This window comes from Astatotilapia calliptera, chromosome 11 (assembly GCF_900246225.1).
Source record: "Astatotilapia calliptera chromosome 11, fAstCal1.2, whole genome shotgun sequence".
Classification (NCBI taxonomy): Eukaryota; Metazoa; Chordata; class Actinopteri; order Cichliformes; family Cichlidae; genus Astatotilapia; species Astatotilapia calliptera.
Genome location: NC_039312.1, coordinates 7,792,892 through 8,081,249, shown reverse-complemented (window position 1 = coordinate 8,081,249; position 288,358 = coordinate 7,792,892). Strand labels below are relative to the sequence as shown.

The window sequence follows — 288,358 nt, the reverse complement described above, 5'->3', positions numbered from 1 at the left end:
GTGCTGTGGGCTTGTCGGGCCTGTATGCTATATCACAGCATTTATTTCTAGCCAGTGTTCCTTTGATTATCCACCAAGATCTTGTACTGACGATGGAAGAGTCGGACTGGCCTTCTCCAGCACATCCCAAAGACTGTTATCAGGGTTTAGGCTTGCTCTTTCCCGCTTTGATCCCAGTGAATCCTGACATTGTCAGGTCGTTCAGTAGATCCAGCTAACCTCATTGTTTGGGCACATAATGTTGCAGAGCCTACACCTGACCAACTGAAGCAGCCCAAGATCATAACAGTGCGCCCACGGACTGTTATAGTAAGCAAAACAATGACGTGATTGATGGATCACTTCATCTGCCTCTCTTTTTACCTTGATGCACCCGTCACTCTGGAACAGGGTAAACCTGGACTTATTAGATCACATGACCTTTTTTCATTACTCCAGAGTCCAGTCTTTGTGCTCTCCACCAAACTGAAGCCTTTTTTCAAATTAGCTTCACTGGCAAGTCACTACCACTGGTCCCTTGAGTTCTCTTCACATTGTGCGTGTGGAAATGCTCTTACTTTCACTTTTAAACATCATATTCAAGATTTTTTTTTCTCCTGACCACATTCCTCTGGTGATGTTTCACAGCTGTCCTTCCAGGTTTTAATCCGTTGAACAGTTCTTAACCCAGTTTTAGTAGTTTTAATAATCTGCTTGAAGCAGGCAAGGAGCTTGACCCTGAAACTGAGTAACAGCTTTTTAAAGACCCCGGGATGTTTTTTTCTGATATGGTTTCTTAAGACATTAAAAGCTACTCAGTTAAGGTTAAATAGAGTTAAATAACCTGTCGACCACCAAAACATATGAATCACTGCAGCAGTTATACAGTGGAAGGTTTTTATCTATTTGTCTTACCTATTAGTTATTTAATGTGATAACACTGTTTCTGACTTACAGTAGCTCTAATCCATCAGCATCACTGTTACACTCACACTCGCTGCAGCTGTTGAAGTAACACTGACCTAATTAGTAGAGACTCCAGTAACAACATGTGGCTCTCTGTACTCACAGCTAGCTATTTCTGTCTCTTATCACTAACCCATTTTCCCAGAATACTATGGACTAGACCAAGGTAATGATTGAAAAAGTACCATAACTCTGGTTGTACTGTGATGGCACTTTGACTTGGTGGTTGTTGTGACCCTTTTACGTTTGCTTGTGACTGGAAAAAAAAAAGTTTCTGTCTGTACCTCTACCCTGTTGATTTGACCCCCCTCCTCCTCCCCCCACCACCAAACACCCCTCTGCTCATGTGTGATGTGCTGTGACTTTCTGCTAAACTGGTGGTAGCTTCAGAAGTGAGACAACCCAAATGGACTTGGATCTTGTTTTTGTCTGTGTTTAAAAGGTGGAACAAATTGAGAATGAGCTTAGAAATATTTTTGTAACCAGGCAAGTTGATTCAGAGCATCCTCCTTATTGCAATTTTTGCCTGGAGGAGTAAGTGCAGTGAGAGGGACGGCTTTAAATAGATGCATACATTTATACGCTGGAACATTTTAAACCCAGACTACTAACAAACAGGATAGTCTTACTGCATTATTTAACACTGGACTTTTGAAAGCGTCAGGCACACGGGTGACATTTAGAGGCAGAGAACAGAGCAAAAGCAATAATTAGGGTTCCCTTTTTCATGCAGCCTGTTTCCACATTGAGGTCATCGCTGCTACGTTTTACTGCCCAGAAACTTTTGTCTCTAAAAGTCGCCCATGTGCTTGAACAGCCATGATTGTCATAAAAGTGCAGAGAATACAGTAAAGTGACCTTTATGGCTTCACGTGTGCTTTATTCATAAGCTTATTACATGGACAAAGTCAGGTCAGCAGTGTCATGAGGAAACGTCAGCTTTCAACAGCCTGCATCTCACAGACCAACCTAAAACAAAAGATTAAAAAAACTCATTTTTACCAACCACTTTGGACAGAAAACACAAAGAATATTGAGCTGCTACAGTTCCAGTGATCTGCGTCCCGAGCAAAAGCAACAGGTTTTCTGTTGGCCTGTGAGCCTTTTGAGAGTTTTCACCATATACCACCTGACTTTATCCATATTACATTTGAATCAACATAGAAATTCATGCTCATTGTAATTGGCTCCTGTTTGTCTGTGTTACATGGCATGTCTGGCTGTGGTTTGCTGATGCTCTTGTTGCATGCTGTTGATGGTGAGCTTGTTTATAAATTCAAGCTTGTCAGAGTAGGTCAGATTTTTGAAATATTGCATCTGACAGAATTCAATTTATTTCCATGGTGCGGTCTGAAACTAACCTCAAACATGCGTATTTAAGCTGTTTAACCTACAGATTGTTTAGACAGGCTGTAAAAATACTATAAAGTGCTCTGACAAGCTTGGTTAATGCAAGCCCAGTGTGTGGACATTAATCTGTGTATGTTTTGATCTGAAGGCTTACTCTGTTCATTTTCATCTGTGTGTGTGTGTTCGTGTTTATTTTGTGCATCCAGCGCGGGACTATGAGATTCAGCGGGATCGTATCGAGTTGGGACGCTGCATAGGCGAGGGTCAGTTCGGAGACGTCCACCAAGGAATTTACATCAGCCCGGTACGTTTGTTGTCTTTGCTCTCTCGCGCTCTCTCTGCACACTCACTTTCAAGAGAGGCTAAACTGATTCAGTCATATCACAGTAACGACACATAGCACAGTCAAAGCATTTGTACCAGAGAAGCATAAAGGGATGGTCTTGTAGAACAAATTTAATAGGTAACAGTATTTATTTTAAAGGCCCTTTAGTGAAAACTGCAAACTGTTTAGAGTTTGATTGTGACTTCTGTGGAGCAGACAGTGAATATGCTGCGTGTTGGTGTTGAAATGATGCTGATTTTGCTTGTTTGGATGCGTTTCCTGCAGGAGAACCCAGCTCTGTCTGTGGCAGTGAAGACGTGCAAAAACTCAACATCAGACAGTGTCAGGGAAAAATTTCTCCAAGAAGCACGTAAGATGCTGACCTCATAGCAGTAAAATCATAGTACCCTCTAAATAGTTTTTAAAAAAGGTTTCTTTTTGGGGAATTGTTTGACTCCTCCCTCTTGTGTTTCTTACAGTGACCATGCGTCAGTTTGATCATCCTCACATAGTGAAGCTGATGGGAGTCATCACTGAGAATCCAGTCTGGATCATCATGGAGCTCTGTACATTTGGAGAGGTATGACACTAATAAGAATATGTATAAGTTGCATCTGTGTAAAGCACAGTTACATCCCTGTGCATGTGGTATGTGAGCCCTGCTGTTTTCTATATTTGTTTAAAAACTGGAAACTATAAATTAGATCAGAGTTTTTGAGACCTGTAACCCTGTTGTGTGTTTGTTTAAGAACAGATCAGATGATAAACACTTTTCTGTCAGTTATTTCCTCACATTCCCCAGGGTTAAATATTATGGGTGTTATACATTAACTCATGTATATGCTTTCTGGTTTGTTTTCTCATTGTGTTTCGTTTCAGCTTTATTTATATAGTATCTCCCTGTGTTTTTCTACACAGCTTCGGTCGTTTCTTCAGGTGAGGAAATACAGTCTGGATCTGGCTACTCTCATCTTGTACTCTTACCAGCTCAGCACAGCGTTGGCGTATCTAGAGAGCAAACGATTTGTACACAGGTAGGAAAGAGCCATACAGAAATAATATAGCAAAATATTCATAATTACTAAATAAATATAATTCCAGTAGGTGGCGTTGTCACCTACTGGACTGAAACACTGTTGTTCTGTCAAAAAAGAAAACGCATGTTAGATATGAATGCGACCACTGAATTTGAATAGAAAAAATTATATCAGTGAGTTTTTCTCTTCCTCTAATTCCTTTTTGACGTCTCCAGAGACATCGCAGCGCGGAACGTGCTGGTATCAACGGTCGACTGTGTGAAGCTGGGAGACTTCGGGCTGTCGCGATACATGGAGGATAGCTCTTATTATAAAGGTATGTAAAAAAGCATCGCCACCTTTGTCTTACTTTCTTTGTGATCCGGCAGAGAGAAGCTCCATTATTATTCACAGCAGACCTGATCAGTGAAGTGTGACACAGTTTTCTTCATTTCTGTTTTTCAGCATCTAAAGGTAAATTGCCTATTAAATGGATGGCTCCAGAATCCATCAACTTCAGAAGATTTACTACAGCCAGTGATGTCTGGATGTTTGGTATGTTTTAAGTCTGTGCTGCTTCAGTTTTGTCCCGCTCCAGTCTGCTTCTGTTTTACCCTTGCTTTGTGTCTTTGCTTTACGACCCCTGTAGGCTGTAGCTGTCTCATTCTCACTCACGTTATTTGTCTTTCTTTAGGTGTCTGCATGTGGGAGATTCTGATGTATGGCATCAAGCCTTTCCAGGGTGTGAAGAACAACGATGTCATAGGCAGGATAGAGAATGGCGAGCGACTGGCTATGCCCCCTCAGTGTCCTCCTACTCTCTACAGCTTGATGACAAAGTGTTGGTCGTACGATCCCAGCAAGAGGCCACGCTTTAATGAACTTAAAACACAGCTGAGGTCAGTGGCGTGTGATCTGAGAGACTGTGTGTGACTGTGTGTGAGGCACTTTGAGTGTGGATTTTCTGCAAATTGATTTTTTTGTTTGAATGCTTGAATGAACTATGCTGCAGGAACCTTAAACCATCATTACTTTATAGACACGTCTCAATTAAACCCTAAAGAAATGAGTGAAACAGTCATGAAGACAATGACATAGTCAGTTAAACTTCAGAGATCGAGATAACAAAAACAAAACGGTCTGTGGCGGTGGCCACAGACCATTCAGGTTACAGGTAGTCCGGCTCTAGCGACATGGCACATCCATATGTGTCATTCTGAGAAGGTTTGTCTCTGAGCACAGTCTCAAATCTAGAGCAGATACCAGGAGGGAGGTTGTTACAGGACCGTCAGCAGCAGGACCGGTATCTGCTCCTTTATGCATGGAGGAACAGGAGGAGCAGAACCTTACAATGACCTTGAGCAGGCTAATCCTAAACAGACCATCTGAATCAGAATGAAAGGATTGGACTCCGTTATGGTATCATGAGGGCTCAATGTCCTTTAGCAGGACCAGTGCTCAGAGCCCAACAGCATGCAGGTTTACCACTGGCACCACTTCTGACAGATGTAAATAAGTCTGAAGATGGCGTGGTGTTATGCTGATAACATGTTATATTCCATTTGTTAAAAAGTCACAAAAGGTGTCGGGTTAAAAAAAAAACCAAAAGGAGATGTGGAGTCAGAATTCTTAAATTAAAAGGTTTTATTAATATTTTTGTTCCTAATTAAACTGAAAGAAACAGACAAGTTGCTGTCACCTTTAAAAAAAGGTTAAAACAAACAAACAAACCCAGGAATTGGTCAATAATCAGAAAAGTCAAAAAGGTTAAATCACCGAAACACACACATTTGCCCACAGAGCAGGAGTAAGCAGCCACCACACACAGCTCACTAGCTGCGAAACGAAAATGCTCTGCAGCTCTACAGATCCCCTTTTTCTAGCCTTAAATACTCTTACTAGAGTAGTACTTATTAGAGTAGACTCAGCTGTACAAAAAGGGTGGCACCTACAGCACGTGAGCTGGCAGGACGCATGTATATAGGGTCAGAATCCAAAGAAGCACAAATATTTGTATTTCAGATCCGTCAGTATTTTTTACCCAACTTCATGTGTACCATCCACGTCCTTTTTAGTAAGCTTTGGTTTAAATGATATTGGTGAAGAAAGCTGAAGAATGACTGCAGTGGCACATTTATTTTACTTAGTTGTTACATTATCGTATTAGAAAGAGAACCTTTATGTACATTTAAATTGCCAATTGCCATCTGGATTTATAAAAAATAACAATAGGTAATCTGAATACATTGAAACGGTAAAAGTACTTTTATGTCATTTATAGGTGAAAATGTGTTGTGAAATCCAGTGGATGTTTTTCTGTTCTACTTTCTGCAAATTGATACCACAGGTGTATCTATTAAAATTTTTAGAAACGTTTAAAACTCAGTGACCTCAAGATCAGAGGTCAAGTTTTCTGAGAATCTATTGAATGCTATAACTCAAGACGCACCTTTGATTACCATAGCTGCACCTTCTAGGAGGCTGAGGACCACCACTGGGGCCGTCAGTATTTTTACACTTGCTTGACAGCAGGTGTCACTCTCAGTCTGTTGTAATCACGGCAGTGTCACTAGCAGTGGGACAAACGAGGAAACGCTGTAGATGCACTTTTGAAAGTCTGAAACATACTGTGGTCTTGTAGTTTTCTGTTTTTCTTGATGACTTAACATCAGACCAAAATGAAATATTAACCACAGACAGTCTGACTTGTGAAAATGTCTGTGGGTGCCAAGAAAGATTCTTTGTTCATTCAAGCTTAGGTATTTCTTTTCTGGCTTGTTTAAACAAGTTTGTAGGTCTCGTAGACTAGTTTTATAGGTAACATTTGTATTCCAGCACACACTCACTGGCATTTCATTAGGTATGCTGTACTACTGGTTTGGCTTCAAAACTGTCTTGATCTTGATCAACATGGGCAACAATTTCTCAATTGGTACCAAGGGGGCTCAAAGTGTGCCAAGAAAACTTCCCCACACTATTACATCATTACATCACAGTCAGCCTGAATCACAATACTTTATAAATCCCAGAGACAGTAATGAAATATTACAATCTGTTACAAAGTAATAAAATATAATGAAATGGCTCTAATATGTGCAAATAACTTCCAGTACATTGCACAAAGTTGAATATATATAGTTGACAGTGAGTTGCCTCTATAGATACAAGGAGGGATCCATGATTTCATGTTGTTTACGGCAGATTCTGATCCTGCCATCCAAACGTTGGCAGAAGTCAAGATTCATCAGACCAGGTGACATTTTTCAATCTTCTATTGTCCGATTTTGGTGAGCCTGTGTGAATTGCTAACATAAGTCCCAGTCTGGTCTTCTGCTGCTGTAGCCCATCAACATATTGTGCTTTTGTTGTAACGAGTGCCTATTTGAGTTAGGTTTGCCTTCCTTTCAGCTCAAAGTGTCTGGCAATTCTCCTCTGACCTCTGGCATCAACAAGTCAGTAAAAGATCCTACATATCAACTTTCCTCCTTATTCTGATGCTCAGTTTGATCTTGAGCAGGTCATTTTGACCACCTGTCAGAGTCCCTAAATCCATGGCTCAAAGAGGATGAAACGATCCAGCTGTAAACCCATACAACCAACGGAATGATAATACTGGTGCTGATGAAAGTGAGGGAGCCTCCATGGTCCTCCTTCCCTTTACATATTTTCAGATACCTATTTTTATTTTATTTTATTTTATTTTTTTTACCAGTGAGAGGATAGCCAACTGACAATATTAATAGTCTTCACAGCCTAACTGAGTGCACACAAAAGGGTCCTTTACTGCTCAGGATGTAACACAAACCTGTTCAGGTATGAAGCAGGGTGCACTTTGCATTCTGTTTGGGCTGATGACTTTATGGCTGCCATGGTAACAGAGTTGTGATGTTGACAGAGACAAGTAAGCAACTTCAGTCATGCCTTTCCTTGTTAGATGATACATCACGGCTTCATTACTAGATTTTGCCTGGAGATGGTTTTGCAAGGATAGATCGCATTTTCCGCGAAATCCCGGGCGTGTTGCGATCAGATAAGGCAGTACCAGACATCACTGCTGGTAATTTTAAAATTCCCCGAGTCCGAGCCCCAGACTAGTGTGTCTCTTATTAATGGGAAGGCTCGAATATATTCACCATTTATCCTTTATCAAGACATTACAGTTGCACAGTCTCAGGTAGAGGGGTGTGCCTATAATCTGGTCACCATGTCAGCTGTCATCATCTTCAGGTACAGTCAAAGAAAGAGACTGAATTTATAAGCCATCACATGCAGAAAAACAGCCACACAAACAAGTTGAAATTATTTATTTAAGCTACAGTATGTTCATGCTTTACAGCACTTTTTAAGACCTCTTGCTCGGCGTTGTGTAGCAGATCAGGAGCTTTAGTTTAATCTGACTCTTCTATTACCACATATACTATGAATATTTTCTTTCATTGTGCTACACAGTGGGGTTAGGTAGAGCCTAGTAAGGACAATGCTTTACCCACCCGTCATTACTCAACAGTTCATAATCTTTTGGCATGAACAGACCTGCAGTTTTTTGGAAGCGATGTTTCAGCATTGCCCCTTATGGGAAATGAAAGAAATGGATTATGAGATTAGGAAGACTGATATGAAACTTTTATTAGAGTGCAGTCTGAACCTCTAAAATCTATAAAGACGATGCTTGGTATACATATTCATTGAAGTAATATCCTCATTGTTTCTCGTAATCGTGACATTGGTTCTCCAGGTGTCACTTAACAATAGAACATGCTGCAGATAGAGTTCAGGTTAATTTGTCAACATTGTTTCGCCTTTATTTTTGTCCTTTGCATATAGTCTACAGGAAATTAGTCTTTAAGAGAGCTATGAAAGGAGTCTGCAAGCGCTGCTATCAGTTATTTAGTCTAGACAGGCCCTCCTTAGTCATTTCATGAACTCTTCATGACAGCTAAGCTTCCACAACTGACTGAATCCCTCCTGACAAAACATATTGCACTTAGTTTGTGTACCTTATACATTTTAAGTCACATTCTTACTGTGTGAAACATGTGGAGCATGCAGCAGCAGCGGAACAAGATGCCATCATTGTTTCCTTCAGCGTGCACATTCTCTCTCTACCTTAACCTTTTTTTACTCTCTTACACAGAAACAGGAAAATGAGGGCGCATATTTAACTCCTGTGGTTTTATGAGTTTTGCTTAAAACCAGCATGACTCACACCTCACATTCCACCTCCACTTTTCTCAGTGTCAGCTCTCCTGCTTCTCCTGTAATTCTGCTTCTGTTAGGCTCCCTTTACCACCTTTTCCAGCACCCCCCCCCCCCCCCCCCCCTTGACTTATGCTTTTTTTTTTTTACCATCTCCTCCTTTTGGCTCAGAGCAAGTTGGAGGCCTTCACGTCGCAGAAATCCGCTCGTTACTTTGACACATGCTTCCATATGTTTGCGGTTGTATGTTTTAACAGGGTGAGAACATAGTTTGGAAAAGTGCATGTGCAGTGTGGCTGCTAAGCGGGCAAAATTAAGTGCATTTATTCAAATTGGGATGGCTGAGAGCGAAGGAGCCCTCGGTGGGCCTCAGCCAGTGTCTTGGTTACCAAGTCAATATTGACCATGTTTGACGTGGTCACTGGCTATTAATAGGAGAAAGTGGAGCCATATAAGGTTATACGATTTGGTTTACTTTCAGTCTGGCTGGCTTTTATATCATAATATCAATTATAGGTCCCTGCTGCCAAATATGCAACTCTCAGCTACTACTAGTGTGTGTGTGTGTGTGTCTGTGTGTGTGCGTGCGCGTGTGTGTGTGTGTGTTTACACAGTGTGCAGCTGCCATGAGCCACAGCTTACCAAAGAACAGAGGGAGAGAGAGAGAGAGTGAGGGAGAGAGAAGACAGATAGAATTAAAGAAGAATGGAAAAAGCCGAGCAGAGTTACTGCAACGCTGCACTCCTCATGGTCAAAGCTAGCCTACGAAGATCAGATCGCGTTATCCCAGCAGCGAAACGTATCTGAGCTGCAACAGAGCAGGTTTATGCAATCCCATATGAAGAAGTAGGCATTGTGATTCTAGTGATGCTAATATCCTCTGCAGTTCACGGTGACCTTCAGTAAAGTATTAGTGCTGACTGCTGTCGGGCCATCACCCATCTAGTGGCTGCTTTAATTCTTCCTAGGTGCTCGGGCGGATGTGGACACTTTTTTTTTTCCCTAAGGTAGAGTATTGTCTGATCTCTTTGCACTTCTATCTCATTTGACTTTTCTAAGTGTTGTGATGTCAGGCTTTGAAGAACTCTTTTCATTTAGCATATAATCAGCTATTAGAGGAGCTTGTATTAGTATCCCTTTGACCAGAGTTGTTCTTCTGGCGTTCCTCTTTGATGCTCTTTGACGTTTTTGTCTTCAGAGTTTCAGTCTGAAGGCTTATTGCCAGTATTTTGTTTTTTAGAGAACTTGGCTCGTTCACAAAAGCATAAATATGCTGTGATAGCAGTGACTCCTTTTTGATGGAGGATTTAAATATGGACTATAGACTTTACTGAGCAAAGTCTCACACTCATCAAGTCATCATGATGCCATATGTATGTTAGTATCCTGATAATCTTCAGTCGTGGTCATACTGGGAGCTCTCAGGTGAGAACTAGAGTATGTGAGATTAAGAGCAATGTGTTGCTCGAAACCCTAAGAATATGTAGTCCGCAGGGCCTGCGTAAATAAACTGAGGAGGCCTTGTTATTCCAGGTGGTGCAGTGCAGGTGGGGGTAGGAGACGGTCTGTGTTGATGTTGCCAGGTGTTGATGGTATTGCTGTTGCATGTATGCGATGTCATTTACTGTTCAACTGCTAAGCAAGACTGGCAGATTCATTTGCTGACTGCTTACATTAAAAAACAAAGCACACACATTAAATATATAATCAGAGAAAGACTGGGAAATCAATCGCGAACAGTTAGGTTGTTTTGTTTAGTTTTAGCAAAGTAATTGTGTGTGTTGTATCTGTATTTGTTCATGCTGGGATTACTACTGTTTATTATTATGAAGTAAAAGGTACTGCTGAAAAACTGGTGCTAAAGGATTTAACTTTATCTGAGGTCTTTAGCTGAGTAAAGTAAGGATTGCCTCTACTGTAAGTTTAGATAATTGTAATTAATAATGGGTTTTAAAGCTCAATAATCAAGCTGCTGACTGTCGGTTCACACAAGTCTATGTTTACGCCGTGTTTGAGTGTGTCAGAGGGATCTCGAGTGTGATGGAAAAGCAGAGCAGACTGGAGACTGACTCGGGCAGGTGCAAGGACACGCAAACAATCGACGAGACAACAGAACAGGAACAGCGTAACGATGCTGCTAGAAATAGCGCCTGCCCTTGTTGAGGCAAGGCGAGCAGCAAGAGCACGTGGCGGTGCGGAGAGGGTGCTGTGCTGGATTGTTCAATAGAAGTTCAGTTTTCTGTTTTGTAAAAAGAGTAAACCATCTGCTCTCCCTCTGGGATTCGGGGCTTGGCTTCATCTAACTGCTGCTTTCCCAGGAAACGGGTCAGTAATTTTATCGCTTAAATTCAATGTGGTATCTTTGGCTACGCTAGACCTAAAAATGTTGGGTTTGGGGCGTGGGATGTTTCTTAAACTGTGAGTGATTCAGTCCATTCTTAAGCAATGCGAGTCAATGATTAAGTGCTTTAGCGAGCTGGCACAGTTGGCCAGCAAAGAACTGACAAAGACTGAAAATTGAGAGACGGTGATGATTTTTATTAGGCAAAAGTTCTAATAAATTCAATTTGTTGCGTTAGAGTAGCTGCCCCATGAGAGCGATTTATGTGGGATAAACTGTGGAGGCATAAAGAAGCAGCAGTAGGGCATTTCATAACAAAATGATATTTGATTTTACTCTCACTTAAGTAGTTTTTGCTTGGAGAGTCTGTACAAACAGAGTGCGAGGAATGCATGACTTTTAGTGGGTACACAGCACAGTGTAATAAAACTAATACTGAGGACAGTGTGTGCCTTTTAAATGGGGCTCACAGCAAGTTTTCATATTTACAGGGGGAGGCAGAAAACCACTTAAGCCAGCAGCGTGCTTGTAAAGAATCGCCAGTGGGGAAAGACCCTAAAAAGTGGGAATTGTGTGTTAGTCTAAGAGCATGCGTTTATATGAGCGGAGATAAAATTTCTACACTGAATGCAAAAGCCTTTTTTCTGCAGCAGTGGGAGTAACTGTTTCATTTACGTGCCTCTGGATGCTGCACGTGGATGGACATCATCATTATTCACAGTTAAATACCAGGGACCTCTGTAACACGGGACTGCATTCTAATAAACAGGCTCAAGTGTTTGTTATCATATTTGTGACAGAGTCACCCCTGCCTATTTACATATGTGCTTATGCATCATTGAGTATGAGTGTATGCAAGTACCCTGCTGTTTGTTTTTCTTTCTTTTAGCACAATATTAGAGGAAGAGAAGGTCCAGCAGAAGGAGAGAAACAGGATGGAGATGAGGAGACAGGTCACTGTTTCGTGGGATTCTGGAGGGTCTGATGAAGCACCACCAAAAGTAAGACACTACCACACCACATGTGTTTGTGTGTCTGTGCGTTTGTGTTCGTACGAGTGCACAGTGGTGTTTTCTGTGCTGTTGACACCCTGATCATTGCAAACACTGAGTGCTTTATAGCCACAATTACAGACTTTTAGTATTCTTTCTTTTGGATTTGTGATAGGTTTGTTTCCAACTTGTTGTATTACCCAAATATCTAAGTGTTAAGCACTGTTAAGTCTAAAGAGGAGAAATCAGCAAGTTTATGTTAACACTTTTCACATGATGACTTGTCAGTTTGCACCCTTGTGATGCAGTCAGACGAGTCATAGCAGAAGTCAAAACAAAAAGATTTAAGCTCTTTCATACAGACTTTTCAAGGAGTGCCGTGTGTGTCTGTGTGTGTGTCTGTGTGTGTGTGACCACGTCCCTCCTTGTAAAAATGCTAACACTGAAAAGGAAGGAATGGATTAACTTGATATAGTCTTTGATTTTTGATTTTTCTTTCTGCATTCAAATCGCCGTTTGTATTTCAGTGATGCCAGAGTTTCCTATTATGCTTTTTCACTATGATGATTGTGATGACTGTGCAAATGTGTGACCACAACCAAACCCTGTTACACAAGACAAGAGCAAGAGAAAACTTTTTTCTTTCTTCTTTTCCTTTTACTTTGTCATCATCCAATCTGAAAACCAGACTTGTCTCTTATTTTTTCTCACAAATGCACAATTCTTTAACTGTTCTGTTTGCTAATCCATAAACCCAGCCCCCAACTGCTACCATTACTCCTCACAGCTTGTTGCCTCAGCTGCTGGTTGCTTTATCCTCACTTACGGCCTTATGCTACCCTGCTGTTAGCATCTGATTTAACTGCTTCCTTCGACTGCAATGAAAGCCAGATGTCTCGAGCAGAAGTTCATGAGATGGAGATATGTTTTTTTAAAGGGTTAGGGTCAGGCTAGTTTTGTTTGCCAGTAAACAGCTGGTTCATTGGCAACATAATGAATTGAAGCTGTTGGTTTGGGAATCTTGATGCATGCTCAATCATTCAGGTAAGGGAATCTTAAAAAGTTTATTTTGTTCATCTGGACGTAGTGAAGTGAAGAAGTCAGTTGGATGAGCAATAAAATGTTTCTGCTACTGAAAACGCTACGTCCAGATGAACACAATCAACTTTTTAGGATTGGTTTGAGTACAATCTGTAAGCTTATTTGCTGCATGACTTAGGATACAGTTGTGTACATCTCTGTCTATGCTTTATCTCTTCCCGGCTGTCACACTGTGACACTTTTATTTCGACATGTCCCTCCTCTACCTTTGTGTTTCTGTTTGCAGCCCAGCCGTCGTCCCTCCCTGCAGCCCACCTTCAGTATGGATTGTGTTTCTGCTCCTTCTCATCTTCACTGCCATCAAAAACAGTGCTTTGCCTCGCAGCTTTCCCTCTGCACTGGGAACCCTCATCCTCACCTTCCCACTTATCCTCTCAACTTATCATCTCTAAAACGTCTGCAGCATTTTTCCTCTTCTCCCAGCCCTCAGCCTGAGTCACCCCCTCAAAACAGCAGTTATTACAGCAGCTCTTTGTCTCCCTGCAACCCAGAGTTAAATAGTGAATTCAAATCTTACTCCTCCCTGTTGGTTCAAGAACAAACTAATGTCTTTTTTCCACTTCACACACATTTGGACAGCCTGTCCAGCAGCAGCTGCCCACGAAAGACAAATCCACCTACTAACAGCCACCTGCTCCCTTCCTCCCATTCAAAGTCAAACAACACCCACTTCCATCCCCGGCATTTCTCTCCTTTCCTTTCACAGTCCAGTCCCAACTTTAACTCTCTGCCCTTCAGCACGTCAGATGTTTGTCCCCACACCCTCCATAGCATCCAGCCCGAGTCAAATTTTGATCTTAAGACCCTGCAGTTGCACAGAAACAGCAGCTCTCATACCCACCGTCAGACTAATCGCAGTACTCCACTCCAACTGCACTCTGACGCCCAGACCTGCCATCCTGCTGTGCAGTCATGTGAGAAGTCCCCGCTCCCCCCTCTTGCCCCACACACAGTAGCATCTGCCTGTAATCTGTCCTCTACCCACCTTCACCCATCCAGCCAAATGCATAACCTCCCCATAACTACCCACGTACCTTTTTCCATCCTCTGCTCTGAAAGACCCAAGTCTACACCATTGAAGGCAGGTGGTGTGCTGCTAAACTACACTAAAGCTTTTCTACTAACAGGAACAAATGTGAGTGCACGTATTTAAAAAAAGAAAAATAAAAACGCTGCAACAGTCCCATTAGTGATGCATGTTGGGTAGCTCAACATAAGTAAATAGTTACTTTTTTTAACATTATTTTATGTGAACATTGATTTTCACAATCTAAATTCCATTTTCAACATAAAGTGGGATGAGAGTTGCAGCATTTTTTAATACTCTCCACTGAGAAGTAAAACTCTAATCTTTAGACCATTATCATAATTACTGTGCAGGAGGGAGTTTTTTCCATGGGTTTATGCTAAGACTGCTTGCATGCTTTGTTCTCGCAGGACAGGCCGTTGAAACGTCCTCTGCACTCTGTGATTGAATGCGGCCACATATATTTGTGTTTGCGTCTGTCGGGCATAGTTTTGACGTGTCCTCGGATTAATGCACCCTATTTCTGGCTTGCTCAGGAATGCCTTCAACGAATCCTTAATCCAGTGGGCTAACACTGACTAATCGAACAAACATGACACTTCTGTGGAGTGCATGTTAAATCAAAAAACACAAATATCTGATCAGTTTTGGTGAGGTCCAGAGGCAAATGTAACACAGTAACACACTGTGATTAAATACCCTCTAAGCATATGGACCTGCTTATGCATTGTACTATATCACATTCCTTTATTGCATAATATTATTAAATCAGGTTGTCTCACTGAGATCTTTTTCAAGTGAGATCTATGCAGAAAAGATATTCAAAGTTTCTACTAGTGTTTAGATGAACATGTGAAGACCGTAACTATAAATACCAGATGAGGGTAAAAGGCCTGCGTGTGTCACATGTGTACACTCTGTCACCTTGAACCAGGTTATGGGTGGCAGCCAGTAGTAGTAGTAGTACACACAAGCTCTAGGTAATCCTGTTTTCAGGGTAAAAGGTCAGTCTCATGGCAGCACACAAACACCATTCACATATTTTCTGTCTTGAAGTGTATGGCTTCTTGTAAAATAAATATATATGGCTACAATTTCTCTAAAGGTGAGAAATCAGCGAGGAACAAGCTTTCACATTGGCCTGTTTGGCTCTTTGCTGAAAAGTTCAATCCTCACCACAACCAGGATCAGCTCCTGTTATTGGACATGATTATATGTCCTCCTGAGATCGAACTGGGGAACTTTTGTTTATTAGGTAATGTGTGAATCACTACACTGAGAAAAGCTTTAATCACTCCTTTCTTGTGGAGCTTTGCCATGGCGTCACACTTGTAACAATGCATGTCTCTCAAAATTATTGAATTGATTCAAAAATAAATAAATAAAAATTCCACTTACTGTTTTTCCAAACTGTGCTGTGCAGAAATTGTATTTTTAAATGACACACTCTGTTCAAAGGTGTAGTAACTGGATTTCAGAACCTCTGAACCGTACATCAGCAGCATCTCAAACCAAAAAATCTTTCATTTCAACCACATCTATCCCCCCTTCTCCTTTTTTGTTTCATTTAGATTAAAGAAAATAAAGAGAAGAGCAGCAAAAATGTTTTCAGGCTATCATACGGAGCTGAGATGAAAAGAGTGCATATAAATTTGGTAAATAGCACGAAAGGCGCACTAGCCGAACACTCCACTAAGAGTGCTCGATCTGTACATTTTTGGAACACAGTTGATTTCAAATCCAGTTTTAATTCAAGGGATTTAACAAAATATTCCTGTAAATGTTTATGACACATATTAGAAATTGTGTCACTGTCCAAATACTTATGGGCCTGACCAAATCTCACCTCAGCACTTTCAGAGGGACAGGCTCACAAACACTAACATGATGAACAGATTTGGATTGTACCATGGTGGTGGCCCACTATGAGCTTTTAACTCTATGTGCTTTATTTGATGCTGCTTGAGTTGAATATCTCATATAAACGCTAAGTGCTGTATCCTGTAAATGCTAAAGGTAGTTTGAAAAATGAAGATAAATTGCTTCTAGGCATATCAAGCACCATTTTACAGAACAAACCAAATCCGCATGCGCCTATTGCAGTTTTGTGTAGTAACAATTACCTCAAACACCAAAAAAAGTTTATGGTGTTTATGAAGGCATTTCCTGCTCATGTACATAAACCTTTTCAATTCAAAGCAACTCTTCGAGCAAGGTCATAGAAACCTCTTAGCTGGTTGCACATGGATGCAATGGTCAGAACCTGCATGAACGTCAGAAGTGCATCAGCTTATTTGTTTCTCAAATGGTCTAAACTCCTGTAACTATTATGTTTTTACATTAGGTGGTGCAGTTAATCCAAAATCCTTTCTTTATTTGGTTATTAATGATGAAATTCAGTTATTCACCCAAAGCTTTGCAGATATTAGCCAATGTTTGGCTTTATTAGCCGGTGTGATTAATTTCCCATCTGTCTGTCCCTGTGTGTTTATCTTCCTATTTTTATCTTGGGTATTCCCAGGGAAACGTCCCTCCCTGTGGATTGACTGCCAAAGGAAAATTAACCTTCCAAGATATAGTTTTGTTCATGTAAACCCTTCCATGTGTGAGCCTGTCCACAAACAGGCTGAACGTTTCCATCGTTTGCCCTGACTGTGTCTGAACATTTGAAGCCAGTTTTTGTCTCGTCTTCAGTGTCTTTGTCTTGTCTGCTTCTCTTTGTCCTTTCTCCCCCTCCCTTTCTGTTTATTTTTCCCATTTTTATTTTCTTTCCTTGTCTCCTTATTATCCCACTTTGCCTTTCTTTGCATTCTGCCTCCCTCTTCATGTGTCGTTGTCTCTCGTCTTGCTGTCGGAGGTGTGGTCCAGAGAAAGCTACTATGAGAGACTGTGGAAGGTAGAGGTTACAACACTGCCGTGCTGGAAACGAGCTCAATGTGTTAGAGAAGTTCAAATCATTAAGAAAAAAATGTGTCCAGAAAACAGTTCATCAACTGTGCATCAACCAGCAGCAGAGGAAACAACACCGTGGGTTCACCAAGCACTTCTGTTTATAGCTGAAACTACAAGTGAGAGGAAGAGTATCCTGTGTTAGAGAGCTGCTGATCTCTACTAAACTTTGCTCCTCTGGCCAACAACACAGAGCAGATGATTGTTCTGCTTATTGGGAATATTTTAAACTCCTTTTGCTTTTATAGTTCATAAGCGTGCTTGAAAGAGAGGTCTTGGTGAACATGTAACTCACCTGCATCACATCTAACATGTGAGCAGCAGATTGTCTCATAGTTGTCTAGCAGTTCTCCATGGGTGTCGTGGTTTGTAGTCGTTCGACTAACAGCTTGCTGTACTTGCAGCCCAGTGGGTGTTCCCTGTTTTGATTGACAGCTAACCCGGCCACACAAACAGCTCCTGGGGGGGTTTGTGTGTTGATTGTCTGAATGAAGTGTCTTCTAACATTTCTTTGGAGAAAATATAATTGTTACAAATATAAAGTGTTATAACTGCACCTTTGCTTTTCCCACCTGTCTTTCTGTATCTCAAAATACCTTTCCTTGATCTTTCTTTCTGTCTTTCTCTTCCTTTTTTTCTCATTTTCCGCCTCTGTAGCCAAGTAGACCTGGCTATCCCAGTCCTCGCTCAAGTGAAGGTTTTTACCCCAGTCCCCAGCATCCTGGACACTATCAGGTATGTAGACGAACTCAACAGCTCTGTCACTGCATGTGTACTTGCTATAATTGCATCAACGTCTTGAGATTTTTCAGAATCAAAACATTAAGGACAACCTTGTGTCTCTGTCCCTGTCTTCACTTCGGTTTCAGATGGCAGGCTATCCAGGCCCTCACACACTCCCCTCTGTGCCTAGCGCCTTGTACCCACCTCAGGCGGCAATGCTGGACACCCACCACGCACACACACACCCCCGCCACCATGTCCACACCCATTCACACGCACAGCTCCTTCCCCAGCCTCACGGACAGGATATGGCGCTGTGGGGCTCTATGATGGAGGTAGGACTCTAATTTCACTCTTATAGACATGCGCGCACACACACACACACACACACACACACACACACACACACACACACACACTCACTCACTCACTCACTCACTCTGAAATCAGACTCAGACAACTTTATTAATACACAAAAAGGGAAATTTAGTTGCAAACTCAACTAAGATGTGACGCAGGCACAAATTAGCAAACTATGATGTCAAAAAACAAAAAAACCTATATAATAAACAAATAGAATAACAAGGACATTTGTCCAAAAATCAACAGTCATAGAAAAATTCATCTAATTATCCCCTTGAGAGTTCAGTGATCTCATAGCTGAGGGAAAGAAGCATTTTAAGCTGTGATGTGAGTTTTGTGCTGTTTGTTGGTTGTGGTCACTGGCTGTTACGCTACATGTATACAATAAGTGAAACGCAGTCATGTGACCAGAGGTCATAGAAAGGCATTCAAATTCAGCAACTTCAAGAAAACTCTGCTTTCAGTGTAAAGCGAGTCCCAAAATAAAAAAGCAATTGAAGTGGAAATCACTGAGAGGACAGGATACCATTGATTAACACCTGACAGGCTAATAAATACATTAAAAGGTTACCTAGACAACCTGAAACTCTACTAGTGGCCACGAATCATCTTTTCAAGTGTGACAAACATATTGTTTCTTCTGTGGAGGCAGTTACACACCAGTCACACTGTTGTTGTTTTTTTTAATGGGTTGCAAAAGTTTTCCAGTTTCCACACCAGTTTTTTTTCACAGAAACACCCCCCTGACACCTCAGTTGTTTTTAGTATTTGCGTCCACCACCTCAGTTCAGCCTCTCATCAGTCTGGTGTATATGTGTGTTCATCTCCATGTCTGGCTGTGTGTCCCCGTGCTGGTGTGCATGTCTGTTATGCTATGCTTGACTTTCTGTTGCACGTTTGTGTGTGTGTATGTGTGTGTGTAGGACAGGGCAGTAGACATGCAGCAGTGTGTAGGCCAGCAGTGCCTGTTAATGGAGGAACAGCTGATCATACAACAGCAGCAGATGGAGGAGGATCAGAGGTGGCTGGAGCAGGAGGAAAGGCTGCTGGTAAAGCACACCCATGCACAACTGACACATGCACACTACGGATGCTGTCACAGTGCATTTAATTGAGATTTACTTTGTCTTGCTTCTGTATGGTTGGCTAGATTTAAGCAGCTGTGTGGGGTAAACAAAAATGTCTAAAGACTAGCGCATTTGTGCAGCCCTGAACATGCCTCTTTGCAGCAATAAAGGAAAAGCAGCTACATTTAAGGAAGTTTGACGTGTTCTTGTTGGATTTATTTTGTGCTTTTCTGAGAGGTTGTGTATGGTGCATTGTGTCAGTGCTCACTGTAAGGAAAAGATGTCTTGTTTAGTTGCCGTCTTTTTGCATGCTGTCGTAATTCCGTATTCAGAAAGTGTAATCACTTAGTTTGGACTCATTTTTTAAAAAGTTTATCATTGTGTCAACACACATAAATATACTTAAGCTCTTAAATTATTTGATTTGAAAACACTATTGCACTTAAATGTGTGTTTTTACCGTGGTCCTGAGAGCTCAGTGCATTGCAACTTAAGAAAACACAAGCGAATCAAACCAACAGGAAACCATTCTCGCTAATTTCCTAGCACGTATGCAACACGAAGACAAATAAAATGCTGCAAAGTGAGAAAATGCCACCAGATACTGAAAGGAATTTAATGGAAATGCTCATTAAGAAGTGCAGAAGCGTGTTTGATATTGCCTTGAAGTTACTGAAGTCTCGTAGCTGTGATGGGAAATGAGCTGTATTCGATTTCGCTGTGACGTGGTCACACTCCTGAAAAATCTGACCTGTATATGATTTACAACCACACACAGAAGTGGGAAAAATGAAAATCTGCTACGTGAGAATATTAGATGTCAAATGTGATTTGTGTTGTTCACATTGTAATAAAAAAAAGTTCACTAAGAGTCGCATAAGAGCAAAAGGGGGAAAAACAGAGTTGTAACCCTTTTCTCTGCAGCCTGAATTCAGCCACAGACATTTGAAGTTTGAGGTGAAGGTGTCAGTGGTGTCAAGCTGATTATATTTTTTTTTTAACAGCACTGCAGTTTGAGTTGTCTGCTGCGGCGTCTTTGAGCTAGAAACCTTAAGGCTGCTATTACAGTGACCCTGCTCTGATGTGCTGCAGTCAGTGCTGGTTAGAGAAGGAATCAGTTAGGATGCCTCCAAAAGTCTAGTTCCTATGTGGTTATGAAAATGACTGTCGTCTTCAAAAGAGTTTTACAATGACCTGTTAAACAGTTACTGTGCAGTATTTCATCAACTTACATTCCTCCTTAATACCATGCTGCTGAAGCCTCGGCACTGCAGCAATGTGCAAATGTAGATTAATTACACTTTGCTTTTTTGCACAGGATATGCATAAGCATCACATAAGTCTCATCAATTGTGTTCATTCATAGCATGTGCTGACATATATGGGTGAAGTGTGTGGACAATAACGTCCATGTCTTCACAGTTTAAAAAAAAAAGTTAATCTATACTTCCTGTGAGTCACTTTCTGGTTTGGAATTTAAAAAGAAGAAAACGTGTCTCCTCTGATTGTTAGTAATGGGTAGCTGGATACCACTCAGTTCTTCTGGTAAGACTCATCCAGACGAAGATGAGTGAGCGCAGGGTTTGACATGACAAGAAGAGGTTGGCAAAGAGGGTTTTTTTTAATGTAGGATGCACTTTTCTGTGAACACAGAATTAAGGAACTGTCTGGGTTTTTTTGTTGGAGTTTTTCTTTTTTGCTTAAGACTTTTATAGTGCGTGTTTGTGTGCGTGCATGTAAGAGAGAGTGAGTTTGTAGGCAGGTGTGGCCTGTGCAAATTCCAGGCTAATGATAGGCTTACAGAATCTGACAGCCCAGTCAACAGTCTGTCTTTGACCCACAACCACTAAATGACAACACGCGAGATTACTGAAAAGATGGGGAGGTATAAAGTGTGTGTGTAGGGGTGGGTGGGGGGTGTTTCTTATAGGCTGCCTGGTTTTTATAAGACTGTCACTTGAGCGAGGGACTAGAAAGGGGTGGGAAAGAAAGGGAGGAGAAAGGCAGGAGGTTTTGGGAAAGAAGGGTAGACACGCTCGCATACTGACAGCTTGTTGGCAGCGTGCTTCTTCCCTCCTCCTCTCCTTCCCTCTCTCTGTGCGTCACCGTCAGACATAAGAGTGGTGGAGGCAGGAAGCTGGAGTTGAATCTGAAGTCTTCTCTGGATGAAACTTGCAGCACTGACAAGGTTACAGAGAAAACCAGACAGGGGAACATTCAGAGCGTAACAGAGGGTACAGTGCGAGATACTGGAAAGATCCCGAGATAACAGCAGAGACTAAACGCCTCACACGAACAGTTCACACATCAGGCTTCTTTGATGAACTCTGCGGCGATGCTGGTCTTCAAGTCCTGTCTTGGAAAGCTGGTATGAGTGGATGTGTGTGTGTCAGAGAGGGCAATGAGTGGGACTTTGTGGTTGTTTTGTGTGTGGTTTTATTTCGGTTTGCATGGCAGCACCAATAGAAACATTTTTCTTAAGTTAACTTTGTGTGGAGGATCCAAAAAAGCCTTTTGGACACTACACCTTTGTGTATCCTGCGTTCCAGTCTTCATAGGAGGTTTTGTGTTTGGACAGTTGTGCTTTTTTTTTTTCTGCCACAGCTTCATCATTTATCCATGAAGTCTATCTCTTTTTTTTGTGAAACATTTGGATTATTTGAAAAAATCCCTACTGCAAATCGAAGTATATGTATATGGATTTGGTAAATGGAGATGTAATGTTTGATTGTTTGTGATTGCTTAGAAACCCGACACGAGAAGTTCAAGAGGTAGTCTGGACAGAGAAGACAGTGGACTCCAGCCACCGGTAAGTTCCTTCTTCTTGTTTCTCATTAATTAGTTATACCCATTCACATCAGGACAATAACTCACAAACATTCCTACAGGTGCGAGTTGAACTGTCTCTGTTTCTTTCTTTCTAAACTTTCACTGTCCAAATCTTGTCCAATTTGCTGTCCCCGCCACTTTATGAATGGGAAGTTATTTTCCTGAAGTGTTTGTGTTTTTAACCACGGAGGATGTCTGATGAAGACGAATGTTGACGGACGTCCGTGTTATGGTCAGACTCACTGCTGCGGCGTGTGTTTGTTTTCTTTTCAACTGACTGATTCAGGGACAGGAAGTGACCTGTTGAGGGTAAAGTCAGCAATGTGGGGTCAGCAGTTTCTCACAAACTGAATATTAATGGAAGGGTTTTGCACTCAGTCCCAGAGTGTCCTGGTGGCCGATTTTAGTGATTGTCCATCTGTAAATAAATACTTCAGAGTGTGAGAAGCAACGTTACTGGTAAAGGATGTAAGATCTGGGCACTGCTGGCAGCCCTTTGGTTGCACACAAAACACAGAGTTGCTGAGATATTTGCATCTTGCAACTTCTCCCCTTTCCTCCTGTTGTAATATCTAGTGTGTGTGTGCGTGTGTGTAACTGTATCCCAAAGCTGGAATCTCTGCAGCTGAACGCAGAGTTGCATGTTGATGTTATTTCCCCAATGCCAGCAGAAGTTGTTTCAGCAGTCTGAAGTTGCCATGAGTTAGATATTTCCGTCTCTGTAATTCATCTCACTGCTTGTCCTCCTCCTCCTCCCATTGAATGGTTGTGGTTTGTGGTGGGAAAATCTCCCTCGTTCGTGTGTGTGTGTGTGTGTGTGTGTGTGTGTGTGTGTGTGTGTGTGTGTGTGTGTGTGCGCCGCCTTGGTGGAGTATTTTTGGGTGTTGGTGGTTGTCAGACCACAACACAATGATGGCACCATGGCTTTTGAGTCCTTCTGTGCTGTTTTCTCACACACACAAAACAACAGGGATGCAGTAAAAATACAATAAATTTAAATATGTAACATTCCTGGCATTTTGTTCTCACAACCATCACATCATGTAAACATGCTGCAGTTTTAAAATGCTAGCTCTAACAAAAGAAACACTTTGACAGGAAGAGGATGACAAAACAAACAGAATATTTTTGTTACCATAAGTTACCCAACGCAGGACCACACAGCACAAAATAACAGGCACAGCTCCTCTGCCGCAAATGACTGTGAGCTAGCTGTGTGCGAGCTGAGGCTCGGTGTCACATGACAAAGTAAATTGGATTCTGTGCTGAGGCCGCTGGTGGTTTAAAGCTGTGAAGTTCTAATTTCCTGCAAAGCTTCTGATTATGTCTGCGTCTGTGCAATCGCTAACCCAGTGCTTTGTTTTGTTGTTTGTTTGTTTGCGCAGACAGGAAACCAGCACATATACCAGCCCGTTGGCAAACCAGGTAATAGATGGGGCCTCAACTCCGCCACAATTACAGGAGGGCAACCACTATTGTTATATGCTGTCTTCTCTTTCTCCCAAGATGTGTAACTTACACATATACCATCACACAGTGTAGCACGCTGTGTATCTCTGAGGTCAGCGTCTGTCTGCAGGGTTTAGTCTGTGGTCACAGTAAGACAGATCCAGCTGTGAACCTGCTGGCCTGCTAGTGAGAACACCAACCTCTGGTTATATGGACTCAAACAGCATGTCATGTTCAGTATGTTCAGTGCTCAGAGCGTTAATATACAGAGAAAACAGAAACATATAGTAGCCAGCTGGGGGATGATTTTCCAGGATGGAATATCGTTTTTGTCCATTTAATGTTTCCTGATTCCTGATAGATACTAATGTAGAGGAAGAGAGACGTTTCATACTTGAAACAGTTTGTGGGAGACTTTATAAATCAATCAAAACTTTATTCATACGACAATTTTAATACCACTTTGCAATTGAATGTTCTTTACAGAACATCATCAAATGCAGAAGAGAAAAAGAGGCTAAAAGGTGTGAAAAGAAGTAGAAAGCATAGATACAATTCAAATAAAAACCAAATCTTACGAGGTGACGCTTTGCTTGGCAAAAATTAGCCTGGAGTTAATTATAATCTGCGTTATAATCTGAGCTGCTGCGAAACCAAAGTAAGCATCTGCCCACACTTCTTAGGAATAAATTGTGAGTAGAAATATTTTTGTACTTCACACGTTGTCGTATGTTGTTTCCTGCAGAGCATGTGGCACCGCCAAAGAAACCCCCTCGACCTGGGGCCCAGTGCCAAGTAAGCAGCCTGGCCTGTCTAAATACTGGAGACAGTTACAATGATGGAGTCAAGGTACACACACACACGTGCATGAATGCATGAAGCAAAAGTACAAGCAGAAATACACACTGAATGAATGAATGAATGAAATGCTCCTCCAGTAGCACATGGAGGGACACATTTACCGAGTGGACACAGTGCATGTTTTGAATGCTTGGAGCATTAATATTTACCCTTGTATCTTCTTTCCTTTGGCTGCTCCGGCTCTCTCTCTCTCTCCCCTCCCCCTCACCCCCATTCTTCTCCGGCACTCTGCCTTACTGTTGACCCCTAGCCCTGGCGGGTAAGCAGCACACCGTCTGTGTGTGTTTACTGTGCGTCTTGTCTCCTGTTCCATATTGTTGTCCTACTCCTCCATCAGCCCTTTGATTTCTTTGTCCAACAAATCACATTCTGTTGTAGTATTAACTTCATCTCTGCACTTCCCCTTGTCTGTTTTCCTGCTTATATTGTCTTCTCTCCTTTTCTCAGATCTAAGTGCTTTTAACTTTTATAGATTTTTTTTTTATTTACTTGAGCACTAATTATATGCTTCTCTTTGTAATTAGTAGACAAGTGAGTCTTTAATAAGATTTAATCTTTTTTTTCTTCCCCAGTTAAGAATTAAAAGGTTTTCCTCATCCTAGTAAAATAGGGTCATATTTCTTACAGATTATAAAGCAGCTAGTTTTCAAATGCTTATTTTTTCTAGATAAATGCTTCAAGTGGTTTCAGTAGGTCATTGTGTGCACAGCGTTGTATTGTTTTCACTGTAGGCGGTGATTTACTGATTACCCAGAATTCAGTAAGGACTGGAAAAGCGAGGGCGTGAAGGGGAATGCAGAAAAAATGTGCAAAATGAAGTGAAATTGCAAAGAGGATTAGAGTTTATACATGCATGCATGCATGACTGCGGGCGAGAGAAAGTCTTTGTATTCAAGATGTGGGAAGTATACCTGCAGGTAGTAGTCAGGTGATGTCACTGAGCAAGAGAGATGGTGAAGAAAATGGAAAGACAGAAATGAGAAAGCGCTTTATGTTAGTGCAAGATGATGATTGGTTTATATGGCAGGTTCAGGAAGATGTGACCTCCTACGGGGAATCTGTATTCAATTAAAATCCTCAACTGATAGGTTTACGGCACAGGTTATGGTAGTGTGACACTGCCATCTAGTGGCCAGAGAATACCTCTACATTTAGACATAGTATCTGATATTCAGAGTGCTGGTGTTGTTCCTGGATCATCATAATTAATGTTGGCCCAGGTTCAACATTGCAAGTGACAAATCAATGTTATGATGTTGTTATGATGTCATCGTCGACATGGAAACAAGACTTGCTGATGTCCACTCAGGAAAAAGTGCAAATAAGTGGGTGGAGAGGGTCAGGGTTAGGGCTATGGCTATGGTTACGGTGTTATGGTTAGGGTCGATGGTGTGATGGTGTTTCCATGTTGCAAAACAATGGCATCACAACATGGGTATATCAGATGCACTTAACATAAGTAGAAACATAATAGATATTAATTCACTCATTAATCTACTTGTTTAACTCTCTTGATTATTATTACTTTACTTTGGACCTTTAAATGTATCTAGTGTGTAAGGCGGATGAACGTCTTTACAATCTAGCAGGATTTGTGAAGGTAAATGTTTTAACAAATGTTTTGTTTTTTCATCCACACTGTTTCAGCTGGTTTTTGTCATCAGTCTCCCACACTTCTTTCCCAGGTACACATTCACTCAAAGAACCTCTCACTCACTGCTTTTTGTCTTCTTCTGTGGTTTAGCTGCAGCCTCAGGAGATAAGCCCGCCTCCCACCGCCAATCTGGATCGGTCGAACGACAAAGTGTACGAGAACGTGACGGGATTGGTCAAAGCTGTGATCGAGATGTCAAGCAAGATCCAGCCGGCTCCACCCGAGGAGTACGTGCCCATGGTCAAGGTAACAGAGGCACAAACGGCAGTTTGTTATTTCTCTGAAGTGGAGCTGCAGGCTTTGAGCTAAAAACTCAGCACAGTAGATCAAAGCAGCTCTGTGCAGTTTAATAACCGCTATGTCCTTGAGCACTGTGACGCACTGTTTCAGTTTAATTGGCCGGTGCAGCTTTCCAAGGACGGAATTTCGACACTTCTTCTGCTCCTTCATGAATAATTTTTGCTTCATATATTAACCTGACTCTGCAGATAGCCTAAGCAGCTTTTCACCAAAGGGATTTAATAATTAGTTTTCCTGTGAGTCTTTTTGACAAAAATACATTTCATTTTATTTCTCCAAAGGGTTTTTTCACGTTGGTAGAAAGGGAAGAGCAGGGCAAACAGCCCGTACAGCTAACATTGGAGTGTTCATCCCTAACTCCAGAATGTTTAGCCAAGCTGCTAACCTTAAGAAGGGAATACAGCACTGTGTCGTTTCTGTCTTCTCTATTAGAAATTTCAGATTTTAGACTATTTAAAACAAACTATGTGAATTATTGATACTAGGGCTGCCACAAACGATTATTTTGATAGTCGACTAGTCACCGATTATTTTTGCGATTAGTCGACTAATCAGATCATCATCCATTGGACATACAGCGTACAGCTTATTGCACCAGCAGCATCTGGTCTTATATAACTATCATTAGCTTACAGCTTGAAGTGTTTGTGCTAACTAAAAATAAAGACAAGATGGTAGTTTATTCATTTTTAATGAAATTTGCAGATTGTTTCGGTGAAGTTTAATAAACTCCTTGCTTTCTAAAATATAACAGGACACCGGAGTATATTCTCCAGTGTTTCACACTTCTGATTAACAGCTGTCTGCTTGACAGTTTTAGCTGTGCAAAAACTATAACTTTAATCTCAGCCAAACCGATTTACTCAGGAACAAATAAAATACTAAAGAAAGCCAAACTAACATTTTTAAGTTATCTAAGTGACTTATATATATGTTTAACCTGACTAGCGAAAGACAGTGGTGGGTTTGAAAACTATTTGCCGGGAGTCCGGTGTTCTCACGGCTCTAGTTAGCCTTGCCCCCGCCTAGCTAACGAGCTAGTGGGTAACAGACATCTCCGAAAACGTCGGAGCGCTTTTGAAAATATGCGGTGTCTTGATAAACTGAGCAGATATTTGAGGTTTACACAGCTACATTCTCGCCTGAAAATATGTTAAACGTTTATTTTGTGACCCAGAAAGAATAATAAGAGTAAAGTTAAAACTAACTAGCTGCCGCCATTGTCGACAACTGCGCTGGGCTGCGCTATGAATTCTGGGACACAGCTTCTTCTTCTTCGGGGTTTAACGGCAGCTGGCATCCTTGTACATGCAGTGCTGCCATCTTCTGTTTCAGTCCGTTATTACACTCTTAAATCCTACTACTCATTCCTGCGTCCTTTGTGATCTTACAAAGCTTCAAACGATGCGTCGACTATTAAATTAGTCGTCGACGATTTTAATAATCGACATAATCGTGACTAGTCGACTAATCGTGGCAGCCCTAATTGATACCACATGTAAGCTGTCCTGTTGTGAAAAAAATGTGTTTCAGGATGTGGGTCTGGCACTGAGGACATTATTGGCCACAGTAGATGAGACTCTACCTCAACTTCCAGCCAGTACACACAGAGAGGTAGACACCGTTTTTACTAACAAGCATTCACTTTATGTTATTAAACAGTTTAATGATTGTTAATAAATCACGTTAAAGCACATTATTGATCACACAGCTGCTCCAGCTTGTATTTTATTTTATACGGTTACGCTTTTCTTCACCAGATCGAGATGGCACAGAAGCTGCTGAACTCTGACTTGGCAGAACTGATTGCAAAGATGAAGTTAGCCCAACAATATGTGATGACCAGGTAGGTGCACAAACTAAAAGCGTCACTTTGTTAGGTAAACCTTACCTACCTTAATTCTGGAAACTTTGCTCAGAGGTTTTGGTCCTTAGTGACATGACAGCATTACACAGCTGCTGCAGGTTTGTCAGCTGTGCATCCATGATGTGAATCTGCTTTTCTACCACATTACAAAAGTGGACTAAGACTGTGATTGTGAACGTCATTTGAGTACAGTGAAGTCATCTCAAACTGGATCTGAGCTTTGTGACTTGGTGCATTATGCTGCCACTTAGGTGGGCTATGCCATTTAAAAAATGCTCAGTTGGTACTAGAGATGGACCGATCCGATATTACGTATCGGTATCTGTCCGATACTGACCTAAATTACTGGATCGGATATCGGAGAAAAATAAAAAATGTAATCCGATCCATTAAATATCACGAAAGCACCTCACAAAACTTGCAACACGCCGTAACTCACCTCAGAACGTTAGCACGTCGGAGCAGTATGCATCACGTGATAGAGCGGCTGTGGCATGCGGGACCTGTTGGTGGTATGGTTGAGCATTTGGAGCTTCGCTAGCAACCCGGCATTTCATCTCCGACAAAGTTATCCCCGAGAGAAGTAAAGCAAGTGTGTAAGTCCATCTCTGAATGTTTGTAAAGCATTCCTGCGTTAAGCTTAACTAGCGACTGCCTCTCGCTCTCCGGCTGCTACTTCAATCATGAAACTGCTGATCGGCTTTTCTGTCGCAAGTCCGTGTCTCTTGTTTGTTTTTGGCCCACTTTGCACCAGAAAGAGGAAACCAGCGGCTGAACAACAGCAGCACGTTTAAGCTTGATAAGCTGTTGTTAGAATTTATTTAATATTACTTTCTACACCAGGATCTTTTTCTACGTAGCTGACGCTGGTAACTGTGCAGGGGCGGATCTAGCAAAGTTTAGCCAGGGGGGCCGATAGGGCATTAACAGGGAAAAGGGGGCACAAAGACATACTTTTCTTTCTTATTCTCATTTAAAATGTCTCGCTTTTAATTATTTAATATTTATCTGAATCTTACACCCAAAGTTTTAATCTGATGTAAAATGTATAGAAGTCCATTACTGTATATAGTGACTATTAAGTCTAATATATACCCTAGTAAGCTATAGTACTTTTTCCTTTGGGAAGGTATCATCTGTGCAGTCTGCAATTTTGTTGAAGAAAGATGTTGAATCTATTTAATATTTCTTGAAAAATAATTGATTTCTGTGCATTTTTTTCACACTGCATCAAATTAAGGTTGATTACATCGATTAAGCATCATGAGGTGGAGCGTGAGGGGTGGTTCCCTATTTTTTATTTATTTATTTTTGTTGTTGCTGGGAGTTGGAACCCTATTAGTTAGGTTGCTTAATATTTATGCTAAGTACTCTTTAAAATACCAGAATAGGGAGGATGGTGCAGGTTCAAGTTTATTAGATTGATCAGTATTGCTGAACTATGAAATATTTTTTTTGCATACAGGTATAACAGAATAGCTTTAGTGTAGTTGTTGTTTTAAACTTGAGTATGAACTTATACAAAATGCAGCAAGATATTTAAAAAACAGTTTTGTTGATTAAAAAACATTATATCGGATTCATATCGGTATCGGCAGATATCCAAATTTATGATATCGGTATCGGTATCGGACATAAAAAGTGGTATCGTGCCATCTCTAGTTGGTACTAATGAGCCTAAGTGCACTGAGTTTCTGTCATGTGATTGGATGATTAGATATTTGCACTAACAAGTAGGTTGAACAGATGTGCCTGATAAAGTGGCCAGTGAGAGTGTGTGTCATGCTCACGTTCTTGATGCTGTCACGTCTGCACATATGATCATTAATACTGCACTAACTATTAAAACTCTGATCTTGCATATATTCTGTATTGATGCTCCAAGCCTCCAGCAGGACTACAAGAAGCAGATGTTGACGGCGGCTCATGCTCTTGCTGTTGATGCCAAGAACTTGCTGGATGTTATCGACCAATCCCGGCTCAAGATGATGGCCCAGTCCCGCCCACACTAGCCCCATGTCGTCCGAGCTGACCAACAGGAGAGGGTGGCATCATCGTGACTTCTAAAGACTCCTGGGTTCCAGACGTCAGTCCTGATGTGTTGACGGAGGGGGCTGCTTTACAAATCAACGGCGAGAGCAGTGGCTCTGATAAATCTGATAATGGTCCGCGATGAATCGTTAGAATTTTTTAATCCCGCTATAGCCGAGGTAATTAGTTCAACTGGGATTAAAATCTCCACCACTGTGACTTTCTGTATACGAGAACAGCGCAGAAACACTTCCTGAATCAGGGACTTGGCAGCTTCGCTCTCTTCAGAGTGGAATACAGTGACGAGAGGAGGAAGAAAGAAATCTACTCGTGATTTTTTTTTTTTTTTTTTTTAAGCTGTAAATCTGGATTTGGGATGAGCCAGATTCTGCAGGTTAGAGTTTTAAATGGATTCAAAACTTCCGACAGAAACGCTATCATGAAAGCTGGTGAGATCGGGCGGATTGCAACCCGATCTGCAACATATCTGCATGAAACTTCACTGTGGGATCTTAGACGTCGGCCGCCCCCGTTTGCTGACGTTCCGATTCCTGACGTTCCGATTCCTGAATGGGAGCTCCTTTCTCCAATCAAATATCTCTACATCGCCATACACATCACATGTTTGTTATGTTTTGTTTTTTTGGTGCCTGGGGTGGTACAGTAACAACAGTCTCGGTTTGGTCTTCTCCGACTCGTCATGCCTCCTACCATCTCTCTTTCTCTGTTTCCTCCATCTCACCATGTTTTATTTATAGACTCAAATTGCAGAGGAGGAAACAGAGGCAGGAACGTAAAAAAGCAGAATACGCCTCGAGGACAGTCTAGTAACACTCTACTGCCTGAGGAAAGAAAACACTCTCTTCCCCTCTTCTCTCTATTTCACTCACTTTTCCTTTCCTTCACCCTTACTGCTCCCCTACTCCCACAGTCTTCCTCAGCTCCTCTCTGAGCCACTTTTAAAGACTCCAAATGTGAAGAGTCCAGCTCTGTGCGGGTAATCACCGCAGACAGAAACCTCCCCTACTCGCACTCAGTTCAGTCTGCTCTTTTTATCGATCAGCTCCATGTTTTTTGTGTTGTTTTGAGGAATCTTCGTCCTCTATACTGAAAAATGTTGAACTTTCAACCCCAGCAATTGACTGCTGTGTAAAAAAAAAAAAAGAATTGGAAAAAATGTGTTCAGCGTGAGTGGCAGGATGCTTCCGATTGGTTCACGAGGAAGAAGACAGTGACACGTCTCAGTGGTCGCTAATTTTGTGAGGTTCGTGTCTCCTTTTCCTTTTTTTGTCTCCTCACATATAGTCCCAATATGAATCGTACGTTCATAATATAAGATTACATTAACTGTCCGATCACCCACTAGTGACACTTAAAGTATATTTCCCGGGGACCTGAACAAACCTCATATCACATTTATGACTCCAATTCTCTTGTCAGGTGTAACACTTTAAAAATTCCCCCCCTCCCTGACTTAATAATAGTCCCCATGGAACCAAACACATGAAATGTGGAGCCACATGACTGGAACTTGTTTCTCAGACACAAAACACTGAACTGAAAATCACATTTGTCTTTGTTAATACTGACCCCATGTGGAGTGTCACATACTGCTATATGAAATATACTGGTGACTGTACTGGTATAGCATGATATACTGGTATAAAGAAGAGCATATTTGCACAGCACCAAAATAACACATCCTAAGTTGTTTCCTTTTTTGTTTCTTGTTTGTTTGTTTTTTATTATTATTATTATTATTATTATTTTTAAACCCGTTTTATCCAGATGTGATTTCCATGTTTAGCCAGCAACGAAACTATCAGATCGATCAATCTGGGTGTTATAGGGATAAAATAAATGTAAAACGGAGGAGAAAAAGACCCCAAATGAAACAATCTATTTTATTTCCTTGTTGTTGCGTAAATCTGCTCATGTTGGTATATTGTAAGCTATACTGGTGTGTATCACTGGTGAATTGTACAGAACTCGTACTAGTAAACACTGGTATTTATTTTGTCTTCTGGGCTAATTAAGCCATCTTGTCAAATAGGAGGAAACAAAAAAAACAATGGAATAAAAATAATTATGAAATGAAATAAGTCTGTCCACTTTGTAGTTGATTGGGATTTATTTAAAGTGCCTTTTAGGATTAATATTTATAATTTCAAGTTAATGTTGGCGTAGATGTTTTTAAAGAGCATTCAGAAAATCATAAAGAAGAGAATTAGACTTTCTCACAATAAGAAAGGACACATTGCACTGTATATAACAATAATAACCTGTTGTACAACAATGCTGTTGCTTGCACAAGCATGGATTTTAGTGTTAAGGATGGGCTGCTGAAGTTTCAGTGGAGATATGATGGTGGAAATGGCTGAAATCTTACAGCACCTGAAAGATCCCTGCTCTGGAAGGTGCATGTACCAACCAGTGAACATCTACATGATTCAGAGAAGCCCTGGGAGAAAAAGCTTTGGTCAGATGAAACCAAAATGAGCTCTCAGGCATCCGCCTGACCAAAATCCCTCCTGAGATGTGTCCAAACCTGGTGACCAACTACAAGAAACATCTTACCACTGTGCAGCCAACATGGGTTTCTCCATCAAGTACTAAGTCATGTTTTAGGATCAAATACTTTCACTCACTGACATGCAAATCAATATATTTATTTTCTTGTTCTGTCTCTCTCTCTCAATTAAAATGAAACTACAGTAAACTAAGGAAAATCATAAACATTTTAAGCAACTAATGTCTATATTCATTCATTTTTTTAACTGGGCCGTCGTTTCTTGAGCATAATAGACATTTTTGACGATCAAATATCCAGGAAAACCAGAAATCCACAGATTTCTGTCAGATTAAGCTAATATAAGCTTACTGCCTTTACCTTTTGTGGAATTAAAAGCTAAAGTCAATTTTTGAACCCTTTAACGTGTAACAACTAGCCCTGTCTGTCAGTATTATAAATACTACGATATCTAATTGTGCATGTGGAGTACACAGTGATATTTTAAAAGCTTTTTGTTAAACAGCCTCGAATATAAACAGTATTTACAAGATGCATAAGATTGCAGGTAGTGCAGAGACTGTAGCGGTGCAGTTTGTACGGTTTGCGCATCCCACTGAGCTCAGCGTGACAGCAGAAATCCCACACCGACAGTCAGGAGCAGCAGTTTGTTGTTTCTGTTGATGGAGTCGGCTTTGCTGAAGTTACACAAGTCATAGCTGCTGCAGCAGCTGACGGCGTTCCCGTTTCCGTTGGAGTCGACTGAGGCGGTGGAGGCAGCTCCTCTGCACGTGGCCTGGCTGGCACACTGCTTTGTTATGGCTGTCGCTGTATCTGAGCAGCACACAGACAAACAGCAGGGATTATAGTTTCTACACTGAGACTGACCAAGAGCTGAGTTTAATAAGTAAGTGCCCTTCATAAAAATCCTACTGCACAAAGGAACTTTAGAAGAATGTTTAGATTCATTTATACGTGCTACTAAACCTCTGTCAGGTTTCTTGATTGCACGTTGATGTTGTGAGATAAATTACCGAAAGTGTCGACGACAGTCATGCATGTGTTGAGAGGTGTTTTACACTCCTGGGTGCTCTGGTTGCATTCTTCATTGGTTGCCGATGAGCTGCACACGTAGCACTTCAGTGGCAGCGCTGCAGATGTGAGGAACAACAAAAACTGAAACTTGATTGAAAGGCAGATTTCTTTTTCTACTGGTTTGAGGACTAGTAATGTTTCTGTCAATCAGGCGTTACTGTGAAGGGCAGTTGAGTACGGTTCTGGTGTTAATCCATAAACCTGCTGTGGGAATGAAATGGTGAAGGGCATTAGAGTTAAACGTCTGAAACTAGTGAATTATTAATCAAGATAAATCAGCGGAGACTAACACTGATATTTACCACATGTCCTTCAGCAACACAGCCGGCCAACCTGATTACAAACCTCTCTTATTTCTGGGTAAAGGTGACATTGTCGACGGAGAAAAAACAGACGTCTGGAAACGACAGCGTGAGATACTTGTTTTTCATAAGGAGAAGGCTTGAAACTCATCACTGCACGCTCGTAAGTTATTTGTCATTCTGGCAATTTCAGTATATATGTATATGTATTTTTCAGATTTACTGAACTGTCACCCTGACTTTGAAAAAAAAAAATTTTTTTCCCATGACCTTTGACCTACAGTTCGAGCAGTCAGATGTTTATTACGTACCTGGAGAAAAGAGCAGGAAGAAGATCCCAAGCACAAGCAGCATCTTCCTAACTGGTGTTGAACTGTTCCCGACCGGAATGTTTGCAGTCTGCAGTTAAAGCTGTCGTGCCAAAAAGTGTGTGTGTGTGTGGTGAAACTGTTCCACCCACATTAACACCATCATTACATGAAACAGGAAGCATTTAATAAAAGTTACTGTTTGTTGCTATGTGGGTTAGGGTTGGTGTTTTTGCTGGTTTCACAGATACTTGCTCTGTTTATCTTCTTTATCTTTCTCTTGTTAATCACAGACACCAACTTAACGTCAGGCAGTGGAACTTTGTCTCTGCTGGCTGAGGCATAATTTAAGTACAGTCTGAGGATTTGTTGGCTTTTTTTCCTTCACCAAGAGGAAACTCTCATTTCTCTCGAACAATCACCTCTATCAAACTATAGAAAAGGAGAAACGGTTGAAACAACCTAATGTAAATATAAGCTCCTAATAAGTTAATGAGTGAAGGTGTGGTTACATTGAAACCACAATTTTAGAAACAGTGCATCGTTCAGAATACATTACCCACAATTTTTTGGCTTTCTTCTAAATCCTGCTCTTTCAAAGTTTAATCTATAAACATATGAGTTCTTACCACTAAGGAAAAACAGTACACTAGTATTCCTGTGGATTTTATTTAATAAAGCTAAAAATATGCAGTACTGCTATGATTTCTTTACATTTAATAGGTATAACGATGAAACATAATATAGGACCTACAGAGCTCTTCTTTGGCTGTTGGCTGCCTTTTGTTCTATTCTCTGTCAAAATGATTCCACGCTGCTTCAATGATGTTGCAGTTCGGGTGTTTCACTGTGGGTTTTTCTATCAGGTATGTTTTTACTGCATTAACAGTGTGTTTGGAATCATCATCATGACGAACAATGAAGATGTTGCCAATCAGATGGTTTCCAGATGGTATTACATAGTGGATCAAAATCTGATGGTACCTTTCTGTGTTCATAATCGTGTGTTGAGTGGCTTGAAAATGGTCAGGAACAAGGACTGGACTGAAGGCGAGTAAAAAAGCAGTGAAGAGCTTCAGAAGGGCTGGAGAACTATAGTTTAAGACAACTCAACATGTACTCAGACACAGATATACAGTCCCGTGTTTTGTTTTTCATAATGTAAGGTGTGAAGATTCATGTGGTTCATTGTGCTGAGTGTTTTTTTTTCCTGTTCTCAAAATGCTCTCCCATTAGGAGCTCAGTGTGGGTGGAGTTCTTTTTTCCCCTCCTCTTCCCTCATATAGTGTGTATTTCATTGTTTTTCTTACCATCCTTCCTCACTCTGACCTGTCTTACCAGCGTCATGTTTGTGCAATGTAAGTACGGTCGAAAGGGGTCCTATTTTACTGCATGTATGTGTAACATTGATAGTGGCGATTAAAGGGCTTAATCAGTCAATTTACATTTACAATTCCAGTTTATTTGAAACAAAACAAAACAATGAACAGGCAGAGTGCATTACTAAAACATAAAAAACAGCAATTTTGAAGTAAATGTTTGTGTTCGAGCAGTTCAGTCAGAAATCAGCACTGAGTTTAATGCAGCGGGCCTGCGAGCACAGTAAAAAGCTTCAGATGGACTGACAGTGTCGTGTGAGAAGGAATAGACGTCTTTTAATGAAGCAGATGTGCTGTATGCTTTTATCTTTTATATTTCTTTTTATGTGCTAATTTGGCAAAGAGTCTTTTTCAAATCGGTTTGCAGTAAACTGACAGGAAAACTAACTCGGCATGTACAACTTGATAGTGAATAGGAAGACTTTATCTCATGCCATTTAAGATGAACAAAAGAAACATCACTGGAGGTGACTTAGAGTGCCCTATGATGTATTGGACTTGACCTCTAACACAGACCAATCAGCATCCAGGGTGTGGCTAAAACACAGCATCATGCTTCAAATAAAAAATAGCCAAACATTGCAGATCGATTCTTCTCATCGTTGTTATAAAGATAGATTGTGTGTTGATAAGGAAAATAATGTTTAGTTTATGGAAAAATGTGCAAAAAGAAGTCCACATCTCACCGTGTAGCAGTTTAAATGATCCAGTTCTCTGTATTTTACCCCATTGTTTCCATATTGTGATTGAAGCTGCATTATGTAGTCTGATTAATATGTTTCCAGAATTGGTGCCTCCTAGCAGCCCAGCTGGCAGGGACTTTCTCCGATGGCATATGAGGCGGGGTTAACAGGCACTGCATTCTGCAGAAAGTTGGCTTTTAATGAGGAGAGATAAAAGGCTAAAATAACCTGTTTGAGATTAAAATTGAGCTGATGTGGGACAATGTGTCCCTGCAAGATGCATAAGGATTCTTCTGAACTGTGAATCATGTGAAGCTCAGTGACAGAAAGACTAATTGTTGAATCACCGAGTTGAAGGATTAATCCTTCGCAGCGTACCCAAACACTCCAGCTCCCTCGTGTTTGTATAAAGAGAAGGATCCGGCAAATAAATCCACGTTACAAGCGCTGATGTGATGCTGCAGAAATCATTTGTGAAAGGTCACCCAGCATAAAATGTACAGCAGAGATGTTGATAGATGAAGGAGCCGAGTCAAAGCAGCAGTCAAGGGGAAGCTTCATCAATGCCAAGCAAAAAGCAGCAGCAGCGCCGCGAATATGCAGCAGTGCAGAGTCTGAATCGGTCAGGAGCTGCTGTGGCACACATGTGGGCATGTGTCCTGCCTGTGTCTCTGTTTTACATCCCCAAGGCTCATTAGTTCACTTCTGTTTTGTTTTTTTTGAGCTGATCTTTTGAGTTCTGAAAAGATGAGCTTGTCCTCTCCTCACTGAGTCTTCACTTTCTTGGTGTGAGGGACGGGCTCTCGTTTTCTGGGTTTGGAGGCGAAACGGCTGGTGCAGACATGAGTGAGACAAAAGCAAGAGAGTACTGCTGTTATGTTGGAAATACAAATTGATTTGTGAGTATGGATTTACACAAACAGAAAAGAAGAAAGGCTCAAGAGTGTCTAAAATGTCAGAATATGGCTTGTACTTGAAAATAATACAACTTAAAGTCACTGGGATTATCTTGAATATAAGTATGCATATTGTTGTAGTATTTGAATGTCGTGTTGATTATCTGTATTTGTGACATACAATCAGCAAAGCAGCTGTACTGGAGTACCTACAATATACTCAATATATATATATACTGGGTTGTGGTGGAATGGGAGATTCACATCAAGGATGTGCAGCTGACATATCTGCAGCAAATCTGTGGTGCTATCATATCAATATTGACTGAAATATCACATTAATGTTCCCAGCACTTAATGAATTTGTGCCATAAAGAATTTAGACAGTTCTGAAGGAAAAAGAGGGTAAAACAACTTAATAGCAAAGTGTAACTAATAAAGAGGCCAGTGAGTGTTTTTGCTCCATGTGTGTTTGGGACTGTGGTATTATTTTTGGGTCATCGTACCTTCGCTGGTAGAGGTAGAGAAAGAAGAGAAGCTCATCTCTGAAGCAGGAAAGTTGATGCGAGGAAGAGAAGGATCCAGAGGAGGAAAAAAAGGAGGCACAGGAGCACAGATCTGAAATCAGCGTGTTGACTCCCTGTTGGAGACGAGAGAGGATAGCTGACCGAACTCAATCGCTTTAACACCAAACGCAGCACAAAGGAAACCTGCTGATGCTGCTTGTGAATGAGCTCAAGAAATACTCACCCTGTACATCAACACTGTCCCCTGCAGGTGACTCACAGACTTCAGCTGTCCCACAGTAGAAAGTGAACAAACAAGGGAGGGGGAGGAGGTTTGGTTTGTTTTCATTTTTAACGTAGAAATTTTAGCCAAAGAAAATATTTCTGAAGTGTTGCTGTTTAGCTGCCACACAAACCTTGTGGTTAATGTAGAGCTGAGGGGCCATAGACAGGAAGCCAAAGGCGTACACTCCTGAGGCGAGGAGGCAGGTATTATAAATACAAAAGTAAATAATAGTAAAACTCAAAGTCAAATGTATCTATATAGCACATTTAAAACAACTCTTGACCAAGGTTCTGTAAATGTAAGATAATCAAAAGAGATAAAAACATAGGAAGAGATGATAAAATTTAAGAAGCGGAGAATAAAATGAGGAGATATGACAAATAAAAGTGGTGCAAACTCAGCTGATTTAAAGCTAAGGAATAAAAGTGGGTTTTCAGATGGGTTTTGAAAGTGTCTAATGTTGGAGAGGTCCTGATGTGAAGCGGCAGTTTGTTCCGCAGTTTAGGAGCAGTCACAGCAAAGGCCCGGTCTCCTCTGTGCTTTTAATGGACAGCTAGGATCATTTGATCAGCAGACCTCAGTGATCTTGCAGGAGTGTGCCAATTCAAAAGATGAGAAAGGTATGAGGGTGCTAACCGCCTTAAAAACAAATAATAAAATAAATTCCAAAACTAACTGGCAGCCAGTGTGAGGATGCTAGTATGAGAGATATGTAGTCCTGCAACTGCAGGTCTTAATGCTCAATTCCGATTTTTTTGATCAAATCCGATTTTTTTGTCTGCTCGTTCACACTACAAATAAAATGCGACAGCAAACGTGCTCTAGTGTGAACGCTCAAAGCGGCCCGCATGCACAAAAGAAGACGTCACACACAACGCGCTCTGTTTAGACCCAGAGCAAACAATATTGTTTGACTGATGGCCCTTAATATAAAGGCTTGTTTCGGACTTTACGTTTCCCAATTTTGCTTTAAGTTATAAAGTTATTTTGTTATTTATATATGGCCTAATTATTATCCTTATTGCTGTTTTAGAGGAGCGGTGCTTCAAAGGATAGTTGCAGATTTCTGTCAGAATCTGCAGATTATACAGTACAAATAAAATGTTCATGTTTCTCCAACTTTGTCTTCCCAACAGTTTCACTGACATCTACACTGGAAGGCCAGGAAGTGTTCGTGATGTCTTCTCCGGCGCTGATAATTGGCGTCTGTCTTGTGTCAGTGACGTAAAAGACGGATTTAATGCGACATGACCGTTCAAACAGCAGTCGCTTTCTAAAACATCGGATATGTATCGGATTCAGTACCACATACGAAAGTGACCCAGGTTGGATTTGAAAATATCGGATTTGTGCCGTTCACACTGTCATAGCATGATCGGATATGGGTCGCATAGGGTCAAAAAAGTCGGATTTGATGCACTTTCGCCTGCAGTGTGAACGTAGCCTTAGTGACTGTGCTGCAGTGATTTGGACCAGCTGCAGTCGGTTAACTGATGACAGACTGACACCTGAATAAAGACATGGATAGCTCTCTCAAAGTCTCTAAAACAGAGGAGTGGCTTCACTTTTGCAAGTAGCCGGAGATGAAAGAAACTGGTCCTGATTACAGCATTGATCTGTTTACCAAACGTTAGATTGCGTTCCTCGCAAAGATTATTTTTTTAATAAACTTCTAAAGGGCCCAAGTCGTAGTGGTCACAAGGACCAAACAAAATGACTTCTGTTTTCTGTTCATTTAAGTTAAGAAAGTTTAAAACCACCCATGCCTTAACATCCTCCAAACAATCTAGTAAACCCTTCAGAGGACTCACAGATTTACTTTTCAGTGGTAGGCAAATCTGTGAGTCGTCAGCATAACAATGAAATAAGATGCCTTGTTTTTTTGTTTTGTTTTTGTTTTTTAAATGAGCCCATAGGGAGTAGTAAGGTTAGTTTTAAAGAAAGATTATTAAGAATTAAGTACTGTACTTATTATAGATAATCTTTGAGAATGGATGCAAGAAAACTCACCAGTCACCAGAGTGCTGATCAGCCAGGAATAGTAACTGTCAATGAAATAATCGGAGGCTTTTCAGGGTATACATAATAACCAATCCATACCAACTTTATTCATTAAGCTCTTTTAAAAAAAGCTACATCAGACACAAAGTCCTATACACAAAAATAGATAAATACACTCTAAACTATGAAAGGTAAAAACAGCTATAACACAATAAAAAATGAACAAGATCAATGTCTAATGTTGGGTCAAAGGCCAAAGAGAAAGAATGCGTTTAAGATGAGTTTTAAAAATAGACAACGTGGATGTCAGGCAGCTATGGATAAGACTAAAATGTAAGAAACATTCAGATCTGACGAGAATCTTTAAAAGGTGACTTTTTAAAGGAGGTTGGCACAAATGTGAAGTCTGGCACCGCTTTAATAATGACAAATTAAGTAGCGACGAGATGAATTTGATGATTGGCTCACCTCTTTTGGCGTAAGTAGGCCAGAGAGAAAACGGCTCCACTGATGCACAGGGGATACACCAAGTAGGACAAGTATCTGGACGCCTCGAGGGAAAAGCCAAAGATGAAAATGTAAAAATAAAAGAAAGCCCGAGGGAGAATATTAAAGGAGCCATAAAACAAACAGACTGATACCTGTGTGTCGTACTCCACTGTCTTTCTCTCCTCTTCATCCAGTTTATTAACCTATAGAGTAAGACGGATCACTTAGAGATCACAACTTGTATGATGCATTCTTCCACACTGCTGTGAACACAGATGTGCAAGTGCTCCATACTCACATGAAGCTTGTTGCCTTTACACTGTATCTGGATCTTAAATACTGTAAACACCTTCCACACCTGGTGGGATAAGCGATTACTGGTTTATAACTCTCTGTTTTGATCTTTATTTGACTCTAATTTGTCTGAGCAACACCAGATATACTAATAACTACCTCCACACACGCTCCCAGTCCGACAGGAAGGAGCACCAGCAGGCTGGTCTCCTCCAGAAGATAGAGAAAAATCAGCAAAGTACCGAGACTACGCCACAGAACTGAAAACGAAAAAAGGAATTTAACATTTTCTGAGCTGACCGATGCCACGCATATTTTTTTTTCCTAACATGATTATGGTCACCTGTCTTCCTCGATATCCCCGCCATGCTCTTCTTTTTCCTCCATGAGCTGATGTCATTTTTAAGAGCCAGAAACTCACAGATCAGCTGTTGAAAAAAAGGAAATAAAGCATTTAGAAAAGAAATTACATTTCCTTCCACAAAGTCCGTGTTAATATGCTCTCTTACTTGCAAAGCTGTGATGAAAGCAGTCAGCACTAACAGGTAGAGGTTGGATCCCACCAGAGCTTCTTTAATTTCATCGATGTTTTCATCTGTGAAGCCTGGAGACACAAAGAAGCAACGGATGAGCTCATTTTGATGAGCTGAGGTATTATTTGGGTTGTATTTGAGTACAAATAAAAGCTACCACATATAATTAATATGATATAATTAAGATTAATGAATCATTATAATGCCTTAAATCATATGTCTGTTATATAAATACTTCACCGAATTGCTGCAGGGAATAAACCATGTCCTGTAGGTGGACCCAAAACCTGAATCCTCTCAGAGAGATTCCCTCATAGGACACAGTGAGAGGGAGCTGAACGGTGCCGCTGCTGATCTCCTGTCGGTGAATGGATAAACGGATATGTGTTCATTTTAAATCAGCCAAAAAAAAAAAATAGTAATAATCAAAATAAGCAAGTGTCTGTTAAAGTTTACTAGAAAAAGCTTCCTATACCATGAGGTCTCTGACTCTGAAGTTGAGCTCATTAACCATCAGCAGAGGGAGGTACATCATCTGTCTGCCTTCCTGAGAGCTGCAGAGAAAAGCAGGAAGGCTCTTTAATTCAAAGTGATCCTTGTTTTCACCCCGGGAAATTTGTGAACACGTTTACAGTACACATCCATACACTTAAACACCTTACCCTGAGGCACCTTAATGGTAGCAGCTGAGAGGTCTAACAGGTTTACTTTGCCTTTAAATTCCAGCCTGCTGAGAGATTACAGAGTCTACCAGTGGCTGTTTGTAACTTGTGATCCAGATCTAGAGGATCATCTTTTACAGATAAGAGAACTTTTTTCCCCATTTTCATTATTTTTCTTTAATTAATATAAATTAATATCTACTAAAGACTAAAGAATTGTTTGGCTAGCGAGCAGTGACAAAGGGCTATTTATTTATGTACCCTTGTGATGATACTTTTACTGCACCAGACACTGTATCTAAAGCGGACTTTCTTCTAGATGTTTTTCAATATGTATTGCGCCCTTTGAATAATAACACAGCACCTGCAACAAAACACCAGTGTGTTTGATTTTCTGTCAGAAGTATCTGTTCCTCTCAGCCTTTCGGTGCCACTGCAGCAGCAAAACAGCAGAAGTCAGCAGTACGCTGACAGCTCACCTGGCTTTGACCTCCAAAGCTTCATCTGACTTACACTCTCATGTAGCGGCGCACGTCACTGGGAAGCCCAGCCTTTGTGAAGGTGAAGTCCTCTGACATGACAGTGAGTGACAGGTGGGGTCTCCAGTGGGATACAGGGTTCTCAGATCTCGGCTTCTGGGTGGAACCAAAAAAATAAATAAATAATGCACTGTGCAAGGCAGCTGGGCCCCATAAAAAGGCCCCATTATATCGAATATATGTAAAGGCAACATGCTGGGTGAAATATGAAGCAGTCCTGAGTGATGATGTACCTTCTCCTTGTCTTTCTGGACGTCGGTGCGTGAGGGGGTGATGTAGGTGGTGAGTTGGACTGCATAGTGGACCTCTCTGCTGTCCTCCAAAGGTGAAACGCCAGCCTTGTGCACATAAACAACTGCAAAGAGGGTGCCATTAGCCCGAGTCTCTCCTGGCAGAGAGACATGCACCTTTCTGTGGAGAGAGAGATAGGCATAAAAAATAAAAACTGCGTGTTTTAGGCCTTCATAAACAATCAAATATGCTAATCATTACTGAGTACTTGCAGCATACTGTGACTGTCACTGTGATCAGTGGTCGGTAAAGTCTTTTGATGACTATATATTTATATGACTAAAGATTTATGTTGCAATAACTGCGATGCTGCTACCATTATGTTAAAAAATAAACAAATAATTTTTCAGATTGTTGGTCTGCTCCTGTGCAGCTATCAACATGTCAAACCCACCTCTCAAATCTCGAGTGAGGGTCGAACGGGTCTATTTTTACAGCGAGCTCGAGGGGGCTGTTGTCTGGCACGAGACAGGTAAAAACACTCATCTGAATGAAGGAGAAGACGAGATGTTAAAACAAGGTTTCCATCTTAGTTTGAGATTCCTTTCAAAATGAAAGCGACGAGATAATCCTGACTGTGCTTCAAATGTGTGTCTGTTTTACAGATTTCACAAAGTAAACACCTGCAAACAAAACGATCTATCAATATTTTCATGAAGAGAATGCATGAAAATGCCATAGTTTTAAAGTAGATGTGCACAAAAACGACACAAACCTAAATGCCAAATGACAATTTATCATATTTTTCTCTAACTACCATGTAGACAGTACACTTTAGCAATAAGGGCTTCTTGCTGAGCAGCACATGGACAGATTTTTTTTTCAAACCTATGGATCTGGATCTCAGAGATTTGCCATCAGGAATAAGACAAGCTCTAACCTGTAGTCTGGGTCTGGCTGCCAGATAGGAGGTGATGCAGTGCTCTCCTCTGCCTCCATCGCAGGATTTGGTGTTTAGGAAACCGTACAACAGCCAGGCGGTGTGGAGCATGTAAACCACAAACACCCCGAGCAGCAGCTTAGCGATGGAGCTCCTCTTACTGCCGCTGTCCGCAGGTTTGGAGTAACAAGACGGGAACATGGCAGCCAAGCGACTCAGAGTTTCACCCGCAAAATACTGAACATTTAAAGAAATTATTTTTTTTAAAATGGACGCGGTCTGGTTCGGGATTGTAACTGTAACAATACAATCCCCACGCTTCCTCTCTGATTCACCATCTTCCGGTTATCCGCATCCAGCAGAAGATGCTGATGCTGACAAAAACCTCCGCGGCTGCGCCCACACCGCTTTTACCACTGAGCCCACAAGGAGAAAAATAATTAATTAAAACATTATTATAGACATGCACGAAAAGCAGAATCACTGCAGAGCGAGAAAATGTGTTTTCTTCTGCTTTTACAGTCAGAGTTTTATTCACTGCGTTAGAGGACCGAAGCGCCATTTATGCCGGGAGATTACATGGAAACAATTTCTCCAAAGGAAACAGAAATAATAATATTAGGGTGGAAATACGAAAGCTCTTTTTCACCTAGCTAATTAACATGTTAGTGGTAAGATCACTTTAAATGAAAACAGAGAAGTCCACAGTTAGGAAACAATTAAATGTATAGCTAAGTTCATGAAATCCTTTGTTACAGCTGGCAATACATGAAACAGAAGTATTAATGTGATACTTCAAATAAGACAACGGTCAAATAAAAAAACAACAACAAATAAACTTTAAATCGTTTTGTGGCAGCCTTTGACTAGTTTATTACAATTAGAATTTATTAAATTTAATAATTTATTAAAAATACAATATATTAGTATTTAACTAATTTCAGCATTTTGACGTACCATAGTTTGTTTCGCAAAACAAACTTACAGAGTAAGTCGACCTGTTATTTTATGTATTTTATTGAATTCTTCTCCAGAAACAAGCTTCCATACATTTAGTTCCTTTATTTACTTCCCATACTTGTCTCTCCCTGGCGGATACTGGCTTTTATATGTAATGCAAAAGGATCGCTCGTGGCCTCAGTATTTATTAATCCTCTTTGTGTGTTTCAATGACCTTTTTCTACAGCCACGGGTGTGTTTGATGGAAAGGTTCTCAGTCGGAGTGATCACCTCAATCATGGACGATCTTCGGCGCTCTGCGCTGCCGCCGCGGTGCATTATGGTCCAGAGAGCCCGTGCTCTTCTGTCCTCCTGTCATCACGTTAAGCCGGGGAGCTGTGTTTTCAGGTTGAAACACAGCCGCACATGTAGACTCGGGACACTTTACAGGCATCGGCAGGTGACCTGTCTGTGATACTCGTGTCTGCGTTTACTGTCACGTTAAAACTTGTCGGCTGTTGTGAGTGAAGCATGTTTGTTATACTGCAGCAGCTAAGATAGTTAGCATAACAAACAGCCGCGAGACAAAGTTGAAGAAAGTTATAAAAGCAGGTGAAAGCGAGGCAATGTGCGCGTGAGAGATACTTATGTGTACTGTGAAGTTACTGTAACGTATGTAACGGGAGTTTTCACTCTTGTTGTACCTGTGGGTCAGGACTGTCTCGTCTAACACATAGCTTGGCAAACATCTGGAGGGCACCGAGGCACCACTAATGAGAGGATTGTAAACACTTGGTGCTTGCAGCTTTCTTTGCTTATGGAAGTTAAAGCGTGTCTTAATTTCATCCTCCTCCCTTCCCTGCTGCTGTGCCTGGTATAATCCCTTGCCTGTGGTGAACATCAGCTCTCCAGCGCCAGTATGGCGGTCTGCGTAAAGGCTTTGTGTTGCGTTGGTGTGGAGATCAAAATGCACAAGTTGCTGCTGGCCGGCTGTGCGAACTTTCATCCAAAGTGGTTTTTAAACTCTCTTGGTCCTTTTTCCTCACGACTTGGTGGGACAAGAACCCTCAGCTATTATAGCAGAGCTGCAGAGTTCTGTCCAACGGGACACTCTGTGCCACAGGGAAATGTAAGACTGGGATCATTCAGCAGGAACTACAGTGATGTCTGCTTGAATTCACTGGTCAGTCAAGCACTGCCTTTATCCACATGTCAGACCAGAAGACCTCAGTGTGCTGCAGTGAGAACTGAGAGAAACCTGCTGCAGAGAGGCGTAGTGTGGCCTGGTAAGATGATGTAGTTAATTTGGCTCATACTGACTACAGTATACAAGTATTCCACGTGACCTATAGTTGTCTTTACAGTCATGGTAAAAATAGTCTCTTTCAATTCTAAGGTTTTATCTATTACAGCATGTAAAAAAAAGAGACTAATTACACCTTTACTGCTTTCATATGAGTTAGGAGGGTAATGAGCAGCCAGCTGCTGCTAATCAAATGTATTTGATTAGCTAATCATCAGCAAGCGTGAGCATCCCTATAAAAGCAGACGTTATGGTAGTTTGCTGGTTTGGAGCATTTAGATGCATATTAACACAGTGCCAAGAAGAAAACACATTAGCACTGATCTTAGAGAAGCAACTGTTGCTGCCCATCATGGGATGTAGTGAGTTTTTCACAGGAATACATAGTCTCCCTTTAAATTTTTCTTTTCCACTTGACTGCATTTTAAGTTAGAATAATGAAGAATTGTATGCTAAGGTTTGTAATTCTAAACTTTATTATCCCGACCCAAAGCTCTGTACATACAGGTGAGAACCAAGCTATTGTCTTTCTGCTGTAGTCCAAGGTACTGCTCAATGTTACATGTCAAATACTTTCCTGCACACATGGTTTAACTTGGTCTTTTCTTTGAACAGTGTCCTTTATCTGCAGAAGAGTCTCAGACGCCCCTCCTTCCACTGTAGCTCCGGCATTTGTAGTGGTAAGAGAGAAATTAATTTAAGCAGTCATTAATTAATAGTTGCTAATACTACTTGAAAGGTTTTGGGATGTGGTTTGTCACTTTGTCTTGCTGCAATAAACAATATCTTATTATTTTGTTTACAAAACCTGTAGATTTCATTCACACGTTTATAATTTAACATACATCCTCCCCATCTTTACCTTAGAAACACTCAGCACCTGTGAGGTTACTGACCTGTCATCAGCTTACACCATTATTTATTTATTTATTTATTTGTTTATTATTTTGGTGCTGGCATCAAAAATAAGGTTTTGTTACAAAAAACAAAAAAACCCAACAGTAACAAACAAACTTGTCATTTGATCAGCCGTGTGTGTGGAGATGGATAGATATTTAAAAAAAACAAATAAGCATAGCATTTGGAATGCTCAAGTAATTTATTGTTATTATTTACATTTCACACAATTGTGTTTCAACGCTGTGCAAAAATGCAGTGAAGATGTGGTTGCTTGATGTAACCAATCAGCTTCATGTTTTCTTTCTTTGACAGATGAAGTTTGACCAAGAGGGAAATGTGACGTCATTTGGTAAGTGTGAGGAAATTAACCTCATTAATGTTTACATGTTGTTGGCACTGAGACTGATGATTCTCTTATCTCTGGCATTGTGACAGAGCATAGGGATCTTTTCTTCTTTCTTTTTTTTTTAACATGTCCCTGAAGTACTCTTCCGTATCCTTTTTATTATGTGTGGAACTGGACATGCACCACATTTTTGTCCATCACTGCTGTGTTTCTGTGTTACTTCCCCTGTGCAGCAGCCACTAATGGGTTGTGTTACCACCAGTGACTCACTTCTGTTATCCATGAGTAAAAATCAGTTGTATTTCAACCTCTACTTCATGTGTAGAGATTGGCCCAACTATATGTACATGTGTGCCTCTGCTCCTCCTTATTTGTTTTTCTCTTCAAGAAAAAAAGAAGACGGAGCTTTGCCAGGAGTTAAGTCTTCAAGCCAGAGACCTACGCTTCCAACACACTACCAGCCTCACTGCTAGAAATAACTGCATTATTTTACGAATGGCGGTATGTTTTATTTCTTTTTCCTTTGTCTGCCACGCTCCTCTTACACCACAGGAGGCGTAGCATGAGCCGCACCTGAGCTGAAAAACTGGAGTTTAATTTTTCAGATGTTGCTTTCAATCAAAATAAGATGATCTTTATCATGTTTTTGAAAAGTAAAAATCCTGTTATCATATATATGTTAGTCCAACCTACAATCTATCATCCTCTGGAACCATCATGGTTCATCATTTTACAGAATGAATGAATTCTGTTCTCTCAGCACATCGTATTTTATCTCCACCGTTGTCACGATGAGGTAGCCACACTTTCTGTCACACCTGATGACGAATGAGAAGGCACAGTCAGTGCAAGAACTATACTCAGAGGAGGAGATGCACACTCTGCTCATTCATCATAACCAGCAGTGATACAGAAAGTCTAGCAAACAGTTTTAACTAAAGTTAAAGTTTCACAATGTTGGCTCTGTGAAGAGTTTGTGGAAGACAAATAGAGGATACGGTGTTAAAGCAGTCTTGCTTCTCTTGTCTATAAAGTGTTCAGATGATGGTGTGTTTCTATATCTTCATTTTCTTGTAGTAATGATAGTGTCTGCAAAACATCGTACGGTATAAGAAGTAAATAAATATCCAGTCTCACGTGTTCATCTTTGCTCCCATCTCTAATGTGCTACACAAACAGGGCAGTCCTCACAGGTCGGCCCTTGGTACTGTGGCAAACACTGGCACTTTCCACAGACGCAGTTCCCCCTATCGTTGCACAGCTGCTGGTTTTTTGCCACACAGGAAGCAGTTTCCGTGCTGCAGCTGCAGTCACTACCTGTCCAGTTCGCATAACAGCGGCACATTCCACACTCGCATATCCCATTGCCTCCGCATATTCTGTCAGATTAAAAATGTAGTGTTTTAACTGTGAAGCTGTGTGATAACTTTATATCGGTATATTTTATATACAAACTCGTGGCAACTTTTTGTTTTTACCTGTTCTCGTGGTATGGACAGTCAAAGTTTGTGCACTCACAGAATTGTCCGCGTATCTTTTCTGGATTTTCCCGCTGGTTGCAGTGACACATGCCCGACACACACACACCCCGGCCGCTGCACACCGGGGCGCCAGGGCGTGAGCGACAGGAGTCTTCATTTTCTGACTCAAAGGAAGTTATGTCAGTCTGACAAAGGTTTCCAACATAAGGCTGATGGCACACACAACGCCCACACACGAGCGCCCCGTGGCTGCTGCAGGTGGGACTGTTTTCCTCTCTGTTTTCAGTGCAACTACACTGACCTGGTGAAGCAAATAGATTTTTAATGTTATTATCACACTGAAGAAAAATGAGCTGAATTATTGAACTCTCAATTTTCTAACAGTCTCATGAAGACTTGCTTTAGGTTTTCAGACTCAAATGTTTCTCGTAGCAAGTTGCTGCAGACTTACACTGCAAAGTTACCTCCAACGCCACACTCTTTGCAAAGCCTCTGGGTGTGATCTGGACAGACCAGGGTCCAGTGCTGTTCTGGTTTGAGATGTCACTCTTACTGGGACATTGTGCTGCTTCCACAGTTACCTGCAGCGCCAGAGGAACTGTTGTTCGAATAATTTGATTTTGGGGGACAAACAAGAAGGAACATTTTCTTTCTGCAAGAGACTGTGTTGGACAGGATTTCTTTTTCTGACCTGCATGAGTAAGGGGTTTCCTGTAGTTATGCTACTGAATGTGATGTTGAGACCAGCTGGCACGTTGCTGGTGTCTAGAGTCAGGCCTGTGGTAGGATGATCACTTGGCATAGAGATTGACAGAGGAAAGGACTGGCTCACACCTGGCCTCAAATGAATGGCGAGCTCCTGGGGCTGCAGGAAGATGGTTTTGGCATCTGCTATGTCTGTTCTGCAGAAGTTCAGAATCACAAGAAATAACATTGTAAGATTTTTTTTTTTAACATCATAACAAAGGCCCTTTTCTGTTCCAAAATATATTTGAATCCAATCTGAAACTTTCATATTAATAAAAACAAAAGAAAACTTTGGAAGGTTAATTTCTTTTTTTTTTTTTGTATGGAACACTAAAAAACTGTCAGGTGTCCTTTAATGACTAAAGAGGTATTTAAAACAGCTTACCTGCTGTCATTCCTGATGACCTGCACACTGCTTTGAGGTTTATATATATGACCTTTATGACAGCCAGCTCTCTGCAGCCCCTTCACAGTATGACAGTGAATGTTAGAGTTGGGGGCAGTGCACCAAGCGCACTCAGGGCCGGATTGGATGCACTGATTGCAGCTGGAGTCAGATGTGGAGCATTTTTGTCCACTGGTCAAACTGAAACTCGGCATAACCAGCAGCAAGAAGAGATGGGACAGCTTCACAGCCATCGTTAGTCCTGACTGTACAAGGGTAGAAACCACAGAAGATATGTTTCAGTCTAAAATTAGAGGAAATAAAGTGTAAAGCAAACATACGCAAGGACTGTGATCAGTAAGTGACTGAGACTGCAGTTACTGCAATACAAGCTTGTAGTTATGTGCTACATAAACAAATGTACACACACAGAATGCTTCATTACCTGAAGAACTAAAAGTTTTCAGCTCTGTTATGTCGTCGTGAGGTCTCTGCAGGCTGTGACATGCTGACCATTCACAGTTGTATGTTGGCGGTATCTAAGTGGGACTCAGGACCAGGGAGGCACAACTAGATCCTGATTGGTGCTCAAGTTTCAAATCTCTAACCACAAATATTTACAGTTCAGAGTCAAACAGAGCACTGACATGTTAACAGTAAAACGTTAACCGGGCGCCATGTCATGTCTCCAAAGCCTTTAAAGGAAATTCAGCCATGGAGTCTTTAACAAAAAAGCATATTTTAAACATTCACTCTTTGGATCAGAGTATGTGGATGAGGACAGACTTTTTTGCCCTCCCTGTGGAAATTTTATTATTATTTTTCAGCATTTCCCAAGGGCTGTTAAACAAAGCAAGGAAATTGCAACACGGGAAACGTCCTAGTTTCATTTTGGTTGCTTACATTATTTTAATTTGCACAAAGAAATAAAACTATTGACATAAACCAGGATTAAAATTACTAGTCTCACTGATGCTAATAGTCAGTTGTGTCCTGTGAGTAAGTCTCACAGCCCATTTTTTCCTTAGAGAATCTCTTAAGCTCCTGCAGATTTAATGATCTTCTGCTATGGACCCTTGTCTTCAGTTCACCCCACAGATTTTCGTTAGCGTTCAAGTTGGAGCTTTTTACAAGCCAGTCAGTAATGTTCACTTTAGTCTTCTGGAGGTTGTTCTTCACCAGGAGAACGTATGTTTTGCTGGAAGACCCAGGTTTACTGGTGACTGCTTGAGGCTTTCTGTTTTTGCTTAATTCCTTCCACCGTGACGAAATTCCCAGTTCCACACACACTCTGAAGCATCCTCTGTGTGTAATACTAATAATATTGACACTAATATTTTTTTTTTCTGAAATAATTTATTGTGTGGAGCTAGTAATAATTAATACTTAGTAAAAAGACAATTGGTGTATTTGGAAATGTTATACTGAAAATCCCTCCCTATTAAATATAACAGAAAATTTCTGTTATATTTAATAGGGAGGGTAATAATTTTGTCCTCGTCTGTTTGTTTAAGCTCTAGCCCATAACCTCCACTCGCTGTCTTTTCAGGCCTTGAAAGCCATCTTGACCCCGGAGTCTCTTATGGTCTTGGATTTTCGTGGTCTTGGACTGGAGCGCTGGTTAGTTCTGGAGCTCGCCCCCCAGCTAGCGTCACAGACGCACACTCTGCCCTTCGAGTTCAGAGCACTGGAAGCCATCCTGCAGCACAAGGTGAAACCGATCAGACCAGACAGAGTGCTTGTGTAATTAAGCGTGGTCTAACCTAGATAAAGCCTGAATGAAAGTCAAGGACACACACCTGAAGCTTTGTATTATCTGTGTCAACAGGTAAACACGCTGCAAGCCCGGTTGAATGAAGTTGAACCAGTCATATTGGATACGCTGGAATCCCTCGTAGACCCTAAAATCCTTTCTGCTGATAGAAGTAAACTACATGTACTTCTGCAGAATAGCAAGAGGTAATGAATCACTCAAGACATGTAATTATATTTGAAGAAGTCATTAATGGCATCTGGCATATATGTAAATGGAAGTTTTCAGCCTAAAGATTTACAGTCTTGTAAGTTTTCCCTTCTCTCACGCCTGTTACAGCTTATCAGAGTTGGAGACAGACATAAAAATGTTTAAGGACTCCATGCTGAAGGTCTTGGATGAGGATGAGACGGTTGAAGAGTTCTGTCTCACAAAATGGACAGACCCAAGAGTTTTGTATGTCACACATGCACTCAGACACATGTATATGGGTGCTGAACACAGTATCTTAAAAATAGTTGGAAATCTCCAGTCAGTGGTGAAGCATGTTGAAAAAGAAAGACACGAATTTGTTGAGTTGCCAAGGATCAAAGTCTGTTTCCAGTCTGTTTTCACTCACCTGCAGATCATACGTTACAGGTTAACCTTTTTCTGTGTATGTGGGTTTTTGTTTTGTTTTTTCAAATTAAATTAATTCTGCCCAAACTGCCAGGCCCAGCTGTACTTCTATTTTTCATCCATCTATCCATTCTCTTCAACTTGTGTGCTTCTATTTTATATATAACCTCATGTCTGTCTGCCTTTTTAGTGAAGAGAGCAGTTTGGGTATTGACCACGCTGAGGAGATGGAGCTTTTATTGGAGAATTATTATATGCAGGTAGCTGTACTTTAAATTCCCGAGTTTTAACATGATCAACAAATATTGCAATTATGCAAAAGTCTTGGTAAAGGCTGCATGCTCACACATTGTATAGGACACATTTGTCATAGATTTCATCAAGCCACGACCACTTCGTATGTTTTTATTTTTTTATTTTCATCTAAGCATTTATACCCATTTATGCTTCTGCTATGGTGATTACTTATTTCTTTGCCTCTATTTTAGTTTAATATCCGAAGCACTGAAACACTTTACATGTTACCTGTGGCAGTTGTGATGGGCTGTCAGTAAGGTGTAGGTTGTACAATTGTTGTCATATTGACCGTGAAATACTTCACACAGGCCGAGGAACTTGGGAACAGAGCCAGAGAGCTGAAGGGTCTGATAGACGACTCTGAGAGTGTAATCTTTATCAATCTGGACAGGTACGTACAAATTGGCTATACATTATGTATACATGCACACTATAGACTGATGTTTTTGAGAAGCAACAAACTCAAAACACTGATAATGAGGCTTAACAAGCCATTATTTTTGAAGATTGAATTTGATCTTATTCAGTCCCCCCCCCCCAAAAAAAATGCTTTGCCATCTACAATTTAACAAGAAAAATTAAATTTACTAAAAATTGATGCATCTTTGTACTCGTGTGGAATTTTGTGAGCTAGGGGGATGTTCTAACACGTCCAGATTGCGGTTTGGTATTGTCATCCTGAAGAAGGCAAGGTCGTATTTAAAAGATTTTTATCTGAATTGCAGTAAATGTTGCTCCAAAATAAGTACAGTCATGTGAAAGGAGAGTTTTGGGCGCACGACTGGATAGTCGCCTGTCAGAATGTTCCTCTTTCACAGGACTGTAAATGTGATTCAGAAACAGTGGCGCCTTCACAAACGTGCTCGTTACTCCTGCCATGTGCAGTTACACACACACGCACGCACGCCTGCTGATAATAAGCTGATGGCATCCATTATTTCAAAATAGAAGTTATTTCAGAGACACTTACCATCTGTGGGATGCCTTTTTTTTTTCTCTTTTTTTCTAATATATACCCAGTTTTGTTACTAATTAGCATTTTTTTTTTTCCCCAGATGTCAGATATCGTCTAGGTTAGGAATGTGAGACTCATTTTATATCGAGGGCGACATGCAACCCACTTTGTTCTCATAAGGAAAACCAGCAAAACTACCTTTTCTGCCACAGTACAGAAGTTTCAGTACACATTTTTACAAAATAAATAAAATGAGACAAAACTGAAGTGCTATTTCAACAGTGTGTCTGAATTACAGAAATATATAACTTGGGACCCATCATCAGTGGTGGACCTTGGATTCATTGGGTGTTTCAGCCATTATCACTAGACACCCTCATCCAAGGAGGCCCTGCGAGGGTTGATCAGGAGTGTGTCACTGTTATTTCTACTTTCTTTTGTTTAGTTTTCTAAATTATTTTCTTCTATCAATTCACTGCAAAACAAAAGTAATACTTACCTCTTTAATATTTAAAGAGCCTCACTTCTTCAAAGGGATAGAAAAGGTGATAGCGAGAAGTAAGACAAAAGAGAAGAGAGCCGGAAGGGGGGCGCCTGATCTGGCATCCCACACCTCTCTGCCAGATCAGGCGTTCTCTTGTTTTGTATGATTTCTTGCAGCCACTGAGAGCACTGTGTGCTTTATTCCAGCCACCGGAACGTGATGATGCGACTGAATCTGCAGCTGACCATGGGGTCCTTCTCCCTTTCCTTATTTGGCCTAATAGGTGTGGCGTTTGGAATGAATTTGACAACAGCTTTCGAAGATGTGAGACAACTTCTGATCAATACTTTTAATAGTTGTAACTAGTGCTTAATGTTTATGAACAGATATTTATGCACTGCTCTGCCTGTGTGTCTCTCCTACAGGACCCCCGCGCTTTCTGGCTGGTAACAGGTTTCATGTTCTTGGGCAGTGGGCTGATATGGAGGCGACTTTTATCATTTTTGGGACGGCATCTAGAGACTTCAGTACCCCCACGAGTAATGCAAACGCATACACAGACACTGTGCCTTGTTATGTGTTCCTGTAAAGTCCAGTCTGCGTAACACTATGCACACCTTTCCCTGGACTGATCCAGAGAAATGCATCTGTAAAAATAATTTCTTCTCTCTGTGATGCAGATCCCTCCAATTTGGAAGAGGAATATGAGGCCATCAGACATCAAGGCTGGGGTCAGATGAAGTTCTACCTCGCAGATGATGGTTGTCTCGCAGCGCTCTTGGTCCTCTTTAACTTGATGCAAAGGCTTCTGCTAGAATTTTTATTTTTAACACACCTCATTGTTTTACTGTCCCATGGCCACAGCAGAGGTTGAGATTACGCTCACATCTCTGGAGACTATAGTGCAGTGGTTCTCAAACTGTGGGGCGGGCCCCACTGGTATGGCATGGACAACCACGTAACACACATGAAGTTATATGATGTGAATATGATTTTTATTATTATTATTATTTTAGGGAAAAAATTGTAGCGAATTTTGAGGTGTGGACGATATCCATCTTGCATGAAGATCTGCTTTTGGTTTGGGGCATGTCAGAAGAAACTCTGCTCCAGTGTGTGCGTGTCACTGTTTCCCTTCATTTGACTGACGGTCATTTTTCATTTCTGCTTTTTATCTTTTTGTTTTCTTTCCTTTCAACGTCCAGTGCAGATAAAACTTTGAGTTTTCTTAGTGTTGCAGAGCCAGGAACAGCAGGACAAAGCCCGTCCTGTGCTTGCTGTGGGTGCAACTGTAACGTAATCAGCGGCTGCTAGTGCTCTGGTCAGGACTAGCTTCACTGCTATTAGCAGGTTTCTTTGCACTTACAGTAATGAGCACAGCGTTGTTGCCGGGTCCAGTGACGTCTTCACCTGTTTGCTCTGCTGCACTCTTTGAAGCAGGAACCGCCACCCCACACCTCGAGGAAGTGGTGGGGAAATACTGCACATCTCCATATATGTATTTATATATATTGTTTTTCTTATAAATGCAGAGTTTAGAGTGACTTTAAAGATGTTTTCAGCTTTTACCAAAGGGAAGCTTTATCATTTATAAACTTAATCAAGTATTATAAAAAATAATTATAAATTGATTGATGAAAGGTTTGGTGTATCTGCATGATGTCAACTGAAGCCATAGATTAGGTCTTGCATTAGTGGTTCCCAGGCCAAAGGTCAGGATACCAACATAGGGTCACCAATTAAATCAGATGAGTTTTCAGGTTATTAACGAATTGGGGAGGTTATAATAACAGCTTATGAGTTCACCCATAAGATAATGCTTTTATTTATTACATGATTTATTTCTTTTTGGTTGAGTGTGTCAGCTTGACTACTGCGTGTTTTAACTCTATTTTCTGTTCTGAAATATATTATTTTCAGGGAACGTTGAATTACGTGGATCCACTTTTCTTTTGTGACATTGACCTGCAAAAATGTCTCAGTGAAACAAAAAATTCACACAAATGGATATAAATAACAAAGTAGAAAACATCAGTTTCTTTAAAGCTGAGCGCATGTAATGACAGATTTTTCAGATTTCTGATGAGCAATACTTGGGAAGATGTTTTATTAATGTGGACTGTTAGGCTATAAGACTAATATCCTTGGTTTGCTGTGTCAAATTAAGAACTGTTATGGCTGGATAATGTTTTTTATTATTAATATTAATTGAGGTACCTCACATGGAGTCAAAATATCCTTCTCACTGCCTAAGTGGTTTCAAGGTTTGGAAACTACACTAGGCTTCATGTTTTGTAAATATGAGTTGGTTTGAAAGGGAGTAAAGCATTTGACAGTAACGGCCATTTAAACTGCTTGGTTGTCATTACAGCCTTTCTCCACCAGAGGGAGTCATGAACCACACCGTGTGTCACAACAAGCTTGTCCTTCAATAAAAATCAATGGAATCATAAAGTTTTTATTGAAAACTATGTTTTTGGAAATTATTCCGTCTGATCTATGTGCTAATTTCTCCGATGTCTCAAAGGGAAACTTATTTTTGTTGTAAAATTTATGTGTGTATATTCCAACACACAAAAGATGGTTTAGTCTCAAAGCAATCCATACTGTGATGATTGCTGTGAGACCCAGAAGAATAAATGTTTCATAGTTGGTTGGTTTGTTTGTTTTTAGATAATTTAAGTATAGTAGTTGAAATAAATGTTTAGAAGATTTTTTTTGGAAAATTATTTATTTTTTATCTTAGTATGATGAAATGATATTGTTTCCTTTTTTTTTATTTTATTAAACTCCATTCTGCACTCCTAATACTCACCTAAACATGGGTTGTTGGGTCATGCTCCCCATGGCAGTAACAGTGATCATGGATGGTGTGACAGAGCGCTGGGTGTGGCAGATAGGATTTTACTCATACTGCTGTCAGGAGGTGAGGTGGAAGAGGGCCAGATTTTAGAGCAAGAAGGTGAAAGCTTAGAGGAGTCCGAGCAGGGACAAATATAGAAATGTTGTTAAAGCTAGGGCTCTGAAGTTGTGGCATTTGGTTTCTCGGCTGCCATTTAAAACACCGGCCTGTGAGGGCAATAATCTTTTGGCACCCCTGTTGCATTCTGTTTAACAGTGGTCTCACCTTCCAGAGAGCTTCATTCTTTCCCCTTTAACGATTAAGATAATCCGTTACTTTGATGGACTCCCTAATATCTGAAAAATGTGCCTTGACTTACTGAACTGACTGTAACAAGGAACCAGCAAGTTCAGGTCCTAGGATATCTGAGTCATGCCATGAAATGGATGTTTTCAGATGAGCACGTCCCTCTGGTTTGTGTGCTCTGACATGTTTTTCAGAAACCTGGTTACCTATTTACACTTTGATGTAATCATAGGGCCTCCTGTCATGGTTGTTAGCAGCGTTGTCCTGTTTTCATTTTTCATTCTAATGAGACAGGAGAGGTACAGGTTAATGCACCTTTAGCTTATACATCATTAATTATATAAATCAGCAGAGAAAAGAAGGAATCAAACTTTTTTCTGTTTGTGTTTGATTTGTTTAAACATTAAGCAATACTTCTGATAACAAACCTGCTGTTGTGTCCCCCTTTGAGCTTTTACCTTCCTGTCTGACCTCCCTCCACTTCATTTCATGACAGCTCTAATCAAACCACAATTTTGAGTAAAACCCTGTCTTCTGTCTCCTGAAATAGGCTGAAAATGTGCGGCATTAAAATTTTGTTTTGGAAGGAGTAAAAGTTAAAAACCTCTTTTTTTTTAGCAATAGAATCATAATAGCTACAAAAAAACAAAACAAAAGCTTATCACCATATTTTATAGCCACAAGGGAGGGGAGTCCATTTTGAAAAGAAATGTTTGCCCAGCCCCCGCAAATATGGCATCAATAGAACAGCAGGATTCATGTGAATTACATAGAGATAAATGGCCTTTGCCTCAGACTCAAGTCCTCCAAAAAAGGGCAAAATGAATTGCTGGATTTAAAAAAGCGTATATCCACACTAAAAATGTAAATAAGAAAAAGCCGCTCGTTCAGCCTATTATTAATTAACCTCGGTGTAAGGCAGTTGAGCTAATGTCGTCACCTTGTCAACGGTTCCGGCTCGTGTGTGCGTCTCCACTACCGTCGTCAAGGACCGGCGTGCTGACGTCACCGCAGAGAGCCACGCTTCACGACCAGGCTAAACAACTTTTTCAGACGAAGTCCTTCTCACAACGAGTCCGGGACACACTCGGGAACTTTACTGAGATTTAACGAAGTGGCTCGACAGCGACAGCGCTACAACAAATTATCCGTACTACTGAACACCGAAGAGCGAGTTGACCGTTTTCACTGTACCAACATATAATTTCTCGTTTTCAACTAGCGTGTTTTTTTTAAAAATTGTTTTGGAAGTTAAAATGGGGAATCTGTGGTGGTTGTTCCTCGTCGGGCTGGCAACTGGGCCAATCAGTGGAAAAGTAAGTGGCTTTTCTTAAATGTTTTTTAATTCAAACATGTTCCAGTTGACGTATTAGTGGAAAAATACATATTAATTATCTTTAATATGTAAAATAACCGAGAAGGCTAAAACTTTAAGATATTTTTGAAAACGACAGCCCTGGGTAACGTTTGTTATGTTCATGTGGACTGTTTGAGTTCTACCCCATAGAGTTTACACATAAAATAAAAATATTACTCTTAATGTTATATCCTCAGTTTTTTTGTCTGTGTTAATTATTATTATTATTATTATTATTATTATTATTATTATTATTATTATTATGTATTTACGTTAAATGTACCTTTAAAGTGAACAGCACGAATTCGTCTTTTTAAAACATAAATAAATGTTACCTCCGGATCTATAAGCTGGGTGATTTTTGACCTCAGCAGCCTTTTCAAACCGAGGCCAAGCGTCCAGTTGGTGTCAAGTTCACACAGGGCCAAAGTCTGTTCATCATTTAGCTCACAGCTTTGACATTTAAACCAGACCTGGCCTGAATTTCTCACCCACACGTTTTATAATGTTATACTGCAAATTCAAATTCTAAACCAGGAAATCATTCATATTTAACCAAGGTGGTTTAAGGAAAAAAAAAAGAGTATTTCAAAATCCTCCTCCTTTACCCCTTCCATTGTTTCTCTATGTGCGGCTGCTTTATAGCTGGAAAACACCTGGGGATGACAGGCTGAAGCAGAGCTTTGTTCATCGTCACAAAGTATGAAAAATATCCAGGCTGGTGATTTATTGACTGTAAGAAATCTCTAATGAGAGCCAGGGAGCCTCACCACCTCTGCAGAAATGCAGTTTGTTTAAGATTTATGGACTGTATATTGTGAAAGGAGACGGAACTGAAACACGATACTGCTTCTGGTGTATATTTGTAGCAGAGGAAAGAGACATGCAATCCCTTAGTAGGACTCAGGGAGTTGTGGATATGGTGAAAATGAATACAGCTTGGCATTCCTGTCCTGCTTTAAGGCCCCACAGGTTGTAATCTCTGAATATAATAGCTTGTAAACAGGTGTGGCCACTCAAAAAACAAACAAACCTTTTTTCTGCTTAACTTTAATTTGTGTCATCTCATACTTTGATCCGCAGATGCTTTGATTCATCTTCATGTCATACCACTAATACACAGACTCCAGTCTTAAATTGCTGGGTGTGATGGGCTACATCTTACATCCAAACTATCTGTGTCCCCAAGTGTAAAATGGTAAATGGCCTGTATTTATATAGCACTTTACTAGTCCCTAAGGACCCCAAAGCGCTTTACATATCCAGTCATCCACCCATTCACACACTGGTGATGGCAGCTACATTGTAACCACAGCCACCCTGGGGCGCACTGACAGAGGCGAGGCTGCCGGACACTGGCGCCACCGGGCCCTCTGACCACCACCAGTAGGCAACGGGTGAAGTGTCTTGCCCAAGGACACAACGACCGAGACTGTCCAAGCCGGGGCTCGAACCGACAACCTTCCAATTACAAGGCGAACTCCCAACTCTTGAGCCACGATCGCCCCATGAGTGTGGCTGTAGAATTACTGGTTAGTCAGTCAGTGACGTTGCTCCAATCCAAAGGATGAATGTTTAAACAGGCTTTCTTCCTTTGACAGTTTGTGATCTGGTAGTTGTGTCATTTTTCTGGATGGATGAGTAACAGCGAGTTCCACTGGGCTAGTCCAGGCAAGCACGCAGCTGCGTGGGATATGAGCAGTTTTTCATCCAAATGCTAAGAGCGAGAGGAAAAGGGTAACACCTCCTCACGGTGCTATTAATGACGATTTTCGTAGGGCTTCAAAAGCACTCCACTGAAACGCCTACATGTGAGGAAGAAAAAAAACGTTTAGAAACAAAAGAACATGAATATAAACTATGTAGTTTGACACTTGCTGCTGTGGAGAACTAAAAAGCCTGGTGGGGCGGAAGATATGTGTTCTCAGTTAATCAGCATTAGTCACAACATTGTTCTGTGTGTCAAAGGCAGTCTGTACACATGCGATTAGCTGCAAGAGGTTTTTCTTTTGATGAGTTGCTGTAGCAGTTTGTTTGACTTTCAGTGTTAGCATGCCCTTGGAGAGTTTTTATTGTATTTATTTATTTATTTTTCAGTATATATTTTTTATTTTTAACCACATATCACTGATTATCTTGACTGTTCTTTGACCACCACACAACTAATGGACAAAGCTATATTAGGTCTTTGCGTACATGGAGTGGACTGGGACCTGTAGTCTCTGGTCAGCAGTTTCAAATTACTGTAATCTGAATTAAGGACATAACAATCACATGTAAGACAGAAGTAGATATTGTGTCACATTTTGCCTGTTGGCATCACTAAAGACTGCATTACCAAACTCTGTCTGATCACTAAAGTTTTAAGAGGAATATTCATTTTCTCTTGGCATCTGATAATTTTGTCCTTACAGGCTACAGCTACTTAATGTCTGTGGACATTTTATTCATTTTATGCCTTAGTCAAACATACACCACCTTCAACACAGCACTCTGCTGCTGCTGCTGCTGCTGCTATCCAAGTGATGACAGATCTGTTGTGTGCTTTTCGTTGTTATCTAAACTAACTCTCGATCTGACCATGCTCTCATTACTTTGCAGCTCACTGGGGATATAGCTAGCTATCAGCTAAGGAGAAACAAAAAATAAGACTTTGATGATTGTCAGCTTTAATGTTGCCCTCCACCAACACTCAGTCTGTGGAGTGATACAGCTGTTTCCAGTAAACTGTCTTCATTGTGACAAAGCACCAGGATATCAGAATGTTATATACAGAGTGGGTGTGTAAATCCTGCATGCATACGTATGCTTTCCAGATGTGTATAAATTCTAAATCACATCTTCCAGTAAACCCCAGTGTAAAACTTGTATCTGTCAAGGAGAACTGATTCAGAGTCAGCAGAAAACAAACTGCCAGTAGGTGGGAGGTCAAAGCTTAATGGCATTTAGTGAAATCAATTCTAAATTAAAAATATTTGATTGATCCGTTTAAAAAGATAATGTGTTGACTCAGCTAATCGTGTGGTTAACATCTGGATTTGGTCTGGTAAAATAAATGCCAGTGAAACACAGTACAACACTTTGATCTAATACTTTTTTGTATGACTATCAAGTCAATGTTATTTATGTAGCTAATTTTAATACAACCGACGTTGACCCAGAGTGCTTTACAGGCACACTCATCTGCAATCCAAGAAGCCAGTTACAACACACAGAACTCACATAAACAGCATAGTAAACATAACGATTAAAAAGAAGTCAGAAAATAAGAATAAAATCAGAACTAAACTCTAACAATAGTTAAAACAGCTATATAAAAGAACTTGTCCAATCTGTGATGGACCTCAGACTTGACTGTTAGCAGTTAAAAAAGGTACGTCTTTAGAGGTCTTTTAAAATAGTTGGACAGATTTTGCATACATCTACCATAAGTTTGCTGATGTCTGATTATAGCCTTATAACCTGATAATTCTCAAGCTAGGCATAGAGTATATTTCTCATTGTGTATGTGACACAGACAGTCACAGCTTTTGCTCTTCTAATCTCTGGCTGAAGTCGGTGAGAACGCCAGCACCTCTTCTGCTATTTTAGTCACCCTTGGGTTTACGTGTTATTAATGCTTCACATGAATACACCAGTATCTTGGTGACATGTTGCAGAATGACCTTAAATGTTAGGTGTACAGTTGCAGATCAGATAGATTTTATATCTGTATCCCTTCTGTGGGCTGCTTGCATTATTGCATACTGATAAAAAGGTTTGTTAGCAAAAGAAAAATGGTGTTAACTTGAAAAGAACTGTTGCTTTGACAACATATTTTGTGAATTTTTATTGGAGTAAAACCTTTTTCTGGAGCAGGTATCTTATGAGAAGTACACTAAACTGTGCTTCCTTTCCTTTCTCCCTATTTTCACCCTCTCTCAGCACCTGTGTTAGTGGAAGCGTAGTATACATACCAGACATATTTCAGGTCTCAATGGGCCATATTCATCCATGTCTCTGTGTGTGAGTGTCTCTCCCTCTCTTAACACCAGCATATGTTTGAGCTTCTTTTTCTTTGGCTCTTTATCGATTTCAGCACAGTTAGTGTCTTTCTTTGATTCATGTGATCTCCGGTTGTGTTTGAGCCACTCGTCTCATTACCTTCTGTCTGCCTAGGCCTTAGATCAAGGGAAAAGAAGGTCACTGGTTTTCATCACACTCCTCTGTGTAGCATTCGGGTTGGCGGAAGGATTTCACGAGGTGCAATCTAATATGTGAAGCGGCCCTTTCCATGTGTGCGTCTACTTGCTTGCTCTCTGTGTTGTCTTTGAAGCTGCTTTATCTCATCCCTCCTCCTTTCAAAGACACTTAGTTCTCTGCTGCGTGGTTCTGCAAAGTATCACAAATTACTGCCACAGCATGTGAAATGATCAAGAAAACAGCCTATATCTACTGCACATACTATAGTATGGATGTAATACTCTCAGACAGCAGCATGCACTGCTGCATATTTGGCCAGCATACATCATTGGTTGTGAGAGGTATTGTCTTACTCCAGAACTGTAGCGAGATCCACATGTTGTCAATTAGTGAAAGGAATTCTGTGTGAATCTATGTGTGCGTTTCTCTCCTACTTAAATAAAATTGCATGTTTTTATCCCCCCTTCTTTTTGGCAGCTCTTTGTCTTCTCCCAGTCATTTAGCCCAAGTGATGACTTATACATAGAGGGCCGAACATCTGGTGACCTCCCTATAGACGATGAAGATGGTGATGATGGTGGGTCAGGCTCTGGATCTGGAGATTATGGTAAGGATATGTATGCATATATATCTGTGTGTGTGTGTGTGTGTGTGTGTGTGTGTGTGTGTGTGTGTGTGTGTGTGTGTGTGTGTGTGTGTGTGTGTGTGTGTGTGTGTGTGTGTAATATATCTATATGTATATTTTCCCTGTATTGCTTATTAAATAGAAACTTCATCACAGATTATTAGACATTATTTAACTCCACTCGATCATACATGCAGGCTGGTGAGTAATACACAAGTAAGCCACAAGTGCTTGTATGTTCAGACACAGATGCACTTACAATATACCAGATGTTTGTCCTGAGGTGATACAGTGGAACCAGGTGACATTTTATTGGAAACTCACAGACTTTGAATGACTCACCTGCGTAAACTGTAGTGAGTGATGTCGTGGCACATTCAGCGTGATATAAAACTGCATTACGTTCAGGTGAATTTCAGTAAGTTATAAAACTTGCAGTAGGAACTGTTTCCACATTTGTGGCAGACTCTGCTGTAAAACCAAGTAACCTCAGATGTCAACTCGTTATCCAAGAAAAACGGTCCTATTCCTTCAGTTAATCCAATAGATTAAAAAACAAAAAAACTATTCTATAATAATGAAAAGAGACATGCTCTGAAGTGTTTTGTGTTGGTGATTTCTCAGTTTCCCGTGCCCATTCAGATGCCGGGGATATGGTCCTGACGTTGCCTAGCCCCTCTAGCAAAACAGAGCAGCGTCAACCACAGCCTACAGTACACTCTCCAGACAACCCACCAACCACAGTGGCACGCAGCCATGATCCAGCAACTACAGCGAAGGAGGCTGACATTTTCCCTGATGGAGACAAGGTAAAGTATGACTGTTCCTTTTGATTCATGTCCTCATGAAGTCTGACTTATGTCCATCTTCAGGATGATTCATCGCACACACAAGGATATTTATTCTTTTAATTTCAATTGGTGATAGTGAGAGTAAATATTAAGGTTGATTAATTTTGGAGCAGAGAAACTAATTGTGATTTATTTGCTACCGCTTTAAGGTGTGAAAAGTGGTAAATGGAAAGTATCTAAAGCCACATAATGTCTCAGCATTTTTTTTAAACTGTGCTAATATCCTTATAGGGGCTTGGTGTTGGCCCAACAGCTGACTGGTTTGGAAAGGATGCTAGTCCCAGCACCACCAATGTGCCTCCCAGTGGCAGTACTAGAGCTGATGGTGTAATCAATTCTGGCAAGGAGAGACGCCTGGATGTGTTAAATCCCCAATATGAAGAGCCTATCAAAAAGTCTGATGAAACTCTTACCAAAGCTGATCGAGAAGGATTATTTGGTGAGAACTCTATGGAGGTATCCTCTGAGAACCTGCTGGAGAGAAAAGAGGTGCTAGCAGGTAAGGACTAGGTTTCTACTGTCTTACCAGTTCATTACAAAATTACAGTAGTGAGTTTTCAAGAAAATTTAGACTTCTGTTGAAGAATCTGAAATGTTAAGTATAGATAACTGTTATAAAAATGTTATTTTTTAAAAATAATTTCGTATTTCTTTTTTCCGTCTCCAGCTGTGATAGTGTGCGGAGTCATTGGATTCCTCTGTGCTGTTTCCCTCTTGTCTCTCCTTGCCTACCGCATGAAGAAGAAGGATGAAGGTAGCTACGACCTGGGAGATAACAAACTTTCTGCAACTGCATATCACAAAGCACCCACCAAGGAGTTCTACGCCTGAACTGACTAATAAGAACAAAGCAGGGTGGATTTTGGCTCCTGCCTATTAAGACTCAAATGGATCTATAACCAGCTGAAGATGATTCTTCTTGATGAAGTTTGAAGTAGACACCTCTGCTCCTCTCCAGTGCTGCTTCTTTGTTCTGTCTTTTTTTTTTTTTTCCTTCTCCATTCCCAACTTCATCCGCTGCCACTTTATCTTTCTACTTAATGTTCAGTGTTTGTGACAAAGGGGTCATAATAAAATAAAGTCAAACTGTTAAAATGCTTTCCTGTCATCCCATGCTAAGGAAGGAGTAAATACCCATTCAAAGTTTTAAGAATGATATCCTGAAGTGGATCATTGTAGTGTTGGCGAGTCGTCAGTGTGAAACGGTCCGACGCTGTGCCTTTAGACCTAAGATGAACTACGCTGGACAAGAGCTGATTCTGTGTGACCCAGAAATTGATTGCTCCTTTGGATGGATGTACGCTGAACCAGCCCAGTTCAGCCTGGTACTATATTCTGTATAAGAATAGTATTAAGATGGACCTTAAAAAGTTGACACTTTTTTTTTCTGTCCTCTGAGGTCAGATTGTGTTTTTGTGTTTTGTTTTTTCTGTGTTAAAAACTGTCTGTGTTTCTTTTTACTTTCTGTATGCTTTCTTTAATTTGTTTTGGTTTTTGTGCGGGGTGGGGGAGGGGGGTTACATGAATGAACATTTTCATATGCTGCCCAGTATTGCATTGAGAGATTTTGTTACTTTGCAGGTACAAACATTTGTTGTTGTCACACAGGCACTTACAGAACTGACCAAATATAGATACGCTTTGTTGTTTGTAAAAAAAAAAAAAAAAAAAATTTGTGGTAGTTTTTTTTTTTATGTTTAGAGATTATATTTCTGTAAGCCATTTTTAAGCAATTTGTCTTTGACTTCATACAGTGTGGCAGCCTTAGTAAAACTCCCTCAGGCATCTTTAGAACACATGTAATATGTTCAGGACTTTTGGGGGGGTTTTGGTGACTGAGTGCTGCAAGCGTGTGGACAGGTGGAGTCAAAGCTAATGACTATAATTCAGAAACCATAGAAGCGATCAAGGTTTTCTGACAACAGCCAAAGCGCATTCCTTTCTCGCTGTCCTCTGTATACAGCTATAATAGTTGGTTCAAGGTTTAAAGGCCAGTGAGAGCATTTACTGCTCTTTTACACTTTAGAGTTTATCAACTTAGCAGGGTTAGAGAGTTGTTAATTGTGTCTGTTTAACTAATCTGTTTCTTTTAAGCGTAAACGTGCTTTGTTTGACACATGTATTTCCTGATTTTCAGACTTTACCTCAAGCAACAAGAGCAGCATAGCATGTTTTATGGCTCCAATGAAGATACACAAAGCAGATAACGACAACAGGGTTCTATTCCCTTTCGACAGCACTTAAGTGTGTAGACCCTTTTCATAAACCTATTAGGAATTTGCCTTTTTATGGCTTTTTAACCAGCTACCTACTGCCTGTAATGGTTCAAAGAACACTGCTTACTGTTTGTCATAATAAAAATGAATATTTTAAAGCAAGTAGTACATTTGAATGCATTTGCAAGCTACCTATTCACTGTGCATAGAATAAACAGGAAGATGTAGTCATTAACCCACCTCGGTGACTCTTTGTTGATAACGTGACATTTGTTGAGTCTTCAGTGCCTCATGTTACATTATATCCTTTGCTTTGCAGTGCGGTTGAAGTATTAGTTTCATACTTTGAACTGTGAGCTGTACAGAACTGCAAGTTTGGAGTTAAAATCTACTATGCCAGTGTGGTTGAACAACTTCTGTGTGAAACAAAAACAAACCCAGAGGGTTAATACCACAGGTTAGCACTTGTTGGCAAAGACAAAATAACTTTTCTCTTCTATCATCTACATGCATTATATATAAACGAGATGATTTTCATGTAATAATTTATACTTAATTAGACTACAATGTAGGTAAATATGTCCGTCATTATTGGGATTGTACAGTATTTACTGGTGGTTGAAGCCTCTTTGTGCCTTCAGCTTGAGTTTTATATGCCTATTTGTATCTTGGTGCATTTGATGAGCTTTAGATTATTGTCAATTTCTTTAAAAGATTTTCTAGCATCTTTTTTTAAAAAAAAGTCCTTTTTCTTTATGAATGCTTCTAAAAATTATAAAAGTACAGAAAGTTTATTGGAGACATGTTGCAGTTTTATTTTTTATCAAAGCTGACTGAAATCCTGGTTCTTAGAAATAAACTACACAAGTATGAGGACCAGCCAATTATCAACTTACCAAGATGAGCAATAGAGAACCTTGTTGCTGGTGTATCTCATGAGGTTCACTAATGAATAAAAGTTGTGGCTTTAATGCAGTGGCTGTTTTTTCTCTGTCTCTCAACAATACTGCCCCCCCCCCCCCCCACCCCCCCATATACACACATCAACACGACAGGTTTAACATTATGTGTGCTCTTAAAATCTGCCTGTTTATTCACCTTTTCATCTAACTTCTTCAAGGTCACGATCTTTGTGTTTATTTGTTAATTAAGCACCTTCTGGGCATCATTTTGAAGCCCACGTGTTCTCACAGATTTGCATTTTGTTTTTATTGTGTGAGACAAAACCAAAAAGTGAACATTCAGCTGCAGGTAAAAGCTATTATTTGTTGCTTTTGTTCAGCTGATCTTGATCTGAAATGTAGAGTAAAGCATTTCCATCAAGTCTCAACAAACATCCTTTTACAAAGGCAGGCAAAAGTGAGAAAAAGGTTTGCAATATCAAACCTGGTCAGCAGCATGTGAAATGAGTCATATGGTCAGATGTTTTTAAAGATCTTCAGAAACAAAAGGAGAACATGTGGATGCACAAAAGGTTGGGGTTTTTTTATGTATACAGAAGATGGCTGTAGTAGAAAAGAAGCAGGAATAGAAAGTAGAGCCATGCACATAAGTTAATAGCATAAAAGTGGTAGTAAAGTGTGATAAAATAAATTAATATGAATCTGACATGGGTGGGGCACTTGATGTGAATATCTATGACTGGTGAGGAATGCAGAAGATCAGTGGGAGGGGAAGATGGGAAATAAAAACCACAGATTGAGATGTGCTGTGTTTCCCACAGTGTGCACACAATACACTGTTAGCACTGGGCATCATTTTAACCATAACATTGTTTGCAAAAAGGAAGGATGACTAAGAGAAGACTCATAAAAAGAAGTGCGTGATTTAGCATTTGGTTTTAAATAGTTTCTAAATAGGCAGTTCCTTTTTCTTGACTTAATACCAAAAGTGAGATTGATACACTTCTTCTATACAGCTGTGTTGTTTCATTCAGTAGTGGTATTTTTCTGTGTGTAAACTTTCAATTTCTTCTTCAAATTGTTGAACAGCAGGTCAGATGTGAACCCAAAACAGCCTGTAACACATGTTAAAGAAAGGTAGACAAAGCTTTCTCAAAAGCTTCACAGACAAATAGAGCATCTTTTTTGAAATGTCAGTTTTGGAATAATGTGCAATTGCAGGTTTGGGTACTTAAACACTGATTTATGCTGGAACATAATATTTATTGTTGTGTGTTAGTTACTCATGAAAGGTATCATTTATGCACAGCTGAACAGCAGGTCAATTGTGAACCGAAACACTGATTATAAGTGTTCTATGTGGAAGAGCTGGCCATGAGAGTCTGTGATGAGTTCCTTAATCTTTGTATGTCCGACATATTTTACATATTTGAAAGCTTGGTGAGTATAATAGTAACAATGTCCATAATGTGAATAGACTATACTACTTATGAGGGGTAATTTTAACAAAAATCGTTTTGTATGAACTATTGTAACTATTAATTTCCAGTTGTTGCATACTAATCGGTTTCATTGAATTATTTTAGTTTTGTGAGGGGAAAACGGGAGAGTGGGGGGCTGGGTGTGGTTTATTGTTTGTGTGTTTGTGTGTGTTTGTGTGTGTGTAACCATATTTTAATACCTGTATAACAAAACTATTGTTATGGTAAGCATGACGCTCTTATTTTGAAATAAGACAAACCGGAAGTGCGCTATGCAGGTTGTAATCACGAGTACGGAACTGTTTACGTTGCGGTATTTGTGTATTTGGCATATCCTTAAAATTGGACGAAGTCCTGCAACGTCAACAAAACCAAAGACTTTGAATTGACTCGAAGGGTTTGTGCTGTTATGGAGAAGCGCTTTTTGCGCTCATTGTTACTGTGAAATGTTTAAACCGCTGTAACGTTTCTGTCCTTCTCTATTCGTCTGTGTTGCAGTTTTTTTATATATCGTGTTTGTTTTTTAAAATGAGAATGAAGCCGTCTGTGTTAATATGATAATTTAACAATTGTGGTGTCCAGCTACATTTACTAAGAAATAAAGTATAATTGTAATGTCCTAAAGTGAAAGTAAAACTATAACTGGGGATAGCGTAACGTTTCCAATAAAACGCCATTCACGTATAGTGTAGTACTGTAAAATAATAGCTTTTCTTGCTTAAGGCTTAATTTCGAATATCTAAAAAATATATGCAAAAAGCATACAAAAATACATGGCTTAACATATTGAAAAAAAGGAGTAGGAATAAGCACAAACTTATTTAATACCACCCTTTCTCCACTGTTTTGTAATTATCGCTTTACTTCCTGTTTATGTCCTTTCCTATCATAATTCCTTGTTTAAAATTTGCCGCATATATTTGGTTTTATAAACCCAGTAACATACCAAAAAGAGGTATTTACACATATACATCATCTTGGGATGAATGTCATGGTAATTGGTTAAAAAAACAAGAAATGGGTGCACAAGTATTAAATTATTTTTGATTTTCTCTAATCCACATGGGCTAAAAAGTATACATACAGGTTTAGTTAAATGTCCCTTAGCAAGTCACACCTTGACCGGATGGTAGTCGTTTTGGTAATCACGAACAAGCTTCTGGCTTGGTTATTTGGAAATTCTTGTTGACAGAATTTGTAGATTTAATTTAAATTGGTTGGTTTCCTTGTATTGTATTGTACTTGGCTTTTAAGAATAGTCTAAACATTTTCAGAGGATTTGAGAGGCCATTCCAGAAGCTTAATGTTAGCATAATTTATTCATTTCAAAACCAGTTTTGATATGTGTTTGGGATCATTGTCCTGTTGAAACATGCAATTGTTTCAAAAGTTTCAATTGTCTAGCTGTTGATTTGAGGTGAAGTTAAAGAATTTGGAGGTAGTCCTCCATTATTGTATCCAATTTGCGCAGTTAACCAGTATCACTGGCAGCAAACAGCCCAGAGTATGACGCTACAACCATCGTGCTTCACAGCTAGTAAAGTGTTCTTAGGTCATTGTTGCCAAACAGCTCAATCTTTGTCTCGTCAGACCATAAAACTTTTCTCCAGAAGGAATTTGGCTTGTCCATGTGGGCAACTGCAAATCTAAGTTGAGCTTGAAGATGTTGATTTTGGAGCATTTTTCTTAGTTGGTACCCTCTCGGTCCATGGCAATGTAAAACCTTACTTCACAGTCATGCTGGTAGTTCAGTGGTTCTATTGTTGCAAAGAGAAAGCAAAATTTGAAGTCAATCATGATAATTAATGAGAAGTTAATAGGCCTTGGCCCGGTCAAGTTAAAGTACACTGTAGAGCCTGTATATTTGTTTTTGCCCCTGTGTGGATTAGAGAAAATCCAAAATAAATTCAACCAAATTCTTGTGCAATCATTGCACTATGAAAAAAGCACAGTTGAAAAAAATAATTAAAAGCCCAAAACTACGATTAATTTATGCCTGCTTTTTATACCACAACTGCATATACATATGCAAACACATGCCTGTACATTTACATATACACACTCGCATATCAAAAATAGAAAATACCTGCTGTAGTGCAAAGTAAGTGTCTTTGTGAATTGCCTGTTTGAATCATATCTGCTAGATTAACTGTGTTAGCAGGGGTGATGCATGTTTGCTTTTTAGTTCGTACTAAGATGAGAGGATACTTGCAGTGTGTGTGCGGTTTAAGGAGGATTTAGTAGCAATTTAACATCAACTGACAACAACACACTGATATTTTCTTTTCACAGATGACTTGGAAGGGGACACTATGTATCCTCCTCTCCCTCAATGTGTTTCTCAACCTATCCTCTTTCTGTGATGGTCATCCCCACTCTGCACAAACTATAAATTCAGGATCTGCTGTCAGAGTCTTATCCAATGATACTGCAAAGAGAGGTAACCCAAACTCTGAGAGAGTAAGGCCTTTATTAAAACAACCAGTTTATAATTAATGCTAATAAATGCCTTCTGTACCCATGCATTTTTTTCCAGTTACTTTGGATCCTTTGATCAGTTTAATGTTGGGATTTATGTACTGAGTTACAATGACAACAGTGTACCTGAACTAACTGGTGGAACGGGAACAGTCTTTGCAAGCCTTTACAGTGTTTTGATATGTTCTTGTTGTGTGTCTCTGCATGATCCCAGCTGGGGTTGCAGCTGAGGTAGCAGGCTATGCTGATGTGGCCAAACAGATCATTGACCTGGCTGTGTTCGGTGCTGCCCAGAACCGCTCTTACAGACGGCTCGCAGACTTTACTGACACTATAGGAAACCGCGTCAGTGGCTCAAACAACTTGGAGATGGCTATTAAATACATGTACAATGCCATGGTGCAGGATGGGTTGGATGTACACCTGGGTAAGTTTTACAGTTTTTATCCAACATGTGTTTCAGAACGTACGGGAACTCTAGCTGATTTCTGGTGAATATAAACATAGTTTAATTGTCTTATCTAGAGCCAGTAAAAATCCCACACTGGGTACGGGGGAAGGAGAGTGCAGAGATGACTGCTCCTCGAGCCAAGACTCTGGCTATACTGGGATTGGGTAGCAGCGTAGGAACACCCCCTGAAGGTAAAGACCATAGTCGTATAAAACAGCTTTCATTTCATCTGTTTCTCCTTTACTGCTCACTGATTGATTGTTATTCCTGTAGGTATTGAGGCAGAGGTGTTGGTAGTTCAGTCTTTTGAGGAACTGAAGCGTCGAGCCAGTGAGGCCGCAGGAAGGATTGTGGTTTTTAACCAGCCATATGTTAGCTATGGAGAGACAGTGGCATACCGTGCTTATGGTGCCTCTGAGGCAGCCAAAGTAGGAGCTGTGGCTACACTCATTCGATCAGTCACTCCATTCTCTATTAACAGGTATATCTATCTTCTCCAAGTGTCCAGCTATCTGACTGTCTAGAAATGTTGTAGTGTCACTTTATCACTGGTATATTACATACATCTCTGTCTTTATCACTACCTGTGTAGTCCCCACACAGGCTGGCAGGACTACCAAGATGGAGTGAAGCGCATCCCCACAGCCTGCATCACTGTGGAGGATACTGAGCTGATGTGGCGTATGGCACAAAGAGGTCAGAAAATTGTGGTTAAACTCACCATGGGAGCCAAGACCCTTCCTGATGCTGACTCTTTCAACACGGTGGCTGAGATAAAAGGCTGGCAACACCCTGAGCAGGTAGCTTTCACTCACTCATAACATAGATATGCATGTTTGACAAATTTATCTCATCTATTATTTGTCTAGTTTCCACTTTGATATTACAGTAAATCCGTTTTGTCGGATGTTACACATAAACCACAAGGAAATCAGATGTCCCAATAATCCATTTTTAAATCTCCTTCTTAGTTATTTCCACTTTTATCTTAGCTCGGTGGAGAAGGAAATAATAGTGTGGGCTGTTTTTGCTGACTGAAGATATTCCGACAGCCCTTAACTCTGCCTGTATTTTGTGTTTGCTTATGTGATTTAATCTTTCCAGGAACCAGTATAAAATAGGCTTTCATGAGAACACTGCATTATTTAAACAATACAGTAACCACCCCCAACCCGTCACAGCAGATATCCACCACTGGTTGTGCCAAAGGTTTCTTCCTGTTAAAAGGGAGTTTTTCCTTCCCACTGTAACAAGTGCTTGCTCATAGGGGGTTGTTTTTGTAATATTGTGGGGTCTTTATCTTACAATACAAAGCACCTTGAGGTATTCTTACCAGAGATATTCTGGTAAGTATAAGTGATTATTTTCTTTTCTCTTCTCATTTGCCTCGTAAGCCAATTATAACATTTTGACCATAAAAAAATAAAATTTATAGTTGATCAGTTCAACTCAGCTAAATGTAACCAAGCTTTTTACTACTCACAGTATTTTTTAAGGTAATATAATGCATAAAACTGCAAACTGCAACTACTCAGTTTACATGAAGCATATCGGTTGCGATATAAATATCATATTATTCCAGTATGGATTATATGTAAGGTTGTTACTTCACAAAGGGAACGCAAACTCACAGTTTTAAGTAGCAAACCTTTTCAATATCAGACTGTCAAGAACAGAACGAGATGACAAACTATGGCCTGCTTTAACTCTAAGCCTATGAGCGGACTAAATTACTACCTACTGAACTGCAGAGTATACCTTTTCAGTTCACTGCAGGTGCTTTGTATTTATGACACATCTAACAGGTAGAACCTGATGAATAGATTATGTGCTCCTGCAGAAACCTCAGTGTATGCAAATACAGTTTTTAGAGGAGATATTTTTAGAGTCCCCTGGAAATACTACCCAAGGTTTCTGGGCTTTAGTGCTAAATGGGCTTAGAGGCATGCTCAGCGCCATGTACATGATGTATGTAAATATATTTGAGTTTGTGTTACAACGCCTCACCTAGAAGCTGAGTTGTAACATAACCATACATCTCCAAGAAAGATTACTGAATAGGAAACAAAGAATTTATTTACAACTATCTTACAATATTAAATTAAGTAGAAAAAGGAAAGCAAATAGACACCAGGGGTTCTAGGGCCAAAGCAAGTAAAATCCCCCATTCTTACTAGAATGAGAAGAAACACTGAGCTATGTGTTGAAACAAAAATACAATGCCCAAGTGCTCTGGCTGGCCACAAAACAGGAGAACAGTTGTGTACATAAAATGACAGCAAACCCTTACCAAACTTCCACTAACATACAGATTGGTTTCCTTAAACACAGAGCAACAGAGCATGACAGGTCCCACAGGCTTGCCACAGTTCAACTCCAAAGATCACTTTAGGTTACACTGAACAGCACAGCTCCAGCAACCACACATCTTAGAGCCCAGTGGCCAAACAGTGAGGAGCGCTGGCTGCTGGAGCCGTATAGGCAGTTACTTAAATGAGCAAAATGCTGTGTGGGAGACCTGGAACTGGATAGGGAGAGAGCAGCTCTCTTTCACCAAGAGGCCAAAAGGTCAGAGAACATAACAGTTTGCAGTTAAAACGAAAGGGACAGATTTATCTTGGCGTACTGGAAGTAACTGTTTGGAGTTTGTACATTCACACAAGGCAGCTCATGATGGGTTAAACCAACATGTCCTAAATAGCTGAGCGGGTATGTAAATTATAGTAGCAGTTATTTGCAAAGACAAGTGATGAAAGGTGTGTGGAACAAACATGCAGGGAAATGGGGGGGTGTCTTGTTCAATTTGACTACACTGAATTTTGCATCTCAGTTTATCACGCTCTGTGTGAAATTTCCATAGTGGCATCTGATAACCCTGGTGTATACTGTATATTTGTAGAGGTTGCCTGGTATGCGGATGTTACTGTTGTTGTTAAGGAAGTGTGTGTGCAATATTTGCTTTATTGGCAGATGAAGGTATATGATGGTATACAATGTTTGTTCTTGAAAATTTCCCACTAATGTGGGATATATGAACTATATCTGTGTAAACTTTGACTCCCTCACAAATGCAAGCCTCCCCCCCCTTTAACAGTTTGAAAAGTTCACATCCTAAATGCAAAGTCCAAGATAAAATCCGTCAGGACTCTTGAACCAGAGCGCTGATGTAAGCTTTTACTATTCTGATATAGGAACCAGCATTTGGAGCTTTATTATAGAAAGGGAAATGAAACACATGACATGGCTGACATCATCTCTGGCCCTGTGACTTTGTGCTCTTGCAGTAGCAGTTATCGTGGCTGACGTATTGTGTATGTGCGTTTGTGTGTGTGTGTTCATTAGAAGATGTACATTTGGGGCTGAAAGAGTCATTCCCACAGTTAAGTTTGTCACAGAATTTTTCCACCCACTCCAACTTCTACATCTTTCTTCTTCCTTCTTTTTAGTTTGAAGTTTTAAAAAAGTTTTAAGCTTTCAAATATTAAATGTGGTATGAATGATTTCTGAACTGACTGTAAATGTTAGCCTCTCTTTGTTGGGGAAAACATGCTTGGATATTACATACACCACAATGAATCATTAAAAAAAATACATTTGTGGTCTCTTATAATTTACACTTTTAACCAAAGCACATTATGCGGTCTCTGCTATGGCCACAATGTACAATCAGGCTTTAAACAGAGTCATAGCAAAACTAACCAAGTGGCTGAGTGTATATAAATATAATATCAAGTTAACAGGAGCAGGATTATTTTTCTGAGTGTAACCAATGTAAAAATTACAGTACAATAGAAAAATAAATCCACATTTTGAGGTTTCATTTTATATACAAATGTCCTGATGTTTCAGTGCTATTGGTGACCCAAATCTGTGTGTTTATAAGAATGGTTTAAATGCAGAGACGACTTGACTGCAAAATCCCTCATGCAGTTTGTAACCTGGGATGAACTGGCTGTATATGATTCTGTTAATGTGAAACCAGGCTCGCTGCTGGACTGGCCTCTTTACTAATGTAATGTATTTGCAAATACTTGAGAACTACAGCGTGGGAATATTATGCTGTAATGGAATGGGCCCACTTGCCTCCTTGGATGGGAGCATCACTGCTGTAGTGAGTCACTTGATGGGAGTGATCCCCTTCTAGGATGACAGTGCTCCCATAAATGAGGAGTTTGTGTGAAACAGTAAATATATCTGGCCTCCTGTTAAATCCAGAATTGAATTCAAAATCCTTGTCTTGAATAACCAGTCCCAATGACCTTATAGTATCACCATATCACCCCATTAGAGCTCTTCTCTCTTGGACTGGGGGACTCTGGACTTGTTGTTCCTAGAGTATTTAAACGTAGAATGGGAGGCAGAGCCTTGAGCTTTCAGGCCCCTCTTCTGTGGAACCAGCTTACAATTTGGATTCGGGAAAAAGACACTATGTCTACTTTTAAGATCAGGCTTAAAACTTTCCTTTTTGCTAAAGCATATAGCATATAGTTGGCTGGATCAGGTGACCCTGAATGCTCCCTTAGTTATGCTGCAATAGGTGTAGGCAGCTGGGGGATTCCCAGTACTACTTCTTCAATCACCTTTCTCACTCACTATGTGTGAATAGACCTCTCTGCATTGATTGCACTGCTATTAATCTCTGGCTCTCTTCCACAGCATGTCTTTTATCCTGTCTTCCTTCTCTCCCCAACTGGTCGCTGCAGATGGCCGGCCCTGAGCCTGGTTCTGCTTACTTGCCTGCTTACTTCCTGTTAAAAGGGAGTTTTTCCTTCCCACTGTTGCCAAAGTGCCTGCTCACAAGAGGTCATTTTTATTGTTGGGTTTTTCTCTGTGTGTTATTGTTACCTAGCAATATAAAGTGCCTCGAGGTGACTGTTGTTGTGGATTGGCGCTGTATAAATAAAATTGAATTGAATTGAATTAAATATTTCATGTATGACTTTATCAGTCTTTCACATATGGAGGAATTTAACCCCTCCTGGAACCTCTTCCAAAAACTAGTCATACTTGTTTAATCTTCTTCTTATTTTGAGCACTGCATGGTCTGACCTTGGGATGAATTTGCTGGGATAAATATGCATAGTATTTCTCACTGTACACTGTTTCTGGGAAATGGCCTCATAGCCCTTCCCAGATTGATAGACAGCAGTGGTTTCTTCTCTCAGACATTGCTGATATCTTTACTTTGTAACATTGTTTTATACCTGTGCTCACACTTGCTGATGAGAAATTAATCAAGTGCATTTGATTAGCAGCAGCTGGCTGCTACTTAAACTCTTGGAAGCAGTAAAGGTGAACTTAATTTTTCACACACTGCTGTTTCATCTAGTCTGAATCTTTTCTACATGAAAACGTATGAATTAAAAGAGGGTGGAACTTCTCACTATTTATGCATCATTCACAAATAGTGATGTTACCAGTATTAATAAAGGTAAACTCCTTACACTTTTCCTTTGCTAAGTAGATACTATAATTTAGACTCCCCAGTTTAAACTTACTTCGGAGAAAAAAAATTAATTACTGCAAAGCATTCTGTGAGAAACATCTGTATCTGGAAATAATCACATTCCAATGTTATAGTTTAGACATCTCAGTCTGGAATCAAATGGGCGACTAACCAACACATTGGCATATATTACCATTTCAGTTACATAAGAAAGCAAACACTGTGAAAAAAAAACACATTGGTTTTTACGGGAATGTGCAGACTCTGGGTCATTGCACGGACAGGGCTAGATCAGGTCAGAAAATGTTTTGCAACCTTGAACAACGGCTCATCTACATCCCACTGACAGGAATCTTGGAAATTCCTGTGAGTACAGATACACTGACCCGTGTGCTCTCATCTTTTTCTTTGTTTTTTTTTTTTTTTTAAACGAATCTCACTTTTCCTGCTGATACAAACCTTTTTATTGTTAAAAAAAGAATCAAATTAACTGGACTTTTAACTATTTGTGTCGACATTAATAAAAAGTCAACAGGATATGGGCAGCACTGTCTGCCTATCTGTTTCCTCAGATTTGCTCCTCTGTTTCTTGTTTACACATTTTCTCTTTATCTGTACAATCTCTCTAGGTTGTCTTACTGAGCGGACATTTGGACAGCTGGGATGTGGGCCAGGGTGCCATGGATGACGGAGGCGGAGCCATGATTTCCTGGGAGGCCCTGTCACTCATCAAAGACCTTGGTAATATACAGAGAAATACTTAAAGTAAATCACAGATAAACTTCAGCAATGATAACATGTGCATATTGTAGAATGCAATAAAAGCTCAAGTTTATTAGTTTTGCTTAAATGTTAATCAGAAAAAGGAGATGGCAAACGTACCTATTCATGTTATTAATCTAAAACATTTTACGCTGGATTAGCAGAGCATCCTCTGTTTATTTTTATTTATTTGAGTCACAAAATTACTATGAAATCTAATAATTCTATTAGAATAAGTGAATGTGTTCATTAAAAAGAGAGGAAACAATCAGTATGTGCCGACACAGAAAGCAGAATAACCAGCAGTGGCGATACTGAGACCAATTTTAAAAAAAAGATCATTAAGTGGAGCTAAAGTTTCCAGTTCTAAACACAGGGACAAAATGAAAAACAAATCCTCTGACTGTAAACAGTAATTTCACCCCAGTGTTTGCAGAGGAACAAAATACACACAACTACAACAGGAGGCAGACCTGCATATAAAGTACAGTATTTTTGTGGACAATTTACTTGAATGAGCCTTGGACAAGGACTGGGTCATCAAACAAAGACTACAAAGACCTTTTATTCAACAAAAAAAAAAAAGAAAAGAAAAATGTCATTATTAATATTTGGAGCCGTTATCCTCCTCTTTCTATACTGTGTATGTGTCTTCATCTCTTTGTAGGTCTGCGTCCAAGGAGAACTTTGCGAACAGTGCTGTGGACAGCCGAGGAGCAGGGCGGAGTCGGAGCACAGCAATACTTTAATCTACACAAGGTACTGTCTGCTGTTACCGTGCCAATCAGTAGAAAACAAGCACTGAGCCAATGTTATTCCAGCTGCCCAAAAAGCAGGAAGGGTCACAACTTTGAAAAGGCAGTTTAAAAAGGCACTTCCACCACACTGAAGGGACTTGGCTAGCTCCCATGTTTTTCCTGTGCAAAGGATCTAAATAAGAATCTGGAGTCTTACAATTTCCTTCTTTGGAGTTCTTGCTGCACACCAGACCCTGACCTGTAATATACTGCGTTTTAAAAACCAGAAACACCAGTGTACCATAACTGCCCGTGGGACTGGTCCAGTTCTTACATTTGATGTATAATTACGTTTTAAATTGCCTAAATTAGTTAAGGCAGCTGCTCAAGGTACTTATAGTGGCTGGCTGAGTGTGTATGCTTTGTTTGCGAGTACTTTGGTTCGGTTTGCTTTCTTTCACCTTTTATCTCTGATCATGACATGTTCCCCCTTTTTGCGTCCTCTCTGCACACAGGTAAACATGTCCAACTTTGACCTTGTCATGGAGTCCGACTTGGGGACGTTCACCCCCATTGGCCTGCAATTTACAGGCAGTGATGCAGCACAAAAGGTGATATTAAAACCCAACTATTTAAAAAAAATAGTGGTATTAGATTGTGAATTCTGCCGCACACAGATTTTGCAAACTGACATGAAAATAGCATCTTGTCCAGTAAATGTACTTGTTTTTTCATTAAAGTCTGTAAAGGTTCCATATATTTACATGTAAAAAGGAAGTACCGGTAGTAGGAACCACAGCATCTATCATGTTAATGTGGAACCAAAGCATCTGTACGTTGTCACTGAATGTTCCAGTAGTGCTCAAATCTAGAAATTACAATCATAATATTGTCATAATAGTTATATAAAGATAATTTCCTGTGTCTTTTTCCATCTCGACAGGTGATGGAAGAAGTGGTCAAACTTTTGGCTCCCATTAATACAACCAAACTCGAGGCCCACGGTGAAGGGACAGACATCTCACCATGGATGCAGGCAGGAGTTCCAGGTCAGTCTAATCAATATGCCTGTCTGCAACTAAATGGTATAACTAAAGGTTTATTTTAAAGGGGACAGTAGGGACATTGGAGTTTGCATTTTCTCTCTATGCCTCCATGGGTTCTCTCCATCTTCCTTCCAATTAACCTAGCATGCGTGTTTTTTTAATTGATTGTTCAAAATTGGTCATAGTTGTAAATGAATATTTACAACTATATTCAATTTACATGAATAGCTGTCTGTCTCTGAGTGTTAACCCCATGACAGCTGGGATAGGCTGGGGAAAGCCACATCACTAATGAGCACAAAGTTAAAAAGGAAGTAACACATCCTACTTTTAGTGGTGGGAATTTTAATGATCTCTCTTCGGTGGAAAGTGCTGAGCACAAAGAATCACATCCTCACCGATGGTCTATGAACAGATTCTAGTTAATACAATCTGGCTCCACTTCCTTAAAGCCAGTTGTGTATTGTAACTAGAATGACTTAAAGCTATGAAGCAACACTTCAAGACGTCTAAATTATGGATATTAAAGTTAAAGTTGTAACAGTCCTGTTACTGCTAATACAGTATAGAGTTGAAATAAAGTGTAATAAATATAGATTAATCAAATCAATTGTATGAAATTGTTTAGTGTTATATTTTTAAAAAAACATACAGACCTCTTCTACTTCCTTTTCAACTGTATCTCAGTTTAAATCTCTAACTGCGAGTACAAAAATCTAATCAGCCAGTCGCATGGGAGTGCATTTAGGCACGTAGACATGATCAAGACAACCTGCTGAAGTACAAACTGAGCATTAGAATGAGGAAAGAAGGTGACTTCAATTGGGGCATGGTTGTGGATGGTAGACAGGCTATTTCAGAAACTGCTGATCTGATGGCTCTGATCTCTGAACTCACAGCACATTGAAGCTTGAAGCAGATGGGCCTCAGCAGCAAAAGACCACACCGTACAATAAGCACACAGGTTCCAGTTCACACAGGTTCACCAAAATTGGAAACTTTCATTGTTGATTCTTGATTTTTGCTACGATATTAAGATCAAAATTTGGGGTAAACATGAAAGCATGGATCCAATCTGCCTTGTGTCAACAGTTCAAGCTGCTGCTGGTGTAATGGTCTGGGAGATATTTTCTTGGCAGACTTTGGGCCACCTAGTACCAACTGAGCATCGTCTAAATACCACAGCCTACCTGAGTATTGTTGCTGACCATGTTCATCCCTTCATGACTATAGTGTACCCATCTTCCAGTAGGATAACACACATGCCTAAAAACTCAAATCATCTCAAGCTGGTTTACTTACATTTTTGAATTGGCTATTCTGTGTTGCATGTTATGAAAAAACAATGAACCCTTGAAAAGGTTTTACCTAATATCGAAGTCCGTTTCTGTCTTCTTGTTACTTTAGAAATTTGTCGAACTATTTTCTGCTCTTTTCTTCTACACATGTGTTACTGTTTGTTGAAGATGGATTGTAACATATAGAAAGACACTAACTCATATATTAACAGTATAAATACATTTTGGGCACAAGCAATTTATCAGTCTTTTCACAACTGAATTTGTAGTTTAGAAACAGTTTTACCACTAATAGTAGTAATATTTTTTATTGCCTTGTAGTCATTATTTACAGTTTTATAAGACATCGCAAACCACAAAATACTCTGAATTACATTTAAATAAAAAAAATTAATATATTGCGTGAAAAGAAAAGAAAATACTAAATGAAAATCTGAAGACCATGGATGCCACATTTTACATGGTATAGTCGACTTTGACCTTAAGAGAAACTACCCATTCTGTCAGTGTAAAGAAGTTTAACTACACTTTGAATCCCTCATATATTTTAATATAAGAAAAAGGAGTCTGATTGCAGCCTCTTAACCTCTCAATTTTGTCTATATGACAAAGAAATGCTGCTGTACGAAATGATAAAAATCTGTTAGCACGAAACTTTTAAATGCATAATTACAAAAAAAGTTCCTTAAGCTCATTGCACACACTTTCTTGTAATTATGATAAAAAAAATTGTTAACCCTTTATTTACCACGTTAATGTTTATGCTAGAGACAAAGTTTAAACAGTTACAGAAAGGGGAGAAGACGAGCTTTACAAGGAGATTTGGTTTATTACGGTGGCATAAGGTACTGCACCTATTCAAATGGTTACCGAAAGATGAGAATTACTTTTTTTTTTATTTTAAAGCCAAACTTCAAAAATAAGTCATTAGGCCTGTATAAATCTTGGTCGATAAAGGAGAATAAGTTCCTTTTTTGTGAACTTTTGAGAGCCGATAATGAAAAACAGGAACTTACTGTTATTTAATTGTTCTGTTTCTTACTTTCGTGTAGTATGAATGGCAATGGGAAAGTCTTTATCCATTAGAAAAGCTGTAAAACAGTTAAAAGTCTAAAATTGATCCTATCCTTCACATTTTCCAAAGCAGTCCAGTGGGCCAGTTTTTGGCGGACAAGTTCTGGAACCCAGGTCTTATGTTTGACATCCCTGGTGTAAACTTTAACCATCTAATTTAATCATGTTCCACTACCTCGTATCTCAAAAATGATTTCTTTCATGCTGGATGTCACCACTTGCATTCTAATTTCTTGGCACTATCCCACCGATGCTGGAGAATTGGTTCTTGTTTTTGTTCACAGCAGTGAGTTTGTTATCTGAGGCTGACACATCATGCGCTCTTTGTCCTCCACAAGTTTTCATCTTTTCCTTGTAGTCCATTTACTTGAGCAACAGTGACAATCTCAGGGGAGATGATAGAGAGGATAGTGCAAACATTTTTGGTGTTTGACCTTTAGAGTTTTCATACTGGGAATCAGATGTCATTAGTCAATATTAATAGTAGTGGGGTTACTTAGAGTCCTCTAGATTTGAAGTTCTCCTATTTGCAGACAGGGGACTGCTGTAAGTAAGAGGAATAACCTGAGCACAAGTAAGGTCACGTTAACTTTAGAGACTCTGAGATTCATTTATAGGATTCGATGTAGGATTTTGCAGCTAAAAAATCAAGTGAGAAGGAAAAAAGTAACACACATACCCACAAATACAAAAAAACTTACAAGTGGAGAAGAATTGACTTTTATTAAAACAGTATGTGTTTTTATAATTTCCATAAAAAAGAAATATAAGCACCTCTACACATCATATTGCAACCTATATAACAGGAGCTGTCATATGCTGACAAAGGCTCCTGACAGCTGAGCAGCCAACAGCTAAATCAGTTTTCATGAAGACCTGCACGGTACCATTTTTTACAAGTGGGAAACCAAGTACTTCAAACTAACTGTGCCAAGCAGTAAATACAACAATCTCCACCAAGCTGTAGTCTACCTCAGTTTTTCAGGATTTTGAGAGTAGGCATTGGTTAGAACTGAAGAAGCTTCTCGGATGAGAGGTGAAACGTCTTCAAGCAACTTAAAGAAGTCCAGACGCTTTTCTTTGCAAGCTCCTTTGACTAGGCATTGGTTAGTTTCTCTTAGTGGTTTTGTAAACGTTAAAATGAGGCGTTTTGTAGAAGTGAAACATTGCAGTCACAAAGACACCATAGAATAATGTGTGAAAGACGACTTAAAACCTCATTAAACATGTGGTGCAGAAACACCCCTTCTTTGATGTATTGAAGAGACAGAGATTTAGCTGCCTCAATTACAGTTAATTGGAGTTTTACATTGTTAACGGTTTGTGAGTGGCTCACGCCCTGCTTCACAACACTCTGTGCTTTAAGAATACTTTCTCTTTTCTGGTGATTGTAGGATATGAAAACATACACTGCTTTTTGTAGTAGAAAACCATTATAAGTGTCAACTGTTAACATCTTGACGCAGCAGCTGAATGCTAGAGTTAACCACAGAAAAGATCATTTCTGTGCACATTATTCATAAGTGAGGGCCAATTTCTTGCCTTTCACTTGAGAATTGATTTTGTAGTACATAGTGTTGGTGTGTTATTCATTAACTCCCCTCTATGAAAATGCCGTCCTCAATCACGCTAAATCTTCTTCTTCTTTACAAACCGCCTTCGACGAAGGTGCATTTTTAAGGGTCCTCCTCGAGGCTGAGTCGAGGACTCTTAGATGATCGCTTTACTAATGTTGGTTGTAGGAACACCATGGGGCTGTCCAAGGGAAAGGTGACGGTGCAAACACCAACAATCTGTGCTGGGAACTTGTGCCTGTGTAGCTTAAGTGCAAATACAAGGAACAAGTAACCCTGACAGGATCCTCCACATATATGCATTATAGTGGAAGCAAAAAAGGATTTTTTTTTTTGCATGACTTGATCATCTGAAGGGCCACAGACCTGTACTGCGGAGGGAAATCTGCCGGGTTTTCATTGACAGCTGTGTGCTGACTGATCTTCTTTCTGGGGCAGCAGTCTGGGAAGCTACAGACAGAGATCAGCATGCCACAAAGGCCTCTATTACTGCCCTAAACAATGACACAGGCAGTATTAGCTCTTCACTTAAACTTCTTTTTTAAGCAAAAAAGATTCATGGCCCCAAATTTTTAATATTTATTTAACAAAAGAAAATTCTAGCATTTAATTTTAATGAGATTAAGCTCATCCGTTAATGTCTGCTGTGGCTTTATGACTTAGGAACAGGGCCTGCCCGACAAGAGCCATCTATCTAAATAAAGAACTGAAACTAGTTAAACCTCGAGTTGTGGCATTAAGTAGCTTTAAAAAGCAATAACAGTATGAGCAATTACAAAGCAGAGCTATGACACTCAAGTAATAATTTAAGTGTCATAGCAATTACTTGAATCCATGTGAGAATTTCATTATATGAAAAGAGGTTTTCTAAAGCAATCATTTGCTTTACAGCAGCCAATGTGCAACACATATAAGCCAGTCATTTTACTGGCTGAATACATAGTTGAAATGCTTTTCATTCATTTCAACTATGCAGTTATTTATCTATCTCATAGTGTAGTGGCCTAACAGCAAAGTGTCTAACTGGGCTTTCGGCATAAAAAGATTTGCAAAATCAAACATGTTTAGCTATCTGCTGACCACATTGTGATATTAGCATGGAGTTTGTTCAGTGCTCTGCTGGGAGAGCCACAGACATGGATCATGCTGGCTCTCTGAGGGAATGCAATGTTGCATGTTTTTTTGAAGTATAACCTTTGTAAGGAATGTGACTCTTAAATGATTATTTTGTGCCCAAATTGCAATAAATTTTAAGCAGTTCAAGCTTGACCTGTGAAGTCTGCACATGCAGTTTTATGTCCCAGTGACCACTAAAATTAAATTTTCCACCATCTTCCTATTCATTTAATCAGCACTTCAGCTGCCCAAATAACTGCCCAGAAGCACAGAAAGTGGCTGTGACAGGACTTGCTTTCAGCAGTTTTCTAGGTTTACTGAATCGTAACATAAATTAGCAGAGATGTTGATACCAGCACTCCGCTGCTAGTGAATAAAGCTGAAATTAAGTGCCATGAAATAATGCGCACAAGTATAGACAAAAAAATTGTAATCTAATGTTAAAAGACTTTTTTTATTTCATAGTAATTTGTCTCTGTCAGGCTTCACCTTGCAGACATTTCAGTTCTTAAATAACGTGAGAGTTGTCATCACACTTCAGATACCAGCAGGGTTGTTTTTTTTTTAAGTTTTTATACATTTCCTCCTCTTGCTTTTTCTGCAGATGGCAAAATCATCTGTAGATCGTGATCTTCACATAGTTTTAAACCTAATTCTGTTAAGAATTTTCTTATCTACTACCTACTTCAATCTTCAAATCTTTTTAGTGTGCATTTTATGTGCAAATTTTACTTCCAAAGATGGTAAGGTTCAGTGCCAACATTATAACTTCAAAACTTGCTGCACTGGCTGTTTGCTTGCTTTCAAAGTGCCTCAGACGTTAGTTAATCTTTCCTCTTTCTGTTCTCCTATTGCATATCATGTGGTTAGTTAGTACTGGGCCACGTAAATGTACACAACATGTTCAGACATGGAAAACCATAACATGAAGTGCCCAGTGTACACTTTTTGTGCTGATGCTAAAGCCAGAGGGAGTTTGCAACTCTGCAGTTATTGATCCTAAACACTTGCACTTTGCAACAATATTACTAACAGCATGGAGTAGGTAGGAGGTAATACATTTCATACATTCATTCATGAGAAGTTGCAGCAGTGTCATCCTGTCAGAGCACCACACTCAAATACAATGAGTTCTTTAAAGCAAACCCATTCACTCACAAATGTCTGCAAAGGCAGGCTGCATGGCTAGGTGCTTGATTTTATAAACACCTGCGGCAATGGGACTGAAAATACTTGAATGCAGAGATTAAGTGATTGTGTGGCCCAAAACTTTTCTCCATTTAGTGTTAAGTTAGCCAATCACCTGCCAGGTTTTTTACAAATAAACTGTAAATGAATTGGTGCTTATAAACTCTTAACTCTACATTCAATTCACTTTTTACTGAAAGCTTCATTCACTCAATCATACACACATTGAACTACCAACCTTCCAACTACTAGATGACTCATGCTACCTCCTGAGCTACAGCTGGACAACTTAATAGATAGTTTGAGCATTACTAGAAACATTCGGGGCCATGTCCTTGAATGATGACACCACAGAGGAGTTTAAATCAAATCACTGAGATGTGGCTGAAGTGCAGGTTTTCAGCTTAAATTCAAAGGTTTTAACAAAAGTGTTTCATTAAAAGTTTAGGATTTGCACGTATTTTTAGAGGCTGGATGGAACCAGGCTTATCTGATCTGGCATTTTGAAAATACACTGTGAGAGCAGATATCTATAGATTTCCCCAGTAACTGCTTCTTAGTCAAAGGGTGCTTTCCAAAAGTACCTCCTATCTCCTTTGCCTCTTCTCCTCAAGGAAAACGTCATTGTACTTAATCAAGGGCAAAAGGGTGGGTAGGAGAACTGATAAGGAGTTTTAAAAAGAGAAGAGCGGTGTGCTGAGAATTCGAACATACACTAGTCTCCTAACATTGTAATGCCAGATATCTGCTGTGTTGTAACTACAATGATCAGAAGATGGACTCAAAAAATACACACCTTACTTTGCCATGTGTAAACCCTGCTGTTTTATGGAGGCCATATAAATGAGAACAGCCTGTGAAAAATCTCTTCAGTACAAAGGTTGGAATTTTAAAGAAAAGGGAACATTAAGGTTGGAAATACTAACGCCTGTACGTTAGACATTAAAAAAACTGTTGGATTTTCTAAAACGGCAGCTAATTAGTCCTTAGTGTGTTAAATTAATGCGTGAATGCTGCAATACGCTATTAAAAATAAGAAGCGATGCACACTTTTACACATTTTCAGTTTGTAAATATGCAGGAGTCTTGCTCTGCACCTGAGTCCTAATGCTCAGCAATTTCTATGAAAGAGTTATTTCTTATATCAAAAGAATATTGATTTCAGCGTCCTCTCATTTATCTGAACCGCCTCACTGTTTTCAAAGAGAAACACACATATCCATCCATCACTTATCCCAGCTCACCTGAAGTATACATTGATTTATGATAATCCTAACAGCAATTGCAAACGCAAACTAATTTTAGAGAACCCTAAACACACTTTGATCAGTTAATATATCTCATAATATTTAGAGAGCTTATATACATCTGTTTTTCATGCAAGGCAACAACTGAACAAGTAGGTTTTATTACAGCAGTGGGATGTTCAGAGTTCAGCTCTGCGTTCAACAGGCTGTTGTTTAAAAACCAAATATATCAGCAGGTCATGGAATGAAATGGAAAATACATTTATGAATGAATGAATGAACATTTACATGATCTGCATCACTTTGTTTATTATGTCGGTTGTTGTCGTGAATGGTCTGTAGAGGAGAGTGGTTCAATCCAAACAGTATTGATACCAACGCTGGTATTGATATCTGATTGATCATAGTGTGATAGGATCGATGCTTTGATTCTCTCCTCTAAGTTCAGTATGTAGGACAGCATTTTCTCCTCTCCAGGCAATCGTGGCTCAGTCGTTGTGCCCTTGGGCAAGACACTTCACCCGCTGGCTACTGGTGGTGGTCAGTTGTCCGGCAGCCTCGCTTCTGTCAGTGCACCCCAGGATGGCTGTGGCTACAATGTAGCTTGCCATCTCCAGTGTGTGAATATGTGTGTGGATGACTGAATGTGTAAAGCGCTATACAAATACAGGCCATTTACCATTTAGCAAAGGATGGTCACAGTCGATCCTAAAGTAGCAAATAAAGAAAGCACTAGAAGCAATGGAAACCGGTCCATGTATTTGGAACACACACAAAAAACCAGTGCTTTATATCTTCAAAATAGACGTCAGTGTTTCCGTTCACCTGCTGTTTTTTGAGGGCCATGAGTCATTTATCACGTGTTAGGGTTAAATGAGATGTTCTTTTTGATTGGGAAGAAGTGACCGATGGATATCTGCACTGCATATCGACTCCAGTTATTCAATGTTGAAACCATCAACCATCATCAAGCATCAGAGTTGGGTGAACATTATAATAAGTGTTAGTAGGAAATGCCTGCAGGATTATTGCCTTATATTGGGTTCTTCTTTCAATTTGGTAGATTGAGCGGATGGTTAAATTAAAGCAATACACATTTTTAAATGGGCTTATTTGTAGGTTTATGTTATTTTACAGTGCTCTACTGCTGCTACACAAGCAGCTCTGCACTGTAACAGCAGTAAAAATATAACAGAGCACACTCACTCATGACTCTCCAGATTTTCCCAGCAAAGTGGGAACTGACTCGTCTTTCAGGACTAACCACTGCGAAAATCCAGCATTGAACCGCTTCAGGAAGCAGCTCTCGGTAAAATGAATGAGCACTATACGCGGTTGGGGTTGTACTGCTGAGGAATAGTAGTGAAAATGAATTTAACCACTGCTCCTTCACTTCGTCTTCCTGTGGCAGTGTATACAATGGGAGTTTACGTTTGCATTGAAGAAAATAACACCTCCTCGACGTGACTGACACCGCTAACCAAAACCAAACTGCTCCTGGGTTCTTCTGTTTGTTTCTGGGCAGATTTCTGTTTTTTACACTGCCATCTACAGTACCGTATTATATAGTGCAGGTTCTGTTTACTGCAGTTTATTATAGTTTGATGAAATTGATTAAAAAAATCAATACATTAAAAAAACAAAACAGTTGAGTTGTTTATTAGGATATGCATTACATTCTCTGACCTTTCACATCTTATTTCAGTTTGTATGCATTTCACACTTTGTATTCATCGAGTTTCAGGTATGTTACAGTTTGCTTAGCATTCCTAAACTTTCCCATATAAATGTATATTTTTCTATTCATCAATCAATTATTGTCCTGTTATCCTTATCAGAATCGCAGAAATGGCTGGAGCCTATCCCAGCTACCATAGGGGGAGAGGCAGGGTGCACCCTGGACAGGTCACCAATGTGACACAGGATTATATTTTTTCCATTATATCCTACATTTTAACCTTGAAGTGATGTTTAAGCAGAACTTTCTGCTAATTTTGGATAAATGTGGGGCCACACTGTTCTAAAGGGAACTCACGTGTCTGTGAGTGACTGGTCAGCATTACTAGCAGTGGGAATTTTTTTTAATAATCTGGATGGAAGCTAAAAGATTTATTTAGGGAATGGGTGGAGATTTTAAGACTTTAACATTATAAAGAATAACTCAAGTACAAGCAGGGTCATCTTGGCCTTTAAATGGTTTTAGAAAATAGTAGTCTGCGGTTCCTTCAATGAATACAAGTGTATAAAAAGCAGAATAACAATTACTACACCCTATAAAAGAAAAGAAGAACAGCAAATAGTCACCATAACAGAACTTTTTGTTACAACAAATCTGTTAAACCTATACGTGTGTTTTTAGCTGATAAAGTAACTCTCGCATTACATACAGACTCATATACAATACAACATTAACAATACTAATGTACACTACTAACTTACCCCTCATTTCTTTATATTTTGCTTGGAAAATGGGAAATTAATGCAGTGATTTGATGAGGCAAGCACAAACATACACGGAAATATACTATATAAGGCAAAAACAGAGTTTGCAAAATTCTAACAAGTTTAAATATATATTTGGTTTGACAACCCGAACTCTTCAGAAGTCTTCAGGAATAGTTCTCCATGGTTCTTAAAGAACATTCAAAGCTCTTCTTTGGATGTTGACTGCCTTTTTGTCAGTTCTCCCATCATCTCTGTCAAGATGATCCCACGCTGCTTCAATATTGTTGAGGTCTGGGGAGGCCAATGGTATTGCATAGTGATTGCACTTTTCTACATTCATAATTCCATCAATTATGATAAGATCTCCAACACCACTGGCTGAAATTCAGTCCCAAACCATGAGAGACTCCACCGTGTTTTGCTGTAAACACTCACTGTTGTATGTCTCTGCTGACCTCAAATTGATGATGATTTGAACAAAACTTTAAAATTTGAATTCATCACTCCATCAGAGCCTGTTCCTCTGTTCTCATCCAGTTCTTGTGTAAACTAAATATCACAGTACTTGTGTAATTTAGCATACGTCAGCCTTTTCTCCCTGTTTCTCTTCCTTAGAAATGGCTTCTTGACAGCCATTCTTCCACTGAGACTATTTCTGATGAGACTTCTACATCTGCTGATAGTTTTTTCTTTTTTCTTTTTAGGCCTGCCACATCTTCTTTTGTAAACGCTTGTAAAACATGTCGAAACATGGCCAGTTTTCAGCTATTAGCTCAGAAAATCCTTTGTTAACTGAATGTCACTTACTAAATATAGGTTTAATATGATTTCTATGTCACAAACTAAATTAAAGCCTTGAGTACACAGTAAATACAACATTTTCTAATACATAAACATAAGCAAAGCATTTTTAATAGCTTAGACAAGAAGTCGATATAAAATTAGAATGTAAACTGAGGCTCAGAGCAGATTATTTTCCTTTGGTGGTTTTCGTTAGTTTCAAATTACAAGGACACAAATTACAAATTACAGCTGTGACCAGTCATAAAGAGAAATATTCTAAAGGAATAAACCAGACACAATGACGATGCTTCTTTACAGCTGCGAAACTCTGAGTCCAGAACTGTTTCCAGAGCTGAAGTTTCAGATTTTCCAGCATGTTTTGTGACGCTCTTTGTGCATCATTCTGTCCCTGTGTCATCCAGGTGCCAGCCTCCACGTGGCAGACAGCCGTTACTTTTGGTTCCACCACAGTGAAGGCGACACCATGAGCGTCCAGGACCCTCGAGACATGGACCTCTGCTCGGCATTGTGGGCCGTGGTTGCTTATGTCGTGGCAGACCTGCAGGAAATGCTGCCCAGATAGCACGACCTGCTGTGAACTGTACATCTTTACATAAAGCAAAACTCTTGTTAAATTATATTTCTAAAAAAGACTTGATCCAAAGTCCATTCAGATGAAAAACTGACATTCTGTTCAAAATGATTTCTTTCTTTTTGTTTCAAGACAAACTGCCACCTTTGCTATACCATCTACAAAATGCCTTGTGTAGATTAGTTAGTGACACAAACTGATCAGCCGTCTTGTGATACAACATACATCCTCTTTTTTGCACGACAGTATAACCATCGATAAAAGCTTAACAGCTATTTCATTTTGCACAAATGCACTCCTCCGAGTTTGTGTTTTTTCCATCTGACCACATGCAGCTTTCTGCACCATCTTTATACTTATCAACCACACTGTGTTTGTGTGCTGTTTCCTTTATTGTTACTAAAACTGAATCTGAAGCAGAGGGTAGAGCAACCATGGCAGTTTGTCTTGAAACAACTGTAATATTCACATTATGACTTTTTTTTTCCATGAAAAAGTTTTTCGACTCGAAATTTTAACTTTATTCTCAAAATGATCTATACATGTTTTTCTTAATGTGGCCCTAATACTCCTTCGTATCAAAGAGATGCTTTTACATAATGATTTTTAACACAGAAGAGTATATTATGTTATGAATGAGGAGAAATTATTTTTTTAATGAATATGTTTTTAAATTTAGGGTTATTGTAGACAAGGAGGGATAAAATATAGATCTGAGTACTGTAATGTTATGTGCAATAGGAGGTTTGTTTAAGGTGTGTGAAATTAAAGAAATGGACTACAAAGTTGGGGAACTCCTGAGTCCACGTCTTTCTCTGTTTCTAGTCTTCTTTAAGGAACCTTTAAAAGCTGTAATGGTTTTCACTTTAAGAAAAAAAAATCATTTGTGGTTAATTTTTCTAAGTATTTTCAGAGTCTTTGTATTTCCCCCAGTGCCAGTTTCAGTTTAAGTAACAGCTGACATTGATCGTACTACACATTAACACCCATCTTCTCATTAGCTGCAGTTCTTTCTTTTAATGTTGTTTCTGTGAAAAAAGGGGGAAGAATGACACCAGAGCAAATCACACTACACATCTAGTTCACAGAAAGAAGAAGAAGAAAGCAGAATAGACGAGCAGGAGCAGATATGATGGTGGATCACACATGGGAGGAGAGAAAGTAAAGATTATTAATCACTTTGTGCGTGTTATGTAGACCATCACAGCAGCTGCAACAAACACAGCTGGGATCTCTTACCCCATGCACTGACAAGTCAGCACTTCCAGTGGGTGAAGTCAAGGATAGTCAGCCAGCCAGATAAACTCAGCGTGTGTGTTGAAACACGGAAATTATCAGCTTTGTGTCGTGTCTGGTGAGATCTTCATGTGTCACTGACACTGACTCACATTCAGACAGTTGTGGTAATGAAGGAACAGTCTGCATCTGTGGGTGTTTTGCATGCTCGAGTTAAACATATGTGCCAGTGACGTGTCCTATTTAAAGCACAGTGCTTTCTGAATTTATTTTATCCTGCTTGACTGAATTTCAGTATCCTCAAATATTCATCCCGAATGGACGCCATTATTCCATGATGTAGCGAGCAGTGTTGCTTTATTTTACTTACCAATGAATTGGCTAGTTGGAATATTGCAAGGAAAATGGCAAAGGCTTTGTCAATTGCTTGTGACCTCTTATTCACAAGGTGTTACCACAGCAGATAGCTCCACTGATATTTATGCCGGATGCCCTTCCTGGCACAATCCCAAAGGGTTTTCTGTCTCCTCCCAGGATCAGATCCGGTCAAAAGTATCCAAGATCAAACTGATCGTTCATTTGTTAAGCAAATCTGTAAACCATGACACTGTGCTTAACGTGTCTTTTTTTGTCCAAACATGAAACATATTCATTTCCTTTCTGGAGTAATCCGATAGTCTGAATCAACCAGAAGACATCAGGCAGGCTAGCAAATCAAAACAATCAATTTCAAATGTAATCTGTTTACTTTGGAGAACCAGACTTATTAAAGCATGCTTGGTTTATGTACAGTTGTGGTCAGACGTTTACATCCACTCATCATGGGGATGAATGTCATGGTAATTTGAGGCTTTTCATCATTTCTTTGAGCTGTTCTTTTTCTATGGTGGAATGACTGTAGTGCATACATCTTTAATGACTTTAAAAAAACAGGTTGAAACTATTTTGGGTTTTCTCTAACCCACTCAGGGTCAAAAGTACAGATACAGGCTCACATTTATTTCTACACTGACTTAAATCTTTTAATAAGTGGTGCTACGACTTGTCTTTTTGCCTTTTTAGCCTTTATGACAGGAGAAAGACATGCAGCAAATGGCCAGATTTCAACCAGCTCTCTGTACTAGCCGTAGCAGCATATGGGTTCCCTGATTAATCCAGTGAGCTAAACCAGCACCCTACAACAACCTTTGACTTGACATGGCCAAAGCCTATTAACTTCTCATTAGTGCTCATGCTTGACCACAACTTGTGGTTTGCCTTTGCCAATATAAAAGGGATTTGATCAACAGCACTCACTGGATTGGCCAATACTGGGAAAGTCCAAGGAACTCAGGGAATCTCTAAGAAGAATTATAGATTTTCACAAGTTGGGAAAGTCTCTTGGAGCCATTTCTAAACAACTACAGATTTCAAGATCAGCATTTCAAAGAACTGTATTTAAGATTTGTCACCAAGATCTCAAAGAAGACCCAAACTGTCGCCCTCAAATGGCTGGAGGTTGGTTAGGATGTTCAGGATCAACCCAGGAACCACCAAAGCTCAACCCTGGCACGAACTGAAAACTACTGAAACACCAGCGTGACGGTCCACAGTGAAGTAAGTTTTACTGGACTGAGAGGGTGCCGACAAAGAAAAAAGCCCCTGCTCCAAAACAAATGTCTTTGAGCGAGACTGAAAGTTGCAGCTGCCCACATGGACAAGCCAAAAGTGTTCTTGAGAAAGATTTTGTGGTCGATACAAAGAGCCGTGTGGCCACAACAAGCGGTACCTTTGGAGGAGTAAAGGTGAGGCTTTCAAAGCTAAGAACATACCACCTGTCAAGCATGTTGGTGGTAGCATCATACTCTGGGTTGTTTTCCTACCGGTACATTTCACAAAGTGCATGAAATTATGGAGGACTACTCTTCAACTTCACCTCAGATTGACAGCTAGATGGTTAAAACCTGGATAGTTAGGTTTTCCAACAGGATAATGATCCCAAACACAAAACAAAACTGGTTGTGGAAAGGATAAGGAGGCTAACATTAAGCTTTTGGAATGACCTTCCCAAAGCCTCAACCCGAGTCTGTGCTGGGAAACCAACTGATTTAAATGAACTCTACCAATTCTGCCAAGAATGTGGGTCAAAGATCAAGAAGCCAGAAGTGTATTGATGAATTCTCAAAAGTGACTGGTTGCCAAGGGATTTATAACAAAATATTAGTGGGGGTATGTATATATATTTTATTCTATTCTATATGTATACGTCTGACCCTGTGTGGATTAAAGAAAACCCAAAATAAATCCAAACTTGTGCAAGCATTCTTGTTTTTGAAAGTGATTAATGATGTTTTCTGTACAGTCACTCCGCTCTGGAAAAGAAACACGTCAAAGAAATCATTAAAACCCAGAAATCATTACCATGACATTCATCCCCAAGATGAGTGGACATAAACTTTTGACAGCTGTATATTACTCCGCATATGGCACCACCTTGTGGACAATTCCAACATTGCATTAACCTGCCGACAATAAAAAAGGTCTAAGTTTGTCAACAGAAAACAAAAACTTGTTTTTCTGATACCTTTATTATTCAATGATTTTACACATGAGACAAAAAGGAGCAGCTGAAAACGTGCTAACAGGCATTTTTAGCAAACAGATTTTCACAGAGCATCAAAAAAGTGACAGGGTGAAATGAACAGATTCACATGGATACATCTTCAAACAGTAAAAATAACTTTACAGTAGGAGTGTTCACGTAGCCACGGGCCTTCTGGAGTTGAAAACCTTGATCCCATTTTGCATTGAAGACCGAGCGTATTTGGTCAGGAGGGCTCCGGTGGTCTGTTTCTCTCCACACAGATCTCTGGATGAGGAAATGGAGCGTTACACATTGTAATAAGCAAAAAATGGGACTCGGTTTACTCACAAGCTCTTTGTGTTTCTTTAATTAAAGCCCTTAATAATTTGTATGGATAACACTAACTGTATGTATGGTGTTATATCCTCCTCTGTCCATTTCTCTCGGAGTGTAAAAAGGTGGTTAAAGCGTTCCACCGTGTCCTCTGGGAGGTCCTCCACACGCAGCAGGCAGATGGTCTCTGGGCGGGAGGTGCGGTCCAACAGGGCAATGCCCTGGAAGATATACAATACAGACAACACCAGTCAGGAAACTAAGCTAAACTCTGGAAAGTAGCTTCTCAAACACAACGGGATACACACTGGCTTAAGAGAGAAACAGAGAAAAACTCAGTAAACTAAAGATATGTCTGGGGAATCCTATGGATAAGTGAATGCCAAGCCTGTGAGGATTTCCTTAATTAAAAACAATGAAAATGCCCAAATACACAGCTTATATTCTAACTCCCAACACTTTTCTCACTCTGAATACATCATAAAGGACAAAAGGTGTACAGGTTCACCTTTAGCTGGTCCAGTCTTGTACTCATGCCCTCTGGGACGCTCTGCTGCCAGACCTCCTGAAACTCCTTCAGGTTGAACTTGACAGCATTGTGCAGCAGCATCAGTGCGATACCCCAACAGACTTTGTCCTCATTTAGTGCATAAAACACTTCACCTGTATAGATAAAGGACACAAAACACATTTCATTACCAAGCAGCTGAGAATTGTGTGCAATCCTTCTAGTTTTGTGGTGCGAAGGTCAAATTTTCACCATTTTCAGTATAGCGTTTCCCATAGCAGTTCAAACAGTGCTCGATCATCTCTCTGTGAACAGAAAAGGAAACATCACTATGTAGCCATAAAATACAAGCTCAGAAAGTCACTATAGCCTCTTAAACTGTGTCACTTGGGTATGTTAAAAACAATCACTGCAACTTTACTCCATCTGCATCTTTATGTTACTATTTGTTGATCTCTGGAGGTGAAGATAAGGATCACAGACCTGGGCTCGAGTGGGGCCAGCTCATCTAAACTGGTCTGAAGGGGAACCCTGCTGAAGGCCCAAGACTCAGAGTCCACCAGCTGAGTCACATGACCAAGCAGCTTCATCTCATAGTCAAAGTCCAGAACGCGCCAGTATCCTGGAAGGAAAAAGGATGCTCTTGTTGAAGAGCTGGTAGCTATCTGTTTTGTCATGATGTTAAATAAAAATGACATCACTGTTTACCATCTATCTGACAGGCATGGATGGTCTCTAAGTGTGTCCTTATCTCCTCTTCACTGGCCTGAATCCTCTCCAGCAGATCCTGCATTGTGTACTGGGAACAGGGCAAACTGGTTACTAACAGCTACAGCAACATCAGCATCGACATGAAAAGATCTAACGGGGTGTATTCACCCTGTTCTCTGTATTCTCCTGCTGCCCTCCTAACGCAGGTCCTTCGTAAGGATTTTCCATTAAAAGCCTCTTTAGCTTCTTCAGTCTTGGTCGCTGTTTCCTCAGTTCCCAGTAGCTGTTACAAAACCCCCATATCTGCAACAGGAATCTATTTTTATGCACCGACTATAAGTTTGTGCTTGTCAGTCAAAGAAAGACACCCGTGTAGGTCCTACCTGAGCGTGCACAACGTGAGAGCTGTCCTCGGTGTCGGTCAGCTGGTCTGGTGTTCTGCATCCAGGAAGAAACAGCAGCAGGTTGGATGTGTCAGCTATTTTTAGACTGTAGGTCTTGTCGTCGCTACAAACCACTGCATGTTCGTCTTTATCGCCCCGAATCACTAGACTGGCAAAGAGGGAAAAAAGTTAGTTATTAGTTATCACCAGGTAAACTTAACTTTCAAGTTTGCCTAGCTGGACCCATTTGCCTTTAATCTTCATGGACTAGATTAAACAAGTTGCTGGAAACATTTCTTTGTCCATGTTGGCATCATACAGTTGCTGCAGATTCGTCAGCTGCACATCCATAATAACAACCCCCCTGTTTTACCACATCCCAAAGGTGCTCTACTGGGTGGAGATGTGGTGACTGTGGATACAAGGAACCAGTTTGAGATGATTTGAGTTTTTGTATGTTATCCTGTTGGAAGCAGCCATCACGAGATGTGTACACTGATCACAAAAGGATCGATAGCCACAATATTCAGGTAGGCTGTGGCATTTAAACGATGGTCCTTTAGCACTAACGTGCGTCAAGAAAATATCTCTCCCTGTCTTACAAAACCACCACAAGTCTGAACTGTTTTCATGACAAATACTGACCCTACCATCTGAATGTGACAGCAGAAATTGAGAGTATTCAGACCAGGCAATGTTTTTCAACTCTGTTGTCCAATTTTGACCGGTCTGTGCGAAGTGTAGCCTCAGTTTCCTGTTCTTAGCTGACAGGGGTGACACCTGGTGTGGTGTTCTGCTGCTGTACTCCATCTGCTTCGGTGTTTGACCTGTTGTGCATTCAGAGATGCTTTTTCAGACCGTGGCTGTAACAAGTGGATATTTGAGTTACTGTTGCCTTCCTGCTAGCTTTAAGTGGTCATTCTCCTTTGTTCCCTGACATTAACAAGGGATTTCTCCCAGAAAAACAGCCACTCGTTGGATATTATCTCTCTTCAGGCCACTCTATTTAAATCTCAGTAGATCAGCGGTTTCTGAAATACTCAGACCAACCTGTCTGGCACCAACAACCAATGTTGAAAGTCACTTAAACCACCCTTCTTCCCCATTCTAAAACTCAATTTGAACTTCAGGAGGTTATCTTGACCATGTCTACATCCCTAAATGCACTGAGCTACTGCTATGAATAGATATTTGCGTTATATGTGCAGTTGAACAGGTATACCTAAAAAAGTGGTCAATTAGTTTATATTTACATATAGCTTCATGCACGTCCACCCTGCACTTCAGCTCTGATTTTCTGAAGCAGAAAATTGTAGTTCCTACACTTTCACTAATCAATCATTAAAACCTAAATCCACAATAACTTTGAAAGGTTGTTGACTTGTTCCCCAAACTAGCAGAGGAACATTTTCTTTGCTGTCAGTCTCTTCACGGGAATTTTCACTACAATCAGCTTTACCTTTGGCCAGCCTCGATGTGTTTGCAGAGTGTGTCGTCGAGCTCCATCAGGCAGTAGTCCGCAGATGAAACGTTTGGCCCAAAGGACAGACAGTGGATAGTTTTCTGTAAGTCCTCCTCTTTGAGTTTGGCGATCTGCAGAGTGGCCCGCACCTCCTCTAAAGTCCTCATTGTCAGTCAGACGGCAGGTTATATCAACAATAAATGGCCAACAATAACCAAAAGTTTTACAGAGGGAAACAAACCAAAGCAAACACTCCTTTTCTAATAACAAACAAGTCAAAGCAATTTGATCACTCTGCCAAAGAAGGGCCGTCAAATTTCCCCGCTCTCTCTTTCGCGAGAAGGAAGTGAGGTAACCACGTTAAGATGTCACGTAAAAATACCACCGGGTAGAAACTAAATACTACAGAATTATAATTGAAGCTAATTTTTAGCTAAATATCGAGCTATACTGTCAGTTAAAATATGTATAATCGTGAATATACAGTAGTGCCGGACACTACATGAGCTCACGATAAATATAGATTAATTTGGAACCTAGGAACCCTTAAAAATATCTTATTTCAACCGAACATAATTTCGTAGCGGACCGAAGCTCACGTTGGGGTCAACTATTTAGAGGATGCGCTAGTAGTTTAATCTAAAATGTCCAGTTTCTCCAGATCTGCACAGGTAATCTGAGACGCTGTGGGCTGCATTAGTTCCACCTTATGTTTGTATTTTCTGTTATTTAATGGTTGCGGTTGCTGGTAGCTAGCGTCGCTGAACGACACTGACACTGTTACATGAGAGAAATTTTAACAGCTAGCTGTGAACGAGTGCACTGCCTCCAGTAGTTAAGAGGCTTTCTAAAAGAAATCGAAGGTCTTATTGTCCATTTACTATAACTCTAACCTTCAGTTAGTGAAATGTACCACTTAAAACGTCTAGTCTTTGACTTAACGTCGTTTCTCATATGGTTTTATCCTAGAGAGTTGCTATACTGCTATTTTGATGCTAGCTGTTTGAAACAGTTCTTCTACAGACTCTTAAGTTTTGTCTTAATATGAGATTTAATCCTCGCCACCATTTCTATCTTACTTCTTACTTGGCTCTGTAGTAAGAAGTAAGAAATACTTAAAATAATTTAAACACATGATCTAGTGTTTAAAAAAATGATGATCATTTGCCACCTGTATTTACCAGAAAATGCATTTCACCTGTTCTAAATGATTTATTGATCTATATTTTATCTCATGAAAGATGTCTTGTCATTTTGAACCAGAAAGAGTATTTCTGTAACCAGGTAGAAGCTGCTCAGTGACAAATGTTACAAATGTCTTGTTGTGACACCAGTTCTATAAATATATTTTAACTGGGAGAAAGGATTGGGTTGATTATAACGTAGACATTAAAAAATATATACAAACACTGGCAATAACTTTTTACCCTGAGGTTTACAAGATGGTAGCGAGACTTTGTTATGATGTATGGTTTTGAGTTTTGATGCTGAAAGTTTTGCTTGGAGTGACCAGGATAGCTAAGATTAGAAATGAGGGACCGGTCAGGTTAAGTGTTTTGGAGAAAAAGATCAGAAGAAACCAGTTTTCTCTCTTAGCAGCTGACTAATTGCTGAAAGGTTAGGATATTAAAATTGTCTACAAGGAAGAGTAAACATTTTGCCAACTATAGTTTGAAGGGACAGTTTGGCATGTCCATTATTTTAAGCTGCCCATCTTTACAATTTTGGAGCTTGGAAAATTAACAGGCCTTCTTTGGTTTCTGATGCTGAGATGTCTCAGCTTGTTAGCATATGTAATTTAAGTTTTTCTCCTTGACTTCGTTCAGCAATGGGCGACCTTTGCCCGTTCCTGGTTCCTGATTGATGCCAGGATGCAGCCGCCTGGGAAGATTGCAACTATGTGTTCTATTAGATTACAGGGGAAACACAAACCTATCTACCATGCTCTGAGTGAGTAGGAACTCCATCTCACACTCACCAGACAGTCATGAACAAATTCTCACTGTAACTCACTTTAACTGTTTCATTGTGTATATATGAGGTATTGTTTTTAAACCACAACAAACCCTTAGTTTAAGCATGTTGTGGTACAGCACTGCAGAGGTAAAAGCTGAAGCAGCACTTGAAGTAAAAAGGAGAACTTTATTTCTTACTGGCCTTCATCCCACCCATTGTTCTTCAGTGGTGTGCAGTCATTGTACAAATGTACCCTTTATAAGGTTGGGGAAACCTGCAGTCAGCTGAGACTGAAGAAGTCACCTGGATGAGTGATGAAACATTTCTACCACTGAAAACACTACATCCAGTTAAACAGAATCAATTTTTGGGATTTCCTCGTCTGGATTATGACATTATGACAGAAACATCTACTTTTATATAGAACTGCCACATGGTGGCAGCAGAGGACAAGCTTTAAAAATGTTTTTCCCTTCCTTCTCAGTTATACTTTGGAATAACAATATGTTTTAGTAAAGCTAAGCCTTAGTCTCACAAGGTAGCTTCTGCTCTTAGTAGTGGCGTCATTGGTAGAGCAGCTATATGTGCTAGTCTTCCTCTCTTTAAAACAGAATAATGTGGCTTTTTAATCATGCATTGAGCCTGAAAACAAACCTTTTGAACATCTTCACAGGTGACTGTGGTGACCATGTGGTGGTGATAAACAGCAAACACATAGCTTTCTCTGGGAACAAATGGGAACAGAAAGTCTACTCATCACACACGGGGTAAGTGTATAGTGCCATCTGTCATGATTTTAATTTCATGTTTCCAGTTCAAAGCAGGACAAAGCGAGGCCTACATAAAGCTTTGTTTAGTCTGCTGCCAACAGTGATGTAAATGAGGTTTTTTGGGTCACTGAACAGTAGAGCTGGGCGATATGAGATTTTTTCATATCACGATATGTTTTTTTCATTTCAGGCGATAACGATATCTATCACGATATAAGCCAAATAAGTATATTTGTAAGATTTAAATGTGCCGTTGCTCACAAGTAAAATGTGAAATAATCAGCAGCTTGTTTTTATTTAAATATTTATTTCCCATAATAAGTTCAACAGGGTAGATGTACTTAAGGAACATGAGACTTTTTCAGATAAATAAAGGCAAATATTGCAAACTATACAAAAGGCAGCCGCTAAAGCGTTTAAGTTTCAAAATAGAACAAACAAAACAGACTAAATTGTCAATTCCACTTAGAAACAAAATATTAATTCTAAAAATAAATCTTAGTTTGTTTTACAGAAGAACAGACAAAACTGACTAACTTTTGTCAATATCAAATAAACTGAGAACTAAAAGGAAATTCTCAATCTCTCCTTGTTGTATAGCTTATCTTTTCAAACAGTTTTAACAGTTACTTTAGTCTGACAAAAGCCGAATAACGAATTAGCGCTTCCAGTCAGAGACTGAAGCTACGTCCACACGTACACGGGTATTTTTGAAAACGGAGATTTTCCGTTTTCGTTTTAAAAAATAATCCCGTCCACACATAAAGGCAGAAATGAAGGAAAACGCTGCTACGAACATGCCAAAGCAGCAGGTGGCGCTAGATTCCTAACCGTGCAGAAATGTTGGCCAATCAGAAGTCTAGAAGCCTCGGTGGGAAAAAGTAAACAAAGCTGGGGCATAGAAGCAGAACCGAGTCGTATGTGTGGAGGGACAGTAACTGTGTGTGTGTGTAAGCATTTAAACACTGCAGAGAGTAGAATTAACAGTAACAGTATTGTAGAAATTCTTTTCACCGAAACAATAACGTGGCGCACAGTGTGACGTCAAAAAATGCGCACACCTTTGACGCTGCGTTTTCTCCGTTTTTCTAGTCCACACGTAAATGCAAAAACGGAGTTTTCAAAAATCTTCGTTTTCAGTGACCAAAAACGCCGTTTACGTGTGGACGAAAGGTGCAAACGCATAGAAAAATCTGCGTTTTCAAAAATACCCGGGTACGTGTGGACGTAGCGCATGCACCAGTTTATTGTATTTCCAGACTTGCTTTCGGCACAATTTACAGTGCACGCTACTCTGTTTTCTGTCAGACTTGAAATAGCCGAAATACCTTCACACTACGGAACTTCTATGGCTCTTCCGTTCGACAATCTCTCCGGCGTTGGAACCATCATCTGTTTTCTCTCGGTTGATTTTTCTAGTCGGCACACTCATTTCCTCCATTACCCGGGCGGTACGGTGGCTGGCTGCTTCCCAAACAAATACACATGTGCGGCTTGGCACTTGTGCTGCGCTGCGGCTGTGATTGGTTCGGCTCTGCGCTACGTAATTTGGATTGGCTGGGTTTTTTTTTTAAGAGGACAAGAGCGGCGAGGTCTATCGCAATAGTTTAATTTTTCTATCGAGAAAAAGTTATATCGCGATACATATCGTTATCGTTCTATCGCCCAGCTCTACTGAACAGCAGAAATACTCGTTTATGTCTGATTTGACGTCTTTGCTGTGTAAGCTCAGTCTGAAAAGTTAAATCAGAATTTTCAAGTTTCTTCCTGCAACATTTTTCTGGCAGTTGTATGAACAGAAATCCTCAGATTTAGAATATACTGCGTTTCATTGTTTCACGTCACAGTCCCTCCTCTTCTGACTCAAAGTCTGCATCCACACACGCCTCCTAATGAGAGCAGCAGCCACTGCTTCACAAAACGTTATAATTAAAAATTACCTCTGGATTTTCAGTGAGCCTGCTGGCTTTCACATGAACATATAAATACTGCAGTAAATGTTGCCTTCAGCATGTGTATTTCTGTAAAATGGATAGCATGATGTTGGGCTAATTTGAAAAAATAATCCGAACTGGTAACTAAAAAAGCATCATCAGAGCAATAAATGCCAATTTCAGTTCATGAAATAAAATTGGACTGGCAGAGATTTGTCGTAATTTATTCATTTTCTTTTAAAGGTACCCTGGTGGATTCAAACAAGTCACAGCTGCTCAGCTCCATCATAAGGACCCAAAAGCTGTAAGTGCTGCTGGCTTCTGTTCTCCTCTTTGTGTTGTTTAGAGTGAATTTTAAACCTTAGCTCACACCAAGAATTTGATTATATTGTAGGTATGATTAATTAAACCACACAGAGATAAGTGTGCCACATGCTCTGCAGTGGAGGTGCTTCCTGGTTTGACACTCATCCCTTTCCTCGTATGTGCTGCTCATGCATATTAATATAAAGTGCTGAGGAGTGGGATTAAGCAGCAGTGGATTTGTGCTGGTTGATGGAGGTATTTTGATATTTTCTGAAACTCAGACCAAGAATGTCAGTTTAAGGATAATTCTTGGGATTTTGGTTGTGATGCATATTTATGATTTCAAGGTAATGAACTCTTCTCCTGTGTAGAAAGAAGAGTAGAGCCCAGTGTGGCAGCTTTTTTACATAATATTTTACATGAATCCATGATTATTCCAGGCAAACTTACTGTGACCTGCATACTGTATTTAACAAATGATGCAAACTCCTGTGTTACTTAGCAGCGACTCAAAAAACAGGAACAACAACAGAACAGGAGCTGAAGGATAACTCTAGTGAGGGTCATTGATTCTTTTTATTGAATCAGTCCTGACACAAGCATGTACTCTGGTGTCACGTCATTATAATCAAAATGGGCACTGTAGTTGGTTGGTGCTGCAGGCTCCGGCTCCTCCAGTGTGCAAGATACTGAACCCCAAGTTACCCCCAATGCATCCGCTGGAGAGTCCATGTGTGACAGATAAAAGCTCTAAAGTATAAAAAGTGTGTGTGTGTGTGTGTGTGTGAGGCTCGTAGGAGAAAGGGCTACGAGTGCACAAATAAAATGTAAACGGGCTGAATCAGCCCGTTTTCTCATTTACACACTGAAAATAAAAGATACATTCAGCTGCTCCCTTATTCATCTGGGACACTTACTAGAAAACCAGATGTGTATTATTCTGCACCGCTACACAGTCCCTGAACACCTCAATACTTCTGGTTAGAGGTGATTAGAAAATAACAGCATCCAGCTGTTTTAGGAAGTTTTTTTTAACCCTTGAAAAAAATGTTTTTGAAAAGAAATGATGAGAAAATGATGAATGAACTCGAGGCACACAGAGACAGGGTGAAGATATAAATGAATAAATATGAATATAAGGGAAAGAAAATCTCCACAGATCCTCATTCAAACGTTACAAAAATGACAGAGACATCAGTGGGCGAAAAGAAGTGCACATAATCGTAACTCAAGTACTTGCCTCACTATAGTCAGTCCCATATTTACAGCATTTTCTGTTTCATTAAATATTAAATCCATTAAGTATTGGAGAATATCTATCATGATTTTTTTCCCCCAGACATCTATCAAACATTTTTTTTAATTTTAAATATATAAAAGTGAGTTTTGCATGTTAAGGCCTCGCCTGAAGCTGTGTGAAGGATAAGCATGCCTCTGCAGTGGTGCACTCAGTAAGAGTGTTTTGTTTTTTTGTTTTTTTGCAGAAGTTGTGGGTTTGTAGACTTTTTTCCCATATGCAGCTAGTGTGCTAAAAGTACACCGTAAAATTGCTCCTGACATGCGGGAATGACTCGATGTAGGTGCATGACCTGCACTGGTCTCCAGTCTGAAGTGCACTAAACCAGAAGAGACATGCACTAAGCTGCTGGTTTCAGGCCAGTCAGCGACCACAGACGTGCATCCTGAAGGTGATTTAGTTGATGTGACATTTGAAGGGTTGGCGTGCGAAGAGGAAGAAATAGATTTGGACACATAAATGATTTGTCAGCACTGCGTCTGTCCAACATCTCTCTCAATCCAGTAACTTCATCCAAGTTGTGTAACCTGCTTCGCATTGAGGAACAATTTAGAAGAAAATATAAGAAAAACAGAAAATTTGTTGCTATAAACACAGACTTTTGAAAATATTTTTATGTCAATATTTTCATTGTCCTTCTCCTCTCCAGATCGTAAGGTTAGCAGTTTACGGCATGCTGCCTCGGAACCTGCACCGGCGCACCATGATGCAGCGATTACACATCTTTCCTGAAGATGTAAGCCCTGTTTCACATCATCTCACTAATGAAAGACAGTCAGGGTACATTAAGAGAATGAATCAGAATCAGAATCAGAATACTTTATTGATCCCTGGGGGAAATTATTTTTTGTTACAGTGCTCCATTTTAAACCAACATTAAGACAAGACAGACAATACGCTAACTAAGAATAGTACAATAAATGAGTGCATGGCTGTGAGGTTAAGGTTTTTTACTAAATCTGGTTGTTGTTGTCCTCTTGTCAGAAGCGCTAGTCTCTCTCCCTTTTGTCTAAAGCTTTACTTATCAGCAGTTCTGGTCGGCAAGGTGGTGCAGTGGTTAGCACTGTTGGCTCACAGCAAGAAGGTTCTAAGTTCGGCTCCATCATCTGGCTGGGGTCTTTCTGTGTGGCGTTTGCATGTTCTCCTCGTGTCTACATGAGTTCTCTCCGGGTACTCCAGCTTCCTCCCATAGTCCAAACACATGCAGTTAGTGGGGTTAGGCTAATTAGTGATTCTAAATTGCCCTTAGATGTGGATGTGAGTGTGAATGGTTGTCTGTCTCAATTTGTTAGCCCTGTGACAGACTAGCAACCTGTTCGGGGTGTACCCCGTCTCTTGTCCTATGACAAGGATAAGCGGTAGAGGATGGATGGATTGTCAGCAGCTCTATATTTACGATGCGTCACCAAGAATATTGAGGAACCAGAGTTGTCTCGTGACTCTGCACTTCATCTCATGAATCTTTAAGGCCATTGTTTCACTTTCTGCTGATGCCCTAAGAAGAACAAATCACAGAAAAGGGCGAGGACTCATGAAGATGAGCTCTTTTTAGACATTTAGACATGACATCACCGACTTCATCACTGTGTTAAAGTCATTCAGACTTATTGTAGTTTGTCTTTAATAAGCATCAACTCTGGGGAAGTGTTTAGGCTTTTGTAACTGCAGTTTTGTGTGTCACTTGGTGCTAAACTGCCTCCACTCATAGGGGAGCTTGTTTGGCTTTATTTAGACTAGTTTGCTTTAATTTTATTATTTTATTTTATTATTCAATTTAACCACCTCAAGGTGCTTTATATCATAAGAGAGACAATACAATAAGAGAGAAAATATCCCAACAATGTCCTACAAGCAAGCACTTGGTGACAGTGGGAAGGAAAAACTCCCTTCTAACAAGAAGAAACCTCTGGCAGAGCCAGGCTCAGGGAGGGGGCCGCGACTACATTAGTGTAAATTCTTGCGCCATGTTAAAGGTGATATGTCCATTTATTTGGGTCTGATGTGGTAACTTTACTGTTGCAGCTGTTACTTAAAAGTAACTAGGGTACTTAAATGCCGTCAGATTAACCCAAAGTGTGTACCTGAAAGCATATGTAACTGGCCATTTGTTCAAGAGACCCTTAGGTGGTAGTGTACACCAAAACAGTATAAAATGAGGAAATATTAAAGTTTACAGGGCGGTCAGTAAACACACCTCCAATGAATGCTAATACTGGGATTATGTAAATAGGGACGCGTAAATAAACGAGTGACTGTCGATGTCAGTGAAGTATTGTTTTCTGCCTACTGTGGAAAATGACATCTTATTGGCTGCCAAAAGTCATTAAATGCAGCTGAGGCTGAATGTAAATAATGCGTCCAATCGGTTATCAGAGTTGACAAACTGTCCCGTCTCAGTCGTTGATTTAAAGCGGAGCAGATGCGTCGTATCATTGCCGCAGTGAATTATGCCTCGCATGCATTTTTGGCACTTGAGAGCATATTGATTGGTTTCAAATTACACTGGCTAGAGCCAGCGTCACACATCACAGCCTCTGGAATGAATTTAACATAAAAAGTGCTTGATGGGCTGTTAACTGACACACGGGGTCCATCTAAATATCAGCGGATTGTAATTACTATCATGGTGGGAGTGCCATCATCAGGTATTTTGATTTGTAATACTGTGAATGAATGTGTCCATATACAGAGGAACGACTGATTACCTGACTTTGGTCCTAACAGCAGAATCTAAGTAGTACTTAGAGATGGCGTTTCTAAGCCTGAGGCATTTCACAACAGTTTAGGCAGTGTTTCTATTGAACATTTGGTGTTTTTTGATTATTTATTTTTCTTTTCCTCCGTGTTATTCCCAGCTTAAAACCTCCTCCAGGCCTTTGAATAAGGCACCATTTGTAACACACAGTCTCCTTATTTGTGTCAGTTGCTATAAATTCTTTCCTCTCTCCCATTTCCTCCCTTTTCTCTTTGAATTTTTGTGTCTTGGATCAAATGCCTTTAACGTTTCCTTCATCCACCTCTCTCCAGGAGCTGCCATATGACATTCAAGCCAACCTGACAGAGGAGCTGCCTCAGCCCAGAGAAATACCGAAGAAGCTCAGCGAGTACACTCGGGAGGAAATCGATGCCTTCCCCAGGCTGTGGACACCGTATGTAGAAGCGTAACTCTCAATTAATATCCAAAAAGAAGCCCAAACTCCCATCAGTGTTGATTTTGACAGCAAATTCTGATTTAGTTTTAGTCATAATTTAGGGATTTAAATGCTTTTAGTCAACTAAATAACATAAGATTACATCAGAGTAAATCTAAAGTTAATTCAGACGATTAAAAGAAAGCGTTTGTCGTATTTTTACCGGTGAGAGTTTCTCAGTGTCTTATTTTCCTTTTCTACTCTGATCTTTCTGCCAAGTGTTGAAATTTTCTCTCGTTTTCATGAGAAACAGGGAGGATGGGCGCTGGTTTTACCAGATCAAATGTGCCCGTCTAACCTTACCGCACAAGATTACTTCTGATTGGATCACCTCCAAACTCGTCCCGCCGTTCTACACAACTTTAATTAGTTCTTATCATGCCATCTCTCCAAAATATTTTCATCCCGTTTTTATTCGGGATTAAAGTATCAGTACATTCATCACATTTCATCGTAGTGTTGTCACATTTTCGTTAAGGGGGGGGCGAGAAAGGTTGTTGATGAAAATTATTGGCCAATGAAATTATCACAGTCTCCCATTTTGCTGCATTTATACTGAAGAAATTGAAACATTCATGGTGACGCGTCACACTCAGTCTTGTGTTGATGAGGATGGTCCAGAAGGGGGTGATGTTGAACTGTGTACCATCTCACAGTCCCTCTCTCTATGCCAGCCTACTCTGTTTTATCTTAAAAAAAAAATAGCAGTGCAAAGCTTTAAATTAAGCATTTAAAATGAGAAACAGACGACTTCTGAACTTGTGTGTGTGCTGGCACAATCTTCAGATATTTAAAAGACGGGAAGGTTTCGACCCAGGTTTGCCTTCTTCTGCTTTGACGCAGTCCTGTAATGTTTTCATGGTCTTACTAAGCAACACGCACACAAATGGATCTAATTCAAATGTATGACAGCTCCTTTTTTTGTGGCCATTGTGACATGACAGTTTCTCCTCAAGCAGGAAAAAAAAGCGCAACATTTTTCATCGTAACTACAAACACATGTAGCTGCGGTGCGAATGATTGTCAGCCAACTTAGAGCTGTCATTATGTGACGCGATGCACAAAGAACTGAAGTGCTGAACCACTAAGGAGCTGGCTCCTGTGTGCACTACTACATGAAAATAGGAGTAGTTGTCCCCAAGCTGACTTTTTTTTCTTTTTTAAGTTGATGCAAGTTGGCTTCATTGTGAGCTCGATCGAAAAGCTGTAAAAAAGTAGGACACTGTACATCGTAACGAGGAGCCAAACCTCAAAAACAGAGCAGGACGGTTCTCTCAGATGCACACTGGGAAAATCAGCTGTATTCCCTCACTTCCTGAGCGCTTGGATACACAAGTTTTCTCTGAAGGATGTGTGAGAGAGCATCTGTTACTCGGCCTAATCATATTCATAGCTTTTCTGAGTCAAGTATTTTCTGGTTGGAGATTAGACTGGCATTGTGACCCGCGGTTTGCCGGCATGATAATATCGTGCCGTTCTCCCCGGCCTCAGCCGCAGTAAACATCGTTCTGACAGGTTAACGAAGAGCGTTCTCGCTTCACCTGCTCAGCAGTAGCCTTTGCATCCGTTCATCCATCAATCCATCCGTTCACCCGCGGCCCAGCTGCTTCTGAGTCAGGGTCACTGCTCTTCACCCACCGGACATGCTCAGCACCCAGGACCTCTGATGGTCTTTCTTGTACCCAGTCTGAGGTGCTTAATTCGAAAGCTTGGATTTTGTTTCTCCAGGTTGTTGTAAACATTTTAGACAGCAGCTAAATCAGGATTTAACAAATGTATTGTTGTTATTGGCAAATCCAAACCCTGCTTTCCTGCCATCGTACTTTCTCTATGTAAAAACCCCCATAAACACATGAATCTATTTCTGCAGCTAGGTTTCCTTTGTGGTTTTCAGATGCTGGATGCCTCTGTGATGTCCCACTTCAATAAATGTTAATGGGATTTTGTTAACAGGATTCGGTGCATGTTAACAATTACACTGAGCAAAATGGCAAAATTCGTCATGTTCTTCCTCCTTTTTATGTGGTGTGATCTTTTGGAGCAAAACTGACATTGTTTTGTTGGAAATAATGCTGATGTTTTTTGTTTGCGGTGCTGCACACACCACAAGCAAAACACCATTGATCTCCTCTGTGTCGACACAGAAATCTCAGACTCTCAGAATCAAAACCAAATCTGCTTCACAACAGTCAAATGAACAATTTAGCTCGTATGATCCTAACGTTTTGCACATTTGAACTAAACTAATATCAGTTTTTAGAATCAGTGTTTTCACCCCTCTGTATACATATTTTCCTACTTGAGTAGGAAAATATTAGTAAAGGTTTTGCATGCAGGTTAAAGATGATCGTTTGAATTGAGTGTGTTGGAGCAGGGAACCCCTGAAAAACCTAAAATGAGCATTCGAGTGATCAGAGTTTAGAAGCACTGCTAGTGTTATGTGGTCTAACTGTACTTTTCTGAGGCAGCAAACCAAAAATGCTAGTAAATAAATGAAACCACCAAGTAGATGTATTCAAACAATATAGTTATTTAGGGGTACATGAGAATAGTGTCAGCATTTGCAGGGACTGGCTCATGCAGATTTGGTTCCTAAAAGGATAGCTCCACCCCCAGGTCGAAGGTCAGGCCCTCTTCTGCTCCTCGTCCTATTGAACAGTGATGACGCAGGACGTGTTGTTAAGTAGAAAAATGCATACATGAAATTTTTAAGGTACAGTGGTGCCACACAGGGCCAATAGTTTTATTTGTGTTCTCTGACATTAGTTTTCACTCTGTGTATATGCCTTGTGCAGATATGTACAGCATGTCGGTGCTGCGTTCACCACTGCTGTCAGAGTGTGTGCCTGTGCGAGGTGATAAATGAGCTACTTCTTATTGTTTACTGCTTCAATCTCCTCAGCCAATCAGTCTGTGTGCTGAGGCTGGTCGCTGTGTGGCCATCAAGGTCAAACTAATCCTGGTTTATTTAAGAGATAGGCCTCAGTCTAGTTAATATTCGCTCACACGCTGCCTCAGTCATTTTACTGATCGTGTGAGTGTGTCAGGGGAGATGGGGTTAAGGTCATCCAGGGCGATTCAATCGTTCCCCTTTATTAAACACACTGTTAATATTCTCTCAGAAAAACCTTGGAGCCCAGGCGAGAGATTATTATTGAATGTAAGCTCCCTGTCCACCCCTGTACAACACACACGCACACAGTCAACACACAAACAAGTGCTCAGACACAGAAAACCGACAGCATACGGGTGTAGCTGATAGCAGAGCTATTACATTTGATAACAACATTTTTTCTACTTTGTATCAAAACCAATACAGCACGCTCTGATAATATCTGTCTGCTGCAAACTCTGCTTGAAATTAAAGCGGAAAAACCGAAAACAACGACACAGTCTCTGAAGTCATTTTGAAAAAAGGGGCGGGGGGAAAAAAGAGATAAGATCTGCCCACTCTCTCATCTGTCCCATTCTATCCATGTTTTTCCTTGTAATCGGTCCTTTCCCCACCCTTCATACTAATGCGTTGTTGTATTTTTTCCACAGACCTGAAGACTACAAGATGAAATGAAGGCTGCCCAATGAGACCGAGAAATGGAGGGGGAAAAAAAGGTCTTATATCAACACAACACTGAAAGCAGCACCATCCTCTGCTATTGATTTGTGTAAATTTAGCCCGCAGTTTATGCCTGCAGAACTGGCATCAAAGCTCGACAGCACTTAACATAACATAGATGCCAAGAACATCAACATTATCCTACCAGGGGAACCTCTCTGTCGCTCCTGTCGGCTCCAGCGCGACCGCGGTGGGCCTGAATTATCCAATGACAGCTTGAGATTTGACCATGTGGCTCAGCTGTGAGAAAAATCAGATTCTGTGGGTGATTCTGATTACACACCATGAAATGATCCGATCTGGTCCATTAAAAGTGACATCTGTTAGAGCTGATCCTGCCTTTAAAGGCTCGTGGATGCACAGTGAAACCAGTTAATGTGTAACTATATGAGAATCCCAAAATGTTAACTTGATCACACAGCTGCTTTTTTGTTTTTGGTTATTAAGTTTCCATCGATAAATCTGTTCCCCTTTTAAGTGAATTGTAAAAAGGCTAATAAAGAGTTTAACGAACCTCTTCTTGTCGAATGTTGTTTTTACAAAAGTGTTGTAAACTCTGGGTTTTTGACCCTTTTGCGCTGTTAAACAAATGACCTAAGCCAATTCTTGTAGTCTCATTACAGATTTATTGGTTATAAAAGCAAACAAAATAGAAAATAAATAAGTCCATATTGTACCAAAGGGTGCGGTAGCGAGACACATTCCTTATTAAAGCTATTCACGGTTGACAGTTAAAATCCAGACCGGGACCAGCTCGTAGCAACACGTCTGCTGCTTGTTTTTCTGACTGCAGTGCAAGAGGGGTTCTTATTGATTTCACAGAGAGGCGAGAGGATTTTCTTCTTCTTTTTTTTTTTTTTTTGTAATAATAACTGACTTCAGGTCTTATTCCAGAAAGAGGTCAGAGTTCAGCCAGTGAGCAAACAGCTTCCACAGTGAGCAGGCCCAAATTTGCATAAGAAATAAAAGGGAACATAATGAACATAACAATGTTCTTTAAATTCACAAAAGCCCCCCGAAATAAAATAAAATCCAGAACAGTAACAAGCGCCAATGTTCAAATTAAAAAGAAATTATCTTTTTTTAAGTGTGCTTCTAAGTGTTCAGGGAAAGGAGTTTGATTGGTCTGGGTTTCATGTCCACTAAGAACACCACTTTTCAACAGTTGGTACAAAAACAAAGACAACCAGAGGAAACATGATTCATCATTATAAAAAAGCAGCCTGCGCAAATGTTACCAGCTGAACTAAAACAACCCAGTTAGTTACAACCAAAACAAGAGGCGCGGGTTCCACTTCCATGCAGCTCCACACAAAAGTTGCTAAATCGGCTGTGAGATGGGAAGGAACAAGTCTTACCTTGACATTATCAAATGGGCGTTGCTAAACATAGATCAGGCACTTTTCGGACCTCCCTTTTACAGAGATATGGTACAAGAGTCCACAGAGCTATTTACAATGTTTCACCTGATGGGGGTGGGGCTAGGGGATCCCACCGGGGACACGGGAGGGAAGGGACGGAAGTTCTCACCACAGTTTCAGGTGTTTTATATGCATGTCTCAGCTCTTTGCGTTTTGTGGGAACATCTTTATCTTGAGGACTTTAATTCGTCTTTCATCTAAAGTCCTCCATCCTCGCTCTCCTCCATTACGTCGACATCCCGCAAAAACCTCCCGGCGATGCCCGGTGACCTCAGCTCCACGTCTTCGGAGTAGGTGGGGCTGAAGTGGTAACCGTAGTTGATGTGTGCCAGCTGAGAAGGCTGTTGAGGGTAGTACTGAGGGGGATAACCACGATAATAGGGGTCCTGCTCCTCCTCCTCCTCACCCCCTCCTCGGTTGTTGTAGGCCTCTGCAGCAGGGTGGTGTGGCTGATTGTAGGGAGGACTGTAGGGCTGGTAGGCGCCATGAGGCAAAGCTTGAACTGGGGTGGTGGGAATATTTAGGATCAGTGAAGAGTGTTTCTGCATCAGCACAGCAAACACAAAGCCAGTACTACAGGAGAGCGTGGAGCGAGGTTAAGGCCAACACAAGAGTACGGTATAAAAGAAGCACAGTGGGAAAGTGAGGCATGCACAGATTCAGAAATAGCTTCACAGCAGGTTAAAATCATTTCAACCAGTCAACAATTCTTACTTCTTTGATGGTGAAATGACTTCTCTGCAGAAGCAGATTCAGGACCCGGGACAGAGTCCAAAAGATTGGGTTAATAAGGAAGTAGTTTAATGGAACTGAAGACGGCTCTAATCTCTGCCCCAGTATCGCCCAGATGTGATTATTTTTCCAGGAATGAAAATGATCACATTATATCAGGCGTAAAAACTGAGATTTTCTGTCCATCTTGCAGAAACTGAGATGCACTAATAGCTGGGATGTTCAGTAATGAAAGCAGCCAGTCAACATCAAAGCAATCCATCACTATTTAGCTGATTTGTCTGGCTTTTGAAAGATGAGATTAGCTTTTATGAGATCTGAGTTTAAAGCAGGGTGAAGCAAAGGCTGCGGCAGCAAAGCTTTGCATACACGAGTATCTGTCGACAGGTGGTCCTGTTGACGACGAGCGGGGGCTGTTTTTTGTGGAAAAGTGAGTCAAATTGCTCGTATTTTTCCTTCGACACGGGAAAATAACTAGTTTAATGAAGCAGTTCTTATCAAAATACTTTACTCACGGGTGCATGAAGTCTGAAAATCTGGTGTGGTTGTGTACAAACCTGCACCGAACGACGGCGTAACGATTTCTAAAATGAGAAAACCAGCTTGCTTTTAAACTGATGTGCCTTTAAAAAAACCCTAAAGAAAAAAAAATCTTAGAAATAGCTAAAAAAAACAAAACAAAAGGTCTCCAGAGAAGAAAAATGTGATAATCGCTGCTGCAGGGACTGCAGTTTCAAAAGTGTCAGGACTTATCCATCCCAGGAAATATGGCAGCCTTTAGGGAATAACAGGAGTTTCTTCAGTATTTAGTCTTTTCTTTTTAAAAGAGGACGCAGGAGGAGGTGAGCACAGGTGGAGGAGAGGAGCATGGTTCAAGAATGCTCCTCAGTAGTCATTCCTATAATCCTGTTGAACTTCAGAACGAGAGATGCAGGGAGGAGAGAAGCGGGAGGAGAGAGAAGGAAAAAAAGAACCAGAGAGAAGATGTTACTTCATATCAGAAAGAAAACCCAGTGAACCAAAAGAGTTAAACCTCATAAACGACACCGACTGTGCTTCCTCAGCTGCTTCGATGTGGCTTTTGAGGTGGAAAAAAATATCAGTGTTGTAATCTATGTTTCTTCTTAGGAGAAACAAAAAGCACAAACTGAGAAATTAGTTCAAATAAACACTGTGACATTTTTATAAAGTGTTTGGAGAATGTTTAGAAAATGTGTCAGATCTTTATTTTACCTTTCTGGATGTTAGAAAGTGCAAATAAAGATTTCTAACACGGAAAACAGATGACAAGGAAAACACGCCTTATGAGTCACCCTGACTGAGATCTTAGGAAGACATCTGTTGCAGTTAAATACAACACATTCAAAAATGTACATTCAGGCAAATTCAGAAAAAATAGCTCTAAAGGAATGAGACCTATGAAGCTTGTGCCAGTTTTTCTGATGCATCACCATTTATATCTACATAAAACATATTTTTCTTACAAGATCAATATAAACAAACAGTTTAAACTGATCTTGAGCATAACATATAGTGTGAAACACTTCACATTGCTCTGTCTAAAAGTAACAACATCCTGTCTTTCACCATCTTAAAGGGCCCATAAACCAATGTGCATTTTCTAAAGGCTATGCACCAGATTATTTTGGCAAACAGCACCCCAGTGAAGTGTGTATGTTTGAAGACAGCTGGACTGCCTTTTGTACCATCTTAATGTTTAGCTAAGCAGCTTTTGGTTTAGTTGTAGGCAAAAAAGTATTGGGCCACACCTCTTAATGACTTGCCAAAGGTGTAGGAAATCAAGCACCTAACCATGCAATCTTCCTTTACAAACATTCGTGAAAGCTTGGGTCGTTCTGAAGAGCTCACTGGATTTGAGCGTGGAACTGTGCTGCAGTAAGTTTCTTCCCATCAGCTTCAAGTGCGATTATTGCAAATTGCAAGGGTTTATCAATCATAGCAACTCAGCCACATAGTTACAGATCACGTAAAGTCACACAGTGAGGTCATCAAATGCCAGTGTGTAAAAGTCTCAGACGTTCTGCTGACTCAATATCTTTGGAGACTTTGAAAAACCTCCCTTTGAATTAACATCAGCACAGAAAGTGTGCACTGTGAGTTTACATGGCCGAGCAGCTCCTGTAGGCGTAACGTGAAGGTGGCCCGGTACTTTTATCCAAATAGTGTATTTTACAAGATTTTAACAACTTAGGAATGTGGGAAAAGGACTTTAATCACCCTTGTTTGGGATAAGATCAATTAGGCCAAACTAAAGTTAATAATTTACATATATCCTTTGATGTAATATTTTATACTTTTTCCATATATTTAGATTGGTAATGGCTGACATTTGATGGTTAAAAACCTCATATATCATCTTGAAGCCGTGACACTGATCCTTGTGTAATGCACTAACTGAGCCATGATATGTTAACTACACTATTCAGGTTGACAAATACAAATGTAGGAATAAATTCTACTTGTCACAAAGACACAGTTTGAGGCCGCATTTTATTTGCTTTAAAATTTAAAAAAAAAACTTATTTTAAGTGGTCAGGGAGGCTGTGTTTAATCTGTGCACATTTGGGACTAGCACTGAGGATTCTCGCAAGTCATAAAGTACAAAAAGACACCATTCAGACTGGAATCTATCACTATAAAATAAATCTGGTTTGATGGATGAAGTAATGTCTCATCTATCAGCTACTTTTAGACGATGATACATCATCAGGGCAACTTGTCAGAGTCTGTTAGACGTGTAACGTCCAAGCTGAGATGGCCCAAGACCCTATAAAGCCCTGCAATGGCCTCATCGGTATGAATATTCAATGTCGTCAAAGACGTGTGTGCAACTGCATATTTTATTTGATCTAAATACAGATGAATAGCTTTGGCCTTCTAACGTCTTAATCCATCGGTGTGGACATGAATGTATAAACTTCACAGTGGAACAGCCATAAAAGTCGGGTAGCTCTCAAATTCTCCGAACACTTTTACAAGAACAATAACTGTGCCAGAAACAGCTGTCACTGTGAAAACAATATTTGAGTGTTTTACACATATAAAAGATGCTTTATAAGGGCGTATAAAGACCAAACAGGCCTGGTTTTGTTTAAGCTGCTTAGAGCAGCAAGTTAGCAAACATAAAAATAAACCAAATTGCTCAGAATAAAAGTAATATCGCTCGAATACAGAAGGACAAATCAGGGCAAGTCTGGATAAACAGCAGTGAAGAATGTTTTGGTAAGGTCTGGATATTTCATGTTTTGACTCTGGTCACAAAAATATTCCAGTCAAGATGTTATTTCGATTCCTGGTGGCAGCTCCTCACCTACTGTGCACACTTTTTATGAATGTGCTTTTGTATTCATTTGTCTGCAGCACACGTTCTGCTCTGTTATGCCCCCCATATGAAGCTATTAAAAACACATAACTAAACCTAAAGAGAAATCAGTTGATCCTTTTGTGTGGATAAGACAACATTGTAGTTGGATTCTTGCTGATAATTTGAACCTAAAATCTAATGTGGAATTTTAGCTTTTCCATACTGGGGGAAAATTAGGGCAACTGCACCGATGCTTTTGTTTCCTGCACCTCTCTTTCTTTTTCATTGCCTTGATTTGATAAAGAGTTATTACAGAAAAGCAAAGCACACACAAATATGTGGATCACCTCGTTCTCTGTTTTTGTAATGCAGCTTTGTTCCAACCAGTCATTAAATATCTGAGAGTGGCATCTCAATGATGGGGACTGAATTTGCTGCTTTAAAACAGCTGACAGGTTACGACAGCTAATGATTACACTGAAAACAGGAATACTGAATGTAAATTGAGGTTCATCAAAGTGACATTTTTCATTTGTGCAATAACAATTATTTTGGGAATTATGAATTACTTTTTTACACCTCTTTAAAATAGCCTTAAAAACAAGTACAGCATAGTAACACTCCCTGTAGAAACCTGTATGTACTACTACTTCCACGTGGGAACCAGTATTGCCAATGTAACTGCAATCGTGAGTCATAATTTTAAGTTATACTTTGTTAATTGCATTCATCATATTTTCAAAGAAAATCAGCCTAACTGACAATTACTAAATATATCAGTTAAGCATTTTTGTATTTACGATTTTCACCAGAATTTAGCTGAAAAACAAATCATGAGTAACAAGATGTTGGATATTGGGATTACTTCCGCTCCTTTTGAAGTCTGCAGGAAAACGTCTTTCTGACATGACTTCTTTCCTGATGATTTTATAGGTTCTTTGCTGATGTTGAATAAAATGTGAAGTCTGCTTTGTAAATCTTGGTCATACTATGATTCAATATTGAGGATTATCTGTCAATCACACATCAGTAGCCAGTGAGTGTGCGGTCAGATCCATCCCTCCTCATCACGTCTGCTTTTTTGTAACTAAGAAATAAATGTGTGACATCACGGTAGCAACATGCATCTTTCATTCTGTTTATAACTGTGATACAACTGCAATCTCATGTTACCTTAGTAAGAACTCAACTACATATGTTTTGTGTGTCTGAAAAAACCAAAACATTTGGCCGATATGTTGGCTTTTTAAATTGACAAATATTGGTATCAGTCCTAAAAATCCAATATTGGTCAGGTTTTATGTACCTCTGCCAAATCCTACACCCTTTATTTAAAATGGTACCAATGCATGAAGTTGAATGATATTTACCTCCCACGTTGTATCCCAAACAGGAGTTTGCATCACAGTATCCAGGCTGACCAGCTGGTCCTGTGGTCCCTGGATTCCCGGGCCTCCCCGGTGTCCCTGGGTTACCAGGTCGACCAGGTGGGCCCTGGCTACCTGTCCGTCCTTCACCTGGCAAACCTTAAGATTAAGGAAAGTGTTCTGGTTAAAAAAACAACAAAAAGTCCCAAAATCCAAGTGTTTGTTTGACATTTAGTAAAACGATTCTCAGCAGATGATGCTGGGTGTGAAGGAATAAAGGGAAAACCACACAATTAACAATGGCAGCCTGTGTACAACCTGTCACTGTACCATCACCTCTTCAATGGCTTTTAAATCCTGTCTCCTCTATTAGCTGGAAAAACATGATCTGAAGGCAGCAAGTGTTTGTTTGTCACTTGTGGATAAGAAAGGTGATGGTGAATGTCATGAGGGCAGGAGCAGGAATAACACAGTTCTTCGCTCACGCTGAGCCAGAGGCATCTGTTTTCTGTTTTCACAGGAGAAACTGCCCCACCAGGACTCACTTCAGCAGTCAGCAGAAATATGAAATCAATATTTGGATGGGAGTTTCTTTTGCCAGGGGCTAAAATTATCATCCCACAAATATTTCAGAAAAGTACAATGGATGAGGACTGAGCCCCCCCGTCCCCACACCTCCCCTCAGCACCCTCATCTTAGAAGAGACTTCCTTTTTCAAAATCTGAAGTTTGGGCTTCCTTTTTTTTTAGTTATCTGATCACAGCAAAGTTTTGTCAGCTTGTTCTAGAAGTATTGATCGCAGTAAACAGAAAATCCCAGCACTGACATATTTTCATAACACGAGCCTCAAATTCCACAAAGCGTACCGGGAAATCAATACAGAGAATTATATTCATGGTCCAAAATGCCTGCTTGCTTTCCTCAGACAGCGATTCAACAGAGAGTAAAGTAAATCCAAAGCAGATTAAGTCTCTGTGCCATTTAATTCCATTGTTTCAATATTTGAAGCCGCTGTGGTTTATTCAGTGGAAACACAGTGAATATCTCCCATACGGTAGCTCCAGCTGAAAACACCAATAAGAAATGTTCAGGAGCAGAAAGATGCCAAATGATCAGATTTAGAAGCAGCTACAGCGCCTTGATGTGTAGCTTGGAGAACACTGGAGAGAGAGTGTTGAGTATTCCCGGGCTCGTCTCTTACCAGGAGATCCGGGTGGTCCTCGAGGCCCCTGAGTCCCAACCCCTGGAGTCCCCCTTTCTCCCTTCTCTCCTGGCAGACCTGGAAACCAACAAAGAGATGCACATTTAAACATAAATTCACATCTTACATCTGTCCTCTTGGGTGTCTGCACAGATTAAGGGTTTATAAGCTTTATATGCAGGAGGGAAGGCACAGGTGGAGTAAATGGTGAACCTGATGGTGAACCAACATGTTTCTCAAAGGGCAGGTAAACATCCTAATACTTTTTTACCGGTTTGCTGTAACATATTACAATTACAATTATATAATGGACAGGGACATAATGTTTGGACTCTCAGCTTTTATTTGAGGGTATCCACGTTCAAATTGGATGAAGGGTTTAGGAATTTCAGCTCCTTAACAAGTTCCAACCTCTTTGTAAAGGGACTAAAAGTAATTGACTCAAAGCCTCTTTCATGGGCAGGTGTGGGCAATTCCTTTGTTATGTCATCAGTTAGGCAGATGAAAGGCCTGGAGTTGATTGGAGGTGTGGTGCTTGCATTTGGAAGATTTTGCTGTGAACAGACAACATGCAGTCAAAGGAGGTCTCCATGCAGGTAAAAAAATGAGCTGCGAAAATAGAAAAAAAAACATCAGAGAAATTGCCACAATAGTACGAATGGCAAAATTTACAGTTTGGTACATCCCGAGAAGGAAAGAAAGTTCTGGTGAACTGAGCAAGCAAAGAGACCTAGACGTCCATGGAAGATAAGAGTGGTGGATGTTCGCAGAATCTTTTTCATGTTTAAGAGAAACCCCTTCACAACAGCCAACCAAGCGAACAACACTCTACAGGAGGTAGGAGTATCGATATCCAAGTCTACCATAAAGAGAAGACTGCATGAAAGTAAATACAGAGGGTTCACTGCAAGGTGTAAGTCACTCATAAATCTCAGCAAAAAAAAAGGGTAGATTGGACTTAAAAAAAAAAAAAAGCTGGCAGAGTTGTGGAAAAATATTGTTGTACAGATGAAACCAAGATCAGCCTCCACCAGAATGATGGAAAGAAAAAAGTATGTTGAAGGTGTGGAACAGCTCATGATCCAAAGCATACCACATCATCTGTACAACATGGCAGAGGCAGTGTGATGGCTTGAACGTGCACGGCTGCCAGTGGTACTTGGAAACCCGTGTTTACTGATAATGTGGCACAGGTGTTCAGATACATACTGTCTTAAGCCAGTTGAGTATGCATTTCACTTGCTGAAGACTAAACTTCGGACAGAAAGGCTCACAAACAAACAGCAACTGAAAGCCACTGTAGTAAAGGCCTGGCAGAGCATCGAGGAGGAAACCCGGCATCTGGTGATGTCCATGAGTTCAAGACTTCAGGCTGTTATTGCCAGCAAAGGGTTTTCACCCAAGTATTAGAAACAAACATTTTATTTACAGTTATTTAATTTGTCCAATTACTTCTGAGCCGCTGAAACGAAGGGATTGTGTTTAAAAAATGATTTAGCTCATCTCATTTTTATGCAATCTTTTTGTTCAGCCTGCTGAATCAAAGCTGAACATCTGAAAGACTTCAACTGCATCTGAGTTATTTAATTTATTATTAATATTATTATTTATTTGTCTGTTATATTTAAGATCCATATTTTTTATTTATTCCTGATTAAAAATGCCAAATAAAAACATTTTTATGAGTTTTTAATGCACTTTATCTGCATTTTAATTGTCTTCATGCCTTTTGGCAAATGAACCAGATTATTGATGTTCAAACAGGTTCATTTGTTTTTGAAGTCTAATGATGGCCAATCTCTTTGAGCCTTACTTACAATATCAAATACAAATTCAACAGTGAATTAATGTCATATATGTCTGCTCAATTTTTCATGAAATAACAAAGGAACGGGCCTCTCCAGGCCATGAATCCGCTCCTCACTCAGCTGTCCAATTACTTTAGATTGTCTAAAAATGAGGTACAGTGTATAAAAAAACATTCCAAATAATAATTCCCATCTTGGTTGTTTGGCTTAGAATCCACCACGGTGGAGCCAAAAATACAAAAATGAGTAGGTCTTACATTTACTGTCTCTATCAGTAGTTAAGCTTCTGAGTAATTGTCCAATACTTGCTCTTCCAACGTTGTATTATATGAATATTTTCATAGAAAATTTGCTAAATGAATTATGCCTCTGTGATCAGCCCAATAAAATGTATGATAAACCCAACGTCTGCTCTGCGCAGCTGTTCGAATGACCTAATGGAATATTTTTGTACACTCTAATATTAAAGAACCACATAAAACTAATGTGCAGATTTTCTGCCGTGCTGCTTTTACGACCGCCTTAATCAATCGCATCAATAAAAAGGAAGTAAGCACCACGAGGCTGGAAAACATTTGACATTACCTCAAATAAAAATGCGTTTTCTACTACGGTGGCTTCATTATGACTGTAACTTGATGATTGCAACTCCATTGTCTCACTGTCTGTCAATTTTACTGAAAATATTCTAATGTTGAGCCTGATTCTGGTAGCCCTGCGCTCACCATCTGTTCATAAGAAAGCCATACATCTTAGAATGGATGCTTACTCTGGTTTCAGTTCTATAAAACAGTAAATTAGTGTGTTTGTAGTAGACCAGTGGCTACAGATCATAAATGTCATTAGGGAGACTCAAAGACCTGAACCTTGACACTTCCTGACACAAGTTCAAGTGCTCTGAGCTTTCCAAAGCCTTCTCCGTGTGAGTGTGTGGGTGTGTGTGTGTGTGTGTGCGCAGGCTCATTCAGCATGTGGTTCTTCAGTGTGGGTTGCGTGTTTTCGTGATGAGAATGGAGCCTCATAAAGGCTGTTTCTCCTCTGAGGGCTCGTGGCAGGGGAATGACCTCATGGATATTAGAGTTACTGTCTTCTGGCCTGGACTGAACCTCACAGGAGCGCTGATGCTGACTGTGAGTTTGTCTGGAACCTACACAGACCACAAAATACAGCAAACAAGCAGGCGGGATTGAGAATTTCTTGCTTTTTTCCCCTCCCCGAATCCTTTCTTTTTCTCACTGATAATTAGTGACATGGAAAAACATGGAAGCTCAAGGTGTTGAGCTTTTGGGGGTTTAAAGCAACTTTTCAAAATTCAGCATTTGTAATGTATAATTCACAGAGATGACGGGTTTCTGTCTGGACACTGACAATGTACAGCTGAAATAATGAGCACAGCAGAACCAGACAGGTGGTACTCATAGTCAGAAAATTGGTACTTATTTTACTCAGAGTGCAACTCACACTAGGGGCTCTACTTTTCTCACTGCAGTTTTTATTTCATGTGTATCTCGCAGCTAATATTCCTATTATCTGTCTTAAAGACGTTAAATTACTTCAAAGGCTTGTGACTGTATTTTTCTTTATGTCTTGCTAAATATTACACACAAACACATGCCTAATAACTACTCAAGTTTCTGTCTTTTTGATGCTGTTAAATGTGGGATGTTGACTCCTCAGCCATAGCAGTGATAAGGGGAAAAAAATGACCGATGTGTGCCTGTTGACATGAGCTGTCTAATGTCAACAAACTCGGATTTTAACCATGAGCACAGCTTTATGTCTCACCCCTCTCGCCTGGTTGCCCGTTCTGGCCGTTAGTACCGGGAAAGCCTGGCCTCCCGGCTGGACCTTGCTCTCCCTGAGGACCAGGGGTGCCTCTCCTACCCGGCTCTCCTGGTGGTCCAGGCACTGTTCGGACTGACACCGCTGGCTGCATGGGGATCTGGTTCAGGAAGGAGTTGTAACGCGACAAGTGGCCTGAAATAGATGGTGGAGATTGAATGATTTGAAAACACCCAGATTTAACTTTTGACATTCATGTATGTTTTGTTATTTAAAAAAAATAATCAGAAGTAATGAAGCATGCTCGTGTTAATCTGTAAAAAATCGAGATTACTCACTCTGGATGAGCTGTTCACACACTTGACGTGCAATAGCTCGCACAGTCGCCTGGGACTGCACATCACCCTGGAAGAACAAACACAGAGCTCATAGGATCTGACTTTACACAACCACACAGACATAAACTGCCAGACCAGACGTTGATAAAGTGGTGGGCGGGTGTTTTTTTATGGGTGTTTAATGAGTGTACTCCACCTTTACTCCACACTGACACAAAACAGAAAGCCAGAACCATAGCAAGTACGTGAAAACGGGACGATTAAATATAAATCCAGATTTAATTACACTAATTATTTGGGCTAACTTTGTTGAGTGTGCTTCTATAGTTTGTATTTTAAAAATTAATCTTTTTTTTTTTTAAGCAGTTAACTTGTCATGAGGAGTACTACACAGGAGGTGTGAAAAACAACCCAGACTACATCTCAAAAAAGATGAAATTACAAAGCCAATAACAAAACGTTTGGGACGTTGTATTGCATGTAAAATGATTTGTGGCTCTCATAACCCATATATTATTCCCAATAAAAAATAGAAAAAATATCAAATGTTAAAAAGTATTCACTATTTTAGGAAAAATATTAGCAATTTGATAGCAGCAACAGCATGTTTAGCATCCCCTCTTCTTTTAACAACAGCCTATAAACATCTGGTAACTGAAGACACCAGCTGTTGGTCTTTTGGGAGAGAAATGTTGTCCCATTGTTGATTGACACGGGACTTTACCTGCTCAGAAAGATTTTTTTATCATGATCTTCTTTATCATATTTTTTTTCATATTGTCATTTTGTTTAAAAAGTGGCTGTCAGTAGTTACTTAAGAGGCACTGTGTCAGTTTTGCCGAGCAAAAATTTAGAGAGGAAAATGTTTAAAAGGTTTGTAGCTTGTAATTTACCACAAATGTCATCAAATTTCACAGAGAATAGAAGCATGTCTCATTTATATGGACGAGCAGGATTCATGTGTAATTGCCACTGGTAGATGGCTCAGGGCTATGAGCATGGTCCCATATTTCTAGTCTTCAAAAAACAAGTATTTTAATGAAACAGATCAGAACTCAGGAAGGGAAATCTCATTACAAACACACATAGAGCGTAACTTTCATGTAGTTTTTAAGCTAATATCAGAGCTTTTATGTACCAAATGCAGCATTCAACAGGACTCATAGAGATCTGAAATGTGTAGATTAATGTCTTTATCTTAGAGTATGTAATATTACTTTAATTAATACCTGCATCAATCGCAGTACTTGCGAATGATGGAAATCTGACAATATTTCTTTGTCTTTTCTCACATATCGTGCTGGTCAGCTGTTATTCTGATGCTCCACCTGTGCTGTCGGATTTACCCAGAGAACAGCTGTGCAAACATCCACCGCCGATGAGCAGGTCTGCTTGTTTTTGTACTACTGAAGTGTGTGCTGCTTTCGATAAAATGTGGATCATTATTGAAGTGAACTGGCTACCTTGCACTCGACTGAGTGCATCTTTGCTAATTTGTCCTGCTTACTAAATTTGCCCCCTAATGTCAGATTATCTGAACCCCTGTCTCTCTGACTATGAGCATCAGGTGTTTGTTTATATAAGAGCAAGAATACACATTAAAAATAACATTGCATTAAAAATGTATTGTTTAAGAGTTACACAATTCACTAGAGCTTTCCTACCATCACAACTGGGCCACCTCACCCAAATATACACTAAGAAAAAAAAATCCTCTCGCACGTTTTCTCCCAGCCTTTCATGTCACGTTGTACTGAAATTAACTGCAGCAGGGTACAAATGTCCCCAATAGTTGCTTAAAACGAAGCAGAAACAGGAATTACAGGTTCGATTCAAGCTGGCAAGTTGCGTGTCTCTCAAGCCCTCGGCGGTGACGGCCTCTTTCCCGTGTCAGCAGAAATACAGACCCTGCACTGCTGCAAATTTGGACCATGAACACTGATTTGATTTGGTGCGCCTTAAACGAGGCTGAGGGAGAGCAAGAGGAATAGAGTGAACGTTTGTGCAAAAAGACGAACAGGAAATGGTAACTGCGTGCTGCAGTACGCTGCGGTTTCTCCACAACATGGGCGGGAGGTATTAGTGAGTAATTGTTAGAAGTTTTACTTCAGCAAAAATAACTGTATTTCCACAGCAAAATAAAACCAGTAAAACAAGATTTGCTCTAAAGAGCTGCAAAACAGTGGAAAGACTTACTCTTTCTCCTTTATCGCCTTTGGTACCAGCAGGACCCTGGAACATAAAAGCACATGAGGAGAATAAACAGTCAACAGGGCTGAATGCTCACACACAGCCATCTCTTTTTCTGTCCCCATCTTATCAAGCCCCATCTCTTCATCTCTTTTCATCTCTGACATAACAGCTAGTACAACTAAATACATCTAAAATATGACAAAATGAGCCCAGAGTCTTTGTTTTCTTTCCATAACACTCATGAGCTCCAAAGTTAGAGTGCTCACAAACAGAGGGCATCATCTGTGTCTTGGATGGGCTTGCTTTCCTCCAATGTCAACACTGTAAAGCACAGAGATGCATATCTGAACACGGTACGCGCATACTCTGAAATACCTGCCAAGCTTGCATATCAGAGGCAAATAAAAGACAAAGATTTCCTGGCCGCGTGGACCGTGAGCTGATACAATAAATATAAGTTTGATGCTGCTGCAGCTTTTGAATAGAGTTTTGTTTATCTTGGGAAAACGTGTCCTTGACCACCAACTGACAGGCTGCGTTTGTGTGTGTGAGGGAGGCTGAGCTGAGAGGGATAGAGAAAATGCGTGCATGCTGGCCTGGGATATTATATGCATATTATACCACAGATGATAAAAAGGCTTTGCCAACATTTGACACAGTGGCTGAATTGGAGTGCAGGTCTGAACAATAAAAGTCTCTTCCTGGACCTCCGCTGCGTGCCTGTTTGGAGGTTCTGAATCTTCCTGGGCACATAAATGTCGACTATCTCATCAGGTGCCAAAGAGCACAAGAAAGACAGAAGTACAGCTCTGGTATAAATCAAATTTCTTTTATGACTCAATCAAAAGTGTCTTTCCATCATGTCTTGTATACAAAGAGTCTTTCCAAAGTGCAGAGTTGGTGTTTTTTCACTCAAAATATTTCCCATTTTATCTGAGAAGGAAAGTCCACTTGCGAAGACTTCAAATGTGGACTCATAAAACAGCCACTAGGTTTGTTCCTTTTTTTCCTTTTCATAACTGGCAAACGCCAGCTAGTCAACCCCTCAGGTGGTTGACTAGCTGGAAACCACATCCAGAAACTGTATCTGGTCTCAGTCCCACAAACTCAGGACGTTGGCGAGAGCTACGACGTGTTTCAACATCTACTGACAACCAGAATGAGATTTGGCAAATATGCAAGTCAATCAAGGAGTAAAGCATATTTAGATTCTCACTCAGTCTTCTCCCTTCCAAAGACCTCCATGCATATGTTTTGTTCTAAGTCTCTATTAAAAAGCTTCATAAATCCCTATATTTACAGATGGCACATAGCATTTCCAGATGCACCATGTCTTCCCTAACAGAACAGTTTGGGTTTCACATTAGATGCTCGAGGCAAGAATTTGTAGAAAGTGCAGAATGACCTTCTTCTCTGCATTTTTAAACTCTATGCTCACACACTTATCTAATTTGTCAGAGTAGTGGGATAGATGTACCAGGTTCTACCTCAGACAAACAGGTAGAGTACTCCAGGACTCACTTCTGAAGCAAAGTGGTAAATTTCCCTCCAGAATTAACTGTCTGCTATTTTAAACAACTTGTTTAAGAAGAAAAATATTCTCCTGCAGCACTGGTGAAAGGTTGCAGGGGGCAGAACAGACACTGAATCAGTAATTTCTGGTTGAGATAAAGTTTGAAACTCAAAGTTTAATAAAACGCCAGGAAGGGAAATGTTTTTCCATTCATTTAATAGATGCATGTTTGTACATTCATAAAGTGTTTGCGCCCCCCCCCCCTCCTTCTGTATCTCGTAGAATCGCCAGATGTGATCTCTCACTGTTTTTGGGTATATGTTGAGGAGAGAGGAAGTGATTTATAGCCCTACTGTCTGAGCCAAACTTGCTGCTGGCCTGCAAAGCTGACCCAAGACTAGATTAGCTGTCACAGGACTCCACAGTATCATCTGTTCCTGTTAGCATTACACAAAGCATGGATCCCCACACCATCTCCTCAGCATCCTCATCTAAAATTATGTTTCCTGCACAAATTCTTTTAAAGGGCTAAACAAGTCTGACTTACTGTACTTCGGATATTAAAGCTAAAATAAAAGTTTTGAGGCTTCTCAATTTGCGACCAGTAAATCATTAAGTTGACCTTAAGCACCTTGGTGGATGTAAGATGAATTCTTGTTAACATGTTAACATGACCCATATGCACACAGTACCAAAAACATGACCTCCTTGGCAGAGGTTGTGATGTTAGTTTGATTACCGTACTGCTCAAAAGCGGAGGAAAAGGGAAATATAAAGTGGAAGAGAACAAGACTTCCTCAAGGACTAATTACATCTGAATATGAGGAAAAAACAAAATGTGTATTTACACTTCCTAAACTTTGTGTAGGTAGGTTTATGTGAAGGTTGGTTAATATGGTTCTGGTCAGACAATAAGGTGTTTTCTTAGCATACACAGTGCATCATGTCATAATATTTCATTGCAAAGTCCTCAGATAAATGCAGTATCATACTAATCTTAACAACAACAAAAAAACAAAACCGAAAAACAAACAAACAAAAAAAACATTTTCACCCACAGGAACTCCTTGATCCCCTTGTGGCCCTGTTGGCCCACCTGGTCCTGGAGCTCCTGGTGCTCCTGGTGCTCCCTGAAAAAGGTGCAGATGGAGAACAAAGATGGCTGAAAGCTGAGGGATCAAGTGGATTTTTCACACAAAATCACAGTGGAACTAATAAGAAAACAGACTTACAACTGGTCCTGGGGGTCCTCGTTGCCCCTGTGGTCCAGTATTACCTGGCAGACCCTGCATGAGTGAAATACAGTACATTTATTAAAGTCGGCTGCACTCTTTTAATTCCTGTGGGCTTCTCTGGGAACCCAAACGCTGTTGCATCTGCAGCTTCTGCTGGTGGTAACTGCACACACCAAATCAAATCTACTTTCATTTTATACAAAACACAGTTTTATTATTTTTCACTCTCTTTTACTTTTACACACCGCTCTGCATTTAATCATAAGTTATTATTCATCCCTGACTCACTTCAACACTGCGTCTTTTGTCTATCCTCACCCCCTACCGCCAACCGGTCCTGATAGATGGCCCCGCCCCTCCCTGAGCCTGATTCTGCTGTTGGTTTCTTCCTGTGAAAAGGGAGTTTTTTCTTCCCACTGTTACCAAGTGCTCACTTATAGCTGCAGGATCTTTACCTTACAAAACCTTTAGGTGATTGTTATTGTGATTTTAAATGCACCTCTACCACTTCATGCATGATACATTTATGTACTATGCGGTGATTCTTTTTCAAAAGCACAGTTTTTATATCAGAAGCACACTGAAATTGTGTAGGCCAATTTTCTGAATGCCCGCATATAATAACATGATTTTAAATGACATGATGGTGGACTTGTTTTAGGTCAAAATATAGTTGTAATTCGAATTGAACAAATTCCCTGTTATTAATACACAGTTTGGACGCTGAACACGGCATCGTAGTGGTCTGGAGAACAGCTTAACCTGAGGTTAAGCTAATCCTTTCATTCCAGTTTGGATGTACTTTGTGGTTAAACACTGAGTCCCCTTCAGTCTTAACAGACTCAGATTAACCTTTGTGAGGGGAAGCCATCCATTAATAACAACAAAGCAACATAAACATGGAGAGTATGACACAAATGAAGACTCCCCAGTGGGGCTACATCCTACTGTCACCAAAGTTAAACTGTCATCCTTTCAAATAAATATAAGCAGTTTGTGACAGCACAACAAAATCTGCACTTATTGCACAACAAGATATGCCGGAGTTTCTCTGAAATAGCTGAGCTGCTATGAGACATCTGAAAACTCTTCAGCGAGAGTTACTCTGGTGTCACACAGTAAACACTCGTCAACCCACTAATGGGACTCTGGAGAGGGTCTCAGATCCTCCCAGTAGTCATGCCTGAAAATGTCGAATACATACTTTGAAATCCTTTCAGTCTGAGCAGAAGCGAATGAGGAGCAACAAGAATTCAAATCTTTGTGAAGCAAATCTGCTGAGGTCCTGGGCAGAAGTCCGCCAGCAGTCGCACTAAATACTCACCATTTAATCACACAAAATGTTTCATTAATGCAAGTATAGTAAGGATGTATCCATCCAGCACTAATATAATGTCTAATGTACACACAAACATTATCAGTTACAGCTATAGTGCAATCCTGATTTTTCCTTTTCTGTCTCTGAGGTTCAAATAAGAAATTCAGTCTCCGGCCTTTTCTCACAGAGGTCAGGCTCATGAAAATGTATCACTGCTGTTGCATTTCAGAATCAGAGCAGCTGCAGGTTTAAGGGCTATAGTCTGAGAAACTGTGGGGAGCCTAATCTAACTGCAGCATAATATCCATCAACAGTGCACAGGCTCTGTTTTTGTAACCTCTACTAAAAAGTCTTTGTATTAATTTTAAACTTTCTATGCAAAGTCCTGCGAGGACACAGACGGGTGAGAACTGTAGCGTCGCAGTGTTGGATAATTTATAAGTCACCAGTAGATCCCAAATAATAAATGTGCGAGCCAAAGTGATGGCCCTCACAAGAATTTCATCAGGGTTTCATGAGCCTGGATCTTGGGGAAAACTTGGATCAACTTAGTTTTCTCCTGAGTTGGGAAACTTTGACAAAATAAAGATTTATAGCTTTGCTTGATCCATTTCTCTGTGATATTACGAACAAATAAAGCACCTCGGAGACAGTTGCTGTTGTTTCATCTGATCTAACTGGCAGCAGTCCACTTTTAGGCAGACTTGTGTTTGTTTTTTCTCTAAGCCAGGCTATCTTTGGCTTATATACACCTCTTAAAGACTTCTGTACTGTGTGTATGCCCATAGGAGGAGAGTGATACTGATACAGTTTTACCGTATCAGGAAAGGATCATCTTCTTTCCCTAGCTGGCATTATACACACTGGATGATACAGGCTGGTGTAAATCCCCATTTATTGCTAATCCCAAAAGTACCACACGCATTGTGAATGGCTATTAAGTTTCTCTAATTACTGCTCAATTGGTAAAAGCTTCCTTTCTATATTGCAGTTAAATGACTGTTGATATCAGAGATTGCTGTTGCATCGATAACATCTGATGAACTGATATTTAGCGCTATTCCCTCCTTCTTTGGATGCATTCAGCCTGAGAGCACTGCTGGATTTAATTCCACAGCAATTAAAGCACTGATTAGAGATATTTTCTCTATTTGCATGGAAACTGAATTCTCATTAACAATTTGCGAGTTTACACACCAGTGCACTGTGGGTTATTTTTAAAAACATAAAATTCACGGCAGATCTGTAGCATGTTGATGAAATATTAATGTGGGAGGTCAGTCATGCACAGTGGCGCAGAGGGGACGCCTCTCCAATCGAGAGCAGCTAAAATTGCTTCCTGAAAAGTAATTGAACACGATTACACTCAATAATTAGGTTGGTAAACACGGTATTCCTTGAGTGTATGATACAGTGCAGGCTGGTGATTGCGATATCCCACCAGGGCTCCAAAATTATGTTTTTCACTGTTGATTATATCTGTAATTTCCAGTTAGATTTTGTACCTCCCCGTGTCTGTTGTTTCAGATACCTCCAGCTCTGGTGCATTTCCTACCTTTGTGAATGTGCGCTCCACCCTAATGAGCTGCACCTGTGTTTAATTGCTCCCCCTCAGTGTATTCAAGCCGTTTCCATCTTCCTCTGCCAGACAGCGTTAGAGCAATGTGTCAAGTGTCCAGTAATCCCTTTATTGTGTCAATCGGCCTGTGTGTGTCTGGCTTTGTTTCTGACACTCATTCTCATTTTGTTAGCTGTGTTGGACCAGTCGCTCGCAGACTAAACCCCTCAAGTAAAAGCTGCCCTTTTGAACTTACACCTAGCATCTGTAGGTAGTGGTAGAGGAAAAAAGCTGTAGATGGAAATTATTCAATATATTGCTTCAGCTATAATCCTGAACTGTTTCATAATCTGTTTTTAGTGCAAATACGCTTAGTTAAGAAGCTTCAGAGAACTTTATATACAGTATTATGTTATGTTATTTTAGAAACCTGTCAAAAACCTTTTAAAACAAAAAAATTCCTGAATTCATGTTGTTATAGCCACATTTGAGCTGGCATACTGGAGTTCTCTGAGAAGTCAGAAATTAATCAAGCATAATATTCAGCTGCAAGTAAAGATTTTCATTTGAAATCTTAATAAAAATAATAATAATGTGCTTTATTATTTAATCTATCTGCCGTTTTGTAAAGCAGTCAATTTGAATATTCATGGATGACAACAATAATTATATTATAGCATTAAAATTATTATTTTGATTAATGAGCTTGCACATACTGATCATTACAGAAACAGAAAAAACATTCTAGTAATTAATAATGCTGTTAATTTAGGGCAACTATGACATCAGTTAGTTGAATACTGTACTTTACTAATTAGCAGGTTGAGGTGATGATGTAAAGACATTTTGAGTAAACATACGTTGGAAGCACAGCTGCTTTAGTTTCAGTGTTACTTTCTTTGCGTTGCTCTTGCTCGCTAGCTAGCTTACTCTTATGATTTATGTTAACAGCAATTTTTCAGTTTTTTCTTTTACTATGAGCCAAAATGTCAGCTGTGAAAAACCAAGCGTATTCTGACTCAGTGTTTTGGATTGTAAATCTTTCCATTACAGTCAGAGTGTTGTTGGATGCAGTCTGTAGCGTAGCGTTTGAACACACAAGCCAACTCTCGATCCACATTTGTAGCAGCTCTGCAGAGCCTTTAACGTTTAAAAATATTACAATATGGTGCACACTCTAATATAAATGATGTACATTAGTCTGTCAAGCGGTATCAAACTGAGCATTAATATTTTAAAAGTATTAAAGAACTGAGTCCAGAAAAAAAAAAGAAATAGGAAAAAAAAGAACAAATCCCTGTCAGCATTAAGTTCACTGGCTTAAGTGTACTAAGACAGCTGAGAAGTGCTGCTACTGATCCTGCAACAGTTTCCTGGACTCTTTTACTAAATGCCCGCATCATTATACTGTATTTGCTGCATAGTCTGACAGATACACCTGCTGTGTTTCTCAAATCACGTTCTTTCTTACACACAAGTTAAGCGCTTAAGAGCCTTCACACAATCCAGTACTGCTACGTGAGGTGCTCTACAAGTATCTGTATGGTGCACTCATAGTGAACAAATATCACAAGAGTGACTACGCAGTGGAAAGAGGGAAAGGGAACGGGCACATCATCAGCTGATGATGCAGATGCTAGGTGCTTTTACACTGTTTAGGTGCTTACAGTACTGTGCAAAAGTCTTGAGCTACCCCTTTCTAATTTCTTTAGTTGAATCTACAAAAAACAAACAAGATGACACAGTTCAGTGGCCATAAAATATGCACCAATTTTGCACCAAAGAGATAATTCCCATAGACCTATTACCTAAAAACTGACATATAATCAGGATGGTGTGCAATGTGTCCTAAAAAACAAAAATTGAGGGAACTGGAGACGTGGTGGACAGAAGAACTGGCAAGCCTAAAAAACTATCTACAGCAGATGAACAGTATCTCGAAGTCCTTAAAAAATAAAAAATAAAAAAAAAATCTGAGCATGCATCTGGCCTTCAATTCATCCATCTACTGTTCATCAAATCCTCATCAAAATGGTCTCGATGGAAGGATGGCTGTCAAGAAGGAGAGGAAACAGGAAAAGGCTAAGGTATGCCAAATTACACAAGTATTGGACTGAAAATCGGTGGAAACAGGTTTTATGGAACGATGAATCTAAATTTACAATTTTTGTCTCAAGTAGTCATCATTACAGTGGGGAAAATGAACAGGCTTCATGGCTTTATGGTAGTTTCACTGTTTAATGGACAGAATATCAAACAATAATCCAGAAAAAGCACAATAAAATTATAAACTGATTTGCATATCAGTTAATAAAATAAGTATTTGATACCAAAGTAGAAACCTTTGTTGGCAAACACAGTGGTAAGACATTTCTTTTAGTTGGTTACCAGGTTTACACAGATCTCAGGAAGGATTTTGGCCTACTACTCCTCACAGAAACCCTCAAAGTCCTTTAGGTTTCTTGGCTGCTTCTTGTTAACTCCAAGCTTCAGCTCCCTCCACAGATTTTGTTTAATAGGATGGAGGTCTGGGGACTGGCTAGGCCAGTTGTTGCCTTGGTGGTATGTTTTGAGTTACTGTTATGGTGTAAGACCAATCCATGACTCATCTTCACTGTTCTAGCAAACAGAAAGAGGTTCCCATCTAAGATTTTTACAGTACATGGCCCCGTCCTTTAGCCCTTCAGTGCTGTGAGGTTGTCCTGTTCCCTTAACAGAAAAACAGCTTCAAAGCATAATGTTTCCACAATCGCTTCTACAATTGTTTCCATGACAGCTCTTTGGTCTTGTCCATTCCACACGTGTGCTTTGCAGGGAGTGCAGAATTATTAGGCAAATGAGTATTTTGTCCACATCATCCTCTTCATGCATGTTGTCTTACTCCAAGCTGTATAGGCTCGAAAGCCTACTATCAATTAAGCATATTAGGTGATGTGCATCTCTGTAATGAGAAGGGGTGTGGTCTAATGACATCAACACCCTATATCAGGTGTGCATAATTATTAGGCAATGTCCTTTCCTTTGGCAAAATGGGTCAAAAGAAGGACTTGACAGGCTCAGAAAAGTCAAAAATAGTGAGATATCTTGCAGAGGGATGCAGCAGTCTCAAAATTGCAAAGCTTCTGAAGCGTGATCATCGAACAATCAAGCGTTTCATTCAAAATAGTCAACAGGGTCGCAAGAAGCGACCCTGTTGTTTTATTTATATTTTGATATTGCTAGGGATGATGCAATGATCGGGGACCATTCTTAATTTCGTTGTTCTCATGACAATGACAATAAAGTTTCTGATTCTGATTCTGATTCTGAAAAACCAAGGTGCAAAATAACTGCCCATGAACTGAGAAAAGTCAAGCGTGCAGCTGCCAAGATGCCACTTGCCACCAGTTTGGCCATATTTCAGAGCTGCAACATCACTGGAGTGCCCAAAAGCACAAGGTGTGCAATACTCAGAGACATGGCCAAGGTAAGAAAGGCTGAAAGACGACCACCACTGAACAAGACACACAAGCTGAAACGTCAAGACTGGGCCAAGAAATATCTCAAGACTGGTTTTTCTAAGGTTTTATGGACTGATGAAATGAGAGTGAGTCTTGATGGGCCAGATGGATGGGCCCGTGGCTGGATTGGTAAAGGGCAGAGAGCTCCAGTCCGACTCAGACGCCAGCAAGGTGGAGGTGGAGTACTGGTTTGGGCTGGTATCATCAAAGATGAGCTTGTGGGGCCTTTTCGGGTTGAGGATGGAGTCAAGCTCAACTCCCAGTCCTACTGCCAGTTCTGGAAGACACCTTCTTCAAGCAGTGGTACAGGAAGAAGTCTGCATCCTTCAAGAAAAACGTGATTTTCATGCAGGACAATGCTCCATCACACGCATCCAAGTACTCCACAGCGTGGCTGGCAAGAAAGGGTATAAAAGAAGAAAAACTAATGACATGGCCTCCTTGTTCACCTGATCTGAACCCCATTGAGAACCTGTGGTCCATCATCAAATGTGAGATTTACAAGGAGGGAAAACAGTACACCTCTCTGAACAGTGTCTGGGAGGCTGTGGTTGCTGCTGCACGCAATGTTGATGGTGAACAGATCAAAACACTGACAGAATCCATGGATGGCAGGCTTTTGAGTGTCCTTGCAAAGAAAGGTGGCTATATTGGTCGCTGATTTGTTTTTGTTTTGTTTTTGAATGTCAGAGATGTATATTTGTGAATGTGAAGATGTTATATTGGTTTCACTGGTAAAAATAAATAATTGAAATGGGTATATATTTGTTTTTTTGTTAAGTTGCCTAATAATTCTGCACAGTAATAGTCACCTGCACACACAGATATCCCCCTAAAATAGCTAAAACTAAAAACAAACTAAAAACTACTTCCAAAAACATTCAGCTTTGATATTAATGAGTTTTTTGGGTTCATTGAGAACATGGTTGTTGTTCAATAATAAAATTATTCCTCAAAAATACAACTTGCCTAATAATTCTGCACTCCCTGTACATCATCTGGAAACCTCTATAAAAATTCATGTTAACACTGGTAGGCATTGCTGAAACAAAAAGATGTGAACAAAAGACATAATTGTCTTAAAATGGATTTGATGAAATGTGGGGAAAAGCATAACTAGCAGTCAGGTTCTGCAAATCAAGCACTTGGATGTCTGATCATCAGTAAGTGTGTGCAGAAAAAAAATCCAAGAGCTTCATTTCAGACTCTACAGGCCTTAGTTAGCATGTTAAATGTTAAAATTCACGATAATAATAAACTGTATTTGTTTGTGCTTTTCAAACCACTCAGGGTCACCCTTCAGTACAAAATTAACAAGAACATTATTAAAAGAGATTTCAAATCCAGGAAGAATAAGATTGTAAAACATATAAAACAAGATGCTTGTGAGTGATACTCTGATGGAAAAAGATGGGATTTGAACTGTGTCAGAGATTGTAGTGGACAAAGGTGAAGTGGTAATAAGTTCCAAAGATGAGGTGCAGCTCAGGTAAAGCTTGTCAAGCTTGTTAGACTTATACAAACTCTTTTTTTGCCTTAAATACTGTATATCCATGTACATTTGCACATTTCAATACATTTCACATTTTCCTAGCAAAAAATAAAGAATGAGGGACGGCTCGAGATTTTTTCCACAGTATTTATTGTATTCATGCGAAAGTGTAGCAAAAACATAAGGCCAAAGGCACAAATGCTTGCAGATCTTAATAAATGTTTTTGGTGAAAGTGGCATTTCTAGTAGTACACAGTGTGATGTTGCTTTGAGACAACATTACAAATCTTAAAAGTCATGTGTAGGGATGGGTACCGGTGTCCGGTGACATAAACGGTAGTAACCAGACTGAAAAGCAGCGCACATTTCGGTGCTTTATTTCGGTGCTTTTTTTTCCTGAGCTGTGATACACTTCTAGTCAATCATTTTACGTTTCCGAGGATAGTAGGCGGGGCCAGGTACGTACGTTCTGTTAGAGCAGAGCTACAGATTAAAAATGCCCAAGGCGAAGCGGTCAAAAGTCTGGCTGTACTTCACAGCAAAATATGCAAACTCAGCAGCCTGCAACAAGTGCTTTAAGGTGATATTGTGATACTGTCAAAGGAGGTAACACCAAGAATCCGATTAAACAGCTGGCGACGCATAGCGTTCTTTTTAAAAGCCGAGAAATGTGCCGTATTTGATAGCTTGCTGCGAGACCTCACACCGTGCACGTCGGGTGGGTTGCCAGTTATCGGACCTGGAGCAACATCCCCCAAAAACCCGAAGAATAGAGTCCTGGCCCCTAGCCCTGCCAGTGTAGCAGAAATGATGACGGATGATGATGCAGCAGCCGTTCTTCTCTGCGTGAGTAGCTTAATGTTGTTCATGTGTAATTTACGTTGAGTAGGCTAACCACGTTACATTAATGCAGGTAAGGTGAACTAGCAAACATCATCATAGCTACATGCGGCTGTCTTCTTGTTTGATGGCAGATACTCCCTTCACCCTGGCCAAAAAGGCTAAAATGACCAAAGAAAAAGTGGGAAACAGTTAAACATGAGAGGTTTTTGGACAAAGTTTGTGTTTTTTCCATTGTTTAAGCACTGCTTCCAGCCAAGAGTGATACCATATATGCCCCATAGCTGCAGAAAAGGCACACATTGTTATCTTTTTACAAAAAAAAAACAGCTGAACATGAGAGGTTTTTGGACAAAGTTTGTGTTCTCCATTCTTTAAGCACCGGTTCGAGCACCGTTTAAGCACCGGCACCGTTTCAAAAGTACCGATTTGGCACCGGTATCGGATAAAACCTAAACGATACCCATCCCTAGTCATGTGCTACATAAGTAAGTACTGAGTGTAACACAACTTTAAGTCAGCATGAGTTGTACAATTTGTGGAAACTTCACTGTGAATTCAGTTTGACTCTGTAGAAAATTTCTGATAATCAAATCTGAACTTTCTCAATACTGTATTTAAATTCAGGTGGCAAAAAGATCAAGTAAAAAAAAGTTTAAGTTTACAAAGATGTCACTGACTGATTTAATTAAACCAAATTATAATATAAGTTGGTTGTTTTCCTTCTAAAAGTTCATGAACTCCAAACCTCTCTGGCACTGTGAGAAGAAACTCTGGCCAACATGCAAGCATCCTCAAGGAAACCACATGACAAGCCTGAAAACTATGCAAGACGTCTTCTGACAACTACCACTGAGGGGATGAGTGCTTGGACATGTGTGGGCCAAAAAAGAGACAGCAGATGGATGAAGTGCAAGACTTTCACCTCTCCAGGAGCCAGACACGGACAACAGGCTTCTATGACTATGTTACATATTTGGAATAAACCTCCTTTTTTCTGCTTGCTGATACATTACCCTCTGGCTATGTTTCTGTTTTGGTATTTACAGTCCAGTTGAGCATTGTAAGGCCTGATCCCGCTGTCAGCATCAACTACAGACCAGCTGGTATCACAGAGCCCTAAAAGTGCTGGATCTCATATACTGTGAATGCTGTACATGAAACCAGGGTGATGTAGCTCTGAACAACTGGGGGAAGACATGCATGGTTTTATGAAGACACATAAAACTAAACAGAGAAATGCAGCTGGACATTAAGGCGCTGTGCAAAGCTGGAAATGGACCATAAAAAACGTTCTCAGTAAACACGCCTCTGTTTTCACTTTCTTTTGTATGGTATTATTTATCTAACTCATTTAACTGAATGCAAACTTTGATTTTCATATTAAAGAAACTACAAAGAAATGCCATGAATATTAATGAATCTATGTATATTTCCTCAAAACTTATTTAGTGTATTAGAGCATATTTTCGTGATGACAGCGGAGTGATTATGCAGCTGTTTTACTGTTTTATCTTTGCAGATCTCATCCATTGTGCCTTTTTTATTTAGATGTTCACTTTCAGAATTGTATTTTACACCCCATTAAATTAAAACGTCCACCCCTATGTACCTATGTACTGTATTTCAGACTGTAGTTAACCAAATGCATGCAATAGACAGTACACTACACTCTACATTTCCAACAACCAACAAATCAGGCAGCGTAACACAAACCAGCAAAGCTGAACATCATGTCAGTATCTTACCCTTGATCCTGGGGGACCATCTCTACCAGGTGAGCCAGGACCTCCGGGAACTCCCTGAGAAAAACACAAACACAGGGGTTTGAATTACTGTGGCAATACAGACTGACTGAGGATTTATGCTTCAGTGAGAAAACTACGCCATAGCTACGTAGCAACCACTAACAAATCTGAAACCCTACGGTCCAAACTGATGCTAACCTGCCTAAAACCTTAACCACACGGCATGTCGCGCAGCTTTTCAGCACTGTCAATGTCCAGCTACTTTTTTACACCAGGTTTTGAATTTACCAGTGACAACTTATTTCAATATAAGAAATAATAACAGCATTAATGTAAGAACTCACGAATGTCGGCATAATCATGGAGTGATTTTGTTAAAACTGTGGGAATGGATGTGAAGGAACGGACAAATAAATGGAAGAACTTGAGGAACACAGATGTCTGTCCCTGAAAAAAACTAATCACAACAAAGAGCAAGGGCCCAGGAGGGAAAGATGTTCCAGCTTTTTATTTGTTTCTATCAGATGGTGTTAGGATTAAAATTATTTAAGCTGTTTTTTATATGCACATTGTGATGGGATCATTAAAGAGTTGGAGCTCCATGTTTTGAAGGTCGGAAGCTTCATTCAGTGCTATGACTGAATTGAAATATTGTGATTGACGTAGAGTCCAGAGGGTTTTTTCGCAGCATGCTTACACATCATAACTAGCTAACACTCAGGATGATATTTACTGGGCCAAGGGAGTCTGAACAGAATATCCCGAACTTAGATAATAAATAGAATCAGTAAGAGATTTATAATCAAGGCTACGCAGGGAGGTGTTTTCTTTTTCTGTTTCTGTTATTCCAGGAAGGAGCAGATACGAGGTCGGAGAGAAGACTCGTAGGGAAACAGCCGGACCACCACATCGCTTCCGGAAGAATACTTGTTTTTGTTGGGGTATAAAACTGCACGGCTCCATCCGGGGTCATACTTTCTGTGAAGACAGATGGCTGATTTCACAGAGAGGTCCAGTGCTGTAACTTGTAATTTCAACTGCTGAAGCATATTAAATCTTTTTAAACAACAGACATTCTCCAGTACTTCCTGGAGACTGAACACGACACTTGCTCCATGCATAAATCAGACATGACATGACCGAACGGTAATTAACACATAATGCACAACGCAGATTCATAAATGCCAGTGACATCATCGGCAGCTTGTGTAGGTTGCATCATTGTCCATCAGCAGGAATCTCATCATAATTAGGAAAATGTATTTGTAGTATTTCCATGCAGTCATCTTGGTTGTTGCTGACCTGATATGAGCAGGAAACCAAAGGACTTAAATCAGCCTTCAAAATCAGATTTTCTTTAAAATTGTGAATTCATTTAATTTCTTTCTTCTTCTTCTTTTTGCACCATCGCAGCCCAGTGAATTTTTAAAAAGTGTTTTAGCTGCCGAATCACGTACAGTATATCAAGGAAAGTCTTTATCCATAAATGTCTCATAATAATTAAAATACGCACAGACGTGCTACTAAAGGTCAGAACAGCTGAGGATTTGCTATCTTGCTCAACAATGCTTTGACGGCAGTGGACATAAATCTGATTTATAAAAAGGACCAGCTTTTAACCCTCTGGGCACAGACAGTCTTCATATCAGCAGTCGACCCCGCCGCTCCATCTCCTGCCCCATTTCCCCTTCATCCGCCTCTCCGCAGGTCAATGCACACACAGCCAATTCCAAAATGCAGCCACGGACTGCGTGCTGAGGTGATTTATCTCCGCACTTCAGTATTAGTGGAGGGCTCATAAAACAGGACAGTTAACACTGTTAAAGGTTCTACAAATTACAGGACGGGGTCGCGGAGGACAGGCCTCATATGATTAACGATGTGCCGCCGTTCAGATGTTGCCTGATGTGCACTCTCCCATGACATCTGCAATAATACCTCCCCTGCAACTTTCACTCAGATATCGACAAACTTCAAGAAACACGTGGAGCGGAGAGGCAAACCTCCACGTCTGCACAAAACACAAAGACTGATGAAACCATTGTTGACATTAAAGATGAAGTTAGTAAAGCGAACTGCAAAAGAAAAATAATTATAGCAAAAAAAATGTTATGAAAGTATCGTGGCTCTATGTAAAATGTAAATAAAAATAATAATTCAATAATTTAAACACTACATCCACAAACACTACATATTAAATGTTAAATAAAAAGTGCGCTGCATCACCTTTTCTTTCAAAAAAGCGATAAGACTAATTTCTCATTTATTTCTCGCTTTATAGTAAAATGATTTCAGCTGCTCGACACTTCTGAGTTTCTTTTATGGTAAATATGCCAAAATATGTGCGTGACACGTCCAGTTTAGCAGCTGTACTGTTTTACTATCACGCCCCGCTGTCATAAGCTGTACATGTGTCCTGCGATCTCCTGCTTTCATAAGCCAAACCTTTCCTCAAAACTATATTATTATATTAAATTTGCAGTCTAGATGGTCCACATCCTCTTTAGCTCGGAGGATGAGACATTCTTTACTTCAAGGAAGAATTCAACATTTTCAAACTTGAAACCACAGGACAGTTTTCCACTTTACCTCAGTCTCTGAAATTAGCTCAGGCACAGTAACATTTCTAAATGTTATTTCAATACATTTTTTGCTCTGCATGATCGAGTTTCAGCTTGCATTTGTGGATAGTGATTAACTCTGTTCTCGGACAGGCTTTAGGATGTCCTCCTGACCACATGCAGTGATTTCCAGGACAGAACTGTGCTGTGTTTATAATACAACACTGTCTGAGGCCATGAAGATCACAGCTGTTTATTACTGGCTTTAATTTAATCTTTTAAAGATATCATATACTGTGCAAGATAAAATACTCAAACTGCAAATTTAGATTGCTCTGTTTTACTGATGGGGCACCGCCCTCCTCCGCCCTTATAATAATGCCACTATTTAACCCAATTAGCTCTGAGTTAATACACCATGTGGGTTTTTTTTTGTAGAGAACTAGAGAGTTTTTCAAGTATTTATTTTTATTATTATTTTGCTTTTGTCTTGACTTTCCTTTGAAGGAGTTCCCTGTATAACATTCAAATTGAGCATACGTGCTGAAAACACATAAAATGTCAGTTTCAACATTAAATAGGCTGTTTTTGTATTATTACATTTAATATAGAGTTTAATTAATTTGGATATAATGGTATTGCATACTTATTCATATTTTCCATTGTCCCATTTAGTTTTTTTGGTTTCTTTTTTTGGAGATCAGTTGAAGAAATCTTTCAGTCAAGTCAAACTTGGAACAATTTTCTGAACTTCTCTACCTGTACCGATTTTTTTTAACCACTTTTAAGAAAAAAAGCTTCAAGTTTCAGTTATAGTCTAACTATAAAATATTCAGTGTTTGATCATAAAATATTAAAATATTCTTTTGTTTCTTGATAAATGCTGCATAATTCACAACACCCTGAGAATAAAATGAACAGGCAGGCCAAAGAAATTAATAATTGGAGTGTGCGAGTGATTCTGATTCAATACATTAGCCTCGGGATTTACACACACACGGAAATGCACAGCTGTAAATTTCCATGGTGTCCGGCAGATAAAGGACTGAGATGAGGGGGTCATGTGGGGCAACCGTATATATCCGCACAAGATCAAGAATGAGACCAATTTGAAATTATTGCCTATACCAAAACAACCCGCATCCCTCTCTCAGACAAAACCAAAATTATTAGTCGATAACAAAACCTCACATGCGCGCGATAAACAAAATGAAAGCGAGAGATGAGAGAGACGGCTACGCACACAAACACACAGTCGCCGCTCTTCAATGCAGCTGCATTTTTCATTGTCAAATTGAAACAGAGGTGGAGGGGATGCTGACGACAAGGTTACATTGTATTTACTGCAGGAAGAAACAGAGCGAGGGCGAGAGGGAGAGAGAGAGACTGAGGTAATTGATGCTTTAGAGTTGTGATACTCTCTGTGGTCCCTCGTATATTACAACAGGGCCCTGGAAGCTACATTATTCCCCCACTGAGCCACACACACACCCATTCATATTCCTTGCTGTGACAAAACACATTATTACTCAGTAACATAGTGCAGCACAGGGCAGCACTGCCAGCTTTTATTAATAGGGCTATGCAGGCACAGAGATCGCTAGATAGTGCCGCATCGAGGACTGCTGAAGCTCTCCGTGAGCTCGTTGGGAGACTAGTTGTTCTCGCCTCCTGAGAGTGGCTAACGTTTCGCTGCGCTTCTGAAAATGAAACTAATAGAAACAAACATTTTTTGGGGGGACAAATAGAAAACATTTTCAAATTCTTTCAGAAAATGAAAATTTGCAATTTGTTGGGCATTGAAATGCAGGTGAATTAAAATTGTCACAATCAGCAGGGCTGGCTGCGTGTAGAGTGAAACGTGGACCCAAATGCAGACGAAACAAAACGTGCAACGTGACTTGAATAACCAAAAATGAGCCGTTTATTGAGCTGGCAAAATAACTGCAAACAAAAGGCAAAAGGCAAGACATGAGCCTAATGACAGGACAGGGGAAGTGAAACTAAATACAGTGAACCAAGAACACTCAACTCCTTCAAAATAAAACCGGAAACACTGAAACTAGACATGACAACACAAGTTTAACAGGCCTAACACGTGATGAACAATATAAGAACCCAAATACAGAAACCAAGGAAACAATAAATAATGACTGCCTTTAACCTCAACTAAAAGCTAAATAGGAATGACACATGAACTAATCACAAATCTAAAATGAGACAAATACAAAATGTACTCAGAGCGCTGGGTCGGAGACAATCCAGCACTCCCATTCAATCAAGCTTTATTATAAGTGCAAAATTAAAAAGAGTTCTTATGTTAAATATCCTGTTGTGTGCAAAGATGTCGAGTGCCATTAGCTTGACTACCCAGGCTTTACTTGACCACTGAGAATTATTAATTATTTATTATTTCATTCTTACAGTACCGAACAAAATCGGCTGATTCAACTGTCGAAGGAAACCATTAGAAAACGACCGTCCAAACATGGAGCCTGTGTGCTCTGCAGATCAATGTACGAGTGTGACACGATCAGGGGGAAGATGGGAACAGTGACTGTAACAAATTGTGCTCAGCGATGTAAAAAAAAAAAAAAAAATATAAGACTGCTCCTTTCTTTTTGCTCTGTGCTGAAGCCATCTCTCAAAATCAAAACCTTGGCACTGTCAGCTCGAGTGCAGCTGTTGTAATGAATTTAAGTTTAACTTTTATCAAATTATTCTCTGAAACGTTCTTATTCAATTCAATTCAATTCAATTTTATTTATATAGCGCCAAATCACAACAAAAGTCGCCTCAAGGCGCTTCATAGATGCTTATCCCCGTAAACGTCTGGAGATATGGTTTGCAAAGACACAAGACAGAAGGCCTCTAGATGTTAGTCCATGTGCTAATAAATGACACTCATATATTATATCAATACTCCATCTCAAATGCGTTGAAACACATTTTCTTTTCTTCAACCAAAGCTGATGCATCCAGATAAATACTACACGCCTGAAAGGGTTCTTGGCTACGGAGCCCCCCAGGGGACATGGGAGAAAAAAAAATTACGGAGGAAAAAAAAAAAAAATTAGGGAGAAAAAAAAAATTAAGACGGACTTTTGCGAGATCTCGCAAAAGTATTGCGAGCGCTCGCAAAAGTATTGCGAGCGCTCGCAAAAGTTTTAGCCGCATTCTTCGGAGGCCGCCAGCTCGAAACCGACCGGGAGGTCGAGGCACGATGTGCCGGGAAAGCGGTGTTCCTCCCGGCTGTAGTAGGTCTCGACTTCCCGTTAGCTTCGAGCTAGTGGCCGCCAGCTCGAAGCCGACCGGGAGGTCGAGGCACGATGTGCTGGGAAAGCGGTGTTCCTCTCGGCTGTAGTAGGTCTCAACCTCCCGTTAGCTTCGAGCTAGTGGGCGTCAGATCTCCAAAAACGTCGGAGCACTTTTGCAAATATGTGATGTCTTGTAAACCGAGCAGGTATCTGACGTTTACACAACTACATTCACGCCTCAAAATATCTTAAAAGTGTATTTTGTGACCCAGAAAGAGTAATATTACAACTAAGTAGCTGCCGCCATTGTTGGAGTTTTGCGAGATCTCGCAATACTTTTGCGAGATCTCGCAATACTTTTGCGAGCTCTCGCAAAAGTCCGTCTTAATTTTTTTTTTTCTCCCAAATTTTTTTTTCCTCCCTAATTTTTTTTTTCCCTCCGTAATTTTTTTTTCTCCCATGTCCCCTGGGGGGCTCCGTACTTGGCCACTTCAAATGTCAATGGATTTTCTCAGTCTCCCAGTCAGAAGCCTGCAGGCGTTATCTGTGTTCTTGTTCCAGTTCATAAGTTTAAAAACTAACCATTTCTACAACAGGCGGGCCTGCACAGAGCGGCGAGGATAGTGCTGCGTCAGGAGCTGCTTTAGCTCAGTGCGAACAAGTGTGAGGAAGTGAGACAGAACTTTTACGCCTTCCGTTTTCTTCGCTTTCAAACAAAGTAAATTCAGCAAACCTTCGTTCACTGAAATGCATGCACATCACCAGGTATTATTTTATTTATCAGCTAAAAACAGAAAAACAAACTTGAAAAAATTAGAAAAACGGTCTGTCAAGAAGCACTTCTACAACAGTGAAAGTCTCTGCAGACTCCTACAGGTAAGTGATTCATTTAATATTTAACCAGTCTAGCTGCAAAACAGCAGAGATTCAGACTCCAGCTCAGCTTACACACCCATTACTCACCCTCACAGTTGTTTTCACTTAATTAGCCTGATTAGCTCTGTTTTCAGGAGTGGTGCGTGTATATTACCTTTGCTGGGGAAATAAATCTGTTTACATAGTCACATTCTTAAGACTTATTTCCCTTTGGAGGCTAAATACCAAAGTCTTTATACCATAGCATTAAATTTTATGGTGCAAACTTGATCCAAGGTTGTAGTAGGGTGAGGTTTTTTTGGGGGGGCAGTAAAAGTAATGTCCTCTGAAGTGATGGAGACATTGTATATTAGTGGTTTGGGCCTATGACCTTCCACAATGACCTAACCTGAATCTGATTAAATAGAGATTTATTATAATACAGATACATTAAAAGAAGCACAAAAGTGACATATTCTTCCTTGAAAAATAAGTGTCTCCTGGTACACAGCTACTGAAACAATGACTGTGTCTTTGCTGATGTCCAGGGCTCCCAGTAGAACACCATTAAATTAATTCAGTATTACTTTGGATTGGTTCAGTGCAGAATAATCGAGACGCCTGTGATGATTATTCACATCTCACTGATTCCATTAGACTGCATCATGACCATGTGCATGTGTAGACTGCTAAAACACACCCCCACACACTAAAACCCACCAACCACTAGCATTAAGACCAGATCCTTCCAGTCCTGTAATTTGGATCTGACATGTTATTCCAGCCCATCCCACAGATGCTCAGCCTGACAGAGATCAGGGAAATAAGGTGGCCAAGTCGACACCCTACAGCTGTCAGGGTGTACCTCTGTAATGAAACTGGGGGTTATGTGTTTAGGTACAAGCAAAAGTAACATCCAGATAAAGTTTTCCAGCAGAATATTGCCCAGAGCCTCAAGCCATGCCTCGTCTACATGATGTCATCAGACCAGGCTAACCTTTTTTCCTTTGGACCACATTTGGCAGGTATTAAACCGGAAACACCCACAAGAGCAGCAAGTTCAGCCCTTGCCGTTACCCTGGCCCATGCACTGACCTCCTTGAGTTGCTGCTGTTCCCTGCCACACACTGTCCCATATAGTAATTTATAAGATCTGTTATTTATATTTAGTTATTTCAGTACTTAGGTTTACATTTATTTGAGTATTTATTAAATTTATTTCAGCTGTTTTACCTATTGTTCAGTAGAATGCTGCGTATACTGAGGCTTACTGTAAAGCACTGTTTCATTTGTATCATGTCACATATTTCAATGACAATTAAAGCTGAGTCTGAGGAAACGTTGCTGAGATCTTCACACTTGGACATTTATCTTTGTTTCAAAACATCACCTTCAAGAGCTGCTATAATGTGTCCACCTCCCTGTAGAAGGCCACTGTAACAAGTGAATCAGAGTTAATCACACTTCTCTCCCCCCTCCCTTCTCTCCCGCTCATTTACATAGTGTAATTATGAAATGATCAGGAGCAACACAACAACTGTGTCTACAACTGATCAAATGAAGCCACAGTAGTTCTAAACAAACCAATAATTTGCCCTGTCAGCACTGGCCTGGCAAACATGTCACCAATATTGGCTACACAGGCAAGTCATTTTGGATTTTTTTCAGTCCAGTGCATTTTATCTATCACATTAGATATGTACTGGTGAGCTAATCATTTTGGTAAAACATTTTATTTATCCCTAACTAAGTTATCTGCTACAGTTAATCAGAAATAACACACCGAGTCCATGTCAGCCTTAGTAAGAACGGCCGAAAGTATCAAGGAAACAAGAAAAATAATTGTAAAAAAATCAAATGAAAACACAGAAATATGCTTTTATAGAGTAACACGTCTCACTTCTGTGAGCGTACAGGTCCAGGGCACCTTTTATTAGATGTAGGATTCATTTCAATTCTGCACACGCGCACACACACACACACACACACACACACACACACACACACACACACACACACACACACACACACACACACACACACACACAGAGCTGGGTATACTTAGTAGTACTTAGCTCCTATAAGTAAGACAGAAACACAGGAGGAAAACATTGTATTTCAGGCAGGGTGGAAAGTAATTCCCTCTCCGTGTTGTACTTTGTAATGTAGGGAATCAGACAGTAAATGTAGGGCATCAGTAAACACACTTTACTGCTATGTTTTACAACATTGACCATTTTTGGGAAATGTTCTTACCATTGGTCCGGAAGGGCCGATCTCTCCTCTCTCTCCTTTCTCCCCAAGAGCTCCCTGTAAAACAAACAATGTCACTGCGGCTGGGCTGGACTCGTGGGCCTCGTGATAGCCACGGACTGGAAAAGCCAACATCAGTTATCTTAATAAGATGCCGGGCCATTTCTTTGGGCAAGATCCGAGAAATGTCTGGAAGTCTATTTGAGGCATATGTCAACATTTGTCAGTTCACAATGGCAGGTGGTAGACAGCTTAATATCAAGTGCAGTCATAATTGCACACATTTCTGAACTTGCTGAAGAAAGATGGGAACAAACTGCAAAAAGCACACGTCCAGTGACCGGTTATCATAATTCAGTGAAAGTGCTGCTTGAGAATGACAAAACTTGATATGTTACTTGATCCCAAAGTTTTATTTTTGTTATTACAGGAAGTTGTGCGAGTTTCAACGCTAAAGCAATTGTGGAAAAATCCACCTTTACGCCAGTAAAGTCTTACCGGAGGCCCCTGAATGGAGAGTCCGTTGGGTCCTTGAGGACCAGGTTGCCCTGGGGGTCCAGAAGGGCCAACTTCTCCTACGGGCCCTTGAGGTCCCTGTGAAAAACACCACGTGGAACCAAAGTAGCAACTTTAAGTTACATATAGTAACACAGATTGGTGAGAAAGATAAACCCTGTGGTTCTTTAGTCTGACCCCCTGAGGATAAAAATGTTTTTGTGACCTCCTCACTCTCCAGAATCTGGAATGGCAAAATTTAAGAGTGCAGAACACGACTGCATAGTCAGCAATAAAAAATGTCATTTAAAGGCACGACAGCCTTTTACATCAATTTAACCGTCGGTAGCATCTCCTGATGTGAGACTCTCTGTTGGAGAGATAAAGGAACTGGCCTGAACCGGGCTCAGAGGCTCATTTTCATAAACAAGGCTAAAAAGAGCGTGAGAGCTTTATAGCTTTACTAAATATAAAAACGGACACGATCGCTGCTTCTGTTCAGATCGTTCTACACATTTTTGATCAATTTAATCTCCAAAGAATGTTTAAGAGATTTTTTGTGCCAATTCAGCATGATGTCCATCAGGTTTAGATGGTTGCCATCCATCTGAAGTCAGGTCTTTGCAGCTCATTTCATTGGTGTATGTGGATTACAAACCGAGTTCACAAACAGGAGACAGAAAAGAGAAATTCCTACAAACCACGACTGATTTGCAGTATTTGTGGCTTGTTGGCCGAGCGGCAGCAGTAGCCAAAGTAATCGTTGCTCCAGCTGTATTTATTATTTTAAAGTTCAGCCTTAGAGGTTGTTGGGTCAGGGCTGCCTTATCCATGCACATGATCAAAATAAAGCATGGATCAGATATACATGAGTGGAAAGGAAATAAAAACAAACAGAGAGAAATGTTGTTGTTTTTTATCTCATATTTAACTTAATATTATTCTCATAAAAATATTGCACCAAAGTAAATCACTTTAAGGTTTATTTTGCAAAAAGAATAATTTATTTTGCGTTTTATCCACCGTTATCCTGTAATATGTAATTCACTAAAATGAATTAGTAGCACTGAATAAAGATGAGTTCAGGGAGGAGCATACTGATGACACAGATGTACGAATGGTGTAAGACTGATCGAGCAGGAATACGGTACTGTGGGAAAGTCTTCATCCACCAATCATTTCTTTATATTTTGCCAGAAAAACAGGGAAAAAGTGCAATAAGTTATTGAAACACATGCAAACATACATGTAAATACAGTATAGAAGGCAAAACTAGAGTTTGTAAAAATTCCTCTGAAAAAATAGCCCGCTCTCACTACCGAGGCCTAATATAATTTTGATTGGTCAAGTCCCACGGCGTTCCTAAGGAACGCGAAAGGTGACCGTCTGCTTATGCTACGTGCCGGGTTATGGATGAACTCCAGTAGAATGATCCTGTTGTAATACATGTTCCAGCCATGTACTCCAGCCCTAACCTTATCCCTAACCTTAACCAGCACTTAACAGCTCTCTAAGTCTCTAAGTCTAAACTTTAATAGTGTTTTCCAAAGTGATTTAAGTAAAATGAATGTACATGTGTGGATTCATTCCAAATGGTTCTCATGTTTCCTCATTTTTTCCGATCTCGTAATCTAGGGATGTGTTGGGTGCCCGGAAGTGTAACATATTGACGATTTGTCACCTAGCGTAAAATGTTATGCTTTGGGAGTGAGAATGTGTTGTGAAAAAATAGCACTTCAGTCTGGCTCCTTGGAAACAAAATCTGAAGAAATAAGGGGTGAATCGAGACCTTTGCACAGCACTGTATATTAATATCCTCTACTGTGTGTGTGTGTGTGTGTGTGTGTGTGCCTGCAGTACAGAAATCCACATCTCTCTTCATAGCTAACACAATGGACTACTTGCACTAGGTAGTCCATTGCACCCATGAAACACATCACATACAGTCATTACTGACTATATGATGTTTGGGTTTTTTTTTTGTGGGACACTTCATGTGTCGCACTTGACGTGCTGTCGCTGAGGTAAAAAAGTGGGACATATGGTTGCGATATACAACCTTATTTCCCTGACTGACAGTAGTGTGGTTTTCAACACAAGCTGCAGCACCAATGTCGCCTCCTTCAAAGAAGAAAAAGCGTCAGAACTTTTTTCTAAGATTAAATTTCACTCATGGGAGTTTTTGTTCAGAGAAATTTCCACCAGGATCAGGATCTGTAGCGACTGCTGCAGCTGGATGTTTAGTAAAAGTTTGGAACAGACGACCATACCAAAACCAGAGCAGATCCAAACATTACAGTCAGTCAGGATGGCTGCGAGTGGAGGTAAACTAGACAAGTGAGATATACCCTTGCAAATATCAGCTTCCTTTAAACTACGGGTATGTAACCTGAATGCTGTTGAAACTCTTTCAAAGTCCGATATTTTACACTTTCATCACTGAATGTGTCATTAAACAGAAGGCGATGGTTGCTTTGTTCTTGGACCCACTGGTGTGGACTACCACGTGCAGAATACCACACAAAAATAAACAAATGATCCGGGCATCCATTTAAATTTATTACACTGTGAGAGACAAACTCACTGGCTTTTGCAAACTGATCCACCTTCATTTCGTTCATGCAGACTTCAGTCTGACTGAACTGTGACAGGTGAAATCACAAGGCTCTACTAAAGGGGTCAGATGTCATCCAAGAAACATATTTCAAAGTTCAAGGCTCAATTTATCCCTCTGTAAAAATCACAGAAATTATGCCCATTTATGCTGGCTGCCGTACTCGCAGCCATTTCCCACCTGCTCCTTGCCACAACACACCAAAATTTCGTCTGGCAAAATCCAGTCTCAACATTATTTTTAACTCATGCAGCAATTCTGCTTTCCCACTGTGGAACATTTTTCATGCCTTAACCGTGTGAAATACAGTAAATGTTCAAGACTGTAGCAGGACAATAGTGTCCCAGAATTTAAGAGCATTTTACAAACCGTCACTCCTGGCTCGCCTCTGTCTCCTCTGGCTCCTCGTATGCCTGGACCACCCTGAAACAAACACCAGAGACACACGGTAATAACAGAAATAAGAAAAAAACATGGGCTGTAAGACTGTAAATGTATCAAGACTTCCACTAAAACATGGAAACTGGGGTTTATGTTTAAAAATATGCTAAACGTAGAACGCCACGTGTCTTTCATATGAATGGATTGTGAGGCTCATGGAGAGAAGCCAGCGCTGATCATAATGCTGTAAACTGCTCCTGTGAGCTCTACACTTTATTACGCTGCATCTGTGACTAACAGCGAGAATCTAAAGCCATAAACCTCGGGCTGACCCTTCTCGAGGTTTATCCAGGGACAGGCAACACACATCTGCTAATCATTGGCCCATTTGGGATATATCCCCTTCCTGTGTTTTCTTAACTAGGTCTGCCTTGGGAAGCTGGGGGCAACTAGGTAGTTCCTGAAGTATTTAACCAGACGAGACAAGGGTGGGAGGAATATGAGAAGAGACATGCAGATGTGGTAAAAACAAGAGGTCATTTTCTTTTCGATAATTTCTATCAATTGGAAGTCAACACCAATCAGTTTGCTTTAATTGGTAGACGTAGGATATATTGTCTCTTTTAGATGTAGTCAGTGCTCTCTGCAGGGATTCCTTATGTGTGTGCTGGTCTTGGATTATGTACTTAAACGTAAAGTGACAGAATTTACAGGCTCAATTAGTTAACAAAACCATAATCAAAGTTTAATAAAGGCGAATGTAACAGCAGATCAAGTTAACCAAATCAAAAGGGTTTTTTCCAGTGTGTTTTTAGTTTTCGATGTGGAGGAATACTCATTGTTAGACAGCCAAAGGTTTGCTCCTGGGCCACAACTCTATTAACAAAAAAACCTACAGACGACAGCCAATATCCCAACATGAAGCTTTGAACTGGCACATTCATTTTGTCAGGTAGGACAGGAATGATGACAATGACCAATGACCCCTAGAATTATTTTGAAATACTTTGAATCAATGGTGAAATGGGCCTATGACGACTGTGTCTTTGTAAAATCACATCAGGGGAAAAGTAGTACTTAAAATGACTGGGCCTGTTCATCAGTTCAAAAATGTATTTCTGTTGTTTTAATGGATTCTTCTAAACAATCAGAGCACTTGCTGGAGGCACGGAAAAACCTGCAGAGAAACTGAAATGAGCTTCCAACAGTAACAGCACATGTAATTACATTTGGATTTTTCCACGAGACTTTAATGAATGTGGAAAAAACGGAGCAATTATTGTTCAACTTAGCAATTTTATGCCGAAGGGAAATTTACATTTTTTAAATAATGCTTGGATCTCAAACAGCATGGGCACTATTCATTTTGAACAAACAGACATGGCAGGTTGAGCATGTCTTGCTTTCCTTATTTTAGATTGATTGTTGACTGACGTTCAGCGTTAAGTTGAGTCTGTGCCAAATCAGACGGCACAGATTGCAGTTCAGCTCCGCCAATCAATAGTATTTGAAATGCTGAAATGTGAAGAGGTCTGCTGCTGCGTGAGGCAGGAAAAGACGTACATCTGGCAGTGAATGCAAACATAAAAATTACTCTGAGGAAGAAAGGCTCAGCGTTGTTGTGAGTGATTACGTCCGTAGTCTGCACACTGGAAAAATACAGCAGACAAAAGTGCATTTTCTGCTTATTACAAAAACTTTCTTTCTGCTATTACAGTTTCTTATTTGGCTCCTTGTTTTTGTTTTCATGACATTACTGAAATTACCCATTTAATATTTTTCTACAATTATCCCAGTGTGCAAAATATTCAACTTCTAGGTGACCACTTTTAATCGCTAGCTAATTGCAATGGTTATTTGATGGTAGTCAACCTGTTTCTAACGACTGTGGTCCAACTTGGACTTATTACAGTCACTCTCAGACAGATTAGCAAAGTCTTGCAAATAATTAGCATCTAATTTATAAACACAGACTGATACAATCAGGGGCGATCGTGGCTCAAGAGTTGGGCGTTCGTCTTGTAATCGGAAGGTTGCCGGTTCGAGCCCCGGCTTGGACAGTCTCGGTCGTTGTGTCCTTGGGCAAGACACTTCACCCGTTGCCTACTGGTGATGGTCAGTGTCCGGCAGCCTCGCCTCTGTCAGTGCGCCCCAGGGCGGCTGTGGCTACACTGTAGCTTACCATCACCAGTGTGTGAATGGGTGGATGATTGTGTATAGTGTAAAGCACTTTGGGGTCCTTAGGACCCAGTAAAGCGCTTTACCATTTACAATCTACAGGCTCACTTGAAATCAGTCTAAGTAAGTCTGCCAGGATATGCAACATCTCTGCAAGAGAAGATTCGACTGGACTGGTTACCCACTGCCTGTATTCTGGTTTATAGCCCCAGTACAGTTGTGGTCAGAAGTTTACATCCACTCATTGTTGAGGATGAATGTCACAGTAATTTTAGTTTTTTAAGGAACTGTTCTTTTTACAGGGTGGAATGCACAGCATACATCTTTAATGAAATGCAATGAAATCACCATCCTGCAGCAACTACGTCACTATTTGAGGAGGAATTTCGGAACTTCTATTTCAAGTGTAAGAGGCTGTGGCTGGACTCTGAATGTAAGTAGTTACAGTGTTAATAATATGTTTAGTGTAAATGTATGTGTATGTAGATGGCAACAGATTTACGATGTTCACCAATTTAGACTAAATGTAACTGCCTACTTGATCCCATTTAATCGCAAACTGATGGCTGACAAACGCCATCTTACCACCTTTTTATTGCCATCTTTGTACCAAAGTCCCGTTTGGTGCTCGCTTGCTTTAGTAAGAAGCAACCGAGTGCCAGTGATTGCAGACCTGTTCCCCATCTTTAATGCAACCATTTCAAATGCAACTAGATTGCAAATTCATTTCACACAGTTGCATTAATTTTAGTTGAACTGTAATCTTCAACTACTGTGTCCCCCCCAATGTGACTGTAGTATTAGACGCTGTATCAGGTATCCATCTACCTGATACACGTTTATTTTACAGCTTTATTTGATTGAGCTTAACACCCCCCCCCCCCCTTTTTTTGAGAGAACAAAGTGTTAGCACTGCAACAACAGAAGAGTAAATCTGTTTTCACATACACGTGAACCGACCGTTATATCGTTTTTAACAAGGGGAGTTGTGATAATTTTTCATCCTTTCTCTAAATCCCAGTGACTACAGTGTGTAGTTTTAGCACAAAAGCAGCTATGATTTCGCCATCACGCCATTCATCTATTCCCATATCCTGCAGTTAAAATGTGATTTAAGAAGCCCATTCAATGTGGGCGAGAGTAACAGACACAGACAGAGCGACAGAAACAGTTACAGAGAGGCATAAAACGACAATAAAATGAGAGAAAGAGCCCCAAGCAGGAGGAGGAGGTAAAATAAATAAAACAGAGAAAAACAATGAAAAGTGAGAAGCTAAGGTATTTTCTATGCTATATTAATCTCTGGAAAACAGAAGAAGCAAAAGAGACTGTATATAGAAAACATGAAAGAAACACAGAGAACAATATGTAATCCTAAATATTACATGAGAAATTTCAATTCTTTGGTAGTTTCCCCATAAAATGTGAATATTTTATACAACATAGAGCTTTCCTCTGTTATAGAACTGGAGGTTTAACAAATCCAGAGGGAGAGAGCTGTGACCTGTGGATATAACCCTACCAATGAGAAAGCAGATCTGGCTCGTTGGACAAGGAAAAAAACATAGGGGGGAATTTTACTTGGCTGTGATAAATGGAGTCGCCCAATAATTACTTTCTCAAACTATACCAGTGTGGATCTACACCCCTCTCCTGCTCCGCTACCCAAAGGTGCCGACAAAGACAAAGAGAGAGAACTTAAGGAGCGATAGCGCAAATGAAAGTGGTGAAGAGAGAAAAAGAAGAATTTAGACAAAAAGTCTCGGGCTGCAAATTAGCTCATTTAGTCGCTCTCATCTCCCGACCTCATTCTGGTACAATCTGCGATTGCGTGAGAGGAATACAACTGTTTGGCATGTACACCCCAACTCTTTCTAACATTCAGCCACCCCAGAGAAAATGCCTCTAAGAAATGGAAAAGTGTCTAACCCAAAACACAGGGTAGACTCTAAAAGCACTTTTATCTACCCTTTTATCTACCCTTTGATATCATGTCCTTTTGTGTTGCTGGATATATTCACCCTGTTCCATCTAGAGTTTATTCACACTGTGATATATTACATATTTAGATGTCTTTTGCTCTGGTCTTTGTGATTTTGTCATAAACTATAGTTAGACTAAGCTTCTGTATCTGAACTGTGAAGCAGGAGGTAACAAATTTGATTGCAAAAGTATGATTATGCAGAAATCAATTAACCTTTCCCTGGTAAATTTAAGGTCTCAGTCCCAAAATTAACATCTTGCTGAATAGAAGTTCTATGTGGAGTAAAATCGACAATAACTTTAAGACTGGTCTTGAGAAAAGCACTGACCGTAACTAAAATTAATTCAGTCGAAGTATGTTCACATTGAAAATGTTGGATTGACTTTGACATTACGAGCAGTGTCCACTAATGACCATCCAAACACTTTTTCTTTACTTCTGTAGAATTTTCTAGTTGATGAGAGTCTTGAGAGACTAGATGAAGCGAATGAGTAACTGATCTAAAGAAAGAGTTCAATTGAGTTTCTAACAACACAAAGAAGGATAAAAAGCACAGAGAGCAGAGGAAACTTTTAAAGGATTGCCACATCGGAGTGATTTGTTCATAAAAGGCAGAGTATGAGCGTTTAAGTAACTACATTAAAGAGTAAATGTGTATAAATATCGTCTTACAGGTGGTCCAGATGGTCCTGGAGGTCCTTTACTGTCCTGAGAGCAGGTACAGGCATGAGGCATGGGAGGGCACTGCTCTTCAACTCTCTGAAAAGACAGTTCACAGAATGTGTGTGCAGTCTCTTTGGTCAATATTCAGGTCAGGCTTGAGCTGCACTAAAAACACACATAAACAGGCTTAGACTTTGCCGGAAAAAAACAGATAACACTTGTAATACATGCTATCGTTGGCCAGTTTGTCTTAGGTGTTTGGATCCGTGTTAAATTTACAGCCCAGTAAAACTAATATTTTTCATATTCCACAAATCTCATATCATACTTTGGAGTTCTTTGGACAAACCAGCTAAAATTGCATCTTTTTCTAACAGAAAAACATATCTTTCCTCTTAAAAAAGTCAAAAACAATGTATTTTCAGTTTAAATGCAGCATAAACTCTTTTCTTTATTATTGCTACACAACTGCATAATTATTTACAAACTGTAAATGCAAACAATGTCCTTACAAAGTGCATTTAAATAAAGTTATTTTCAAAAATATACTTCAATACGACGGAGTAATCAATACTTTTTTGCATGCCTACTTTTTCATTGAGTAATCTGTACTTTTGAATGTGTATGTAATGAGTATGGAGCATATTTGAAAATGCAAACACTCAAAAAAATCAGTAAAAAAAAAAATCATGAATTTAGTAGTCTTGGGATTTTCATTTCATTCTTCTTGTGTATAGAGGAGCCCGCTTACATAAGGACATTACGTTCACTAAACCATACCTGTCTTTAGAAATACAAAATAAGCTCAAAACGCTGGGTCCCAGCCCCAGCACACATTTTAATTGCCAGCTAACCACTAGCACTGAAGGCTACATGACCCATGTGAAGACCCGAATTCTGAACCCCTGCCGACAGACTCCGACTTACTCAAGGGCTCTGCTAAAAACAGGCCTTTGTTGCAAGGTAGTTACTAGGCAACATGGTGATATCATAATATCTACTTACCTGCCAAGTTTGGCTGCTCAACTCCTGATCATGTAGGGGGAGTTGGCAGCCAAAGAAACACATTGTGTGCATTACAGTAAGAGTTGACTTTTTTGTGTTAGCTGTGCAACTTAGCTTAAAAACATCACACTGAAAATAAACAAGTCAATGCAGTTCATCACCTTGAATTTATTTAATTTTTGAATGTATTTAATTTTTCAGACATTGCGAGTTTCCGCACTCATGACAGTAACTGCCATGCATTTTATTACCCAGTGATGTGTTGATAACACTCAGGCCTCGGAGAAATTGGTTAGTACGTTGAGACATTGCATTTTGAACCCTATTGTACAGGTGTGCAATTAATAAGGATCTTAGTGTTTGCTCAGTGGATTACATTTTATGCCTGGGGCGTTAATTGATTGGTGCTACCATAAAGGCAGACACACACTTTTTGTGACTTTTTGTATATGCATAATACGCAACTGGTCTCATTAAGAGAATTTCTTTCACATTAAACTAAATTAATTGAATGAGCATTTTGGCTTTGATTGGAACCATACTTATCACTTTATTTATATGGAGTTTTAATATTCTGTGAATAATGCACAGAAGAAGAGAGATCAGGTACGTACCAAATTATCTCATAGAGTAGGTTTAAGTAGAGGGAGAAATGTTACTTACCAATGCTGGCAGCTCACAACACTTATCTCTGCTGGCCCAGGAAGTACTGCAGATAATGTCAAACATCTGGAGCTGGAACTGTAAACACATGTGCATGTATGAGTACATATGGATATACACATAACCTCTGCATTAATACTGCAGTTGCGATGTACATTAGGTAAATAAAATGCTGAATTAAAAGAAAAGTTGCATTAGAAACTGAATATTACCCAGGATTTTTTGTAATGCTGTGTTTCTGTGTTGATAAGAAGCAAGAAGACAGACAGCTTGGCTGCTTATGAGCTTTAATAACAAGCTGAAATGTGCTGGAAGACAGATATATGGAGTCTAGCTGATTGCTTTAATAAACAAACTGGATGTTCTCAATGATCCGCTAGTCTTGGCCTGGCTATAAATTATGTCCCTGGCTTATGTCTGATTCATTTCGAAATTTTAGCATCAAAACTTAAGAGGGGCTCTGCTCCCGTACACTGTTTATTTTATTAGAAAAGCAGTGTTGACATTCCCAATACCTCAAACTTCGTCAACATTGTTTCCAGTGTAATGCATATACAATCAGAGACAACCTATATTTTCGGAAACCCTCACTTAAACTTAAAAATAAATAAATAAAGCAGTTTCATCTAGGACACCGAGTTCATGCTGAATATAGTAGAAAACTGTATTTCTTTACACTGTTGCATTATTCCTATAATCATCAGATTTACTTTGTCAATTATAATGATGGGATGCACATTTGTTTTCAGATCAGCTGATAAAAGTCTTAAGGTCATTAAACAAAAATCAGTTAAATTACATTTAATTTAAAAGATACCCAACACCCTTATTTACATAATATCATCAGATGATAAATAATACCATATGCAGTTCAATTTATTGGGAAAATGTATGACAGTAAGTAAAAACTTGGCTCAGAGGTTTTTCATTCCTAAAGACAGGAGCGCTCCCCTGCTGCTGATGTGGCACAGCTTGTAATTATATATGTAGTGCTTCTATTGCAGCACCGCAGGGGGTCTTGGAATTTAAGAGCCTGTGTTCTTACAGTAAAGCTGGAACTAATGTTAAGACCAAAAGATACGGATTTGCTGTGAATCGTTTGGGGGTTTGACCCATTTTCATTTCATAATTTGAGCTCACTGACAAATGCTACATGTCTCTTTATACCCTCACCAGAGCCTTTATTAGGTCCACCTGTTCAAGTGCTCGTTAAAGCAAATATCTAATCAAATGCATGGCAGTAACTCCATGCATTTAGGGATGTAGAGATGGTTAAGATGACCTGCTGAAGTTCAAGTGGTGCATTTGAATGGGAAAAAAGGGTGATTTAAGTGACTTTGAATGTGGCATGGTTGTTGGTGCCAGACAGGCTGGTCCGAGTATTTTGCAAGCTGATGATTTAGTATGTTCCAGCATAACCATCCCTAAGGTTTACACAGAATGGTCCAAAATAGAAAAAAACATCCAGTGAGTGTGTATCTGAGTAAAAAGTACCTCGTTGATGCCAGAGGTTAGAGAAGAACAGCTGGACTACTTTAAGCTGATAGGAAGGCAACAGTAACTCGAATAACCCCTCATTACAACCAGTTTAAGGAAGAGCTTAGATTGGTAAAGCTCTGAAGGTAAAGCGAGTCAAATCTGCATGTCAGATGGGGGACAGCAGCAGAAGACCGCACCACACGTCACTCTTGTCAGCTAAGAACAGGAAACTGAGGCTGCAGTTATCACTAGTTCACTAAAATGGGAATATTGGAAAAACATTAGCTGGTCAGATGAGTCTCAATTTCTAAGGGATATTTTTTGACACACTTTGGGCCCTTAAGTACAAACAGGGCATCATTTACATGACCACAGCCTACCTAGTAATACTCGGCTGGCCTCCACAGTCACTACATCATTCACATCACGGATGTGCAGCTGACATATCTGAAATCACTTTGCGAAGCTGTCATGTAAACATGGACCAGTATTTGTGAGGAATATTTCCAGCGCCTTGTTGAATCTGTACCAAAAAGAATTAAGGCAACTCTGATGACAAATCGGGGTTGAAACGGTTGCTAACAAGGTGTAACTAATGAAGCACCCAGTGAGCGTACGATTTTATTCTGTTACACTTGTACTCCTTTAAATCAACTAAACACAAAGTTAATTATGAACACGAACATGTTTACAATTGTTTCCAGTTCAATTTGTTGCCACTTAAAACATAGAATTGTTAGACTAAATTGATTCTTCTGTACAACAAGTTCCATTTTCACGTGCTTTTTGCAAATACTGTTGGCAAGCCAGTAGACATTTTTTAAATAAATAGCCATTTTCTTCACTGGCAGTGGAGAACAATCTGTTAGGTAGAGAAAATATAATTAAAGAGCATTTATCAGCTAATATTTTTCTTTGGAAAAGCTCAGTAGTATACATTTACTACTGGGCGTTTGGAAATACTTAGTATTTCCAAACGCCCAGGTTATCTTACCTTCATCCCTCACTGTGTCTGCCAAAAGCTCTTTTTTTTGAGTGCCTGTGCTATTTAATGGGTAGAGAACAGCTAACACAGAATATATAAAGCACTTTGTGCATTTCCACTTGCAATAAATAAAATGAACTCCTACTGAGTGACTTAATGAAATGGTTGTGAATATTTATGGCTGCCACTTAACAGGCCATAATTATGCACACACACATGCACACGCACACACACTCACTCACTCAGGTGCCTGGTCATTTCTGGTAATTTGAAACAGATTGTAAAATAACTCTAGCAAGAAGCAACTTTACCTTTGCCTGTTCATTTTTCAAGTCATCCTATCGGCTGCTGTCTTGAAACAAAACCTACATCTGCATTTGTTAATACACGTTGTAGTCAATGCTTCCTTTTTACATTGATCCAAACAAGTATTCATACTAACCGGAGCAGAGCTGTCTTGTCTACCTCTGGATCGAACCGTCCTTCCGAGGACCTCCATTCCATCGGTGGTGATGTTACCAGCTGCATTAATGTATTTCTCCCCAACCACTGAGCAATCCAGTACCACCTTCACAGACGTCTTGCTGATGGTTACATGGAGCTGAATGGGCAAAAAGATAATTGGTTGCATTAGAAATGCTTTGGCGGCGTGCCTGAAATCACTCACACCACACTATATGGAGCACTACACAGAGTTTACCATTTTGCAGGGCTGCCCAAACACACAAATAGCTACACAGACGTCAAATGGAGCTGCTGATTTTAAGTGCAGCACTGTCACAGGTAATGATCAGCCAGAGTAGAAAACATCTGACTCCCTTGAGTGTGAATGTTCCAGAAGAGTGCATCAACAATCTGCAATCTTTTTACTTACTAATCAGTCACAATGAGTTCTTTTGTGTATGTATTTTCTAATAAAACCAGTCTAAAAGCATCCATGCACTTAAATTACCCTGTCTGAGCTGAGATGCCTGTGAGCTAAAACTGCCTCCTTAGAGGAAACCACTGCCAGAGCCATGAACCGTGAAATTCAACTGGTCACACAGTTAATGAGCAAAGAGGGCAGCATCATGCTGAAGGACAGGAATAAACTAGACTATTAGTGTCCGCATTATTCACAATTACGTGAACTACTTTGCTCTTTCACATTACTTAAGCCAGTTTTAAGCCACGGGACTACAAATGCATGTGTCCACGTCTAAATGCATGCACAAAGCCACACAAACAAGCTACAGCTAATGTGGAGTTTGACAAAGTTCATATTCAAGTGTCAGAGACCATTCATCAGCTGACGCGTACGTGCCCGCTTTACTGTAGAACGACTTTCTGTTCTCATCCTCTGTTCTGCACACTTCACTGGGCATGAAGGGTGTGTGAGTGCTACACTTTTATGATATAAAAGATGATGAAATCCTCTAAGGTGCAGACATTTTGCCGACATTCTGTGGCATTTAGTGGTTTCAGTTCAGGTTAACATTGGTGTTTAGGGAATGAATGAAGGCCAGTGTGTGTTTGTGTGTGCAGAAAAGATGTCAGTTACTCACCTTCTGGGTGGCTGGATTTCCTAAAGCAATGACTGATTTTCAGGCTAAAGACTGATACACTCTTCCCTTCTTAACAGTGGATTCCGTGAAATCGGAATAATCGGGTTGACAGTTGCAGGAAGCAGATATTCGCTGTTTACTTGTCATTCACTCTATTTTGCACTCATGATAAACAGACAAATGTGTTTTTAACTATTTAAGAGTTTCTTTTTATAGTTTGCTTGCAGCCTGAGCACTTTTGACCAAGCACATTTAAAAAGCATTTGGTTAGGGAACAATCTTGAAATAATCGGCTATCTTGTAGTGCTGATTTAGCATTTTTAATATCTTTTTTGATTATATATGTTTTTGTACCCATGAATGGTGGATGCAACAAAAAGTCTTGCCCCTGCTATCCTCTGTCTATCCCCTGAAGCTTAAATCAGCAGACTAGCTGAAAGGTTTTTAGATTGATATTAAATTTCTTTTATTGCTTTCCTCATTGTTTGATGACTCATTAAAAAACAATCTCTGAACTAAAATAAAGCCCCTCTCCATGTGTAATGCACTCATCACCAATTACTTAGCTGCCCTTGTCCTATGACAGCTGGGATAGGCTCGAGCCCCCACAACGCTGAAATGGATAAGCAATTAAGCAAATGGATGAATCAGTGTCTAAAGCCACTGAATTCACTAACATTTCATAGTCCCAGGTTGCCAAATTGCTGCCAGTATCTTCCAGTATCTATACCCTAAGACATGGACCGGACTTGTGAAACTCTATTTTCTGTCAGTGTAAAGATGTTTAACTACACATTTGACATATCTTAATGTAAGAAAAAGAAGTGCAATTTAAATAATACATCTCTGCTGTGGTAAATGAAAGAAATCTGTCAGTGCAGCTCTTTGGACTTAAATTTAAAGAAATAAAAGTGTAAAATTACAGAAAGTAGCTCAATGGTCAGACTGTCCTGTAATTATAATTGACAGAAAATATCATTTTATTAGAACATGCAGGAACTTTTCTGTCATGTCTTAGTTGATTACTTTGGTGCAGTATGAAGGGCCAATGCTGGAGGTCTTTATTTATTTTAAAGCCATAAAATGAAATCTTTATAATGCTTTCTAAAATGTTTTATATTGCTATAAAATGTAAAAATACAGTTAAGATGGCGCCGGTGAGGTCGGCTGCCGTCACGACTGCTCCGACCACTTTTTCTTTGTCTTTGTTTTTTAAGTTAGTTTTCAGCGTTTCTAAATTGGCAAAATCATCACCATTGGGTACATTAGGTATGACAGTGACACTCTTGTTTCTATTGGTATACAATGTACTCACAATTCGAAGTTTTTAACTCCGGATCCGAGCTGGCCGAGTGAGATCTCGAGGGAGAACAAAGGGAAGCGGCGGCGGCCTAGAGGGAAGTGAGCCGGCGTCAGGAACAGGCTGAGAGCTCGTGCACACCGCACACCTCTGCCTAGCATCCTGCTCGCCAACGTCCAGTCACTGGAGAACAAGCTTGACGACCTCAGGGCCAGGATAAAGTTCCAGAGAGACATTCGGGACTGCAATCTCCTCTGCTTCACCGAGACATGGCTGAACCCAGCGGTGCCGGACCACGCCATCCAGCCGGCCGAGTTCTTCTCGGTTCACCGCATGGACAGGACACGGGACTCGGGGAAGTCAAGGGGAGGCGGCGTGTGTTTAATGGTGAACAACAACTGGTGCAACAGTGCGAACGTTGTTCCTCTCACACGCTCCTGCACACCAAATCTGGAACTACTGTCCATCATGTGTCGTCCTTTTTATCTACCTCGGGAATTTACATCGGTCATTGTAAGTGCCGTTTATATTCCACCACAAGCGGACACGGTCACCGCCTTATGCGAGCTGCATGAGGCACTCACACAGCACCAGACACAACACCGGGAAGCTGCGCTTATTGTGACGGGGGACTTTAATAGCGCCAACCTCAAACGCGCAGCGCCGAACTTTTATCAACACATCACCTGCCCCACCAGGGGTGAAAGGACACTGGACCACTGCTACACTACGGTCAAGGACGGCTACAAGGCACAATCCCGCCCCCCGTTTGGCAAATCTGATCACGCCGCCATCTTCCTCATGCCAAAATATAAACAAAGGCTGAAACAGGAAGTTCCGGTTCAGAGGAAGGTCGCGCGCTGGACGGATCAATCGGTGGCCGCGTTACAGGACGCACTCGATGACGCAGACTGGGGCATGTTCAGAAACAGCTCCGACGATGACGTCAACGTGTTTACGGAAGCGGTTGTGGGATTCATCGGGAAACTAGCGGATGATACCGTGGAGACAAAGACTATCACAACGTTTCCCAACCAGAAGCCGTGGGTGGATAAAACCATCCGCGACGCTCTGAGATCCCGCACCGCTGCCTACAACACGGGACTCATGACGGGGGACATGGACCCGTACAAAGCCGCGTCATATAACGTGCGGAGGGCGGTGAAAGAGGCGAAGCAGCGCTACGGGAGGAAACTAGAGTCACAACTCCAACAGAGTGACTCTAGGAGCCTGTGGCGGGGACTAAGGACAATAACGGACTATAAAGCACCAACAACCGGTATGACGAACGCGGCCGTGACTCTGGCAGACGAGCTGAACACTTTCTATGCTCGCTTCGAGGCTGCAGCTAAGGTCTCCAACAATGCTAGTGTTAGCGGCGCTAACGGCTGCAGACAGGAAGATACTGCCAGCACCGGAAACGTGCTCGTCATCTCCGAGCATGAAGTAAGGAGAGCCTTCAAGAGAGTGAACACCAGGAAAGCAGCAGGACCAGACGGCATCCCAGGTCGTATCCTCAGAGACTGCGCATACCAGCTAGCTCCTGTGTTCACTGAGATATTCAACATCTCTTTATCTCAGTCGGTGATCCCCACATGCTTCAAAGAGTCCATCATTGTTCCTGTCCCGAAGAAACCCCACCCTGCTTCTCTCAATGACTATCGCCCTGTAGCCCTCACCTCAGTAGTGATGAAGTGCTTTGAACGCCTGGTCAGAGACTTCATCATTTCTTCACTACCAGACACACTGGACCCACTACAGTTTGCTTACCGTCCAAATCGTTCCACAGACGATGCCATCTCTCATCTCCTCCACACATCACTCACTCACTTGGACACTAGAAGGGGGAATTATGTTAAAATGCTCTTCATAGACTACAGCTCTGCATTTAATACCATAATTCCCTCCACACTCACCACCAAGCTGGAGCATCTGGGACTCAGCTCATCTATGTGTCAGTGGATCTCCAACTTCCTAACTGGCAGACCACAGGCAGTAAGGATGGGCGGACATGTCTCAGCCTCCACCACTGTCAGCACTGGAGCCCCCCAGGGGTGTGTTCTGAGCCCCCTGCTGTACTCTTTGTACACATATGACTGTGTGGCCACTACCAGCTCCACCACCATCATCAAGTTTGCTGACGACACCTTCGTGGTGGGCCTGATCTCTGATAACAACGAGACGGCCTACCTGAAGGAGATTAGGAATCTGGAGAACTGGTGCCAGAGGAACAACCTCCTTCTAAACGTCAGTAAGACAAAGGAGCTGATAGTGGACTTCAGCACTAAGCAGGAGAGGAACTACCAGACCCCCGTCATCAACGAGTGCCCAGTGGAGAGAGTGGACAGCTTCAAATACCTCGGAGTTCACATCACGCAGGACCTGTCATGGTCCTGTCACATCAACACCGTGGTGAAAAAGGCCCGACAGCGTCTCTACCACCTCAGACGCTTGAGAGACTTCCAACTGCCCTCCAAGGTGCTCAGGAACTTTTACTCGTGCATCATAGAGAGCATCCTGGCGGGAAACATCTTAACCTGGTTCGGGAACAGCACCATGCAGGACAGACGAGCTCTACAGAGGGTTGTGCGGTCAGCTGAGCGCACCATCCGCTCCGAGCTCCCTGACCTGCACTCAATCTACAGCAGGCGGTGCTGGACCAAGGCCAGGAAGATCGTGAAGGACCTCAGCCATCCCAACAACAGACTGTTCTCTCTGTTGAGGTCAGGAAAGCGATTCCGCTCCCTGAAGACCAACACAGAGAGACTGAGGAGGAGCTTCTTCCTGCAGGCGATACGGTCTCTCAATCACACCACCACACAGTACTGACCCACACATATGGTTCTTACACACACACTGGACTTTCTGGACATTGTTTTTGCACAACACTGGTCACTATATTCTTCATTTCCAGTTAATACTTGTACAGCTGCTGTTATTGTGTATATATTTATTTATATTTAGATTTCTTCATACATTCTTATATAGTTCTATATTGTGTATTGTGTATTTTGTTGTACAGTTATTTTATTTTCAACTTTAATTTATATATTTTATCTTATTCTTCCCAGTTAAATTTACCCTTCATTCTAATTTGTGTTGTACAGTTATTTCATTTTTAACCTTAATTTATATTTTATTCCTTCCTAGTTAAATTTACCCTTTTTAATTTTGCATATTTATTTCCTATCTTATTCATAGCCTTTCCTTTTTTTGTTTTCTTTAGGTCACGAGCAGTTGTCCAAGCATTTCACTACATATCGTACTGTGTATGACTGTGTACGTGACAAATAAAATTTGAATTTGAATTTGATTTAATATTTTCCAAAGCCATCCTATGGGGCCGATTGGTGAATTTGCAAGGCCAATTCAGGACCCCAAACCTTATGCTTGACACCATTGTCCTACGACGTGCATATGAAAGTATCATGACTGGCTAGAAGTTAAACATGCACAGTTATCTGTGAACAATCAGCACATGCAGCTCATATTTATTTTCATCCGTAGCTCATATTCTCATAGCTTATATCTTACTTTTGCACTGAAGCTCCCCAGTTGTTTTAATAGTTTTGTTCTCACCCTGTTGATTATGTGATGACTTTCCACAGAGATTCATCTCAAAGAGCTGCACTTGATCTCACATCATAGTTAGGTAAAATCAACTACATCCTCTAATATACCAGCAAAGACCACCCATTGTCACTGGCCTTGTGGCATCCCATAGAGAAGGACCCAGTAAAGACCACACACAGAATTAAAAAGATGACAAATGAGTGACTTTAAAACTACCTTCAACATTACGAGAGTCCTTTGTGTTTGTATTTGTCCATTCGAGACACACGCATACACCTAACAAGAGATAGATTCTCAAAGACTTGGAATTATAACTTATCAGTGCGGAATAAGAAAATAAAGTAAAACAAAAGCCATGGCAACAATAACTGAGTATGGAATTTAAGACATATAACTAGCATAATGCTTTTTGCATTGAGCTGTACCTTGCAGGTCAGATGGCTGGCTGGAGCCGTTCACAGCCAATACTGCTGCCATAACAAGATAAATTACTCTGTTGGTGTCTCCCTCTCGTTCTCCTTCACACACACACAGACACACACACGCTGCTATTTTCTGCTGTCTTAAACATCAGCTGCATGTGTAATATAAAGTACCTCATTTGTTTGTATCTCCTGTCAACAGATAGTTTATTTCACTTTAACTTGTTTTGCTTTATTTCTCAGGTTCAATAAATAAATACATTTGTGACTGTGTGACTGACAGCGCTACGTTATGACTTGGTTGATAAGGAGTCTCACAAATTGAACTCAAAAGTACTTTGATATCAGAAAAACAAAAACATAACACAGAGCTATCACTATTATAATGGCTCTATATGAATGTCAAAATAAAGTAAAATATGTAGACATTATTATCTTTGGGATTCAACTATGCAGCTGCACCAGGCACGTGCGGGGGGGGGGGGGCTTGGGCACCTGCCCCTTTTATGTGTATGTGCGGAGTCTGCCTGTACCCCTCAACAGTAACATTTAACTACAAATCACAATTTTGCTAAATAAAAGGATCTGGCTTACACATGACTACCATTAACCAATGCTCGCCCTTGACGGCAGAGCGTGCTGGTTACGAGCTGGGAACGAGCTCGCAAAGAGCGCCCAGATTTTTTGCCACCTGGGCGGTGCGGAGCTGTGGGGAATCACAAATTCATTGGGAAACCAGTAAATAGGATGTACAGCTCACGCTATAGTCTATAGCACACAGGAGTATTAGGTTTTTACGTACACGTTAAGTTGTCTTGTGGCAACTGACGAATTGAAACAAATGAGCGTGCTGTGTGTGCAACAGCGCGATAAAACATTACCTGTCCTTTTATTAACTGCACAAGTAGTGGTGTCATTAGCTGCTAGCTAACTGGGTAAGGGTGTCATGGATCTGTAGCTCTGTCCACCTTTTTAGGGAACATATTTAATTTTAAAGTAAGTTACAGGGCTTATATTTCATTAAAAACTATCTAATATGCATATCCACATAATTATAGATGATTATAATTATGATATTTGAAAAACACACTGTTTTAAAAAAGTTACATTAAGAAACAGATATATTAGATTAATATTTCAAATATGACAAAATACTGATTTTACAGCAGCAGAATTAATGTATCTCTACAGTTTAAACATTTAATAAGCTTTCTGCCTGCACAGAGTGGATAGTGAAACAAAATCCTCACAAATACATTATTTTATATTTATTCCTTTATTTTTTATTCTTATTATTTTATTATTATAGTACTAGGAATAAATAATAAGGGAAGGATTCTGGATCAGCAACATGATGAAAACTTGTGGCCATAGTATACACAGTATTCTGGAGAAAGGTCTAAAATGTCACTGTATGTGCACGTGTGTGTTTTATGTGTATAGATTTTTTTAGATTATTCCTCATGATATAACATTGTCCAGACATGCCCTGTAAAGGACAGGAGCAGGAAACAGTGACAGAATGAGCTGTGTGAGGCTGATAAAGGCAGTGGATCCTTCAGCAGCTGGATTACAAAGAGCACAGGTAACATTAACACATGTACCAGTTGTTGCATTGCAGAGATACTCAAGTATAGAAACAATAATAAACACAATTGTTTTGGTTCTATAACATTTTTCTATCGTTACTTTATTATGGATTAGGTGTTGTTAAGTGTGGAAAATTAAATAATAGATTAATGCAACAGGAAATTGTGCCTTGTTCTCTGATGGACAGGGAGTGGAGAGATAGATGAGATGAGGAGATGGAAGGAGGAAGAGAGCAGAGTTTATTTCCCACAGTTTTTTTTTTTAATTTGTTGCTTTATGGTTCCATGTGTTATTGTCTCATAACACTTGTTTAATCAGAGACCATCTCTCCTATGGACTTTAAATGTCTACAGTCTCAGATCAACACAGCCCTGCCCTCCAGCACTATCAGCAGCAGGAGCAGCAGTAACCCCTCAACAGCAACACTGTACCCATCAAGAAAAACATGTTTGCGTTGCATTGTCAACACCTAATGACAGTGATATAGTATGATACGATTCCATATTCGATTCTTGATGAATGTGGGTTGTTGTTATTCAGCCTGGTTCTACGTGCCCCTTTCTAACTTCAAACATCTCTGCATGGCCCTGAGCTTTCACCTGGACTCATTTCATGCATTATTGATTTATTACAGACTGGACATAGAGGGTGTTGGCTAACTTATGTCTTATCGCCTTTATTGTTTAACCTCTGCACTGATGACTACAGCTCTACACAGCCTGGCTATGATTCGGATAAATTTGCGATTGGTCATTTTAGATAGCATTGACGTTTTTGCGTTGTTGATTTTTTGATGTTTTGTCTCATCTGGTGCTCTCTGTGCCTGATAAATAAAGTGTTTTGTTTATTAAATTTGAATTATCACTTTAACATGAATAAAGTTGGATTCTTAAGTTCAATTTGTATCTGGTTTTGTGGTTTTAACACAGAGATCTTCACACCCTAGAAGCAGATTCATTTTTGAAGAAGGGGGAGGGGAGGATGCCTGATTACACATGAAGAAACTGTTGCTCTTGCATGTGTTTTTTATGTAGTTGCAAGAGAAAAAAAAGTTGTCTAGCTTATACTATATGCTGTAAGCTGACCATACACTGATTATCAAGCTAGACACAAGTAGAATTGACTAGAAGCCCAGTCCTATAGTACAGTATTAAATGCTCAACTTGTTTTGTTGATGTAAACAATTATTTGGCCTGTAACTGGGTCTGGTTTGACAATTAGAGTCGCTGAAAAACAAACAAACAAGTCTTATTATTCCTGTCTTTATGAAAAAGATCAGTGTACATAATGAGAAGCTAGAGCAGATTTGAGCATTTTTACTCTAGCTCTGGTAAAATAAACATTTAAAAAAAATTTTAAAAAAATGATGCCTTTATTTGAACAGTCACTGCAGAGAGCAACAGGAAATGTAAGAGAACAGTATGACATGCATCAAAAGATTTACCAGCAGGAAGTGAAACCATGGATGTACATTATGAACCTTGTGTATTTTCTTTAGTCTTCTATAGCAAGACTAACATCACTAGTATTGGATTGGGTTTATCTGTCAGATAAATATAGAAAAATCTAGGAAAGCAGAAACAAACTAAATCTAAACAAACAAAACTGTTCCCTAAACCTCTCCCACAAGACAAGAATGGTCCCTGGATGTTGGACGTTACTTGTAAAGGGTTACTGCCCATCTCTGGTCATTACCCATATGTTGAGTCCATGCATGTATATGGGCTCCACAGATAATTTTCTCTTCCTGTTTTATGTTGATAATATTTTTGCCTCTGGTGTTTGTTTGTTTTTATTTGATTTTGCCCTCCTTGTCCCTTCGTCCTTGATTAGTTTCAGCTGTGTTCCCCACCTGTATGTATCCATTTCCTGAGTCTCCCCCTGTCCTGTGTTTTATTTTCCACATTGTTGTTCGTTTCCTTGCTCTGCTTTCCCTGACTTTTCTGAGTATGTTTGTAGTCTTTGGAATGGTACCCTGTCACCATTCAGATTTTGGGCTTTCTTTTTGGTTTTCTGGAACCGGAAGCGTTAAAGCTTGTTTAAAGTTTATTCCTGTCTCAAGAATCCTGCACTTCTGCCCATAAATGTGTCCTCCACACAACAGTTCATTAAACACTGATGCACTTATGGTTCAAACTCTCTCCAAGGTGAAAATCCTTTGCTTTTTACACTGGACAATAAAAACGTCTTACTTCCTACAGGGACTCTTTTTACTTTCTAGACCAAATAGTTTATGTTCTAAAGTGCTTTGTCAAAGGCGGGGACCTACCAACATTCATCAATATAGATTTAAAATAATAATAATAACAATCAATAAACAAATTAAAAGTGCTTCTTTAAACTTAGTGAGATACGGTGGATAGCTGTAGAAAGTAACAAATGTACAGGTGGAAATTTCCTTAGTGTCGATTTTTTACAGCGCACACAACGACAGCTTTGTGTGCTGCTTGTAACTTTTTAATGTGGGGCATTCAATCATTTGGGTCACAGAAATAGTGACCGCACAGTTTTGGAGCAAAATGAGTTGTGTATCGCGGATAACTTTCACCTCTTCTCTCTGTGTGTCTAAGAGTTAAAACTCCTCATCATATCCATTTCTTCTCTTCCTTTACCTGTTTTTGTTCCCTCTGTGTACAGAGAGAGAACACACACACAAACATGCTGAGTGTATGTTTGTGTGTGTGCTTCCACCAGTGCCAGATCCCGCTGAGTATTCCTGCTTTCACATGAGGCGTCTTCATATGGTAATCCCTTTATAAAGGACCCACAAACATGCACACACAGACACACACTCCTCTTATTCACTTGTCATCCTGTCTAAATGGAGAGGGAGACTTCCTCTGGTCAGGCAGTCCTCTGCATCTGTTCCCTCTCTGAAAATTGTCATGTTCTCCGGGAGAAAGGCGAGAAACAACAGAGAAGACAAAAGGCAGAGAGAATGATGGACAGCTACTCCATGACATTTGAGAACTGAGATAGAGACAGTTAGTGGGCTGCTGTTGGCTTGTTTTCAGAAGAAATCCACAGAAATTCCAGGCAAAATAATGTTTATAGAAACTTTTCTTGGAGTTCTATTCATTTGTCAAACAAACATCTAATAGTCTTTAAAAAAAATAAAGAAAATAAAGCAAAATCTAAATCCGACTGGTTGAATTAAAAGAGCTCCTGAAATGATCGGCACTCAAAGGAGAACGTGCATGTAAAGACAAAAGGACTGATTATCATTATTTCGTTTATCTCGGCTAATGTTGTTTTGCAATGTGAATTAGTCATTTCCTGGGCCTGCTGAGGCTAAATCAATGTCATTATTTATTCAGCGGGGGCATTTGCATCAGTATTTATTTCTGTGTTTATTTTTTTCTCAAAATGCTCTTTCCTCTCAAGTGAGCACAAAATTGTCTTCTGTTGGAGGAAAGCCATTAGAATCTGCTATTTTCACTCAGTCAGAGTAATTAGATACAACATAATTTACATAAAAATGCTCAGACGTAATCCCAGTCATCGAGGGAAATATGAAATGCCTTTGGAAGAAAATCATTTGGGTGGGATAAATAATATGGTTTCTCCAGGGAATAGGTATGACTGCATAAACAACTAAAGACCTTGTTCTAATGGTGTACTCATAAAATCTACTTTTTTAAAGGGATTACACTCTAAAAAAAGTTACTTGTGTTGCACTGATTAAAGAAAGAGACTGTTTAAAATAAGATTATTCTTGTTTTTTTAAATTCACATCAAAAATAATGACAAAAGTCCACAATAACCTTATCACAGGAGACCATAGAAAATACTTAAAGGTTGTTAAAATCTGCAGTTTTACTCCCACTTTGCACTCTCCACTGGTTTAAAAAAAAAAACAATTGGTGCAAGAAAAGCAGTGGAGAGTGGGAGGGAGATAGGGAATAGGAAAGGGGGCTATCATCACATTTTTTAAACACTCTCCGCAGCAGTGCTGACAGATCGAGAGAAAAATTTCAGCCCAGGAGCCTCTGGAAAACCACCCAACAGGAGCCACAGCTTCAAAAACACCAAAAATACAATAGAGCTTTCTTATGTTTTTGGCTCTCTACGGCAGCTTACCGCCACATTTCCTTCTCTCTCTGTCCCAATCTGCTCTCCAGAGTTTCAAGGCAGCAAACCTCAACATTTATGTGAAACACTACCACCTAAAAGTTCTGAACAGAGTTTATCACTGTATGGGTACAGCAAATATGTTAAGCCAAATATTGCGTTAGCATGGCATTAGCAGCTGCAATCCCAGCAGATCAGTTAATCTTATAGTCCGACCACATCGTTTGATGACTCATTTTCTGTTATACTGAAGCTGCTTTAGCATGCACACAGATGATATACCTGTGAAAGCCACTTTGCAACCCACGCTCACCCTGAAGCAGATACTTACTGCTAAGTTTGTTATAAATGGGATCATAATTTAGAAAATGGGTATGTTCTGGCTCCTTAAGAGTCACCACTCATGTTATGTAGTGTTATACAAGTTCATGCAATCTTTATTCGTTTCTGGCACACTGTTCATTTTATTTTGACATTCTACCGGAAGTGCTACTTCTCATTACTTCCTGTCTAACGGGAGAAGGACAGTTTGCTACTCCTGTGCCTGCCTATGCTACCTCTTAAGCCAGCACAGTCTGTAAGTTGGCAGTATTGTTGTGTTTTACCGGTGAATGTTTAGCACTAACTGCCGTGTGTTGTTTGTGATATTTTGAGAAAGCAAATTGACTCAATGATGTGCTTTATTAGTCATTAGCCTAAACGCTAATTAGCGCTAGCTAACCGCTAACGTTAGCTTGTTAGCTTGTTTCGTTCTGCTTTGCTTTGCATAGTAACAGGTCATAGCATCTTCTAATTGTAAGAATGTTTGCTTATATTAGCTCACATGGGATATTTTGTGTTTGTTTACAGTTTTACCATTCATCCATTCATGTATTTCGACAAAGCCATGCTATGCATCCAATCAAATAAATCCACCAGAAAGGAACAACGGTGTGGTTTTTCTACATGGGATGATGGTTGTCTGTCTGCCTAGTTAAGTGCGAGGGCAGAACAGTAAAAAGACTGGCGAAACGGCTACTTCAGGAGGCAGTCTTCCAGACATCTGACCCAGACGCCACTATGCTGTCAGCAGAGGAGGAGCAGCTGGAGGTACGGTCCACCTGCTCTGGATCTACATCCAGATCCCGCAGCTCACTCGCCAAAGCAGCAGTCGAAACACGGGCAAAGGCCAAAGCAGCAGTCGAAGCACGGGCAAAGGCCGAAGCAGCACGCGCCAGAGCAGAGTTTACACGACGGGAGATTGAGGTGAAAATGAGGCAAGCAGAGTTAAGTGCTACATTAGAAGCACTAAAAGAAGAAAAGGAAGCAGAAGCTGCGCTCGCTGAAGCCAATGTATTTGAAGCAGCAATAGCAGAGGAGGTAAGCGGGGAAATGTGGTCATCTCGTGTGTCAGAAAAACAATATGGGGAATCACGACAGGGTCAAGAGAACTCACAACCAGCGCTGAACTCTCACGCTCTACTCCAGCTTCCAGCTTCAACCCAGTCATACAGACTACAGAGTTATCTTGGATATTCTTCACCAGAGCATCGCAGAGAAGACTTGCCGGACCCCAAACACTTTACGCCGATAAAACAATGTGACATCAGTCCAATCCCCGATCCAGCCACTTCACCTCAATATGTCCCACAGGTAAATCAACAGGACATCAAATATGAGATTGGCAGCCATCTGACACCAGCTGCTGATACCCAAGAAAAATGTGGCCAAAGGTATGTAAGTACCACACCGCAACCTATGAGCTTTTCCCCTTACACTCCACCTTTCCAGCCAACGCAAATCAACAACGGGAACAGTGACTTTGCTAATCTCGCTAAGTTTCTGGCAAAAAGAGAATTGGTGGCAGACGGTCTGACAAAGTTTACGGACAGAGCAGAGGACTACTGGGCATGGAGAGCTTCTTTCTGTAACGCTATTGAAGGGTTAAGCTTAAAGCCTAGCGAACAGTTAGATTTGCTCACCCGGTGGCTTGGAGAAGAGTCGTCTAAGCATGCCAAACATATACGCTCTGTCCATCTCAACAATCCAGCAGAGGGCCTACGTCGAGTTTGGACACGGCTACAAGAATGTTATGGCACCCCAGAGGCTATTGAGAAGTCGCTCCTTGACAGACTTGAACGCTTTCCTAGAGTGTCAAACAAAGACCCCCAGAATCTCAGAGAACTTGGCGACCTACTTTCTGAAATTGATGCAGCCAAATCAGACGGCTCTTTACCTGGGCTAGTGTATTTGGACACATCACGTGGCATTGCCCCGATAGTTGATAAGTTGCCAACAAATCTTCAAGACAGGTGGATGTCAGAGGGGACTAAATACAAGCAGAGACATGATGTATATTTCCCTCCATTCTCATTCTTCTGTCGCTTCATACAAGATGAAGCGAAAATGAGAAACGACCCCAGTTTTAAGTCTACTGTATCAGGTCCCACATCCTATCCAACAACTCACGACAACCACTATACAAGATTTGCCAAGTCAAGACCGCCTGTTGCCGTCCACAACACAGAGGTAAACAAAACTCACAAACCAAACTTAGGCAGCACGAGTGAGTTCACAAACAAACTGTGTCCCATCCACAAGAAACCGCACCCGTTAAAGAAGTGTAGAGGTTTCAGGGAAAAGACACTAGATGAGCGTAAGGCATACCTCAGGGAACACAACATCTGTTTTAGGTGCTGCAATTCCTCAGCTCACCAAGCTAAAGACTGTAAGGAAGAGATTACTTGCCTAGAGTGCAACAGCAACAAACACGTTGCAGCGCTGCATGCAGGTCCAGCTCCATGGACACAAAACACAAAAGCTCAAAACATTGCCCCAGACCAGGACAGGGAGGAGCATGGCGGGGAGAGTAGCCTAGACTTGGAGACTAGCTCAGCATGCACTCAAGTTTGTGGGGACTTAGGTGGGGGGCGTTCCTGCTCCAAAATATGTCAAACCTACATTTATCCAAAGGGGCATCCAGACAAAAAGGTCAAGGTTTACGCTATCATAGATGACCAGAGCAATAGGTCATTAGCGAAGTCAAATCTTTTCGACACCTTTGGCATCCCAATGAGCAACCTAGTGCCATACACACTTAAGACATGTACAGGGGTTTCCACTACAAATGGCCGCTTAGCTGAGAACCTCTTTATACAGTCTGTTGATGGCCAGTTCAGCTCTCCTCTGCCTTCTTTGCTCGAGTGTGACTCACTCCCAGACAACAAGAATGAAATACCAACGCAAGAGATTGCCCTAGCCCATCAACACCTCAAACACCTAGCAGATCATATGCAGCCCCTAGACCCTGAGGCTGACATTATGTTGCTGTTAGGCCGAGACATAATACAAGTGCACAAAGTGTATGAACGAGTGAATGGACCAGTCAATGCTCCATTTGCCCAGAGACTTGCACTTGGGTGGGTTATTGTAGGTGATGTATGCCTAGGATGAGCCTATAAGCCAGCCATCATAGGCACATACAGAACGAGTGTTCTAGAGAACGGGCGTCCAAGTCTCCTAACACCCTGTCAAAACAGCTTTCATGTCAAAGAGCAGTCACACAACAAATCCTGGAACACTCACAGTTCATGTCAAATAGGGAAACACATATTCCAGCAAAGTGAAAAGGACGAAGAGCTAGCCCCTTCCTTTGAGGACCAAGCCTTTCTGGAAATTATGGAAAGAGACTTTTACCAAGACGATGCAAATAGCTGGACAGCTCCACTTCCTTTCCGTACACCGAGAACCCACCTCCCAAACAACAGAAACCAAGCACTCAGCCGCTTAGAGTCGTTGCGCCGCACATTAAATAAACGCCCTGAGATGGAGAGACATTTTATGGATTTTATGCAGGGGTTGTTTGACAGGGATCACGCCGAACCAGCACCAGCTCTCGAAGAAGGAGAAGAATGCTGGTATCTGCCCTTCTTTGGCGTTTATCACCCGCAGAAGCCCGGGAACATCAGGGTGGTATTTGACTCAAGTGCTAAGTTTCAGGGAGTGTCCTTAAATGATGTGCTGCTCAAAGGTCCAAATATGAATAACAGTCTGATTGGGGTGCTCATCCGTTTCAGAGAAGAAACGGTGGCTGTCACAGCGGACATACAACAAATGTTCCACTGCTTTCAGGTGCGAGAAGACCACAGGAACTTCCTCCGGTTCCTTTGGTACCGCAACAATGACCCAAGAGAGCCAGTTGTCGAGTACAGAATGAAAGTGCACGTGTTCGGCAACAGCCCCTCTCCAGCGGTGGCAATTTTCGGTCTGAGAAAGGCAGCACACCTGTTCGACACACAGCACTATTCTGAGGCCAAACAGTTTGTTCAAAGACATTTCTATGTCGACGATGGACTCAAATCCCTCCCTACTGAGTCAGAGGCAATTAAGCTCCTCAAAGACACACAGGAGCTGCTCGCTGCGTCCAACCTGAGGCTCCACAAAATAGCTTCAAACAGCCCAAATGTCATGAAAGCATTCTCTACTGTAGACTTGGCAAGCGGGCTCAAGGACATAGATTTCAACACAGAGTTTCCTCCAATGCAGAGAAGCTTAGGAGTATGTTGGGACATTGAAGGCGACACCTTCACATTCAGAGTCTCTCAAGCCGAAAAGCCTTACACGAAAAGAGGTGTTCTGTCCACTATCAACAGCCTTTTTGACCCGCTGGGGTTTGCAGTGCCAGTGAGCATCAAGGGGAGGGCACTGTTGCGGGAGCTGACAAAAGAGACTTGTGGGTGGGATGAGACTCTTCCAGAGGGCATGTTTAAGGAGTGGTCAGAATGGAAGAATGCTCTCAAACAACTCGAGCAAATCCGTATCCCAAGGCCATACTGCTCCTTCTCCTTTCTTGGTGCGAAGCACAGAGAAATCTGTGTCTTCTGTGATGCATCAACCCAGGCTATTGCAGCCGTGGCTTACCTGAAGTTAACGAACAAAAATGGTGAGACAGAGTTTGCGTTCATATTCGGGAAAGCCAAACTTGCCCCCAAGCCCGATCTTACCATTCCCAGGCTCGAGCTGTGTGCATCGGTGTTAGCGGTGGAAGTTGGGGAACTAATCAGAGATGAAATGGACATTCAGATTAGTAACATGCGCTTCTTCTCCGACAGCAAAGTCGTTCTTGGCTATATCTACAATGAGGCAAGAAGATTTCACGTTTTCGTGAACAACCGGGTGCAACGCATCAGACGAGCAACAGTACCAACTCAGTGGGGCTATGTACCCTCGGTGCACAACCCGGCCGATCACGGATCCAGATCTCTACCTGCCGAAAAACTGTTGTCCAGCACATGGTTGAAAGGGCCGGAGTTTCCCTTAAAGCCCTTACAGAGCAACTCATCAGGTACATTCCAACTTCAAAACCCCGACTCAGACATTGAAGTTCGTCCCTTGATCACTGCCACCATTCAAACATCATACCCCTGTTTAAAGACTGCAAACTTAGAATCTTTCTCCAGCTGGCAGTCCCTTACCAGGGCAGTTGCACGATTGGCACACATTGCACGCACCTTTAAGGTAAAGCAATCAGGCGGACAATGTAAGGGATGGCATATATGTCATGAACTCACTACCTCAGATTTTGAGCAAGCAAGAGAGACGGTTATAAAAGCAGTCCAACAAGAAAGCTTCCCAGAGGAGCTCAAACAAATAGAGTCAAGGAAGGACATCCCAAAGAAAAGCCCTCTCTTAAAGCTTTCTCCCTACCTTGACAAATCAGGCCTCCTGAGGCTTGGGGGACGCCTTCTTCATTCTGACCTTGAGTCCGCAGAAAAACACCCCTTGATTATGCCGCACAAACACCATGTAACTAACCTGTTAGTCCGCTATTACCATGAAAGGGTCAGGCACCAGGGGCGTCATCTTACAGAGGGTGCTTTAAGATCCGCAGGTTACTGGGTCTTAGAAGGTAAACGCCAGATCAGCAGCCTCATTTACTCATGCGTAGTTTGTCGCAAGCTAAGGGGAGTAACACAGTTCCAAAAAATGTCAGATCTTCCTGCAGAACGCCTTAGTGCTGAGCCTCCATTCTCTTACGTAGGCATAGATGTGTTCGGGCCATGGTCGGTTGCCTCTCGTCGTACTCGGGGTGGACTTGCCAGCAGCAAATGATGGGCAGTGATGTTCACCTGCATGAGCACAAGGGCAGTTCACCTTGAGATCATAGAGGGGATGGACAAGTCTATCTTCATTAACGCTCTCCGCAGGTTCTTTTCAGTCAGAGGACCTGCAAAGCAATTGAGATCGGATTGTGGAACTAACTTCACAGGAGCCTCCAGGGAGCTAGGGTTTGACAAAAGGATTCCTTGTGACCCACGTGTTAAATCCTTCCTAAATGATCATGGATGTAGTTGGGTCTTCAACCCTCCCTACTCTTCTCACATGGGGGGCAGTTGGGAGCGGATGATAGGAGTGGCACGTAAGATATTAGACTCCCAGCTCGCTCAACTTGGTTCCAGGCCCCTCACGCACGACGTCCTGATCACCTTCATGGCAGAGGTGGCCGCCATCATCAACGCACGGCCGCTGGTTCCAGTGTCAAGTGATCCCGATGTTCCGTGCATCCTTACTCCCGCCACACTCCTCACGCAAAAAGTTGGTGCACCTCCAACACCCTTAGGTGACTTCGGGGAGAAGGACCTCTACAGGCAACAGTGGAAAAGAGTTCAGAGTCTGGCCAACTCTTTCTGGCATCGCTGGCGTAAGGAGTACTTATCAACACTGCAATGCCGCCGCAAGTGGCATTCCACCAGACCAAACCTGCAGCAGGGGGATGTGGTCCTCCTGAAAGATCCTCTCGTGAAGAGAAATCAGTGGCCCATGGGGGTGATTGCAAAGGTTCATCCTAGTAGTGACGGACTTGTCAGGAAGGTAGAAGTCAAGGTGGTGAAAGATGGTAAAGCCAAAGTTTACTTTAGGCCAGTCACAGACGTTGTTCTTCTTGTATCAGCTGCTGTGCAACAAGTTTAGTTTGGGTACAAGTGTGACATCTTACCGATGTCAGGCGGGGAGTGTTCTGGCTCCTTAAGAGTCACCACTCATGTTATGTAGTGTTATACAAGTTCATGCAATCTTTATTAGTTTCTGGCACACTGTTCATTTTATTTTGACATTCTACCGGAAGTGCTACTTCTCATTACTTCCTGTCTAACGGGAGAAGGACAGTTTGCTACTCCTGTGCCTGCCTATGCTACCTCTTAAGCCAGCACAGTCTTTAAGTTGGCAGTATTGTTGTGTTTTACCAGTGAATGTTTAGCACTAACTGCCGTGTGTTGTTTGTGATATTTTGAGAAAGTAAATTGACTCAATGATGTGCTTTATTAGTCATTAGCCTAAACGCTAATTAGTGCTAGCTAACCGCTAACGTTAGCTTGTTTCGTTCTGCTTTGCTTTGCATAGTAACAGGTCATAGCATCTTCTAATTGTAAGAATGTTTGCTTATATTAGCTCACATGGGATATTCTGTGTTTTTTTTACAGTTTTACCATTTATCCATTCATGTATTTCAACAAAGCCATGCTATGCATCCAATCAAATAAATCCACCAGAAAGGAACAACGGTGTGGTTTTTCTACATGGGATGATGGTTGTCTGTCTGCCTAGTTAAGTGCGAGGGCAGAACAGGGTAATGTTAAAATAAGATATAAAGTCATTTATTTGGAAAAATAAACTCAACAGGAAATGGTTTACTGAGGTCATAAATCAAGCAGGAAGTAGTCCTACTTTGAGAGAATGTGATTAAGTATAGTAATTAGGACATTTTTGTAGATAAGCTTCAATGGTCACGAGCTGCTCTATTGTATGATTTACACTTTAGTCTTTTTTAATGTAATCATCAGGCAACGTAATATCATCATGCTATAATCACGTATCATAATACAGTGCTCCCTTGGTTCACCTTTCATGGCCTCGCTGTTTCGCGGATTTTTTAATGCAATTTTGCTCGATTTATTTTTTACAGCGCACTGTGTTCTTCGTGCTGATTGGCTGTAAACCATTGTCAATCAATCTCGTGCCGCGTCTCCTGTACAGTCAGAATGCGTTCAGCTTGTCAAATTTACATAAATCTTCGATCACTAGCAGTGTGACTCTGAAGTGCTGCAAGTTTTCTCCCCAACAAACAAAACAATGTCGACGAAACTTTTGCACCGTCACAGGCAACTGCGGGTGCCTTTTCATTCTGTAATACTGGACTTATTTTTCTACAAAGGTTAGAACTTTGAGAGTGTTTAAACAAGATAGAAAAGTGTGAGAATGTTCATGCCTGTCTGAGAAAAGTGTATAAAGTGTGTAGTGAGGGGTTTTACAGCCTTAAAACATCTATAATAATTGTAAAAAATAAAGTTGGCTATTTCGCAGATTTCACTGTTTTGGTGATCGGCCCGAGTTTCGCCTTCATCGTGTGTCGTGCATCGTGTAGTATACATGGGGTAACTAGAAGCGATTAACACCTCACGACCAGCTCCCGATCATCAATCGTTTGGTCGTAAGAAAATCAAACCTGCTTGAAATCTTGTTGGCCGTCGTGATGGTGTCACCGCAGGCTCTCACACCACGCACGCGCAAACACTTGACATCAGCATGTTAGCCACAATGCAAAAATACTTTGTCTGTTTTGACGCCTACATTTTGAATCCAGCTATGTAAAGTTATTTTCAGCGTAGAGTTGCAAAAAAAAAACTAACCTTGTGGAAGCTGCCATGGAAAATTTTTTTGATTGCTGCCTCTTCAAAGGTAGCAGTCTGGAAGTCTCCTTTGTAGTCATGGTTAAAGAACGTCAGTGTCTTTCCAGAGTCTGTGGGAAGAAAGTGGTGGTAGTGAGGTTGGGAGGATAGATAATTTTCCCATTCAGTGCAAATGTGAATTGAGCACATGACTAAGTATTACAAACATGCATTCCCTAAAAAAAAGAAATTCAATCAGAAACAAACAAAATCAAACTGCATATTTCAAGTGTCTGGACTAACAGAAACAGCTTTTTGAATAACACATACACTGTTGTATTCACACTAAAGACTCAAGATGTAAGCAAATATATGTCACTCACTCAAAAGTAACTCAAGCCCAAACTAAAATGCAATTTTGTTGCCTCCTTGCTGTATCGGGCTCAATTGGGAAAGCACAGAAAACTAAATGATTTTTTAACATCCTCCAGCTACTCCTTGGATCTCACATGGGATCTCATACACTGATATGGAAATGGCAGCAGATCAAGTCTTCTCCAAGTCAGTGATGTCCAAAACACTTCTAAAAGTTCACCCTAGGGGTGAGCTTACCGAGTGTGCACTGTTTTCTGTGATAGGGCTTATCACAGTATGACACAAACACTTACTATACAGCCACTGCACCATGGTAAGTCTTCAGCCACCATTATCATCATCATCCCATCTGTTTTAACTAAAACTGACTTTATATCGTACTCAAGCTGTGGCTGATCCACAGCTGTAAATTTAAGGCCATGACTCCTTTTCATACATATAATCAGTACCATTCAGAAAGAGTTAAATAATACAGGTATTTACCAAAAAAAGCAGGAACAGTCACTGTAAAAAGAAAGTATACAGTCTGTCAGGTTTTATGTATCAGGACAAAATGACAAATCTGGTCCTTATCAGCTCTTTAAATCAGATGACTGCAACCTCAGATAAACAGAAATATGACATTCTTGTATATGTCATTATTTATTTAGCAAAAACTAAGGCAAAAAGTAGGAAGAGTGTGTGACAGACTAAGTACATCCAATGATTCAATAGCTCGTAGAGCCACTTTTAGCAGCAATAACTTGAATTAATCATTTTCTGTATGACTTTATCATCCCTCACATCATTGTAGAAGAATTTGTCACACACTTCTTTATAACATTGGTTCAGTTCACTGGTTGAGTAATTATTTATGCACAGCTCCCTTCAGGTTCAGGTTCTGCCGCAGCATTTGGAGATTTGCTGCTGTGCTTGAGATCAATGTCCTGTTGCATAACCCAGTTTTGGCCAACCTTTAGCTGGTAGGTGGTGTTTCACAAATGTGGCATTGTGTATTAGGACCAAATATCTCAATTTTGGTCTTATCTGTCCGAAGGACATTGCTCCGGAAGCTTTGTGGTTTGTTCAGATGCAACTTTGCAAACCTAAGCTGTTGGCATGTTCCTTTTAGAGAGAACAGGCTTTCTCCTGGCAGCCATTCAACATTTACCATGCTGACTGAGGCTTATAGAGTCTAAGATGAAGCTCTTGGGTATTTTTACAGTTTGGGAGCAATGCTAAACCTGACATTATGGTGAATTTGCAGGGCCACTGTCAGAAGGTCTTCCACACAATGATGGAAATCAACTCATAACCTTTCCCACATTGATTGGGAGCAATAATTGCTTCTCTGAGATCATTGCTGGCGTCTTTCCTCTTTGGCATTGTGTAAACACACACCTGAATGCTCCAAACCAAAACCTCTGCTTTTATAGAGGTGCTCACACTGGTTAATCAGGTGTACTTAGTTTTGCACACCTATAATCTTTGACCTAATTTTTGTTAAATAAATAGTTTTGTAGTTCACCTAAAGTTGTATTTACATAATTTTAAGACCTGCTAAGGAAAAGATAATTTTAATGTCCTGACACATTAAACCTTAGATTTGAAAAAGGCCATGCTTTATTTTAACCATGTCTGTATCTTTGATTTTTATTAATCCTCGAGGTTAAATAGAAAATACTTTTTATTGTTTTTGTTGTTTCCACAAAGCAAAACAAGCTAAAATATGACATTTTGAAAGTGGAAAACTGCATTTTGTTCCTGAAATCATTGAGACCATTGTGTATGTTTCAGGGCATATATAGGCTTGTATACAGTGTGCAGCATCATTGGTGATGTGAAAGCTAACCTTGACAGAGGTGCACCAGTAGCCTTTGATTCGTTTAAAATCAAATGTGGACTGGTCGGACCACAGAACAGCCTTCCATCTCTAAAAAGTCTGTAATAAGTTTGGATCATCAGAAGGTGGTCTTTCTTGTTTAGATGATTGTTTCTTTACATGACAGATTTTTCTCCAGTTCTCCAGATTTCAGACGTATTAATATATTGTAATAACTACTGCAGTAGATAATACTCCAATCTCTGAATTCTAATGTTTACTTTTACAAGGCATTATTCTTCATTTTGTGAAGCAATATGCCACATTATTCAAAACAGTAATGAATCCCCATCTTCACTTGTAAAGCATCATTTTCTTTTTCTGTCAGTGACTTCTGAAATGCACCATTTCTCCCCGCGTACACATCCTTTCCAGTCTTTTGATGCCTCTGACTCCAATATTTTGAAACACATTAATAGCATCCATTTGAAAATAAGCACATATAGCATGCATACAATTAACCATGGGTTTAAATGATCATTGCATTCCTCTTCTTTCTTTTCTCTTTTTCTTCTCACAACGCGTCCCAACTTCTTAAAGCTGCATAAACCATAGTGGATTAAAACTGTAGTTAATGTAGCATCCCAGCTGGAATCATTAATATCTTTGCAGCCCGACTTCTAAGTTTGGCTTCATTATGCACTTTCTCGGTTTACTTGGAGGTGCTGGGAAAGCTGTAGCAAACATCTGCTATTTAAGTCTATACTTGTCAAACTGTGATGTGCGAAAATCCAGCTGAGACAAAAAAGGTAAAGAAGAAAGAAAATAGGTGATTCAAACTCACTGTCAAGAATCAGTCCAACTAACGGGTCGTTGTCCTTGTTGAGGATTTCCCACAACGCAAAAGGTTCCTGTGGGGTCTCGAGAAGTAGGCGGAGCATCATAGAAATAGTATAGTCAGATGGTAAACCCTCAGGGTGAAGATACCTGTCACACACATGAAAGGACAGGCAAACACACACATAGCAAGCTTAGCGGTGCCTGAAAGGCTTGTATGCACTAGGTGTGTTTAAAAAGTGTGCTGTCTGTTTTTAGCTGTTGTGATTGCTTTTAGAGTGTTTTCAGATGCCTGAGACTCACTATGAGCACCAGCCTCTTTTTAATCACAGAGCCTAGTCTTTTTATAGGTAGCTGCCTCCGAGCACTTCAGGCTTAAATCTCCTAAGCTTCAGTTTTTCAGAGTGGTTGTCACTTTTCAGAAAAGGAGCAATCAAAGAACAGGAAGCTGAAATGGAAGTCTGTTGACAGCATCAAGTGAAAATAAGCTCCGAAAACATCAGAAAAGACCTTGGGGATCGAAACTGGAGCCACTGAAAGCTCTGAGTGCTACTGAGTGTAAGCAAACATGTATGTTGTATTTAAACGTGTACCTGAAGTCTAGTGCTACTGTAGATACGTACCAAATCTTTTAACCTATATGAACAATCTCTTCGAATGCTTTCAAGTTCTTCCCAGCACCTTGCATGTGGGCCAGTGGCGCAATGTCTGACTATGGATCAGAAGATTCTAGGTTTGACTCCTGGCTGGCTCGTTGCAGTTTTAGCTTTAAAACAACATGTTCTCTTTCACTGTAAGTTCTGTACCTGACTTTCTAGAGATGTGTAATTCCAAGAAAAAGTGAATATATTGGATAGCCGGGGATAGTAATAGCTCAGTAGGTAGAGTGTTTGCCCCATGATAGCAAGGTTGGGGGTTTAAATCCACCGAATGGCTACCCTGAGATACCCATGAGCAAGGTGCTGCCTTTATACACTGCTCCCTGGGTGCTGGATTGGTGGCTGCCCACTGCTTCACTGAGTGAATGGGTTAAATGCAGAGGAATTTCCTATGGGATTAATAAAGTGTACACAATGTTAAATTATCAAAACATTGATTAAATGTTATTTATTTATTTATTAAAATAAAAATGTACTTATTTATTTAATTGTGTGTTTGTTTATTCAAAACCTTGTACATGTTTAAAACTGTAGATATAAAAACACAGACCAAACAAAATAATTAATTTTGTTTAAGGTACGATGGACAATGACACAGTTCTGTACACTACCACAGTTTAAATCAAACAATCAATGTGTGATTGTAGTACAGACTTTCAGCTTTAATTTAAGGGTTGTAACAAAGGTGCTGTACTGTATTGTAACTGTTTCAGAATTAGAGCCATTTGTATAAACAGTCCTCCATTTCTAGAGGCTCAAAAATAATTAGACAACTGGCTGACAGGCAGTTTAATAGCCAGGTGAAGCAGTTTCTCTCATTATACTATGACAAATAGGAGATAAATAACCTGCAGGTGATTCAAAGTGTTTAACTTGCATTTGGGAGCTTTTCGTGGAAACCATCAAAAATAGATCAAAAGAGATGCCGAACAAAATAAAAAAGGTGATCATTAACCAAGAAAACCAAAATAAATCTATCAGAGATAAAAGGAAAACTTTAGAAGTGACCAGCTTAACAATCTAGTTCTTTCTTAAAAAGAAAGAATACAGTGGCCAACAAGATCGAAAACCCAGAAAGACCACAAAAGACAACTAAAGTGCATGATGACAGAATTATTTCCATGGATAAGAAAAACACCTTTACAACATCAAGTCAAGAACACATTCAACGAAGTAGGTGCATCGTTGCCAAGAACTAAAAATTCTCATTCATGAATGTAAATACAGAGGCATTTACTTTAACCATAAATCAGGGAAAAAAGGCAAACATATTAAAAACACAAATGTAGCTTCCTGATTTGGCACACAGCTATCAGAAGTGTGTGAACCCAGACCTTAAGAAGGAGAAAGTAGTGCATTACAGATGTTTCTGATTCATTTATCATCGTGTCCCTGTGTCGTGATCATTCTTATGGCCAAAATCATCTTTGCTTATTTGCTCTAAGATCTAATCTCATTCTTAATGACACTTGAATAAAGCTATGCCCAGCTGCCAACTCCAGATGTGCCAATTGTTCATCAAGCATTTGTGCTGTCAGGCGAGTTAGCAGTCATAAAGAAGAAATGTGATCAGTTGTTTCTTGGCTTGGGTAGCGTGGTGCTGCAGTGGTTAGGACAATAACCTCACAGTTAGAAGGTTACTGGCATGCTTTTGTGTTCTCCTTGTGCCTGTGTGGCTTCCTCCCACAGTCCAAAGTCATGCATGTTGGATGTTAGATGAGGGGCTATCTGTCTGTATGTGTTAAGTCTGCGAAGAAAGTGCAGCCTGTCCAGGGTGTACCCAGCTTTTCACCATGTGGCAGCTGGGATAGGTTCCAACCCCATTTTAAAGTTGGATAAGTGGTTAAGAAAATGGATGGATGTTTTTTGGCTGTTTAAAAGTTACTGTTATATTAGATGCAGACTCCAGTTAAAAGTTTTCTGACAAGAGAATCAATTAGAAAAGCTAAACTGTGTGTTCAGCTAAAACAGAGCAAATCATTAATGAAAATAAAGAGAACAGTAATCTGAGCAAATCCACTTCCTTATCAGACGAAATAATGATGCACAACTGAAATACAATTTCAGTGGCACAGTAACTCATGTGTCTTGTGATCCATCACAGTTCACAGGTTCTTGTAAAGTGTAATTTGTAGAAACTGATAAGTTATCTTGCCATTGGTTGGCTGTATTGCACAAACTAATGAGAATAAAAATCCAATGAGAAGTCGAAAAGTCTCTCAAGCAGTCATACCCAGGACAAATTTATTCAGTTCACCACCAAAAGAAAGTGTTTGAGTTCAGGAGTATTTACAACCATAACCAAAAAGTATGGTAAAAATATGTAAACACATCAGCATGTTATACTTGGCAGTGGCCATAATACTGATTTTAGCATAATGGTGATAGAAAGTCCCAAACCACACCTTCCTTATGTGGGATTCACCCATTAGGACCACTCCATCCTTCACCATGACCAATAAGATCACTGTTATAGTTAGTTTTCTTTGTGTCCTTGGGCAAGACACTTCACCTGCCACCTACTGGTGATGGCCAGAGGGGCCGATGGCGCGATATGGCAGCCTCGCTTCCCAGGGCAGCTGTGGCTACAACTGTAGCTGCCTCCACCAGTGTATGAATGTGAGAGTGAATGAATAGTGGAATTGTAAAGTGCTTTGAGAGTCTCGAAAAGCGCTATATAAATGCAATCCATTATTATTATTTTATTATCTAACCATCTAACAGGATACAAGTGGTATACAAAGCAATGTTTCAAGCTATCATATCAAATGGCATTCAGTGAACTTCTGTCTTTATCATTTTATTCATGCAAAATGTAGCAACATGCAACCTTAAAGAATTTGGAGCTGTGTTTGGAGTTTATAAAGCTCATTAACGTTGAGCACAGTTTGAGTGAAAGCCCATTAGGTGATCACTGTTTGTAAGTTTCAGTAAAATCTGACCAATACTCAAGGAGGACACAATTCTTGTGATGTGAACGGATGGACCAATGTTCATTTACTCACTTGGTGGGCTGAGACACCAGGGCATCACGGTGTAACCTGTAGCAAGGGAAGCTGTTGAATGAACCCGGCTCCAGAGAAACTCCAGGTATGGTGCTATACTCCTTCTCTACCAGGCCAAACTTCTCCATCATACGGAAACCTGCAGCAGAATCATCACCATTAACACTTTGGTGTAATAATCAATAATCATTGCTAGCACCACTATGTGGGCCATCATGATGTAATTGCAGTCATTATTATTTACTTCCTCTCCAGGGATTTCAGCACAGTGCATGGCCCTGTGTGATTGGTATTTGAAACTCTTACCTGCCAACGTGTTACCGCTCATCAAAACAGACGGACAAGCTGAAAGAACAAAACTGAGTCTGTTAGTTCATTCAACATTAGCACAAGTTCTCCTCTCCTCCATTTTTTCCCTCAGGATACATATCTCCTTTTCTCCCAGCTGAATTTTATTCTGTCCCTCTTCCCTTCTGTCTACCTGTATCCCCATCTGACTTGAACTCATTTTCCTCCCGGCCTCTCTCTCTCTGTTTTAAACATGAGCTGGTGTTACTCACTGGCAGTGGCAGCCTCACAGACAAAGGTAATGAGCTGCTCTTCTATTTTCTTCACAGCGTCCAAATCGTCCACAAAAAAGACGTGTCTGTCACTGGGTTTGCTGGCGATATTCACCAGCTCGCCGTAGTCTGCGTCCGCAAACCCAATTGCGAAGATGATGTAGCCTGAGAATGAAATTAAAAAAGAAGACTCATTACAAGCTGGAATTAATTAAGTCCTTTAATCTAACACACTGTTAGTTTTCTTGCCGCAGCAGATACAGGACTAAAACAGAGAGGTCGAATGAGGATTTTCTCTGATCTTCTTCCTGGACTCTAACCACACACGCTCATTATAACAACATTACATATCTCACCGACTGTCACAGACTCATAGTTTAGGGCCAGAGTAAGTCATCGTTCATTGCATTTCAGGATTAATGACGTAAATACCCACCCTCCACCTGCATCTCCTTGGACACTTTGTTGACATCGTCTTGTGAACGTCCATCGGTCAGAACGACCAGGACTTTGGGAACGCCCCTTCTGGCTCCCGCCTCTGAGGTGAAAATAGACTCCTTCACATGTTTGATGGCTCTACCTAACAAGAGACAAACCAGAAGCAGCATAAAGCAGAAAACTCACACACATGTTTTCGTTTTGTTACATTACACAAATGAAGCACGGTTCAGGCAAAGCAGTGAAGTCACACTTGTTCCCGGCCAGATGGCACCAGTAGCCTTCAGTAAACTTCCCAGTCATCAACTTAGTCAAAATGTTTAAACGTTTTTTGAACATTTGTGTGTATAAGTTACAATTAAATACAAGTTTGAAATCATTTTCAAATCATTTCACTTTTTCCCCAAAATGTTTTCTTCCTCTCGGTTCCTGTAGATAGTGTTTAATACCGTTGCTGACCACTTTTAACACCTCTCTTTAGATTTGTAGCTTCATATTTTCACATTTTGGAGCAGTCATTTTATCATCAATCATGTTTCCCAAGCGAGGCTCGATGCTGATAAATGTTTTGGCAAATGAAAGCTATTGGAACCACGGATGTCATCTCTAATCATCTCAAATTCTCTTCCCCACATCAATCAAAGAGGTGAAACCATGTGACCTTTGATGCAATTTTAATGGACCTCCTAATTTATTATTCCACTGACATTAATAAAATACATTACTGACTCCATAATTATCAGACAAGTGACCCAAAAGCCCCTGAAATTAGATTTAGGCTGAGCGATTAGCATTTAGAAAAAAAAGAAAAGCCAGAAAACAACTTGTGTGGCGTGTATCTCAATGACACCCAAAGACAGAAAGATAGACAACGTCACAATGTGGTTTACAGCATGCTATCAAAAAAATTAAAAGTCACTTGCTAATGGATGTAATCAGTCAATAAAATCTGTCTAGACAGTTTTAAAAGGTTTCAGGAGCCACCCACAGCAAAGCAACTGAGGGGATTTCTGTGCACACCTGTCAGTGAATTTAATGATGATTTATGTGCATCACTGTGCTTTAAGCACCTTGAAAAGTTATGCAAAATAAAATTCAAAACAGCAGAAAAACTTTGTAGCACCTACAGCACATTTTTCTTTATAATTTTTCCTTCAGGAAGCTCCTTCTGCTGCCATCAGGTAAAAGCATCGAAAAATTAACTCTGAGTAGGTGACGGATGGTCATCTAAATAAAAGAGAAACTTTTACGTTTTTTTTTCTTTTTCATTTATCACAAATGAATGCATACAGAGCACCAACAATAAGTCTAATCAGTCATACATTGGTAGGTAGTTTCTATTTAATTCCATCATTTGCATTTTGTCCATTATAATTAGCTGGAAATGATTAGTTGAGCTGTGCTAAATGTTGCTCATATCCAGATGACCTTTTCATAATAAAAAAAACCCCCATCAGTCCTTCTCTGTCCTCTTACACTCTCATCTCTCACTTCTCATGTGTTTCCAGGAGTTATAACAAGAGGTGCAGACTCAGGAAACTTTGCACTAAAACCAGCGCATCCATACATGGCCCGCCCATTAACTGATACTGCTAAACACTGGTATTAATTCTTCTATGTGTGCATGATGTCTTTCAATTTTTAACCACACTCCACATCATATCTTCACTTTCTCCTCTTTGTTTTTTTTTTTTAGAGTGAGCTGTCACTGATGAAAAATGATAGAGTGCTTGGCCTGTAAAGTGTTTTGATGTCAGATATCTGCCAGTGCTACATCTGTTTCTACACTGTCTTCTCTTCGTGATGGGTGAGACAGCAGCTAGCCAGGCATGAAGTGACACACTGGACAGAGTAGGAAAGAAGGAAAGTGAGACAGGGGAGGGGCTAAGTGGATCGTTGAGGATAGGAAAGAAGACAGAAGAGTGGATCCAGATGGGGAGAGCAAGTTAAAAAAAAGTGATAAAAAAAATTATTGCAAAACCAAATCATGTCAGGACAGCTTGAGTTGGAAAGCCCATCATCAATCAGCGATTCATTATTTTGAGTGTGTTTGTGTAATCTGTGTCATTTTACATTTGTTCTGGTGTCTGGCAGTTTACCAGCTTTGTTGCTGTCACTCAGAAAGAGAAACAATATGGGAAAACAAAAGATGCTTAAATGTTTTAAAATTCAAAGGCTTCATGCAAAAGAAAGAAGAAAAAAACAGAAAAAAGTTATATTGCAGTAGGAAACGCTCCCTCCCTGTTCTTTTGTGGCTGTAGGTGGAGGCTGTAATGTTCCCTCTGGAGTATCATAAATGGACAGAGCCATTAAATCCTCTAATCTTTAAAAAGTTACAGTAAGCTCATGAGAGTACTTAAAATTTTAATCAGGGTCATGAAAAGCATTATTGAACATATACAAAGGCTTTAGAAAGGGTTTTATTGGTTTCACTGGTTTGACTAATGTACTGGTGGGATGAGTTTTATAGTCACCGAAACTCATTCATACACTAATTCTGAATTCATAAAGGAGTCATAAACCTAGATGAATTGAGTGAGGGTCCCAGAAGACTGCATTAATACAGATGAATAAGGGTGCTTTCTTTAAAAAAAGTCACACCCTTACTAATATAATGTATGACTGGCCATTTTATTAGGTATGCCTGATCAATTTAATAAAAATGTTTAATCAACCAATCACACTGCAGCAACCCAATGCATTTAGCCTTTTGTCAGCAGATCTTAGAGAAGAGGTTCTCAGAGTGAGTGAAGCCATTGCAGGGGGGGGGGGGGGGGGCTGTAGAAAAAAAAGAAAAAAGAAAAAAAAATGCTTGGACGCTGCTCGCATAATGGACAGGCTTTTTTTTAAGGGGCTCCCATGCAAAGGCAAAGCATAAAGAGAAGCGTTGCTAAATATGCATCCAAACCAACTTCCATCCAAGCCAGAGACTAGAACATATGATGAAGCATATCTTGCCCTAGGCTTCACCTCCACAACAGCTGTCGTTCCAAGGTAGGTTTCCCCTGTGTCGGGAGCACACACTGGGCTCTCCAAATCAAATTCTTGATTTTGAGTTCACAAACACTTCTTATAAGACTAACTACTCCTGCAACTGAAGGAGCAGTTCTCTGGGTGAAAATGCCATGTTGATGACAGAGGTCAGAGAAAAATGACCAGACTTCTTCTAGATGATGACAGAGGTCCAAAGTAACTCAAACAACCAATCATTAGAATGCAAAGGTGCATCTCTGAATGAACAACACATTGAACCTTGAAACAGATTGGCTACAGCCGCAGAAGACCACATCTTTGTCTACTAAACACAGGAAATCAGGCTACAATTCACCAAAACTGAACAACAGAAAATTGGAAAAAAAACATTGTTAGGTCTGATAAGTCTCAATGTCCACTATGACATTAGGATGGTAAAGTCAGAATTTGGCATGAAAGGATGAATGCATCCTGCCTTGTATCAACAGTTCAGGCTGCTGGTGTAATGGTGTGAGAAAAAGTTTCTCGGCATACTTGTGGCCCCTTAGTACCAACTGAGCATCATTTAAACACCACACCTGTCTAGGGTTGTTGCTGACTTTCTGACTACAGCGTACCCATCTTCTGATGTCCGCTTACAGCACAATAACGCAACATGTCAGAGAGCTCAATCATCTGAAACTGGTTTCTTGAACATGATAATGAGTTCACTGTACTTAAATGGCCTGTACAGTCATCAGATCTCAATCCAATAGAGCACTTTTGTGTTGTGGTGCAATGGGAGATTCACATCACAGGTGTGCAGCTGACAAACCTGTAGTAACTGTATAATGTTATCATGTAAATATGAAGCAAAATCTCTTAGCAATGTTTCCAGCACCTTGTTGTATCTGTGCCATGAAGAATTAAGGCACTTCTGTAGTAAAGGGGTCCAACCTGGTACCATCAAGGTGTCCCTAATAAAGTGACCAGTGCGTGTATCGCTAAATAGCTGAAAATCAAAAGTAGCACATGCCGTGTCTCCTTAATACATGCACATAACTACACACTTTTACATTTGCTCACAAGAAGCTACAGAAACACAATTTGCCACGTGTATACTGTACTGCCAATCCGCTCCAGGGATTAACACAATTACTTGTATACAGCAAAAAAAAAATTAAAAAAAATCTCAACACACACACAGTGTACTCATGTACATTGTGTATACAGGGATAAAGACTAATGCAGCTATATCTATGTTACATCAATCATTGACTAAGCCAGCCAGAGGCTCAACAACTTGTTAATGAAATGCGTAGTGACAAACAAAATCCCAGAATATAAGCCTCAGCGTGCTCTCTCTCTAACTTGTATCAGAGCGTACTGATGCTGGAACAGAAACTGACTATACAGTCTAAAAGGATGCAGCATCATTTACATATTGTTTATGAAATGGGTATATAGAAAAGGCTTTGCACTACAGGTTTGATCAGAATATGAATAAGTAGCTGTCGGATCTTCTTAAGCAAAAACCTTTGCAGGCCTTCAAACAAGAAACTCAATCCATGTTGCTACAGAAACAGCTCTGCACTCTCAACCAACTGTATGAGGTAAGGAGGCAGAACTATTTCTCAGAATTAATAAAGATGTCAGACTGAACTTATACCTAAAAAAGATTCCATCTTTGGAAATCCTACCGTAAACAAGTACACTTCCGAGCACATTTCTTCTACTCCAAAGGTCATAGGACGGCGATATAAAGTGAACAAACCACTTACAGTAAACATAAAAGGGCATTAACACTGCAGGGCTTCTTGCTGGCTAGCTGTTGTATTCACACAGATAGCCAGAGGCTAAAGGTTTAAAAGGAATAAAAGTACATATTTTGGGGGGCTTTGGACACAATGAGGGTCCCTAATGGGGCCTTTGAGGAGAATCTGAGGTTTAGAAAAAATGAAAAGGGAATAGTTTGGGTTTGGAGAGCAAACAGAACTTATGGATTGTATTGCAAGCCTCGGTTTTGAAAGCCAGAGGAACTGCTGACCCTTCCCTCAACGAACCAGAGGAGCAAAATGTACTGTAAGGAAGGGGAATTGGGTTTTGCGCTTTAGGCGATTTAGGCCTTTTCATTTTGTAACATTCTCTGTCCAAAATTCATTCAGCAGCATATCAACCCTGAGAAACACAGTCAGTTCTAAAAGACTATCCTCAGTGACAAGAGGAATAAGGATTTCTGCTGCCGACTGTCAGGCCCCCGCATAGTTCTGATCCCAACACACTGTAGCAATTCTAGGATTATATATGAAGTGAAAGAAGACACTGAGAAAGTGTAAATCTACAGATGATCTATGGCAAGAGCACCTAAAGCACCAAATAAACAACCAAATAAAAAAAACTAAGAATAAGGGGAAAACACAGAGGGGAGTAAATAAACAAACGCTAAGACCAAAAAAAGTACAAAACTAAGCACATAAGAAATCCAGTGAACAAATACCAAATGATAACCAATGCTACAAAACTCAAGCAATAGACAAAACTTCATAAAAGAGCAACCGGGGAGGATAAAAAAAACACAAGGAACCAAATATAACGAACACTAACTGAATTTCAAAGAGTAACAGAAACACAACTAAAAGCAAGAACCATGACCTCACAAAAAAGACAACAAGAGCAACAAAACTCAAACCCTGAGTCCAAGAGTGATACAAGTAAACTGAACATACCTGTGTAATTAAAACAGAGATTCATTATGTTTTAGAAGCTATATTATGAATATTGGATCACAGAGTACCCCGCGTTTCATCCTAAGACAGCTGGATAGGCTCCAGCGCCCCCGCGACCCTGACAAGGATAAGCAGAAGAGAATGGATGGATGGATGGATCACAGAGGAGAAACCATAGAAGAAGCACCATTAAACCAAACAGAGACATACTCTTCACCTTTGTCATTGTAAAAAAGCACAATATAAGTATTAGATATACTATGCATATTCTATTATTCTTTTTCTATATGAAATATGTAAAAAGTATAAAAATCAAGTTAAAAATAAAATACATGCTGTGTTGGTGTCTTAGACGAAGTAAAAACAGCCTGAATAACTCACAGTGTAGCTGAGCTGCTGAGGAATAGTTTTACTGTGCTGGCTCCAGTTATGTGTGCGTAGCCCAGCTAGAAAAAAAGAGCAGTGGAAAGTAGTTTTTTTTCATGTATAATGTAAAGAATTTAGTCATTTCTTTTTTCTTTTATGTTTAAAGGAAGATGTGGACCAATAAGATTATCTGTTGTCATTTAACTTGGCCAATCAGCAATGAGCTCCCAGTGACCCTTGCTGTTGACCTTGATCACATGATTTCCTGTGTTGCCATTTCGTTCCTGTTCATATAATGCCATGTGCCAGAGAAACTAATGTTCCCGAAGTCGAATCGCTAGGAGTTAAAAGCAAGTCTGCTGCAGTTGTTTTTGGTTGTTCAGTTTCACCCTGTCAACGGTCAGGTTTTTTTTGTTATCTGGTAAAAGGATGACTCGACAGACGGACCCAGTCTGAAGCAAGCCCCATCGAGGAGCAGCGATTCCACAGTTCCAGTTAACTGGATGGCGAGCCAACCCGAAATTGAAAAGGATTTGCCAAGGTTTTATTGAAGCCAAAGTTTCGTTCCCATTGAAGCTTCAGATACCTGCAGGACTACGAACTTTCTTCCTTCATCGGAGTGTGGTAGGACAAACATTAAACAAACTGAACGGGCCCCAACGATCCATCAGTTATCAGACATTATCCACTCATATAATTGACTCAGAGAAAGCTGTATGCGCGCACTTTTATTTAGTTTGTTATTTTGGGGGAAATATTTTGTATTTTATTTTATTGTTTTTTCATTACATTGTTGCAGCTGCTGTGTGTCAAATATAACAAATTTGTGAACAGTATATTGTGGTGTGGTCTCTTCTTATTGGTGTTTATACCTTGGGCTCCTGCCGATCCTAGATCTTCTGATACTGGCTAGTGGAAGTTCGGTCATTCTTAATAATAATTCACAAGTTGGGTTACATAAGTGGCGAGCCAGCCAGGAGCCTAAGAATTTTTAAACATCAGTAATGAGAAATTGTGTCTGACATGGATTTTGTCCAGCGCTCAGGTGTAAAAATTCCCAATGCAGTTATTGTGAGTGGGATCACGAAATCAGAGAAAGATGAAGAAGTTTTAGAGTTTTTGAAAAAGTATGGTGGTGTTAAAACCCTTTTGCCAGTGGATGATGCTACCTCAGAGTTTCATCAAAACCTGATTGTTGAGTACTCAAGTGGCTCAGCTGTAGAAGCTTTAGAGCCTCTTATGCCATACAAGTATGTTGCAGAGGGTGAACCAAATGTCTCTTACTGTGTGAGGGCCTTGGCAAGCGTTTACACTGCTAAGGTGGGTGAAGGTGTCACGAAGTCATACTTGGCTGAATTAAAGGGCTTGGCTAAGCTCAGTGGCAAAACCTATGAGGAAGTATTGAAAGAGATGATATCACAAATCTGTGAGACAACTGAGAATACAGATGAGGCACCTTCTGTCTTACATGATAGCATTGTTGATGAGACACCAATACCACAGCCCCAGTTGCTTTCAGGTCCCTCAAGGGTAAGCAGTGACCAAGGTGTCTCAACTCCAGTTCCACCCTTGCGTGTACAGAAGCCTTCAATAGTGATTAGTGATGTAAATCCCCCTGAAGTTCAGAAGGTCGTTGTTGAGCATATTTTAAGGAAGGATGACATTGGATCACAGATCCATTCTTCAATGCGCATCCGTTCCTTCTCAGGGAAAACTCCCAGGCCTAACAATGAGACAGACTATGAGACTTGGCGCTCACACATTGAGCTGCTTTTAAGTGACCCCAGTATGACCCATCTGCAGGTGTCCAGGAAGATTTTAGAGAATTTGCTTCCACCTGCAGTTGATGTGGTGAAGTGCTTGAGTCCCAGCGCACCCCCAGTAGCCTATCTGCAGTTGCTCGATTCAGCCTTCGGCGCTGTAGAGGATGGTGAGGAGCTTTTTGCTCAGTTCATGAATACCCTTCAGGACCCAGGCGAGAAACCATCAGCTTTCCTCCATCGTTTACAGCTAGCACTAAATTTAGCAGTAAAAAGGGGGGGTATTCCACCTGATGATGTAGACAAACATCTCCTCAAGCAGTTTTGTAGGGGGTGTTGGGATAGTGGATTGCTCTCCAGTCTGCAACTTGAACACAAGAAAAACTGTCCACCGTCATTTTCAGAGCTCTTGCTAATGTTGCGTACCGAAGAAGATAGACAAGCTGCAAAGGTTGATAGGATGAAAAAGCACATTGGTTCATCAAAACGAGTATCTGTCCATGCTCAGAGTTCCTGTGTTTGTGCAGGCGTAAGAGAAAGCCCACAGTGTGGTCCGAAAGCTATTGAGGAACTTCAAAAGCAGATAGCTAGCTTGCAGAGTCAGCTAGCCTCATTTGCATCACAGGAAAAGCTAAGTGAGCGTGCCAACAAGAAACCGGTTAAAAAGACAACCTGTAAATCGAAAATGGACAACACACATCAAGAAGTGCATCGATTAGCCGGAGTAAAACAGACAGGCAGGCCCAGGCCTTGGTATTGTTTTCACTGTGGGGAAGATGGGCATATTGCCACTTCTTGTACAAACCCTGCAAATTCTGCACTAGTTATTGAAAAGAAGAAGCAGTTGGAGAGGAGGCAGCACGCGTGGGAAAGTCAAAGTTGTCCCAGCGACTCCAGTTCACCTTTAAACTAGATCCAGTCTCTGTTGTGGGACAGACAGAGGCTGAAGAACATGCGCAGCGTCCCACAGACGTAAAGATTGTCAGCAAAGCAGGCAAGTGTGTGGATCTAGAGCACTCCAGTAGTGAAAAGCAATCCTTCAGGCTTCCAAAGGGTCTGATTGGTACCAGGAGCACTGCTGAAGTGATAATTGAAGATAAAACATTTAGTTGTCTGCTAGATACCGGCTCGCAAGTGACTACTATCCCCCAATCCTTTTATGAACAACACATGTCAGTGCAGGACATCAAGCCTCTCTATGACCTCTTGGAGGTTGAAGGGGCGAATGGACAGGCTGTACCTTATTTGGGCTACATTGAAACTACTGTCACTTTTCCAAAAGAATTTCTTGGTATGTCTATTGAGGTGCCCACATTAGCTCTCATAGTTCCTGACGTTCGAGCTACCTCAGGGTCCTACTTACTCATAGGGACAAATACACTTGATGTGTTGTATGACATTTATTGCAAAGCTAATCCAGGAGATCCCAAGACATTTCCTCACGGCTACAAAGCGGTCATTAAGGTGCTTGAACTCAGACACAATCAGTCTAACGTCAGTCACCATGGTGTTGTAAAACTGAAGGGCAGAATCTCTCAGGTTGTCCCAGCAGGGGCCACAGTGGTTTTGGAGGGTGTCTCTACTGCCAGCGGTCTTCGGCATGAACAATCAGTTGTTGTTGAGCAGCCTTCCAGTTCCTCTCTACCTGGTGGTCTGCTAGTGAACACTTGTCTGGTTGACCTGTCCAAACAACGACCCTTTAGGCTTCCAGTTGTGATTACCAACCAATCTGAACATGACATTGTCATTCCTGCTAAATGTCAAATTGCTGACATTAGCGCTTACCAATGTATTTTGTCAAAGGAGCAGAGTATGGTTAACTTGCAAAAGGCAGATCTCACTCAAGAGGCCAATTGTAACTTCAACTTTGGAGAGTCCCCAATCCCTCCCGAGTGGAAGGGTCGTATCACACGACTCCTTAACAACATGCCAGATGTATTTGCGCAACATGACTTGGACTTTGGAAGAACCGACAAGGTGACTCACCACATCAAGCTCTCAGACGAGGCTCCTTTCAAACACCGTGCTCGTCCGCTACACCCTCAAGACATTGAGGCTGTCCGTAGGCACATTCAAGAGCTTCTTGATACAGGTGTAATCAGAGAGTCCGAGTCTCCCTTCTCTTCGCCCATTGTGGTAGTCCGTAAAAAGAATGGCCAGGTCCGGTTGTGCATAGACTACAGAAAACTCAACCTTCAGACAATAAAGGATGCTTACACGCTTCCTAAGCTTGAAGACACCTTCGCGGCTCTCTCTGGTTCCCAGTGGTTTTCTGTGCTTGACCTAAAGTCTGGATATTATCAAATCGAGGTAGATGAAGTGGATAAACCCAAGACGGCCTTTGTCTGCCCTTTGGGCTTCTGGGAATTTAACCGCATGCCGCAAGGCCTGACAAATGCGCCAAGCACATTCCAAAGATTAATGGAGAAGTGCATGGGGGATATGCATTTGAAAGAGGTGCTAGTTTTCCTCGACGACTTGATAGTGTTCTCAAAGACCCTGGAAGAACATGAAACAAGGTTGTTGGAGGTGCTCACTCGGTTGAGAGAGTTTGGATTAAAGTTATCACCTGAAAAGTGTGTGTTTTTCCAGACCTCAGTGCGGTACCTGGGACACATAGTGTCCAGAAATGGAGTTGAGACAGATCCAGAGAAAATCTCTGCCCTTCGTACTTGGCCAGTTCCTCAGACCCTCAGGGAATTGCGATCTTTTCTTGGGTTCGCTGGCTATTATCGAAGGTTCGTAAAAGACTATTCCAGCATTGTGAAGCCCCTCAATGATCTGACTCAGGGCTATCCTCAATCAACCAAAAGGGGTAGATCAAGAGACAGCCAAGAGCATTATCACCATCCCAAAGAGCCGTTTGGGAACCGTTGGACATCAGCTTGCCAGCAGGCATTTGAGTCAGTTATTGAAAAGCTGACAACTGCCCCTGTCCTAGGGTTCGCTGACCCTCAAAAGCCTTATGTGCTCCACACTGATGCTAGCACTACAGGCCTTGGTGCTGTCTTGTACCAGGAGCAGGAAGGGCAGTTACGTGTCATAGCCTATGCAAGCAGAGGGCTGTCGCATAGCGAGTCTCGATACCCAGCGCACAAATTAGAGTTTTTGGCGCTTAAGTGGTCAGTAACAGAAAAGTTTAGTGACTACCTATATGGGAATCACTTTACTGTTGTCACTGATAGCAATCCCTTGACGTACATATTGACGACTGCAAAACTTGATGCAACGAGCTACAGATGGCTCGCAGCTTTGTCTACGTTCACATTCAAGCTGCTGTATCGTCCTGGGAAGCAAAACTGGGATGCGGATGGGTTATCCCGTAGACCCCACGGAGCTCTTGTGGATGATCTGAAATCCCAGAAAGAGAGGGAGCGCATTTTCCAGTTCACTCAGGGTCATCTCGCTGATCTTGAAAATCTCGAGGAAGCCAACCAAGCGGTTGTGAAAGCCATTTGTGAAAGACAGTCAGTGTATAGCGCCAGCTCTGTTAATCCGAGTTTGGATGGCTGTGTTACTCTTGTTGAAACTCTTGCTATGTCCTCTGATGCTGTGCCTGACTGCTATGGACAAGAAGATGAGTTTGGAGGATTGCCTCTTATTCCTCAACTGACTGAGGCTGAGTTGATGGATAAACAGAGAGCTGACCAATGTCTAAGGCATGTCATATCCCAACTTGAGCATGGGGTAAGCCCACCGCCTACTTTAAGGGGTGAACTTCCAGATCTTCCACTCCTACTTCGAGAGGTTGGTCGGTTTCAGCTTATAAATGGCATCTTATACCGGAGACGCCAGCTCGGGTCTCGGGTATCTCACCAGCTAGTACTGCCCCCAGAGCTCAGAGAGACTGTTTTGAGCAGTCTGCATGACCATATAGGTCATATGGGCATTGAGCGCACATTAGATCTCGTTAGGGCCAGATTCTATTGGCCCAGAATGGCCTTGGATGTAGAGAGGAAAATAAAGACCTGTGGTAGATGTGTGCGCAGAAAGGCGTTGCCTGACAGAGCTGCACCGTTAGTCAACATCAGTACCACAAGGCCACTGGAACTGGTTTGTATGGACTTCCTCTCTCTCGAACCAGACAAAAGTGGAGCTAAAGACATCCTTGTGATCACTGATCACTTTACTAAGTATGCAATTGCTATACCAACATGCAATCAAAAGGCTCGCACAGTAGCTAAGTGCCTATGGGACAATTTTATTGTGCATTACGGGTTCCCAGAAAAGTTGCACAGTGATCAGGGACCTGATTTTGAGTCTCGCACAATAAAAGAGCTCTGTCAGATGGCTGGCATACAGAAGGTTAGAACTACTCCCTACCATCCCAGAGGAAATCCAGTGGAGCGGTTCAATCGCACATTGCTGGACATGCTAGGCACTCTTCAAAACAAAGACAAGTCTCACTGGCGTGATTTTGTGAAGCCCCTTGTTCATGCTTATAATTGCACCAGGAATGAGGTGACTGGATTTGCACCGTACGAGCTTATGTTCGGTCGCCAGCCTCGCCTGCCGGTGGATTTGGCTTTTGGGCTGCCGGTGAAAGAGGAGCAACAGATTTCACACTCACAGTACGTGCAAAATCTGAAATCCCACTTACAAGAGAGTTACAAGGTAGCTACTGGAAATGCTGCCAAGATAGCAGAAAAGAATAAATCCAGATTTGACAGGCGTGTGACTATTTCAGATCTGGAGGTAGGGGACAGAGTATTAGTCAGAAATGTCCGCATTCGTGGAAAAAACAAGATTGCAGACAAGTGGGAGGCAGCCATCTACATAGTCGTAAGCAGAGCAGGATCCCTTCCAGTGTATACTGTGAGACCTGAGAAGAAAGATGGTCCACTGCGGACATTGCATAGGGACCTATTACTCCCTTGTGGCTATCTCCCCAACGAGAGTAGTGACAAGCCTGTAGGGCAGACACAAAGACGCAGGCCAGCAACACGTCTCAGTCCAGTTGCAGACTCCGATCAATTCTCAGAGGCTGAGGATGAGATTTTCCCCAATTACTGGTTCAGAGACGCCTCCAGTTCTGAGATACCTACGGTCACCATTCATCAAGAAACGCACCCTTATTTATCAGTGTCTTCTGGGGAAGATGCACAACTTCCAGAATTTTGTCCCTCAGTTAAAGGTTCTACTGCTCGATATCCAAGCTGCAATCCACAGACTGACCAGTTATGTAACTTACCTGTTGACAGTCCAGATTCAGCAACTCTTCCAGTGTCTGAGAGTCACTGTCATGACACAGAAATCGTGAGCGATGACCAAAATCCACCAGCAGAGATGGAGACCGAAAGGATTGCACCTGGAAGTGATTGTCATGACTTGAATCCCGGGTTATCTTCTCTTGCTCCAAACCTGTCTACGGATGTTGAGGCGGCAGGTCGAACTGAAATGGGATTGTCAAATGAGTCACCAACAGATGAATCTCCTGAAGAGCTCTCAGTAGACCAGACACTGATTGGAAGCCAAGACCAACCTGGTTCTGCTAGACGATCAAATAGGGAGCGAGAACCGCCTAAACGCCTTCAGTATGTGAAACTTGGGCATCCACTTATAGCGGTGGTGCAATCTCTGTTCCAGGGTTTAACCACGGCTTTTACAGACATTTTGGATGAGGGTTATCACCCATTAGATTGCCCTGTCCAGACCCATCAGACAGTAATTACCCAACCATTGCCATGCAACGGGGCGTGCATGAGTTCAGTGGGGGAGGTTGTAGCCCAGCTAGAAAAAAAGAGCAGTGGAAAGTAGTTTTTTTTTCATGTATAATGTAAAGAATTTAGTCATTTCTTTTTTCTTTTATGTTTAAAGGAAGATGTGGACCAATAAGATTATCTGTTGTCATTTAACTTGGCCAATCAGCAATGAGCTCCCAGTGACCCTTGCTGTTGACCTTGATCACATGATTTCCTGTGTTGCCTTTTCGTTCCTGTTCATATAATGCCATGTGCCAGAGAAACTAATGTTCCCGAAGTCGAATCGCTAGGAGTTAAAAGCAAGTCTGCTGCAGTTGTTTTTGGTTGTTCAGAGTTTCACCCTGTCAACGGTCAGGTTTTTTTTTGTTATCTGGTAAAAGGATGACTCGACAGACGGACCCAGTCTGAAGCAAGCCCCATCGAGGAGCAGCGATTCCACAGTTCCAGTTAACTGGATGGCGAGCCAACCCGAAATTGAAAAGGATTTGCCAAGGTTTTATTGAAGCCAAAGTTTCGTTCCCATTGAAGCTTCAGATACCTGCAGGACTACAAACTTTCTTCCTTCATCGGAGTGTGGTAGGACAAACATTAAACAAACTGAACGGGCCCCAACGATCCATCAGTTATCAGACATTATCCACTCATATAATTGACTCAGAGAAAGCTGTATGCGCGCACTTTTATTTAGTTTGTTATTTTGGGGGAAATATTTTGTATTTTATTTTATTGTTTTTTCATTACATTGTTGCAGCTGCTGTGTGTCAAATATAACAAATTTGTGAACAGTATATTGTGGTGTGGTCTCTTCTTATTGGTGTTTATACCTTGGGCTCCTGCCGATCCTAGATCTTCTGATACTGGCTAGTGGGAGTTCGGTCATTCTTAATAATAATTCACAAGTTGGGTTACATGTGCGTTTGTGTGTTTGTGTGTGAGACAAAGAGATCAGGGTTGGAGATACACTAGTGAGTCTGTGAGCATTAGCTTAACCTTGTGTGAACCAACTGACTCCTACTTTTTATTGTGTGGTGAAGATTAAATTTCATGGTTTATTTTCCGCTCCGCAGTAGACCACATGCACTCATATACACATTGCCCTGTCAGCTAAAACACCACCTGTTTTCACCTGTTAAACTATAATTGGGAAGCTGGACCAAAGAGAACATTTAGGAAGAGGAGACAAATGAAAGAGGGATGGGATGAAACAAAGCGGCCAAAAAGCAATGCCGAGAAGAACGCTTGAAAGGAAGAAGAAGAGAAAAGGAACAAAGATCAGCAACAAAGAAAGAGAGTAGAGGAAAACACATGTAGGAAGACTAGTGGAATCGGCTCTGTATCACACAGGTATAGCTCAAGGACACAATTACTGTGTGCAGACACTGAGCCCTGACCCAAACTTTAGCAGAGGGAAAGCGCTCTGAACAACCAGCATTACCTGCACAGTCACATACCACATCGAGTTAATGGCTTTCACCTTGTGTAGACTAACGCAGCGGGACATTTCAACATGAGTTTTACAATAGATTCATCATCCGTAGTGTTTGTTATGCATACTGACAATGAAGCAGGAGTGGTACAATATACCAACATGGACAGAATACTGATTTGATGTTAATGACGCACATTTGATACGAATAAAACTAGTCAAGTTATTTGTACACGTGTGTATTATAGTTATACGCACTGCTCAAAAAATAAATAAAGGACAACTTTATTTAAAAACACATCAGATATCAAGCGGTAAAAAAATCATGCTGATATCTGTACTGATATGGACTGAGTAATGTGTTTGAAACACAAGGAAGCTACATTATATGATGGGAATGAAAATTAGCTACTTGCAGAGCGCTGAATTAGAAGGAAGCCAGAAAATCAAAGTGAAAAAAGAAGGAAACATAGACCCAAACATAGAGTCACTAAACATAGATTCACAGAGGTGTTCTGTTAGATTTAGGTCAGGTGAGCATGCAGGCCAGTCAGTGGTATTGATTCTTTCATCCTCCAGACACCGCCTGCATACTCGCCACATAAGGCCGGGCATTACACCTGGGGGAACCAGTACCCACTGCACCACCATAGGGTGTGATAATGAGTCCAAGAATTTAAGCCCAATACCTAATAGCAGTCAGGGTGCTGTTGCCTAGCCTGTAGAGGTCTGTTGTATTCCTCCATGGATACGCCTCCGCAAACCATCACCGACGCACCACCCAAACAGTCAGGCTGAACGATGTTACAGAGCCTGTCACTTCTGGTATTCTATTGCAAATGCCACGAAGGGCTGGGCAGTGAGGGCAGGCAGTTCCTGGAGGATGAAGAAATTGATACCACTCACTTGCCCCCATGCTTGCCTGACCTAAATCCAATAGAACACCTCTGGGACATCATTTTTCAATCCATCCAAACCCCAAGGTTGCACCTAACAGTCCAGGAGTTCAGTGATGCCCTGGTCCAGACCTGGGAGAAGATACTCCGAGACACCATCCATCTTATTAGGAGCATGCCCAGACGTTGCCAGTCATGCTTAGAAGCACATACACACTACTGAGTACCATTTTGAGTTGCTGCAAGGAAATTCCCTCAGAATGGACTAGCATCACTTTTTCACTTTGATTTTCAGGTTGCCTTTGAATTAGGCCCTCTGTAGGTTCATCATTTAAATTTTTTATCAAAACGATTTGGCATCCTTTTATTCCTAAAACATTATCCAGGCCATAAAGCATGATTTTTCTCTTTTTCATCTGTGTTAAATTTTTGAGCAGTGTACTAACATAGATTATAATGAAAATGTCCTGCTAATAAATAGAGCTAAACAAAGGGAATTGCAGTAACTATCACCACTATAATCCTGCCATTGTGCTGTTCTAACCTGTCTTAGTGTTTCCTCCTTTATAGCTGATTCTCTGAATAGCCTCCAGCAGTGCTTCTTTGTTGCTATGAGAACTCAGCTGGAATTCGGTCCGAGCATCGTCGCTGAACTGAGCAACGGCCACCTGGAGAGAGACAGAGACACATGTCAAATAAAATTATGCAAATTTAAAGTGCCGTTTGCCTGAGCCAGTTTGGGTTTAAACTCCGTATAAAGGGAGAATTTAGAAAATAGTAAAATTCTGTCATCATCTGTTCACAGTCATGTCATTCACGATACTGCCACAAAGGGTTTTCAGGGTAGTTTCAGCCTCGCCCCATAGTACAAAAAACCTAAATTACACACAAAAAAAGCTTATCTGGCATTAGTCAAGTGTTATGAAGCCAAATGATTGCGATCTTGGTCAAACAACCTAATATCCACGTCATTATCACCAACACTCTCTGAATTTTTTCTGGACATTAACAACAGTATCAAACAGATATTGCTATTGTTCACTGATGGTAATTGTGTAATTACATTAATTGGGGTGCGACAAAATAGCCCCACAAAGCGAATGTAGTGCAGATGGGTTTGTCTGTACATGATGCACAAGAGGCCTGAATATACAATTCACAGTTTAAGATTATAGCTTTATAGACGGGGCAGTGTTATCACCTTTTTTTCATCTGGTCCTTCCTGGTGTATTTAATATTTTTCACACTAAGAAACACTCATGATGCAAAAAGGGAATAATGCAACTTTTTCTACAAGCATAGGGGAAACTTAGGAATACATACATCCACATTCCCAAACTGGCACTGTAATCAGTCTAATATCCATACTCTAAGAGCGTCGGACAACTGTCATTACCTCCAGACTGCTAATGGTGCTGTTGTTGGCTTTGGTCAGCCTACATTACCCAGCCAACTCCCTCTTTATTGTGCAGCCAACTTTCTCACATTACAGCCAGCGCTCTGATGCTGGTAGCCTACTGCCAGAAGGTTATGGGGCACAGCAAGGCTAGTGAACTCCTTAACAGCAGACATTACACAAATGAAACAAAAGGGTTTAGCAAGCACCTCTACAGTGTGATAAATGAACCAGCTGAGGTTTGCTGACATAGTGGGGGCCATGCAGGACAGAAGCGCAAATAAATGAGTTCACAGTGACAACAGGGAGCAACAGCCCCAAGTTAGAGCTTAGCATTACTATTGATGGACCTGATAAATGGGAGATAGTCTGAGGGAGTGAAGATGGTAATATCCCCCGTGGTAACATGAGTCAAACTTTTGCTCTGTTAGAATCACGTTGACAGAGAACCACTCACTGTTTATACCAGCTTTAATGCATCTGCACTCAACTTATTAAAATCACCATTTCTGCAGGAAAAGTATTGTTTTCTGGAACGGTGGCTGCAAATGAGTGGAGTTAACTCAATACCGCTCAGCAACAAGAGGTCATTCCAGAAAGTAAAGATTGACTCACGGGGAGTTTAAAGTTTCTTCTCACTTTCCCAAACTTTTCAACAGATGTAAAGCTTTGGTCTTGCTGATTTATCAGGAGGTTTTCAGGGTAGTGGTTGGCTCCAGAGCATCCTTCTAATATCAATGAATGCCAGTGTCAGCACCTTTCTTTCCTAAACAATAAATGATCCGAAGGATGTGGACTAAACTCAAATGATCTAAGATACATTATATGGGTAAAATTTCTGTTCTAATCAAATTTCAGTGGCTAACTTTGAAACAAAGAAAACAGTAGGTTACAGAAACTAAGTGGCTTTTCGATAAGTCCCCTCCATCCTCTCATTATCAGCATCCAAGCTCCTTTATTTTACTCTCCGCTGAATGTTAGTCTAGCTTCAGCAGATCCTAAAGCAAAAATTAAAAATAGCTTTTCTTTCTCTTTTTGGTGACTGGCTATTGGTGAAATTGGCTGCAGTGCATAACGGCTGGAGGAAAGAGGATGAGGTAATTCGCTAGAGCGGCAGGGGGTTGTAATCTATCTTTTTGCAGGGATTAACACCCGCATACACATAATTCTCTCGTCTGTGAACGAGTTCCTAACCCTCAGATTATACTCAGATATGCAATTAAGTTATTATTATGGTTTTGAGTACGGCTGCATTTGGCTGGAGCCCCACTGTCTGCTATACATCATATTTCCCATGAGGAAAAATTCTTAAACAAAGAAAATAAATTGCAAAGAGACTGAAAGGAAATGAAAAGCCTTAGGGACAATTTGGATTTCTGTTGGTTAAACTGTGTAAACTGGCAAAACGGTAATTTTCACTAGACACAGGAATTTAGACTAGACACAACAACCACTAACAGTCCTAAATGTGAATCCAAGCCCTGCAAAGAGTCTCACTTCACTGTGAGTCAGAGCGAGGCGGTCAACACAGCATGACGTTTTAATCCATAAATCTTCCTTTCCCATGTAATGACAGATTTTTGGGGAAAACTGGTATGAATGAGTAAAACGAGATAAGTTCACTAAGAATGCTGTCATGTGACTGACCTGGGTGCCATCTTGTCCAATCAGATCCAGCGATCCCATGGTGCTGTAGAGGAAACGTGTAATCTTCATGAAGTTGTCGTCTCCGATGGACCAGGAGCCGTCGACCAGGAACGCCAGGTCAGCCTTGGCCTCCTTACATACTTCAGACAGATAAGGGAGGGGTTTAGATTTAGTCAGCACAACGCTTTGTGTCTACACAAAAAAATAATTTCACACAGTGTGAATGTCAGCAGAGGACAAAGCATAAGTGGAATATTAACTGGCTGCCTAATATATTCAGACTCAGAGTAAATATGCAAAGTATGAAGCTCTGCAAATATACATCTGCTGGAAAAGGGTAAATATGCAAAGACTAGGTCTTCAGAGCAATCTGCCAACTGTGGAGTTCATAAGATTAAAGGTATGGTGCTCACACATTTTTAAACTCTGATTTTTCTGAACACAAAATCATCTCTATCCTGTCTGGTTGTGCCGCTCTTATATATCCACGGCCCTGCAGCGACGTTTCCCTCTTTTATTTGTCTCAGGTTTCTTGATGACTCCCAGCAGCCTTTTCATCACTGCTGTAAAGTTGTTTTGTGGTTTTAACAAGTCTGCAACCTCCAAGTCTTTGCTAAATTTCTAACCTTGTTTATGACCATGTCAGTATCCATAAATTCCAATGCAACAAAGGAGAGGAGAAAACTTCAATGTTAGAGAGGATTGTTTGTGTTTCGGGTCTGCGTTGCCATCTGTCTTGAACATTTGACCATTTTCAGTAAATTTTCTTTCTATCTCTTCATGCGGCATAACTTTGTTTCTTTGTCTTCTCCCTCCTACGTAGAACAAAAACACGGTCCTTGTGTTCTGTTTCTCCCATCTTTGCAGTTCTGTCCCGAATAAAGGTTGCCTGTCATTACAGATGGAGGCACTGGTCTGACAAAGGTCAGAAACTTAGACAGAAGCGCTTCCAGGCGGGCTCAGCAGGTGTGTCTTTCACTTTTGTGGACCTCGTGTTGCGGTGCGACCTTTTACCTGAGCTCATCAGACAGGAACAGTGGAGGACGAAGCCTGTCTGGGTAGTAGGTGAAACGGTGGAGGACTCAAACCCCTTCGTTACTTGAGCTTTCGATTTAAAAAAAACATTTGAAAAACATTTTTGCTTGTCCTAACTCATGAGTCATTCACAACCCTGTTTAGAAAAGAAAGAAAGAAGCTGTGTGCTAATAAAGACTAAATTGCAAATCATGTTTATTAACTTGAAAGCATCAAAAAGAGAAAACAAAAGTTGAACTTGATTAATTTCTTCAGATTAACACTGAAATTATAGTTTTGGAGCAACACATGCTGCTCTCCAGATGACTTTTTTTGAGCTTTGTCAAGTGTGCTAAATCGGCATGTATTACAACAGCATGGCTCTTTAATAAAACAGCCCAAAGCTAAACTGGCATGCCAGCTGTAGAGACCTGTCACCTAATAAAAGAGCGTACAAAATCCTATATTAAGTATGGCTTTATAAGCATTTTGCATAAGAACAGAGGAATTAGGCTCCTTGCTCTCCAAAGGCTCAAGTGTTATTAAAAAGTTAGTGACATCATATTCATTATTGGCTTTTTAAAAATGGTTCAAATGCCTTAATTTGACATGCTCTCTTTTTTAATGTATTAAAATAGATATAGTGCTTGGATTGGATGTGTTTTATTACGTAGATTGTAGTTTGAATTTATCAAGAACAGCTGAGGCTCATTTTCTAAATTTTACTTAGTGATTGATCCAGTGAAGAGAAACTTCACAGGTATCATAACTTGCTGGTCAGCGGTGAGTCAAGTGTAACCTGCATGATTTGAGGAGAAATAAAGCTGAGTAAGAGTGATCAGATTAGCCTAGCTGAGCCTGTGGTAATATGATAAGAGGTTACTTTTCTTCATTTTGGTGTTAGCTGCAGCAGAATCAGTATATTTCACATAATTAAGTCATTGTGGAATAAAAATGTCTGAGATTTTCCTTTAGCACACCCTAAATTTACAAGCCGACTCTCCAAATTTCCTTATGATTTACTGTGTATGTTCAGTTTCAGTACCACAGCAGAGCGGTATAGCACGTTGGGGACTGTGCCTTCTTCTTTCGTGCCTCCGTCTCCCTAGCATCCTCCTCTGTCACACCATCTGCACGCCCTCAATCACTACTTTCTCTTTGGTATTTCCCTTTTCCTCTCCTCTGGCAGCTCAATCTTTGGCATCATTTTCCCAATATATCCACTAAACACACTCTTCTGTCTCACATTCATTTTCCTAAGTTGCTTCAGTCGCATTTTTCCTGCACACACAGGCAAAATAAGTTCAGATAAGAAGTTCAGCAATTACGTGCGTCAGTTTTACAGAACGCACATGTTTTGTATGTAAACAAACTATTGAGAAGGAATGTATTGGCCATTTTTGTTTTTCAAAGTACACAATGAATACACCAGGTGGGAATAAGGAACAGAAATAAGATGGATGTCATATTTCCTCTAAAAAGACATAATATGTCAACTGCAAGGATTATCCACCACATTGAACATAAGAGTATTAAAAGCTTCATCTCACCCTCTTTGGCTGGTGGGATTGTGGGTGGGGGCTCCGTAGTGGGTGGTTCAGTCGGAGCCTGAGTGGGTGCTGCAACTGGAAGCACGCACAAACACACACAGAGACACAGAGATAGAAGGCAAGGTCATCAATCATGACGACAGTGACAAGTGGCACCATCAATGGGGTCTACATGCAGACCGCAAACACACACTTGTGCATGAGCACACAAACACAGCTGGCACACTGAGACATAGCAGTGGTCTGTTTCTATTAACCTTTCCTCCAGCGATTGAGCTCTGGACCTTTACAGAAAAAAAGATTTCTAATGCAATCTGTAGATACTGTACATACGCAAAACAGCTTCTGTGTTTTATTGAGTTTGTCTTTTGCTCCATTTTGGAATTATTTCAGATTTGAACTTTCTAAATTGCTTCTATACATCCTAAATTGGGGACAGCACAAGTGATTTTTTTTTTATCAGTCTAGCATCTATTGTCTGTAAGACTCAAAAACAGCCCCAAGTTAAAGTCTGTGCCTCGGTGTCAGATTACTTACTTTGGAGAAAGTTCTGTCAAACCAGAGAGCAGTAAAGTGAATCATCTCGGAGAGATTTGCTACTGCGCAAAGAAGCGACACACACTTTGTAAAACTGGATGAGATTATCTCAACAAATGTTTCTTCGGCTTCCACACCACACCGCTGTGGTGACAAAACAAAGATATGTAGCCTGCTTGAGAATATCTGCTTGATTGACGCAGCTGTCACTGAATGATAAACAGTGAGGAGTTCAGGTGAAATTCGTGCCTTCGTTACCTGACGCTGTTTCTTGCTTTTATTGTGTCTTTTCACCCTTTGAGCTTTATCGGTTGTTTACAGACTTACACAGATGATATGGAAAGGTGGCTGTTGGCTGTGTGTAAAAGCAACAAGTACAATTTCAAGTACTGAACTTAATATAATTATGACAATTTGTAGTCGATACTTCTCTTTGCTGTGGCTGACAGCTAAAGGTTTTGATACACAGACACACTCGTATTAATTACATTTACAGTGAATACATCAGTGAAATTTCACTTGTCTATAGACCTTCAACTATTTCCAAAACCAAACAGATTAAGTCATCCAACAGATGTCTTGCTACATAGCAATGTGAATATGAGAACATATCTATCTATTCATTTTTTTTGGTATTGCTGGTTTTTACACCAGTCTTCTTGATCCCAGGAGCTGTGTGGTTCACCTCACCTCATTAACAGACCAATGAACTGCACAAACACGATATGTTTTCCGAGAGTGCAACCGAGCAAATTAAAGAAAACCTAAGCTACGAGATGTGCGACGAGATGGCTACAGGGTGCAAAGAGGGAAAAATATACATAAGATGGAGACGTAAAGGATTAACTGATTACATTAGATGAGAAATGAGTAAAAAAGAAATAAGAATAAAACTTGCAACCCCTTTAAAAATGTTCACGATAAATAGAAATGAATGAAATGATCGACAGCTTTGACATAAAACAAACCCAGCATACGTGTCATGTCAGTGATGGACACAGAGGGTCCCTCCGTTTCTTGTATTTGCGCGTGAACGCTGATCTGGTATTGGCTACTAGGAGTGAGGTCGTAAAAGCAGTGTCGGGAAGCTCCACCTCCCAGCCTCACTTCCTGTCTCTGACCATCTGCAAGGCAACAAGAAATAAAAGAGCTGATTTAGAGTGATTAAAATTCCCAGTAAAAGTCATGCACGCCAAACAGACTGAAATCGCCTGGAGATGCTTTTTAGACGAACTTTTACAAAAGACACACCTTCATTTTCATCTGTGTTCTCAATGAAAATCTAAGATAATATTAATAATGTATTTTCTAGCAGATTAGGGTAAATATAATCAGATTTGAGTCCGGTTTAAGGCTCTGATGAAGCTCAATGTTTTGTTGACTTTACAGAATTAACTGTGATGCATCAAAATGATTCATTCTCAGGCATCTTTTTCATGATGAAAGCACAACACACACACATACACTGGTTGAGAATCCGCCACATGTGCCGCTTTCACTTCACCAAAAAGGTAAGCGAGAAAGTTTTCAAAAAGTGTGGGAAAACATCTTAAATCAACTGAAAATCAAAATAAATCACGTTATTGAGCTCTTTTGTCTTCTCTTGACAATTTCCCCTGGATTGCAGACTGCAAACACGTACTTTGTAGTGTCTGTTTTGACGGGCTGCAGAGCGAGAGGATCACAGAGAAGAAAAGACATGAGAATTTATGTTGGCAGCCCAAAAGGTACAAACTGGAAACTCGCGTATACAGTACACACTCTAATGGCTGCCATTTGTCAGTTTCATTTAGTCTAATTTTATTTCCTAATGTGTCTCTCATCTTGGAGGTTGACAAATTAGCTCCTCCTCCACGCAGGAAGCAGCCATAGATAATAAAGTTTAGGGAAACAGCTGTCGAGGCTCCACGCGTTTCCATCCGAGAAGGTGTTTAAGCAGCTGGCTGGCTCTGCGTGGATTAAAGTAAATCTCTAAACTTTCGACTTCAACATCCCACCGCTACTCAGGCAGGAGAGGGAGAGAGAGACAAAGACAAATCGAAAAGTTCGCGAGGAAGACGGGAGAGAAATCTCCCTTCTTCCTGCTGTCTTCTTCCCTCGAAAGGCAATGAAATGCGTGCACAAATCACACGCCGAATTTGTTCGTGTCTCTAATACATTTATCAGCCAACGCTAGCTTCCAATTTAGTTTAATCAACAGCAACCACGAACCTGAACGCCGTCGGAAAAATCTATTTTAAAGCAGAGCCAAGATCTGATATACATACACAGTGCATTCCTGTTATTCAGTTTAATTTTAATAAAGCTGCATTCAATTTTGTTGCTGTGCTGTCATTGCTTTGATGTTGTGCACACTGCCTTGCTTGCACACCAAAGCAAATCAAGATCATTGGTAATGGTATTAGTCACACCTGCGGTTTCTTTCCCATGGCAAATCAAATGGGTGGAACCCATTTACCAACTACGAATCTCACTGAACGGCAATCAAGGAATAAATGACAGGATATTTTCAGGCTTAATGTAAACCCATGAAGCACATACGGTAGTCCAACCTGCCTGCTACAATATGTTTTGATTTTTACTGCACTGATATTTCAAAAATAACCCTGTGGACTAAGCAGTGACACTTGCCTACACTAACAAATTATTTTGAGGATGACCACAAATCTATACAGCAATTTCTACATGATAGCCATCTCTGAAAAATATCAGGAGGGCTTTAGATTTTATATGAACTTGTGGGATAGCCCCCTGAGGACGAATAAAAATAAAGCTCCGACTTGAAATTGTTCACTGTGATAGGATGAGTTCCAAACTTCTCGGTCAACACAACGTGGGTTTTATATTTTTGTCAAACTATCACAAAGCTGGGGTTAAACACAACTTTTTTCCTTGGCTGATTCTATTTAACTAAAACATATTTTTCCACTTTCTCCTTTTTGTGCGCCCTCCTCCCTTTGCTTCAACCCCCTTTCTTCCTCCAGCTCCCTTTTTCCATTGATTAATAAGGTGATCTGTGTATTAAACAGCGTCTAAAGGTCACATTCTGTGTCTTTCCTGGTCTCATTTCTGCTGCGATGACATGCGCGATTCTCAAAGCAGTTTCCTCCCATGTCATTTATCGAGCATATCATATCTCCCCTTCCCTTCTGCAAATAGCAAGATTTACGATGATCCCTCACAGCAGAAACCAGTGCCATGTGAGAATGAAACAAATATAACACGTATTTCCCCAGTTGCTCATATCAATATAAATCAACATGAATGTGAAAGGTACCCATAACCAGTACACGTGTCCTGAGCTGACTGGTCATTGTGTTAATAATAAACAGAGGAGACATTTTCACGAGGATACTGCAAACCTTTGAGGACACACATTCAAAAGGTCGGAGCCTGAATCCAGCTGCATCACCGCATAGCACAACTCTAGTAAAGAGTTTGATTTACTGACTGAACTGTATTCCAGATACTTAACTGGCAAAAATATTGTTTCTCACATGTTGGGACAACTGGGGGGTGCACAGTAAAAATGTACGTGTTGACTATGTGTCTCTGTAGAGAACTCCTGCTTGTTTCTGGGATGAAGTTTTATTACAGTAAAGGTGAGGTGGGGTTCAGACCATATTTCAGAGAGTGAGCAGCTTGTAACAGGTCAAATTACCAATGGACTAAATTAAAATAATTACACTTTTCACAGATACAAGTATATGCCAGTATACAATATAATTAAGGTCTCAGTCACACAGGTCTGGAGATGAGTCGGCAACCATCCGATTGCATGATGTTGCTGGCTGCTGCTGTTATCATCCCATTCCAACACGTTCTCGACCCAAAACGTAACGTACGACGCTATGTGACAAATCCTCGGTATGTTACGCTCTCGGAAACATGAGAACAGTTTGGAATTAATCGACACATGTATATTTATTTTACTTCCTCATCATTAATCACTTTGGAAAACACTATCTAAGCCGATTAAGACTGTGGTTAAGGTTAGGATTAAGGTTAGGGTTAGAACTGGAATACACGGCTGGAATGTGTGTTACTGCCGGGAGCGTCATTCTGTTAGACTCCATCCGCAATCTGGCGCGTACCATAGGGATGCAGAAGGTTACCTTTCTCGTTCCTGTGGGACGCCTCAGGACGTAACTAATTGTCGGTATGTTACGTGTTGGGAATTAGAACAGTCTCCCCATTCATGTAATCTTAGAGCCTGGTTACCGTGTGAGAGACCGACTTGTCAGCAAACACTTGCAAACCACTTGCCAAGTGGTACTGAACTGGTCACCTTGAAATAAAAGTTGCACCTTTTGAAATCTGTTGATTGAAGCAGGAAGGCACCTTCCTAATTCAATCAACTTTAACTTTGATGGCAACCATTCTCTGTCTCCAGTTTGCAAGGCATTCAGAGAGTAAATGGCGAGTGTTTGTAGACATGTGCAAACACTTGCAAACCACACAGCAATCTGCTAACAAGCAAAGCAAACACAGGGAAAGTTTTTGGTGCACCACCCTCAGCTAGCAACCACTCGCTAACTGGGTGGAGAATACACATTCTTCCCTAGTGAATGGAGGTTGCCAGAGGGTTGTTGACAGGTCTTAAGAGTAAAAGTACTTACTGAGTGTGGACTGTATAGAGATTCTGTATATTGTAGTATGTAGAAGAGGCTGCCACTGAACACACATGCTGTTGGGTCGCACCTGGTAGGCTGACAAGCCAGACACACCAAGGAATACTAGAGAGAAACAAAGAGTTGTAGAGATGATAGAAAGGTCAGATTAACCTCTAGTTTTCAATTTCCAATACACTCACTAATATGCATTTCGTAATGTCTCTCTCTCTCTCTCTCTCTCTCCGACACGCACGCACGCACACACACACTATTACTTCCAGCTGTCCCCAGCCCTTCCACGCACCAAACAATGAAGAGTTTAAGTAGGAGAAATTTTGAAATCCCCAAACAGAAAGCTCTTTTGCAAAGCACTTTAAGGGAAATGTAAACAGTTATTAGTGTTTCGGACAAAATGAATTGTCTGGATTATGTATGAAACAGAAAAGTGGTCAGAACATTAACAGTGCACCAAGTGTAAATAGTCTAAAACTTTCAGCTGGGTAGATGTTAAAATAAATCATTAAGTAACAAAATTAGTCAGCGTTGATGTGTCTTGTGGGGGAACAAGAGACATTATGCAGTGAAATGCAAAACAGCTGAGCAGTTTTAATAGCTGAAACTTGTTTGGTAGTGTTATTTGAGTGTACCACAGGCAAGCAAACCTCCCTGGAGTCACTCTCTCTTCTGTTTTCCTCTCTCTCCCTCTCTCGCTCACTCTTGTTCTTTCCTCCTTGTTAACAGAATTTGCTGATGATATAAAATAAACTCGGCTCTTGTGCCAGTAAATGGATATTTTATGCCGGGACCATATGGCAGGTGCCTTATTTTAAATACTTTTGAATAATGCATAGGGCAACCCATCATTTCTATTAATAATATGCAAAGATGCACATAAACTTACTCTCATACATACAAACATGCAACATTCACGGGGCACTGGAAGACACCTACAAGCTGGTGCTGATGCACATGTGGGTGCAGCAGCATGCAGATAAACACTGCGTTAAAATAATGTCTGATTTTGGCTTCCTTTGCTACAACTGGATGAAAAAAAGTCTTTGCACCCAAAGGAAAAGTATATATTTAGTTGATTCAGGATGTTTCTCATCATGCCTTTCTTTTCATACTGGAAAGTTTGAGTCAAACCTCTCTTTTTCTTCTGCAAAACATCATGAGACTCTTCTGCAGTCTTGTGCTAACCTATATGATAAAAGCTCCAGCACCCAATTTCAAAATATATTAGGCTTTGTCTGAGGGAAACAAGTTAATTTCATTCACTGGTCCTACGGGTACTAAATTCGCTTTTTATGCTACATGTTAGTATGTGCAAATTACTTGTGCAAACATGCCATATAACCTTCTGTTGATGAGGCTGCCATGAATGCAGTGTGCCCGGGGAAATATGACACTATAGCCACCTTATTAAAATGACAAATGATTCCATGCACTTCCCTTTATAAATCAGGGTTCCCCCAGAGAAGACCAAACTACTGGCAATGAATTTAACTAAGCACTGTGTAACATGGGGAAATGCGATACATCTGAAAATGTATCGGCACATTGAGAATTGATTGCATCTCATATGTGTTCTGTTTAATATTTAGTGATGAGATATTTTCTTGATCCCTGGCCAACAGTGTAGAAAAACTAATTACAGCATGAAAAACAGTACTACAAGCATAATGCGGTAGATAGCATGGATCCCAAAAGAGTAACATGTGGATAAAGTTGAAAAACAAAATACATGCATTCTGTTAGTCCTGAAGTCACTGCTAAAAATTTGTTGCCACGCCGGTGTCAGAGTGTAAAGTTTATATATGGAAGGTGGTATAATTTGCATCCCAGTGCCTCGTGTTTTATCTTTCTCTCTTTGTGAAAGCATCTTTCATTATGAGTGCTTTATATAGACAGGAAGGCGTGAGGGAGTTGTAAGTCATCCTACTGGGGCACAGAGAAAAACAGATGAAGGATGGCACATCACTGCAGCACAAATTAATAAAAAGAAATCAAAAGCAGCCCATTTATTTGCAGGTGATGTGCAACTTGATTAATCACTCGGCTTTACGTGTCTCAGCACTTTGCTTCAGAGGGAAATAGTGTGGTGATGACCTATTAAAACTACAGTATAAGCTTATTTGTATTTACCCCACCACTTGAAATTAGACCTTAAACCTAGAAAACCGCAATAGATTTTGAGAGAGGGATGATAGGGCAGTTTTCTGAAAACTCACATGACTACACAGAAACATAAAGAAAAAAAAACTAAAAAGACAACATAAATGAAAGCATGCATGCAGTGCTTTTTAACTTTTCTCTTTTCTCTCGGTGTCTCAGCCTCCCACTCTCTTCATCTATTTGTTTTAGATGAAAGAAGCATTAAAGCCTGCATTAGTTCTTACTGCACCTACTGATACCAAATCTATATGCAAAAGAGATTGTTCTCACCGCCTGCAAGGAAAATATTAATATCCATCTGTCTGTTTGCCAAAGTCTCAATGGAAATTAGAGAGTATGATATCAGCAGGTGTTTAATATGCATGTTGTACCTTCCCCACTTTCCTTAAACTACTTTGCTTTTCTGCTGCCGTCTAATTGCCACACAACGTTTTGTGGCAAATTTATAATTAAAAAATTTCCAGCTGGTGGTGACATCCCAATAAAGCTCCTTTATTCATAGGGGGTTGCTGTGGCAACCCCTTGTGCATGTTTGATTTGGTAGATTTTTACACCAGATGCCCTTTCTGACACAACCCCAAAGGGATTTGTGTTTCCTCCCGGGATCAAAACAGACATCTTTCACTTGGTAGGCGAATGAGTAAATCCCCGAAAAATATAATAACTTCCCAAAAGTAAGTCAATGTTTTTTCAATGAAAGTGCAATTTAAAATTATGCTTGCATATGTTCACAATCTTATGGTAATGAACTGTAACAGCCAAGAGACTGTGAGGGATAACGAGTTCCTCAGCATTTACATTTCTGTGCTGTTACTTGCAGGTTTATGAGAAGGACACTTACATGTCTTGGCATTTATTAGCTGTGGCTCACTTTCTCCTGCAGGGTAGGAAGCCTTGACTCGGACACTGTACTCTGTCCCACTTTGTAGATTGACAATAAGCATGGAGTTCACATCTTCATCCACTGTTGTCTCCAATACTGGACCGTGAACTGAGAAGAAGACACATACACACTGGTGTAAAAAGGAAACAAACAATGATAAACGTTTTTGATTTTTTTAAGGCACATGCTACAAACAAGATAAACACAAAGATATGACTCAGCCGACTCAGGAGGGGAAAGCAGTACTCTACTTGGACTGTGTATAGTGTGGGTGGAGCACTGATGACTTCAACTGAGGACACTGTTGGATGGTGGAAGGAATATTTCAAGGAATTCCTTAATCCCACTGACAAGTCTTCTGTAGCGTAAGCAGCGTCTGGAGACAAGGCGGACAACTGATACAGTGGGGCAAAAAAGTATTTAGTCAGCCACCGATTGTGCAAGTTCCCCCACTTAAAATGATGACAGAGGTCAGTAATTTGCACCAGAGGTACACTTCAACTGTGAGAGACAGAATGTGAAAAAAAAAATCCATGAATCCACATGGTAGGATTTGTAAAGAATTTATTCGTAAATCAGGGTGGAAAATAAGTATTTGGTCACCTCAAACAAGGAAAATCTCTGGCTCTCACAGACCTGTAACGTCTTCTGTAAGAAGCTTTTCTGTCCCCCACTCGTTACCTGTATGAATGGCACCTGTTTGAACTCATCATCTGTATAAAAGACACCTGTCCACAGCCTCAAACAGTCAGACTCCAAACTCCGCCATGGCCAAGACCAAAGAGCTTTCGAAGGACACCAGGAAAAGTATTGTAGACCTGCACCAGACTGGGAAGAGTGAATCTACAATAGGCAAGCAGCTTGGTGTGAAAAAATCAACTGTGGGAGCAATCATCAGAAAATGGAAGACATACAAGACCACTGATAATCTCCCTCGATCTGGGGCTCCACGCAAGATCTCATCCCGTGGGGTCAAAATGATCATGAGAACGGTGAGCAAAGATCCCAGAACCACACGGGGGGACCTGGTGAATGACCTGCAGAGAGCTGGGACCAAAGTAACAAAGGTCACCATCAGTAACACACTACAACGGCAGGGAATCAAATCCCGCAGTGCCAGACGTGTTCCGCTGCTGAAGCCAGTGCATGTCCAGGCCCGTCTGAAGTTTGCCAGAGAGCACATGGATGATACAGCAGAGGATTGGGAGAATGTCATGTGGTCAGATGAAACCAAAGTAGAACTTTTTGGTATAAACTCAACTCGTCGTGTTTGGAGGAAGAAGAATACTGAGTTGCATCCCAAGAACACCATACCTACTGTGAAGCATGGGGGTGGAAACATCATGCTATGGGGCTGTTTTTCTGCCAAGGGGACAGGACGACTGATCCGTGTTAAGGACAGAATGAATGGGGCCATGTATCGTGAGATTTTGAGCCAAAACCTCCTTCCATCAGTGAGAACTTTGTAGATGAAACGAGGCTGGGTCTTCCAACATGACAATGATCCAAAACACACCGCCCGGGCAACAAAGGAGTGGCTCCGTAAGAAGCATTTGAAAGTCCTGGAGTGGCCTAGCCAGTCTCCAGACCTCAACCCCATAGAAAATCTGTGGCGGGAGTTGAAAGTCTGTGTTGCTCGGCGACAGCCCCAAAACATCACTGCTCTCGAGAAGATCTGCATGGAGGAATGGGCCAAAATACCAGCTACTGTGTGTGCAAACCTGGTAAAGACCTATAGTAAACGTTTGACCTCTGTTATTGCCAACAAACGTTATGTTACAAAGTATTGAGTTGTATTTTTGTTATTGACCAAATACTTATTTTCCACCCTGATTTACGAATAAATTCTTTACAAATCCTACCATGTGGATTCATGGATTTTTTTTTCACATTCTGTCTCTCACAGTTGAAGTGTACCTCTGGTGCAAATTACTGACCTCTGTCATCATTTTAGGTGGGGGAACTTGCACAATCGGTGGCTGACTAAATACTTTTTTGCCCCACTGTATATCTCCGGGGGTGAGGTCACTGAGGCAGTTAAACAATTTCTTAGTGGCAAGGCTCCTGGGGTGGACGAGGTTCGCCCTGAGTTCCTGAAGGCTCTGGATGTTGTGGGGCTGTCTTGGTTGACGTGCCTCTGCAATGTTGCTTGGAGATCAGAGGAAGTACTTTTGGATTGGCAGACTGGGCTGGTGGTTCTCATCTTCATGAAAGGGGACCGGAGGGTGTGTCCAACTAAAGGGAGATCAAACTCCTCAGCCTGCCCGGGAAAGTCATGGTGCTGAAAACGAGAGTCCGTCCGTCAGTCGAACCTCAGATACCGGAGGAACAAAGCGGTTTTCAGTCGCGAAACACTGGACCGGGTCTTTTAAAGGTTTGCCCAACCAGTCTACGTGCGTTTTGTGGAATTGGAGAAAGCATTCGACTGTGTCCCTCAGGGAGGTGCTTTGGGTGTATGGGGTGTTTGGCTCATTGCTACTGGCAATTCAATCCTTAAACAACCGTTGCAGGAGCTTGGTCCTCCATTCCTTTTGGAGCCAGTTCGAGCATTTGACTAGAATGTCTCTTTGGCATCTACTGGGTGAGGTATTCCACTGGGAGGAGGCCCTGGGGGCAGATCTAGGACACGCTGGACAGATTATATGTGTCAGCTGGCCTGGGAACACCTTAATATTCCCCCTGAAAAGCTGGAGGAGCTGGGCAGGGAGAGGGAGGTCTGGGCTTCTCTGCTTAGGCTGCTGCCCCTGCCTGGCCCAGATAAGTGGAAAAAAAGTGATGGATGGATGGATGGAAGTCAAAACCAACTATTCGAGTATCTTCGAGTAAACTAAGCCTCTAACAGTATAATATTAGAATGACAATAATTCCTTTCTACATTTTAATATAAAATAATGTTTCCCTATATTTCATGTGTCATGAAATATATCAAATGCTTTCAGCATGGATTGAATCAAGACATATAATACACATTTAAGCCCCTGAATGTTGTTTTGGTTTAGCACTATATAAATAAACCTGAATTTAATTATATACACAAACACACGAAGCGATGCCCTCAACTTGACTACTAAATTAAAAACAAAGACATAATAGTAACATTCTGTATTAATGCAGCTTTCCCAGATAACTGCTGCAAAGTGTTTTACAAAATAATAACAACCTTGAATACAGAGATTAAAGATTTAAATTAAAAATGAAACAAATACAATAGAATAAATAAATAAAAACAGATAAATACAGACAGAGTAGCAATTATTTTTACAGCACACAGCCCACTGGAACAATGTGAAGGGAAATAAGCTGTGTGTTTGCAAGTGTGCTGTGCATTTTAATCATTTGCTAAACTTAGTGTGTTTATACCTGTATTAAGTATATGGTAGCTGTATAGCTGCGTGTGTGTAGGAAGGCACACACAGACACTTTTCTTCCCTCCATGGCTCTTACCATGAAAACAGCAGCCTGCTGAAAATTATTTCTCTTCAATACAATTTCCTAAAATCAGCAGTCTGTCCTGCTTAAAGCTGGATCCTCAGAGACACAGTAATTGTGTTTAGATGACTAAAAACAGACATGGAAAGGAAAAATGGAAAAAAACCTGTTTTGTTTTGGAAAGATGAAACAATTAGAACTAGAGAAGCAGTATGACAGTGAAAATGGGCTTTTGATGATGCCTCAAGACAAAAAATAAATAAATGAGTTAGGGTAACGTCTTATTTTAGTGCCAAATGGTGACATTTGCTTTGAACTTCATTTTAAAAGAAAAACTAAGAAGCCACTATCAGGAAAACCAAAACACCTTGAGAGCCTTTTGTTTTGTCAGACATTATGTGTCTGTCACAGATTTTTCAGTGTTGGGTCCTTAACAATCAGCTATACACGATATAAAACACACACACACACACACACACACACGCACGCACGCACGCACGCACGCACACACACACACACACACACACACACACACGCACGCACGCACGCACGCACGCACGCACGCACGCACGCACGCACGCACGCACACACACAGGATACTTTCTTAGGTTCCCCTTGCTAGTACTACGTTTTACTCCCACTTGCCTGTAGAACTGTCTTAATTTCAACAAGATGCTGGAAACGTTCCTCATAGATTTGGGGCTATATTGACATATTGACATGATCAAAATGTTCTCCCACATTTGGTCTGTTTAATTGAGATGGCCATATTCAAGAAACCAGTTTGAGATAATTTGAGCTTTGTGACAGGGGGCGTTAACCTACTGGAAGCAGGAGTGGTCTTCTGCTGCTGTAGCCCATCCGCCTCAAGGTTTCATGTCTTATGTGTGTGCAGATCAGCAGTTCTGAAATGCTTAGACCAGTCCATCTGGCACCAAGATTCATGCCATGCCCAAAGTCACTTAAATCATGTTTCTTATGCATTCTGATGCTCAGCTTGAACTTCAGCAGGTCATCTTGATTTTGTCTACATGCCTAAATGCACTGTTGTTGCCATGTGATTAGCCATACCTAGCAGAGCCCTGAGTGACTGTATATTCCTTTGCTAGACAAAGGAAGGTGAAAAAGAAGGTATATTTAGATAGAATAATAGTAATAAACAGAATGTATGTGTGCGTGTGTGTGTGTGTGTGTGTACCATAGAGGGGCTGGTAGACGATCTTGTAACCCTCAACAGGAGACCGAGGTGGATCCCACGAGACCCTGAGGCGATTGAACCACTCCTCTGACACACGCAGATTTTCAGGAGGCAAGAGCGGCACTGCCAAAAACAAAGCAAAACCAGAACATAGAAGAGCTTCTAAGAACTGCAGCTGATATTACTAACACATGCTAAAACTTTAACATAAGAACTAATTCACCTAAGTCATCAGTTATAAAGACAATCAACCCAAGGACTTCTAAATAAAAATGATAAAATTAATGTTTAATTATATAAATCTGAAGCTCAGCGCTTATATTCAGCTTGATAGAACAATTGCTGTCCACTGGGACAGTTTTTCATGCTTTCAGCACTTGAGAGTCTTTGAATTTACAAGAGACGCTTTTTGGTGTTACAGGTCTAATATCCAGCCTTGACAGGGCTGAGTGTGAGTTGTGCACTTCCACATTAGAGAAATAACACATTACTTCAGGAACTGATTTAGGGAATAATAATCATCACTGAAAAAAACACACAAAATCATCTCTTACTGTACACCAGGCTCTGATGCATAATTCTTCAAGCTAAGTAGATTTTTATTTGCATTACAATGACTTATAGTGCTCTCATCTAAAAAGAAGACATGTTTTGTCTGACATTTCAATTCTCTGTGCGATGAGGAGACAGCCACTGCTGGCTCACAAGAGGTAATCTAGAGAATAGTTGAGAAAATCAATTAGACCTGAGCAAAATAATTTAATCGTCTCATTAATGAAAGGCGCTGCAGCAATTATGAGTGGCCTTCATTAAGACAATTAGGAATGCATCAGTATTTGTCGTGGCTTTGATTTATAATCTCCTTCAAGAACGTAAATGAACATGAAATTAATGCAATGCAAATGAAAGCCCTGCTCACAGCGATGAAATTCATTGTCATTAACTTCCAGTATTCTCCTAAACCGGGAGCTGCATCTTTGTGTTGTGAAAAGGGAGAAACGCAGCATTATGGTCAATACAGTAAGCCAGGGATGTGTGTGTGTGTGTGTGTGTGCGCTTTGCATTTTGTGTGTTTGTTAGCCTTACATGTGGAACCCATGGCAGATGCACCAAGGCCATCTTGTCCATCGCTGTACACCGGAGTGACTGTCACTTTGTAGCTGGTGTCTGATTGTAAAGGCTCGAGCACTGCTCTCCTCTCACCTCCAGAAACTGACATCTACGATTGCAAACACACACGTGAATGCACACATTCTGGGAACATTTGAATGGGCCACAGGCACACACACACACACACACACACACACACACACACACACACACACACACATATATATATATATATATATATATATAGCACACTGGGTATAGAAACAGCATCTTTGCTCTGCTGGGTTAAAGGGACATTTGGAGGAAGTTTAAGAAGTCTTTTCAATTCAGCTCAGTCAATAAAGTCAGTTGATGGCAAAAGTGGGGCAGGGAATAGCTGAGAAAAACCCCATTACTGCCCCGTCTTCATTTATAACTGTTGAAATATTTCCCTGGATGTTTGCTTGCATCCTAAAAGTACCACTTGGTTTAAATTAGCTCCTTTTTTATCCAACAGCCCGCACCTCCACCCCCTGTACTCTGAGTATTTCTTCTGCGGCAACAAGCTAATCATGATGAGACTGATAATTTACAGTATACTTAAAACTTGATAGAGATACACTAAGAATGAGATTCACTGGCTGGCAAAACAATCTCGATAAGTTACACCAAGTGGATTTTATTAAAGGTGCTTTTAGCTACACTGTAGCACACATATTGTTCATCCGCAGCTGTCCTGAAACTGTAGGAGGTCAAAGTTTTCATTACGCAGGGCACTCATGCTCTCAGTCATGTTGGCTTGAGCACTAAAAGTTGAGCATTACGAATTGCTCCTCTAAAAGTGCTTAGAATGATGAAAATTACAGTCATTTGCAGCTCCATAACAACCGTGACTACTGAGATTATGCAACGCAGTTTAAAAGCACACTTTGACTGCTCTGGCATCTAACTGAGGATATCTGTAACTAAACTGTAAGTCATTTGAGCTTGAAAAACTACGTGGCACTGACACAACCAAGTTATTTCAATCTTTCAATAATGAAACTTATGTGCAAGTTCAGTAAGGAAGATTATTCAGTATTCACTCTTCTGCCTGCATTCCTGGGTGTTTGGGCTGCTAGTCTAGTCTTCATATTACTTCATTGTCGGGTCTCCACTGCTTCATCTCTGCCACCACCAGGATTTAGGCCCTGGGTAGGTCCTGTCCTACTTTGTATCACTTTTGGACTATGCTCTGCTAATGTAGCTTCCTCGGAGTCTAATTGCTGAAAATTTTATTACTATGAATTAAGTTCAGTTCTTTCAAATTTTCTCTCCTCATTGAAAACTGTCAGGACTAAAAACTGACTAACTCCTGTTAACTGATATTATAAATAGCAATAGGTGTGAACTGCATCATCCATGTACAGTTGTGAATGTCTTGTATTACCTGGTCTTCATCTTTTCTGGACCCTATTGGATTACAGTTATTCTTTACAATTTACTGTTTGTGTTTATCTCATTTTTGCACGTCCTGCCTTCTTGGTCTTCAACTTCTACACCAAGACGTGACATGAGTGTTGAGACAAGGCTATTCAGACCCAAAGGATGGGGAGGAGCTGTCCACTGTGACTTGGGTGCTGAAACACTGTGTCCAAGTGGAGGTGCAGACACACGCGTGCATTTTCAGGTACATAAACAAACAAACAGAGTTGTCTCTCTTTCTCCTTTCATCTGTCTTTCATACACGTCCGCAACAAAACATGCCGAAACTTTGGAAAAGACGTGTGACCTGGAACGGCCCTTGGCCATCAGCCGGCAGACAGGTTTAAGCTTCCTCGCATTTTGTGCAGCTATTGTTTCTCTTCCCACCTCCCTTTGTTTCTTTTGCTCTTTTCTCTGCTGCCCTCCATCCCCACTCGCAGTGAGGTAAATGGCTGCTGAAAAGATAATGGAATGTCTGCCGGCCTGGCCTGGACTCTCCATCTTCTACGGCTCTGACACCACATTGGGAAATTAAAAGAGGGGAGGGGGAGTGAAGGGAGGCTGGAGGATAGAGAAGAGAAACAGAGAGATAGAGGGACAGAAGAAGAATAAGGGAAAGGCTGACTACTCGTGTGTGTGTGTGTGTGTGTGTGTGTGTGTGTGTGTGTGTGTGTGTGTGTGTGTGTGTGTGTGTGTGTGTGTGCATCAGCGATCAGGGTCAGTACATGGCACTGAGCTCAAGGGCTCTTAGAAGAGATAGAGGGATCAAGAACGAGGGGCTAAGTGGCCCGGGACTAAAAGTGTAATCAGTTTTCTGACTGTAGCAGACGACCCAACGCTGACCGCTGTAGGGCCATCCAGTTGGATGGAGATGGGAAACAACAATAATCTTCCTCCAAAAACAACTTCAGTGTTGTCTATTCCACATAATCAGCATTCACAATTCACCAGGGAGGCAGTTTGTGATGGAGGGCAGCTTTAGAAGCTGCAAACATGTAACCCGGATCTAAAACACCTCTTGAGAGGGAAAAAAAATAATTAAAATCTGGGAACTAACATAAACCCTTAAACCTCCAACTCACAGAGTCCTTGTGATCTCCGCTGAGGCTTGTGTAGGCGACCCTGTAGCTCTCCACGTTGGGGTCTTCCAGCTCCCACGAAGCCTCTAAGCTCTGGGTGGTCTCGTCACTCAGCTGAAGGTTTCTCACAGCCTGACGTGCCGCTGAGACACCACATCACAGATTCGCTGTTACTGTACCAAATTACTCTAGATATTATTTCTCAAAAAATTAGGCTTGGCTCAAACTTTATTTTCTTCACACTGTAAAAATATCAGGGGGAAAAAGCCAGCGTGAAAGTTTCAGTTTCAGCTCGACACACTGTGATTTGGGGTGCTAAAGAAAAGTATTCTCACAAGCACTCACAAAATGCTTTTGTTTAGCTTATATGATGCATCCTTAAAGCACTAACTATGATTTTTTTTCTTCTTTCTTAAACAAAGGCAACCTGCTGGTGTTTAGTCGGCTGCTTTGAACTGTGCTTTTTAGAGGGCCACTTGGATTTTTAAACAAAGCAGATGTGCTGTGTGAAACTTTCTAGGACAGTGGGCAAAAACTTAAGTAAAGGAGACATGTTGCTTTTGTAAGCTTTTGAAGCCACAAGACTCAATTAGCTGTAGTCTGCTTCTAAAACAACAAAAACCCATTCCAGATGGCCTTTGGTCACCTTTGAGAAGCCAGAATCTGAACTCCAGTCTCTGGATGAAGCCAACTTGGTAAACACACTTATATAAATTCAAACTTCTAGGAGAGACTCTTATCAGCATTTCAACTTTCTCTTTAAAATGAACAGTTTCAACATTTCTTTTTCTAATTACTCGGTAATTTTGCTTTTGCTTCTTGAAAATAAATAAGCAACAATGGCCAAAAATCTGCTACAAGGACTAAGAGAACTACGTTTTCACTTTGGCAACATAGGCCTGCACTGGCAGCTAGTGGAGCCTTTCGCATTAAAATGGAAATTGCCTTCCTTGACAGATGCCTTGGCTTGAGCCATGATTAAAATTTGGCCAGTCTCTTTGCAGGGATAGTTTTTCAGAAAAAGTACCAAGTGAAATTAGCCTTCTGTCCACTGGACACATGCTAGCAAAAAAATTAAAGCAACTGCTTTTAAGTTTCATGGCACAGTTGTACCTAAGACTAGCTGACCTGGTTTTTGCTGACATTTTGAAGCTTTACAGAAAGCCAGCTCAGACGCTTCTTACCTGTGGTTTTGGTAGAAGTTGTTGTTGTCTGTGTGGGCACTGGGGAAATACAAAGAGGACAAATCAGATAATTGGATTCAAACTCTGCTCAACAACTCTTTGTGTCGATAAGTAAGCCAATTAGACAGGAATACGTAACAAATCACTGATGGTAAAATAGATTTTCTTCTCCTGAGATAAGCTGAGACAAACAAATCAATGCAAATGTGTTCATGCAGTGCTTTGCTTTGACTCAGAAATGCTCATTTTCTTATCCTAAATGCACATGTGATTGCACTGATCTGTTATAATAAGCAGACAGCAGTGCTCTATCAGGAGGAATTACATCTCAAGGAAAGCCGTGAGCCTTACTATTGTCAAGTTTAATATTGATTAGATAAAGCAAAAACTCACAGCTCTGTGAGTTAAACAACCTCGTCACACTTACATGTGGTTTGAGTGACAAAGACTGTGTCGCTCTCAGACTTGTCTTTGAATATGGCCGTCAGCATAACTTCATACTCAGTGGAGGGACTGAGGCCGGTCAGTGTGTATCTGTTATCACTTCCACTCAAGACCACCTACAGGAAAGAAACAAACCTCATATTAGATCTGATTTCCAACAGCGCGGTCTCTCCAAACTTTAGAGACGTGATGGCTGATAGTTTCCAAAAATGTCAGATTTGTTGTTCTATAACTTTGTTCAGACAAAACAAAAAATATAGACAGTACTTTCAGCAGTATTGTTACTGAAGCAATTACAGTTAAGTGATAAACTCACTTAAAAACCTTAAGTGATTTGTGTTTTTATTTGCTGCTATATTTGCTAGAACAAGTTGAATCTGAAAAATTTTGTAAGTTCAAATATTGCAAAACAGCAAGAATGTTATCAAACAGTCTGATGATGTTATTAATACTCTAATGAAAAACTCCAGGCTGTCAAATTCCAAGGTCGTGACTGAGTTTTAGGAGAGAAAGCCGCTGAAAACCTAAAATAATAAGTCATCTCATAATTTCTGCAGGTAGAGGGAGAAACAGCAGGAAATGGTAGTGCAGGTGGTAATGAAGCAGGTATGCATGGAGATTACATGTAGTATTTTCATTGTTATGTTGAACAAAACAAAAATAACATGAGCATAAGTCTTACTGGATTACATGTTTCCTATGATATAACTATCACAGGTGTGTGTGGTTTCCTACGAACACAAAATGCTTCCAGTTGGACTTGCTGCATCTGCACTAGTCCAAAGAACCACTACAAATTGTTTTATACAGGAAAAAATCAGACCCCAAGGTACACACAAAGAGGTCAACAAGAGTACAGCACACTTCTACCGAGAGAAACCCTGAAATTAGTATTTGCTCCAGATGGCTCAATAACCAGATTATGCGGAGGTATTTGTTTCTTTGCAAAACCCTCCGAGGTACAGTTGCATGCAGATTTTACCAACGGGGGCAATTTGTGCTTTCCCTGAAGCAAGTGTATTGTTTATGAGTCATTGTCTCCCTTTCCTTTTTACATCTTCTTCCATTTAATGTAAAATTTTCTGTTTTATTTTATTGTTTCCTGAGACTCATGCAGATACGTTTTTGAAAAAAGAAAAGACAACTTAAAAAGAAAGATATCAAATTATCATAAAGTTTTTGTATGGATAACATTTCACTCTGTGCTGTATGCATTATGTCTAATCCCCTCTCAGATGTAACAATACCGAGAAAATCGATGAAGGATGTAAATGTGTGTGTGTGTGTGTGTGTGTGCCAGCACACGGAGTATGTGGGTGAGAAACAGAGAAAAGCTGCATGTATCCCTTTCTCTAGTCTGGCGGTATTACCAGCCCACCTCTCCAGCTCCCCAGAGTGTTATTTTCAGCTTCGATGACTCTCAGCAAAACACACAAACACACACACAGACACACACTCTAAGGGCTCTATCGCTGCCTTGCAGCTGTCTCTAAACCCCAGATCATAGTAATAAAACACCCTAGCCATTAATTTCTAGATTTATTCAGCCTTTATTTATACTCAACCAAGCCAGAGGTTTTACCAGCTACCGGTAGTGTAGTTAAGCTTCTGTGTAAGTCTATAGGAGACAGACTGCTCTTTATCAATGTGCATGGAGTGGAGCTACTGCTTCCTCTTAAAAAGAGATAATGACTGGACTCCAGGCTAAATGAAATCCATGCAGATTATTTTCTTCAGATGCTTAATAATATGTTTTGTTTGCATAATAACACTGCAAGCTTAACCTTGTGATTCTATGCTGTTGGATGCTTGACTCTTACTGATCTAAAACACATGCAGTACTGTGCAAAAGTCTGAAGCCAGCCTTTATTTCTTTATATTTTGCTACCAAGAAGCCAAACTTTCTTATACATTTTTAAAGATTCCCAAAGAGCTATTAGTACAAAACCTGGGATAAAATATCTTGGGATGGCGTGCAGTCCCAAGATATTTAGGAAACTGAAAAAGTGGCAAAAGAAGAAGTGGTAGGCTGATGAAGAGTATTTGAAAGTCCTGCATTTAACAAATAGGAGAAAATTCATCTGACACAGGACCTGAGAGATGCCTCTGCCACTTCAGCTGACCTGAAGGGCCAGAACTGGGATAAAGAACTGGGATGAAAATGAGAAGCAACAGGTCTGAAATCTTTTGTTCATATTGTCATCAACATGTCAAGGTCAGGAGAGACGTACGTGTATCTGCAACTACAAACAAGTGGAGACTGTGTAATGCTTTGGGAGCTGAATTTTAGCCAGTGATGCAATTATGAGCGCAGAAAAGTACAGTCAGACTTTGATTCACCAGCCAAAGCCATCTGGAAACACTGATTGGCAAACACTTCATTTTTCCACATGACAATGATCCCAAACGCAGACCCAGAGCAGTAAAAATATACTTGATAGCTCTTCATAATAATATCATACTTTTAAGCATTAGTAAGGTATTAGTAAAGTTTTAGCAAGTGTTTAATTCATATTTTATTTATCATCATTCCTCCTTAGTATACTGCTGTGCATGGTGTAGCATGCACTGCTAGTAACTAATAATAATCATAGTAATAATAATATATCTGTATTTACAAATGGCAATGCGGCATAAATAATGAATTAAACGCTTACTAATACCTTAATAATTATTAGTGTGACATTATTGTAAAATGCTACTGTATACTTATACAGAAAAGCCGACAGTGGAGTCTTATCTGTCATGGATTGGTCTCCCCAGAGCCTGGACGTCAACATTACTAAAGTATTTTCCTAACAAAATATAGAAAAAGGAGGATGGCTCAAGACTTTTGCACAGTGCTGTACCTTCTGTATTTTAGTGGAACTAACCTCTTTTGTGTTGCCACCATCGAATGGTGTCCAGGAGAGTCTGTAGAGAATAATGTCACTGGCTGAGTGATCCCAGCTGACCTTAAAGCTGTCCGTGCGGACCTCACTGGAGTGTAGATTCAGAGGACCAGGAACTGGAGCTGAAAGACAGAAAAGCTGAGACTCTTTTTCCCCTCCTTTTTTCTCATGTGTTAATATTCACATAAATTCAATAATATTTTCAATTCTGCCCCGATTACACTGTAAGTTTATGAAACTTTTTTGCTGGGCCAATTTATAACATAACTGTCAGTTCAGCAAAATGTTCTCGGAAAAGCACCGTCGCACCGTTTTGGTGTGAACCTACCGCTTCCCACTCAAACAGCTGAAACGTGCCATTGCATTTTCGTTAGTTCATAAAGCCCCCTTTCTGAAAACTGGTCCATTAAACAAACTTTGCCAGGAGATAAATAAAAAATGCAAACAGTCCTTTTAAAGTGGATAGTTTAATAGTTGCTTGCCAGACGCATTTCTTTGAGCTGACTCAGCGCTGGAGCCCAACTGCTTGTTGCAAAGGGATATTCCAACAAATCAATATCTGTTAGCGTGACGGAATAGTCAGGGACAGTGAAATGACCTTTTAATGTGACTGGGCTATTATGCTGAGGTGTAAATGTGATGGGCAGGTTGCCAAAATAGCAAAAGGACCACTGAGGGTAATAAAATTCACCACTGTTTGGCACTATAAGAGAAATGGTTTGCCTTTTAATGATATTGATAGAACTATTTTCTGGAGATTGAGGCTAAATTGTCCTCAACAGAGATGTTGGGAAACAAGAATACAGAAAACAAAAATTTGTTCTCCACTGGTGACGGCGACTCGCAAAAGTCAAAAGCCAGTTTCTTACTGGTGGTGAACGCATCGGTGAGCGGTTCTGATTCGCCCTCGTTGTACAGGGCAAAAATTGCCACTGAGTACTCCGTCAAAGACGTCAGCTCACCGAGGTCATAAGAACTCACTGAACCAACCTCCACCTGCAGGAAACACAGAGAAACATCATGTAGCCACAGACAAACCCACTGCTATGCCTCTTAAACAGAGAACAAGATAAACACTACTAACTTGAAAGACAGCAAGTCTACTAAGACTCAATGTAGGGATATTTTTCAAGTCTTCATCTATGATATTCATAACACAGAACATTTCCAGAAGACTAAGCTTTATCAGTATCGTAAACTGCAGTATCTGTAAATTTTCCATTCATATGATTATTGTTAGGCTTTTAGCCCTTTATTATTCGACTGTTCATCCCTTTCTCATTTCTTTTTTTCTAATTTCTTATTTAATCTTGGCACTCAGAAACAAAATTCCCAAAACATGAAAGAAAAAAAAAAAACGGTCACACGTCACCTCGTCTGTGACTAGTCCGTCTGTCTTGTCCCACATGATGCGGTAACCATTAACTCCACCAGGTGCGGGGTCCCAGCTGATGTGGGCCGAGTTGTGGGTAATGTCAGAAAACTGGAGGTTGCTGGGAGGACTCAGTGGTACTGGAGGGGGAGAGACAGAAAGCTCAGGCTGATCAGGCGTTAAACCCTGGCTGTGAAAAAAAAGGAAGCCCATGCCAAAGACTGAGTCTAACTTTGGAGCAAAAATGAGCATGTGTTCAGCCTTGTATAAAAGTAGTTTTGGTATTTTTTGGACATATTAACTGCTTGTGGTGTGATTTCTTTTTACCTCACCCATTTAAATTAATATTAAGTATAAAGCTGTTGGTGATGGGTGGGTGCTGCTAGCTGCTTGTTAGGCTTCATGTGAACTAATCAGGTTCCACCTTTAAGCAACCGGCATGAGTAACGGGCAGAACAATTACATTCTCTTCCACTAGAGGGCAATACAACTACCATCTAGTAGTAGTTGTACTGCCACTAGCAGTTGGGTTGCCAACTGCCAGTGAAAACAGAAGAAGGCAAAGACGAAATTACGTAATAGTCATGCCGTGAGTGAGACGACACAGCCAGATAGTAGTCGATAAATATTTGAAAAGCAAAAGTAGTCAATCTGACCCGGGTCATGGAGAAGGCCCTAGCATGAGTAGTGGTCAGAAGAAAGAAAAAATGGTATACTGGTGACAAACCGAGCCAATTCCACTATTCCTGGTGCACGAGGAAAAATTATAAATATGCTTTTTGTGCTGTGTGATTTTTCTAATGTGAAATATGTGCCGTGGCTCCAAATGGTTGGAAAACAATGAAGTAGTCTGCGTACACGGAGTGGACATGGTATGGACGTCTGTTCACAATGATTAAGTGACTAAATTAGACATCAGTCAAAGACACTTGGATTTAATTTCTTTATTACAATAAATAGGCAAATTTTTCTTATTTTGTAAGAGACAATCAGAGCAGACTATTATCATATGTGGAAAGAAGGTCAGCTGTCTACAGTTATTGCCGCATAACAACTATGAGCTTTGACCTTGGAGAAAACATCACTGTTTCAGCCATTTTTACCAGCTTCATGAGAACCAGTCTGAGTTTTTGAGATTAAGGACACTTTTTATGAAGAACACATATGATCCAGTTTTCTCTTTTACAATGTTTGAATGTCTGACTATTGGGTTATTTGAATTTTTATTAATTTTAATAAAAAAGGCTAAGAATTAAAAACTGTTTGGGTGTGCATTACTCACATGTGGTTTCCTGGTTTGTAACAGGTTCACTGGCCTCCTCGCCGAACATGGCATAAACAGTGACGGTGTATTCGGTGTGAGGGATCAACCCATCCAGCTCCAGCTCCGTCACTGCATCTGACACCCTTATCTAGGGACAAAAAGAAACTTCAGGATTTAAAACAAAACTTTGGCTGTCATGTTAGCAAATTCCAGGTTTACAACTTTGAACTAAATAAACAATTCATCCTCCCCTTATTTTATTATTTTTTGTTACTACCTCTTTCTCATCCAAGTCATCTGTCAGAGGTGCATAAAGCAGCATGTAGCCAGAGACTCCATCCGCACTGTTCCATTTTATTTTCATGGTGTTGTGACTCACATCAAACAGCTGGAGGCCGGTGACTGTGGGAAGAGCCACTACATGCATACACACACAGCATACACACACATCGCGACACAGCAAACAACTAAATAACATGGCAAATTTCAATAAAGGAGGAATCACATGAATGTATTTTTGTAATAACTATAAACATCAGGGTATACTGCTTAAGGTGGATTTGACCTTTAAGCATAAAATTCTTTATTGCTGTATTAGTTACTGCTGTGCAAAGTATTGAGCCAACCATATATTTTTAATATATATTAATATATTTATCCAAGCTTTCCAGCTTTCTTCTTTAAGACATCTTCAAGTTCTCTCCAGGCTTCTCGAAGGACATTCAAAGCTCTTCTTTCCATCTGTCAGAGGTATTTAAATGATGTTGTATGTCCCTCTGACAGATTATTATTATCTGACGAGATGTTCAAATACTGCTTCAACAATGTTGACGTCTGGGCTCTGGGAAGGCCAATCCATGACAGATAGTACTCCACTGTGGAGTATATATAAGAATACAGTAGCATTTTACAATAATGTCACACTATTAAGCTTTATTAATATTATTAGTAAGATATTAGCAAGTACTTAATTCATCATTCATATTGGAATGATGATATGATATATAAATGATGAATTAAGAACTTGCTAAAGCTTTACTAATACCTTAATAATGTGATATTATTATGAAGTCCTTACAAGCATATTTTTTTACTGCTTTGGCAGTGTGTTTGGGATCATTGTCATGTGGGAAAATGAAGCCTTTGCCAATCAGTCTGTCCAGATTGTATTTCATGGTGAACAAAAATCTGACTGTGGATTTCTGCATTAATAATTGTATCAGTTTTGACAAGATCTCCAACATCGCTGAAATGCAGTGAAAAAGCAACCGAAATGCATCTCTAAGGTCCTGTGCTGGACATTTTCCTTTTTCGTACTCACATGAACTTCAGATACTGTTAATCTGCTTTACTTTCTTTCTATAGTTTTAGATAGAAAGATAGAAAAACTTTGAAAGACCTATAGAGAGCCTGGAGAATTATTCTTCAAGACTGAACCCTTTTTAAAAAATGATAGGAAAACTCCTTGGAAGCAGAATATAAAGAAATAGCTCAAGACTTTTGCACAGCACTGTAAGTGCATTTTCAATATGTCTGGCTTCTGCAGCTGTAACTTTTTAAGCCATTGTTATTAAATTGTGTTCTGAGTGTGGAGCCTTATAAGCACACTTATGTGTGTTTGCAAGAATAAACTTACGCGTTGTTTCTGATCCTCTCAGAGCTGCACTCGCCTTGTTTGCATACACAGCAAACACCGCCAGTTGGTACTCAGTGAGGGAGCTAAGATGCTGTAACACCACTGAAGACTCACTCCCGACCACTACAGCCTGCAGGGGTGCAGGAGGGTCAGTCAGGGAAGTAAGAGAATATGAAAGATGGAAAAGAAGGTGTGAAGAGTTGGAGGGGATAGAATGGCATGAAAAATGGTAATTGAGGCAATAAATAGGGAGACATAAAAATGAAAAACAGAAGTGAGGAAAGCGAGATAAAACCAGGAAAGAAAGGAGAGATTGGAAGAGAATGGGAAAGGAAGAAGGAAACAATCGATTCATTGAATGGGATAAAGCACAAACGCTTAAAACTTGAAGAATATTTTTCTTTTTCATTGTGAACTAAAAGGATGACAGTTGTGATAAAGATTAGGCCCACGGTGAGCCAGCTGGAAAGGTCTCTTTACATGAGGCTCCAGAACATCTGGTCTCTGTAAACCCAGCTAAGTGAGAGATTTAATGGCTTCTGTGGTCAAATGTTCTGGAAAAATCAAGCAGGTGCCTGGTTCCAGCAACAGTATCATTTCTAGTGAGCCGTCATAACCTGCAAAGATATTCTGGGGAGAAGCGAATAGAGAGATGAAAGTGAGAGGTATGGATGGGCGATAGCACTGACGCCTCGAGGAAAAACTGATCTCAAACTATAAACCTGCCCGATCCTTGATAACTCCCCCTGGTGTCATAAATATTATGGAAAAGTACATTTTGCCCACCTCACACTCCTACTGACTGTAGGATTTTTTAGCTGCTGCTTATCCTTCAGCACATCTGTATCCAAAGCTGAACAGAGTGAGAGAGTCATGTCCATGGAATAAAATGGATATTTCTTGATTTTATGTTGTGATAAATATATCACGACATAAAATATGTTGACTTCCTCAGCTCTGGCTGGTTTGATGTGTGGTTTTCAGCAAATAATACACTATTTACCTCCTGTGGATCTCCTGGGTCTCTTCCCTGAGTGGGATAATAAACAACTCTGTATTTCTCTACATTTCCGGGGGCATGGCTCCATGAAACCCGAAAGCTTTGGGCCGTGATGTCTGATGTCACTAGGTTAAGTGGCATTCCCGTTGTCTCTGGTATATGTTCTGAAAGACAAAAAGGACAGGCCAACAGGCTGCCTCAGATTGGATATAACTTTGAAGTGCAAATCCCATTAAGTCAGATCAAATGAACATTTGATCTGACTTAATAGTGTCCTGTTAAACAGTTCCTATAGGCCATCGAACTTCTTTTTTTTTTTTACATACACAAGGTTTGATTCATAGTAAACAAATTTACTTTGTAACTAGACTTTAACTCTGACTTTTTATCATTTGGTCATTTATTGATACACAACTAGTCAAAGTGAGGATACTATTTGTTTAACAACTCTTTTCCTTTATGCTTTACTCCTCATGACACAGAGTTCCTACTAGTATTCTTGTTTGCATGTTAGTAAGGTTTCTTCAGTTTTCCAATTTGCTCTTACTCTGCTTGATGTCTTTGTCCTGCTGCTCCACCTGTTTGCACACTGTTTTTGTTAGCCCCCCTACAATAGAGCTCATGATGTTAAAGTCAGCCACATTGTAGACGTGATTGCTCTCCGGTTGTGAGGCGATGGAGCGCAGCTCATTCTCGTCAGCATTCTTTACACCTGGAAAAATACATGAGTACTCACATGAGTACAGTATCCACATGAATACACAAAAAAGAATGGCAAGTCCTGTCAAAAGCATGACAAACCAACTGATGCCAATTCAACGCTAAATCTATAAAAAGGTTGCCCAATAATTAGAAGCCTTGATGGGAAATGTGCAAAAATATGAAAAAGTGAGTCTTGCATCTGGACAAATAATGAGGCTTAAGTATGCCTCAATGTTGCATTGGATTATAAAATTAGAAAAAAACAAGGAAACATTTAACTGGGAGATTTGTCAGGGGAAACACTAGAGTCTCTCTTGTCCTTTCTCTATAGCGATGATGAAATGAACCAAAAATTTCAGATTCAGCAACTTTTAGTTCAAATCTTGAGTAATTTGTCATAACTGTGCCTTTTCTCCCTGTTTCCCTTCCTTAGTAATGACTTCTTGACAGCCACCATTTCAAAGTGACCATTAATGATGAGGTTACAGTGAACACTAGATGGATCTGTTGAAGGGCTGTCTTTTTTTTGTTTTGTTTTGGTTTTTTTTTAGCCCTGCCACTTCTTTTTAAAATGCGCAAGTACAAGAACAGGATTGCAACTGAATGAAAAAGCACCCAATGTCCAAAGAAAAAAACTTTAATGGACCAGAAAGCCTGGAGACCTACTGCTCATAAACACAAAAAGAAAAACAAACCTGGCTACTTGGAATCACAATATAACGATATATGGGGTGAATCAATACTTTTACTGCTCTAAGTACCAATTATTTTGTTGTGTTTTTGAGTAGCGGCAGCATGCATTTTAATATAACAAATGCACCTTAGTAACCAAGCTAGCTAGCTAACCAGCCTTAGCTAACAACACCTTTCTGCCACATATTTTCATGTAAATCATGTCCAGAATGAAAAATAAAAACAAAAAAGTTGACACTAGCTAGAATGTTAAGCTCCAGCCTTAAAAACAGTAGTCCAAAAACTAAGGTCTGCCACTGTGGAGATAAGTTAAAAATATGATCTGTAGTTTATCTCACCGATAGCAAACAGTTCAACACCAGCATTTCTCAGTTCTTCTGCTGGTGGTATAACATCATCTTGGGACTTTCCATCGGTGATCAGGATCCCAATCTTGGGTATTCCAGGCCTTGCACCAGATTCAGGCTTGAAACAGTTCTCAAAGATAAAAGTCAGTGCAAGACCTGTGAAAAAAAAGAGTAGAGAGTAAAAAGGATAGTAAGTGAAGAAGGATTAATCAGGTAGCTGTAAGGTGGCATACTTGATGACACAGTAATATAAATTTTATACATATACATACATATATATATATATATATATATATATATGTGTGTGTGTGTGTGTGTGTGTGTGTGTGTGTGTGTGTGTGTGTGCGTGTGCGTGTGCGTGTGTGTGTTCAAAAATATTCAGCAAAGATAAGTAAAAATAGCAATAGAATAACAGTAGTGTGTGAAAGTAGCGATCATAACAGGACTTTTAAAAAGACAATTGGGAAGAGAATGGCAAGGAAGAACTTTTTAATCTACTATTGTAAAACAAAAGTCAAAATCACAGAGGGTCAGTACCTGTGAGGGTGTTTCCTCCTTTGTAGGGCAGGTTCCTGACAGCATCAACGACTGCATCTTTAGTTGAGAAAGCATTTAAATGCCACTCAATCCTGGGATCGCCACTGTACTGTGCGAGACCTGATAAATGAACAACATGACACAATTACACACAGCTTGTCATTTCCTAGTAATATTCACTCAAACTTGAACTAATTCGATAGACGAAAACAACTTAATTCATGGCTAAAACAGCCATATTGGTCCCATGGTGAACCCATCTGTTCAAGAAGGAAAGAAGCCAGGACCCACCTATCCTTGTTTTATCAATGCCAACATCAAAGGCATTGACCAGGTTTTCCAAGAACATACGGACCAGCCTGAAGTTTAGTCGGCCAATACTCCAGGAGCCGTCCACCAGGATCACAATATCCGCAATAGCCTCAGTGTGACACACAAACTGGTCAACTGAAAAAAAGGAGGAAGGGAGAAAGACTAGTAATTAAAGAAAACGATAATACCACTAAATCCACATTATTTTTATTTTCAATGTGCAATGTGTGTCCAATGTTTTTTATGTTGCATTCTGACCCTACCATCTGCATGTCACTTGAGGCTCATCAGACCAGGCAACATTTTTCAGTCTTCTATTGTCCAGATTTGGTTAACTTGTGTTAATCTTGGCCTCAGTTTCTTGTTCTTAGCTGACAGAACTGGTACGCAGAGTGGCCTTCAGACTCTGCGTACCAGCCCATTTTCTTCAAGGTTCAACATGTTGTGCAGTTAGAGATGCTCTTCTGCATCTCTAAATGCACATCATGTTTGTTGTAATGAGAGGTTATTTGCTGTTGGCTTCCTATCAGCTCAAAGGAGTCTGGCCATTCTCATCTGACTTCTGACATCAGCAAGGCATTTTTGTTGAGAGAACTCCCACTCAGTGGATATTTTCTCTTATTCAGACCATTCTCTGTAAAACCTAGAGGGGGTTTTGTGGGAAAATCCCAGCAGATCAGCAGTTTCTGAAATACGCAGACCAACATGTCTGGCACCAGCAACCACGCAATGTTCAAAAGTCATTTATATCACCTTCATCCCCATTCTGATGCTCAATTTGAACATCAGACGATCATCTATACCATCTCAAACATACAGTTAAACAGCTGTACCTAACAAAGTAGCAAATGAATGTAAATTGCTCCCTCGCACATCCATCAGTGTGGTAGGAAAAGCACTTAAGCGCAAATGAAGACTGGGGCATGCAGAGTAAAAGCGCTTCCAGTGGTTTAAAAGACTGAAACAGCAGCATTATAAAACTAGCAGCCCATTTCCATCACTTCAGACTTACATAAACTTACTGGAGACCTACCACAAGTGTTTCTTTCCAAACAAATCCTTACAATACAGGGACTTCATAAGAGTGGCATTTTTTTAACAGTATGACTGCAATATAAGCACAGCACAGAAATCAGTTCATTCATTGTAATTTATAACAGCTCATCCACCTTTCTTTGGTATCCTGAAAAGAAATATATCTACTTAAATTTGTAACATAAACCACTTTCCTGTCTACAGGAAAGTAATCGCTATTAATCTACGACATGCTCATAATGTCGGACCTTTGTGTCTCATTGAAGAAAAATCCATAAAGCAAAGAGCTGACAGTAGGAAATGTGGATTTATTTGTGTTTTGACTAAAAATTCAGCTCCTGCCAACTTTAACAAAGCCATTTGGAACTAAGCACAACAGGGTCTTTGGTTTAACATGTTAATTATCACAGGCGTGTGCTAAATTGCTTGAAAATAAAGAACAAATATAAAACATGCTGGGATGTATTTATTCAAACAGTGGCAGTGATGCATAAATGCTATAAACACAGCAAAACATGCTTCGTAACATTTACACTTACCTCACCATCTGTGCTTTCCGTGTTATCGATTCAAGCCAACACTTTCTCAAGATAAAAATTAATAAATAAGCTACATCGTCTAACGATACACAGGTATTTATTTCAAGAAGCAATTTTTCAGACGGAGCCTTCTGTCTGCTGTCTGTGTGCGTCTGACTGTTTGAACCATCCATCTGCTACAGGCGGCCGACAAACGAGAGAAGGGAAAACAACAAGGTCGGGAGATAGCTGATGACAATCTGTGGCTTGCAAATGCAGAACATTGAAAAAGGTGCCCGTGAAATGCACAAAGGTTATTGTTTTGACAAGGGAAAAAGAGTGTGATTTTATATCAGAGTTGAATAATACCCCTTGTTTTAAGGAGAGGAAAAAAAGAAGGCTTTGTTCGGGACTTTCGGCAAAATGGCAAAAGGTTGTAAGGCCAAAGATCATATCGATATCTTTGTGGAGGTTACTCTATTACAAAACAAACAAACGTGGCCTTTAAAGAGACTCTAGCGTTAAAGGTTTTATAGGAACAACCATAAATAAGCACCAAAACAGGACATATAGATCAAATCAATCGAGCAGCTACTCTTTGACATAAAATTATAGATATTCATTTTTTATTATCTATAGTAACTAAATAGAATGGCAAGGAAAAGGTTAATGGTTAAGAAAGAAAGAAACCAAGGGTGGGGGTGTGGGGGGGGGGGGGGGGGGGGGGGGGGTTGTTAAATGTGAAAAGCCAGCAGGAGGTGGTAAACAGAGGATTAGAGGGTCAGTAATTACAGCTAAGTACAGCTCGCTGGTCATTCCTGCGTCTATTGTCAGGGTGGTGAGAACGTTAATTAGGACCCATCGGACCCAGCAATCAAGGGTGCTGCGTCCTTCACATTACTCCTGCTGACATCTGTCAGCACTCTGTTGAGTTGACCATAATGTTTATTTAATTGTTAGGGCAGGTTATTTTGTCACCATTTAGGTTACTTAATATCATACATTTATTTAAATTTTCACATAACCAATTTTTTATTTCGATTTTATTTGAACCACAGTCGGCCTACACTGAACTATGAGCTAGATGCCAAAGCTGCCTTTCACTTCCTAGCGCAAGCAACAGTAATCGAATACTGACAGACACTAAGGGAAATTATGCATCTCACTTATTCACTGGTTAGGACTGCTACTAATTTCACATTAACCATGTAGGGCGGCACGGTGGCACGGTGGTGTTAGCACTCACAGCAAGAAGGTCCTGAGTTCAATTCCACCATCAGGCCCAGGCTCTCACCGTGTTCGTGTGGGTTCTCTCCGGGTCCTCCGGCTTCCCCCCACATTTCAAAGACATGCAGTTAGTGTATATACACAACACTATTTATTACATATGACTTTTTTTTTTTTTTAAACCAGCTTGTATATGCATGTTTGCACTGAGTAGGAGATGCTCTATATCTCATTGTACAACTGTATAGTGACAATAAATGCATTCTATTCTATTCTATTTAGGTAACTGGTGACTCTAAATTGCGCATAGGTGCTCAAATGGCTTTTAATAGTTTTTTTTGGCAGAAATAGCCCTGTAGATAAATTTGATCCCATGTGTAGTCTTTCCCCACAAGCTGCAAAACTGTGACATCACAAAAACGTGATAGTCTCTGTGGCAACATTGATTACAATGGTGGAGGAATATCACCAACACAGCATTATCAGATTGAGAGGCTCATGGACATGATAACGTAGTTCTCCTAGCAAAAAAAAGCACTCCTAGTATGTTTCTACTGTAGCTGTATTATAATCTCAATATGCTCTCTGATAGTCACCAGTAGGCTAGTCAGAGGTTCTCCTTCTTATAAGCCCCATCTGTCTTTTTTCTCCTCTTTTGCCCTACCTCTTTCTTCCCTTTTTTCTTCTCATCTAACGCCTCTGCTGTGGGTCAAAGTGTGTACGGGGGGAACAGAGTGAAAGCAAAGAAGAGAACCAAAGTTGGAATGAAGGTAAAAAGCCAAAGTGCTGTATCTGAGGGCAGCGAAAGGTCACAGATGTATTGACACTTTCTGTGGAGCCAAGTCTTTCTTTTGTCCAAGTTTATGTTTACTCACTTCACTGCCTCTCTCCACTTCACTGCTAAGCTCATTCCACCTGCCTGACTAATGGGCGACACTCCTGCCATGACATACAAAGTGTTATGACAGAGTATAATTTTCATATAGGTAAACATTTCTGTCTACAGAAGTACTGCATTGTTACTGTGTTTTATAAAAGACAATTGAGTTTAGATTTTTATATTTCATGTGTACAGTACTGTGTAAGAACTATACAGCCTCTGTTGCCTTAGCTATTGTATTTCCATGTGTTTGGTCATTTTTCTGTAATTCACTCTGCCTATTTCCCATTTTCTCAACTAGAAATTAGTCCTGGATCGAGACTTTTATACAGCACTGTAAAGTAAAAGTAATTTTCTCATAGGCCAAAAATAATGCAATTCTATCATGGGAACAAGCCACCCGATGTTCAAGGCTCAAATTTACATTTTAACATTTTAACGTTAAAAGGCTTACCTTTTAGTGGTGGTACAATAGAGCTCAGAAAAAAGAATAGTGTGATGGTGAACCAAAATACATATGGAACCCTGAAACTAAAGCAGCTGTTATGTTCAGTCATCATGTTTTATTAGACGCTTACTGCTGATTTCAATTCTTTATGTAGTTTTTCTACATAAATACTGTACGTGGTGGTGATGATTTTACATTTTTATAGGTTAGACTGAAAAAAACCCCACAAGACCATTTTTCCCCGTGTCACACCACTACTTTACAGTCTAAACCTTGTTTGCTTGGAAGCACATGGTTAGTAAAGGTGCTGAATGAAACTATTTACATACAGACACACACGTGGACATAATCCCAAGCATAACTGGCATGCATGAGCGTGATTAGACTGCCCACCTGTGTCTATGGGAAAGACGAGACCATGTTTTACAATTCAAAGCCCACAGAGTCTGCAGAGCTGTGGGGAAAAGTATGTGGCTCCCAGACAATTGGATTAACTTGTGTGGGAGTAGGGTAATGGGTATTAGAAATGTGCACTGTAACAATGGAAGCCACTGTTGGCTATAAAGTCAGGGAGCAGCATCAGAGACTAAACAGGACTGAGGGTTGTGAGACAAGCAGTTAGTGGGAACACTTGTTACACTACATAGCCACTCAAAAATGCTCATGGAGGCTTAAAAACACAGTCACTGTTGGATACATGCTTTCTTCAAAGAGAGATAAACTAAAGCAAAGCAGCTTTAGTTTACACTCAAACGTATGCATGCAGAGAGTAATAAATGTGCAGCAGAGTAACAGATAAATTGAGAGACTCCTATCAACACATCTAAACACACACGCATGTAGTTTAGAAAACTTTTCCACCCTCGTCGTCTCTGTTCTCTTTGTCTGTCTCTGTTCTCATTAACAGTCATTCTTCCCAGCCGGCCTTGATTTATTGCTGACCTCTATTTAGCCAGGGATCAGACAGAGTGTGCTGTCATTTCAATCTCTCTCTAGTTAAGTTTTATTTCCCCCGTCACTGTGATTGTGTTTCAGTGTCTGGAATTAACATTGAGGACAGTGACAGGCATGCAGATGGATGGAGAGTAGCAGCAGAGAGAGTCCCCACATCAGTGAGAACCCTTCCTTTATTATCCTAGACTGATTCCTTAGTGAACAAACTCTTACAAGTGCACTTCACCTCTAAGATGAGGCTAATTCACTGCACAAATAATTTGACACTTACTCCCAAACAGCTTAACTCAAGTTGATTTTTAATTTTTTTTGCTATAATACTCAAAGTATTAGCTTCACTGAAACAATGTTATCCGTGGGGTGAATTACTTATTTTATGTAAGGTGTTTTCTCAATATATAGTTTCAGGATGAATAGTAATAAGATCAATTTCTCCACCCAGCAGATTACCATAAAGAACCAAAATGTTTCATATAGGCAATTTCCTCTAAGTTGTAGCATAAAAGGCCACTTAATCTCAACATTGTCTGGTCCTTTCCGCCCCCTCTGATCATGTGTAGGTGTGTTTGTTGAGTGCTCTACCAAACGGGAGAGAAAGTGTGGATCGCATTTAAAGAGACAACCACAGTGAAGCACCAGTTAGGTGAACTGGCCTTGCTAGCCAGTTTTATATATCATAATTTAGCACAGACCTCTTTAGCATATGTGCTACAAAGAGACATAGACAAATTTATTAAAGTGACTGAATGCTTACTTTCTAGAAAATAATAACTGGCTAAATTTAGAGGAAGTGTCCAACTAGCCATTGATACGTGTGGTGTTGTATTTCCATTAAATTACAGTAAGAACAGTAACAGGCAAATTCCAAGATACATTACAATGTTGAAAGTATTCACTCACCCTTTCAAATCTTTGAATTCAGGAGTTCCAATCATTGTCACAGGTGCGTAAAATAAAGTACCTCGGCATGAAGACTACTACAAAAAAAATGGGTCACCCTCAGGAGCTCAGTTAAAACCAGCGTGGGGCCATGATAGGATGCCACCTGTTCAGATGCAACATGTCCAATTGTGAAATTTCTTCACTACTAAATATTTCCACAGTCAGCTGTTAGTGGTATTATAACAAATGGGAAGTGATTGGGAATGAGAGCAACACGGCCACAAAGGGGTAGGTCACGCAAAATCACAGAGGTCAGCAGATACTGAGGCGCATAGTGCACAGAGGTCGCCAGTTTTCTCTGGAGTCAGTCACTATACACCTCCAAACATCATGTGGCCCCAAGTACAGTGAGGAGAGAGCTTCATAGCATGGGTTTCCATGGCTGAGCAGCTGCATCCAAAACTAACCTCACCAAGTGCAATGCAAAGCGTCAGATGCAGAGGTGTAAAGTTCGCCACCACTGCTCTGGAGCCGTGTTCTCTGGAGTGATGAGTCATGCTTCTGTGTCTGGAAATCTGACAGACAAGTCTGAGTTTGGCGGCTACCAGGACAACAGTATTTGTCTGACTGCGCTGTGCCAAGTGTAAAGTTTGGAGGAAGGGGAATTGTGGTGTGGGGTTGTTTTTCAGGATTTGGACTCAGCCCCTTAGATAAGCAACTCTTAATGTTTCAACTAGTGCTGTCAGCGTTAATCTCGTTAAAATGACGTTAAAAGGATAAACCGAATTAACGCGGCAAATCTCAGTTTGGGAGTTAACGTGGGAGGGCTGCACGGCGTCAACGTGTTAGCACTATGTAGCCCCACGCACGGAGCGATCCGCATTAACTCGTTAACGGAGATTTGCTGCGTTAATGCGGTTATGGCGTTAACGTCATTTTAACGAGATTAACGCTGACAGCACTAGTTTCAACATACCAAGACATTTTAGAGCATTTCAGCTCCTACCTTTGTGGGAACAATTTCGGGATGCACAAAGCAAGGTCCATAAAGGTAAGGATGAGCAAGTCTGGTGTGGAAGAACTAGACTGGCCTACACAGAGTCCTCCTGACCTCAACCTGACAGAACAGCTTTGAGATGAATTAGAGCTAGGCTCATCCAACATCAGTGTCTGACCTCTAAAACACTGTAAACCCAGATTTTGATTCAACTTAAAAATAATGAGTTCTTATCACTTAAATATGTCTAATTTGTGAACATTACTTGTTACTTTTGATTAAACTGAGCTTTTTCATGTCCTTTTTTATTGTAATTGTGTTTTTAAGTCCAATCAATAATAGCTTCTACTGAAACAAGTGCATATTACTTAAACATCTGTAATTTCTTTACATTAATTATAAATTCTAAGTAAGTTCTACTTTTTATTAGCCTATTTTATTGTAATTATGTGTTTGAGTTCAAACAACTTAATATAATCAAAAATCTAGTTCATACCAGTTTTGACAGAGTGGCTTTGAGGAGCTCTGGACCTTGTGAAACAGAGCAGACATGGAACCGAACACACATGAACAATTAGCTGCACTGAAGCGAGCAAGTTGTCCAGCCCACGTTTTGTGCCTTCGGTGAATGACCAGAGTTTAGTCACAAAACAAAAACAAGCACAAAACCTACACTGGTTGCTTCTCCACTGATAGGTGAAGTAACAAACCTAATTACTGATAAGTTAGTGTATTTTATCGATAAGTTATAAGGTAGTTAACCAGCTAACATCGCCCAACACTTCCTTAGCTAATGTTAGCTATAAATTCACTGAGAATGTTAGCTAGCTAATTTATAGCCACAAGTTCTTTGTTTTTAAATTGATTTCACCAAAGGGGCTCTGTTGTACTCATCAAAATTATATTACAGAGAAATATTGCAGTCTGGGTTGATGCATAAAAAGATAACACTATGGTTAACTCATCTGAACATGAACATGTTTTGTTTTTACATGTTTTAGGTGTTTCTGGAGTTCAGCACAGTGGTTGTTAAGAGCCTGAGACTGGAGTTCTACGAGGCCCTTGACCATCACAGTCCCAGACTAATGGAGATCTTTAAGTCAAAGAGGGGTCTCACAGACAGATGTTACCTGACCTTATGCAACAAACAAATGTTAGTTCATTTTCAAATCTTTACGTAATAGAAATCAGTTGGCTACTTGATTGAACTTGAACGATCACATCCTGTCTTATCCTGTCTTCCTTCTCTCACCCTAACTGGTCGCAGCAGATGGCAGAACCAGGCCCCTCACTGAGCCTGGTTCTGCCAGAGGTTTCTTTCTGTTAAAAGGGAGTTTTTCCTTCCCCCTGTCGCCAAAGTGCTTTTTCATAGGGGGTCATATGATTGTTGGGTTTTTCTCTGTATGTATTATTATAGGGTCTAACTTTCAATATAAAGCGCCTTGAGGTGACTGTTGTTGTGACACTGGGTATGTTAACAGGTTAACAGGGGTTCCAGTACTTAAATGGTTGTGCTTTTTATTATGTTTGCGATCATATTGTTCAGGGTGACATATTGACTCTATTTGAAATGTGTGATCTCCTCTCTCCTCCTTCATTCCACCAGACTTCGGATGTGACGGAGGTCAGATGCCTTGTCCTCAAGGGGCTTCCTGTCATTTTCGGCAATGATCCATCTGCCTTCTTCAAGTTCTTTTAAGGAACTGATTTTTCTTTACCTCCTCTTATCCCCCATTCCCTAGTTCCACCTGTTTACTACCTCTCCACTTTTCCCTTGACCTCCCTTCCCCTCTCTCCACCTCCCCTTCTCTCTCTCTACCATACATATTATTTAAAGGTTTGCATATGTTAATAGTTACTTTTTTATTGTTATTATTGTCATTGACTATCCCAAGTGATTTTCTGTGGCAGTGGTTGGACACTGGACAGGGCAGGCACATCAGCTTTGTACATATAGAGCCTGTTTATAGCACTGTGTTGTCATGTTGACGTGATGATCCTGTGTTCCTTTTTTCACAACACTGATGATGAGGAACATTTGTACAATGATGTGCCAGTGGAGATCCTCTTCCATGAACAAGAAAAATTTCTCCACACATGCAGTCCCTTCATCGCAATGCATCCTCAGTGGGAATCATCTTAGGGGGCAAGGTTGTGATGGATGTTGAGAACCTGCCCCAGGCCATGCACATTGTCTTCGGCCTTACCTATGCATTGCATCTCAACTACCCAAAGTTTTTTTTACAAAAAGTACTTCTGAACTCAAACTTCAAACACTCAAGAATCAGCAGAAAGGTGGAGGGGAAGTATGGGCTCTCCATGTAGTATTTTGTTTGGATTTTTGTTCACCCTCCAGTTCTCTCCCTGTATTCTTTATTTTTTGCCGTTCCACAGACAAATTTGTTATTTGTTGATGTTAAGATACCAGTGTCCTGCAGGGCTGAGTTTCTCATGTTAGTTTATTCACCATATTTCAACAGACACAGTTCAGTATTGTAAAGAATACATTTTCTATTACTTTTGTTGCTGAAACAAAGACATCACCAATAGTAAATTGTTGCATGTATTTCTTTTACTGGCTCTATTGATTGAAAGATATATTTTGATTTTCAAGAACTGTAAAAGTTAAGTTTGATCAGTGAGAATATACAATTTAGTTCGGTTGGTAATGGAGTAATGCTTACTTAATAAGCTGAGTTAAACATGGTAACTAAGTATCTTCAGTTACTGTATTAGTACATTCAAATCTTCCATTCCTTTAGGGGCTCAAGTACATTGAACGTAGTCCAGTGCATTTGTTCAACTAATGCTTCATTACTTAAAAAATATAAGGCAACAAGTTACCTTGATTTTTTAAAAGTAGATTCAACTTATCCAGGTTTACAGTGAATGTGCTTCTGGAAGAAGAAGAATCCCATAAACACTCCTAAACCTTGTGGAAAACCTTCCCAGAAGAGCTGAAGCTGTTATAACTGCAAAGGGTGGGCCGACATCGTATTAAACCCAATGGATTAAGAACAGGATGTCACTCAAATTCATATGTTTGTGAAGGCAGACGAGCAAATATTTCTGGCAATATAAAATAGTAACTTTGCATTTGTAGATATTTGTGTTTTTGACCATCCTAACTTTGTAAACAATGTTTGAAATAACCATGAACCCCAGTCACGACTCGCACTATTCAGCGTGTTTGTGATGTTTTTTATTTGCAATAAGTTTCATTTCGGCACAGTTGTTTCATCCACAACCAGAAAGCCTCCCAGGTGACTCCACTAAAAAAAAGGGGTGAGAGCATGATTACAGGATGAGAAGCTGCTGCCCTGCCAGCCTCCCTGGCACTGCCCCTCGAGCCTGCTGCACCACCATAGCTGGACTGGCCATCGGGCATACCGGGCATTTGCCCGGTGGGCCGCTGGCGATTTTTTGTTTTTATGGGCCGATCGATATTTTTTTTTTTTTTTTTTGGAAGGGTTTAAATAATGAAAGGTGTTGGATTGGCCAATTGGTCATGATCCACTCTGGGCTGGACCAATTACAGCCGAGGAGGTCGGATGCACCCTCCCCCTTGTTTAGCAATCTTATAGACAACTAAAGAAAATGAAGAACAAAAAAAGAAAAGGAGGTGCAGAAAAAATTAGGGCCAAAAAGAAACAAGCCCTTCAGGCAGACGCTGCCAAATGTGTAAAAATAACTGAATTGTTTGGCGGTAGCTATGGCATAGCTTCCACAGATTTAGCAACATCAGCAAGTGGTGGAGGCCAGCAGGTGGATAAGGGAAAGGGGAGGCAAGAGGAGGAGAGACCCGAGGCGGCCGCCGGTCATAGTGGCAGAGGAACTGAACTTCAGGTAAGAAGTTATGACCTGCTGTCTATCTGTGTCAGATATAAACCAAGTTTAGTTGTAGTTTGTTTTCGTTGTGCTGACTTTTTACAGTCGCTTAGAATAACTGGTACTGCGTACTAGCTAGCATGATGGAGTTTATATACTGCTGGGCGGGTGCTATGAAGTTACTGATAGTAAATTTTATTTTATGCTTAAGGTTAGTTTCTCAAACTCCTCAAAATCTTAACAAATTGTGCCAATCCTTACATGTTGCACCAGGCTGATTTATCATCAAAAGTGGAGAAGTCTGTGACAGAGGAGACAGAAGAGCAGCAGAGAGAGATGGAGCAAGAGAGAGAAATAAAAGAGCAGGAGAGAGAGATGGAGAGATGACTTTATGTCATCCATGAGGGATGCATTTGACATATGTTTCACATATTATAGCCCAACAAGTTACTTATAGCAATTTAAATACGAGCAATCAGTTTTTGGCAGACAATCACTTTTTGGCACAACACCGGCTATTGCAGTTAATAATACAACAGCTTCTTGCCATTTTTTGTGTTTCTTTTTATCGCTGTGTAACTGAGTTTAATTTAAAGCCTGCATGCGCTAGTACCTCTTGCCACAAGTTCCCAGAATCCTTTGCGGTTTTACCCCTGAATGACGTCACATTTTTGGTGGGCCGGTCTCTAGTCAAAATGCCCGGGCCGATTTTTTTGTCCCAGTCCAGCCCTGTGCACCACCCCTCCCCTGCAGAGAAACTAGGCCACACCTCCACCACAATAACCTTGACAACAGGTGTTTGTAATAGACAGGAATTGTCTGACTTGTCTATACACATCTATACACATCCACAGTGAACACACAAAGAGTTAATAAGCTTTCTAACTAACCGGTGGCAAGACGGCAAATACGCATTTTCCCCAATATGCCACAGTCATCCTTAAAGCAAGCATTACCTCATGTGGTCAAGCTTGCATCAGTATAATGAGGGTGTTAGTCATCCTTGCTGATACAGGTCATGTAATATGACTAAAACGCCACATCAGCAACATAGTGATTCTTAGAGCTGTGGAAAAAGTACTAAAACAATTTAAACACTGAGCACAAAAACCATTTGAACATTTAAATGGAAATTTAATTGGTCTGAAAGTGAGTTTTATTTGTGAGTAACTTTGTGGTTGTTTACCATGCCTAATGCCAAAAATCCTGACACCAAAGAGCTACAACACCAGCTTGTAAAGCAACGATCTGACGACTGTATACAGCTTCAAAGCGACCTTTGTCTACGGCTGAAAACAAAGTAGCTGGATTGAGTCAAACAAATAGCAAACACCTCAGTGGCACAACTTCATATTCAATGCTCGGAAAGGCTTGAGCGCTGCCCCATAGAGCGGTTTCCTGCCCAGAACAGGCTTTCTCTTTTTCTCTCTTACAAAAAAATGATGGTACACAAGAGCTCAGAAAAAGATTTTCTTTGTTTGCCTGTTTATTCAGACGAGAGACACGCAACAGACTGATACACCTGTCATTTGCTCAGTGGCCTTCAGTGTCACTCAGGAAGGCACACGCATTCACATTCATCTGTGAGACCCATAGGCCTGTGTGAGCGTAAGCACTGAGCTCCACTGGGTTTTAAGGTGTAAATCCAACAGCTGTTTTCAGAAAGGCTTGTGTCGTTCCACCAGAGACCTTTCGCTGCTTGTCCTCTTGATCTTTAATCCACTGTCTTGTTCTGTACCTCTTCACTGAATACACAGACGCAATGACAGAACAGACACTGGATGTATGCGGAAAGCAGCACATGGCCTACAAACTTTCTCTCTATACCTTTCTCACTCATTCCTCTACTTGTGCTTGTTTGTCTATCCTTGGTCTTTTCTTTCTACTTTATGTCTATATAAACATTTATTGAACTACATATGTGTGTCTCTGCATTGATAGCACTCTCTTATCATATCTGGTTATATTTTAACTCCATGCACATTAAGATCTCTAGACATGGGTGTTGCACTGAAAGAAGGCATTTTTGTTGCCATTCAATAAAACACCAGCTTAAATATTAATTTGGTCAGAGGCATAGTCTGCCATCCCACCCACTCCCCACTCCTCTTATTCTATCTTTTAGTTTGTCTTAGTCAGGCATAAATTACAGTGTGATAAATGTATACATTCATCAACTTAAGGGAAGGGAAATGGGCCAGTAAACTCTGGAAAGACACCTTACTGCAGCTTACCCATTTATGAGGCACTGGAAAATCATGGAAATGTATTCAAAACATAGCTATAGCTCTGCCTGTATACCATAATAAAACAGTTTTCTAACTCTGTACTTGAATCAACAGGTCTCATGTGCTTTATCAGCTGCAAAGGACAAAGAGCGATATATTATAAGGAAAGGAGGGCATGTGAGAATAGCGGAAAGAAGGCAGGAGGTCTCGAAGTACGACAGTTGTAAAAGTAACGGCACTTGGAAGTAACTAAACGCGGAGCATGAAAGTAAATACATAAAAGTGCAGATTTAACAGGAATATGAAAAAGAACCAGTGTTAACTGTAACTGAAACCGAGGGTACAAAAGAGTAAAAGCAATACCAAGCATGCAATCCGAACTTGAAACAAGCCACCAAGGACTGAACAGAAATGTAGTAATAATGACTCAAAACCATGGCTCTAACACCAAGGACATTGTCATTGTCCTTGGTGTTAGAGCAATGGTACCATATTAAGTAGGTAATAACCTTGCCCCATTTCACTTATTGAATGCCATAAAAAACTTAAGGTTTATGTAAAAATATGTGATGTTGCATCATTTTCACCCTATTTAAAAACACTGTTAGCTCAGGTCTGCTTTAATTGCACCTGCAGAGGACGGAGTATTTCAGCAGAAACAGGCAAAGACAAAATGTCATAGCTCACCCCACATCCACAGAACACAATGAAGACAGAGTGAAGAGAAGTTATAGCAGTGGAATCTGTGAGGAAGTGGGCTCTAATTATTCTAATTGACCTCTGCACTTAAGAAGTCCTTGCTACTAATGACTAAAGTGCCATTAGCACACACACACACACACACACTTGTTAACCAAGTATCATACAAATAGCTCAATTCACCCATGAACGTCTGCTGTTAATGGAGGACAAAAATCTGTCTATGTCACAAGACCACACACACACACACACACACACACACACACACACACACTGTGTGCAGGCCTGCTCACGCATCTCCGAGCACATCCAGCATATTTGAAGATGACATTTCTTTAGTCCTCTTTCAGCAGGAATAATCTAGTAGTTGGAAAATATCCAAAGTAAAGAGTAAAGCAGCTCTTGTAATGATACAATAAGTGCTAGCAGACAGAGATGAAATGTGTATTTCTGCAGGACGTTTACCTGAGCTCCCTGTGTGGTTTATTCGTATATGTTTTCCCCTAAATACTTCTCTTCAGTCCCATCCTTTCTTAGCCCTTCATGTGCCACACCAGTTTGCAATAAAACCGCGTTTCACATTCGTCACATCATTACTTTCACATCACGTCTACAACATCCATTTTAAATTTCTTGGAGCCTTTCACGCTCTCACCATGACATACATATTTGGTTCATTTTGCTCTCAAATGGAAAGAAGTGATGTAATGTTAAGAGGCCTTCAAAGGAAATGATAGGATTCCCTATTAGTTATTTTGTGGCCTGCACGTGCTTGAACGGGCTGCATGCCTTCCCTGTATTTGCCTCCTTTAATCTGCGGTGTTGGTTTGGGCCTCTTCCCTTAATCTCTCTGGGCGTGTGCCATTAGGGTGACACATCTCTCTGGCCACAAACAGTTGACATCTTGTGTGTCCAGTGAGCATTGCACAGACTGACTAAATGAAAGAAGAAGGCTAGGAATGTTTTTGTTTTTTTTTAAAGGAGAGAGAAATACACAAAGTCTGTGGAAGTCTATAAGTAGTAATTCAGGAAGCTAATAGGGCAATAAAAAAGCAGTGGACACAGACGCAGAGAGATAGAGAGGCTAAATGAATCCTAAAGCTAGAAATTAGCAGAGCAAAAGATATAGAGATGTGCACACACGGAGCTAAACGTGGTGTCAGAGTTGAAATACGTTTTAATGTGACAAATTAAGGTTGGCTGTAAATATAGAAACCTCACTCCTCAGGTGTGTGTTTGTTACCCTCTGTAGAGATGATGGATACCAGAGGACTCTCTGTCTCACACTAGCAGTGTGGTGAATGTCAACAGAATCTCATTGGCCTCGAGTTCAACTTTAACTGCATCTGTCCCTTGGGTTGTCTGTGTGTGTGTGAGCACTGGATCCAGGCCTCAGTCAGGGAGGGAGGAAGGCAACACTCCACTCACATCCTGTCAGCTAATATCTATTGAAGAAGGCGCCGTTAGCGTGGAGGAACGAAGAGGCTTTTACCCATTACTGCTCAATGATTTTCACTCCGATTGCTTCATGTACGAAATCCACTCAAGCGTTTAACGAGCAGACCGGTAATAATATGAGATCAGTTGAAAAGGTCTGAAAGGCATCAGCACCGTTAGTAACGCTGACAACTCAGAACAGGAACAGTTACATCGATATGAAAACAGAAAGTGATCGCTATAATATGTAGAAATGAGTTAAACTGACTCTCACTCTGAGCAATCGTTGGTCGGATGATCCATAAAAACTCTGGTGGGTGGGATTAGAAATAAAGAGGGGAGAGCTGCAGGAGGAGGGCTGTCTGTCTTCTGCAACATTATTGCCAAAAGAGATAAATTTGCTTTTTTCTACAAACTGTTTTTTTTCTCCTATTTATTTTTAAATCACTGTGGTTAATTTGACATTACAGGGTTAAGATTTCAATAAAGATTAAAAGACACTCGTACTTACTCATAGTTACACTGTCTTCTGAATCTTTATGTTCTTCAGAGTGGCAAACATCTGTTTTTACATCTTCTAACAGGCTACTGAGCTAAATCGGTAAAAAATATAGTCATGGACATACCTAGACACATGCACACACTCATACACAGACACACAGATGTCTATGGTCTAATATTCTCCAGCTGTCTAAATTATAGTTATTATTTTTAAAGAAACATTTAGTGCAAATTTCCACAGAAAACACATTACTGTCTTGTAGTAGTTGTCAGGGGACAACTAATGGATTTGTTTGAGCTTTTTTTAAGCTAAAAAAAACACTCAAATATTTATTATTGCTGGCTGCTGGATTCCATGCGACTTTATTTTGGAAGAAACCATCATCCACAGCAATCAGTTCATGTAAAAAACAATGGAGGCAGAATCTGTATAGCTTTTAACTCGTCCTCTCATTTGTGTTAGGAGCTCAAGTCTTCAGCCTCATTTCATAGGTGTTTGTATTACTGGTCTCTTTAGGGGTGGCCACAGAGGATCATGTACCTCCATCCTATGTGTAGCATCTGTATCCTTCTCTTTCACTGCCTCCTAACATGCCTTCCTCCTCTCCTCTTCCTTTGTCTTTGGCTAACAGTAGCAGTTTCCAGCTCAGGTGCTGACCAGCAGCACCTGAGGCGGTTGTTGTTGACCCAGGCACTGACCAATCTGGTATAGAAATCATGTTCCTTATGATCCGCATGTTTGATGTGGCAAATATTTTACGCTGGATGCCCTTCCTGACACAACCCTCCCCTATTTGTAGGAGAGTGTGCGGCCCCACAGTGACATTCTACATAATTAACACTCACCGGATGCCCTAAAAACACTAATTAGAGAAGAAATATTGCAAAGGATTTCCAAGTTAAATTGTCTGTGTCATTTAGAGGCTAGAATGATAAAAGCTGTGCTTCTTCTGGGAGAGAAGCTGCTGAAATGAACTCAGACTTTTTTTCAGTGGCGGCATCGAATCAAGCTCACAAACATGGCAACCTTTTGAACTGATGTCATTCGGTCTCAATGGATAATAGCATTACACACTATTTGCTCTGCCTCTTAGTCCAAGTTAAAAATGGAAAAAAAAGCATATGTTGGTGTTTTGACACTTTGGACTGTGGGAATAAAATATGAACAATCAAGTATGCAGACTGTTTTTCAGTGTTTTTTCCTCTTTTTTTTTGCTGGCAAAGATGAAACTGTCCGATACAAGTGGAAACTAAATGTCTGACAAACTCCGTTTGCAGCTCCTGCTGACAAGGAGCTGAATATGTTTTTTTCATTCAGTGTCATTAGCTTTGGAATAATTTATAGACTTTATGAGCTGCTGTTGTACCTCATCTGTCCTTTTTTCCCTCATCTCGTTTCCATCCATCCTTATGTTAACACAAGGAGATTCACAACAAAGATTTCTTAGAGAACTGTATTCCAGAGACAAATGTAAATATAAAGTTTTTTTCATTTTTAGCTGGTGGGAAGAGCAATGAGACCGCTACCTCGTTTAAAGTAGTTTTGTCCTGAAAACAAACTTTTTTTTCCCCAGACATACAGTAATTCACGAGAAGAGCAGAGTACTGCGACATCACTGCACCCATGCGTGTAGTTCACACAGTTAAGCACTTTTTCTGTCACTTAACCAAATGTCTGATTGACTTGTATGTATGTATATTTTCTGTTTCACTTATTTACTGCCTCTCTTCTTGCCTTCATAGTTATAGATAAAAAAAAAAAAAACACTTTCTTTGGAGCAGGGTAATGATCAAAGCGTCACACGTGCTATAATTATCGCTTGTAAAAAGAAATGATCAAATGTCAGGTGTATCAAAAGTAATTATAGGAGTTTGGGAATGAGATTAATGCAATTAGGCTTCACAGTTACAACCTCGCTGACATTACTCAACAGCTCCACTGATTTTTTACCAAATAATATAACACCTGACTCAGCTGCCCTTGCTCCATCACAGTTTGTTATGAAAATTAGGTTTTATTTTTGCTGCTTTTCCCTACAGATGATGCCACTAAAGAAAAAAAAGAAGGGATAAAAAGCAAAAGAGTCTTCAACTTAGAAACGGATATTCAAGGAGAAAACAAAATCTCTTCACATCTTCCAGCAGCGAGTAGCAGAATCCAGTGGGTTGATTTAGAGGCTGTAGGAAAAAAAAGGCTTTAAGTCCCTGACCAATGATCTGAGTCATCAGCTTTTAAGGGGTGCAGGCCTACAAATGACTGACATGGACAGACTCCAAACTACAAACCGAGGTACAAACCAAGGTAAAATCTCCTTGAAAAGCTTCTGCTGTTGCTCAGAGCCAGAGACAGTCAACGACACCCCAAGAGCAGACAGAAAATTTGTTTCATTCAAAGCTCCTGGAAAGAACAAAGTCTGTATTTAGTGCAGAGGAGCCTGTGCTTACAGTCTGCAAGATATGGTTAAGTCGTTTGTACATTTTTAGGTTGGCCGAAGTAGCTCTGCTGCCCAACTTCAATGCATCGTCGTAATAATGTTCACAACAAGAGTTGTTGTGGTACTTGTCATACTGTCCAACTTGGTTTTCCAAGTAGAGATGCTTAACAGTGTCTGACGTATTTACTAAACATCAAGCTTAAATGCAACACACACTCATAAATTGTACACACAGCTGGCTCGAGTGCAAAGAAATAACCAACCTGTCTGATGTCTGGAACACATACATTCGGGATGTAGAGATGGGATTATGTGCGAGCTCTTAATAAAAGTTTTTGTAAACAACCCACCCTAACAGGAAGCAAACTGATTACTACTCTGGAACAAAGTGCTGCACACACACAGAAACACACTTTCTAATGCATCGTGCAGCGCCATCTCTTTGGAGCTTGATATTTCATTGTTATTATCACGATCGAGGACAGTAGAAGACACACACACACACACACACTGAGCCTGATAGAGAGGAAAAGAAAGACACCGTTACGTGTTACGGTACATAAAAGGGCCTCCTTTATTCATCCACAGTTACCCATTATCATCACTACAGTACACAAAGATGCAAACACCAACACACACTTTCACAAATACGACTGAAGCACAGCAGGATATTATTATAATCCCCAACAGGTAGGAGGCAGAACACCAATCAAGGTCACCTCTAGTGGAGGGCGAGTGGTTCTGATAACAGCAAACTGAAGTAAGCTTTCTAATTTGCCTACCGATAGGAAGGAGAAGAGGAGCGGAGGGGGAGGACAGCACGAGAGAAACAAAGAGGAATAACATCAAAGATCTAAACCTGTGTGTGTGCATGTGTGGTTTGGGTTGACTGCAGGCAAATTCACCACGCAAGCTCACATAGAGTATTTTTGGGAAACTCAGCCTGATACTAGTTACGTATTGCTAGTATCAGTTACGTATTGCTAGTGAATGAGTGGTTATATTTGAGTTACTGTTGCCTTCCTATTATCTCAAAGCAGCCTGACCTTTCTCTTCTGACCTCTGGCATCAACAACATATTTTCATCCAGAGAACTGCCGTTGCCTTCTCCCGTTTTGATCCTAGAGAAGGATGTGTGGGCAAATCCCAGAAGATCAGCATTTTCTGAAGTATTCAGACCAGAAAACCAACATCAATGCCATGTTCAAAATCGCTTAAATCACCTCTCTTCCCTATTCTGATGCTCAGTTTCGATTAGATTTGTTTTCTATAGAAACAGCTACAACCTCAGTCTCTGCTGACATATACCGTTGCTGTCATTTTAGTTGTTGTTTAAATTCTATTTGCCAGATATAGCAGACAGAAAAGCAATTTACCAAAAATGAAAACGTAACATGAGAAAAATGTAAATACATCTCATTTTCATATTACTATAGAAATATATAGATGTGACAATCAAACATTATTTATGGTGAATTCATCACTCTTCCACCGCTCGCTGTACAGGTTAATATACTATAATAAGACACTTTAAGTGCCACTAGAGATTGCATTCAATATGAAACCTGTGATTTACTATCAGTGTGTTTTCCACCCAAGAGCCAATTTATTAAGTATTCATGGATATGAATTGCTCAGTGATTCTCTCCTGGAGAGTGCATGTCGGTCTCTTGCTCCAACAGCAACTATGAAATGCACATACACAGTTACACGGTAAATTGCCTAAATAATATATATGTACTATAGTCAATAAATATGATGACACACTGTACAGTTTAATGGAAACTGGACGCCTAAACTATACTATATAACCACACTTATATTTCTAAACAACCTCAATCTTTTAGGGCCCTGTGATAAATGATCACCAGCACAAAAACCGAACAATAAGCCAGCCTGAAGCAAGTATGCTTAAATAATAAGTACGGCTCCACTGAATAATGACTGTCTGTCTTTGTGTACACTTCAGGCTACAAAACTGTGATGAAAACGTTAGAGAAAGTCAAAAAACTATTGCACCAGCAGCAGTTACAGTGTTTCAAATCTGACACCGTTCATGTCTTCACATTACCGGGCTCGTCTTTCTTACACGAGCACACACGGAAAACTGAATTGCAACAATCAATTATCTATAGCCAGAGATTTCCAGCTGAATTCACTGTTATGGGAAAGAAATCAGCAGACAGGGGACAGTTGCTATGCAAGTATACGCTCAATAAAGAAAACAAATGCATCCCTGTCTTCTTTTACATTGCATAGGAAGAAGGTTGAACCATTACGCATTTTAATATGAGGACATCCATGCTGCCAGCTGAAAGAACATCTCGGTTTTAAGAATAAACACGCATGAATCCAGACAGCTTGCATGGGAGCGGGAACTCAAGTTAGCAGGCAGCCACACAGACACAAGCGAACATTGTTGGTCACTTGCCTAACTTTAGGAGTTATGCTGAAATAATAATAATAAATAAATAAATTCCCAAAAAAAATCACAGCCACAAATGATTTGCCAGTCAGGCAAAGATGATTTTGGCATCTCATCTCAAAAAACTTCACTGTTAACCTGTTGGATAAAAACTCTTCATGCAGGGAAACACGGACAGACACGCTGACTCATACTTTTTTGGCCTTCTGATCTATGTAACTGCCTCGGTGGCTGTTTATCCTTCATCCAAACATCGCTATGGAAACTGACTGGGAGACTCTTTAAGCAGAGTCCAATTCATCAGCGCGAGTCGTTTTATTTATATGTTTCATGTGAGGACAACTCTGCATATCGTCTCATCTCCTGGAAACAGTGCATTTGTCCTACCTCCAGAGATCTCGTTGGCGTTCCTCGGAGGAGCAGCTGAATCGGTGAACCTCTGGGACTCAGTCTTGTCACTCTCATTTCTTTCACCTGCAGAATATAACGAATTCATAATTTTAAATTATTTTAAAAACAGTTATTTCAGAAAGTTTCTTTCTATCTGGGTCTCCTTCATTATAGTGTAATAAAATATCCCAAACCAAGTAGTACATTACTCAAGAATAGACACAGGCGAGGACACGGCAGAGGAAAAAACAGAGTGTAACGCAACAGATCAAAGCTGAGTAACAATAAGAGAAAGGGCTACATGAGGAGGAGGAAGAGGGTGAGGAAAGACGATGAGAGGTAATACGCAGAAAAGAGGAAAGGAAATGAGAGGAGGGGAAAGAGAAGAAGTCGAGACAGGATAAAAGTAGAGAATACTGAAATGATGGATAAGAAGATGAAATAGGAGTGAGTCGCATAACAGAGTAAGGTTTAGCAGAGGGTAGGAAAAACACTAAGAGGAGACTAGTCATCAGGAGAAAGGCAGAAAAGAGTTGGGAGAATATAAAGCAGGAGTACAAGATGAACCAACCTTTAAATCTGCCCTGAAGTGGTCTGCTCTGCTTGTTGCCGCTGACTGCGATAACACTGAAAGTGTAGACTTTAGAAGGACTGTAGTCTGTTATCAACACGCTGGTGTCTGATTTAGATACTATGATCTCCCTCTGCTGACCACCTGACAGAGAAAGGGAAGAAGACAAAGAAGTGGAGTGGTGAGTGTTCGACTCAGAGACTTTAATTCATGTATTTGAGTCTCTGGTAGACAAACATCAGTACTCTAAGTGCCAGATTGGTAAATTTGGCGATCCCTGAATCCCACTCATGGGTGAATTGCAAGTTTTAAGTTGTGTAGTTTTCTAAGCACAGATGTTGTTGGTTCATTTGAATATCAAGCGAAAAAATAAAGAACATGTTTTTGATGCATTAAATATCAGGACAATAAGCAATAAGTTGTGTATCACAAACATTAGTAAATTGGTTTGTGTGCTATTCTCCTCCCTCCACAATATTTTGCACCTTTAGAAAGGAACTCGCAGAAATACACATGAAACCGGGTCAGTCCCAGACATTCCCGAGTTCCCACCTCTTACACACGTTCTTGTCGCTTTGCTCTCTTTGTAAATAGCAGCAGCAGTTTGTTTGCACTGGTGCAACACTTTAGTGCATGTAGCCATAAGACACCAGCAGATGAAGCACAGTTACTGACTAATACTCCGCTCTAACACTGAAGGCAGGATAAAATTAAGCACTAAATCTTTATTGCCCAGTAAAAATAGAACAGCAACCTCTTCGTGACTAGTTGCCCAATTTTTGCATGTCCCCCCCAATCCTCACAGTCCTCTGTGTGTGTGTGTGTGTGTGTGTGTGTGTGTGTGTGTGTGTGTGTGTGTGTGTGTGTGTGTGTGTGTGTGTGTGTGTGCGCGCGCACATGTCCTCTCCTCAACCGTTAATCCTCATCAGGCCAACAGGTCGTATTATCTCCTCACATTAATTTTGACCCAGCAATCAATCAGCCATCAGTAAGGTGTGTGTGTGTGTGTGTGTGTGTGTGTGTGTGTGTGTGTGTGTGTGTGTGTGTGTGTGTGTGTGTGTGTGTGTGTGAGAGAGAGAGAGAGAGAGAGAGAGAGAGAGAGAGAGAGAGAGAGAGAGAGAGAGAGAGAGAGAGAGAGAGAGAGAGAGAGAGAGAGGGGAGTACGTGTCCGTGCATGCACTTCCTCAGCTCTTCTGTCGCCCGTCCCTGCGGGGTGCTGACTAATGACACCTCTGGGAAAAAGGAGATAAATCCTTCTGAAGGCAACTGAAGATCAGGTGAGGCAACTGCATTGATCAACTCCACAAACTGGAGGCTCGGCCCGTGCACGCGAACCAAACTACTATTAATCAACCAAACAACAGGGCTCAAGTCTAAGGCTTTGACTTGGTCTATATATGAAAACTGACTGTTCATGTCTTATTTTTCTCAGAGCCTCCTCCTAAAGTTTCTTTTTAGTCCTTCGCCTTCACAGATCACCTCAATGACTGACTTATTAAATGGGAACAGCGATGGATCAAAGATCCTCTTTAGTTTAGCATCTCAGTAACCCCAGCAATCAAAACATCTTCATTTTTATTTTTACAAAAAGACAATAACCCTACTAACTGTCATCTTATTAGGCATTACAAGTTGCAGCTATTTCTGTCATTGATCCCGGGCTTCATACACATGCAGCATCTCTGTGGATTAGTTACAGCACACATCCCCTCCATAAAACCATACATTCTCATTTTTAGATTTCTTCTTGTAACCCAGTGAGACAGATCATCCCACGTAGTGAGTTTTAGAGAAGAATGTTAGACTGAGCCAGGCTAACAGTTTGGACCTGCTTTCAGTTTTTATGTTCAGGCCCTGGATCAATTCTCAGTGCCCGAGTGATATTGATCCTTTAATTTAATGCTCTTATGCAAAGTAAAAAGGTGTTTTTCTCCAAAATGTTGAATTAATCCTTTAAAGTCATTGCAAGTCTCACAAATTCTCACAGCACAAAGTGATTTGTTTGAAGTGAAGTACATCAGCCGTGGAAAACTCATTAAAATCATCATCTATCATTATCGAGTGTAATTAAGCAGATTTTTGAAGATTATGGCAAATAAATTGTGCTTTATGTTACTTTCTAAATATTCAGCGTTAGAAAGTTGGCTAGGAGCTCATGGTAATCTACTTAACATAAGTACTGGTACAACCATCAGGCAGCACACACACTGCTGCAGTCTTTCTTGGCCAACAAAATCCTTTTAAAGTGACAAAAATGTGCAGAAAGAGTACATCCCAAAAAGAGACCATAAAACACAAAGTAAAACACAGAGGGATTAAATAAAAAAATCATAAACAAAGAGGTAATAAAATGGTTTCGATAGTTTAGGTTGCGCTCTTCTGTCTCTGCCTGTTATCTCTAAGTTAAACTGCATTTGAATGTTATTTAAGCTTTACTTGCATATATCTTTCTAGTTTGTTCTGTGAAATTTATTTTTAGATAGATGTTTGCAGTGGCGGTCCTAGCCTGTTTGGTGCCCTGGGCGAACACTCCCTCTGGCGCCCCCCCCCCAACACACACACACACACACACACACACACACACACACACACACACACACACACACACACACACACACACACACACACACACACACAGAAAACATATAAAGGATTGTACATTAACATAAAACTGTTGCCAGAATCATACTGAAATTCACCAGAGAAACATACACACACACATATGAAGAGAGAGTATGCATAGTATGCAAACGGCTACCGGACAGCCATCATAATTCATCATATAATGAGAACAGGACAAATCAACAATTGACACTGACTAATTAATATTACAATCTGTAACATAATGTATTGTTTGGAGTTTAGTCTGTTACTGTTACTATTTTTACCATTTCTTCTTGGAGCAACTGTAACCCACATAATTTCCTTAGGGATAAATAAAGTATTCTGATTCTGATTGTTTCAGAATGACCTGTTATTATCCAATGACACATCTGCTTACCTGTATCTTTTGCTCGTTTCTCCTCCTCCTCTTTTCTCTTTTTTCTAAACTGAGCACCTGATGGCTTTGAACTTTTCTTGTCCATCTTGGTTTTAATTTTGCACTCCAGTATGAACACCCATCCACCAACCCGAGGATGATAACCTAATAGACCTACACCTTATTTCACAGATTCGCTTTGTCTAAGGTTTATTTCTGGGATTTCACACAACCCAGGATTCAAATCATGAATACATAATGGGCTTGGATTTACATCATTATGAATGAAATGTGCTCTATATGGAAGCAGCAGGTCTCTCTCCCCTTTCGACAGGCTGTGTGTGAGACTTTAAATCAGCAAACTGTAAATTATAAATTTTAAATTGTTATTGATCTCTTTATCCCTGGTCCGAAAGTGTATATATATTTTCTTACTCTTCTTATATTTATTGTTTGTTTACTTGCACTGTTGTAACTGGAGCCTCGTTCTCTCGTCTCTCTAGATACTGCACTGTATGTAGCGGAGATGACAATAAAGTTTACTTTGTCTTCAGCAGCGAGCAGGCGCACCGAGGGCTCTCGCGCTCACTTTTCACGTATAGAATTTCAAAAAAACATCGGTGCAAATTATAAGTCTGTATCATAATCTCTGGTGTTTACGTGTTTGTTGTTTTGTTTTTATTTTATTTTATTTTGCGAGTTGGTTATTAGATGCCGCTCCAGCCAGCCAGAGAATCCCCCGCCGCCCCGCCCTCTCCTCCCTGTGCCGCAAGCAGCAGGCCACCTCGCAAACGGAGGGCGCCCTTACTCCCAGCAAATGGGCGATAGAAAATTGACTGGTGCTTTGGTCGTTAGTGTGCTGCATTACTGCACATTTTGTTTTTGACCTGATACCAAGTAATCAATTACCAAATAATCAGGATTGAAACTGGTTGTCCCACCTCTACTAAACATCAGAAAGGGGGATGTGAGAGTATCACTGCTCACAGGCTAATAACTTCTGATTGATAGGTAATAGGTAACCACATGGTCAGAGAACATGTGCTTTCACTGACAGCTTGGGCTTTTGCTCATCACATCTGGTTTCAGAACAGTAAGGTTGTTGTTTCATGATGTGAAAATGCTCATACCGAGGTTTCAAAGCGGGAGCTCACAATCCACTGTTTGACCAATGGGGTCATCAGCTTGTATACAGACCCAAACTTTTGTTTCTTGTTGCATGTTGAAGCTCTACTTGGAACCTTGTTAAGATCCAACCACGTAAAATATGATTTCTTTTTGCCATTTTTCAAGTGGCCTTAAACTTTTGATCGGGACTGTACTATGACTACACTCCAGGACTACCCGCTCATCTACAGAAACTGCAAGCTGCCTCTTTTAGTTAATTCTTTCTGTCCTGAGCTGAGTCCTGCAGCTTATTACGACAATATCAAATGTCTAAACTCAGAAAAGGAGTTTGTAAAATTTTAAAAAGCATAATTAGCTCATTTTGAATTTGATGGCAGGAATACACCCCATGGCCCAATCCCAACACTAGAAAAGTTGGTACAGGGCCATGTTTACAACTGTATCGTATCCTGTCTTCCTTTAAGAAAAGTCAGTGAAAACCTGGGAAGTGAAGAGCGCAGCTGCTAGACTTTTGGGGGAGTAAAAATGCTCCGTTCTTGTCTGATATAAGATTCCAGCTGCTCAACAGTCCTGGGTCTTCCTTGTTGTTGTTGGGGGTTTTTTTTGGTTTCATGATGCACCAAATGTTTTTATTTAAAGGTCTTGACTGCAGGTAGGCCAGTTCAGCACCCTGACTCTTCTACCATGAAGCCATGCTGTTGTAATAGATGTAGTTGGTGGTTTAGCATTGTCTTGCTGAAATATGCAAGGTGTTTCCTGAAAAAAGACATCAGCTGGACAGGAGTATATGCTGTTGTTTTACATTGAGGGACATTACTCTGAAATTGTTTAAGAATTTGTAGAAGCACCTTTTGCAGCTGGGTAGGCTACCTGTATTTTTTGTACCACTTCAAAGGGCTAATTTAAACTCGTTTACTCAAATAAGAATGTGATTAAAATATGAATGTGTACACATGTGAAGATGATTACACTTTTTTTACTATTATGAGATCTGTATCGTAAGTGAATACCAGTGATTTCCACCACTACTTGTATTATTTGGTGCTCAAAAAGCAAACAAGCAAACCTTCCAGTAATCACATTATGTACCGATGCATGAATATTACAAAAACTTCATGTCCGCTGAGATTTAAAAGATTAAATATGGACATCTGGGTCTAATAACTATCACACGAGTATGTGTATGTACAAACAGAAAAAAGGCAGGCTATTCAACAGATATCCAGGAAATACCAGCTGACTGACAAAGAAGCAGGGTAAAGGTAAAAGTAGAACATTTTAAACAATTTGTAGTGCCATAAAAATGGTTTAAATTACAGGAGAACACATGCATTAAGGAAAAAATATTAATTTTGTAGGTAAAAGTAAATCATCTGGTTTTATTCTTCACACAAAGTTCAGCTCATTTGATTCAGAGAACAAAGAGAGTGGACATCAGGAACATGGCAGCTGCTGTGGCTTTCATGGCTATTTTTCAACTGACAAAGGCTTTATCCATCATATACATTTTTTAAATTTCCTGCTGAATTTGTTAAATGCCAGTGAGCTACTATTGCACTCCTCCCTTCAAGAAAAGTGGCCATAAATTTGAGTTTTAGTTCTATTGTTGGAAGCGGCAAAAAAAATTTCAGACGAGGCATTTTTCAAAAAGTATTGTTTGCAAGAAACAGGTTTTATGCTATAGAGTGCTTATTCAGTCCTTCTTATTCACTTCTACATCAGCTGCAGAAGAATTGCCTGCTGTATTCAGCACAATATCAATAAAGAGGGAAGTGATGTGAAGGAGGATTTATGGCTGTAAACGTAGGTGCACATTAGCGGTAATTCGGGTGATTTCTATTAGACTTCTATTACACTGTGCATACTCAAAAAGAGACAAAAGTATAGCCGCTGTCTGTGACAGGCACCTCATGACAAGCATCAAAATAAAAGTGAAAATTCCACGTGTCCATTATGGCTGTAACTGCTTTCAGTGAGTTTCAGTTTAACACTGAAAAATGACTCCTGTGCTGACATTTGGCTGTCCTGGGCTAAACCTCTCCATCATGTCCTGTGTACCTATCAGCCCCATTTTCAAAATGTGCTGACAGGCTGCACATACGCAGCAGAAACTCTCCCTTGTCTCAAACTTGGCCGAGGTACAAGACAAACTCTGAGTCCTCTATATCTCTCAAGAGTGTAATTCCTTCAAAGGAGCTTTGATAAGAAGTAAATTACATAATCCTTCCTGACAGACAGAAAATCCAAGTCATAATGGGATCCTTCCTCCAAAATTTCAAAGTTAAGCTCCGCTTCTTTTTGGCATAGAGGTGCGCGTGCATGTGCTTTTGTGCATGAGTGTGTGCAGTAAAAAAAAAAAAAAAAAAATCCTACCTGGGGTACTTTTGTAGAAAAACAGATAGCTGTCAAAGTCTCCTTTGGGCTCCTTCCATGAAACCAGGAGTTTGCTTGAGCTCAGCACTTTGAAACGCAGCTTCCTCGGAGCTGGAACTGAAAAACAATTTTACAGTTAAATTGGCTCCAAAGAAGTTTGGGAATTATTAAAAAGAAAACAAACAAAAAAACATGTTAAATTAATGAAAAATGTCCTAAATATCAGTCAACATAAATAGAAAAAAAATATGTGAGCAGTTAAATCCAGAATGGCCAACAAAAAGCTGCAAATCGATGCGACTTTGACAGGAAATAAATGAATGAATGGTTGCATGGAAGGACACAGAGAGGGCTGAAGGTCCTACATCCATGAGAGCCACATAAGGCAGAGTATAAAAGAGGAAAAAAATAGAGGAATGTCTTCTTATGATCAATTTATGTTAAACACCACTCCAGAGACAAGAAACAGCGCAAAAAAAATTATTTTGCAAATATATGTGTCACTTATCTAATCTATAGTGTATACATAAAGGAGAAGTGATTGGTGTACAGTGGCATCTTCATCTTATCCCTTGCAGCCCTCTGTCAATGAAAACAGATGCGCTGTGGCCTGTTAAAAACAGTGACAGCAGCCTTTCTGTCCCAGTTTGCCGAGGCAAACTGCGTGGAGTGTGAAGAGTGGACCCAGGTGCAGACATCTAAAACTCAAACTTAACTGATGATGAGCCGTTTATTAAGGCAGAACAGTACAAAATAAAAGGGCAAAAACAATGCAAACTAAGCAATAACCTAAACTGGGTAAACTAGAAAGGAAACACGAACTATGAAAAACCCTGGCAAACAGAAAAACAAACAAAACTCTAAACATGGCAATGATGATGAGGATATATGAAAACCTGAACGCAGGACATGGCATGGGAAGACTGAATGAGAAGGCACAGACTAAATACACACAGGAGGCTAATGAGAGAAGTGGGAACACATGGGGAACAGCTGACACATGAACATAAAGATGTCACAGTGGAAGAGTAAAACTAAACACGATGAACACAGGAACGCAAGACCTCTTCAAAATAAAACAGGAAACATAAGACGCAGACATGACAACCTGAACTTGACAACGTAAGACACAGACATGAAACACATGAAGGACAAAGGAGACTTAACAGGGGTGGAAGACACAAGGGGAATCTAATAACAAAGAACTAGAAGAACCTAGGCATGATAAAAAAATGAACTTAGAAAACCTGAAGGGCTTAAACATAAACCATAAACTAAAACTCAAAACGCTGGGTCAAAAGACGCAGGATCGTGACACTTTCTCTGCAGGAGTCTGAGTTTGTGCAGACTGTGGTTTCTAACAAACAAAGAGAGCACATTTTTTTCAAATAAAAGTATGGCAGAAGGGCAGACGACTTTTTCACATCTCCAGACAGAGCAATGTAATGTAGGAATGAGTAGGAATCCAACTAATTCACTTTAGTTGAAAATGGATGTAATTTTTATGCCTCGTTTCACCCTTTTGGTATATTATTCTTTGCTAGTGTTAATACAAAAGATGTAAGCCCAGCACATGCATTTTTGTCACGCTTCCTTGAGAAGTGGATCCATTTTTCAGTCAATAAATTGTCTCTTTTAAAAAAGGCAGTTTGTTGGGAAAAGGAAACAACTGAAACTTTAACAATGACAAATATATGAACAAAAAGGTGCTGAATGAAAACAGTATGAAATCATAAAGTTCCACCCATGAAAGTCAAATTGCGCTTGGCCGGTGTCCCGTTATAGGTAGTCTTTAGATCACTCCGTGGAAGCTCTGATCTGCACTTGTGCAGTTCATTCTGGAGTCAAGGAGCTGAATTTCACTTTGGAGAAGAGAGTAATGTTGCAGGGGGCCAGATCTACAATTTAGCAGAACTATGCATCAACAGTTTGACCCCAGGAAGGACAAATTTGTAATGCACATCACAGGGAATGTCAAAAACATGACTATCATCCTCTTGGTCATACTCCCAACCTAATGCACGGCTTTTGGGCTTTGGAAACTCTAAAAAACTGTCTAAAAACAGCTCTTTGGCAGAACCCCAGCTCCCATCCTGACTGAAAACTGGGCCTATTTAGAACATAAGTATTGTGTGAAGAGCAAACATATATCCAGGGGCATACATGAAAGACGAACTTAAACGGCAACACGTTGGAGCGGTCCAGAGGTGCAAAAGGGGGCATCCCATTTGCCTGAATTTTAGGCAAATAGCAAGGTCTTTGCTTTTTCACATCTAGTAATTAATAGGATCATGTGAATTTTTCACATGAGCAAGTTTTGAATCAAGAAACTGTTGAGAAAGCCTGAAAGTTTTTTACCACTGGAAGAAAAAGAGCTTTACATAAAATGTTACATGTCAAAGTATCCCTTCAAGCAGTAATAATGCTTGAATGGCTTCATATTTTAACTGCACACCCAAATAATCTTTCAGTCTACAGGGACTGTAGCCTATAATAAGTCACAATAGTGAGTGTGAACATGTGAAGAGCTTGCATTAGGCATGAAGGAGAAAGTCAAAAGCAGGGGATAATGCACTGACAAATCTGAGACGTGCTGTTCAGGATTTCCACTCAGAGGTGAGGACAGACTTCCAACCCTCTAAATGGAAAATCCCATTAACGCCATAACAAAAAAGGCACTGTATCATATAAATTGATGTTATAATAAAGGTGACAACATCCGACCCGCGGTGCTCAGCTTGGTTAATGGCCTCATGTTGAAATGTCTTGACGTTCTGTGTAATCTTCAGTCGCGCACCATGAAATTTCTATACACCCGTGCATCTTCTTGAAGTAAACACTTTCCTCTTAAAGTCCAACTCATCAAAACCAACATCAGCCCTCCCTTCCAAACAACTTTAAAATGTTAGTCATGGCATTACCTCACAAATGTAAAATCAAGCCTCGACTTTTAGAGAAGCCAAAAAAGAAACAGAAACCAGTCTCAAACAAGGACGACTTCTCGAACTTGTCATCGGGAGATCTTCTGATGCAGCGCGATTGTTCTGCAACACATCACAGTCTCACCTTTTTTGTGCTGCTTTTCTTAAATCTCACCACCTATCCTCAGAATGCATGGGGTGGAAGTGTATAATTACACAACACAATGAGAATCTATGAATAATTTAAGCGAGTGATAGAGCTGAGTAGGTTATGACTTTGGTATTGTTTAGTGCGCCTGATAGTAGGTGAAATGAGTTGGCAGACAGGGGTACTAATAATGTGGTGACAATTGCGTTGAATGTCTGGATTTTTGCTTGGCATGTCAATGAAAACGCATACACACAGTGAATAATAAAAAATAAGACAATGTAAAATCTAAATGATCCAACTGTAACCCTTCAGAATGATTGTCAAGATCTTTAAGTAGGAGGCAATACCAGAGACAGCAACCATGATTAATGAATATGGACACAAATGCTGTGGATGCTGACAGGATACAGAGTTCTCTGATATAAATTACCCTTCAAAAAACCGACACGCCTGTTCTTGTTTATCCCCGTACAGCTGTAAATATCATCCAAGAGCTCCACATTCTGCACTGCCTCTCTAAATCTAAGATGCTTTCGTGGAACACATTACACATCCACGCTCTGTATCTCACAATAAAATACTCTGCGGAAATACTAGACCTGCCCTGGACTTGCACAGTGCATACCCATCTATAACACAATGGTGTATTACGCAGCCCAGAGTAATTTATCTGAAAGAGTTACACCACTGGAATTAGCCAGCCCCCAACAGCTACTCGCAGGAGCTTTTTGGCAGGTAGTAAATGCTCCTCCAAACCTTTGGCAAAAGCTTCACGACTTCTGCATAGCAACAAAATTTTGCTTCGGTAAATAGTCTGAATCCCTGAGGCCTCAATGAAAAACCCCCCAGTGTGAAAATGATACGCGCTTTGAAAAAACAATATTTAACATGTTCTCCTCGTGCCGTTGAAGCTTAATTCACAAGTTCCAATTTCAAGGTTGAACTTGAGTAATCTCCCGACTCGGTGGGGAGCCTGGACTAGAAAAATCTTTTAACTGGAGGCCCAGTATGAACTGGCATTATCTGGGTTCCAGCGATACAAGCACAGCTTGATGCCTCAGTTTCAGAAGAGATGACTCTTCCCAGGATTAGGAGCGCTGAAAGCTAGCAGGGATTCCTGGTAGATGAGTAAATGCTTGCTGTCCAAACCTCTGCTTCACTTCATCTTCTCACTCAGCTCTTGTCTCCGTTTCAAACTTCCTCTGCTTTTCTTCCCATCTTCTGATTTGGCTCACTGTCCACTCTGTGTTGGCTTAATTTCATCCAGCTTCTCTCCTGTGCTCTCTCTTCCCTTCTCTCTTCCGTGCTCAACAATCTCTCTATCCGACTTCCATTCATCTCTCTTTTCTTTATGCTCTGTTTCATCTCATGTCTTTCCTTTGTCTTTGCTGAGATTTCTGCTTTTTGTCAATCTCTATTTTCATTGCCAACCATCCCCTTTCCCTCCATCTCTGTCTCCTCTTTACCCCCTCTTAGCCTCTCATTTCTTTAATTTTCTCATCATTTTTGTCCCTATCCATTTCTTTTCCTTTCTTTGTCCCCTACTTTCCACTTTTACCCTCTTCTTAAGTTGACAGTAATTTGTTACTTCCTCTCTCTTTCTTTCTTTCCCTTTTATCTTCATTCCTGGACTCTCTTTAAGTTTAGTCTTCCTTCTTTTAAGTTGCTGCTTTCCTTTTTACAGAAAACCTACAGGCTCCACTTTGAGTGTTCAGGCCTTCACTACTCAGGATTTATGTACGACAACTGTTGACTTGCGATGTCACCATAAGATAGCTACTGTGCTGTACATGAGAGAGATCAGGGGAAGTGTAGGAGTGTGTGTGTGTGTGTGTGTGTGTGTGCATTTAGTGTCTATTCAGCACCACAGCATGCATCCTTCAATGTGGTCGGCGTCTCGTTTTGCACGTAAACTACTCTGTTCACTGATGTAACACTTAACCCAAAATCACTGTGGCTCCTTTTTTTAAAAAAAATTTTCATCACACCTTCTCTTCTTATCCTCCAGTTTAACATCCTTGTACCGCTCCTCTTCACTTATATTCTGCTCTTTTATCAAGTTATTTAAGCATGTTTGCTCGTTTCCCCCTCCTTTATGAGCGTTTTAGCGACTCACACCCCTTCTTTCTCTCTTTGCTTACCTGTGTAATGGATGCCTTTTTACTTCATGCCTCATCTCTCTACTGCATTGTGTGTGTGTGTGTGTGTGTGTGTGTGTGTGTGTGTGTGTGTGTGTGTGTATGAGAGAGAGACAGAGTGTAAAATCTCTCTTTAAGTCGGCTGAATATTAAGAGTCTGTTGAAAAATCTGTCCCCATGTGCAGTCTGGTGAAAGAAGCCATAATATTCCACATACTTGCCAACCATCTGTGAAAAAAATATCACCATGAAATACTCAGTCGGGTAAATTCTGCAGCAGATGACTGACATTAAACAGGAAGGAAATATTAAATTCTGGAGTTTATTACACTGACGCCGACATGTTCAAAACCCAGAGAAGTGCATGTTAAGTGCAACGCAACATAAAATAAAATGTATTTTGCAGGAATAATTTGGTCTAATTCATCCACGAATCTATTACTAATATTGTATTTGTCATGTTAAACAAAGGAAATGAGGGCTCAGTATATCTGCCTAACATCAGTAACAGTCAATATTATGATTATATAGAGTATTGTGTCACATCTGTTGCAAAGATAATGTAATGAGTAGCTGATAAACTTTAACCTCCTAAGATCTGAGCTCTTATTTCTCCTTGGACCTGACAAACATTAAAGTAAGCATCGTCTTCAACAGATTTTTCTTTTTCCTCCTCTGGGGGTTTCTTTTACAGCATGACAAGAAAGTCAGAATTGTTTAACAGACTGCAAAATGCTTTATTGAGTGGAATGAAGTGTAAGGTGCAGAAAAGCCAAAATGTAATGTTCACACGAGGACTTCAGGTCCTGAGGAGATTAAGGCAGGGGCAGCTTGTAATAAAAATGCTTTGTCACATTAGTACAGATGGGCCAATAAATAACAATAAATGAATAAAGATGCAAACAAAACATTTTCATATCACTACCACTAAACCACACTGGTCAAGGATTTTTTTTGTTGGTGTTTCTTCTTCTAGAGATCAAATGTGCTTTATGATGGACTGTGATGTGCTGAGGCCAGATATAAAAAGAGCTTGTCACTGTTACAAAGGTGCACGTGCTTTAGATGTAATGTAATTACATTAAAATGACCACTCAAAGCACTTTAGACTGTGAGCTAGATATATTCATATATACGTGTGTGTATACAAAAACAGTGGGATGCAAAAGTTTGGGCAATATTGTTAATAGTCATTACTTTCCTGTATAAATCTTTGGTTGTTACAATAAAAAATGTCAGTTAAATATATCATACTGGAGACACACACAGTGATATTTGAAAAGTGAAATGAAGTTTATTGGATTTACAGAAAGTGTGCAATAATTGTTTAAACAAAATCAGGCAGGTGCATAAATTTGGGCACCACAAAAAAAGAAATGAAATCAATATTTAGTAGATCCGTCTTTTGCAGACATTACAGCCTCTAATCGCTTCCTGTAGGTTCCAATGAGAGTCTGGATTGTGGTTGAAGGTATTTTGGACCATTCCTCTTTACAAAACATCTCTAGTTTCTTCTAGACTCCAGAATGAACTCTAGTAGCCTTAACTTGAACTGAGCTTGTGGTCTTCCATTTTCTCAATATGCTCCTAACTGTGGAAGCAGACAGCTTAAATCTCAGCTCTCTCTGCTTATTATTGGATTCACCTGTGTATGTAGGTCAGGGGTCACTGAGCTTACCAAGCCAATTTGAGTTCCAATAATTAGTTCTAAAGGTTTTGGAATCATGTCTGGTTTTAATTAAGAACTAGAACTAGTGTCAACCAGCAACAAGGAGAGGTGAGATGTGAATATGGAAGCATTTTTTTTTTTTTTGCAAAATTTCCGCGAGATCTTCAACGCACACCTCCGGCAGAGCTTCAACAGCATTCCGAGGGAGACTGGGGACATTGAGTCCGAATGGACCATGTTCAGCGTCTCCATTGCCGAAGCTGCTGCATTGAGCTGCGGCCGCAAGGTGGTTGGTGCTTGCCGTGGTGGTAATCCCCGAACCAAATGGTGGACACCAGAGGTGAAGGGAGCCACCAGGCTGAAGGAGGAGTCCTATCAGGCTTGGTTAGCCTGTGGGACTCCGGAGGCAGCCGACAGGTATCGACAGGCCAAGCGGAATGCGGCTCGGGCAGTGGCTGAAGCAAAAACTCGGGTGTGGGAGGAGTTCGGAGAGGCCATGGAAAAAGACTTTCGGACTGCCTCGAAGAGATTCTGGCAAACCGTCAGACGTCTCAGGAGGGGAAAGCGGTGCTCTACCTGCACTGTGTATAGTGCTGGCGGAGCGCTGCTGACGTCGACTGAGAAAATTGTCAGGCGGTGGAAGGAATACTTCGAGGACCTCCTTAATCCCACTGACACGTCTTCCGAGGAGGAAGCAAAGTCTGGGGATGAGGGGAATGACCCGCCAATTTCCGGGGGCGAGGTCACTGAAGCAGTTAAACAACTCCTTGGTGGCAGAGCCCCTGGTGTTGATGAGGTCCGCCCCGAGTTCCTGAAGGCTTTGGACGTTGTAGGGCTGTCCTGGTTAACACGCCTCTGCAATGTTGCGTGGAGATCAGGGGCAGTACCTGTGGACTGGCAGACCGGGGTGGTGGTCCCCATCTTTAAGAAAGGGGACCGGAGGGTGTGTTCCAACTACAGGGGAATCACACTCCTCAGCCTCCCTGGGAAAGTCTATGCCAGGGTGCTGGAGAGGAGAGTCTGTCCGTTAGTTGAACCTCGGATGCAGGAGGAACAATGCGGTTTTCGTCCTGGTCGTGGAACATTGGATCAGCTCTTTATCCTCTCAACGATACTTGAGGGTGCATGAGAGTTTGCCCAACCAGTCTACATGTGTTTTGTGGACTTGGAGAAGGCATTCGACCGTGTCCCTCGGGGTGTCCTGTGGGAGGTGTTGTGGGAATATGGGGTGTCTGGCCCATTGCTACGGGCCATTCGATCCCTATACAACCGTTGCAAGAGCTTGGTTCGCATTGCCGGCAATAAGTCGGACTCGTTCCTGGTGGGTGATGGGCTCCGCCAGGGCTGCCCTTTGTCTCCGGTTCTGTTCATAATTTTTATGGACAGGATTTCTAGGCGCAGCCAAGTGGCGGAGGGCTTTCGCTTTGGTGGCCTCAGAATCTCATCTCTGATTTTTGCGGATGATGTGGTTCTGTTGGCTTCATCGGGTGAGGGCCTCCAGCTCGCACTGGAACGGTTCGCAGCCGAGTGTGAAGCAGCGGGAATGAGGATCAGCACCTCCAAATCTGAGGCCATGGTTCTCAGCCGGAAAAGGGTGGAGTGCCCACTCCGGGTCGGGGATGAGTTCCTGCCCCAAGTGGAGGAGTTCAAGTATCTCGGGGTCTTGTTCGCGAGTGATGGGAGAAGGGAGCCGGAGATCGACAGACGGATTGGGGCTGCAGCTGCAGTAATGCGGACGCTGCACCGGTCCGTCGTGGTGAAGAGGGAGCTGAGTGTAAAAGCGAAGCTCTCAATTTACCGGTCGATCTGTCGATCTACGTCCCTACCCTCACCTATGGCCACGAGCTGTGGGTAGTGACCGAAAGAACGAGATCGCGGATACAAGCGGCAGGAATGAGCTTCCTCCGAAGGGTGGCTGGCCTCTCCCTTAGAGATAGGGTGAGAAGTTCGGCCATCCGGGAGGGGCTCAGAGTAGAGCAGCTGCTGCTCCACATCGAAAGGAGCCAGCTGAGGTGGTTCGGGCATCTGACAAGGATGCCCCCTGGGCGCCTCCTGGGTGAGGTGTTCCAGGCATGTCCCACCGGGAGGAGACCCCGGGGCAGACCCAGGACACGCTGGAGAGATTATATCTCTTGGCTGGCCTGGGAACGCCTTGGTATTCCCCCGGATAAGCTGGAGGAGGTGGCTGGGGAGAGGGAGGTCTGGGCCTCTTTGCTTAGGCTGCTGCCCCCGCGACCCGGCCCCGGACAAAGCGGATGAAGATGGATGGATGGAAATTTCAGGTTATTATCTCAAAATCTCAACATTTGGGATTATCTAAAAATTTAGAGTTAGGTACCAACTGGAAGGTTGGCGGTTCGATCCCCAGCTTCTGCTGTTGACGAATCCTTGCAAAGGAAACTGAACCCTGAGTTGGCTGCAATGCATCCAGCGGTGAGTGTCAAATAAAAGTGCTTTGTGTGTGACTGGGTGAACCCGCATTGTACATGAAAGTGGTCTGAGTGTTCAAAACTGAACAGAAGGGTGCTCTAAGAAACAGTCCATTTAACTTCTGACAAAACAACTTTCAGGTTTGAGTTAAGTCAAAATTTTGAGGTAAAAACCTGGAATTGTTATTTTTTAATGGTATTTTTTTTAATCATTATTATTATTCAGTGGTGTAAACAAGCTTCCAAGGTTAAAAACCATAAACAAGTGTAACTGCATGAGACAGAAAGAGGCAATGACAAGGAAAGAACGAATGCACCAGGACAGAAACCCCATGAATATATAACAAAAATCCAGGACCGTGGTGTCATTTCACACAGTCCCTAAATAAAACACAACTCGAGAGTTCAGCAGTGACTTTGACTTGAATTAAAAAAAACAAGCTTTGCACAGAAGATGTTCTTTTTTTTTTTTTTTTGGTAAATGAAGTTGAAATTATTATAATTACTCAAACTACTGCAATTATCTGCTGCAGTCCACAATAACTTGTGAAGGCAGTGGTTTTTAAATGCTACAACAAAAAAAGCTTAAATTTGATCAGCCATTAAAAATAAAAAAGTGAAATAACAGTAAATAATTTTCCCTCAGCTGAGTTTCTCCATTGTTTTTCTGCTTGTGTCCCGCTAACGGAGCCCAACTCACAGTATGAGCACACTGCAGTGTGCTTTATTAGAACTGTAAAACATAGCGTTTGTATTCACAAGATTTTGATTTGAGTGAAGAAATAGAGGCGATTCAATGAAACTAAGTTGTTTGCTTGGTTTTTATCAAACTAGTGGTGTTTTTTAAACATTATAACAACATCATATTATTTCTGTCAAAGCAGGACCTCATTTATAGACCGCAGTATGTGAGTATCTTATCTTATGTAAGTAATTTAGCAGATGCAGGAAGTCACCTGAATATGTAGTGTATACACACAGACCACCAAAAGAAGAAAAATCCTCATTAATTCAAATTAAGATGCAATTACAATTTATTTATGTACAATCACGGAATATGATCTACGTGCTCTGTCGGTAACGAGGGGGTAAAATTAGAAAAACTCCAGCGAGTCACATCTCCTACAATCCAATGCTCCATTTAGTCTAAAGTGGCTGATGATTATGACAAGCTGGATTACCATCAGCAGCAGCCGCAGCAGAGTGACAGGGTGACAGCGGCCTTGGTTCAGATAATTTAACAGTTTTTTAAATTCAAAACAGGTTGTTCCATCTCATTCTCATTTTTTGTTTATGAATAAATGATTTCTCATCATTGGCTTCTCTCCCTGTTCATTATAACTGAAATTATTGGCCCACACTTTCACTCATACTAATTCACCAGGCTGCCCTCCAACACACACACATGCAGAGAACCCCTACACACATTTAGCATCTTTACAATGACTGGCTCACCCATCCACGACTGAATATAATGAATAAATGCTCGACTGGCAATTATTCCTATTTGTTCTAAAATGAGGTCAGAGTTCAGATTTAATCATGGCAGACATCCACCATCACCACCATCTTTCCTCCATCTATTCTGCTTTTGCTGTACTGGAAGCATCTTCCCAGTGTCAGGTCGTGGCTGGCATCGTCTTAGTTGGAGCAGAAAATAAAATTTACATTTCCCTTTTTGTCACATCTCAAGGTCAAAGAGAAAAAAAGAAGGCCAGAAAAACAAAACAACAACAACAACAACAACTGTAATGTGCTTTGTTGCACACTTCTGCCTTTCTTCATTAGAAATAGTATCAGATGCTCTTTGCAAGTCCGACGGATGAGCATAAATCTATAAATCCTAAATACATACATTAACCACTAGGAAACAGTATGCCATCAAGAGGACATCTTTCAGCTCAATACCGGATGACAATGTCTGTGAGAGATTTATCTTGTCCTGAAGGATTAGTTCAGGTTAAATTTCTCTCCGATTTTCAGACTTACTTAGCATCACCAGCATGGCCGGTGGTCATTTAGAGAAATGAAGTGGTCACCAAAACTGTTGGACAGGCTGCCACAAAACAGTGAGAACAATATTTATGGTCCTGTGAGGAGAAACTCAGATGTTTTGGATGATCTTGTTTGTTTTCCTTTAGTGCTATCACATAGTTAATATCTTGAGCTTATAATGAAACATCTTGACTATGACACAGTACTTTGTGAAACTCTTGAGCAACTTGTCCTGGGTATATCCCGCCTCTCACCCTGTGATAGCTGGGAGAGACCCCAGCCCCTCGTGACCCTCAACTGGTTAAGCAGAAGGGGATGGATGAATGGATGGATGCGTGAGATAGATGAACCAATGTTGTGTATTTTAAATTGTGTCTTTGTTATAAGCACTCTGTTACAAGAACACAATTAGTTTCCCATATTTTTGCAAAAGATAACACAGTTTGACAAAATAAATGAGTGTTTTAGCACCAACAAGGTGATTTAAAGAGCTGAAAACTTGGCATATGGTGGCACAGTGTACATTTCTCCTCGAAAAACCTGAGTACTTTGGACAAGAGGAGGACAAAAGAAAAAGCAGCTGGCCTAAAAAACTATTTACAGCAGATAAAAAGTATCTGAAAGTTCTGTCTTTTAAGAAATATCTGAAAGAGATGCACCTGGCCCTTGAGTAGATCCATCTACTGTTCACTAAAGCCTCATCAAAAATGGTCTCAGTGGATGAATGGCTGTCAAGAAGCCATTCATAATGAAGGCGGACAGGAAGAACAGGATGAGGTGTGCCAAATTACACAACAACTGGACTGAAAATCAGTGGCAATGGGTCTGATGGAGTGATGAATCCAAATCTGAAATTTTTTATTCAAATTATCATCAATATGTTCAGAGGAGGTCAGGAGAGAAGTGCAACACTGAGTGTCTACAGCCATCTGTGAACAATACTGTACTTAAAGAATCTACTAGAAAGTTTTCCTGAGAGAGGCTGTGTTGAGGACTAAAGGTGATCATAGCAAATGTTGACTTTCAAGCTGATTAGAATTGCACATCTCTGTTTTATATACCTTATATAGTGCATTTCCTGGCTCAAGCACAGTGCCATACAAATTCTCTAACTGTCCTTTATAGTGCAAACAGTAGCACAAAGTTGCTATTTATCAAATCAACTGGTTAATTTACAAATACTTGCAAAACTAAAGACATCTACTTCAGCTAAAAATTAACTAAAAAACAATATTGCTTTACAGACATCATCAATTTAATGTTAATGTTACCAGTAAGTACAGAGTGAGCCTACATCTGGACAACACATGTGACAGTTAACTCTTATTGGGTATTCACTGGATACAAATCTTACAATAAGCATATTTTTGGAGCAGACTTGTAGCAGACTAAAAAATCATGAGTACATAATTTACATCATATCAGTTTCAGCGGTAAGCTGTCATTTCATTGGTCTCAGAAAAACTTTTTTAAAATACAAAAACAAGCTATACAATACAATATTAGTTTTATTTTATTCCAAAAGAATAAACTAATATTAAGCAACAATGAGATTAGAGTATTATTTTCTGATAATACTGTTAAATACTCAATAATTTTCTATAATTCTTAACCGGTGCCCTCGTTAAAGGGACTTCCTGACAATATCCAGACAGTTGCTCTGTACATACAGACATCCTGCATGGGAAGGGCACATGCTAATCCTCAAGCTAAAATCCCCTCTGACCAGATGTTGCAGCTTACAGGGACAGACTGGGCACAAAATTAATGGCTATCACATGCTCCCTAATGAAGGGATTGAACAGGGCATAGTCCTGTAGTGTCTGGGAGGTCGTCCATGTTCTGCTGTGGTTCACTGGCATCAAATTAATTGTGTCCCACTTCTGTCTCACCTCTTATTTCTGTCCGTCTGCAGTGAAAAATATGACTTATGGAACTATCGACAGTGCAGAGAAAGATCTTTGATAAAAAGAGGCAGCGGTGGGGAATGGGTGAGGCTGACATAACGATAAACATACAGAGAAGGAATTTTAAAGTAGTTGCTATTTATTAGGGATTCCCAATGGTCAGACACAAATAGCCACGTGCTAATCAGATCCAGTTTTAAAAGATTAGCTTTAAGCAAAAGCTATGTAACCTCTGGAACACCACCCAGTGATTGACGCATGTTTAAGGTGGAATTCTTTTAACGCAGCTGTACAAAACAGATCGATAAATGGATTTTGACAGATGTGGCTAATGAATTTTGAACGTCACAACCTGGAAGGAATATGAGCGGCTCACCCATACACACACGCGCGAGCACACACGCACACAAACAAAGAACATTCAACTAAATATCTCATCTTCCCTCAGGGTCATTTGAATATGATCACTATCTTGATCGTGAAAGGTCTGACCATCTGTACAAGCTTGCTAAATACACATAAACAGAGCCAACTTATGCACAAAATCCACTTAAACACACACACAGGTGCACACACACACAGACACTCATTCACTGCATCCATAAGACTGAGTATAGAGCCTCTGGATCCATTAGTTATAATAAGCTGAAATTTACCAGTAATGCATCCTACAGCCGTAGAGGAGATATCAGATGGTTATATTTACCATCTGAATACCAATGAAGTAGCACAACATGAATAACCTAATTGAAAAGGACTGGTTTTCTCATACACATGTGAAAATGTTTTCACAGGACCACACAGAGTCGTGTGAAAAACAAAGTACACCCGGCGATTCAACAGCTGTAGAACCACCGTTAGCAGCAAACTATTTTTTTCACTCATTCTGTTAGAGATCTGCTGCTTTGCATCGTCTTTTTTCATGACCCATTTTTATGCTTAAGCTGTCGGACAGACGGCCTCACATTTGACTCTAGAATACTTTGGTATACAGCTCAGTGACTGCAGGCTGCCCAGCTCCTAAAACAAACCAAAATCATCACCCCTCCACCACCGTGCTTCAGAGGTGGTATGAGGTGGTGTGCTGGTATGTCAAAAGGACATTGTTACAGAAGTGTTGTGGTTCGTTCAGATGCAACGAAAACTGAAACTTTTTTGTTGTTGTTGTTGTTCTGTTTGTTTTGGGGGTTTTTTGCAGTTTCTTTGAGAATTGCACAGTTGGACTTTGGGGTGAATTTACTTGGAAGATTGTGAGACTGGTTGCTCCAGACCAGCCAACTGCCAAAGCTTCTGCTTTTATAAAGGTGCTCAGACTTCCTGATAGTCACTTAATGAAATGTATTTGGTTAGCAGGACCTTGATGATATTTACCATCTTAATTCCTGTTGTGTACTTAGATCTTTTCACATGACAGCGAAGAGTCCTGTGGAAACTTTCTTTCTGTTTGTTTCCCTGAAGCCAATAAAGTAAACGTATCAACAAATATTGGGGAGGACCAGCAGGAAGAGTCTCAGTATCATTCAAAAACACACACTGTTTCATTTTAACACAAATGTGCTGATATATCCTCATAATGATGATAATAACCCATGTTCAAGTGGATGCCATCCAGATACTTAATGTGATCAAAAATATGGCACAAATCAGACAACAATGCACATTTTGATGAAACTCAGGTTTGCTGAGGTGAAGATAATTGCAAAGCACACTGGAGTGTTATATACTGAGCAGCACATTGTGCAGCAAATCATCCCAGCGTGAAGCGCACTATTACGCTTTTATTAAAGCCTCTCTGAAGCGCGGCAGCATCAGCAACGGGGTGGCAAGTGTTGCCATGCTGCCAGGGTAAGTCGGCATGATGATATGAAGGTGATATGAACTAGAGCATGATGTGATTGGACTGAGCCTGCACGGCAAACAGCGAGATGATGAAGGGGGTGATGAGGGAAGAAAGGCGGAGGATGAGAAAGCAGAGGGGGGGGGGGGGGGGGTATGTGGATATAGTGGAGTTCAAACAGGTAAGAGTAAGGGGATTGGATGGGGTGACCTGATCGGGGGGATAAGAGAAATGAGACAGCAAGGGGAATTGGAGAAGAGGAAAACCACTTACCTTGACCCTGTGCCTTACTGGGGTAATAGGAAACAAGGGCCAGTAACACCAGTGGAGCCCACAAACACCAACTGATCTGCCCCATTGACAACATCCTCAAAACCAGCAGTCTAGACCTGCAAGGACAGAAAACAGATCAGCAAGAAAGAAAGAAACAAGAGCGGAGATTTAACTGCATGAATGTCACTCGGCTGCGGGGCGACTCAGTGCTTCAGTTCACTGATCTAGAATCAGTTATTTTGTTTAATATCAACTTTTTTAACAGTTACAGAGCAGAAGCTTCACAGTCTACACTGACCACAGAGCTGCAGCTGAGCCTCCCGCCTACACAAAACGAGCCAGACGCAAAACAGTGGAGCACTTTGTTGAAGAGAAGAGAAGAGAAGAGGTCAGACAGAGTGACAGTCAGTTTGATTGACAGTCCAGAGAGGGAACATTTCACAAAGCCATTGTTCAACCAAAAGAGCAAACACTTCTTCCGTATCTCATCTCCTCCTTTCACCCCTCACTTTTTTGTTCTCTCTCCTCCACATTACCCCTAACCCCTCGCCTCCTCTCCCACCTCTCTGCCACTCTTTAGTATGAGCACTGATGGACACACAGATACCTTCTGATTTTCTCTTTTAGACCCACCTCACTACAGTCACACCTGTCGCCGCATGGACATGTGAAAGAAGAAAAAAGTCCTTTGATGACGATCGATCGTTCTGTGGTGTTGAATGAGCAGCAGGTCTTTCATTCAGACGTTGTGAAAAAGCAGAATTAATAAGAATACACAAGAATGGGGGATTATTTGTCCTAGTTTTTCATACTTATGGAGAGGGATGGAAAAGTGAAACTACTTCATTTGTAATAAATCTTTCACACACACTGACAATGCAACATTTTACACACACAAAAACTTCATCGGGGCTGCTAAAGTAAGATGATTAGACTCAGAGGGAACGTAAACGGTCCTCCCGTGGTCCTAACAGCAAACCTTTAAATAGGGACCAAAGTTTCCCTTGTCTCCGGATTGCATCGATGATGACGATAATCCGTCTTTTAATTCGAGGGGAAAATTTGCAACCGGTTTACTGCTTTAATTGCTTAATGAAGACCAGAGAAAAGGCGTCAACTTCAATAAAATCTAGCCATTTTTCCTTTAATTTTTTTTTTTTTTTTTTTTTTTTTTTGGTTTTTAGAAAAATACTAAATATAATAAGAAAGACCGAGAAAGACACGCGGATCAGTTAAGAGTAAATAATTTTAACACATCAGGAGTAAAATACAAACTGATTGTTTCGTAGGTGAAATTTTCCTTAGCTTAAGAGATTTTTTTAAACATACGCTAAATTACTTGTCTATTTTCCACCTGCTCTCAAGCCTGCAAGTTTAATTTCATGACCGCAGCATGAATGCGTCCCCCGGTGATCATGTTGAAGTGCTCCAGAGTGATTTAATTTAAGTTTCTCAGGCAGATTTCTCTCAAACTATCAGACCTATTCAAATGAACCGATTTGGCCGAAATACTCCAGCGCCAGCAGCACACCTGAGACCGACTCAGTTGCCCGCACAATGAATGAAATCGCCTTTCATACCTCTCCAGTCATCAATTCAAAGCGTCCTTTTATCCCCCAAAGGAAATCCCGTGAATACCAAAGACCGCTCCTGCTTCTGCCTCCCAAAAGGGTTCCTCTTTCTTCTCACTCTTTCTTCCCCTCTTCCTTTCTCTCACTCCTTCTCTCCGGATACAGTTCGTTCAGTCCGGAGTGGGTGTTTCTCTCCTCGTTATTCAGCCATCCCTCCCTCCGGCTATTCCTCCCTGTCCCAACCCTTTCCTTCACCCGGATTCATCTCACAGAGAGAAAGAGGGAGAGAGAGAGAGAGAGAGAGAGGAGCGAACCAGTGGCGCTGCGCAAAATACTCCGCTGCCAACCTGCAGGTTTCAAATTGGCTTCCTCAGGGTCCCTTATGTGCGCCTCCTCGGTCACGACGGGACTTGTCGTGGAGGACGTATCTGTAATCTGCGGCTTTAAAGGACCCACACGGTTATTGTATGTGCGCGGTCTTTTTTCTTCTTCTTTCTGAAAAAGGCTCTGTGCGCTCAGAGCAGGTGTCTGGCCATGCCCTGCTGCGCTGCCAGCTTTGATGTTGAAGGCACAATGACACAGGTTTTCACCTCAGCTCAAAACTGGAGTTTAAAAGAAAGAATCTGACAGGAACCATATGGAACATTTTAGCTTCACAGTTTCACTTTATTGCATCCATAAGCCTAAATGTTCAGCTCTGGGTTTATGAACAAAGCTTGGAAATCACTTGAAATCTTTCATGACTGTTTTTCTGTTCCCCGGTAGAACAATCCTGTCTCCGCAATTTACCCAATTCAATTAAACTTCTGCCTGAAATAAAACGAAATATTTTGAAATTCAAATTCAAATATGAGCTCAAGTTCTTCTGTGTCAGAAATTTGTATCTAGTACAAAACATTTTCAAACAAATAAGTGCACAATGTTGGCTTAATCTAATTATAAGATTCTTAATTGTTCCTAACCTAAGACGGCGTCTCTCAAACCTCTGGGTGTTGGCTTAATTTCAAGTTTGTAATGTATTATTATTCAGTCAGCTAGCTATTGGGATTAGTTGTCCAAAATTGGATCCAACTTTGAAATGTCAAATCTTGTAGTTCCTCTGATGGCCACTTGAGGCCGACTACAAAAGTCATTCTCTATAGACTTCCATGTTAAACCCCCTAGTGTTATTTATTTCAAGCAAGTTTACAAGCATGGTACAAAAATAGTTTTGGCCTCTATAAATTCAATTCAGTTCAATTTTATTTTATTTTATAGCACCAAGGTAAACACCCTACAATCATACAAATTATCATACAGAGAAAAGTTCCAGCAGTCAGATAACCCCCTTTGAGCAAGCTCTTGGTGACAATTGGAGGGAAAAACTCCCTTTTAACAAGAAGAAACCTCTGGCAGAACCAGGCTCAGGAGGGGCGGTGAGGGGAGGAAGACAGGACAATAGACATGCTGTGGAAGAGAGCCAATGTCTGAACTCTCAACTATGAACTGTTGGTGCCATTTGAAGCATTAGTTAAGCCATTATATGACTAATATTATGGTTTACTGTAAGGTACTGACCTTCCAAGAAGTTTGTGCTTCAGTTTTGTTGAGTGCAATTCAAGTATTTTAGCCTGTTACTTGGAACTAATTACTAATTACTAATTTGTAGCGATTCTGTGAATTCCAACTGTATGGTTTATGACTGGCCTTCCAGCTTAGCAGATAGCACAGCACTACACCCTCTTGTTTCATACAGTTGTTGTTGTTTTGTTTTTTTACGTTTATTTAACAGCAGGGAAAGAGTGTGAAGCGGGGAAATCACTGGTGAGTAACAGTTCACTGAATGGGAGCGCTTTAAAAAAATTCTTGTTCCAGTGTTCAGGACAGAGTTGCAGGCTGGGGTTTTCTAGAAGGTAAGGCAGTGGAAGGCGGACAGGTGAGCTTTAACTAGATTAATCCTTTCACAGAAACTAACCAGCTCGGGATAGCAGACGATTTCTGGTGAAAGAGCTCCTTCAGCCAACTGAGAGTCATTAGGAAGCAGAGGGGAATGAGGCATTTGTGAGGAGAATTCACAGGGAGCTTCAACAAACATCAGAGAGCCTGATTACCAGAGTGGGCTCGAGCTGGTCCTTAAGTATAGGAAGGTAATGAGCTGACAGCACACAGGTGCAGAGTGGAAAGGCAACAGGCTTCACTTGCAGGGTGGGGCTTCCCAACTCCACCTGAGGGCACGCAGGGGAAAGGAGAAGAGTGGATAGTTAAGAGAGAGAAAGAAAACATGAGGGAAAAAGCCCTAACCAGCCCTGGACATGTAGTCCATCTATGGTAACATCTATGGTCCAGTGAACCAGCATCGCTGTGGTCAAAAACAGAGGCTTCAGAGTGCAGCGTCTAAATCCAATTCAATTCAATTCAATTTTATTTATATAGCGCCAAATCACAACAAAAGTCGCCTCAAGGCGCTTCATAGATACAGAGAAAAACCCAACAATCATATGACCCCCTATGAGCAAGCACTTTGGCGACAGTGGGAAGGAAAAACTCCCTTTTAACAGGAAGAAACCTCCGGCAGAACCAGGCTCAGGGAGGGGCGGCCATCTGCTGCGACCGGTTGGGGTGAGAGAAGGAAGACAGGATAAAAGACATGCTGTGTCCAGTGGGTGACATCTTCACACCTACATACATTCCTTTTATATACAGCCTATGGTGCTTGATGCAGACTCTCAAGCACTTGAAAAACCTGGTTTCAGATAGATGACTGCAAATTTTTTGCCAGTTTACACAATGCTGTCCAAAATGTGACACAATTAGGTGACATTTTGAAATGAATCCTTTAGTTTCGACTTTCTTGCTGCGAAATGTGAATATTGATGCACGACTAATGTTGCTGACTAATGTTGTTTTGTCAAAGTCTGTGGTGGGTCACATTTATCAACATTTATGCATTCAAGGTGTCCTTTGAGCATGATGCACAGGATTATGGCAAAAGTAAGACGGAGTAGTCATCCCCACCTGTCATTTTGCAGGGTTCAGGATGTTTCCTGAAACCATGACCTTTACCAAAACCTAACCAAACAGTTTTCAGGGCCTAGACCTAATCAGTGAGTGAAAGTAAAGGCACTCAGCTCAAAAGTGAGAATTAGCAGCACCTGGCAAAACAGCATTATATGATGAGAACATTTTGTGTTCTTCAACAAACTATTCTTTCAAACTAAATGAGCATTATAATGGATTAGCCAGCACCACGGGTTCCTCCATCAGGCTGAGAGAAAGACTTGAGCGCACTTTGAAATCCTGTTTATGCACTCAGCTCTGCTGCTCTTGAAGAAACTGAGGAAATTTGCCCTGAGGGCGGAAGAATGGGAGTCATGGGAAACTGAGACAGGTGAAATGTGCCAGTGGCTGAGTTGAAACGCTGAACAGCTACACTCCAGGTGTGTCCCTGGGGCACATAAATACTCTTAGCACAGACATGCACGTTTTAGCGCCAAAGTACTGTCCAGATGTCATAAACACTATAATCAGGTGGATAAGGATTCTGCGTCCACATCCCTCTCTCCCGTCCTCCCTTCCTGTCCTTCTGCTGTCCCCTCTCCCTTCATGTTTTCTGTTTGTAGAAGACCACACAGCAGATAAATGCAGCGCGTGTAGACACTGCGCCACAGTGTCTGCTGTCATATTCAGGGATTGAGGTTAAGACATAAGCATAATAAATCAGTGGTATTTCTATAACTAAAAATTCCACAATATATTCATTATATATTCATATATTTATGCTTAAGGGGAAAAAGTGCTTGCATGAACCTGTGTGTGAATGAGGATTGTAGTATAAACCACTGTGGTTACTCAAGCTGAGTTAAAAAACACTATACAACAACCAGTCCATTCACCATGTCTCTGTTACTCTTGTGAATAATTTAGCATGGAAAAGGAATTTGACAAACTGGTTTATTTACCAGATAAAGAGGCACTAAAACCAGATAAATCCAGCTTGGCTGTGATGTGTAATCCTTATTGATGTCACTTTATATTCTGAGTCCTTAGTGGGATCTGACTGACAGCTCTGCTCTACTGACTTACAGGCCAACGGACCTGAAGACCTGCCCGATGTATGAACCACAGCACTGTCCTCACCGCAGGTCCCTTTCCTCCTATTCACCCCTCTTGATGTCCTCTCTTTATTCACCTTTTTATC

At 40.6% G+C, this 288,358-nt stretch overlaps 11 protein-coding genes and 1 long non-coding RNA gene across 36 annotated transcripts in view; 7 read left to right on the top strand and 5 right to left on the bottom strand.

Moving 5' to 3' along the window:
- LOC113031822 (focal adhesion kinase 1) overlaps nt 1-32,400 on the top strand; it is a 64,739-nt gene extending 32,339 nt beyond the window's left edge. For 3 of the 12 annotated variants that reach the window (XM_026184266.1, XM_026184264.1, XM_026184267.1), the window contains 21 exons: nt 1,091-1,111; nt 2,502-2,599; nt 2,906-2,990; nt 3,100-3,200; nt 3,539-3,654; nt 3,873-3,973; nt 4,102-4,191; nt 4,331-4,535; nt 12,063-12,174; nt 13,493-14,347; nt 17,900-17,977; nt 18,112-18,300; nt 19,252-19,377; nt 22,142-22,204; nt 23,610-23,649; nt 24,419-24,522; nt 24,785-24,793; nt 26,279-26,434; nt 28,022-28,102; nt 28,249-28,334; nt 30,241-32,400. In XM_026184266.1, coding sequence (XP_026040051.1) covers nt 1,091-1,111; nt 2,502-2,599; nt 2,906-2,990; nt 3,100-3,200; nt 3,539-3,654; nt 3,873-3,973; nt 4,102-4,191; nt 4,331-4,535; nt 12,063-12,174; nt 13,493-14,347; nt 17,900-17,977; nt 18,112-18,300; nt 19,252-19,377; nt 22,142-22,204; nt 23,610-23,649; nt 24,419-24,522; nt 24,785-24,793; nt 26,279-26,434; nt 28,022-28,102; nt 28,249-28,334; nt 30,241-30,367 — 2,843 coding nt within the window. In that variant the 3' untranslated portion in view covers nt 30,368-32,400. The remainder of the gene's footprint in view (nt 1-1,090; nt 1,112-2,501; nt 2,600-2,905; nt 2,991-3,099; nt 3,201-3,538; nt 3,655-3,872; nt 3,974-4,101; nt 4,192-4,330; nt 4,536-12,062; nt 12,175-13,492; nt 14,348-17,899; nt 17,978-18,111; nt 18,301-19,251; nt 19,378-22,141; nt 22,205-23,609; nt 23,650-24,418; nt 24,523-24,784; nt 24,794-26,278; nt 26,435-28,021; nt 28,103-28,248; nt 28,335-30,240) is intronic. The other 9 variants (XM_026184269.1, XM_026184268.1, XM_026184272.1 and 6 more) reach the window with 5 other exon arrangements.
- Nucleotides 32,135-35,231, bottom strand: LOC113031829 (prostate stem cell antigen-like). The gene is made up of 3 exons (XM_026184284.1): nt 34,604-35,231; nt 33,930-34,046; nt 32,135-33,729 (listed from the first exon to the last, which is right to left on the bottom strand). The coding sequence occupies exons 1-3, from the start codon at nt 34,644-34,646 to the stop codon at nt 33,518-33,520; spliced, it is 372 nt and encodes a 123-aa protein (XP_026040069.1). The 5' UTR covers nt 34,647-35,231; the 3' UTR covers nt 32,135-33,517.
- On the top strand, nt 33,662-34,671 carry LOC113031830 (uncharacterized). 2 transcript variants are annotated; one of them, XR_003273805.1, is made up of 3 exons: nt 33,662-33,802; nt 34,357-34,455; nt 34,576-34,671. It is a non-coding gene; the product is annotated as an uncharacterized LOC113031830 (long non-coding RNA). The 2 variants fall into 2 exon arrangements; XR_003273806.1 differs by having other exon boundaries at nt 34,307-34,455.
- Nucleotides 35,232-36,094: 863 nt separating the features above from the next.
- LOC113031825 (cleft lip and palate transmembrane protein 1-like protein) lies at nt 36,095-44,697 on the bottom strand. Of its 3 annotated transcripts, none has more exons than XM_026184279.1 (17): nt 44,040-44,697; nt 43,554-43,645; nt 43,102-43,279; nt 42,843-42,961; nt 42,143-42,221; nt 41,908-42,025; nt 41,644-41,738; nt 41,478-41,562; nt 41,294-41,394; nt 41,139-41,198; nt 40,993-41,043; nt 40,820-40,902; nt 40,361-40,395; nt 38,481-38,536; nt 38,309-38,353; nt 38,065-38,198; nt 36,095-37,493 (listed from the first exon to the last, which is right to left on the bottom strand). In XM_026184279.1, the coding sequence occupies exons 1-17, from the start codon at nt 44,238-44,240 to the stop codon at nt 37,427-37,429; spliced, it is 1,599 nt and encodes a 532-aa protein (XP_026040064.1). In that variant the 5' UTR covers nt 44,241-44,697; the 3' UTR covers nt 36,095-37,426. The 3 variants fall into 3 exon arrangements, with proteins under 3 accessions (XP_026040064.1, XP_026040063.1, XP_026040065.1); XM_026184278.1 differs by having other exon boundaries at nt 42,843-42,964; nt 44,040-44,695; XM_026184280.1 differs by lacking the exon at nt 43,554-43,645 and having other exon boundaries at nt 42,843-42,964; nt 44,040-44,171.
- Nucleotides 44,698-45,267: 570 nt separating this feature from the next.
- On the top strand, nt 45,268-56,701 carry mrs2 (magnesium transporter MRS2). Of its 2 annotated transcripts, XM_026184277.1 has the most exons (14): nt 45,268-45,438; nt 45,883-46,107; nt 46,195-46,264; nt 46,897-46,961; nt 47,494-47,530; nt 47,916-48,028; nt 51,690-51,851; nt 51,969-52,099; nt 52,233-52,349; nt 52,702-52,771; nt 53,117-53,199; nt 54,454-54,571; nt 54,673-54,786; nt 54,928-56,701. In XM_026184277.1, exons 1-14 carry the CDS (start codon nt 45,277-45,279, stop codon nt 54,985-54,987), a joined length of 1,527 nt encoding a protein of 508 aa, XP_026040062.1. In that variant the 5' UTR covers nt 45,268-45,276; the 3' UTR covers nt 54,988-56,701. The 2 variants fall into 2 exon arrangements, with proteins under 2 accessions (XP_026040062.1, XP_026040061.1); XM_026184276.1 differs by having other exon boundaries at nt 45,883-46,264.
- LOC113031827 (integrin beta-1-like) lies at nt 48,024-50,667 on the bottom strand. The gene is made up of 7 exons (XM_026184281.1): nt 50,586-50,667; nt 50,141-50,406; nt 49,700-49,910; nt 49,460-49,589; nt 49,006-49,309; nt 48,665-48,906; nt 48,024-48,345 (listed from the first exon to the last, which is right to left on the bottom strand). The coding sequence occupies exons 2-6, from the start codon at nt 50,392-50,394 to the stop codon at nt 48,687-48,689; spliced, it is 1,119 nt and encodes a 372-aa protein (XP_026040066.1). The 5' UTR covers nt 50,395-50,406; nt 50,586-50,667; the 3' UTR covers nt 48,024-48,345; nt 48,665-48,686.
- A 1,685-nt stretch (nt 56,702-58,386) lies between the features above and the next one.
- LOC113031828 (syndecan-2-like) lies at nt 58,387-65,507 on the top strand. 2 transcript variants are annotated; one of them, XM_026184283.1, is made up of 5 exons: nt 58,387-58,711; nt 63,412-63,541; nt 64,202-64,368; nt 64,642-64,909; nt 65,078-65,507. In XM_026184283.1, the coding sequence occupies exons 1-5, from the start codon at nt 58,652-58,654 to the stop codon at nt 65,239-65,241; spliced, it is 789 nt and encodes a 262-aa protein (XP_026040068.1). In that variant the 5' UTR covers nt 58,387-58,651; the 3' UTR covers nt 65,242-65,507. The 2 variants fall into 2 exon arrangements, with proteins under 2 accessions (XP_026040068.1, XP_026040067.1); XM_026184282.1 differs by having other exon boundaries at nt 64,184-64,368.
- Nucleotides 65,508-69,275: 3,768 nt separating this feature from the next.
- On the top strand, nt 69,276-92,040 carry LOC113032331 (carboxypeptidase Q). Its single transcript, XM_026185202.1, has 11 exons — nt 69,276-69,406; nt 71,302-71,449; nt 71,702-71,914; nt 72,013-72,129; nt 72,212-72,419; nt 72,531-72,738; nt 78,014-78,125; nt 78,814-78,905; nt 79,399-79,494; nt 79,827-79,932; nt 91,077-92,040. The coding sequence occupies exons 2-11, from the start codon at nt 71,302-71,304 to the stop codon at nt 91,235-91,237; spliced, it is 1,461 nt and encodes a 486-aa protein (XP_026040987.1). The 5' UTR covers nt 69,276-69,406; the 3' UTR covers nt 91,238-92,040.
- A 2,990-nt stretch (nt 92,041-95,030) lies between these two features.
- Nucleotides 95,031-98,891, bottom strand: dscc1 (DNA replication and sister chromatid cohesion 1). The gene is made up of 9 exons (XM_026185072.1): nt 98,440-98,891; nt 96,981-97,149; nt 96,766-96,900; nt 96,595-96,685; nt 96,370-96,508; nt 96,139-96,191; nt 95,887-96,041; nt 95,451-95,599; nt 95,031-95,330 (listed from the first exon to the last, which is right to left on the bottom strand). The coding sequence occupies exons 1-9, from the start codon at nt 98,607-98,609 to the stop codon at nt 95,219-95,221; spliced, it is 1,173 nt and encodes a 390-aa protein (XP_026040857.1). The 5' UTR covers nt 98,610-98,891; the 3' UTR covers nt 95,031-95,218.
- Nucleotides 98,892-99,008: 117 nt separating this feature from the next.
- On the top strand, nt 99,009-112,023 carry mrpl13 (mitochondrial ribosomal protein L13). 2 transcript variants are annotated; one of them, XM_026185073.1, is made up of 7 exons: nt 99,009-99,113; nt 100,269-100,392; nt 101,072-101,165; nt 103,346-103,406; nt 105,355-105,441; nt 107,733-107,854; nt 111,440-112,023. In XM_026185073.1, the coding sequence occupies exons 1-7, from the start codon at nt 99,087-99,089 to the stop codon at nt 111,462-111,464; spliced, it is 540 nt and encodes a 179-aa protein (XP_026040858.1). In that variant the 5' UTR covers nt 99,009-99,086; the 3' UTR covers nt 111,465-112,023. The 2 variants fall into 2 exon arrangements, with proteins under 2 accessions (XP_026040858.1, XP_026040859.1); XM_026185074.1 differs by lacking the exon at nt 105,355-105,441.
- A 92-nt stretch (nt 112,024-112,115) lies between these two features.
- col14a1a (collagen, type XIV, alpha 1a) lies at nt 112,116-284,510 on the bottom strand. Of its 6 annotated transcripts, none has more exons than XM_026185063.1 (49): nt 284,191-284,510; nt 282,909-283,342; nt 282,611-282,726; nt 267,291-267,407; nt 260,810-260,953; nt 260,236-260,322; nt 239,334-239,489; nt 239,043-239,162; nt 238,497-238,661; nt 237,311-237,475; nt 236,767-236,927; nt 235,764-235,893; nt 234,405-234,544; nt 234,146-234,275; nt 232,864-233,003; nt 232,361-232,487; nt 231,474-231,613; nt 228,584-228,716; nt 228,157-228,195; nt 226,976-227,115; nt 224,427-224,559; nt 223,341-223,463; nt 218,672-218,821; nt 215,662-215,778; nt 212,020-212,166; nt 210,506-210,580; nt 207,942-208,081; nt 205,443-205,566; nt 189,069-189,212; nt 188,633-188,797; nt 188,379-188,417; nt 188,073-188,211; nt 184,416-184,558; nt 181,417-181,526; nt 160,696-160,854; nt 157,790-157,867; nt 156,131-156,217; nt 151,285-151,338; nt 148,305-148,400; nt 147,810-147,863; nt 138,881-138,934; nt 128,422-128,475; nt 128,248-128,319; nt 125,680-125,715; nt 123,484-123,550; nt 123,149-123,340; nt 119,556-119,633; nt 118,358-118,513; nt 112,116-113,432 (listed from the first exon to the last, which is right to left on the bottom strand). In XM_026185063.1, the coding sequence occupies exons 3-49, from the start codon at nt 282,702-282,704 to the stop codon at nt 113,128-113,130; spliced, it is 5,619 nt and encodes a 1,872-aa protein (XP_026040848.1). In that variant the 5' UTR covers nt 282,705-282,726; nt 282,909-283,342; nt 284,191-284,510; the 3' UTR covers nt 112,116-113,127. The 6 variants fall into 6 exon arrangements, with proteins under 6 accessions (XP_026040848.1, XP_026040851.1, XP_026040847.1 ...); XM_026185066.1 differs by having other exon boundaries at nt 283,244-283,259; nt 284,191-284,196; XM_026185062.1 differs by having other exon boundaries at nt 282,611-283,342.
- Nucleotides 173,115-176,197, top strand: LOC113032264 (uncharacterized). Of its 3 annotated transcripts, none has more exons than XM_026185069.1 (2): nt 173,115-173,330; nt 173,603-176,197. In XM_026185069.1, the coding sequence occupies exon 2, from the start codon at nt 173,813-173,815 to the stop codon at nt 176,183-176,185; it is 2,373 nt and encodes a 790-aa protein (XP_026040854.1). In that variant the 5' UTR covers nt 173,115-173,330; nt 173,603-173,812; the 3' UTR covers nt 176,186-176,197. The 3 variants fall into 3 exon arrangements, with proteins under 3 accessions (XP_026040854.1, XP_026040855.1, XP_026040856.1); XM_026185070.1 differs by lacking the exon at nt 173,115-173,330 and having other exon boundaries at nt 173,364-173,890; nt 173,921-176,197; XM_026185071.1 differs by lacking the exon at nt 173,115-173,330 and having other exon boundaries at nt 173,364-174,112; nt 174,221-176,197.
- Nucleotides 284,511-288,358: the final 3,848 nt, after the last annotated feature.

Excerpts from the sequence above, each read along its gene's own strand:
- LOC113031829 (XM_026184284.1), bottom strand. The coding sequence starts at position 34,646 with ATGCTGCTTGTGCTTGGGATCTTCTTCCTGCTCTTTTCTCCAG. Across the intron at positions 34,047-34,603 it reads CTTCCTGCTCTTTTCTCCAG|CGCTGCCACTGAAGTGCTAC; the intron begins GTACGTAATAAA and ends TCACATCTGCAG. Across the intron at positions 33,730-33,929 it reads GACTGTCGTCGACACTTTCG|ATACAGCGACAGCCATAACA; the intron begins GTAATTTATCTC and ends TGTGCTGCTCAG.
- LOC113031825 (XM_026184278.1), bottom strand. The coding sequence starts at position 44,240 with ATGTTCCCGTCTTGTTACTCCAAACCTGCGGACAGCGGCAGTAAGAGG. Across the intron at positions 41,044-41,138 it reads GTAAAGGCAACAAGCTTCAT|GTTAATAAACTGGATGAAGA; the intron begins GTGAGTATGGAG and ends CTTACTCTATAG. Across the intron at positions 38,537-40,360 it reads GATCAGCACTCTGGTGACTG|GAGTGTACGCCTTTGGCTTC; the intron begins GTGAGTTTTCTT and ends TCCTCGCCTCAG.
- mrs2 (XM_026184276.1), top strand. The coding sequence starts at position 45,277 with ATGGACGATCTTCGGCGCTCTGCGCTGCCGCCGCGGTGCATTATGGTC. Across the intron at positions 52,350-52,701 it reads TGGACAGACCCAAGAGTTTT|TGAAGAGAGCAGTTTGGGTA; the intron begins GTATGTCACACA and ends CTGCCTTTTTAG. Across the intron at positions 54,787-54,927 it reads AGACTTCAGTACCCCCACGA|ATCCCTCCAATTTGGAAGAG; the intron begins GTAATGCAAACG and ends TCTGTGATGCAG.
- LOC113031827 (XM_026184281.1), bottom strand. The coding sequence starts at position 50,394 with ATGGCTGTGAAGCTGTCCCATCTCTTCTTGCTGCTGGTTATGCCGAGT. Across the intron at positions 49,911-50,140 it reads GTCATCAGGAATGACAGCAG|AACAGACATAGCAGATGCCA; the intron begins GTAAGCTGTTTT and ends GAACTTCTGCAG. Across the intron at positions 48,907-49,005 it reads TGTCCATACCACGAGAACAG|AATATGCGGAGGCAATGGGA; the intron begins GTAAAAACAAAA and ends TTAATCTGACAG.
- LOC113031828 (XM_026184282.1), top strand. The coding sequence starts at position 58,652 with ATGGGGAATCTGTGGTGGTTGTTCCTCGTCGGGCTGGCAACTGGGCCA. Across the intron at positions 63,542-64,183 it reads CTCTGGATCTGGAGATTATG|TTTCCCGTGCCCATTCAGAT; the intron begins GTAAGGATATGT and ends GTGATTTCTCAG. Across the intron at positions 64,910-65,077 it reads GAGAAAAGAGGTGCTAGCAG|CTGTGATAGTGTGCGGAGTC; the intron begins GTAAGGACTAGG and ends TTCCGTCTCCAG.
- LOC113032331 (XM_026185202.1), top strand. The coding sequence starts at position 71,302 with ATGACTTGGAAGGGGACACTATGTATCCTCCTCTCCCTCAATGTGTTT. Across the intron at positions 71,450-71,701 it reads CAATGATACTGCAAAGAGAG|CTGGGGTTGCAGCTGAGGTA; the intron begins GTAACCCAAACT and ends GCATGATCCCAG. Across the intron at positions 78,126-78,813 it reads GTCACTCATCAAAGACCTTG|GTCTGCGTCCAAGGAGAACT; the intron begins GTAATATACAGA and ends ATCTCTTTGTAG.
- dscc1 (XM_026185072.1), bottom strand. The coding sequence starts at position 98,609 with ATGAGGACTTTAGAGGAGGTGCGGGCCACTCTGCAGATCGCCAAACTC. Across the intron at positions 96,192-96,369 it reads CTGGCCCCACTCGAGCCCAG|AGAGATGATCGAGCACTGTT; the intron begins GTCTGTGATCCT and ends TTCTGTTCACAG. Across the intron at positions 96,042-96,138 it reads GAAACGCTATACTGAAAATG|GTGAAGTGTTTTATGCACTA; the intron begins GTGAAAATTTGA and ends TTATCTATACAG.
- mrpl13 (XM_026185073.1), top strand. The coding sequence starts at position 99,087 with ATGTCCAGTTTCTCCAGATCTGCACAG. Across the intron at positions 101,166-103,345 it reads GTCTACTCATCACACACGGG|GTACCCTGGTGGATTCAAAC; the intron begins GTAAGTGTATAG and ends TTTCTTTTAAAG. Across the intron at positions 105,442-107,732 it reads TACACATCTTTCCTGAAGAT|GAGCTGCCATATGACATTCA; the intron begins GTAAGCCCTGTT and ends ACCTCTCTCCAG.
- LOC113032264 (XM_026185069.1), top strand. The coding sequence starts at position 173,813 with ATGCTGTCAGCAGAGGAGGAGCAGCTGGAGGTACGGTCCACCTGCTCT.
- col14a1a (XM_026185062.1), bottom strand. The coding sequence starts at position 282,704 with ATGTTGTCAATGGGGCAGATCAGTTGGTGTTTGTGGGCTCCACTGGTG. Across the intron at positions 147,864-148,304 it reads TCTCCATTCAGGGGCCTCCG|GGAGCTCTTGGGGAGAAAGG; the intron begins GTAAGACTTTAC and ends TTTGTTTTACAG. Across the intron at positions 125,716-128,247 it reads AAGGGGATCAAGGAGTTCCT|GGTCCTGCTGGTACCAAAGG; the intron begins GTGGGTGAAAAT and ends TTTATGTTCCAG.